Source organism: Saccopteryx bilineata, chromosome 2 (genome assembly GCF_036850765.1).
Source record: "Saccopteryx bilineata isolate mSacBil1 chromosome 2, mSacBil1_pri_phased_curated, whole genome shotgun sequence".
Classification (NCBI taxonomy): domain Eukaryota; kingdom Metazoa; phylum Chordata; class Mammalia; order Chiroptera; family Emballonuridae; genus Saccopteryx; species Saccopteryx bilineata.
Genome location: NC_089491.1, coordinates 305,872,677 through 306,098,560, shown reverse-complemented (window position 1 = coordinate 306,098,560; position 225,884 = coordinate 305,872,677). Strand labels below are relative to the sequence as shown.

The 225,884-nt window shown below is 44.6% G+C and overlaps 4 protein-coding genes and 2 non-coding genes across 10 annotated transcripts; 3 read left to right on the top strand and 3 right to left on the bottom strand.

Moving 5' to 3' along the window:
- Positions 1-13,488: 13,488 nt before the first annotated feature.
- On the bottom strand, positions 13,489-22,533 carry PPP1R15B (protein phosphatase 1 regulatory subunit 15B). 4 transcript variants are annotated; one of them, XR_010729395.1, is made up of 3 exons: positions 20,059-22,528; positions 13,800-16,786; positions 13,489-13,739 (listed from the first exon to the last, which is right to left on the bottom strand). XR_010729395.1 is itself a non-coding variant. In XM_066261610.1 (2 exons), exons 1-2 carry the CDS (start codon positions 21,958-21,960, stop codon positions 16,529-16,531), a joined length of 2,160 nt encoding a protein of 719 aa, XP_066117707.1. In that variant the 5' UTR covers positions 21,961-22,528; the 3' UTR covers positions 13,489-16,528. The 4 variants fall into 4 exon arrangements, 3 of the variants coding, with proteins under 3 accessions (XP_066117707.1, XP_066117709.1, XP_066117708.1); XM_066261610.1 differs by having other exon boundaries at positions 13,489-16,786; XM_066261612.1 differs by lacking the exon at positions 13,489-13,739 and having other exon boundaries at positions 16,653-16,786; positions 20,955-22,489.
- Positions 22,534-35,082: 12,549 nt separating this feature from the next.
- PIK3C2B (phosphatidylinositol-4-phosphate 3-kinase catalytic subunit type 2 beta) lies at positions 35,083-110,125 on the bottom strand. The gene is made up of 33 exons (XM_066261609.1): positions 109,661-110,125; positions 79,574-80,590; positions 76,255-76,355; positions 74,410-74,564; positions 74,019-74,139; positions 70,586-70,697; positions 70,384-70,463; positions 69,614-69,677; positions 68,141-68,287; positions 67,481-67,514; positions 66,414-66,609; positions 65,275-65,397; positions 61,752-61,919; positions 61,073-61,184; positions 59,738-59,880; positions 58,305-58,493; positions 56,793-56,886; positions 56,575-56,669; positions 55,967-56,147; positions 55,064-55,171; positions 54,344-54,436; positions 53,403-53,532; positions 52,059-52,195; positions 47,876-48,045; positions 47,229-47,385; positions 46,840-46,949; positions 45,327-45,528; positions 44,439-44,563; positions 42,922-43,039; positions 40,666-40,747; positions 40,154-40,260; positions 37,120-37,248; positions 35,083-36,602 (listed from the first exon to the last, which is right to left on the bottom strand). Exons 2-33 carry the CDS (start codon positions 80,501-80,503, stop codon positions 36,414-36,416), a joined length of 4,902 nt encoding a protein of 1,633 aa, XP_066117706.1. The 5' UTR covers positions 80,504-80,590; positions 109,661-110,125; the 3' UTR covers positions 35,083-36,413.
- Positions 110,126-123,064: 12,939 nt separating this feature from the next.
- TRNAK-UUU (transfer RNA lysine (anticodon UUU)) lies at positions 123,065-123,137 on the top strand. Its single transcript has one exon. It is a non-coding gene; the product is annotated as a tRNA-Lys (tRNA).
- A 330-nt stretch (positions 123,138-123,467) lies between these two features.
- Positions 123,468-123,540, bottom strand: TRNAK-UUU (transfer RNA lysine (anticodon UUU)). The gene has a single exon. It is a non-coding gene; the product is annotated as a tRNA-Lys (tRNA).
- A 3,599-nt stretch (positions 123,541-127,139) lies between these two features.
- Positions 127,140-169,538, top strand: MDM4 (MDM4 regulator of p53). Of its 2 annotated transcripts, XM_066261607.1 has the most exons (11): positions 127,140-127,263; positions 143,488-143,591; positions 146,445-146,519; positions 150,603-150,736; positions 151,965-152,020; positions 157,347-157,414; positions 158,117-158,216; positions 160,426-160,586; positions 162,476-162,625; positions 164,730-164,810; positions 167,118-169,538. In XM_066261607.1, exons 2-11 carry the CDS (start codon positions 143,520-143,522, stop codon positions 167,688-167,690), a joined length of 1,470 nt encoding a protein of 489 aa, XP_066117704.1. In that variant the 5' UTR covers positions 127,140-127,263; positions 143,488-143,519; the 3' UTR covers positions 167,691-169,538. The 2 variants fall into 2 exon arrangements, with proteins under 2 accessions (XP_066117704.1, XP_066117705.1); XM_066261608.1 differs by lacking the exons at positions 157,347-157,414; positions 162,476-162,625; positions 164,730-164,810; positions 167,118-169,538 and having other exon boundaries at positions 160,426-160,562.
- Positions 169,539-175,348: 5,810 nt separating this feature from the next.
- Positions 175,349-175,660, top strand: LOC136322550 (small ubiquitin-related modifier 2-like). Its single transcript, XM_066254500.1, has 2 exons — positions 175,349-175,505; positions 175,584-175,660. The coding sequence occupies exons 1-2, from the start codon at positions 175,349-175,351 to the stop codon at positions 175,658-175,660; spliced, it is 234 nt and encodes a 77-aa protein (XP_066110597.1).
- Positions 175,661-225,884: the final 50,224 nt, after the last annotated feature.

Sequence of the window (225,884 nt, the reverse complement as noted above, 5' to 3'; positions counted from 1 at the left end):
TAAAAATGTATGTTCGCAGAAATATTTGTATGCAAATGTTCATCACAGCTTTATTTTATTTTCTTCTTTTCCAAGTGAGAGAAGAGGAGATAAAGAGACAGACTCTGCATGTGCCCCAACCAGGATCTACCCAGCAACCCCTGTCTGGGCCTGATGCTCTCTGCCCATCTGGGGCCATGCTTGCAACCAAGCTATTCTTAACATCTGAGGCAGAGGTTCCACAGAGCCATCTTCAGTACCCAGGCCATTGAGCTCAAACCATTTGAGCCATGGCTGTGGGAGGGGGAGAGAGAGAGAGAGAGAAGGGAGAGTGGGAAGGGTGTAGAAGCAGATGTTTGCATCTCCCAAGTGCCCTGACCAGGAATCAAAACCAGGAAATCCATATGCCAGGCCAATGCTCTATCACTGAGCCAACTGGCCAAGGCTATCACAGCTTTATTAATAATCACAAATTATAAAGAAAACCAACTGTTCAACTAGTGAATGAATAAACTGTGGTATAATCATACAATGGAACACTATTCTACAATATAGAGAATAGACTACTGATCTACTCAACAGCACACGTGATTTTCAAAAGCATTACACTAGGTTAAAGAGGCCAAAAACAAAAGGGTATATCCTGTATGTGTGATATCATTTTTATAAAATTCTAGAAAAAAATAAAATAGTGATAAAAGGCAGATCAATGGCTGCCCAAAGCTGGAGGTTAGTTGAATATAAGAGCATGAGGAAACTTTTGGGGGTAATCCAAATGCTCTATATTCTGATTGTGGTAGTATTTACATGACTGTACATGTTTATCAAAACTCACTGAAATTTATACTTGAAATTAATTTTATTATAAGTTATACCTCAATAAGCTGATTAAAAAATGTTCTTAACTACCTAGGAAAACTGGATATGAATGCTATCCTGCCTAATGAAGAAGTGCCTTTCATAACACTGATCAAGTTCCATTAATCCACATGCTATCACTTGAAAGATTAGTAATGAAGACATAACATCCACTGATTTATACCTTAGGTTTAAAGTCATCACTAGTAATACTAGCTTCTCAAAAATATCTCAAGTACCATAAATAAGCATAATGTATACATTGAATGTAGATGTTTTCAAATGTTTAATTACTTCTTTGAAACATAAACTAATAAATTACTTGATTTTGGGGGGAGGGAGGCTATGGAGCCTGATCAGGCAGTGGCACAGTGGATAGAGCGTTGGACTGGAAAGCATTGGACTGGGACACAGAGGACCCAGGTTTGAAACCCTGAGGTCGCCAGCTGGACGTGAGCTCATCCAGCTTAAGCATGGGGTCACTGGCTTGAGTGTGGAATCATAAACATGACCTCATGGTTGCTGGCTCGAGCCCAAAGGTCGCTGGCTTGAAGCCCAAGGTCACTGGCTTGAAGCCCAAGGTCACTGGCTTGAGCAAGGGGTCAGTTGCTCTGCTGTAGCCCCTGCTCAAGGCACATATGAGAAAGCAATCAATGAACAACTAGGAGCTGCAATGAAGGATTGATGCTTCTCATCTCTCTCCCTTCCTGTCTGTCCTTATCTGTCCCTCTCTCTGTCTCTCTCTCTGTCTCTGACACACACAAAAAAGAAGGAGGCTATGAAAATTGTCACCCGAGTTGAATAAAAGTGTATTGTGGCCTTCCTTCCTTCCTTCTTTCCTCCTCATTCTTTCTTTCTTCTTTCCTTCCTTCTTTCCTTCCTTCTTTCCTTCCTTCCTTCCTTCTTTCTTTTCTTTCTTCTTTCTTTATCTCTCTCCTTCTTTCTTTCCTTCCTTTCTTCCTTCCTTCCTTCCTTCTTAAAAAAAAAAGTGTATTGTGCACCTAAGACATTCTGGTCCCTGTGCTGAGAACCCTTCCACCAAAGATGTGCCACAGTCTACCAGAAGAAAAAGAAGTGCAAACCACAATTACAATTCAGTGTGATATGAACAGTGATTTAAAAGGTGTACAGGGTGCTATTGATACTGAGAATAAGATACAGTAATGAATTATGAAGATAGAGAGACAGGGTCATTATCAGTGAAGCCTTTAGAGGAAAAATGAACCCCAGTGGACCCTGAGGGATTCTATGCCAAATGGGAGGGATAAGAAGGGACACTGGTTTAATGTAACTTGTCATCTCATTTGAAACAACCTGGGAAGCAACAAGGATAAAAACAAATTCAAAGTGAAAGGCTGGAAAACAATACTCCAAGCAAATAACATCCAAAAAAAAGCAGGCGTAGCAATACTCATATCTGATAATGCTGACTACAAGACAGCAAAAGTACTCAGAGACAAAAATGGCCATTTCATAATGACTAAGGGGACACTGAATCAAGAAGACATAACAATTCTTAATATATATGCACCAAACCAAGGAGCACCAAAATATATAAGACAGCAACTTATTGACCTTAAAACAAAAACTGACAAAAATACAATCATACTTGGAGACCTCAATACACCGCTGATGGCTCTAGATCGGTCATCCAAACAGAGAATCAATAAAGATATATTGGCCTTAAACAAAACACTAGAGCACTTGGATATGATAGACATCTCCAGGACATTTTATCCCAAAGTGACAGAGTATACATTTTTCTCTAGTGTACATGGATCATTCTCAAGAATTGATCATATGTTGGGCCACAAAAATAAGATCAGCAAATTCAGAAAAATCGAAGCTGTACCAAGCATATTTTCTGATCATAAAGCCTTGAAACTAGAATTCAACTGCAAAAAAGAGGGAAAAAACCACAAAAATGTGGAAACTAAACAACATACTTTTAAAAAATAAATGGGTCAAAGAAGAAATAAGTGCAAAGATCAAAAGATATATACAGCCCTGGCCGGTTGGCTCAGTGGTAGAGCGTCGGCCTGGCATGCAGAGGTCCCGGGTTCGATTCCCGGCCAAGGCACACAGGAGAAGCGCCCATCTGCTTCTCCACCCCTCCCCTCTCCTTCCTCTCTGTCTCTCTCTTCCCCTCCCACAGCTGAGGCTCCACTGGAGCAAAGATGGCCCGGGCACTGGGGATGGTTCCTCGGCCTCTGCCCCAGGTGCTGGAGTGGCTCTGGTCGCAACAGAGCGACGCCCCGGAGGGGCAGAGCATCGCCCCCTGGTGGGCAGAGCATCGCCCCCTGGTGGGAGTGCTAGGTGGATCCCGGTCGGGTGCATGCGGGAGTCTGTCTGACTGTCTCTCCCCATTTCTAGCTTCGGAAAAATACAAAAAAAAAAAAAAAAAAGGTATATACAGACAAATGAAAATGACAATACCACATATTAGAATCTATGGGATGCAGCAAAAGCGGTGATAAGAAGAAAGTTCATATCACTTCAGGCCTATATGAACAAACAAGAGAGAGCCCAAGTGAACCACTTAACTTCACACCTTAAGGTACTAGAAAAAGAAGAACAAAGACAACCCAAAACCAGCCAAAGAAAGGAGATAATAAAAATCAGAGCAGAAATAAATAAAATAGAGAACAGAAAAACTATAGAAAAAATTAATAGAACAAGGAGCTGGTTCTTTGAAAAGATCAACAAAATTGACAAACCCTTGGCAAGACTTACTAAGGAAAAAAGAGTAAGGACTCATATAAACAAAATCCAAAATGAAAGAGGAGAAATCACCACGGATATCATAGATATACAAAGAATTATTGTAGAATACTATGAAAAACTATATGCCACTAAATTCAACAATCTAGAAGAAATGGATAAATTCCTAGAACAATACCACCTTCCTAGACTGTGTCAAGAAGAAGCAGAAAGCCTAAACAGATCAATTAGTAGGAAAGAAATAGAAAAAACTATTAAAAACTTCCCCAAAAATAAAAGGCCAGGACCAGACGGTTATACTAGTGAATTCTATCAAACATTCAAAGAAGACTTGATTCCTATTCTATTCAAAGTCTTCCAAAAAAATTGAAGAAGAAGCAATACTTCCAAACACATTTTATGAGGTCAACATAACTCTCATACCGAACCAGGCAAGGACAGCACCAAAAAAGAAAACTACAGACCAATATCTCTAATGAATACAGATGCTAAAATACTAAACAAAATACTAGCAAATCGAATACAACAACATATTAAAAAAATAATACATCAGGATCAAGTGGGATTCATCCCAGAATCTCAAGGATGGTTCAACATACGTAAAACGGTTAACGTAATACAGCATATCAACAAAACAAAGAACAAAAAACCACATGATCTTATCAATAGATGCAGAAAAGGCATTTGATAAAATACAACACAATTTTATGTTTAAGACTCTCAACAAAATGGGTATAGAAGAAAAATATCTCAACATGATAAAGGCCATATATGATAAACCATTAGCTAACATCATATTAAATGGCACAAAACTGAAGGCTTTCCCCCTTAAATCAGGAAAAAGACAGGGTTGTCTACTCTCTCTACTCTTATTTAATGTGGTGCTAGAGGTTCTAGCCAGAGCAATCAGACAAGACAAAGAAATAAAAGGCATTCATATCAGAAAAGAAGAAGTAAAGGTATCACTTTTTGCAGATGATATGATCCTATACATCGAAAACCCCAAAGAATCTACAAAAAGACTACTAGAAACAATAAGCCAATAATACAGTAAGGTCGCAGGATACAAAATTAACATACAAAAGTCCATAGCCTTTCTATATGCCAACAATGAAACATTTGAGAACAAACTCAAAAAAATAATCCCCTTCACGATTGCAACAAAAAAAATAAAATACCTAGGAATAAACATAACAAAGAATGTAAAGGACCTATATAATGAAAACTACAAAGCATTGTTAAGGGAAATAGAAAAAGATACAATGAGATGGAAGATTATTCCTTGTTCTTAGATAGGAAGAATAAATATAATCACAATGACCATATTACCCAAAGCAATATACAAATTTAATGCAATTCCCATCAAAATTCCAATGACATTTTTTAAAGAAATGGAACAAAAAATCATCAGATTTATATGGAACTTTAAAAAACCCCAAATAGCCAAAGCAATCCTAAAGAAAAAGAACGAAGCTGGGGGCATTAAAATACCTGACTTCAAACTATATTATAGAGCCACGACAATGGTATCAGCAGAAAAATAGACACTCAGACCAATGGAACAGAATAGAAAGTCCAGAAATAAAACCACATATATATGGTCAAATAATTTTTGATAAAGGGGCCAACAATACACAATGGAGAAAAGAAAGCCTCTTCAACAAATGGTGCTGGGAAAACTGGAAAGCTACATGCAAAAAAATGAAACTTGACTACAGTTTGTCCCCTTGTACTAAAATTAATTCAAAATGGATCAAAGACCTAAATATAAGACCTGAAACAATAAAGTACATAGAAGAAGACATAGGTTCTAAACTCATGGACCTGGGTTTTAAAGAGCATTTTATGACTTTGACTCCAAAGGCAAGGGAAGTGAAGGCAAAAATAAATGAATGGGACTACATCAGACTAAGAAATTTTTGCTCAGCAAGAGAAACTGAGAACAAAATAAACAGACAGCCAACTAAATGGGAAATTATATTTTCAAACAACAGCTCAGATAAGGGCCTAATATCCAAAATATATAAAGAACTCATAAAACTCAACAACAAACAAACAAACAATCCAATAAAAAATACGAAGAGGACATGAACAGTCACTTCTCCCAGGAAGAAATACAAATGGCCAACAGATATATGAAAAGATGCTCATCTTCATTAGTTATTAGAGAAATGCAAATCAAAACTGCAATGAGATACCACCTCACACCTGTTAGATTAGCTATTATTAACAAGACAGGTAATAGCAAATGTTGGAGAGGCTGTGAAAAAAAGGAACCCTCATTCACTGTTGGCGGGAATGTAAAGTAGTACAACCATTATGGAAGAAAGTATGGTGGTTCCTCAAAAACTGAAAATAGAACTACCTTATGACCCAGCAATCCCTCTACTGGGTATATACCCCAAAAACTCAGAGACATTGATACGTAAAGACACATGCAGCCCCATGTTCATTGCAGCATTGTTCACAGTGGCCAAGACATGGAAATAACCAAAAAGCCCTTCAATAGATGACTGGATAAAGAAGATATGGCACATATACAATATGGAATACTACTCAGCCATAAGAAATGATGACACCGGATCATTTACAGCAAAATGGTGGGATCTTGATAACATTATATGAAGTGAAATAAGTAAATCAGAAAAAAAACAGGAACTCCCTTACAAAATGGTGGGATCTTGATAACATTATACGGAGTGAAATAAGTAAATCAGAAAAACCAAGAACTGCATTATTCCATACGTAGGTGGGACATAAAAACGAGACTAAGAGACATTGACAAGAGTGTGGTGGTTACGGGGGGAGGGGGGAGAGGCACAAAGAAAACTAGATAGAAGGAGGACAATCTGACTTTGGGTGATGGGTATGCAACATAACTGATTGACAAGACAACCTGGACATGTTTTCTTTGAACATATGCACCCTGATTTATTGATGTCACCCCAGTAAAATTAATAATTAAAAAAAAAGAAAAGAAACAACTTGGAAAGTTAATTGCAAGAACATGCACTTGCTTCAATACTTTAACTTCCCAGTAGGACTTTTCTTCTGTAATTCAATATTTCTCTAAAAAAAAACACCAATAACCAGCTCTCAGGCACTACTGGACTACTGGGTTACACTCCTCCAGGCCAATAAAGCTGTGACTTTTGGCAGGTTGTCCTGGGGAAGGAAATCTGTTCAAAGGTGGATGTCTAGAAAATATGACAATTAGTAGTAAAATAAACAAAAAGCAAAAACCCTCTTCTGTAAATTCCTGAAGTTAAAAAAATACCCCTTACCCTTTCTTCCAGTCAAATCAAGCTGAAATAAAAGTACCACAATAACACAGTTGAAAGGTGCCTCAGTCACTGCAGGTACAGGAATCATATGCAAACATACAATGTCCTCCATCCTGCACCCCTAGAAGTGATCTGGGCAGCCCCTGAGAGCCAATACCAACCTACCAAAGAGTAGTCCCGGATATCCACCTAGCTGAGAGGGAAACAGACAACAACAGCATGAAACCCCAGACCAATAGTTCTTGAGGCTCTTTTCCTCCTTCCAGGCCAGTCGCATGTACAAGTATTATAATTCTGTAATCGGACACAGTGATTCTCCATGCCCTGGGCAGTGTAACACTGCCTCTCTCTCCTCTCAGTGAGAATGACTGCCCTGATGCACAGGAATGCAATAGACAGGTGAATACTTAGCAAACACTTTGGTAAAATTGGAGCACTAACTGTAAAAGTTCCAATACACAAAACCCAGCAAATATCCCTACATCAGACACTTAGATGTCACCTCAAGTCTCCTAAATCATCACTATGTTCATTTTATTCCTTTGAGTTCAAATACAAATCTTGGTTCTCCCATAAGAAACAGCCCCCAATTCTAAGTAGTTATCACAAGCTGGGAAGTTTTCCAGCTTGTTTATAACAAGAAATGACCTCCAAGCTAGCAACAGCCATTAGGTTAGTAATAACAGGGATCCATCAGGCACTCTGAGATGGTAACACCATCTAGTGGAATCAAGAGAGCATCTCTAGCAATCTTTTGCCAAAAGGGAATGGAACTGAAACCTCTGGTGAAGTGGGAAGAATACTTTGTACTCCAGTACAGAATATTAATTCCAGAAAAGAAAGGTCTCAGCTGATTTGATCACATATTAAATTCATAAATTAACATGCACTTCATTAATGACATTCAAATTAATTGATGTGGTATCCCTAGCCAAATTGAAATTTGTAATTACATTCTACAAATTTAGAGCATACTACAGCTTCTCTCTAAGGATCTTTCAGTTCTGTGATTCTACATCATTATGACTGTGGAACATTTGTTCTAATCAGACATGGCTGTGTAGTCTCATCTAGCCTTTACTAGTAAAGCCACCTGTCATGGTGACTTTAAGAGTTATTAACTCATTCATCAAATATTTGTTGATTATCCATGATGTGCCATGCACAGTTCTGGGTCTAGGCTCATAGTAAATGAGACATACAAGGTCTCTGCACTCACGGACTTTGGGTCTAGGCTCATAGTAAATGAGACATAAAAGGTCCCTGCACTCATGGACTGCTCAAATTCATTATATATATAACATATATATACAGAGAACAGGGGAGCAATAGCCAGGGAAGGGGAGAGGTAGAAGTAGGGGAGGAGTGCAAACAGTGGGGGGTGGGGGTGGAAAGAGATTCTGCATGGAGCATGGCGGGACATGATGTGGGGTGTAGAGGGTGTTATATTGAGTGGGACACTTAAAACCATATCAACACAATAAATTAAAAATTAAAATTAAAAAAAATTGAAGCTCTTTAAATTGAAACAAACAAACAAAAAGCAGGCTTAACTCAAAGCAGCATAATCCAGCTTTACTTTAACCCTGAACATCTTCGGAATATTTCTGAAAGTTCCTCCAGTCTGAAAGTACTGTATTTCCCCATGTATAAGATGCTCCCATGTATAAGACGCACCTTAATTTTAGGGCCCAAAGTTTGAAAAAAAATGTATTACATAAAGTTACTGAACTCAAGTTTTATGCACCATAAAATTCATATAATTCCTCATCACTGTCAAAACTCCCATCCGCCTGACCAGGCGGTGGCACAGGGGATAGAGCATCAGACTGGGATGTGGAAAACCCAGGTTTGAGATTCCGAGGTCGCCAGCTTGAGCGAGGGCTCATCTGGTTTGAGCAAAAAGCTCACCAGCTTGAGCCCAAGGTCGCTGGCTCAAGCAAGGGGTTACTCGATCTGCTGAAGGCCCATGGTCAAGGCACGTATGAGAAAGCAATCAATGAACAATTAAGGTGTTACAATGTGCAACAAAAAACTAATCTGTCTTCAACAATGAGCACAAAAACAAGCGCAAAAAAGCGGGAAATGCAAGTTAAAAAAATCTACAACCACTGTATAAGACGCACCTAGTGTTTAGACCCCAAATTTTTTGAAAAAATGTGCATCTTATACATGGGGAAATATGGTATACATATATATACATATTTTATATATATATATTAACCTAATGCTCTCAGGAAATGTGCAATAAGCTCTGAAGAGCGTTAAGCAATCTGTGAGGTCCTTTCTTCTTGATGAAGAGTTTTGCTAATGAACATTGAACACGCATGTAAGCAATTGTGCTGTTCTTGTATTATGAAGATCCTCATCCTTCTTCTAGGTAAGGATCTATAAAATAGTAGTGAAAAAAATTCAGCAAAGACAGAATGAAACTGTAAGGAAAGGATAGTACTGAGAATGAAGGGAAGGGTAAAAGACTAAAAGAACAAAACCTGAAAGCTCCAAAACTTCTTCCCTTATAGTTCAGCTTTCTAGACCTATGTTCTCATTAGATCTCTGGGGTACCCACCCTCTCCGTGCATCCAGCTTTCCGTAGCCTCGTTTCCCCTATCTTTCTTTCCCTGTTGAGATGAAGGGGTCTGCGAATAGTAAAACATTGATGTAACTCAAATGTTACATAGTAATACATACCCTGTTCTCATTCCATGTGTAAAATGATTTCTTCTCAAATTCCCTATATCAAACCTGTCACTAAAAAGTACTAATTGAAAGCTTGCTTGCCTGACCAGTGGATAAAGCATCGGCCTGGGATGCTGAGGACCCAGGTTTGAGACCCCGAGTTCAATAGCTTGAGCACAGGCTCATCCAGCTTGAGTGAGGGCTAACAGACTTGAGTGCAGGATCAAGGACATGACCTCATGGTTGCTGGCTTGAGCCCAAAGGTCACTGGCTTGAAGCTCAAGGTCACTAGCTTGAGCAAGGGGTCACTGGCTCAGCCGAAACCCCCCCAGTCAAGGCACATATGAGAAAAAAATTAATGAACAACTAGAGTGACATAACCATGCGTTGATGCTTCTCATCTCTCTCCCTTCCGGTCTGTCTCCCTGCAACGCCCCCCTCCCAAAAAACAGCTTGCTTGATAAATCCTCAAAGTGAGCAGGGTTAAAATAGATCTATTTATCCTATTTATTACACCTATTGTTATAGATCTTGATATAACACTGCCTCTCTATTTAAAGTCATAACTGATCCATACAAACTTAAGTCTTGCAGCAAATCCAAGGAGGAAAAGGTTGTTGGTGTTGATGACAGAGCATCAACTAAGTCTGTAAGTAAAAATGTAGTCCAATGTAGAAAAATTCCAAACAGCTGACATCTGTCATAATCAGTTAAATGAAGAAATTGCAAAACCTCTTTATACACATAAAAAGAAACTATCTCTCATCTCAAAAAGGCACCCTGGACAGCATACTTAGTACCAAGAACGCCTTTAGGCCTTGGTCACTTAGCTCAGTTGGTTAGAGAATTGTCCTGACATGCCAAGGTTGCAGGTTTTTTAGCAATTTATTTTGTTTTCTAGACAGAGAGCGAGTGAGTGCACAGCAGGAAAGGAAATGAGACACATGAACTCATAGCCGCGGCACTTTAGTTATTTGTTGCTTGCTTCTCATACGTGCCTTGACAGAGGGGCTCATGCCACTGACCTTGGGCTCAAGCCTGCAAACTTAGGACCATGTCTATGATCCTGCATTCAAACAGGCTAGCCTGCACTCAAGCCAGATGAGCAATCTCAGGGTTTTGAACCTGGGTCCTCAGTATCCTCTATCCACTGTGCCACCACCAGTCATGTACAAGGATGCAGATTTGATCCACGGTCAGGGCATTTATAAGAAACAATCAATGACAGTGTGAATAAGTGGAACAACAAAATCAATGTTTCTGTCTTCCTCTCTCTCTAAATATCATTTTTTTAAATGCCCATATACATATATTAGGTATTTATAAATAACACAATTCTCATTAGAAAAAAATTAAGTATTCCACTATTTTTAAAAGGGACATAGAGGACCCAAATAAAGTCTCTAATTGAGACCATCAAATTCTATGTGTAACTATCAAAATTTCTTGGGTCAACAATTAAACTTTGCTTTAAACTAGTGGTAGTCAACCTGGTCCCTACTGTCCACTAGTGGGCGTTCCAGCTTTCATGGTGGGCGGTAGTGGAGCAACCGAAGTATAAATAAAAAGATAGATTTAACTATAGGAAGTTGTTTTATAAAGATTTATTCTGCCAAACTTAGTGAAAATCCAACATAAAGTACTTGGTAAGTAATTATTGTTATATGCTTTAACTTGCTGTAACTCTGCTTTATAAATTTTATAAAGTTACTTCCCTACTTTATAAATCACCATTACTGTGGAACCAGTGGGCGGTTAGAAAATTTTACTAACAGATACAAAACTGGGTGGTAGGTATAAAAAGGTTGACTACCCCTGCTTTAAACACACACACACACACACACACACACACACACACACACAAACACACCACAATTTCTATAGGATACCAGGATAGTCACAGCAATTATTTTGGCTTGATGTAAATATGGCTATTTTTATATATCTCCCTGGAAAGACAGCCTAAAATGCTTAAATTAACCCCAACATGGTAATAGAAGTATAAGGGATCTCTTTCCCCCTTTTGCCAACTTCTATTATGAATCTACCTTTGCCACCCAGCTTAGTGTATCCCAAGGTTCTCTTTACCATGCCACAGTCGCAGAGCTCCAGGGAAAAGCAACCTGGTCTCATCTCTCCAGGCAGAGAACAGAAGCTCCATATCCACGCATGCTGCAAATGGCTTTTCCAGTCTACCTGAACCATTACCAGCTAGAAGCAGCAGTCATTGGGACTTGAACATGAGCTGCAAAGTATAGAATGGTGACAATTGCAGTGCCATGCGGACTTTTCCTGGACTCCTGCTCCCTGTGACAGCTCCTAACAGACTGAACTGTGGTTGGGTTGCGTTTTTCAGGGATTTGGCATGGTGATGGGGCCAACTTGGACTTGGTGAACATGTTAAGGACACTACTCTTTTATGGATTCTTGCTATATTGGCCAAGAGTTTGCTTAAAGGCTTTTAATTATTGTAAAAAAATAGAAGACTGGATAAAGAAGATGGGACACATATACACCATGGTATACTACTCAGCTAGAAGAAATGACATCGGATCACTTACAGCAGAATGGTGGAATCTTTTTTTTTTTTAATTTTTATTTATTCATTTTAGAGGAGAGAGATAGAGAGAGAAGGGGAGGAAGAGCAGGAAACATCAACTCCCACACGTGCCTTGACCAAGCAAGTCCAGGGCTTCGAACCGGCAACCTCAGTGTTCCAGGTCGACACTTGATCCACTGCACCACCACAGGTCAGGCCAGAATGGTGGAATCTTGATAACATTATGCGGAGTGAAATAAGTGAATCAGAAAAAAACAAGAACTGCAGGATTCCATATATTGGTGGGATATAAAAGCGAGACTAAGAGACATGGACAGGAGCGTGGTTGGGGGGGGGGGGGTGGAAGGAGGGAAGGAGGGAGAGGGGGAGGGGGAGGGGGAGGGGGAGGGGTACAAAGAAAACTGGATAGAGGGTGACGGAGGACGATCTCTCTTTGGGTGATGGGTATGCAACAGAACTAAATGACAAGATAACCTGGAAATGTTTTCTTTGAATATATGTACCCTGATTTATTGATGTCACCCCATTAAAATAAAAATTTATTTATAAAAAAAAAGTATAATCTGGGGCTGTCAATTCAATTTGTGCTAAGCACTAATTATCTCCAACTAAATGTTATTTTCTTTCCTTCCAGTTCAGGAATATACCTTTAATAATTTTCTTCTTTAGCTAGGAAGATCTATATGCCTTAATCCATTAACAGGCTTGCTATAACCCAAATGTTTGTCTTTTATTCAGGGTAAAAACTTTTTTTTTTCTGATATTACCATCACATTCAATATCATACATGAGAACATGATTTACAAAACCATGGTAACCAATACTAATGCACAGCTCTGGCCAGATAGCCCAGTTGATTGGTGTTATTCTAAAACAAAAACTTTGCAGGTTCGACCCCTAGTCAGGGTACATACACCTACAGATCAATGTTTTTTTCTCTCTATATATAAAAATCAATACAACAATTAAAAATAATAATAATGCATAATACAGAGCAGCAGGTTTCCCCGCTACTTAGGGGAAAGATAGGTACTATGCTAACCCCAGCATGAGTTTTACGGCTTGTACTTTCAATTTTACTGTTTTCTTCACAGTAGAAGTAGATGGCTGGAACCAATTTTAGATTCAAACCCTCTCTCTACGTGGGGCCTTTCAAACCTGAAGAACCAAATTCTATTACTAAAACGTGGTTTGCAATTATAATAATTACCTCATCCCATTCCCGCCCTCCAAGTAGCTGAGATGCAATTTATATGTCACATAGCCATTTTAAACCAGAGAAATTTGTCCAGCCGCCCTAAGATTCTATAAAAATACCTGATTTAAACCAGAAAATCTTGCTCAGTAATTCCAGAACCAATTTAAAGTACAAACCATAAATTATAAAGTTGAAAAAATCACGTGTAATAATTGTAAATATATTTATTACAATTTACAGATTAGTTAAGTTATATACACAAATAGAACTTTACTATAAAATCCCATTGGTTACATTTTACTTATTGGATCTGTAGAAGTCAATTTAAAACTCTTCTAGTCCCCTAAACTCATCTTATTTAAATTATAAAAAAATAAAATCTGATAATTTTGATTTTAGGTCATAGATGAAGAGGTGTTGTTGGTACATTTCAACACTCAAAAAGGGAAATTTTACCTGTCTGTACAAAGTCTTTCATATATATATATATATATATATATATATATATATATATACACACACACACACACACATACACACACATTGATACTTAAAGCACCACTGCAAGACTTCAAATGTATAAAATGTTCAATTAAAATTTCCAAGAATTAAAAAAATTTTTTCCAAGAATTTTCTTTTTAAAATGGTGGAGGTTTAACTTTATTTTAACTAGGATTGAAACAAAAATTTTCTTCTTCAATCCAACTTAAAAAAAAATGGTCCCCCCTGGCCGGTTGGCTCAGCGGTAGAGCGTCGGCCTAGCGTGCGGAGGACCCGGGTTCGATTCCCGGCCAGGGCACACAGGAGAAGCGCCCATTTGCTTCTCCACCCCTCCGCCGCGCTTTCCTCTCTGTCTCTCTCTTCCCCTCCCGCAGCCAAGGCTCCATTGGAGCAAAGATGGCCCGGGCGCTGGGGATGGCTCTGTGGCCTCTGCCTCAGGCGCTAGAGTGGCTCTGGTCGCAACATGGCGACACCCAGGATGGGCAGAGCATCGCCCCCTGGTGGGCGTGCCGGGTGGATCCCGGTCGGGCGCATGCGGGAGTCGGTCTGACTGTCTCTCCCTGTTTCCAGCTTCAGAAAAATGAAAAAGAAAAAAGGAAAAAAAAAAAAAAAAATGGTCCCTTCTGCGCTGGGGATGGCTCCTTGGCCTCTGCCCCAGGCGCTAGAGTGGCCCTGGTCATGGCAGAGCGACGCCCCCAGAGGGGCAGAGCATCGCCCCCTGGTGGGCAGAGCGTCGCCCCTGGTGGGCGTGCCGGGTGGATCCCGGTCGGGCGCATGCGGGAGTCTGTCTGACTGTCTCTCCCCGTTTCCAGCTTCAGAAAAATACAAAAAAAAAAGGTCCCTTCTGTCCTTCTCACCATCCTCTGATCACTTCTTTTAAAGGAGGGTAGTAAATGAGAGAATTGTTAACCAAGCTGTTACTCATTTGGTAGTGACGCTGAGGTTAGAATTCTAAAGGAATAACTTTCCACAATTCAATTAATGTCAAGATAACGTTTTTTACAAAGAGGCATAGGTACTAGATTTCAGAAACATAAAACACAACTGAAATCTGACATAAAATAGTATACTTCATTCTGGTTTTAAAAAGAATGCCTATACATTTTCAAAAAGTTCTTTTCAAGGTAAATAATGCTTTCTTTCCACCTGACCAGCTGGTATCTAGAACTAGCCTGCTTCTATGGTGCTATGCATTCCCTGACTACCTAAAGTGGAAAAGCACTAAACACCTTGACTAAGGGCTCTGCAAAAATTTGACCAACTTTTACATGTGACACTCTCAGTGTGTTTATGTATGAATATATAAATTAACACTAGGCAGTTCTTAGAGCAAACCAGATAGAAATAAAACAATGACCAGGTAGATTATTAACTGAGGTAGTAACCCTGCAAGCACTTTTGATGAAAAATCATCCCCACATCATACAAGTTCAAAATTAAGGGGTCATCTAATCTATTCACATTTTTTATGACCTGTGGCTTGAGGCACATGAAGTAAAAATAGACAATTAAGAAGTTGGTTAACATTCCTTCAACCTAACAGATGCATAACACGTAGTTACATAAATAAACCAGGCACATACAGTCACTGCAAAAACTTGGACTCAAAAGCAAACTTTGGGCTACAGATATTAAGACTTTCTAATTGTTTTATCTATACTTCTATCTTGTCCTGAACATATAAGCCCCACTTCTCTCATTATTAAAACAGAACACAATAAACTTGGATACTGACTGAAGTCTCTATTTTATATTTTCATCTGGAAAATTCAGAACTGCCCATTTCCAAGTTTATAGTGTCACCCTGACAGGTCTTAAAAGTGACAGTGCCAACGCCTGACATTAATAACACTGTTGTGTTGACAGCATATACAACAAAACCAAATTGCTCTGATGTCTACCTTCTTCCTAGGAAAATTCTAGACTTTTAATTAAAAAATTAAATGCCTATGATATAATTATTACTTTCTGATGCCTTTTACAACAATTTCCATCTGTTAAAAGATACAAAGAACCACTTAACTGAAAACCACAATAACATACACTGAAGCCTCTCCAAAAAACACTTTCCACAGAAATTAAATATATTAGATGTTCAAATGTGGAAGAAAAATGTAGCTTTCCAAAAGTAAGAGTACCACACGTTGGTTTTGTAGCAGGCCTTGTAAGTATCTCAGGTGGAACTTAGCCTAGCAATAAAAACCCACCACACATTTTCAGCCCAACTCATTCTCGGAAGGTAAGCGACATGAGATAATGCGCCTTAAGTTGACAGCATGACTATTTTCTTACCCTTAAGGGAGAAGGATCAAATCACTGAAATAAGAAAATACAGAGAAAACATAAAAGCCCATTAATTTTAGAATGTTGGAGGGAAGAAAGAAGTGTCCAAAGTTTTTAAGACAAGTACACATAATTTAAATTAAAATGGAAAATGAGCTTTGAACCCTATATTGATCCCTAAAAAGGAAGTTTTGAAGTGCAAAAGTACACCTTAAAAGGTTCCCTTTTCACCTCAACAAGCAAACATCCAAAAACACATCCAACTAAATAAAATGGGAGGATTAGAAATCACACCATCTCCTCCTTCATTATCAGGGCTTGGCTTCAATCCTGAACATTTCCAAGTGAGATATGTTGCAAAACAATATTAAACAAGATTGCTGGATCCAAGTTACATATCCCCTAAAAAACAAAGGTCAAAGGACAGCTGCCAATTTTTGTTTTAAAAGAAACCTCTGAAGTAAGTTAGTGTATGCTAGGGCCAGAGACTATCAAATCATCTGAACATGACTCAAAAACATCAAGTCCTTTGAAGCATGTTTCTTGGAGTCTATGAAACATTCTTTCTCTGTGCTCAAATGTCAAGCAATATCCAATTGCCTCTTCTGTTTCTTGAATTCGTTTCTGGAATCTGCATCCATCCCGTGCAAATTCTTCCCATGGTCCTTTGCGATCCTCATCACCACTTATATAATACTCAGTAACTTCTTCAAGGAAGGTTACCTATGAAGACAAAGACTAACTTTAATCTCTCTAGGATCTTATAATCATCAAGGTAATTAACTTTTAGGGAGAGGGAGAAGGAAGGAGGGAGGGAGGGAGGGAGAAGGGGAGGGGGGAGAGAGAGAGATATGAGAAGCATCAACTTTAATTGTTCACTGATTGCTTCTGGTATGTGCCTTGACTGGGGGGCTCCAGCCCAGCCAGTGACATCATGCTCTAACTCGGCAACCCCTTGCTCTAGCCAGCAACCTTGGGCTGGATCCAGAGACCTTGAGCTTCAAGCCAGCGATCTCTGGCTCAAGCCAGCAATCATGGGCTCATGTTGTTGACCCCACACTCAAGCTGGTGACCTTGGGGTTTGGAACCTGGGACTTCAGTGTCCCAGGTCAACGCTCTGTCCACTGCGCCACCACTGGTCAGGTGAGGTAATTAACTCTTATGTTACTAATTCTCTCAGAATATCATATATCTTATAGGAATATTTGGCCTCAACTATCAAAGAAAGTTAAAAAAAAAAGAATTCTGATTGACTAGATGGCATCTGAATAAAAATCAGTGGACATCTGTCATCCATCCTAGGCCCCCTTTTAGTTTTTGAAGTTAATAAAATAAATCCAAATGGGGAACTGTGATTTTCCTGATGTTATTAACCCTTACTTTTAAAAAATTCTTAGTGAAGTACAGTTCTGCGATACTCTTCTTCCAAAATGACAAAGTTTCCAAACAAAATATTTCAGAAATATACACCTGGAAGTCAGTACTTTTATAACACAAAAGCTTTAACGAAACCTTCACTTATTTCTATTCCTCATTTTTTAAAAGAAATTTCAGTCAGTGCTTTCCAATTTTTAAATCATGAACATGTAGCATTATTCTTATATCATTACTTTTGTAATCAGGATACAGAGAAGAAATTTACTTAATAAAGTGAGAAAAATTAACATATCTTTAACACTATTCTTGTATTCCTCTTCAATATACTATCACTATATAGATACATGAAATTGTGATTATTATTATATATATGATCACATGTAATGAGTGACAGTCCCTGTTAATCCCTACTTGTCTCTTTGTAAGATTATCAAACTCCAAAAGTAAATAGGTACTTACTTTTAAAGTATGTTCAATAATTACATCAGCTAATCCCACTGTGGCCTACCACTTTCATTCCCTTTACATCAGGCCAAGGAATGCCCCCGAGGGCAATCAGTAGATATGCAAATCTTATTAGATATTGCATTCTACCATCCCTTATTCAGCTGTCACTAAGATAAATAACACTTACAAATTGTTTACCATATACCAGGATCTTTTCACAGCATTTCACAATTGTTATCTCATTTAATATACCAATCCTAAGGGGTACTATCTATCATCATCTCCACTGTACAGATAAGGAAACAGTTGTAGACAAGTTAACTGACTTGTTCAAATCACACAGCTTCTATGTGGTATAATCAGGATTCAAACCCTGAGTCTGGTTCCACAATCTGTACTGTTAAGCACTTTCAAAGTCTTTCATTTTAAGAATTAGGCACTACCACCTGACCTGTGGTGGCACAGTGAATAAAGTGTCAACCTGGAACACTGAGGTCGCTGGTTCAAAACCCTGGGCTTGCCTGGTCAAGGCACATATGGGAGTTGATGCTTCCTGCTCCTCCCTCCTTCTCTCTCTGTTTCCTCTAAAATGAATAAATAAAAATAATTTTAAAAGAATTAGGCATTACCAATTTATTCCCATATACCTCAAGAATGGCAAGTAGTCAAAGGATGTCAAATAATTTAATCATAGCTAGACATAATCTTTTATAAATGTTACTTCTAGTTCAGTCAATAGTCTCAAACCTACTTGACTCATCCCATTTTTACTTAATGAGCAGGCTAAAATGAGACATGCAACTGGCCTGACATCCCTGAATAATAAGTTACCATTTAAAGCAATGAATTGAGTCTTATTTACTCATCTCATTTGAGTCATGCAATAATTCATACGATATTATTATTCCCATCAGATAAATGAGTGATTCAAGACCATGAGAGGTCAAGTTAGTTCCCAGGCTAGATTCCCAAATCTCTTGGCCCTAACCACTCAGGAGCAGAGAACACAGGTCCCCAAGTGCTCGTTCCATTGCCCGACTGTTCTTAGCTATTTACTAAATACATAGTTTATTGTGTCAGAGGCCCCTTAAAAAGACAAAGAAAAGCTCTTCTATGATGACATTCACAGAAGTATAATCTAAAATTTAATTTTCAAACATGACTTATTTTGTATCTACAGGTGAGGCATAAGATGACCACATTTAAAAGATATTTTCTACCCCAAGAATAGTCTTAAAGTATTAAAATGGACATCTGAAGCCAATGGATGAAGGTACTGTCCATTGGAAACTCCCTAACACTTAAGAATCTGAGGTCAATAATAATTCACTCCTTTTTCTGTACAAATAAAGGTACAGGTAACTAAAGAAACTTTTCTATATAATGAAAGATACCATGTGTGTTTGGGGAAGATTAATAACTTTAGCTGAATAAACAATAGAGGGGGAAAAATAAAGACTATAAAAGTAAAGTTAACCTGATAATGTGCTGAAAGATAAAATGCTCCATAAAGTTTTAAGACTAACCTGGGAATAAGAAGCAATACTGAAGAGAGATCAAGTAAATAATCATCATTGTTTTACATGATTCCTAATCTTTAGTTGGCTGATATTAGTACTGCATTCTTAAAGAAAAGGCGATACTATTTACTGGATTGTTTATGACCAGCAATCAAAATCATGTACATATCACATAGTTTTTAATACTAAAATTATTTCCTTTCACCGCAAAAAAAAAAAACCCAGATAAATCTGACTTGCTCCTCGGTACCATCATCCCTCTGGGTACGAATAGACAGGAATAAAGACACTTATTATGATATACACATTTAATATTTTTAAATTCTATGGCTGTATTAGAACCTTCCCAATTTAAAAAAAAATTAAATCATGTATAAACAAGGTTTAATTTTTCTATTCCTTAAAAAAAGTGAAAAGCTGAAGCTTGCTTGTAGGGGTCTATAGTTCCCAATTGCCAACTCAAATGAAAATGGCACTTCCTTGACAACATCTATTTTGACAGGAAGAGGAAAAAAAGAGGGTCATTTTTCAAACCAAGGACCTCAGAGGTCTTCTTCAAACATATGCACTATTATGAAAAGTCATGCTGCTATATTTTAACCACATCAAAACAGTCTGTACAAACTATCAAGCAAGTTAAAACAAACAAACCTTTTTTCTTTTGATATGCACGTGTCTTTTTCCAGAAAGAACCCCACCCTGTACCAAGTTTGGACATTCACTGTCTTGGCTCCCTAACAGTTGCACTTTACAGGAAAGTAAAGTGTGACACTCAGAAATGGCCACAATGGGCTCAGATGGCCTCTCTGAGTCATGACAGCCTTTCCAGTTTTCCCCTGATGTTTGAAAAGGAGCCTTAAAATTTAAAAGGTTGTAGGGGTCATCCGAATTACAGAAAGAGTTCCACAGTTTGAGACTCGCCGCTTCATCTGCACTAGATTCCCAGTCATCTTCCTCCCCAGAATTATGGTCAGGAGACTCAGGAAGGCTTTCAGTCTGGAGAGAATTCTCTAGATCACACTTATCAGACAAATCCTTCTTGGAGTCAGAAGGGTCTCCAGGAACAATTCTGACAGCAGTCTGAATCGCTGCTGTAAAGTTTTGGGGATTATAAGGATCTACACTGTAGAAAGAGTTCCAAAGGTGAAGCCCTTCAGAGTCTTCTTCAAGGTCTGATTCTGACAGTGAGCTATCACTATCGAAACCATCATCCTCAGCTTCCTCATCCCAATCCTCACCTTCTGAATCAGAACTTGTTTCAAGGTCACTGGATGCACCTCCCAAAATATAATCTATCAATTTATTACTACACGCTGGTCTGGCAGAAATGGGAATGTCCTCTCCTATGTCTGAAAAGTCAACTACACTTATTTGGTCCTCCCCAGGGTCTCTTTCCATAGATGCCTCACAGGATGGGCAGCTTTCCAAAGGGCCCTGTTTTTCCAAAGCAAAAGGAACCTCTTTAGTCAATTCTATTTTTTCCTCCGTGGGATCCTGGACAGTTCCAGGAAAGGCTCCAGCAGGAGTAACAGACTGTGTCGAACTACCTCTGCAGGACTTCGGATCCATCCAGAAAAGGCTGTGTTCCTCCTCCAGGCTATGGTAGCCATGATCTTGGTCGGGGGTGGGTAACGCTTGCCCCTTGCTCGTCGGCTGAAGGAATTCCAGCCGTTTCATGCGAATATGGTGAATTTCTGGCAGGCCTTCCCTAGAAAGAGGTGAGCATCCCTGCCCGGAGGAGCAAGTGATCTCTGCATTCAGTGGCTGGGGGTGAGAATGGTCCTCAGACGGAGAGCTGCCCTCTGGGCTTACTGTGGGGGAGTCAGCTAGCTCGACACTTCCGACGCCGGCCTGGTATCTAAACTCTACTCGGGGAAGGCAATCCAGGTCAGGGCGTTTCAGAAAATAGGAGACAGCGTTGAAACTACTTAAGCGCTGAATGTTTCGAGGCCCGGAGTACGAAGGGCCAAGTTCCCGGTCAGAGACCAGCTGGGCCTGAAGTCGACTAGGCAGCAGCTCCACTCCCCACAGCTGCGGCTCCAGGAGAAACGCGCGGGCCGCAGGGTCCAAGGTCCGGCCACTGGCTTTCAGTCCCAATTCTAGATCGGCGGACGAGCACTGCCAGGGGATCCCCTCCTCCAGCCAGTCCAGAAGACTGGCAGCTGGGTCGGCCGAAGGGTCCAGCCGCAGAGAACTCGCCGCGGGGGCGGCCGGTTCCTCCCGAGCCCGCAGGGCTCTCAGGACGCTGTAGCCTCCAGAGAAATCCAGCCATCTAGTCGGAATCATCCCACCGAAAAGCTGGCTCCAAATCAGCAGCTTCTGAAGCAGGTTGGGGAGCGGGGCGAAGAGCTGGGAAAGCAGCTTCATCCAGTAGCTGGTCCGAGCCTCAGGCCGCGGCGGGGAAACCGGTCTGGGGTCCCCGGGGTGCTCTGCGGCAGGAGGTGTGGGGAACCTGGCAGTGCCTGGCGGCGAGCGCCAAGGAAGGGACAGCCGGAACAGGTGGCCGGGCCGGGACGCCGGGCGTCCCCGCGGCAGGTCCGCTCCCGGCTCCATCGCTCCTGCTCTTGGCAGTGTCTCAGCGAGGTGCGCGGAGTCGGCGGCTGGAGCTCAGGTGGATCCGCAGAGGCCTACACAATCCCGGCCTCGCCTCGCGGCGGAGTCGGCGCCCCTTGCCGGTCCCCCGGCCAGCAGAAGAGCCACAGAGGGCAGCGGCTTCGGCCGCCAGAAGCAGGCCGCAGTCCGGAGAGGCGGGCGCAGAACGCGGCAGCGGCGGTGTCGACACCCATCCCGGCGGGAGGAAGCGTCCTAATCCGCTCGCGGTCTCTACACCATGCGGAGGAGGCCTCTCGCGACGGCAGCGTGACTTCCAACCAGAAACGGCCCGGTTAAAAGCCCCTCACAGCTCGCTCCCGGAAGGGTTGGGAAGGCAGACGCGTAACAGACCCAGCTCAAAATGGCCGCACGGCCAGCGCCGAGGCCGGACACCCCCAGGCAACCGGATGGGAACCAGTACGGCGGCGGATACGCCACCAGCCTCTCACCACTGACACCGCTGATCGTCACTCGCAGAGCCTGAAGGCGGGATCTTCCGCACTCTTTTGGGAGGATGCTGATTGGCCTGGGTCCCCGTCAGTTTCCTTACCCTCGGTAGAGTGCGGGAGGTTGCATCAGCCAGGCTTGAGCACTGCGCGTGCGCACGTGCTTCTCCGCGGTTTCCTAGGAGACCGCCTCCCCCCGCCCTCTGGGCGAGAGCGAACATTTCCAGATAACCCAGGAGTTCCCGGGAGGTTTAAAGGTCTAACAGCTTGACTCTGTGGTGGCATAGTGGATGAAGCACCGAACTGAAGCACTTAGGTCACCGGTTCAAAGCCTTGGGTTTGCCTGGTCAGGGCCCATATGGGAGTTGATGTTTCCTGCTCTTTCCTCTCTTTTGTCTCTCTCGCCCTTCTCTAAAAATGAATTTTAAAAAATCATCTATTTAAAAAAAAAAATCTTAAGGGCCTAATGCATGCCCGAGTGTACACCCTTATCTCACACTTGCAAATATCCGCGTTCAGTGTTGGTGAGTGCTGAGTAGATCATCACCTGAGATAGGAGTCTAATGAGCAAGGCAATGCTGTGTTAATATACAGTACCTCTAACACAGTGTTAAGACATGAATAGTCTGGAATGAATAGTAACAGGAGTGAAAAATCGTGAGTGATAAATGAATCATTCCTGCTCCCTCAATTTTAGGATTTCTAAGTCACTCCTTATCTTTGCCTGGAATCTAGCTTTGAGGTTTTTCAGCACCCAGCTCACATACAACCACCACAAAAAATGTGAATTCTTATTTCTCAGGTGGATCCCTATGAGACTATCCCTTTTAAATGGGGCAAACTGAAGTCACAGGAGAGGAAAGAAACATAGTCCCCTGAACTGTTTAATCTCTAATGCTTCCCAGCAGGCAACGCATTCAAATCATATTTGTAATACTGAGCCCCCAGAACCTACAGGATACACCATCCAAAGAAGAAAGCACAGATCATTATCCTTTGAAAAAATTTTGTCTGATAACTTTAGCTGCTTTCTTTGATTCTCTTGTGAGTTTGGTCTCAGTTAATTTCCTTATTCCTGCTAAAATGTTTTAATTGACAGCCCTAAAGTCAAGTGTCTATTACAGAACGGAGGTAGCAGTTATGAGCACTAGGGACAGCAGGAAGAGCTTTTGGAAGCCAGGAGAAGCCAGCAGCTCCTCCTACTTCATTGGTACTGCTGAATGAAAAGCCACTTCTTTCTAGAAAACTAAGAGGTCCTCTGTTTCTATGGTTTCACCCCTAATTATATTATACATCTCTCTGGAAATAGTGCATTTTCAATCCTAAGAACTTCGGGAAAATGGACTAGTAATAGGAGTACGTTTGAAAATCGATTAGAAAGAAATGCAAATGTGCACATTAACAACTCAGAAGCCTCAGTTTCTTTGATTGTAAAGTGAGGCTAATATTTCTCTTTCAATGGGTTGGTGAGAGAACTAAATTCTAAATATAGAGCTAAGCCTAAATAGAACAGAGGAACAAACATTGGTTAATATTTGCTATTTATCAGCTAATAATTGTTTCTCATTGTCTACACTCAGAATAAAGACTATATAGATTCCTCCTACTATACTTTTCCAGCCGGCTTTCCAGTAACTTCTTCATGCATGTTACATTCTAGAAATCTCTTGCTTCAGCCTTTATGCTGTTTCTCAGCAAAAGGAGTCCTTACCTTCCCTCTTACACACCTATTCATATTTCAAGGTCCAACTCAAATGTTAATTCCTTGAAGTCCTTGCTAACCTTCCCAATCAGAATTGTATTGTACTCTTTTTTTTTTTAATTTATTCATTTTAGCAAGGGAGGAGAGAGAGAGAGAAGGGGGTGGGGGAGGAACAGGGAGAATCAATTCCCATATGTACCTTGACCAGGCAAGCCAGGGGTTTTTGAACTGGCGACCTCAGCGTTCCAGGTCAACACTTTTATCCACTGTGCCACCACAGGTCAGGCCGTATTATACTCTTTTAAAGCACTTAATTCACTTTTTTTTTTTCATAAAAAATGTAATACAGGCCCTGGCCGGTTGGCTCAGTGGTAGAGCGTCGGCCTGGCGTGCAGAAGTCCCGGGTTCGATTCCCCGCCGGGGCACACAGGAGAGGCGCCCATCTGCTTCTCCACCCCTCCCCTTCTCCTTCCTCTGTCTCTTTCTTCCCCTCCCACAGCCCAGGCTCCATTGGAGCAAAGATGGCCCGGGCGCTGGGGATGGCTCCTTGGCCTCTGCCCCAGGCACTGGAGTGGCTCTGGTCGCAAAAGAGCGACGCCCCGGAGGGGCAGAGCGTCGCCCCCTGGTGGGCGTGCCGGGTGGATCCCGGTCGGGCGCATGCGGGAGTCTGTCTGTCTCTCGCTGTTTCCAGCTTCAGAAATAAATAAATAAATAAATAAATGTAATACAGGTATAGCACATACCTGTAAATGTTCTCTCCTGATGATCTCAGTTCCTTAAGGGTTGTGTCCCAATACCTAGCACAGTGGTTCCCAAAGTACACTCAGGGCACCCCTGGGGATCTCATTTTAAGACCCTTTCAGAGGATTCTCAAGGTCAAAAATATTTTCATAATAATACTAACTTATTATTTTCCTTTTAACTCTCATTCTCATAAGTGTACAGTGGACACATATCTTCTAGAGAATACATGATATAGATTAAATGTAAAAGCAGATGTGAGATTCTAGCTGTTTTCTTTTAAGCCAGATATTGAAGTCATTTGGGAAAAAATGTAACACTATGTCACTCTTCTTGCTAAACTTTCTGGGTATTTTTAATTAAAAATTTTTAAATGGCCTGACCTGTGGTGGCGCAGTGGATAAAGCGTCAATCTGGAAACGCTGAGGTCGCCGGTTCGAAACCCTGGGCTCGCCTGGTCAAGGCACATATGGGAGTTGATGCTTCCTGCTCCTCCCCCCTTCTCTCTCTCTCTCTCTCTCTCTCTACCCTCTCTATAATGAATAAATAAAATCTTTAAAAAAAAATTTTTTTAATGGAGTTTTAGAGAAAGAAAGGGGAAGGGAAATGGAGGGAAAGAGAGAGAGAGAGGGAAGCATCAATTTGTTCTTCCATTCATTGCTTGATTCTTTTTTTAAATTTATTTATTAATTTTAGAGAGGAGAGAGAGAGAAAGAAAGAGAGAGAGAGAGAGAGAGAAGGGGGAGGAGCAGGAAGCATCAACTCCCACACGTGCCCTGACCAGGCAAGCCAGAGATTTGAACCAGCAACCTCAGCGTTCCAGGTCAACGCTTTATCCACTGCACCACCACAGGTCAGGCCATTGCTTGATTTTTAATTTTTTTTAAATTCATTTTAGAGAGGAGAGAGAGAGAGAGAGACAGGGGGGAGGAGCTGGAAGCATCAACTCCCATATGTGCCTTGACCAGGCAAGCCCAGGGTTTGAACCAGCGACCTCAGCGTTTCCAGGTCGACGCTTTATCCACTGCGCCACCACAGGTCAGGCACCATTGCTTGATTTTTATATGTTCCCTAACTGGGAATAGAACCCTCAACCCTGGAATATCAAGATTACAATCTAACCAAGTAACTCAGCCTGAGCTTCAATGTTTTTATTTTGATTTTTTTTTCATTAAAAAGTTTATACTAACATGTAATGGGTTTATTCTTTTAAAATAAGTATTTTTAAATACCTCAGATTTGAGTTATAAAACAGTAACTATCAATAGATGTAATCCACATAAACAAAAATTCCTTTGGGGTCCTCAATAATTTTTTTAAGAGTATAAAGGGGTCCTAAGACCAAAAAGTTTTGAAACCACTAACCTAGCATGTTGACTGGCACATAATAGGTAACCGATAAATGTTGACTAGAAGAGTAACAAGCTTTAAAATAATAGCATCTTCCTTAAGACCAAGCATCTTGCATCCCACCCTCAACTTTGTCACTTACACTACATAATCCTGAAAAAGATTTTCTTAACATTCTCTTGAATGGACTTCTCCTTCACCACCATTGGATACATAATTTTATTTTTTTTAAAGGAGAAAAAATGCAACCAGCAAGTATTTGAAAACTATAAAAAATATGTGAGTGCCTTGTCAGTCTTGACAGGTAAATAGAGTGTAAGCCAGCCTCCTCTAGCTTGCTATCAGCTGGAGGGCAGAGGCAGAGCCGCTCTGCACACAGAGATAATATAATATGTTTCTGTGGCTCTGAGCAAGCTGCTGAAGACAAGAAGTCCTTGGACTGGCAAGCTGACTGGCACTTCAGCAGAAGATAGTTTAAACCTCAGTTAATTCTGTTTGTTTTTAATGACTTTGCTGGGCCTACAGTAAAGGGTACATAGCTTTTGACTTCGCTTTTTGGAATTAGAACCACCCCCAAAACCTTATTTCCAAGCATTCCACATTCTGGACATCACCTCCTACCTTTCTGACTCACTGCCCTGGTACAACTCACTATTCATAAACCCCCAGAAACCTCAAAACCTTCACCCTCCATCACTTGCATTACTTCCTTACAAAGGCCCTTCATTCTCTTGTCCTTCTCCTACTCCAACATTCTTCTCTGGCAAAATTCCAGTCTTAGTTAAACCCAACTGCACACTTATTCTAAGCCTATACCCTCAGTGCGGGAGCAAAGCACTCAACTATGCTGACACACTTCATATTTGTGATCACAAATTTCATCAATGCCAGACACTCCTACAGATATCCATATCACATTTCTTTATTCATATTTCCAGCATGCTCATAAACATGCATTCTCAATTTATGATCACACCTCATACTTCATTGAGAAAATAGATGCTATTGGACATAAATAACCTCATCTTTCTATCACCAAATTCTTCAGTCTACCTGTATCTGGACCCACACACTCTGCCTTTGATCCATTACAAGTAAAAAGCTACTGGACTCTATCTCTTCATGGTTTTCCATGAAGTTCTGACCTCCCTTATCCCTTCCTTCCTATAACATATAATTTTCTCTCTCAAGCTACTGAAATATTCATATTAACATAGGTTAAGGCCCTGGCCAGTTGGCTCAGTGGTAGAGCATTGGCATGGTGTGTGGAAGTCCCAGGTTCAGTTCTCATCCAGGGCACATGGGAGAAGGGTCCATCTGTTTCTCTACCCCTCCTTCTCTCATTTCTCTTTATCTTTCTCTTCCCCTCCCACAGCCAATGCTCCATTGGAGCAAAGTTGGCCCGGGCGCTGAGGATGGCTCCATGGCCTCTGCCTCAGGTACTAGAATGGCTCCAGTTGCAACAGAGCAACACCCCAGCTGGGCAGAGCATTGCCCCCTAGTGGGCATGCCAGGTGAATTCCAGTTGGAGGCATGCTGGAGTTGGCTTCCCACTTCAGAAAAATACAAAAAAAAAAACCCCAACAAAAAAACATAGGTTAACATCACCTATCTTAAAAATAAACTTTCTTGAGATACAAGACCCCTCCAAGTTTCTACATCACTACAGCAAAATTTCTCAAGTTATTCATGCTGATAGTCCCTACTTTCTCATCATCTATTTATTCTCTTTAACCTACTCCAATGTGGTTTCATTCCTTCCATTCATTCAAATAGACTTTATCCAAGTTACCAAGAACATTTTGCCAAATCATTCTTTGTCATGGGTTGAATTGTACTTCCCTAAAAGATGTTGAAGTCCTAATCCCCTAATTACAGGACCTGTGTATGTGACCTTATTTGTAAATAAACTCTTTGCAAGTTAAAATGAGGTCATTAAGGTGGGACCTAATTCAGTATGACTGTATCCTTATACAAAAGGAAAAATCTGAACACAGACATGCACACACAGGAAGAACACCATGTGAACAGGAAGGCAGAGATTGGGGTGATGCATCTACAAACCAGAAATGCCAAAACTTGCCAGCAAACCTATAGAACCTATAGACACCGAACAGATTTGCCTCAAACCTCAGAAGGAATCAACCCTGACAACACCTTGATCTTGGTCATCTAGCCTCCAGAACTGTGAAAAAAGGAACTTCTGTTGTTTAAGCCACACAGTCTAGGAAACTCTGTTATGGCAGCCCTAGGATATTGAAAATACTTATCTTTAGGCTCCCATGACACCAATCTCTTGGTTTCCCTACAGCAGGGGTCCCCAAACTTTTTACACAGAAGGCCAGTTCACTGTCCCTCAGACTGTTGGAGGGCCAGACTATAAAAAAAAACAACTATGAACAAATCCCTATGCACACTGCACATATCTTATTTTAAAGTAAAAAAACAAAATGGGAACAAATACAATATTTAAAATAAAGAACAAGTAAATTTAAATCAACAAACTGACCAGTATTTCAATGGGAACTCTGGGCCTGCTTTTGGCTAATGAGATGGTCAATGTGCTCCTCTCATTGACCACCAATGAAAGAGGTGCCCCTTCCGGAAGTGCGGCGGGGGCCGGATAAATGGCCTCAGGGGATTGCATGTGGCCCGTGGGCCGTAGTTTGGGGACCCCTGCCCTACAGTTTTAGTGGCTCCTCCTCCTCCTCTCCCTCCTCCTCCTCCTCTAAATGTTGGCCGGCTTCAGAGCTCAGTCCAACCACAACTTTTTCCCCCTAGCTTCTCTAATCTAAGTGGGCTCCTCTAGTTCAATGGTGTTAAATGTCACTTAAGTGCTGATGGCTTTTGTATCTAAACTCCAGACTAACCTCTCCCTTTTCCACTTTGTCCCTGAGACACTGCACTGCAATTACTTGTGCCAATGTCTGCCTCCCTAGCTGGACTAGACTCCTAGAGGACAGGACCCAGACCTTTGATATCTCAGTAACCACAGAGCCTGACCCAGAGAAGGCCGGCATTGTTGCTCGTTGAGCAGACAACTCACACAAGTCCCAGCCACACTCACCTCACAGCTTAAAATGCTGCCTCACATTCAACCTTTCAAATCCAATATAATTTTTGTACGGTGTTTTCCCCACCGAGGAAGAAAGAAGGGCGTAGCCACCAAATGTGGAATAGCAAAAGCTTCATTTTGTACAGTGCATCCTGGATGAGGTTCTCTGGTCCACGAGACGGGCCAGAAAAGTTGCGTGGATTCTTCCACTGGGGGGTAATTTATAGGGTCGGTAGGGTGATGGCGAGTTGATATGACGTGGCAAAATTTCATTGGCTGACAGACAGTCATTCTTTTTTAAAGGGCTCCTGGGAAGTTTCTTTTGGTGGGCATGGATGTGGGCGGTTCCAGCCGAAGTTCCCAGGCCTGGTTTCTCATGTGACCTTCCCCCATTGCCAACTGACCTCACATTCTGACCTTTTATGTTAGATAGGGGCGCCACTATTTGTCTGGCTACTTCCTGCTGGTTAGGGGCATCATCGTGGGGAAGGGAGGTCAGAAGGTGGTGGCTCTGAGGGGAGTCGTGTATATGGGTGTAGGAGCATCTGTTTGACCGTGACTCAAGAAACCTCATGGATGCAGTTCTGTAAGGATTTAAAAAGAGGAGTAAATATGAGTAATATATTGATAATTAGAAGAGGACCAAAGATAGGGGCAGCCCAGGTGAGGGTGGGTGGCTGCCACCAGGAGTTAAGTGGGTTGTAGGAGGAGAGGTCCTTGTGCAGTTTCTCTTGCAGATGGTTGAGGACCCCAATGCTTTCTTCCATTGGGCCAGTCTCATGGAACAGCATTGCTCCCTGCTTTAGCTCACTCTGGTTGCAGGTTCCCGATGGGAGGGACAGGAGCAACAGGAGGATCTGCAGGGCCCAACCTTTTGGTGAGCCGGAGACGGGTAGGGTCCAGTGGTTCCAACTGCCAGCCATCCTGCATGGGGACAAGCTTGAGGCGAGAGACATGCTACCAAGGTGTCTGCCTTAGGAGCTTGGCTGCAGTAGGAGTAGTCAATATTACCGTAAGGGGTCCTGTCCACCTGGGCCGTAGGGAGCCAGGCTGGAGCTCCCTCAGAAGAACCCTGTCTCCTGGCTGGAGGGGGACCGCTGAGTGTGCTTCATCTGGACTCCCTATGGGAGGAATAGTCCGGTTCGTGTGTTTCCTGAGAAGATGGCAGAGTGAAGACAGAAAGGGGAGGTAGGTGGCAAGAGAAGGGGGGTCTGGCTAAGAGAGCAAAATTGGGAATTCAGTGTTGAAAGAAGCCTATTAGATCGAGGAAAGACAGAATCTGAGGAGTGCGAAAAAGGGGATTCTGCCTGATCTGTGGTGGCCCAGTGGATAAAGCGTCGACCTGGAAATGCTGAGGTCGCCGGTTCAAAACCCTGGGCTTGCCTGGTCAAGGCACATATGGGAGTTGATGCTTCCTGCTCCTCCCTCCCCCTTCTCTCTCTCTCTCTCTCTCTCTCTCTCTCTCTCTCTCATTCTCTCTCCTTTCTAAAAATAAAAAAAAGAAAAAAATATTTAAAAAAAAAAGAAAAAGAAAAAGGGGATTCTGTCCAAACTGCATGTCAGGAGTGGTGTGCGAAGGAGAAAAGAAGGGGTCTCATCCACTCCCATAACCAAGACCTGTGAGGGAACTAGAGGTCCAGAGTGTGATGGCAAAACAGAGAAGGTAGCCCCCATGTCCACAAGAAATGAGATGGACTTACCCACTCCTGTAGCATTACCCTGGGCTTGGTGAGGGTGATGGGGGTCTTCTTCGAGTCCGGGCTGCGTCAGTCGTCCATGAGGACTAGGAGTTTGAGTGATGGGCCCGCCTGGCTGGCTTGGCCTCCCATTTGGGTGGCTTGTAAGAGCCTGTTGCTCAAAAGGGGCAATCGCTCCACCAGTGACCGGGCTGCTTGCAGTCAGGGCAGGGCTCAGTGGGCGACCGTGGGCAGGGGCACTGCCTGGACCAGTGACCCTCCTTGCCACATTTAAAGCAAGCTCCTGGTGGGGTTCCTCTTTGCAGTCCATACTTGGGTTGGGCACTTTCTATGCCTTGCCCCTGTTGCTCTGCCGGCCAGAGCTGCCACAGAGCCTGGGTTTGAGGAGTTATCTTCTGCTGCATGCCGGCCTGGAGAACAGCGTCGGCCTTTTTCTACTAGCTGCAACCATTAAAAACTTTAAATGCCAAAAAACCCCAAAACCCTTTAAATGCCATGTTCACAGGTCTTGGATAGGGGTCTGGGGTTGAGAATAAGAGGGGGGGGACTCCTGGGGAGCCCGGCACCCAGATCCAGCCGGAAACGCTGGAGCCAGAGGCAGGACAGGGCCAGGCCTTCCTGCAAGAAGACCTGAGTTGGGCCATGGGGTCATCCCTGCAAACCGGCGTGAGGGCCAGTGGATGGCAGAGGAGGGCCTGACAGGGGAGGGGCTTAAGAACACAGCAGAGAAGGGAGGGGCTCCTGGCCAACAGGGGAGGGGGGCTTCCTGGAGGGAAGAGGTCCGCAGAGGGACCAGAGAGGGGTCCCAAGAGAGGGGCGTGCCCCTGGGGGTCGGGCTGAAGGGGGAGAGAGTTGGGGGTTGGTGAAGGAGGAAAGATCAGGAGTGGAGGGTTTAGCTGAGGTTTCTCTGGCCAAAAAGGGCCTGTGCCGTGGAGCAGGAGGCACAGAGATGAGGATGGGAGCTCAAATACTAGAAGTCCTGAATATAAGGGATCTCCAACCATTTTCCAGTTCTTTGGCAATAGTTAAATTGGTGAGGGTGTTAAAATCGAAAGTTCCTTCAGGAGGCCACCTGGTTCGATTATTCAGTGGGTATAGTGGCCTGGCCACATCAGAGAAGAAGATCAGTTTCTTCTTTAGGGAGGGACAGATTCCAGATAAAGGCACTCCAGGAATGTTTTTGAGTCAGGTTTAGATTCCTGTGCCCTTATGGCCACCCTCAGCCCTCGGAGTGATCAGAGATGAGAATTGGCGACCCACAACTCAAGCTCTGGTCACCGGATGGTTAGGTAGAGTGGGTGTGTCCGGTACGTCTCCACGGGCACACACGCACTCGGAACGGATAAGAGGTCCCTGACTCAGCTGCGATTACGGACAGGGAGTCTTGGCAGAAAGAACTGAGGGGAGGCTGGAGGCAGGGGACTTACTGCACCATGTGTCAAAGTGGGTGGAAAGTGGGAGGTCCTGGTTCTTCCTCAGAAGGGATGGGGAGAGGAGCGGCCCCAGAGGACTTCAAACTCCTCCCGAGTTTCGGCACCAAATGTAAGGTATTTTCCTTGCTGAAGAATAAAGAAGGGCGTAGCCACCACATGTGGAATAGCAAAAGCTTTATTTAGTACAGTGCATCCTGGACAAGCTTCTCTGGTCTGCGAGATGGGCCAGAGAAGTTGTGTGGATTCTTCTGCTGGGGGTGTAATTTATAGGGTCAGTAGGGTGACGGTGAGTTGACATAATGTGGCGAAATTTCATTGGCTGATAGAAAGTCATTCTTTTTCAAAGGGCTCCTGGTAAATTTCTTATGGCAGGCATGGATGTGGGCGGTTCCAGCCAAAGTTCCCAGGCCTGGTTTCTCACGTGACCTTCCCCTATTGCCAGTCGACCTCACAATATTTGCCTCCTAAATCCCAGCAAGGTGGGTTCTTTATTTGTCACCTCTCTTTTAACTCAGAGAACCTGGCCTCCAGGGCTATTTACTTATTTATTTTATTTATTCATTTATTTATTTATTTTAAAGCGAGAGAGGGGAAGGGAGAAAGATAAGCATCAACTTGTAGTTGCAGTACTTTAGTTGTTTGAGTGCTTCTGATATGTGCCTTGACTAGGGGGCTCCAGCAGAGCCAGTGAGCCCTTGCTCAAGCCAGCAACCTTTGGGCTCAAGCCAGTAATCATGGGGTCATGTTTATGATCCCACTCTCAAGCCAGGTCCCTGTGCTCAAGCTGGTGAGCCCGCGCTCAAGCCGGTGACCTCAGCGTTTCAAACCTGGGTCCTCAGCATCCCAGGTCGACATTCTGTTCACTGTGCCTCCACTGGTCAGGCTCCAGGGCTACTTTTCTCTCCTCCCCGGGCAACCCGTTCCCCACTCCCCAACTGTCCCATTCCCACTCCTTTAGGGTGGTTCAGATTTCTACCTCATTTGGTCAAGAAACGTCCTTTAACTAAGACTCTTGCTGGAATCAAGTTCTAACTTTTAAAAGGTTCACTGGGTCCTGTTCAGCACTGCAGTGACACTTCAAAACCGTTTAGAACCAGAGCAGGTGACACTTCCTACTGTTTACTGAAAAAAAACCCCTGGAAGCTCCACAGATTTCCCAGCATGAAATATGACTCCCACTGGAGAGTTCTAAAAACTTCTGAGTAAAATGCGTGAACAAAGATCACATCACCTTTGTCTTCCATTTGGGGGGGTATAACTCTGGGCTAGAGCTCTGATCTCACAACGTAATAGTCACAAAGCAAAGCAACGCAGAGGTTCAATTTCCTCTCATAAAAATGAGGTTGATTAAATGTCACTAGCCAGTGAATTTTCAAATATAGAGGATTGTCTTAATTTAGCTTTTAACGCTCAGCCTGCTGTCTGGTAGAGGACCCAGTGCACAACTCAAAGCCTGTATGTCTTGTGAAAGGAGGCATGCTAGGTGAACTAGGTAGCACTGGTAAGTACCATAAATGTCTGGCTACAGAATGAATGAACGAGCCATATCTACTTTCCAGGATAGTTGTTATGGGAAATGACATCATATATATTAAAATACTCTGAAAACTAACATATTATACCAATTTTTTTAAATTTTTTATTTATTCATTTTAGAGGAGAGAGAGAAAGAGAGAGAGAAAGGGGGAGGAGCATGAAGCATCAACTCCCATATGTGCCTTGACCAGGCAAGCCCAGGGTTTTGAACCGGTGACCTCAGCATTCCAGGTCGATGCTTGATCCACTGCTCCACCAGAGATCAGGCCATATTATACCAATTTAAGAGACTGTATTTAACATGGCCCAGGAAGAGTAGCACAAGATTTGGAGTAAAATAAACTTGCATTCAAATTCCAGAACCAAGACTGACTGGCAGTGTCCTTAGGCCCAGTGAGCTCAGTTTCCTCATCTGTAAAATGGGGATTATAATACTCACCTGTCATATCAAGTTGTGAGGCCATATTTAGCTGACGAATGTAAAACATCTAATGCACTGCACCAGCACATATAAAAGTTACCATTTATAAACCATTAGTATTATTTTCCTCCTGTACACCAGATGTTTCCATCTAAACATTTAAATATCAAACAATCTTGAAAACAATAGTTTTGTTTTTCTCAAATGTCATTTATTAGAAAATACAATTCCAGAGAAAGTAGGAGATACAAGGACATCTGGAAAGTGGGTACAATACGCAGACCTCTTTAAATCAAGGGCAAGGGAGGTCAAAATAAAATGAGCTATAGACAAAAAGCCAGTAACAGATCTATGGTCCATTCATCTGGAGAAGTCCACTCCTGTTCCCCACTTCCCTAGCCCCTCCCCACAGCAGCCAGCTTTATCCTTGGCATTTTCCATTTAAAAGAAAAGTTGAAACGTCCTTGCTGCCCTATGGCTTCAATGAATGGAGCTTCTTTCTCCAGTTATGGAATGAGTCAGCAAAAGGGAGAATTTCTGATCCTTGGAGCTGAGAAGGAGGCTGAGGAGGGACAGACAGTTCTACCAAGTATCCCCCGTTAACTCTGTTCCCCAATCATGAGGCACATCCAGCCAATTCTAGTTTAAAACATTAATGTCAAACTCAAAGTCTCTCCCTCTTTTTTTTTTTCAAGGAAGTGAATTTTAAATCCAAATGGTAGGAAATGAGGAGCATTAGGAGAGAAGAGACCCAGTCCCTCCCTCCCAGCTCCAGGGGATCACTCACCACTCCAGTCAGCCTCCTTGAGCAAAGTAAACCACTGGGAACCACTGGGAGAAAACCAAGTTTTGGTGGGATCCCACACCCCTTTCCTTCAGATAAGGCATTCCCTTTGGCTCCAGACTAAATAGGTTTATGGCCCCACAGAATGAGAAAAATTCTTATTAAAAACGTGACAGAAACGGAGTTTGGGAGAGAAGCAGCACAAAAGGAGTGGTGGGTTATGGGCAAGGCTTCCCCGGACTGCCCGGCAGGCAGCCGCCTGGCATCTACAGCCTTGAGGCCCCTTCCCAGGACCAGAGGCCCCTGGGGGAAACACAATCAAGGGCTGAGGAAGCATTTTATCCCACAGAGCAAAATGAAGGGAGAGACCTTTGGGGGAGCAGCCCCAGCGTATTCACAGGGACCAGATGGCCCCCCGAAGGGCAAGAGAATGGGGAGTAGAAGATGTATTCAGGCTGAGTCCTAGCAAAGTAGGGGAAGATGTGAGAAAAAACTCCCCCCAAAAGAGTGCAGGTCCCTGAATACAGGTCCTCTGTGGAACCCCATAAGAAAGGCCCTTCCTCACACACATAGGTATCACATCGCTCTCCTTTGGAGGCAAAATCAGAAAGGCCCAGCAGTACAGGCCTCAGTCCACGCACACAGCCCTCCCTGCCCCTCCCCAACCTGCCCTTAGAGAGGGGTGGCTCTAACCGAGGACCCACTGGGCCCCTCCCCAAGTAATTCCTATAGAGAGAAAAACAAAAAATACAAACTTAGGGGAAGTCCAATAAGAACCTTAATCATACAAAAAGTCCAAATAGTCTTCCTCTTTTTGACTTCTGAAGCATATGTAAGTCCCTTCTCACAAGGCTTCCTGTCCAGTTAGGACAACATTACTATTTCATTTTTTAAAAATAAAAATAAAGATATCCAGCCACCCTCCCCAAAATGCTACTTCATACAGCCCACCCACACACCCCAAACCAGGCATTGCTCCCTTGACACAAGGTAAACTTAAAACTTTGCTGCAACCTCACAGCCTCCATGGGGCTGCTCATTACAACCAACTCAAATTCAATCTGCAGAGGAGGGGAAGGCAGAGAGCCTCTTACCCTCCCTGCCTCCTATCACAGAGGCCCCTCCACCTGGACAGCAGGGAGGCCCACCAAGGACCCTGACTCTTCACAAGGAGAAGACACGTCAAGCAGGGCGAGTTCTCTCCTGCAGCACCACCAGCCTGGGGCCCTGGGCCGGGGCTCTGCTGGGCTCATGAGGTCTCATGACTTCGAGATCCTAGTGCAAACCAGCCAGTCTTCTCCTGGGTCAGGTCCAGCTCTCGCAGGCAAATGTGCACCTCACCAAGGAGAATATTCTCCCAGAATCCTTGCTCACTCAGCACACTCAGCTGTAGCTCTCGCTGCTGCAGGTCTCCCTTGGGGATCCCATCATACACCAGCTGCAAATGCAGAGATTGAGAAGAGGGAAGGGGAGAAAGACAGGATGTGGAAGAGGGTGATGCATGATAAGTCTGTGGTCACATGATCCACTGAGGCTAACACCACTGTATCTCCCCAACCAGAGTCCAAGAGAATACAGAAGGCACACAGAACCCAAGGGAAGCTTTCAAGATCTTTGCTCTTTGCTCAGAGTTCAAGCAGGTGAGGGGCTTTTTAATTAGAGCTACTGCCCATTATCAGCAAAGACTCAGAAGGCTCCCTCCCCACAGGACAGTGTCCAGGGCATGCCCCAGATGTGGAATCCCAACCCTGAGAGTCAGCAAACTTTCCGTGTAAAGGGCAAGATAGGGAACATGCTTTCCAGGTCATCTAGCCTGGTCTATGTCACAACTACTCAACCCTGCAACTGCAACGTGAGAGCAGCCACAGACAATGCTTAAAGGAATCAGTGTGGCCGTGTTCCAACACAACTTTAATTACAAACGCCTGCTCTGCCCCAGCACCTTCCCCACACACCATTTCATTGTAGGTTGGGTTGCAGGTCTTCCGGGCCACTTTGGTTTTCTTCTTAGTGGTTTTCTGAGGATCAGGAAGGAGGTAAATCTTCACATAGGGGTCAGGGTCATTCCCATCCTGGAGCTGTTGCTACAAAGGAAATGGAAAACAAAACAAAACAAAAAAGATGAGTATTCTTATATGTCTCTTGATCACTATTCCTGTGATCACACCCTGATCCAGACTCTCATCTTCCACACCTGGCTTCTTGCAATGCATTGTAGTCTATTTGATTGCTTCCCATCTTGCTCCATTCTGATAAAAATGTCTACCATAATGTTATGTGTCCTACTAAAACATTAATCAGATTGCCTATTACATCCAGCCTACAGTTTTATTATTATTATTATTATTAATTTTTAGAGAGAAAGAGGTGGGGACGAGCAAGAAGCATCAACTCCCATATGTGCCTTGACCAGGCAAGCCCAGGGTTTCGAACTGGTGACCTCAGCTTTTCCAAGTCAACACTTTATCCGCTGTGCCACCACAGGTCAGGCCTCCAGCCTATACTTTTTATACAAATTCTCATGGCATGCCATACTTGGTCTCCTCCAAATGAACCATCATATCCCAGATCTCTCTCAGCCTAGCCTAATGTCTTTGTTGTTATTTTATCCAAGTAGCCCTCAAAGAGGTAGAAAAATGAGTCAGGGAGATTAAGTTCCTTGCTCAAGGTCAATCAATTAGTGACTTATCCGGCCTGATCCTTTAAAATCTTAAGTTAGACCTTATGCCTGTGAACCTCAAGAAGAAAGATTCATTTGATGTAAAACCCAAGAAGGAATTTATCTGCTGAATGGGCCCATATTTTATGAATAAGAGCCTAAAGGCCCTTTGCTGACAAGGCTTCTCACTTGCTCTGTATACCAGGAAGAACCTCAGACTGAACTCTCAGCTTCCTGCCCTATGCCCTGCCTGTTTACAACAGCTGAGTCACTATTATAAGGGAGTTCCTAATTTCGTTTTTTGACCAACGGACTAAGACCTGCCCCGTCCAACCAGAACTGCTCCATAACGACTGATCAGAATTGAACAAGTTGGAAATCTCATTTGCATAAAATTGGGAACTTAGGCAGGAACTTTCTATATGAAAGATGGCCCCCTTTGTCATAATGGAACATAATTTAGACTGCTACCTGAATCTGTCTCTCCCTGGTAGCAGCAGTTTTTGTTTAAATAAATGTTTGGGTTTTTTTTTTAATCTTTATTAGAGTCTAAAATTAATTTTGGTTTACATGCCTCTCTCAAAACCCTCCAAAGGTTCCCATCTCACTCAGGGTAAAAGCCACAGTCCTGACAAGGCCCTCTAGTGAGCTGTACCCTCCCCGACCTCTTCAGTCCCTACTATCTCCTTTGTTCTACAGGTTTCAGCCATCAGGGCCCCTTGGAGTTCCCCACACACCACAGGCAGCCTCCTGGCTTTTGGATCTAACTGGATCCTCAGTTTGAAAAGTCCTCCCTCATATATATATGTCTGTCCCATCTCACCTCCTACCATCTTTGTTCAAATACCCCCTCATCCTTGAGGGTTTTCCTGACCACTCTATGCAAAACTGATACTACTCTCATTCCATGCCTGGATTATTTCTCACTGGAGCACTTGCCATATATTTGTCTCTCTGTCTCTTCCTACTGGAATGTAAGCTCCCTGAGGGCAAGAATTGTTTTGTTTATGCTGTACCCAGACCTAATGTAGCAGTGCCTGACTCACAGTAAGCACCAGATGAAATTTTGCTGAATGAATGAATAAATGATGTTGTAAGAATGAAACCCAAGCCTGACCAGGCGGTGGCACAGTGGATAAAGTGTCGGACTGGGATGCAGAAGACCCAGGTTCGAGACCCTGAGGTTGCCAGCTTGAGCGCGGGCTCAATCTGGTTTGAGCAAAAGCTCACCAGCTTGGACCCAAGGTCGTTGTCTCAAGCAAGGGGTTACTCAGTCTGCTGAAGGCCCACGGTCAAGGCACATGTGAGAAAGCAATAGATGAACAACTAAGGTGTCACAAGGAATAACTGATGATTGATGCTTCTCATCTCTCTCCATTCCCATCTGTCTGTCCCTCTCTCTGACTCTCTGTCTCTGTAAAAAAAAAAAAAAAAAATGAATGAAACCTGTTTCTCACATTCCAAAGCTCATGATCCTTCTGCCACATACCAATGCCCCAACCTACAAAAATCCAGCATATTGCCAATATGCAATAAAAGTTCCCTTCTCCTTCTACCCACAATGTTCTTAAAATCATACCAAAAATGTTAGTAATTATATACTGCCTTGATTATGCTCCAAGGTGGTCAAGTGGCTGCCCTATCTCTAAAATCAGGTAAAAACAAACAAACAAACAAAAAACCCTTGGGCCTCTCTTATTATAATCATCATAATTACCATAATAACACCAACTACTCTGTTAAGTGTTCTACATGTATTATCTCATTTAATGCCCATAACAACCCTAGGAGGTAGACACTGTCACTATCTTTATTATAAGGAGGCTCAGAGTACTTAGGCTACTTGCCAGACACCACAGGTGGTAAGAAGCTGTGTCTACTATTGCTTGGTCACACCCTAGATCTGGCATAGTAGCAGGCCCATTGCTGGGTATCCAGCAATCTTGTGGTTACTCTCATGAAACAGGGGCAGAGAAGGTCTGACCAGTCAGAACAAAGTCTTATCTGGAGAAAAATAAAGAATCAAATGAGGTGTCTGACCTCTGGTGGTGCAGTGGATCAAGCGTCAACCTGGAACACTGAGGTCGCCAGTTCAAAACCCTGGGCTTGCCTGGTCAAGGCACATATGGGAGTTGATACTTCCTGCTCCTCCCCCCCTTCTCTCTCTCTCTACTTCTCTCTCTCTGTCTCTCTCTAGCTCTCTCTTACTCTATCTCTCTTCTCTAAAAATAAATAAATAAATAAATAAATAAAATAATTTTAAAAATATTAAATTTTTAAAAATCCTTAAAAAAAAAAAAGAATCAAATGAGCACCACACAGGCACTTACCAAGCCCCGAATATGCATCACCATGATGAAGAGTTTATTGTTTTTGTAGGAGATGGACAGCTTCACCTCCCCTCCCACCTTCCCAACTGGATGAGTCCAAGAGCCATCTGTAGGGACAAAGGAAACCAAGAAAGGTCATGAGGCGAGCCCTGTTTGCATCTGGTGCCAGGCAGACGTTATTTTCCTCTGATCTCCCTACCCCCAAAGTATCTGCATGTCAGGTTTCTGATACCCCCTGGGAGATCTGCCAAGTAGCATCTGTGAACATGATTTAGAGTTGGGTTGGATGGGTCTATCCAACGTGTGTAATCACCAAGTGAATATCCAGTCCCTGGGGAACCTGCACAAGGAGCAACACACCCCACAGCCTGAGTGGGAAACAAGATTCTCTAGCAAGTAAGCAAAAGAACAGCGACAAGTCAAGAAAAGAGAACTGGAAAGAGGTGGGGGCAGAAGTTACCTTGGGAATGGTTCAGAGGGATTACAGAAATGTCACAGAGAAGGCACTGTACCTGAGGACTTGGGAGCTGGGCTGATGCCCAGAGCCTTCTCATCCCGGGGCAGGGGGTGGAAGAAAGTATACACCAAATCACACTGGAATGGAATCAGAAAACAGGGTCATTCTTCAACAAGACAATGGCCCAATAAAAAAGGGAGACTGTTTCAGATTAAAAGAGACTTATGAAACATAACAAGCAAGTGTAAAATGCAGTTCTTGTTTGGATCATGGCTTAAACAAACCAACTATAAAAAGAATTTGGGGGGGGTCAGAGGAAAATTTTGAATGGCTATGTATTGAATGATATAATGACATTGTAATTATGTAAAAATATCTCATTTTTTAGAGGTAAATAGTGAGTAATTAGGGGTAGAATGTCATATATCTATGATTTATTTTAAAATACTTAGATTAAAGGAAATATATATATATGCCCTCATTATACTGTTTTTCTACTTTTCTGTATGTTTGGAAGTTCTCGTGATAAAAGGTTTTTTAAAAAGAAAAAAGAACAAACAAAACCAGGCCACATCAGATCAAAAGCAGCCTGTTCTTTCCTCCCACTCCCTCCCCTGTGGATACACCCCCCACATCAAGCATGTAGATGCCTGAGCCAGCCTTGGACAAAGACCATGAATCCTACTCTAGAGAATGCTTCCTAAATAACTAGGAAAAACAAAAAGAGAGGTTGTGAAAATAGCCATTCTAGCATTAATGGTAGGAAAAAATGTACATAATCTAAGTATCTTTCATGAAGCAAATAGTTAAGGAGATAATGGTATTTCAAGTGTATGTATTAATTTGGTACAGATGTTTAAAGTTATGTTTACTATAAATGCTAAGTGAAAAAAGAATATAGTTATATTTAAGCTACAACTACTATAAACCTTTACAGTCACATTTAAATATGGACAAATAAGAGGAAAAGTGGAAATGGCTAGATGATTTGTTAGGGTAATGGGTCTGATGGCTATATTTTACAAATTTTAATAAAAACAAATTATAATACTAGTTTAAAAATACATCTAAATGTTAAGAAACAGCAGGTTTAAGGGGAAAATGACTCAAATGCTTTTTTTTTTTAAATAAAAAGCTTCAGCCTTTACTAAGTAAAAAGGAGGTAGAAGCTCAGGAATGTAAACCAATCATTCTAGAATTTCCTGATCAACACTAGTGAGATAATCAGTGGGGTAAGACCACTGCAGTGCCCACCCCCCAATCCTTTCGTTCTTGTACCACCCAGTTTCAACCTAGAAAAACCTTTCATTCTGTACCACTTCTCAAAACAACTCTCTATTTACTAGATAGGATGCTGCCCAATTCATGAATCTTCAATAATACCGATGTACTTTGTTGAATTTTTGTTCTTTAACAGCGGATATGTAACCTAACCTACACATGTGGCCAGCATGTAATCTAACACAGATTAACCTTTGTTTAGAATTTATAACTTTGCCTTGATTAATCTGTAACCTCAATTAGATCACTCTAAAATGTATAACGTTTGCGTAACACTAGCTTGTAATTTGATGAAAGTTTCACTGCTATAACTCTTTTTCAGGAGTAAGCCTGGGATGTTTTGCAGGACCGGGAGGTGAACCAGCTGAAACCACCTGAAACAGCTGGAGAAGGCCGAAGGACCCGTGACCTCCTCTGAATTTTTCTCATTATTTTCTCATTATAATTCTAAAATCTCTACCCAGGAGTGGAGACTTTCTGCCATTTTTGAACATGCAGTTCATATTTAACTGTTTCCTGACTGTGCGTACCCTGGAATGTCCCCACCTATCCATGGAATGATGAAGTCTGCCTTGATGTTCATGCATGATTTACCCTAAAAAAAGATGAATTAGATGCTTTATTCTGGGACACACTGCTCTGGGAACAATCCCCGTGTGTCATCTCGAAGTTGTCTTTTGGCTGGCAACTACAGAGAATTTGGACCACTTCGGTTCAGTAACAGATTACATACACTCAACCTGCTCAAAAAAACTCCTTTTCCCCGGAACTCGTTCCTTCCTCAGGTTTTAATCTCCCGAAGCCCTCTGGGATCGCATCTGACTCTGTATACTGTGAGTGGCTGCATCCATTTCATTGGTTCCCATGCGGACCCTGGAGGGTCTGACTCCTCCTGCTCCTTCACTGCAGTCAGACAGACTCAGACTCGGAGAGCCCAGTGCCCTTCCTGATGGCCAGCGGGCTCCCCACCCTTCTGCGGCACCCACACACCCCGCAGCGGAGCCCAACAGCTAGAAGACACCCCACCCACCTCGGCCACCTCCGGGGTGGCGTGGATCAGATGCCAGATGTAGCCATTTAACTCATCCCTTCGCCTCTGGGCCCCGGCCTCTCCCCTTGGGCGGCCAATCGTGAAGCGACTGGGGAAGCTAGGGAGGCAAGTGGGAAGATGAACGCAAGAGAGGGGGTGGAGAGAAAGTTAAGAGGCAACAGGCTTTGGTCACATTTCATTTGCATTATCAGACACTTGGCCCACATTTCTGAGCTGCCTCCCTTCCCAAGGACCCCCCTCCCCCCACCCCACCCCCTACCCACTCTATTCCTCCCGCTGCTCTCAATGTCTGTGCCCAGGACACAACCGGACAGTTCCACAGACCCCAGCCAAGAAAGCCAAACTTTTGGGGAGAGTCCTATGGTCCTCAGAAGTTTCTCAGGGGCTTTGGAGAACCCCCGTTTTCCCCACCAAGGTAAAAATCATTTGAGAAATCATTTTTAAAAGTCTATGGTGAAATATATCAGTGGTCCCCAAACCCAGGGCCATGGACCAGTACTGGTCCGTGGACCATTTGGTACCGGTCCGCAGAGAAAGAATAAATAACTTACATTATTTCCGTTTTATTTATATTTTAGTCTGAACGATGTTTTCTTTTTAAAAAATGACCAGATTCACTCTGTTACATCCGTCTAAGACTCACTCTTGACACTTGTCTCAGTCATGTGATATATTTATCCATCCCACCCTAAAGGCCGGTCCGTGAAAATATTTTCTGACATTAAACCGGTCCGTGGCCCAAAAAAGGTTGGGGACCACTGAAATATACTTCACAAAATTTACCATGTAACCATTTTTAAGTGTAAAGTTCATTATGCAGTACGTTCACAGATAAGTGCAACCATCACGACTATTTGCAGAACTCTTTTCATCTTGCAAAACTGAAATTCTACCCATTAAACAACTCTTCATGTTGCCCTCCCACCACAGGCCTCGGAAACCACTATTTCACTTTTTGTCTCTATGAATTTTACTACTTAATATAAGTAGAATATTATATTAATTATAATAGTACTCTATTATATTTCTAAGTACTTAATATAAGTAGAATATCACACAGTATTTGTCTTTCCGTGACTGGCTTATTTCACTGAGCATAATGTCCTCAAGATTTAACCACGCTGTAGCTGTAGCATGTGCTAGAATTTCCTTTTTTCTTAAGGCTTCATCATATTGTATATACCACTTTCCATTCATATATTTGAAAAATACTTTTACTTTTTAAAAGATCAGAACTCTTGAAACATCTTCAGGTTCAGTAAATCTCCTACCTTTAGACTGAATTTGTTCTCCTTCCAGCAGGTGGGCCCCACCCTATTTTCAAGGACAGCTTGGCCAGCAGGGGGAGCACTTGTTATCAAACTCATTACCAGGCCAGGAAAACCAAGTGCCTACTGTCCATCTTTACTCTCAAAGAAGAGTTTCTAGCTCCTGCAATCTTGCCCAACCCTCACCCATTCCTCCTCCCTCTGGCAGAGAGTAAAGGGGGCAGTTACCTGGGCAAGAGAGAAGAAGGGAAGAGCAGCCGCAGCTTATTATGTAACTCCTGGAACTCCTCAAACGTCCGCTGGATGTAAGTGGCCTCATGAGCATTCTCTCGCATCACCTTTACCACATAAATCTGCAAAGGTTCAAGTCTTAGAGAACATCCGCCACACCCGCCACACCCGCCACAGCCTCCACACCCAGTGAAGGGAGTAGGTAACTGAAGTGTGTGTGTGTGTGTGTGTGTGTATTAGGGGGATACACTTTCTAGAAGAGGGCAAAAGTATATCCAGTGGAGATGATATTCCTATGTACCAGGGGTCGGGAATCTTTTTGGCTGAGAGAGCCATGAATGCCACAGATTTTAAAATGTAATTCCGTGAGAGCCATACAACAACCCGTGTACATTACGCATTATCCAATAAAAATTTGGTGTTGTCCCGGAGGACAGCTGTGATTGGCTCCAGCCACCCGCAACCATGAAATGAGCGGTAGGAAATGAAATGAATGAATTGTAATACATGAGAATGTTTTCTATTTTTAACGTTATTTTTTTTTTATTAAAGATTTGTCTGCGAGCCAGATGCAGCCATCAAAAGAGCCACATGTAGTTCGTGAGCCATAGGTTCCCGACCCCTGCTATATACATATGCAGGAATTTGAAAACCCATTATTTCCTGCACATGTTTCATAAGGCCCTTGACTTGGAGTAACCATCCAATTCAGTTCCCTGATTCCAGGCAGGCCACTTGGGCCAGGGAGAGGGGCATGGTCTGTGACTGCTCCCAGCACAGGATGCTCAGTGACTCCAGTGCCCACTGTGTGGATGTGAAGAACAGAACCCAGTAAGCTGGGGGCACTGGGGAGCAAGAGAAGATCAGACTGGAGAAGACACATACATAGGTCTTGTTGGGGTAGAAGACCTTCTCCTGGCGGCAGAGAAAGACATTGCTGAGGCGGCCAGAGCGCTGAAGAGTGTGTGTGCGGGGGGCAAAGGACAGGGTCAGTCGGTCGTCTGAGCCTGTGAACTTCATCTGAGCCAGGTTATGGATGAAAAAATTGAGCTTAGTGGCTACACTGCCCAGGCTGGACTCAATCAACCTGTTGGTGCGAGAAGATGGAAAGAGGACGTCACCATGGACCCATGGACCCACTGCCTGGTCAGAGCTATCTCAAGGAATATCCCCTGACACCTGAGACTTAACTCACATCAAATCATTTTCCCCATGTAATATCCTCAGAGAGCACTTGACTGGCACACAATTATCTAAAGTTATTCCTGAGAATCCTGGGGTCTTGTCTCCCCTCACTGCCCTCCTAAGCCAAAGACAGTTTAACCAAGAGGATGGTATTAAGGATTCCACCTAGCATCACCATGTAAACATCTAAATATTACTGTCAAACAGAATTCCAAGGTTCAGCACCAGGGAACCTCACCATGCACTCAATCTAGAGGTTTCAGTTCACAAGGAAAGGTTCTGTGTTAGACCAACAGAAAAAAATTTAGTTCCCAAAGTTCCAAAAAGAGTGCATAATAAAATGGAGACATCATCTACGTGGAAAAAAACTGTAGACATTTGTACATAGATACTCCCCTGCTATTACACAGTGTGCCTAAAAACGTTGTCAAATATTGGCCCTGGCCGGTTGGCTCAGTGGTAGAGCGTCGGACTGGTGTACAGAAGTCCCGGGTTCGATTCCCGGCCAGGGCACACAGGAGAAGTGCCCATCTGCTTCTCCATCCCTCCCCCTCTCCTTCCTCTCTGTCTCTTTCTTCCCCTCCCACAGCCAAGGCTCCACTGGAGCAAAGATGGCCTGGGCGCTGGGGATGGCTCCTTGGCCTCTGCCCCAGGCACTGGAGTGGCTCTGGTCGCAACAGAGCTACGCCCCGGAGGGGCAGAGCATCGCCCCCTGGTGGGCAGAGCGTCACCCCCTGGTGGGCGTGCTGGGTGGATCCCAGTCGGGCGCATGCGGGAGTCTGTCTGACTGTCTCTCCCTGTTTCCGGCTTCAGAAAAATACAGAAAAAAAAAAAAGTTGTCAAATATGGGAAAATGAAACCATAAAATTCATGTTTTGATGGAAGGTTTTGGGCTAAAAATCACTAAGAATTCATTACTTCCCTCATAAATTATTTGACGAAGATCTGGTGAGAATGCAAGTAAGGGCAGACTGCAATACCTCTGTAAACAAAGGTTAGCACCAAAGTGCAGATGTGAAACTGAGTCTGAAAGATGTGACATAATTTACCTAGGTCAGAGGCAAAGTCAGGACAGCACACCCACAATGTCAGCTCCTAGCTCTACCACATGAGCTAAGCCTTTTCCATTTTCCCTAGCCCTGCTCCTCCCAAGCAGGCTGCCTGGAAATTAATTACTCCATGTGGGCAGCAGGTTTTGTACCCAGGGCGTTACCTAGTAAAGTACGTAGTGGCATTGGCCTCTGTGTCCTGAGGCCTCAGGGCATCATACACATACTTGAGGTCCTCCAGGTCTGAGAGCTCGGGGATCCCACAGGACAACATCTGGAAGGAAGATAAAGGAAGAGAGAGAGCACTTATAACAACCAGGAATTCTTGCTTCTTCCCCACCATCAGGCAAGATTTTCACAGCTAGCTACGCTTTTCTTCTCACACTTCTAGGAGGCTCGCAGACACCATTGTACCAGGTAGTCTGGGCCCTGCCTTTATCTAGAGCTCAGAAGAGTAGACCTCCAGGAATCCTTTGAAGCAAGACAGGAGAGTCTCAAAGATAGTGCCAGATGATAAAAAAGGAGGGGTTTAAAAAGGAACAGAGCTCCTCACCAGGCCCAGAAGGTTGAGGAAGAGGTGGGTGTGCTTGCGAATGAGGTTGTAGGCTTGGCAGCAAAGGTCAACAAAATCATGGAAGCGGCTGGAAGGCTTGTCACCCCCGTTGATAACATACGCCATGTCTGAGGTGAAGACAAAGGGGGCACGGTCCCTGGGCCAAGGGGAACATACAGGTAGAAGGTCAACATGGAGAAGGAAGCCCACCTTGGGGCTGTATCAGGGACGGTTCCCCTCGCCCCTCATTACTTATGCAAACCTGGACAGATGGGGCTCTCTGTTTTCTTCTTCTACCTTAATCCTAAAATGTCCCCAGAGACATCCTTCATTGGTTTCTTGTCTGTGAGCTAACAGGATTTTTTCCCTGGATATCTAATTGTATTTCTTTTGCTGCAGTTTAAGCTCATTTCTCTTTGCTTAGTCCTCAGCAAAGAGGGAACAGCTGGTCCAGCCTTCTGCAAGGCCCTGAAAGGACTTGACCTCTTTTTCAGTCATCCCTTCTGCAAAGCTGCTCAGCCAAAAGGCCACCCTTTGAAGTGTAGCCCCTTCCATCATGGGCTCGTGTCCCAGCTCTGAACCATTTCTGCTGATACCCCTGTCCTACACATACATCCCTGCTTCAGAGACCACTTAAGACCACTTACCGCTTGATGTTGCCAAACATCTGGGCATGGCCCAAGAAGCGGCCAAAATCTATGTGGAACATATGGCCAGTTGTCTTGAGCATGATGTTGTCGTTGTGTCGGTCACAGATGCCCAGAACATATGTGGCCACGCAGCAGCCAGCACAGGAATAGATAAAGTTCTCCACAGCCTGGGAGGAGGGAAGAGAAGTGGGAGGAGAGGGCATAAAGTTGGCTTGGAAGGATTCCAGGGACACAGCCAGAATGACATCCACCCACTCTGTCCTCTCTTTTGAGCCCCAAAGGCACCTCACATCTGCCTGTTCAGCCTTCATCACGGACCAACATGCACATTGATACACATAGAATAGTCTCGTGTATCTTCCGGTGTATGAGAAGGTAGAAGGCTTCCATGTATATCTCCACCACTTTATCTGAAATTCATCTTCTTCTACACCTTTCTTTCTCCCAGGGAGCAAGATTAGAAAGCCAATTAACTCATCCAGAGCCCAAACTTGACCAGCCTAGACTGTAGAGACTTGAACGGACAGGAAAGTTGATGTGGACAACTTTCCCAACCAGTTGTGACTATTGTAACTCAAGCACACACTGACACAGCCAACTTAAGGGTCCTTTCCTGACCCTGCTCAGAATTCTTCTAGCTGTCTCCCAGTCCCCAAAACAGCACCCATCCCCAGTGTTCTTAGACAGCTAAATGCTAATCTCACTAAAACCACTTCACTCCAAAGAAGAACTGAGGTAGTTAAACAGTTCTAGGGGTGTTTTACACTTGAAAATCAGACACCTCTAGTTAGTAAAGAGTGTTAGAGATTTTTTTTTAACTTGTTTTTGTGTGTTTCATTTCTACTTATTTTTAAAGATTTTTTTTTTAGTTTCAAGCAGGATAGGAAGGAGAAGTGGTTGGATCCAGCTTACTTTATCTGGTCAACACCTGTCACCTTATCTGTCTTTCCAGAAAGTAAAAATATGTGAAATTAACAAATGAGTACTTTTCACCCTCTAAATCCTATTTGTGATGTTTATAGAATTCTCAAGAACTCAAGCAGAGGGCAACAATTATCACAGCAAACTAGGAATATACAGAGTTGGAAATGGAAGAAAGATAGAGAACGTGTGACTTCCCCCTACATCCCGCTACAAATTTCCGCCATCCTTCGTAGACCTTCCTTGAGTCTCACCCCTTTCCCAGACCTTCCCAATTCATACTGACTCCTCCCCATTGCGTTCTAGAGCCCCGCTGCCACCACCGTTCACTCAGGGCTTAGTCTTTTTCTCCCCCAGGGTCTAGGGATCTTGTCTCCCAGCATCTTCTTGGCTGTTTATCACAAGGCCTGTTTCAAAACTAGCTGCACACAGAAATATCCCAGCTACTTACTGAATTAAACCTGATCACTAATGCATAGGACACTCAGAATAGAAAGTTTATAAAGATATCACAGAATATACCTTCTGGAAGAAGATTCTTTCTATGGAAGGGAAATAATATAGGAATGAAAGGGAAACCACTCAATAAGGAGTATAACATCAACTTCCAGTCTTGACCTTTCACCTCCATCAACTTGACTTACTGACCGACAAAGATATTCTTTCCACCTTAAATGCAACCACTTTGATTTACAAAATAAAGTAGCTGTATGCCGAAGGGCAAATGAATAAAGTCCCACCACTTCAGTTTTGCAATGTGTTAGCTGCTTACTGGCAGGAAGTCTCATTGAACAAGGGGAGCTCTCCTGATTTAAGGGCTTTTACTGGTAGGATGTAGGGAACTCTCTTTGCTGAATAAGTGGTCAAGAGCCAAATATCTCTAGTTCTTTCCTGCTGGAAGTCATCATAAGACATTACCAGCATTATCTTAGCACAAAGGCTAGAGGAGCTGAGAAGCTAGCTTTGAGAGACTTATTAAAAGGACACAGTTACTTTTCTGTGCGTGTATTCTTGTTGTGCACACATCTATCAAAATTACTATGCCTTTTTATTACATTGGCAGGGAATAATAATTCCAGCACTGCCCTGGCCAGATAGCTCGGTTGGTTAGAGTGGTGTCCTGTTATGCAAAGGTTGCCAGTTCGATCCCCAGGGAGGGCACATACAGAAACCAATGTTTCTGTCTATCACGCTCTCTCTTTCCCTTTCTTTCTCTCTAAAAGTCAATAAATAAATTAAAAGAAAGTAATTCCAGCACCAATCACACTGCCTCTGCATGGTGGCTGTTTAATACCTGAAAAACAGGTTAGTAGAAATATATACAGGGTGAGTGGATGGGTGGGAGGGAGGAAAGAATCTATTACTCCTCTCCAATGTCTGAGGACCTTGAAATCTGCAATGTAGAGGGGAGGATTTTAAGGGATGGGGAAGGGTAATTACTATCATCTAAAGGTATCAAGGAAATGCAAGTACCTCCTGAAGCTACAGCGTAAGTTATCATGAGATGGGAAGGGAGGGGTGGGCAGAGCCGGATCACAAAAGGCTGTATGTGGCAGTGCTATGGATTCTGGACTTATGTTTTGGGAGATAGGAGCCTTTGAAGAACTTAGAGCAATGGAGTGACATAGCAGGTCTGCACTTTAAAAAATGCAAAAAACAAACAAACAAACAAACAAAAAATAAAAACCAAAGCTCTGAAATCAAGCAGAGAATGGCGATGGAAGGAGGAGACACGCCAGTTGTTCAGGGAACACAGAGCAAGGCACTGAAAGACATGCAGAGAAGAGGACAGACTGGAGAACTGTTTGGAAAGAAGAATCAGCAGGGCTTGGCCCAGCACAGGCGCAGCAGCAGAAGCAGCAAGAAGACCCATGGCTCTGGCTTGGGTGACAGCACAGAGTCATACCATTTACTAGGAGGAAACACACAAAAAGCCGCTTTCAAGAGAGGAGATAGCCTGACCTGTGGTGGCGCAGTGGATAAAGCGTCAACCTGGAAATGCTGAGGTCGCCGGTTCGAAACCCCGGGCTTGCCTGGTCAAGGCACATCTGGGAGTTGATGCTTCCAGCTCCTCCCCCCCCTTCTCTCTCTCTGTCTCTCCTCTTTCTCCTCTCTAAAATGAATAAATTTTTAAAAAATTAAAAAAAAAGAGATAAAAAGCTGAGTTTTGCCTAAACTGAGTTTGAGGTTTGGGTGAAACACAAATGAGATGTCCAGCAAGCAGGTGGCTACAGTGTGTACAACTGGAGAAGGGAAGCAGGAGGGCTTTGGAAGCCATCAGCACGTGGGTGGTAAAGAAAGAAGAGACGATGAGCTGGCACAAGAAGAATGCCGAGTACAGCAGGTTAGGAATTCCACCCTGAGGAACATCAACGTTTAAGGCCATCGAAGATCATCAAATTAGATGTTCCCTAAACAATATTTTTATTATAATTTGTCCAGGTTGGTTTTCCTTGGGGATAAAATGCACTGATCAATATAAATTAGTATTTGGATTCCCTTGGAAGTTAAACTATACTGCTCACAAAAATTAGGGGTATTTCAAAACGAATATAAAGTGATAAAATATCCCCTAATTTTTGTGCGCAGTATATATAAATCAGCATTTCTGGCTTACAGTCAGTCTCTGATGAGTTTGGTTATTGTGACTTGTTCCCTAAACTTAGTTAACACAGAGCAGAGCAACAAAGCTGTGGAGTAGCCATGGACCACACACAACTGGCCACCAACGCCCTACCACCTAGCAAAGTTCCAACTGAGGAACAGGTCAGCCCCTTTTCCATATCTCCATCTCCTATCTAACCTTAATCTTGGCTTCCAGATACAGCCTTGCCACACACGAGCTCCATAACTAGGAACTGAGTGGATCTTAATTCACGTCTATGAGAAGAATTGGATTAAAATGATCTTTAAAGTCCCTTCCAACTAACTCTTGTTCTACAAAGTACTGAACCCCTCAGAGGGCACAGAAGAGCTGAACAGGATCCACAATTAGGAGAGATATAGACAAGTTCTCAAAAGTTGTCCCCCCCCACTCCAAAATTCAATCTACCAGGGGACCTCGATAAAGGTTTTCCAGCTGGACACCAGATTATCTGTCAGTTTACCATCATTTGACCCACCCTAGACATCTGGATACACCAGTCAACAATACAGCTGAACTGTCTTCTCAGAGCATGTGCAGGTCTCCTGGCAGCACAGCGATGTGCCAGAGTCGGGCACGCCCCACCCCAGCCTCGCCTGCCACTCCCAAGCCTACCTTCTCGTACTCGTCCTCCCCAGGGTTGTGCTTCTGCAGCCAGTCGGCCAGGGGCCGGTCCTTGAAGGAGCCGGTCACCCCGTGCTCCACCTGGATCTTGCGCAGGGTCTCAGCATTAGGAATCATCTCCACCATCCCTGTAAGGGAGGCACTGGGGTCATTCTCCAGAGCAGAGAGAAGGGACTGTTGGGAGTGGTACACACGCTTTGCTGGATGCTTCTCTGTAAATTAAACTGTGGGATAACAAGGGGAGCAGATCGTGGTAGAAAGGACATCATTCCCCAGGTCTCACATTCCACATTGTGACTCTGGTCTCTCCTATTCAGAGCTGCTGCTCCTTTTTTAAATTTAATTTTTTTTCCTTCTTTTCCAAGTGAGAGGAGGGGAGATAGAGAAACAGACTCCCACATGCACCCTGACCAGGATCCACCCGGCAACTCCCATGTGGGGCCGATGCTCTGCCCACCTGGGACCATGCTCACAACTGAGCTATTTTTAGCACCTGAGGCAGAGGCTCCATGGAGCCATCCTCAGCACCCAGGGATGATGCACTCAAACCAATAGAGCCATGGCTGCAGGAGGGGAAGAGAGAAAGAGAGATAGAGAAGGGGAGAGGGAGGGATGGAGAAGCAGACAGTCTCTTCTCCTGTGTGCCCTGACCAGGAATCGAACTGGGACATCCACACACCGGGGTCAACGCTCTACCACTGAACCAACCAGCCAGGGCCTGCTGCTCCTTTTTGTTTTTAATTTTTATTCTGGGACTTTTAAAATACATATAAGAATAAAGAAAAGGATCATGTACTCACATATAACAACTGTCCAGTTTTGAAAATTATCAACACTTTACTAATCTGGTTTCATCTGTTTCGTGTACCCAACACTGCTGCTTGCCTCCCCCTGGCTGGAGTATTTTAAAGCAAATCCAAGCCATGTTATTGCACTCAGAAATATTTCATGTACCACTACCAAGGAGAGACCACCATGCCATTATCACATCCAAAAATTAAAAATCATTCTTTACTTTCATCTAATCTAATCTCACCTAATCCAGTCCATATTCATATTTTCCCAAACTGTCTCAAAAAATACCTTCTTACAGTTAGTTTGGCTGAATTAGGGTCCAAAGTCTACAGAGTATGTCTGGTTGTTCTATTTCATAAGTCTCTCTGCCCTGCCTTCTTTTTTATGTCACTCCACTGCTTCTAATAAAATCATCTTGCCCTTTTCCATGTTTCCAGAGCAGCACACAGTTGGTATTGGGAGTAGGCAAAAGGACAGTAAGCAAAGGGCATTCCCCATCCCCCCCACGCCTGTTCACAGCCCCATCCACTGCCAACTGACCTCTCCCCCTGCCAGTGGAGAAGCAGCGGAAAATCACCATGCGCATGTCCAGCCCCTCCTGGACCCAGATCTTGCTCATGATACGAATCATCTGCAGGGTGAGCATGTCTTGACGAAGGTCATCCCCACACTAGAGGGAGGAAGACAGTGATGACCAGAACCATCTCTACCACCTCCCTTAGCTCCCAGATCTCCCAGGAGGATCCAAACTATAGTGACAGGGAGAGAATGCCCAGTTTTCTACCTCTGACCTGCCCACTCAGCTCACACCAGGTCAGACTACCCAGAGATGGGCCATGCAGTGTTCCGGATCTTCCCCAACCTCCACATCCCAATCGGAATTGAAGTCAGATTCCCCTTCTTCATGCAGCCCTCCTGACCATCGATCCTTTTTACAACTTGGATGTTTATATCTTGGATTCAGAACTTACACACAGCAAACATACATGCATACATATATACACATAAATTTATATATGTGTGTATGTGCATTTTATCTTCCCACTGATTACTTGCCTTGAAACTATCATTCATTTCTCTGAAGCATGGATGTATTAGCTATTAGGGTTCAACTAGTCCAACCTACACCTGATATATTAATTTCCTCTTCAACATCACTGTCACATAGTTATTCAGCCTCTGCTTAAATTGAATACTCCCAGGGACAAGCCACCTTCTCTAGTCCATTGTTGGGGTAGCTCTGTCTCCTAGAAAATGCTTCTGTATATTGATCTGTCAGTTGCCTCCCTACATGGACCAACCTCTGGGGCCATACAGAATCAGTCTATTTCCTTTCACCTGATGGTCTTTCATATATGAAAATGGTAGCATGGAATAGCAGAACGAGAACTGGCCTCGGGCTGCTTCTGCCACCCTTAGGCTCCGTCCTCCCCTTCTCTCTACCAACTCCATTCTGCCAGGCTTGAGGGAAATGTCCTCACCTTGAAGATGACTCTGATGTTCTCACCCAGCGGATCCACATTCTGGAAGGAGAGCTTGAGGGGGACGGCATTGGAATTGAAGTAAGAACAGTCCTGCCACAGTTGAGAGTATAGTGATGAGGGCTGGGGTGGTCCATACCCAGGATGGAGAACAGCCTGTCTACTTGGGTCGAGTGCTTCTGGTCCACCTGCTCAGGGTTTCTTCCAAACTTTCTCGGAAGACCTTATTTCTCCCTTCCTTCCCAACTGCCATCATCTATTCAGCTTGTCACAAGCTCAGCTCGAGCACTTGATCTCTCATCCCTTCAGTTCATTCTGCACACAACTTACTAGTCGTGTATCCCATCTATACCTTAGTTTACTCCTCTGTGAAATGGGGCTCCTAACAGTACAACTTTATGACAGTTGTGAGGATGAAACACAATAACCAGCATGAATAACCCTCAGAGCAGTATCAAGAGTAGAGACTGCTCATAAATCACAAACAACAGCTTCACCAGCTGGCTTCAACCCCAAATCACCACAAGACTCTTACCTGGCCTCTCTACCCTGATTCTCCACCCTGCATACCTGTTAAGCCAAAGTCCCTATGCATTAGGGTTGGGGAGAGATCCCAAATATACCTTTTTTCCACTCTTTTCTCAATAACCAGGTCTATGAGGACATCACCTCCACTGAGCCCTCCCCACTCCAAGAGTCCCACACCGACTGGTCACTCACCCTTGGCACGATGCCCTTAACCAACAGACTGGGGCTGAGCGGCAGACGGCAGGAGCCGTTGAGGGCAAAGAACTGTTTTACCTCCTCTAGGCCTGTGCGGAGGATCCCCTGAGAGGGATAGGAGAGGCAAAGGAGGATGGGTAAGATGAGGGGCCCATAAGCTCCATTCAGAACCAGGCCCCTCCCCAGGGCAGGCACCCAGCAGTGACTGGTATAAAAACAACCCCCTGGGAAGTATGGACAGCCTCCTGGAGACCATGAAGAAGAAAGACCACCCCTCCTGTGCCCCAGTGTGGCACAGTGCACGGGCAGCAAGCCCAGCGCCTCAAGAGGCTAGCTGGGTGACAGACTAGCTTACAGCAGGTCCCTGTGAACCAATAGGGCAGGCTACGTGTTAAGGGGGGAGAGGCTGCTCAGACTGCTGCCAAGAAAAGCTAACAATTGGGATTCTACAATCTCTTAATTTTTAAATGTTAGCAGCAGGCATACTGCTGGCCTCTAACACAACTCATTTGTACAGACAGATAAAGGTGCCCTCTCTGGGTGGCAGCAGCCCTGAGCCACGGCTCACAGCACAGTGAGCAGTCTGACTGGGTCTCAGTCCTCACTGGCCCCCCCTGACTGGGTGCTCTTGTGCAGTAAACAACTACACAACTGTGCTTAGCCTCTAGGGCAAAGAATTAAAATTTTAATACTTTGCAGGCCAAACAAAACATATCCATGGACTTTATCCAGCTTGCAGACTATCAGTTTGTAACTGTAAATTTAAGAGTCACGACCTTCCAGCTCCCAAATCAGAAATGGGCAAGGGCCATCCTGGCTGGTTCGGATGCCTGAGAAGTGAATGACTGGCTGCACCAGCCCAGGCCCAGAAATGGGTCGGAGCAGTCTCAGTCCACTCGCCTGCCGTGCAGATGGCGTGGCCTCCCGGACCTGCTGGGCCAGCTTGGCGAGGGTGTTGACGAGCCAGCACTGGCGGTTAAACTCCTCCCTCAGCCCCTTGCCGCAGCAGCACAGCAAGGCGGCCAGCAGGTACTGATAGCGGATGCTGAACTGGGAATCCTTGAGGCCATCCTTCAGCAGCCTGCGAGGCAAAAGGAGTGGGCAGTCAGGCCACTCGAAGGATCACAGGCAAAGGTGTTTTGGGGGGCAGGGGGGCAGACTCAGCTCCAACCCTGGAAAACCCGTCCCAAACTTGGGAGGGAAAACAGTTCTAGAAGTGTTCATCCCTATCCCAGTCTGGGCCTGCTCTGCCTTGAAGAAGATTCGAAGCGCACCCCGCTCCCCAGCATCGGTTTCTCCTTTCTTTCTGTCATGTGTGGGTAGGCAGGAGGGCCAGAGAAAGTCCTCACTGTGCTACACGGGGGTAAACTGAGACCCCAAAGCCACACGGTAAGTCAGCGACACATTGGAACCCAGACCGCTCAGCTCCCCACCCTGCACGCCGAGGAGTCGCACACCGCTGCGTCAAGGACCCACGTCTCCCTCCCACTCCTTGCACACAGTTTTACCAGAAGAAGTAGTGAGTCACTCTCAAGTCAGAGATTGCCCGTTTTAGGAGGAAGCGCACCAAGGGGCTGTCTAGGTAGCACTCATACTTTAGGGCCTGTTTAGGAGAGAGGGAAGATAAGGCCATATTGACCACCTGTAATCTATGCCAACCGCTATCTCCACACTAGGTCCTAAGGGGCTTGCGGGTGGGAACTGGAGGGCAGGCCATTCCACCCACCTGCACAAGCTGGGGCAGGTAGTCAAGCAGCTCGGCATCCGACAGTGACCCAATCCATTGGACAGCCATACGCCGTACCTCCTGGTCTGGGAAGCTGCAAAACAGAACCCAGCCCCCTGACCACCAAGATGTAGGCTCTGAGGCACTGGAGTGAGCCAGCAGCTTCACACCTAAGCTTTAGAGACACAGGTGGAGAAAAGGCAATGACCCCCAGACTCTGCCAAAGACATTAGAAGGATCCTTAACACCTTCTGTGGTAGCAACCTTAAGAATGGTCCTGGCCCCTGGTCAGAGCTGGACTCAGGCCACAGATGAACAGGAGGGTGGGTCATGTTCCTTCCTTGTATGACTTAAAGAAAACAGGTCAGGGTTGGAGGAGATGGAGGAGGTTAGAGGGTGCACAGATGGTGATGGAGGGAGACTCGACTTGGGGTGGTGAACACACAGTACAATATACAGATATTATTATAGAATTGTACACCTGAAACCTGCATAATTTTATTAACCAATGTCACCCCAATAAATTCAATTAGAAAAACAAATTTATACTAATACCTTTTAAAAAGAAAAACAGGACAAAATCCTCAATCCCACTCCCAAAGACTTCTTCCTTGACTCCTACTTGGTCATAAATTCCTACCATCAAAGAGACCTCAGGAGGCTTAAAGCATTATTGTGTTTTGGTACCAACATTTAACGCAAATCTTGCCAAGTGAATAATAGAGAGTCATGGAATTTTATATAAGCCATCACACCTGGGCTGAATAATTAGTTCAGCAGAGCAAAGCCATTGCCTCAAAAAGTCCTAAAGGCAGGACAGGATGGAGTACATTTTAATTCTTGAAAGGGTGAAAAAGAAACCGAGAATACTGAGTATTATCTGGGAAAGGCAGCCCAGCGGTCTGAGACTGAGAGCCCTGGATCCCTAGAACCCTGCAGAGGAAAGAGGGAAGAGGGGACTGTTAAAGTAGAGCTAAATGAGAAGGTCTGGGTTACACAGGTGTGTGCACTTTCCCAAACTCAGCAATTGTGCAGGTAAGGATGGGGCATTTCTTTACATATATATTTTGCCTCAAAAGAAAAACAAACAAACAAACAATCATTAAGTTCTAATCAATGATGTGCATGCTCAAGTATTTAGGAGGGAGTTATGCCTCAAATTTATATCAAAATACATAAAAAATAAGATGGATTGATGGATAGATGGATGGATGGATGGATACATATCCAATAAAGTAAACAGAGCAAATGCTATTGGTCAGAATCCAGGTGGTAGGTAGATGATGTTCACTGAAATGTTCAATTTTGTTATATGTTTGAGAAATGTTCATAATATAACACTGGGGGGAAATGAGACAAAGAAAAAGCAGAGAAGGAGAAGGGGGAAAGCCCTGAATTTCCAGCCTCACTTTACCACTTTCTCCAGAACTGGCCCAGATCAGTGATGGGCAATGCCAAGCCCTGGCTTCTGGAAGGACACCTGGTCAGTACAGGTGGGGTGTTACAACTCACGTGGCATGTAGGAGCCCCAGGGCATCCTGGTGGTTCATGGGGGTCCACTGCTTCAGGAGAGCATAGATGTCAGGCAGGCAAGCCCACTCCCAGCTGGGGGCGCTGGCGAGCACCAGTGGAAGTGAGCTCACCTCCAAGTGGCAATAGTATCGCTTCTCCCACAGGCGCTTTTTGTCATCATCAGTGAGCCTGAGGGTGCGAGTATCAGAGGAGGTGCGAGATCAGAGCCAGTCAGAGGGTAGGGTACTTATTCTCCAGGGGAATGCTGCACACTCTCCAATTCAATGATTCCCCAACTTCTCAGCACATTACAGTCACCTAAGGAGCTCTGTACAATCCTCATGCCCAGGCCACATCCATGTCAATGAATTCAGAATGTCTGGGGAAGTGACACGGCTATTTTTAAAAGATGCCTAGGTGATCCCAATGTGTAAACCAGGGCCAAAAATCTCAACTTCCCTGCTGACTCTGGGACGTCTCAGACCTGAGGCAGAATTCAGGGCCAAAAACCGGGGAATTTGCTCCCCTGCCTAAGGTTGCGCTTTAGGGCACCACTCCCAAGTAGAGCCACCAGAGGGCAATGGTTCCCCTACGGCAGAGTGTGTGGGCAGCTCAGAGGCATCCCGGAGCTTCCTGGGGCCAGCTGGAGGCTTTATAGGACCTACAGCTAATTAGGTCTGGCCTGAGATCAGGTGTTTAATGGGAGAAGGGAGCTGAGGGACTAATGAAGGCAGGGGTCCACAGAGGAGTGGGGGCAGGGGAGGTCCACAGTCACTCAGCTACTCTGGCTGCACTGGGTGGGACAGAAAGGAGAGAGATGAGCTCTGTCTGTTTCCCCACCCACATGCACAGGGCAGTGCAGGAGCCAGGGAGGAACATGGAACAGGCACTCCACCAGCTCCTCCAGGTCCTAATTCCTCAGCCCTTTGCTCTAATCCTGGTGAGAGAAGCAGCCCAAGGATGAGATCAGCTTGGACTCCCTTACCCCTGAGAACTGCCAGCTTGCCCTGACACCTGATCCTTTTTGGAGAGTAACAGGGCCAGAGAAATGCAAAGGCTGTGGGTGTGGAAGGGACAGGATGTGGGGGCAGGGCGGTCCAATCAGCAGCTAGCTGCCTCAATGGACTGCAAGTAGTAGACAGCTTATCTGCATTGTGGGGCAAAGTTCTGGTCCTCTTGGCAAGTAATTCTGGGCCAGGTTCCCAGCATGGGGATGGGCATTCCTAGATCTAATTTCCTGACCGTGACCACTCCATTTTGCCTTGTTTTAGCTCATAAAAACTTCCTGCTCAGGTAGCAACACCCACACTATCCCACCTCTCCTCTCAAAGCAGGAGGACAAAGAAATGGAACTGGGAGGTCAGAGAGGTTAGACAGCATGTGAGAGACTTAGCAAGGTCTGAGCCACACAGGAGGGATGCCCTGGGCCTCACCAGTACAGGGACTCCTTCTGCATGATGTTTTTAAGCATGCGTTGGTCTTCTTCCCGGAGGCTGCCAAACTCATAGCAGGGGCTGAACTTGTCTCCAGAGGGGCTGGTGAACTTGATATCGAAGGCTGAGGTGGGGAAGTCAATCTAGGGCATGGCACCAGAAAAGCAAGGAGAGAGAACAGGCAGGTGAGAAGGGGCTGCCACCTCCTGAGGTCTCCAGCTTCTCTCTCACACTCTGGTGCCTTCCTCCCTCCCTGACCCTCGGGTTCTTTGTTTAGAAATAACCCTGTTAAACTTGGTGCTCTCTAAAATTCTTTTCAGCTGTTACTTCTAAAAAAATAAGAGAAGGAAATGGAGAGAAATTAAAATAGGCAAGTGAGTGAGACAGAGGTTGGGCTGAGATTTATCTAGGTGAGGAAACGGCCTCAGGCTGGAACTCTGAACAGAAGTGTCGCCAAGCCGAGACACTGGAAGCCTCCAAGCCGAGGCAGGGGAGCCTTCAGTGTAGTTCTGGAGGGCTCTGCTGCCTGATGGGAGTCAGGCCACACACCAGGTGAGGCTCCTACCAACGCTTAAGCCTATGATCCTGGGTTCCCTGCTCTATGCTGCCCGATGTTTGTCCTCCTAAAATAGATATCAGAACTGGGTGAGTTGGTTCTTAAAATGAGTTCTGTGTTCCTTTATTCAACAAATGTTTACTGAACATTAATATGTGCCAAGCATTGTTCTATGCCCTGGGCATAGAGTAGTAAATAAGACAGACAAAAATGCCTGCCTCTTGAAGCTTTCATTCTATATCATTCTATCTCATTCCATGTCCACTTGGATATCCCATGTTCCATACCAAAGCAGCTCACGGCCACAGAAAGGGGAGCGGAAAACTGGTAACCAGACCTTGGTCCTGTCCAGCCCCTCCTCCTGTCCCCATTGAGATTGTGCACTTGCTTAGAGCACTGAGTGACTGCCTCAGGAAGGGCTTCCTCTCAGACTCCAAGAGGGCACAGCTAAGATTTTATCACACTTAGTAATATGAGGATCCAACACAAGGGACTCTCAGGACTTGAGTTGTGGAAAGGGAGGGTCCCAGACCATGCCTTCAGGCTCCTTGAGATCAGTTAGCTCCCCTCCAGGTGATGGGACACAGACCCCACAGAACTCACCCTCCACTCTGAGTCCAAGCACATTCACTCCACTGCTTAGTCACATCATCATCCCATGCCCAAAGTTCCAGTACTTCCTCCTCCATCCCAGCCCAACCTCAAGGGAACACTTGGAGCTGACTCTGGTGTGGTCCTGCTGTGTGGGTGGGAGGCCAGCTTTGGCGCTGGGCTCTCACCTGCAGGATGACGCTGTCTGGCTGGTGGAAATTAGGTGTACTCCAACGGGCACTGGAGTGTCCCTGGGTTGCTGGCCATAAGCCTAGAAGCTTCCGGCCACAGGTCAGGACACTAAGGAGGATGGAAGAGGGGATAAGCCAACAAACCCAGTGGTTAAGGACATGGTTTTCCTCCTGCTCCCCCATCCAAAAATCTGCCCTTTTCTGCTTAAAGCCGCCACCTCAATCCTCCATCTCATTCTTTCGCTAGACCACAGCCTTTTTCTTCTTCCAAGTCCTAGAAAAGCGGCCCCTTCCAGTAAGCGTTTCTGAGCTAAACGCACCCGGATCTGGATGACCTGGTGGCAAGAATGCCTCCCTGAGGTTGAGAACAAAACTAGATGACCTTTAAGGTCCTTCCAATGACAAGACCAAACGGCATGTTGCCCCAAAGCATTCCATTTCCACGTCTCTCCCGACAGTCCTGTGCCGCCAGTCCTGCCCAGTAGTAGCTCTTGGTTACGTCAACTGTCCTGGCTACTGGTCCTGTGCCTCAGTCCCTTAGGCTGGAACCTTTTGGACTTTGCCAGTGAGCCCCTCATGGGCAACCCTCCTGACAGGCAGTGGCTGGTGCAACAGCCAGACCCCCTTCTGTCCCCCTCCTTCCATTCCAAGGCCAAGGAGCCTTAGGCTCACATACTGCCTGAAGTTGAAGAGCGGAGTAGTGACCCAGCCCAGGGCTTCAGGCACCCGCCGCTGCTTCACGGCCTCCGAAGAGCTCCCGGGTGGGGGGATGGGCAGAGCATAGAGAGTGGCACACAGCAGCGTCTCCCGAGGCAGCCGGTTCACCTGCACTGGGAAGCAGATCCTAAGGAGAACGGGAACCGACATCAGGAGGTGCTGCCCCTGGGGCTTCAAGGGACTGGTGGCCCAAGAAGTCAAGCTGAGGCTGAGAACTCGGCCTCCCCAGGATACTGGGCATGCTCCAGGGGAAAGCCTTCCTGTGGACCCAGGATGGTCCCAAGCTGTAGGGAAAACCTCCACCGGATACTCCGAGAAGCACAGTATAGTGTCTTTGCAGCCCCTCAGTAAGGTGAAGCAAACAGCCCCTAATTTGGGGGCTACCCATGATGACAAACAAAACTCGCTTGGCCAGAGCCACCTCAGAGTTTAGGCGACTGCATGTCCCACACTGTAAGCCACACACTTTCCCGTTTTAGGATTTCTGCAGAGGATCACCAAGAAGCTGCTCCTCTGACGATCCTTTTCCATTTAATAATCCCATCCCTCCCCCACGCCTGCTGCTGAGACCAACCAGGAAGCAGCAGCCTGCTCTCTGCCCTCAGTTCCTCCCCCCTCCTCCGTCCTCCACCTGTCCTCTCCCTGTCCCCCCTCTCCTAACCCCCAGGGGCACAAGATGGCTTGTTCTCATCCCAAACTTTTTCAAAGCCAAAGGGTTAAGAGGAGTGGCTTATTAAAACTAGGGGGAAGGTGGGGAGGGCAGGGGCGAAAGAACTGAGACACATAAGCCCTCGCCACTACCCAGGCCCAGTGTTATCCCAGGTCCTCAGCCTGAGTCACCAGGCCACTCCCTTAGAGTTCAGGATAAGGAGCTAGGGTGGGGTGAGGTAGAGCTGTGGAAAGGGGGAAGGCCCACATTACCTTTTGGGGAAGTTGTCCCTGGGCCAAAGTCCACACTATCACACCCTTCTGGCTGGCCCTGGCCCTCAGCTTCTACGCCAGAGGGCAGAGAGGCAGAGCAGCCTCCCCCAAGGTTAGCAGTTTATGAGGGAGCAGCCTCCCTCCATGCTGGCCCTCACTCCTCCAGGGGACTCTCCTCTCCAGCCAAGTGAGGCACTCCCTCCCTCACACCAGAGACTGGCAGAGCCCTGCTGTCCCAGCTGCCTCTGGGAGGAGGGGGGAAAGCTATAATTAGGGTCCTTCCAGCAGCCATTGGACATGCCAGGCCGGGGCTTGGCTGGGGGTGGCAGAGCATGGCTGCTGGGCCTATTTTGAGAGTTAGCTGATCCCTGTACTGGTGCCGTAGGGAGAGAATCAGCTGACCCCGCAGCAAGGAGCAGAAGGAGCTGGGCCTGCTTCCTTTCCTTTCATCCAGGAAGAGGCTTCCAGGATAGTGAGGGTAGTTTCTAACAGAAAGCACAGAGCCTCGAACCAGCCCAGGCCCCCTCCCTCAGTCCTTGAATATATCTGGTATCCCAAAATGTCCCCATGGACCTTCACCAGAGGTCAGTCAGGGTAATCAGTAGGTTAGCTACAGCCTCAAACCTCCTTCCTGCCTAAGAACCCCCTCATTCACTCTGCAACCCATTTCTCAACGCCATATCACTTTTAAAAGGGCTGCCTCCTCCAGGAAGAGTTCCTGGGATGTGCTGGTTCCAGCTCTGGTTCAGCTACTCACAACCTTGGGCAACTACTCATACCTCTGCTCCTCACTTTTCTCATCAGTGAAAAGGGACACAAAGCTTCACTTGTGTGATGTGTGCATGCATGGTCTGTGTGCTTTTTGCCATGCAACACTGGGGCTACTACACTAGCAGTGGGCTTTACAGATAATATCTTCATGCACAAATATCCCTGCGTGCCACAAGTCACTGTGTCAGTCACTTGGACTAGGACCTGAGAGGGTTCCCCCAGCTAAGAGGACAAAGAAGAAATCATTTATCACGTGCTAGGTATTGTGTCAAGCAATTTACTTGCCATATCCCAACTGCTCTCAAATATTTCTATAGGGTAGGTCCTATTACCATGTCCATTTTGGGTTGAAAGACCTGCCCAAGGCTGCACCTCCAGACAGGATGGGAGAATGAATACACTCAAAGCCTGTGCTCTGAACCTTGCAATGTAGTGTCTTCTCCCAAACGCCTGGTCTTCACCATGAAGATGCCGAGTGTCTCTCCTGGGGCATCTGGATGGGCAGTGCTGAGATGACACTCTTCACAAGGCTCCAGGCAGGGCCCTTTGGGATCCCAGGCAGAAAGCTCAAACAGGGAGCAGAATGAGACCCAGAGAACGGGAAGGCTGAGAAACGACAGGCCTGGCTGCTTCTATGCCTCTGATGATCTATGGATAAGGGTCTAAGGCCAATTTCGTGGGGCCTGTCTGGCCTGGGACACTGTATAGCACCCCTCCCATGGCAGCAGAAGTAACTTAGGTCAGAGAATGCCAAGGGAATGATGAAATTCATGAGCTACTTAATGCAGCTATCCCCAGCCTCCAAGGAGATTCTCCTATCTTGGTGGGTATTTCATGAAAGGACTTTATTCACACCTTGATTGCTCTAACAATTACACAAGTGTGAAGACAGGAGAAGGGCCTGCCTCCCCAGTTGTCCATCTATAAAGTGACCCTACCTCCCGCCCCGGCATTCCCACAGATTCTCCATCTACCTATTTTGGCATGCTTGGCCTCCCCAAGGACCCGGCTCAGTCTCTCTAATATGTACGCCAAATATTGAAGTAGCAGTTCCGCTCAGCAAATCAAGTCTCAGATGTAGTCAGTATGGGGAAGTGAACCTGGGGCAGCAAGCAAGGGCTGACTCTCTGCTGCGAGGACAGAGCACAGCACAGGAAGAGGCCCGGGGCAGGCGAACACCTGCAACCACTTGAGGTGTCCTTGCCTTCATTTCCTTCCTGCTCGGCTTGGCTGATGCCTACTTCCCGGCAGCAAGTTATTGTTGATAAATGCTGATTAATACTATCTTGGGCTTACGGTTTCATATTTATAATTTATCTGTCTCCTGTCAGTGCCAGAACTGCTTCTGAATTAAAGAAATATCCTCACTTTACAGTTTGAGTAGCTGAGGCACAGAGAGGCCAAAACAAAGCTAAATTGCAACCTGCTTTCTGTAGCTTCAGCCCATTACGCTTTCCTCTAGAGACAACCTTACCTTCTCCATTGATAAGTCCCCTCTCTCTGTTCTGTGAAAACTTGGGGAAGAAAAGTCAGTAAAACCTTTCAAGGGAGATAAGATCAAAATAATGAATTATGCTGGAAACTAACAACTAACATTTTCTATGACCCTTCATGGTTCTCAAAGAGCCTTCAAGGATACTTCTCTTTGAAGTTTTGTAACAGCTGGAGGGGTAGAAGTTATACTTGTCCCCATTTAAGAGTTAGGGAACTGGAAACTCAAGAGGCTGAATGAGTTGTTTGGTTAGGATCAGTGACCATGGTTCATTCCGGCGCCTGGAGGGAGCGCTTACTGCTGGTCCCAGATGATGAGGTGAAAGAGGTACTTGGAAAAGTGAGCCCTCCGGGTCTGCAGGGGGCTGCACAGGTCCTTGCCACCATGGCTGAGGGAGCAGGAGAGGTAGAAGTCTTCATAGCTACAAGAGAAAGGCAGCGCGTCAGGGCACTCAGCTCCCAAACCCCATCTCAGCCACCCCACCTATGCCGAACTCCATTTCCTTTGGTAAAAGTGGGTTTCTGGGGCTGTAAGGTGGGATCATGGGCCAGGACAGCCAAATGGATTTGCAAAAGTGTGCTCTGGGAGAAGCAACTCAATCTGGATCCCTCTGCCCAGTTTCAGGCTCCACGTTGGGCCATGGTTTTTCTTCCTTCTTCATGGGGAAACAGCCACGCAGCCTCGTCCTCCCAGTCAGCTCCAGCACTTCGGGGCCCGGGTGTGTGCGTGCGCGCGCATGCGCAGGTGAGAAGGGTAGGGGATGAAAACGACATCTGCCCACTTGAATGCCAGCACATGGGGGTCCCTGTGGCTCATGACAGGTGCCTGACAGAAGAGGTCAGAGAAGGCCCTGGTTTCCCAGGCTGCCTCCTTTGTTCTCTGTCAATAGCTTAGAGGAATACATTAAGTGAAGAACAAAGAGAGAGGGAAGGGAGGAACAGGAGGGGTCCAAAGGGGGGTGGGGCCAAATGCCTGTTCCCCCAGGCGTTGGATGCTGGGGACCCTGTAGAGGAGTTGAGGATTACCAAATGAAGGAGCCTCTCCATACCCACCACTGCGGTCCAGACAAAAGGTCATCTCCCACCCCCCTGCCCCCTCCCATTGTGCATCTGCAGGGGAGTGCAGTCATTGGCCGTGGGGCATGCACTGGATCTGGGAAGCAGCCATCTGTCACCAAGTCTCCATCAGCTGGCCTTGGATGGGAGGGGGCGGGGATGCTGATGCAGCCAGCACTGAGCCAGCACCAGGAGGCAATGGCAGGATGTGCCCAGTGCTTCCTCTTCTCCATCTCCTAGGAGACCTTCTCTGGGATGTCCCAGCCCATGCCCCCCTCAGGCACTTGGCCCTCCCCATCAGCCACCGAGCACCATGATGCCATAGATCCTATCTGAATGTCAGACTCTGTTCCTCCCTACAGGCCATCAGCCCTGGGCTCACCTGGCAACCCAGGTGATAGGGATGCGGTGGGTGGCATAGACAGTGAAGGCCAGAGGCCCAAAGAAAAGGCTGGCCTCCTGGTCCAGATCATGCTTGCAGCTCCCATGAACTGACGTCTGAAAGTCGGCATTGAACGTGCTGCAGTACAGCTCCACCAGGTCCAAGATGGCAGCTGTCAGGGCTTCCACGACCTTCTCTGTGAAAGGAAGGGGTCAGTCAGAAGGAAAGTCATGAGGCCTCAACAAGCCCCATCTTGTTGCCATGGTGCTGGCTAGGATGGAATACCCTAGGAAATCGTCTCCAAATGCCAGTCGGTTTTCTAATAGCTGTGACAAAGTTCACCCATCTGGGGTGAGATGAGAAAAAAGCAGGAGCATGTCATAAGCTTCTCATAAAATGACAGGTATTAAATGTCAAACATTGTCCTTATTTTTATGTATTGCAACTTATGTTAAATGTCCTTTCTTTTAGGAAATAGTGGTAATCATAATTGTCAGTTACTTTTAAAAAGTCATTGTTTGGCCAAATAAAAGATGACACTTTCTATTTTGGTCCCCAAAATAATATTTTTGGGACATTTTATTGGTCAATGAAACACAAAAGACTGGGAATCACTGATCAAAAAATCCCAGAGATTGGGCTTTATAGGTCAAAGTTCTGCTTGAAAGATTCAAAGAGGAATCCTAGTGAAAAATTCTTTATCACCTTCTCCCCGGCACCATTCTAACTCGGAAGCACAGGGGTTATGAGATGCCTGGAGAATAACCACAACCTCCCCATGGGGGAGTTCTCCCCTCTGGAACTAGGGCTCACTTCGCATCACCACCCCCCACCCTCACACTTACACCCCCTCCTCACCACCTCCCAGGGACACTACAGGGATAACTAGTAAAAATAATGAGAAAACATTGTGCGGAGAGAAATATGATCTCCAGCTGTGCCCGTGCCTCATCTAGGAAAACACATCCACACGGGCTGACCTCCACCCGGAACTCAGGGCGGCAGGGGTAAAGGGAATCAGGGTGCAGTCTGCACCGACTGGTTAAAGCAGAGAGCAGCTCCCTTACCTCGGTTTTCCCTCACAGCCAAGACGGTGGGGTCCTATTGGGGGAAAAGGAGAAGGAGGGGAGTTTCAGGGCCACAGCCTTCGCCATCAGAGCTGCAAGGAGGGCTTTTCACAGCTGTGCTCACTGAGACCACCACACTGAACTAAGTATGAGGAACAGAGGTCCCCCAGAGAGGGCGAAGTAACGGTCTGTACCAGATCCATGTAATGGACAGAGTGAGCCAGACCAAGGATAAAATCATTGTGTCCATCCAGGTGAGACATCTAACCCTCAGGCCACTCCACGACAGACCACATGCTGACCTGTCTGCACAGCACACAGCCCCCACTGTGGAGTCTCAAAGCCCCTGGCTCAAGGAGGTTCTGTGTCTGCACCCTGATATGTATACAAACTGCCAGGCACATTTCAATGACTATGAGCAAAGCCTTTTCTGGTCTGGGCTTCCAGCAATCAGTCCCAGGGGGCAGACCTAACCTACCCTCATCCTCAGTAAGAAAGGACACACTTGGCATCCATTTCCCAAGAATGCTTGGGGCTAAATTACTCAAACATAAAAGATGGTGGAGAGGAGAGACTTTGAGTAGCTGGACAGCTAATTACCCAGTGGCCTGTGAATATTCCTCTCTTCTTCCCCAATGCTAGTGCTCTGGGCCCCATTACCTTCTGAATTTTAGGCTGCACACGGGAGGGGCAGGGGGGCAGCTGGTTGAGGGCATTGGTGATCTCGGGGGTTTCCACAGCAGCCAGGGCGTTGCAGATGGCCTTAACGGACTGGACCACCCTGTCAGCCTTCAGTGGGAAGTCCCCCTGTGGGAGTAAGCACAGTGAGGCTTAGCGCTCAGTATCGGAGGAACAGGCTGGGAGGAGTGAGGGCTCATGACCCTCAGGAGTAACTAGTGGAATCCATACTTTATTTTCAAACATCCAACATCAGAGAATTACGTGAGCCATGCCCGTGTTCCCCAGTTCTCTCAGCCATCCTCCCTAAGCCTCCTATTTCCAGCTACATCCTACTTGTACTATACAAACACACACAGGGATAGCAAGGAGGCCAAAGAGACCACACCGAGGCACCACTTGCCTATGAAGCTTGCTACCACCAAGAATTTCTAGACAGATCTCCTCTCAGTACCACAGACCTGCCACACCCACTCATTCCCCTCTGAACTTTGACTCCTGCAGTTTTCTCATTTGGAGTTCCCTCACCTGCTTGCCCTTATTAGCTATATAAATTCAAATCAGGGACCAGCTGAAATCTAACCCCTATGTCAAAGCCTTCCCTGGCCAGTCCCCCTCACTATTCCTCCCCAAGAGCAACTGATTAACTCATTGCCACTAGTTTTCTGTCTACTAATTGCTCTGTCTTACTATTCCATTTTTACTATTCCAGAGTGGCCACTACCATACTAGCACTGAAAAGGGGTTCAGAGAACTACCCCCTCATCACAGGAAATGTTCAAGCAGAGGCTGCTAGAGAAGGGATTCTGGCATTGGGGAGAGGTTTGAATTAGACAAAATGCTGCACTCCCGAAAAGAAAGAGTCCGTGATCACTACTGACTGAATCAAAGAGACAAGGATTATTTTGAGAATCCCTATCTGATTTCCTTTAGCTTTATGACATTTGAGGCAAATGTTTATGACCATGGTTTGGAGGCTTAAAAACCCATGTGACTCCAAGTAAGGAGAGCGCTGGCCCTTCCCTGCCTCAAGGACCCTCCACCTCCTGTCTGTTTTCTGTCTGTGACACCAGAACCTCAGAACTTCTCAAATCAGAGGTTCTAGGCATTTATTACTCACAGGACTCACTCCAGCGCACATTCAAGTACAGCAGCTGGGGTGACAATTCAATGTCCCTTCGCTTTGGAGATGCCCTACTCCAGAGATAGGGACTGGGACAAGGTCGCTGACCTACTTCTACAGAGAAGCAGAGCCCCTCTCCACACACTTGCCAGCTACCCAACAGTCAGCTGTCTTGGTTTGCCCATGAACTAGGGAAATGAAAAGAAGTACTCTCCTGACAAATTTTCATTGTCTACTCCAGATCCCTTCTAAGGCTGGCTAATCCCAGGAGGGCTGGGGGAGTGGTGGGGAGGAGATCAGGGCTGTCGGACCAGCCCAGGATCTGTACTCACATCAGCCAGCAGGAAGGCATCCACCTCATTGTGGTAAGTGTCAAACAGAAGACTCAGGGCCTGCCTAGGAAGTTGGGGGCAGGGAAAAGTCATAGGTGAAGTCAGGACAGATCCCTCCCCCATGCACTGGGCAACCCATTCTCTCCCTCCTTTTCCAAAGCTCAGAAATTTGACTCTGGTTTAAAGAAGTTTCCTGCCTGGCTGGATAGCTCGGTTGGGTAAAGGATCTTCCGGTAGCACAGAGGTAGCCGGTTCGACCCCCGGTCCGGGTACATATAGGAACAGATCAATGTTCCTGTCTCTCTCTCCTCTCTCCCTTCCTCTCTCTCTAATATCAATAAAATAAACATTTAGCCCTGGCTGGATAGCTCAGTTGGTTAGAACATTGTCCCCATTGTGGGTTTGATCTCTGGTCAGGGCACACACAGAAACTTGATGTTTCTGTCTCTCTTTCCCGTCCTTTCTCTAAAATCGATCAGTCGATCAATGACTCAATCAATCAATAAAAGAGTTCCCATTCCTTCCAATATGTCCTACAAAGACTAAGGGACAGCAAGTCCTTTCTACTTCACCACTTCTCACGTGGAAAATGATGGATAAAGTACGAGAGGAAAGAGATGTAACACACTTGGAGTGGGAATCGTCCCCATAAGAGGCCTGGGCCCAACCCCAACACCTGCTGGGCCTTGGTATAAAGGCAAGCAAGGGTATCTGCTGGGTCCCCTCAGAGTTCCTGCTTGGCCCAAATCCAAGATGGCACCCACTCTCACCTGCTGATGGTCTGTTTGACTGGCCTTTCTTGCAGATGGACGAGGTAGTTCAAGGTAGAGGGGCTCTGGTCATCATTCACCTGTGTAACAAGTGCCCTATTCAGGGAGGGGTGGTGCCTTCATCTTGGCCTAGTGCTCCAACCCCACTCCCACTAAATGTGTTCCATATCACCCTCTGCTACCCCAACTCCTTCACACGAACCATCCGGGCCAGGTCACTGCGTATGGATTTCCGCTTCATCAGCTGTAGCCGAATGTCAATGTCAAACTTGCGGCAGTACTGAATGTACTCGTGACTGCCCAGGGCGTGCTTACTGGTGGGACAGAGGGACAAGACCATTAGCATCCTGGGGACTCAGTCAGAAGGGAGATGTAGATCTGAGCTTTGGGGAGAGAAAAACAAGAGAAAGGGTGACCGAGGGATAGCACTTGTGTTGTGCCCCTACCGTGGCTCCTAGAAATGTCAGCTTGGGGAAGGAACAGAGGTCTAACAAAAAGCCACTTAAGCCTGACCTGTGGTGGCACAGTGGATAAAGCATAGACCTGTAATGCTGAGGTTGCCAGTTTGAAACCCTGGGCTTGCCTGGTTAAGGCACATACAAGAATCAACTATTATGAGTTGATGCTTCCTGCTCTTCCACCCCAATCTCTCTCTTTCCTCTCTCTAAAATCAATAAATAAAATCTTTTTGTTGTTTTAAATAGCCACATAATACACTGAACTCTTAGTCTGTATAAACACTGACTTTCCCAGGCATTTGTTACCTGTATTTTTATCAGCGGTTCACTCAGTGTGGAAACTTCTGGTGGTCGGGAGGGGAACAGAGGGACTTTCTCAGGGAGCAATGTTTAAACCCTATTCTCTTGGCTTCGGTATACGGGACATGTTTGGAAATCAGCCTGTGTTCAGACTTGGGCGTGGAACTCAGTGAGTGACACTGTCCCCCTACTGAGGTCCTAGGTCTCCCACCCACTACTGTTACCAACTGGGGTGCTGAGGTCAACCAAGCAAACCCAGCAAGATTCCAGGTCTGTTATCCCAACGCCCATCAAAGGTCTGCTTCTCCCCTTCCCCTGTGACTCCTGCCTGATTGTGAATAACTATATAAATCTCTACAGTCTTCTTGACAGACACCTGCCTGCATGCCATTCCCAATGCTCAAGTGACCACATGGGAGACCCCACCCCCAGCCCAGTCACAGAGAAGGAGGCCTAGAAAGTCCCTACGTGATCCAGACTCTTCCTCCCTCCTAAATCACACATCAGCCAGAAAGGAAACCCAGAGGAGAGGCAGAGTGAGTCCCACCTGCAGGCCAGCACTGCAGGCCGGGCCTGAGTGCCAGCAGCCAAGGAACAGAAGCCGGAAAGGGACTTCCTTCCTCAGCAGAGCTGGGCGTCTAGGCCAGCAATGGAGGAGAGGAGAGGAGTGAAGGAGAGAAGTGCGTGCAGAGCCAACAGGGGTACCCGGGCCAAGGCCAGACGGGGTCCAGTCAGGACTTAAGGGGTTCTCCACATCGTAAGGAGCCAAGCCTCTGATCGAGGCTCAACCTGCTGAGTCTGAGCTAAAGCCAAAATTTCGGGCTGGAGAGAATGGACTCTGGGGCAGGCCTGGCGGGAGTGCCCTGGAAGGAAGAAAGAGTGTGGTGTGGTGGGGGAGGAGGCAGGAAACCCAACCCTCCCCCAGGACTGTCTCAGGGTTCTTATCTGAGAGCAGCCTGCATCCTGGACCACACTCTCCCTAGCATCAGCCCCTCCCCGTCGGCATGGGTGGGAAACCACAGGCTTCCCTGGGAGCTAGCAGCTTTCTGGAACCCCAAGAAAGACCTCTCTACCCCACCCAAGGCAGCTGCCTCGTGCTCAAGGGTCTAGACTTTTCTGCTGGAGGAAGGGAAGAGAAGAGACTAGGTGGAGGGGGGGATCTCCTGGACAAGAGTCATGGACATAGGTCCCTTGGAGACCTGCTCCCCCTTCTCTGTGGAAGGCCTTCCTGTATCTGCATTCAAGTTAGAGGGAGGGAGGCCTGGCCCCAGGACCACGGAGGCTGTGCTGCCTCACTCTGAGCACTCCACCCGGGTCCTGGCAAGAAGTTAGAACCTGACACTTTATCTACTACCTCTGTACTTGGGGGCTCATGGACTAGGGGATCTACCAGCAAATCAGACACTCTCCATCTGATCTGATCCCCACAAATCCCTATTTTTGGACTGGTCCTTCTCTACTTAGATTTACTGATTGCTTGCTGGGTCATTCTCACATTTAATCCTCACAATATTTTATGGAAGAAACTGAAGGTTAGGGTTTTACAACTGGTAAGTGCAGGCCAGACCCAGACCAGCCGTACTGACACGACCTACTCTGCCCCTTATTCCCTCACAACAGTGGCAGGCTGCCTAGGGTGCTTCCTGCCAGGAGACCTGAGTCTAGGACCCTAACCATTCCTCCAGGGGAAACCAAGGACACACAGAAACATCTCAGCAGCGCTCCCTGGAGTTGTGCTGAGTGGGGTCCTACCCTTTCCTTTTCTAGTTGAAGGCACAGGGGCCAGACAGGGCCCACAATATCCCTCAGGTTAAAGAAACCAGCCGAGAACTGCTGCAGCCAGAGATCAACCATCCTTGCATCTATACCTAGATGTAAGAGAAAGAGCAGAGGAACTCATAGGCTCTCCCGAGACCTACAATATAGCCTGACCTGGGGTGGCGCAGTGGATGAAGCATTATGGATAAAGCATCAACCTGGAATGCTTAGGTCGCCGGTTCGAAACCCCTGGTCAAGGTACATGCAACTACTATGCTTCCGGCTCCTCCCTCCCCCCCCCTTTCTCTTTCTATCCTCTCAATAAAATCTTCAAACTATAATACAGGCCTCTTGGCCTCTCCTTTCCCCCCAAGGCCTGCTTGCCATGGCCAGTAGGCAACTGGGAGTTTGGGAATGAGAGCAGATCTCTTTATTTCCTTATCTGTTGCCATTTGGCTGGTTCCATGGCCTGCCACTCAGCTGTACCACCTGAGGGGTATAATCCCCGTAGTCCAGCCAGCACTCCAGAGCCCCAGGGCAGTGGGAAGGGGACTGCCGCTGCTGGTCCACCTCAGACTGTCCAGGGAGGCTGCTGAGGGCACTGGATGGAAAGGGGCTGGCGGTGAGCCTGTGGTGAGGAGGCTGACTGGCAGCACATGCCAGCAGGAAAAGCTTGTTGGCGGGGGAAGGAGGAAGAGACAGTAACTGTGATTACTCCCCTAGGTTCCACTGGGCACTTGTGCCCAGGCCTCCTTCTGCCCCTTGCTATAAGGGCACCTCACATAATCTAGTACAGGAGGAAAACCCCACACAGTCCACCCACCACCCCTCACACAGAATTCTGCAAGCAGAGCTGACCTAGCCTTTGCCCAATCCCTGCTCCAAGCTCTTTCCACAGATTTGGCTCAGGAAGCCGGCCAAGTCTGCTGGAAGACAGAGCTCCTGGGAGAGTGCGACGTGGCTGCGAGTGCCTGGAAAGCAGGAGTGCCGTCTGTGGGACTGTGGGCAGCTCTGGCCCCGTGCCTGAGCCCGGCCCTGCCCCGCAGAGCCCCTGGTGATCCTACCCCCTAGAAGGCAGGTGCCGCACTCGACCCTGCTTGTCCCTGCCAGTGCACTCACTTCTGCAGGAACTCCTCCAGCCCACAGGGCTTCAGCACAAAGTCACCCACATCCACGCCCCTCAGTTCATCATGAGTGTAGCACAGGGTCTGGTAGATGAGCAAGTCCACAGTGGAGGAACCTGTAAGGAGCGGGGCAGGGGAGCAATGATGGGGGTGTTGAGGCTGATCCCCCATTCCCAACTAAGCGTGTCCCAGCACCATCACCACCCAGATAAGGCAGTTTGGAGTTGGAGGAAGTGACCACGGGCTTAGAAAGCTAGCCCCAGAGCCAGTCTCCCAACGGGGCCTCCATACCGCCCGTTATCCCGGCCACTAGGCGGTGTGGGAACTGGGGCTAAAGGGTCCCACCCCACCTCCAGGGAGGCTCACCCTCCTCCCCGCTAACTTACAGTTGCAGGTAAAAGTGAGTGGTTCCCGCAGGCTGTCACATAACACCGTCACCTTCAAGTTGACCTCATCCCCAAGGTGCTCTGGGCTCGGAGTGACAGCACTCCAGACGTAGCCAGTGAGGAAGTAGTCTTGGATGCTGGAGCCAGATCGAAGGCTGTGTGGGAAGAGAGAGAAAGGACCCTCGCTCTGCCCTCAGAAGACAGCAGTGGAGAAGAAGCCTGCTGGGACCCTCCCACCCGAGGGCCTGAGGATCCCTCTGTCCCCCCTCAGTCTGGCTGTCCAGGTCTGTGGTCCAGGATGAAGGCTGTGGGGAAGCAGCTCTGGGAAATCATGCTCTTGACATATTTACTACAGTTGTAAAATGTTTCCCAAGCAGAGCTGAACAGTAGGGAAAGTTCTAAAATGGCATGCTAAGTGCAACTGAAATGTTTTCTTTTTTTTTTTTAATTGAATTTACTGAGGTGATGCTGGTTAATAAAATTTTAACAGTTTTAGGTGCACAATTCAAAAAGGTGGGCTTTTTAAGTTTCTCATTTATTGGTTTTAGAGAGAGAGAGGGAAAAGGAGAGAGAGAAAGAAAGAAACCCTGATTCATCGTTCCCCTAATTTTTGCGTACATAGTTGGCCCCATGTGTACCCTGGCCAGGGATCAAACCAGCAGCCTTGGTGCATTGGGATGACATTCCAACCAACTGAGCCACCCAGCCAGGGCTCAGGTTTTCTGAATCCACTTCCTTTCTCTCTCTCTCTTTTTTTTTTTGTATTTTTCTGAAGCTGGAATCGGGAAGAGACAGTCAGACAGACTCCTGCATGTGCCCGACCAGGATCCAGACCAGGATCCACCCAGCACGCCCACCAGGGGGCGATGCGATGCCCTGCCATGACCAGAGCCACTCTAGCGCCTGGGGCAGAAGCCAAGGAGCCATCCCCAGCGCCCGGGCCATCTTTGCTCCAATGGAGCCTGCGGGAGGGGAAGAGAGAGACAGAGAGGAAGGAGGGGGGGGTGGAGAAGCAAATGGGCGCTTCTCCTATGTGCCCTGGCCGGGAATCGAACCCGGGTCCCCAGCACGCCAGGCCAACACTCTACCGCTGAGCCAACCGGCCAGGGCCCACTTCCTTTCTCTTTAAGCTCCAGATAATGCTCTTATCTCCATCTGGGCAGTACTTGCTCCAAAGGGCATCTGAGCCTGAACTGACAGGAGTAATTTGACTGTTTAATCAAGGTTTATAAATTTTGTCAAATCTAGGCCCTGGCTGGCTGGCTCAGCGGTAGAGCGTTGGCCCGGTGTATGGAAGTTCCAGGTTCGATTCCTAGTCAGGGCACATAGAAGAAGTGACCATCTGCTTCTCCACCCCTCCCCACCCCCTCTTCCCCTCCCACAGCCATGGCTGGAATGGTTCAAGCAAAGTCGGTCCTGGGTGCTGAGGATGGCTCCAAGGCCTCGGCCTCAGGTGCCAGGATAGCTCGGTTGCGAGCAATGGAGCAGCAACCCAGATGGGCAGAGCATCCCCTGGTAGGGACTTGCCAGGTGGATCCCGGTCGGGACACATGCAGGAGTCTGTCTCTGCCTCCCCGTCTCTCACTTAATAATAATAATAAAAAAAAATGTAATTTTGCCAAATCTGAAACTTCAAAGGTGCCTCGTTAGCATAGTAAGTACTACGTTAGTCTCATAATCTATGAAACTTCTAAGATTTCAAAAATCCCGCAAGTACCTTTTGTGGGAAATATCCCATACCTCTGAATAAGATTTATGAAACGTGGCTCTTCTCTCTTCCTAGAAGAAGATAGCACTCCTCCCCAGGTCCCACAACCCTCCACAAGCCCATTCTTTAACTCTTACACGTCCAGCATGTGGCAAAACGCAGCAACTTCCTCATCTCTCTCCTCTGAGACCTCAAACAACTCATGGCCATTAGTGACGGCGTGGGGCCGGGAGACCACCTTTAAGAGAAGAGCAGCTGACTCAGTGCTTTTTCCCTCACAGCACCCCCTTCCCAGCACTCCCAAATCTAAACTATTAAACTCTAGGTATGAAAACTTTCTAGGCATTCAACATTCAGCAAAAGGGATACAAAATCCTGGAATATATTTATCTGCCATACTAGGAGCCCAAGAACCAAGTTGAAAAAGAAACTTGAAGCTTTGGGATGAACGAGAGTATGGCCAAACCCCCTTCCCAAGAGGGGCAGTTTCCACTAAGCTCAATGAAGCAGGTAGGAAGTGCACAGCACTGCTGGGCCTCTAGGCTGTCTTTCTGCTCTGGCGGGGAGCAGAGATGTTTTTCCTGTCCCACCATAAAGGACAGGGCAAGTGGGTGGCCCAAAGAGTCCCTAGGGAAGCTGGTCCGTATGCAAAAGTCTCAACATCCACAGCAAGCCCTAGGGACCCAAAGTAGAGAAAGACCGAGAACCCTTAGATGGAGGCAATGACACACATGACTTCTCAGTCAACACTATTTGAGGAAGTGTCAGAGCAGCTTTCTGGGCAGAAGACCTGGTAGAAGGCTTAGCTCCTACTGGCTCCCGAGCCTTCTGGTTCTGAACAGCTATATGGCAGGGAACCCGCCTGAGCCCCATTTCCTGTCTAAGAACATGTGTGGTGGTGGGGATTTTCTCAGACAAGACCTCAAACTGTCTCCTGTAGACATGTCTGCTTTCACTCACCCCTGAGCAGTGCTATAAAAGCCTTCTGGCTAGGCCTGCCACCCAGCCCCCAGATCAGGAAGTAGGGGACCTAGTGCATGACAGGTCTGCCCACAGCTACCAGGTGAGCCACCTCAAGTGAATGAAGCTGCAGCTGAGATGGAGTGCCTGCAATAGGCGCCAACAGCTGCTTCCGGGGAGCCCAAAGGCGTGGGTCTGCCCACATAGCAATGCCCCACCTCTCCCCTCCTCCAGCTATTCTCAGGTCCCCCCCGCCCCTAGGGCAGATGGCAGCACTGAGCTCTTTATTTGAATATCCAGAGTTTCCTCTGAGTGACCCTCTCCTGTTAGCCTTGCTCCCCTGGGTAAGCAGGGAGGGGGTACAGGGAGGCGAGGGCAGCAGTGGGGGCAGCTGGCATGCGAGGCCCTGGCTCTGCCAAGTTCGTGCCTGTGTCCCAGTCAAAACAATAGTACCACTGTCCGCAATTAACCCATAATAGCAAGAGTGAGAGAGCGGCAGAGCAACAGAATGAGACAGAAAAACAGAAAGAGAGAGACAGAGAGACAGAGACAGAGGAGGGCAAGGCAATGGGCCGAGAACAGAGTAGCTACTGAGGGCCATTTTCATGCCCTTCCAGTGCCACTCCCTGGCTCCATAAGAAAACAAAGCCACTTACGTTCACCCTGCTGGCAGGCCCTGGTGGCATCGCCCGGTGCTGGCTGGGGGAGTCTGCCAGGCAGAGGCTGGCAGCGGGGGTACCAAGCTGGCATTGGGAGCCAACCATTTCCAGAGCTGGCTCCACAGGCCTGGGATAAGGAGGGTCCCTCTGGCTGGAAGCCCGGCGAAGGCGGGGTGGAGGCACCGGCCGGGGGCCTGAGGGGTTCCCCCGCCTGGTAGGATGGGTCCCTGCACCAAGTTGAGGTGGGGAGGACCAAGGCCGCATGTCCCCACTAAGAATGGGCAAGAGCGTTGTGCTTTGCCTTAGCTTCTTCCAGGAGACTCTGGACCGAGCTCCCTCTCAGACTCTGATAATACACAGGGGATGAGGGAAGGGTGAGGGAATGGAGGGAGCAGGAGAGGGAGCAACAGAGGTGACCACCTACCAGGGTAGCTGGACCCGGAGAGCAGGCCCAACTCTGTGAGATGAACTTGGAACTGGAAACAGGACTCTCCCTGTCCCTATAAATAGCAGGAGCAGCCCCACCTCTCAGAGCAGGGCCTTTAAAAAGCCCTGAGCTCTAGAGCTGTGCCTCATCCCAGGAGCTGATGCTCCTGCAGGCGCTCTCTTAGCAGAAGCACAGGAAGGAAGGACTGCATGGCTTTTCTAGGGTCGTAAAGGATCCCAATTGCTAGGATATAAGGTGGGAAAGCCCCTGTGTCCCTTAGACAATGTATAAGGAAGAAATAGGGATGGAATGAGAGGGAATGCTGTTCCTACAGAAGTCATCAGCCACGAAGGTGCCCTTTGACCCCCTCTAGGACCAGGGCTTCCAAAGCTCAACGGAGAAACACAAAGCATCTTCCAGTCTCTCCCTTGGGGATGCTTGCTGCTGGCACTTTTTTAAATCAGAAGAAAGATCAAAGCTGCCCTGGAACCCACCCTGTGCTTTTTTGTAAATAAATTACTATCTTATATTATATGTTTATGAAAGTGAAATTACTATTGCCATATTACATATTTTTTCCAAACATTTTCCATGAGAAAAGAGATGAATGGTGGTGATGGTTACAGAACAGGGTGCCTGTACTTCATGCCACCTCACTGCATACTTCAAGTTGGCTAGGACGGTAAATTTAATGTTCCGTATATTTTACCATAATAAAAAGAGAGAGAGAAAAAAAAACAGGGAGGTAGACACAGAAAAACAGAAAGCTAGACAGAGAGAGAAAAAGAGAGAGAGACAGAGGGAGAAAGATAAACAGAGACAGAAAGAGAGACAGTAAGACACAGACACAGAGAAGAGACACACAGAGAGACAAAGAGAACGAGAAGAAGCCAGCTTTGTAATGAGAGACCAAGGCTGTGTGCTTTGGACCAGCAGGCAGGTCCAAGGGGTCTGGACCAGGGTCTGCTGTTCAGCGAGCACTAAACAATGGTTAATGCGAGGATTGAGTCTCATCACCACACAGCATTTTTGGCAGAGCAAAAAGCAGAAGTAACTCACTCCAGTGCACAGGGCCACTGGGCCATAGAGTCAACAATGAGTCCCCAAACCCCAGTTTGTCCTCATACCATAAAAGCAGGCACACACTAGAAACTGGGATTCTGAAATGCCTGCTGCCCCCAGAGGATACACAAAACACACAAGATATAAAAACTCAGCCCTGGAGAGGAGCTTTGTCTCCATCTTTTTTCCTCTCCTCCGCCAGGACCCAGCAGCCCAACGACAGAAGCAGAGGGGAAAAGAGGACTACAGGGATGAGTGTGTAGCAGATTTGAAATAGCAGAGGAGGGCTATTCTGTTTCTGAATGACATGCAGAAAGGAAGACAGAAGAAACACAGTAAGGTCCTCACCGAAGCAGCAGAAATCCGGTGGTTCTTGCCAGGTGTCGCATTTTTTCGGTTGGCATAGCGAGAGACATAAGTGCGGGGGGGCACCTGAGGGGGCATGGTCTTGCTCCGGGCCACGGGTTTCCCAGGAGTGTCCTTGCCAAAGTCCAGGGGCTCCCGGCCCTCCTTCCAGCCCCTGGTGGCATCCTGCAACATCTCTGCATCATAGGTTGACTTCAAGTTGAGCCGCGTAATCGCATCATTGATACCATCATAGTCCACAGACCCCAGCAGGCGTCCCATACCCCCGCCTCTTGGCTCCTCTTTTTCTAGGATCTGATGCCCTAGCAATTTGCCTGGAGGCTGTTCGACCAAAAAAAAAGTGTTGATGTCATTGGGCTGGGAGATCTTGGAAGAAGATGGGGACCCCTTTCTGGGAGGTAGGGGAGGAGTGTCCCAGATAGAGACTCGAGGAGGCAGAGGAGGTGGGGACAGTTTCTTAGAAGAGTCATCTATGTCCCCTGGTCTTGGGGACACAGAGAGCCCCTCATCTGAACCATCAAAAATGTAGAGATAGTCTCCAGCCAGGGAGCGTTTGGGCCAGGGATCTGGGCCAGGCTGGGAGCCCTGGGAGGTAGAGTGGTTGGGCAGCCCTTCCTGTGGGGAAAGTGAGTTGTAATTGAGGGTAGGATCAGAGCCAGAAAGACCGCGTAAGAGCTTGAGGTCCTTCTGCCTTCCTGCTGGCTTGCTGTAGAAGTCCAGGGCGGGCTCATCCCAGCTGATGAGAGAGGGGTCTGTGTTCTGCTTGGTCCTATTTTCCTCCTTGTCATGCCGGAGCCGGGACAGAGCATCATACTCCATCTGCAGGGCTTCAGCCATAGCCAGCTCTTTGCGACTGATGCCCACTGACTCCAGGGACTTCCAGTGTTCCCCATTGCCCTGAGTCGACGACATGGTGAGGATGAGGACGAAGGAAACCAGGAAGTCTTCTACTTCCTGCCAAGGTCAGGTCTGCAGGGTTGCGGCATGGTGTCTGGGCACCTGTAGGTGAGGGGTAATGATATCAATCATTCAGTCACAAAAAGAGAGAGAGATATATATAATAATCTGACTTACTGGTAGGTGACAGCACTTGGACCACTGTTTATTCCTTCAGATGGAAAGAAACAGAAAGATGGAGAAAAAAAAGAGATACCAAGACAACTTTATCTATTATATCATATTATACCCATCCATCCTTCCATTCATCTATAATTGCCTCCTCCTCTGGTCCCTAACTCCCTTCCTCATCTCTCTCACATGTACCCAGAGGAAAGAAGGTGGCATCAGTCAAGAGGAGAAGACAGAAACAGAGCTCTTCAATCAGTTTAGAGAAGACAGCTCTCGGATGCTGCTTGTGGGAATATGAAATGGAATAACTACTTTAGAACACAGGCAACTTCTTGAAAAGGTAAACATCCACCTACCATATGACTCAGCTACTCTGCTCATAGTTCCTTACCCAAGAAAATGAAAGCACATGTCTACACAAAGTTTTATACATGAATATTCCTAGAAGTCTTATGTGTAATATCTAAAAACCAGAAACCCAAATGTCCACCAACAGATGAATGGATTAAAAAGTGTGATATGTCCACACAATTGACTATTACTCAGCAAATTACTATTTTATTATTATTATTGAAAAAAAGAGAGGGAAGAGAGAGATGGAGAAGCATTAACTCATAGTTGCTTTACTTGTTCATTGATTGCTTCTCACACACGCCTAATCCAGGGTGAGGGAGCTCAAGCAGAGCCAGTGACCCCTTGCTCAACCCAGAGACCTTGGGCTTCAAGCCCGTGACCATAGGATCAGGTCAATGATCCTATGTTCAAGCCAGCAACCCTGTGCTCAAGCTGGTAAGCCCGTGCTCAAGCCGATGAGCTTATGCTCAATCTGGTGACCTCGGGGTTTCAGACTGGGGACCTCAGCATCCTGTGTCAACACTCTATCCACTGTGCCACCATCGGTCAGGCAAGGAATGAATTATAGACACACATAATACCACAGATGAATTTCAAAATAACTATGCTGAGTAAAACAAGCCAGACAAAAAAGTATGAATACATAGGATTCCATTTATATAAAAGTCTGGAAAATGAAAAGTAATCTACAGTGACAGAAAGCAGATCAGTGGTTATCTGGGAATGGGTGGAAAGAGGGACAGATTAAAGGAGGAGAAAGGAACTTTTGGGGATGATGAATATGTTCATTATCTAGACTGTGGTAATGGTTTCACATTTGTCAAGACTTCTCAAATTGTATACTTAAAGTACATATAGTCTATTCTATGTCAATTATACCTCAATAAAGCTATAAATGAAAAGTACAATAGTTCTGTTATGAAACAGAATTTAAAATTACTCAGATTGCTCAAGGATCCTCCCAAAACCTACCAATGTGAGCAATTAAACAAAGTGTTCCAAAGCGTGAAACCCAGGTGCCTGATGGATTACAGTTGTGCCAAAACACTGATTTCCCCTGGGCCCTCAGGAAGCCAGGCAGAAAGGCAGGATCCCTGACCAGCTGCTTCTGGCTGCAAGCAGCCCCCTCCACTTACTCCAGTGTTGGAACCCTTTCCTTTAGAAGCCATGACATGATACAGACACTGGTTGTAATGACATGGTTAGGCTGGCCCGGCAATTCTCAACCCTGGCTACATGTTAGAAACACTGGGGGAAGTTTTTTAAAGTACAGTCTTGATGCCCACATTCTCCCGAGAGATTCTGGTTTAACTGTTCTGCGGTAAGGCAGTGGTGTTTTCAAAAACTCCCCAGGAGAATCTAGTCTGTAGCTGAAGCTGAGAACCAGTAGCCTATGTGTGCACATTAAATTCTCAATGTCATTGACAGGTTCTTGGAAACTGACACTTTAAATGAAACAACATATATATATATATATATATATATATATATATATATATATATATATATATAATGAAACCAATGTCACCAGAGGCTAATTGATATAAACAAGAGTTAAGTTCCTAGGGCATATTTCTGGTCACAAAAACATCACCAAACATCAAAATAAAGACCCAAAACATTTCTAATATTAAACATTGAAATAAATGTGAGCTATCCATACACTTAAGAATGATGAGCCTGACCAGGTGGTGGCGCAGTGGATAGAGCGTCGGACTGGGATGCCCAGGACCCAGGTTCGAGACCCCCGAGGTCGCCAGCTTGAGTGCAGGCTCATCTGGCTTGAGCAAAAAGCTCACCAGCTTGGACCCAAGGTCGCTGGCTCAAGCAAGGGGTTACTCGGTCTGCTGAAGGCCCACGGTCAAAGCACATATGAGAGCAATCAATTAACAACTAAAGTGTCACAACGAAAAACTGATGATGGATGCTTCTCATCTCTCTCCCTGTCTGTCTGTCCCTATCTATCCCTCTCTCTGACTCTCTCTCTGTCCCTGTAAAAATAAAAATAAAAAAATAAAAAACAAAACAAAACAAACAAACAAAAAGAATGATGAACAAAAACAAATGAGATAATTATTTTCCGATTCACTTATTCCAGTTCAGGGACGTGGGTGACTAAAGCCTCTCTCAGCAGCTCAGGGTGAAAGGTGAGACCCCACCCCAGACAGGTTGTCCTTCCATCGCAAAGCCCTTCACACTAACACCTGCACTTACTCAGACTGGGACAATGTAGACATGCTAGTTCAATTCTTGGGTGGCAATTTCCATCAGATCCAAAATGAGTTAGCAAGCAAACAAAAAAATAAAGCAAAATGAGTTAGGACAAAGGTATTCCTTAACCTGAGGTTCCCCACCCCACCCCAGGACCCCATACCTCTGTCAGGCACAGACACAGAATCTGAAGGGCCAGGGCTGGCTCAGTGAATTTTCGGAATTAGTTTCCCAAAGGCAAATTAGCCCAAGCCCAGCCTTGGGCACATAGATCTCTCTGCGGATTTTCTGTCTGTTGAGTTTCTCTACCCTTCAACAGCTTCTTACAGATTATTTTTTATCTACAGAGAGTAAGAGGCAGTCTTTCTATTTGACATTAAAGGAATTAAATGACCAGATGAAGATAACCAGAATTTAGCTTAGCTGCCCAGAGCTGGGAAACTGGTTCCAGGAATAAGAGATCCTAGGGGTTTAGATAGGACACAAAGTTGGACTGAGTTTAAGCCTTTCAATCCAGACTGTATTTTCAGCTCTGAGCTCGGACAAGCAGAATAGTAAGAGTTGCCTTAGCTAGGCACCATTGTGAAGAGGGAAATTGAGGCCATTGGAAAGAATCTCTCTCAACATCCTGCCTCTCTCCCTCACTAAATTATTATCTCCACACCTGCATTCAGCTTCCCTTTCTCCCCTTGGTCTCAGGGGAAGCTGAGGCACAACCTTCTTGTGCTCTTGTCCCCCCTCCACCGGATCTCCATCTGAATGATGCTCCACAAACTTACCCTCCCTCTCCTGTATCTTCACCTCTTCTCCTTAACTAGGTGTCTCTCTTCAGCACATACACATGTTCAAGCTTCTTCTAGCTTTGAAAAGAAAGGGGGGGGGGACTTACACCTGAAGCACTTTCCTTTGACTTTTTTTCCTCCAGCTAATAAATACCCTCTCTGTTCTTCCTTTTCTTCCCAGTTTCTCAATTCTCCCTTCTCATTTACTCCATAACTCACTGTCATCTGGCTTCTGCCCCCAATATTTCTGTAAAACTGCCTCAGCAACAATGCCTAGGCCACCTAATTCAATAGGCATTTCTATCTGCCTGGACGTGGCTGCTGCATTTGGCTCTCAGACAATTCCCTTCTTTTTTTTTTTTTTTTTTTTTTATTTTTTCTGAAGCTGGAAACGGGGAGAGACAGTCAGACAGACTCCCGCATGCGCCCGACCGGGATCCACCCGGCATGCCCACCAGGGGCGAAGCTCTGCCTACCAGGGGGTGATGCTCTGCCCCTCTGGGACATCGCTCTGTTGTGACCAGAGCCACTCTAGCGCCTGGGGCAGAGGCCAAGGAGCCATTCCCAGCGCCCGGGCCATCTTTGCTCCAATGGAGCCTTAGCTGCGGGAGGGGAAGAGAGAGACAGAGAGGAAGGAGGGGGGCAGTGGAGAAGCAAATGGGCGCTTCTCCTATGTGCCCTGGCCGGGAATTGAACCCGGGTCCCCCGCATGCCAGGCCGATGCTCTACCGCTGAGCCAACCAGCCAGGGCCCCATTCCCTTCTTCCTTAAACCCTCTACCCCCTGGCTTCCATGAAACCGTTTTTGTTGTTGTTGTTGTTGTTCTCCACATCCTTCTTTGTCCTCCTCTTCCTTGTGCCCCCCTGAAATGTTGGTGTTGGCTCAGGGTTCCATTCTCAGCCCACTGTTCAAACAACATCCTCTGCTTGGGCAAGCTCATCTGTTTTGTCTCCTGTTCACACCACTCACATGTTGATGAATACAAACATGTAGCTCCCCTCAGGTGTATATGCCTGTTCATACATTAAACCCCAAATGTCCCAAACTGTACCATCACCTTCCTTGCTCCCTCCACCTTCTCCTCCTCTGGTTCCCCACTGTGAGGAACAGCAACACCCAGTCACCCACACCAGAAACCCTACAGTCATCCTGGATTTCTCCTTCTTTCCACCCCATATTCAATCACCGAGGTTGACCAACATTTCCCAAATCTAGTCCTTCCTTCTGTCCTAACTGCTGTTGTCTTAATTAAATCCTTATCTTCTCTCACCTGGGCTATTACAATAGCCTCTCAGAGTTCTTCCTCCTACTAATCTTTCCCTATTTAAGGCTCTCTCCACAGAGCAGCCCGAGGACTCTTTCTAGAATGTAAACCTGATCATCTCACACCCAGATTAAACCCCTTCAAAGGCTCTCTCTATTTGTTCTTTACAAGGTCTTTATTATGGCCAGCATCTCCCTCTCACCTCCAACCATTCATTACCAAGTATTTGATATGTCCGTGATTCTGTTCCTACTCCTGGGTATGTCTTTCCCAATACTCTTTGCCTGACTCCAACTCACTCTTCTCAGACTTTGTTCAGATATCCTGTTCTTCAGAGAGCCTTCCCCGCCACCCCCAGATTGAATTAAGGGCCTTCTTTATGTTCCCATTAGCAACCTGTATATATCTCAAACACAGTCTTAAAATATTTTATTCAAAATTAAAGGTGTATGAATCTGTCATCTTCCCACTAAGCTCCTGAAGTTTCAAATTCACCTCATTTCTGCTGAGAAAAATGTGCTTCAGCTGGGGTATAAGGGCAGAGTATCCTGGCGGTAAGAATTTTTAGACATGGAGATGAGTGATCAGAATGCAGGTGATATCTTTCTTTGGGGTCATTCAAACATGGGACTGGGTTTCAACAAACTGGCCAGGTTTGGTATCCATAAAGGCAGGTTGGTGGATGGACAAGACCACCACAGGAAGTGCCTTCTAGTCCTGAGAGTCTCTGATTCTGACCTACTGATCCCTTCAAACAAATTTCTTATAGAACTCCAGCCCAGGCTAAGGCCACTCCTTAGCTCTGGAAGGAAAGAAGAGAAAGTTCAAGGAAGATCCAGCAGGCCCAGTTCCTGAGGCTCTTCCCAGAATGGAGTTCAGAGGAGGAAAGCTGAGCCACCCCTCTCAAACCACCAGCCATCTCCCTGGCTGCTGGCCCAGACACCACCAGACTATCAGCCATGCAGGAAAGGAGGCCCAGCCTGCTGACAGAGCCCACGCCTGGGCCACACTGAGAGCTGCTCCTTGCAAAAGGCTCAAGGTTCGGCTCCATCTGATGCTGAAGAGTCCACAGTGAGGAGGCAGGACAAGCAGCATTCCCCCAAGACCAGGAGAGCCACCCCTAAGATGAAGGTTCAGAGCAGAACAGCAGCCCCACACGGGAAATCCAGAGAGGGAAAGAGGGAAGGCAAGAGCAACCGTCCCAACAACCTGGAGCTAGAGTGAGAACTCAAACGCTGGACTACATTTTCCAGGAGTAAGGGCAGTGCACAAAGTGCTTTGGGAATCAGCCTCCTGTGTCCTGCTTTCCCCTTCCCTAACTCAGTTCCCCTCTCTGCCAGCCTCTGTTGGGCTAACAAATTAGAAACTGCTCTAGTCCCTTAGTCCTCAAGGGCTCCTAGGGATTCTGTATAAAAGCAAATATCCTTGTAGGTAACAGGAAAGAGATGGGTAGATAAGTGCCTGGGTTTGTGCTACTCTGCAGCTCATCCACAAAGATGGCTGGGACGGGTGCTGCTGTGTCATACAACCCCAGGGAGCACTCAAACACTGTGTTCTAAATGAATGACACCCTTGACGACAACAAAGAAAACCATGTGAATGGCGCCCCCTGGAGTTGTGTACCTTGGTGGCCCTGGCTATGCTCTCTCCTAGTATCCATCTCAGCAGATGGAAATTGTCTGAAAGGTCATTCTAGCCAGTTTCCTTTCACCACTTGTATGCACTGCTTGTTAACATTCCCCCATATGCACACTTTCTCTTTCTCTGCCTACACATTTGAAAGATGTAAACACAACCACCCCAAAATACTTTAGCCTGAATTACTTAAAAACTAGGACATCCTCCTATATAAACACAAAACCACCCACAAAATTTAACATTGACACAATAACATTATTTACTATATATCCACATTTAAATGTTCCCACTTGTCACTTGGGAGCTTTTTCAAACATACAAATTCCTGGTCCCTCTCCTGGAGGGTCTGATTCAGTAGAGTAAGTTCCTGGACTCTGATTGTTTCTAAGCCCCTCAGGAGATTCAAATGTGGAGATTCAGCCCAGTTTGACCCACAAACTAGGGTTTCAGACCTTCTATGAAGAGAAGGAGGAACTGTGGAAAGGGACCCTGAAAAGCACTGGTCAGCTGATGCAGAAAGTGGACAGGCTTAGGGCTGAGCAGGTCAGTGCCAGGGTCTATGCAGCACCAGGCACCAAACTCAGTCCACACAGCTGCCAACAGATGGCTGAAGGCCCGTGGGGGAGGAAATGGGGTCAGGGCCGAGCCACACAATGGTTCAGAGTCAAAGGGCGGAGAAAAAGGAAAAGGCACTCCCTCCAGTGAGCTGGCTCTGCTCAGTCTCTGCACCAGAGAGGGAGGGCTCAGGGGCCAGCACTGATACCAGCTATGGGTAGACAGGGCTTCCTGCTGTCTTGCTGGAGGGCACCATAACATAGCTGCTCTACTTGGGATGATCTAATGGGTCTGAGCCATCTTCCCACTTCCTGAGCCACAGAATTGGATCTCAATGGGTACGGAGTACCAGCTACGCTCCAGGCACCATGCTAGACCTATAAGTATTCCGATAACTGTGGCATAATTCCAGAGAGTTTATAATCTAGTAATGGTGATAGACACATCCATAAATATATCAATCCCCCTCCTGAGGCACAAAGCAGGGAGGCTACGTTGGCCCATCTTCACTAGGCAAGGAAAACGAAGAGCTATAAACAAGGTGATGAGAAAAATAGAGGGTTTCAAGCCCCAGCCTCAGGCATCCCACCTTTAGTAGTTTTTACTAAGGGAAGAGAACTCAGTTTCAGGACTACCCTAGGGAGCACCTCCTCCAAAGGACAGGACAGGTCAAGGGGTTGGAGGCCATAAGACTTAATCACTTTGGCTTCTAGAGTTTTCTCTTTAGAAAGGACCCCTTTCCTTACGTAACCCCCAAGATCCATACTTACCCATAGCCTAAATCCCACTGGCTTCACAGGCAGAGACCCACCCCTACACTGCAATCCACACACCTGCTGCCCTGGCTTCTCTTCCCTCTCCTACAGCCCCAGCTCTAGCAGGGAAGCTCAGCGTGTGCTGTGCCAGGAATTCAATTCCTCCAGCAGGAAGGTATATTAAGGACAGGTATGCCAGCTCCCTGCTTCAAACAGATATGCATCTGATCCCTGCTTTTGTATTGAAAACCTACAGGCCTGACCAGGTGGTGGTGCAGTGGATAGAGCATCGGACTGAGACGTGGAGGACCCAGATTCGAGACCCCGACATTGCCAGCTTGAGCGCGGGCTCATCTGGTTTGAGCAAGGCTCACCAGCTTGGACCCAAGGTCGCTGGCTTGAGCAAGGGGTCACTCGGTCTGCTGTAGCCCCCTGGTCAAGGCACATATGAGAAATCAATCAATGAACAACTAAGGAGCTGCAACGAAGAATTGAAGTTTCTCATCTCTCTCCCTTCCTGTCTTTCTGTCCCTATCTGTCTCTTTCTCTTTCTGACTCTCTCTGTCTCTGCCACACACACAAAAAAGAAAACCTCCAGGTTTTGCCTGACCCTTGGTGGCGCAGCGGATAGAGCATCGACCTAGGATGCTGAGGTTCCCACGTCTGAAACCCTGAGGTCGCTGGCCTAAGTGCGGGCTCATCCAGCTTGAGCTCAGGCTTGACAAGTTGAGTGTGGGGTTGCTGGCTTGCATGTGGGATCATCACATGATCCCATGGTCACTGGCTTGAGCCTAAAGGTCACTGGCTTGAACAAGAAGTCACTGGCTCAGCTGGAGCTCCCCCACCACCGAGGCACGTATGAGAAAGCAATCAATGAACAACTAAAGTGACGCAACTATGAGTTGATGCTTCTCACCTCTCTCTTTTCCTCTCTCCTTTCTCTCTATCTCTCACACACAAAAAAACCAACAACAAAAAAAAACTGGCCTGTGGTGGCACAGTAGGTAGAGTTCTGACCTGGAGTGCTGAGGTTGCCGGTTGAAAACCCCGGGCTTGCCTGGTCAGGGCACACACCAGCCACACTGAACATACATATGAACAGCTATCCTGAAACAACTACACCTCATGACCCCTCCTCCACCTCGCTGTAAAACCAATAAATGAAATCTTTAAAAAGAAAGAAAGAAAGAAACCTACAGGTTTTATACAGCTTCTTTGATGTCAGGCCATCATTGAGTCACAAGCATGAACAAAGTCTTCCTCTGACCTAATCTACGTCCTTTGTGAAGCTTCTACTTATTTCCAAATGTGGGAAGACAGAAAATAACTGCCTGTGTTTTCTTCCCACTCATACAGCCCTGCCAGCATCCTAGAGATGGATGGCCCCACATGGGTCAGTCTTTCCTACTGGACCTTACTTTCCACCGCTTTCTTCCTTAGGCCTACCCTGGACTTACCACTAATTTGAAGCTAAAGTGAGAACAAGAGTTAGTAGAGGGCTCTCTGGGTCCTAAAAGAGCAGGAGGATAGATACTAGGAGGATGTGTAACATGGTTGGATGGAGTTGGGTTTGCATTCAGAGCCCTGGAGTTCCAGATCCTGGCCCAGAAAACATTTGTGCAATTGGTTCTGGTCAGACATGCACACGTAGACTCTGCAGAGATCACAGCTCCCACCAGACACCCTGCAGATTCAGGATCTGAGAATGAACAAAGTCAGAGGTGGAAGAGCTGAGGCAGCTTGGGGCTCCTCTCAAAACTTTCCTTCCTAGAGCTGATGATTTAGATGGCTGGGCCAGGGATCAGGAACTGGCAACCAGCTGAATGGAACCTTTTGCAAAGAGAAAAAAAAAGGTTTGGCAGCATGTGGATCTCCAATCCCAGAAGCCAGAGCAGCCACATCTCCTCTATCTGATCCGTACTTCCTGCTTTCTCCCCTTTCCCCGCCTGGCCTCAGCCACTGCAGAACCAGCCCTTCTAGTTCAGATAAGGCCGGGTTCCCTCTAAAGAGCACAGTGAGTGGGAATGCAAACTGGTACAGCCAGTAGGGAAAACAATATGGAAGTTCCTCAAAAAATTAAGAATAGAACTACAATATGACCCAGTAATTCCTCTTTTGGATATTTATCTGAAGTAATTCAAAAGATATAGTCACCCCCTATGTTGACTGCAGCATTATTTACAACAGCTAAGATATGAAAACAACCTAAGTGCCATCAACAGAGGAGTGGATAAAGAAGATGTGGTATATACATACAATGGGACATTATCCTGCCATAAGAAAAGATGGACACACAGGGCAGACTGTGAGGACACAGAGAGAAGACAGCCATCTACATGCCAGGGAGGCCTCAAGAGACACCAACCCTGACAACATCCTGATCTTGAATTTCTGGCTCCAGAACTGCACTGGGCTCAGAACGCTGGCCCCTGCTGATGCCTGGAGCTCCAGTGAACCACTGTCCTATGCTCTAATTAGGATGGCAACAGGTCTGCAGAGAACACGGGCCCTCAGCTCACCTGACTGTTCACATATCTGGAAAATGAAACATACTCTTTATTCTGCCCTGTATCTCACAACAAGCTGGTTGTGAGGCAGTCCTTGCTGAGGACTGATTAATGGCTAACACACAATCATTTTAAAGCTTCCACTAGGGATTGTGTCACCAGAGGAGATAGCCCCTGCAAAATAATCCCTCAAGACACAGCTGCTGGCACCAGAGCACAAGACCACAAAACTCCTCTTTATCTTGTTCTGTGTACCGTAAATATTAAATGCGAACTATCCTGTGTCCATCAATGTAAAAGAAGTATGTGTCTCTTCATTTTGTTCTTTATCCCATCTTAGAGATTTCCCTGCTTTGCTTTCTCCCACCTCCTTAACCCACCACCAACATATTTCATTGATTCTAAATGCATAAACAGAACTGAAACTACCACTTTCCAGACTAATTTTTTTATTTTCTCTCTCTTTTTTTAGTGCATGCGCACATGAACGAGAGAGAAAGAGAGAGACAGACGGAGAGACAGACAGAGAGAGACAGGAAGGGAGAGAGATGAGAAGCATCAACTCACAGTTGCGTCACTTTTGTTGTTTACTGATTGCTTCTCCTACGTGCCTTGACCAGGGGGCTCTAACTGAGCCAGCGACCTTGGGCTCGTGACAGTGACCTCAGGCTTCAAGCCAGCGACCATGGGATCATGTTGATGATTCCATGCTCAAGCTGGTGACCTTTAGTCTTCAAACCTGGGTCCTAGCATCCCAGGTTGACTCAAGGCATTTCCTCAATGTGTTGAAATCTTGCTTCTGGGCATGTCCTACAACACTGACGGACCTACAGGGTATTGTGCTCACTGAAATACGTCAGACAGAAAAGGACAAAAGATATCTTTTCACTCATATGTGGAATATAAAACAAAGAAAAGTAACAGCCTGACCAGGCGGTGGCGCAGTGGGTAGAGCATTGGACTGGGACACAGAGGACTCAGGTTCGAAACCTCAAGGTCGTGGACTTGAGCCCGGGCTCATTTGGTTTGAGCACAGCTCACCAGCTTGAACCTAAGGTCACTGGCTTTAGCAAGGGGTCACTCAGTATGCTGTAGCCCCCCTGGTCAAGGCACATATGAGAAAGCAGTCAATGAACAACTAAGGTGCTGCAATGACGAATTGATGCTTCTCATCTGTTGTCAAATAAGTTTGTAAATAATGATATATCTGTTTGCCCACTTATAGTTTGCATTGGATGTGGGGGGACAGGCTGTAAGCAGGCAGGATTCTTATAGCCTAAGGCAGGGGTCCCCAAACTTTTTACACAGGGGGCCAGTTCACTGTCCCTCAGACTGTTGGAGGGCCGGACTATAAAAAAAACAATGAACAAATCCCTATGCACACTGCACATATCTTATTTTAAAGTAAAAAAACAAAACGGGAACAAATACAATATTTAAAATAAAAAACAAGTAAATTTAAATCAAGAAACTGACCAGTATTTCAATGGGAACTATGGGTCTGCTTTTGGCTAATGAGATGGTCAATGTGCTCCTTTCATTGACCACCAATGAAAGAGGTGCCCCTTCTGGAAGTGCAGCGGGGGCCGGATAAATGTCCTCAGGGGGCCGCATATGGCCCGCGGGCCGTAGTTTGGGGACCCCTGGCCTAAGGCTTAGTTTTAAGACTAAGCCTTTCCCACCCTTTTTGATGTAGGGTGGTACACTCTCATGAAGAATCCCATTATGCCTCCGATAAGTGACTTTGTATCAGAGACTTCCTTGTTTGTATATTGGATTAAAGGTCTGGATTTCTACACTATAAAGTGGGACAGACTGGGAGCTTGCTTTCTCTGTTCCTGGGATTGGTATCGGAGAGGAGAGGAGAGCAGAGTAAGGCCACGTGGAGGAGACCAGGAGAAGCAGCCAAGATGGTGGAGCACTAAAGGAGAAGCCAGTTAGTGCAGAGTTTGTGCAGAGAGGAGATGGGGAACGTGAATAAGGCTGGTGAGCTAGAAACTTTGATTCTAGGAAACTTGGATAAGTCAGTAGCTTTGTGAGCACTGAATGAGTGGATTTTGGAGCCCAGTGTGTGTTTTTACTTGCCCGCCGGGTAAGTAATGATTAAAGCTAGGATTAAAGCTAATGGCCCACAAGTTCTTGGCTCCGTTGTTTCATTACCGTCTGTCCGAATCTAATGCGAACCTGCATGGGCCAGGCAGGTGTAATGGTGGCCACGGCTACTGACTTTACATGATCTCTCTCCCTTTCTGCCTGTCTGTCCCTATTTGTTCCTCTCTCTGTCTCCCTATCTCTGTCACACAGAAAAAAAAGTAACAAATGAACTAACAAAACAAACAAACAAAAAACTCACAGATCCAGACAACAGAACATTGGTGACCAAAGAGGAGGGGGAAGCAGAAGGGAGAGGTGGATAAAGGGGATCAAATATATGGCAATGGAAGGAGACTAGACTTTCGGGTGAGCACAAAATAGAGTACACAGATATAAATTATAACATTGTACACCTGATATTTATGTTATTAACCAATGTTACCTCAATAAAATGACTTCCAGCTTCCTCGGCCCTCTAGAGAAAGGCAGTGGGACATGAATGTGGGGGGTAAGAGGAACTTGCAGCATGAACTTCCCTGAGGGGTCTCCTGAGGAAATTTATTCACAGACAACTTTCCCACCAGTGCAATCCACATCATAAACCGAACCCCAGCATTTCCAAACATGGGCTAGGAAACCCTAGTCTCTCTGAAGGTACTGTCGGCCTGTGAAATGTCAGCCCCCTGGGAGGAGATCATAAGAACACAGGGGTGTGAGGGATGAGGGAGCAGCCCTCTCTAGTCTCTGCCTCCCTGTCCATTCTCCCTTGCTCAGCACCTCAGCTTCCTGGGGTTACCCACTTCCTTCAAAACCAGGGTTCCGGCAAGGCCCAGACTGTTGCCTCTATCGCCTCCAGCTAACCCGCAGACCAGCTCACCCAGCTCATGCCCTGTGGAATCCAGTTCTCCAGGATTCCTTCTGGGTGCTGGGAAAACTCCCTGGAGGAGACCAGCTCATTAAGGAGAATCCAGAAAATAGGTCACAGCTGTCCCCAGACAGCCAGGACAGAACATGCTCTGCCTGGAGGCCTCACTGGAGGGAAGAGATGAGAAGCCGTGCTGGTCCACCTCATGCTCAGGTTCAGTCCTGACACGACATGTCCTCATGTGCTGGGCAAGGCTGACCCATCAGAGTCTGCATGGAGCAAGGAGGAACTTTAAACACAGTCCTACCCCACAGCAAGGGGACAGGGTGGATCTCAGGGTAACTGCAAAGGCACTGGAGTAACCAGAGTGCACCAAATAACGCCAATGAGATCATCCTCCAGAAGGACATCTTTGCTGGAAGATCAACACTGGTTTTTAGGAGTGTCTTCAAGTCATTCAATTATAACACTTCCATAGTTGTTTTCTGATAGCACCTTTCTTAGACATCTGAAAGGTTGTCTCTCTTCTCCATGACAGTGTCCTGATTTTCAGAGATGAGGCAAGTGAGGACCACTAAGGGTCACGAACCTTGCCCTGGTTTATCACACTGGAAAAGGATCCAGCCAGCTGACACTCTGAAATAATCTTGGCCCCAGCACTATGCCCCTTCAACAAGTATACATTCGGCACAGATGTACTGAAGCCCTGGGACCCAGGAGATTAGTCCCCAGAACAAGCCTACTCACAGCATAGGGAAGGTGGGGTCTGCAGCCCAATGTGATGGCACCGCCTATTGGAAGGGTGGGGGTGACTGCCTACCAGCCCAGGTCAGGGGAAAAGCAGGCTGGAACATGTGTGTGGGCAATGGGCAGCTGACAGCTGGCAGCCACCTGCCTGGCTCGGAGGAGGGTGAGAGGAAGTTGAGCAAAAAGTGGTAAGCCAGCCATCCTTGTAAACCTTCAAGACGCTGAAAACCTGCTCCCACAGCACGCCTAGGGCAAGCTCCCTCCCTTCCTCTGGGCAAGGGGGCTCTGCCCCACTGTCCACAGTCCTGCTCACTGTCTCTCTGCCACCACAGTTCCTAAACCAGCCATCTGGAATGTGCTCTAATAACAGAATATTTTCAGTTAGTGCTAACTCCTCAAATCAAGAAAATCCCTGAAAGGGACCCAAAGCCATGATAACCACACAAATGGCACACACCCCACTCCACACCCCTGCACACTCTCCAGCTCACTCACTCCCACTCACTCCCTCGTTAGCTCCCTGAGGACAGGAAGTTAGCTTAGATACTGTGAGGTCATGACCTTAGTGTCACTAGCAAAGAAGCCTGAGAAAAGTAGGTGGAAGGCTGAACCCAGAAGAGAAAGGAAACGGGACCTTTGGCTCCAGGGCGCTGCTCTGGGTCTTCCAAAGCAGGCCCTTCCGTATACACATTCCACCACTCTGGGGGCAGGCCTGGAGAGCAGCAGGGAGTGACAATGCCAGGGAAGAGGACCCCAGGCAGACGACCCCTTGCCAAGGACACCTGGCTCTGGGCGCGCCTCAGGGATGGTTATTTCCTAAGTCAGGGCCGAGTGGAGGAGCCCTGGCGACCCGCAGAGCAGGGTGGGAAAGGAAACAGGTGCTAGCTCTCAAGCAGCCCCCATCTCTCAGCCCAGAAAAAAAAAATACACAAACAAACCACTACCAAACATCTGATACTAATTTACACAGAGGTGTTAGAGGTGTGGGTGTTAGTCCCTTCCAGGGACATTTGCATTTAAAAAGCAGAGTCTGAGGGGAAGAGTGCCCAACCAACCATTCTGGCAGTGGTAAGGGAAATTTCTAGTGGCACTGGGAGGAACAATACATTACAGTGGGCGGGCAGATCCCCAGCGTAGGTTGTGCCTCTCTATGGCCTCCCTTGGCCTCAGCTCCTGAACCTCAGGAATCTCTTGCCCCTCTTCAGAATATAAGTCCCCCAGTGCTGCCCACCAGGCAGCTTGTCCTTTTAAGTCATTGACCCCTCCCATCCCTGGCCTTGGCTATTGTTAGCCCAGCCTGACCCAGGCAGCCACCAGGTCTTTCCCAGTAGCCACGCAGTTCCACGCCATTCTTCCTGACAGCTGGCCGGAAGGATATCCTACTTCGGGCAGTCAAGGACACTGAACCCAGGGGGAGACCAGGGATTCTATTTTACCAAGGCCACTGGGGAAGCCCGGCCCAGGAGGGGACTGAGAAATGAGATCCTCTCTGAACTGGCCTCTCAGTGTCCAGAATCCCCAAATTACAGGGGAGGGAATTACCTAGATGAGGGGACTGGGAAGGGGAGAGCAGACAGTGGTCCTAATGGTGCCAAATCCAAGGGGACCCCAGCCATGACTCCCCACATCAGCCTGCTCACCCCTGGACCTGTCTCAGTGGCAGGTCCAGTGCCAGCAGCCCAGCTCACCTGCACGGACAGCCTGGTGCAATGCCCAATTTTCCGTCCACCTGACTCAGGGTCTCACGAAGGCCATGGTGCAGCTGGGAGTGCCTTCCTCTCCTTCCTTTCTCTCTCCTCTTTCCAGCCCAACTCAAGAGCCTCAGAGCCTTCCCTGGTCAACCCTTCCTCCTTACTTCTTTTACTCTCCATGTCTCCTTAACACTCTTAATGCTATGTATGTGACATGATGGATTAAAATGCTGGCCTGGTATCTGGGGCACAAGAACTACCTATCTGCCTTAAATGGCATAAAAGCATCTCTGTGCATGGAGGCTCACTAAGCAGGAAGTGACCCACGGGGTGAGGGAGCGGAGCAAGGAATCACGTCAGTTAGTCTCATTGTTGCTCTATACCTACCTGATGCTTTTCTCCCATCTTCTGTGGCCCACTTTGCACAGGAAGATTTCAAGGGAGACAGAGGTCTCCCAAAGAGACAGCCTAAGTCTATAGCTGGCAAAATGGACACTCGGCAGAGGAGGGAACCAGCCGCCCAACTGGCAGAGTGGTGCACACTCACACTCCACCAGCCTCATCTTCATGGGGTCCTCCACTCATGTGACCCTCACTCGGGGTTTACAGGGTGGTAATAGTCAGGGGCCATTCTCAGCAGGTGTCAGCCAACATGCTTGGCAGCTGGATAAGTGTAGCCAGCGTGTGACTGCTTGTGTGGCCACACTGGAGCTCCAAATTCATAGGTACCTTGCTGAAATACCATTACAAGTAATGTAATCACCATCACAAAGTCCGTCAAATTAGTATCTCCAGGGCTTTGTCCAATGACTTGACTGGAATGTTTTGGTGACAAAGAAAGACAAGGAGGCAGGGAGAGGGGTGAGTGGAGAGGGAAGCTAAGTGAGTATGAGCAGCTCAGAAACAGAAGGAAGGAAACAGATCTATTGTTTGCTTCTGGTATTTTATGCCAGGGATTGTCTTGTTTAATCCTCACAATTCTTAATGTGGATATGATTATCCTTACTTTATGAATGAGGAAACTAGAAAACAGGGAAGGAATTGAGTAAATTGCTCAAGGTCACACAACTAGTCAATGATAGAATCAAGAGTTAAACTGAAACTTGCCTGAGGTCAAAATTCAGTATTTTTCCCATTCACCCACAGACCCAGACACATCATATTTTACCAAATGTTTAAGCTGATATCCAAGATTATCCTGGTATACCCCCACATTCTCCCCCACTCCTCAAAATACTTCTTTACCCTACCCAGCTGCTCAAAAGACAAGCAAATAAACAAAAAAAAAACCCCAACTCAACCTAGTTTTGCAGATAAGACAAAAATGATGACACTGACTTGTGGTGGCTCAGTGGATAAATCGTCAACCTGGAATGCTGAGGTCCCATTTCGAAACCCTAGCCTTGTCCAGTCAAGGCACATACGAGAAGCAACTACTACAAGTTAATGCTTCTGCTCCTCCCCCTGCCCAGAAGGGAGAAATGACTCATCTGAGTCACACAGCTAGACAGGGGCAGCAGTAGGACCAGAAGCAGGTCTCAGACCTTCACTCCAGTGCTCTTTCCAGACTGAGCCACAACCAGTCTATCATATCCATTCTCAAAACCCTCCAGGGAAGGGGATCCCCTAGCCTTCCTATTTCAATCTTTCTAAAATTGGCCCATTCCTTTCCAAGCTTCTGATTCTTTCATTAAGTGAAATATTGGGCATCAGAAGGTTATTATTTCCTTTCCCTTACCTGAATGATTGAAACAGCCTCCTAGTGTCTGCCCTGCACTCCACTGCCAGGATAATCCTCCTGCAGTACAGCTCTGGTCATGTCACTCTTCTGAGGAAAGGGATTCTGCCCCTCCCTTTCCTTATTAGATACTCAAGTCTGCCCACACTGCCCCCTTGTCTCAGCCAAGTCCCCTGCATGCCCCCCAAACACTGATGGCTCATAACCATTCTCCAGGGCCCCAAGTTTTCCCACAGACATTCACTCCCGCTAGTGTCTTCTGGAATACTCCCCACTTGCCCTCTGTGGAACACTTGCTCTTATACTAGAACCTTCTCTAAACTCCTATGACTACCATAGGAGTTTGCTCTCTTCCAAACACCTCTAAAATTTCTGTGTGTCCTACTGCATTTATATTGTTTTGTATTATCCCTATTAGTGATCTTTCATCTAGGTAGATGCTTCATAGTTACAAACGCCTTTCATAAGACATTAGCCCATTAATCTTAAATTTCGAATATTTTTTCTATTTGTTTATTTGAGAGAGAGAGAAACATCAATTTGTTGTTGCACCCATTTATGCATTCATTGGTTGATTTTTGAGACAGGGAGGGAGAGAGAGAGAGAGAGAAAGAGGAAGAGAGATGAGAAGCATGAACTGGTAGTAGCTTCACTTTAGTTGTTTATAGATTATTTCTCATACATGCTTTGATGAGGAGTGCTCAAGCTGAGCCAGTAACCCCTTGCTTAAGCCAGCGACCTTGGGATCATGTCAATGATCCTGTGCTCAAGCAGGAGACAATGTGCTCAAGCCGGTGTCCTCAGGATTTCGAATTGGGGCCCTCAGTGTTCCAGGCCAATGCTCAATCAACTGCACCACCACCGGTCAGGCCACTGGTTGATTCCTGTGTGTGCCCGACCAGGGAACAAACCCGCAACCTTGGTGTATTGAGATGACACTAACCAATTGAGCTATCTGGCCAGGACCAGTCCATTAAGCTTAAGAATAAAAATGATCTCTCGTTTAACTTGTCTTCCCTACACTGCTTAGCACAGTGTGTTAAAGACTATGTTCTGAGGGTATTCTGATCAACCTAGAGCAGAGTTAAACACCTTCGTGTTGTAGGAGCATTCTGAGGCTGAATGATGAAGGCAAAGGTATAAATTACTTTTCTAGGAAGATACCCCATAGCATTTATTAGCTTCTGAGAGTTTAACGGCCCCCAAAATATTAAGCACTCTGGTCCTAGCTTCTATACTTCTATGAAATGCTATCCAAGATTACATCAAACTTGAGGCAGTCATATGACAAGTGACTCATACTGAACTTATAGGATCATCCCATTCCACAGAGAAACTCATCCATTTACTTGCCTTTTTTGGAGCATAGTACTGTGATCTCAGGGTCAGGGACCACAATGAATTCAAGTTTGTATCCCTAGGGTTGAGCACAAACCTGGTATTGAAAGATGATAAAATAACTGTAACCACCACCATTTACTGAGTCCTTGCCATGTATCAGGCACTATTCCAGACAGTTCATTAATGAATTTGTTTCATTTATACAACAGTCCCCCTCCCCCACTACTATTATTTCCCCTATCTTCCATATGAAGAAATGGAAACACAGATAAATTAAGTAATTTTCCCAAGGTCAAACAACTAGTCTGTGGGAAAACCAGAGTTTGAACCCAGGGAATCTGATCCTGGAGCCATTCTCTTTTTCTTTTGATTTTACAGGGGGCGGGGCAGCAGGTGGAGCAAGAAGTACCAACTCATAGTAGCTTCACTTTAGTTGTTTACTGGTTGCTTGTTACGTGTGCCTTGACCAGGTAAGCCCATGGTTTTGAGTTGGCAACCTCAGCATTCCAAGTGCACACTTTATCCACTGTGCCACCACAGGTCAGGGCTACAACCACAGTCTTAACCATATGTTGAATTTAAACTGTCAATTGATGAATGAATGGATAAATGAATAAAAGAATGAAAGAGAGGAGGTATTGAAGATGTTTTTGTTGGACGAACAGTTAATAAACCATTAATAAACCTACCCTATATTATCCACAGAGTTGTCACAAGAGTCATTCTTGAACTTTGCTTGAGTCCAGCCAGAATATATCTACATGTAATTTCCTGATCTACCAGTAGAAAATCCTTTTGTTTTTTTAAGATTTTATTTATTCATTTTAGAGAGGGGGAGAGAGAGAGACAGCAGGAAGCATCAACTCCCATATGTGCCTTGACCAGGCAAGCCAAGGGTTTTGAACCAGCGACCTCAGCGTTCCAGGTCAATGTTTTATCCACTGTGCCACCACAGGTCAGGCAGTAGGGAATCCTTGTCAGTAAAATACAGAAGATTGGTTTAAGTTACTCTCAGTGAACTAAGTTCTCCCAGAACATAAATTCCAGGAAGACAGGGATCTTGTGCGTATTTTTTACTGCTGCACACAGAGAAGAGCATCAGGTACATCATGTATATTCAATTCATAACCAGTGAGTGAAAAAAATTAAGGAATAAAAAATAAAATGCAGGCCCTGGTCAGTTGGCTCAGTGGTAGAGCGTCACCCAGCATGTGGAAGTCCCAGGCTTGATTCCCAGTCAGGGTACACAGAAGTACCCATCTGCTTCTCTACCCCTCTCCCTCTCATTTCTCTCTCTCTCTCTCTCTCTCTCTCTCTCTCTCTCTCTCTCTCTCTCTTCTCCTCCTGCAGCCATGGCTCGATTGGAGTGAGTTGGCCCGGGATACTGAGGATGGCTCCATGGCCTCCAACTCAGATGCTATGAAGAGCTTGGTTGCTGAGCAACAGAGCAATGCCCCAGATGGGCAGAGCATTGCCACCTACTAGGCTTGCCACATGGATCCTGGTCAGTGCACATGCGGAAGTATCTGCCTCCCCTTCTCTCACTGAATATAAATAAATAAATAAATAAATAAATAAATAAATAAATAAAAGGCAGTCTGACTGGTGGTGGCAGAGTAGATAGAACAAAGACCTGTAAAGCCAAGGTCCCAGGTTTGAAACCCCAAGTTCACCAGCTTGAGTGCTGGCTCATCTGGCTTGAATGCAGGTTCACTAGCGTGAGCACGGGATTATGAGATTGAGCAAGGAATCATTGACATGACCCCATGGTCGCTGGCTTGAAGTTCAAGGTCGCTGGCTAGAGCAAGGGGTCACTGGCTCAGCTTGAGCCCCTGATAAAGGCATGTATGAGAAGCAATCAATGAACAACTAAAGTGATGCAACCACAACTTGATGCTTCTCATCTCTCTCGCTTCCTGTCTCTCATTCACCAATAATAATAATAATAATAATAATAATAAAAGATAAACTCCTTCAATGACTATGGCCAGATTAAACTATTTCAGTTCACCTCTTTCACCACTCACTTTATCCCCAACCTCAATTCCTACTCATTGTTCAGATCTCAGCTAACATTTTTTTCCAGGAAATCTGATCACCCCAAATTATCCATATATGAGTTCTCACAGTACCCCATACTTTCCCCACCACAGTTATTTGTCTGTAGCCTCACTCAACAGTAAGTTCTGGAAAGCTATCTATCTTAAGAAGTGAAAGTCCCTGAAATCCTTAGTAAGCACTCAAAACCCATCGGCTGAATGAATGAATTCTTTTTATTTTTCAAATTATTTTTTGAATGAATCCTTTTAAAACATTACCTGACAGCCTGACCAGGTGGTGGCACAGTGGATAGAGCATCGGACTGGGATGCCGAGGACCCAGGTTCAAGACCCCGAGGTTGCCAGCTTGAGCGCAGGCTCATCTGGTTTGAGCAAAGCTCACCAGCTTGGACCCAAGGTCGCTGGCTCGAGCAAGGGACTCAGTCTGCTGTAGCCCCATGGTGAAGGCACATATGAGAAAGCAATCAATGAACAACTAAGGTATCACAATGTGCAACAAAAAACTAATGATTGATGCTTCTCATCTCTTTGTTCCTGTCTGTTCCTGTCCATCCCTCTCTCTGACTCTGTCTCTGTAAAAAAAAAAAACACAACAAAAAACAACCCACAAACATTATCTGAGAGATTGATACCCATTTGCAATCATATCTTCTTCCACAGATGACTTTAAGAGAAACACTTCTGTTGTCATTGCTTTTTGGGGAAGCCCAGAACTTCGGCCTCATTGACCTTTTCCTCCAGGTCCCCTCAGTGCAGCACAGTGGGAATCCTGGCCTAGATTTAAACTTTAGCTTTTCTCCTAATTAGTTGTACAATCTTAATTTTTAGTTGGAATCTAAACCTAATTGAAACCTCAGTTGTCCCAACTATAAAGGGGAAAAGAGACAATTTCATCATTATTTATTTCCTCCAAGACTGGGGAGAGAGGAAAAGGAAGATAATGTTTTAAAAGGTGGATGGACCCTCAATGCCAGCAGCTATCTTCTTGCCTTTCTTGGTACTTGAATCTTTGCTCAAGTGGTTCCTCTTCCTCGTCCTTGTTTCAGTCATCTGCAACAGCATAGTCAAAACTGCACTTCAGAGAATTCGCCGACCCCCTGGAACCACTTTGTTGTTCAAGTCTCTTGTAAGGGAACTGCACCTATCTTTTCTCTTAATTAAAAAAACCCCAAAAAACAAAAAAATCCCTGCCTTATTGAAGTCTAGCATGGAAGTCTGACATTCCTGGTTATAATTTTTTTTTTTTTTTTTTTTTTTTTACAGAGACAGAGAGAGTCAGAGAGAGGGATAGACAGACAGAAACGAAGAGAGATGAGAAGCATCAATCATTAGTTTTTGTTGCGCATTGCAACAAGTTAGTTGTTCCTTGATTGCTTTCTCATATGTGCCTTGACCGCGGGCCTTCAGCAGACCGAGTAACCCCTTGCTCGAGCCAGCGACCTTGGGTCCAAGCTGGTGAGCTTTTGCTCAAACCAGATGAGCCCGCGCTCAAGCTGGTGAGCTCAGGGTCTCGAACCTGGGTCCTCTGCATCCCAGTCCGACGCTCTATCCACTGCGCCACCGCCTGGTCAGGCTGGTTATAATTCTTTTTTGTTTAATTATTTTTATTTATTTATTCATTTTAAAGAGAGAGAGAGAGAGAGAAAGGGAGAAAGAGAGAAGGGGGAGGAGCAGAAAGCATCAACTCCCATATATGCCTTGACCAGTCAAGCCCAGGGTTTTGAACCGGTGACCTCAGTGTTCCAGGTCAACGCTTTATCCACTGCGCCACCACAGGTCAGGTTATAATTCTTTTTAATATAGTTGCCTTCTCCCAGGTTCCCCTAATATCAAACTTGCAAACAATCTCTCCTTCTTCAGTGAGAACGGTGTGCCTAGTCCTTTGGAAGACATAATAGCATGATAGGTCAGAAAGGGGACAGATGCTCTGCTTTCAGGAAAGCGGGACCCCACAGAGGTCTCAGTAATTGAGGGGCTCCATCATTACTCTTATCTCAGTGCAGTGTTAGTTTGTGATCTGAGACAACAGAAGTACATATTGCCCTGGCTGGATAGTTTGGTTGGTTAGAGCACTGTCTTGATATGCAGAGGTTGCTGGTTTGGTCCCCAGTGAGGGCACATACAGAGTCAGATTAATGTTTCTGTCTGTCTGTCTGTCTCTTTGTCTCCCTTCCTTTCTCTCTAAAATCAATAAATAGATTTGAAAAAGAAAAGCACATATTGCCCTGGTTAGGTAACTCAGTTAATTAGAGCGGTGTCCCCATATGCCAATGTTGCGGTTTGATTCATGATCAGGGAACATACAAGAATCAACCAATGGATGTATAAATAGCCTGACCTATGGTGGCGCAGTGGATGGGGCATTGACCTGGAATGCTGAGGTTGCTGGTTCAAGACCCTGGGCTTGCCTGGTCAAGGCACATACCTGCTTCCTACTCCTTCCCCCCCCCCCCCCCGCCCCGTCTCCCCTCCCTCCACACACACTCTCTCTCTCTCTCTCTCAAATCAATAAAATCTTATGCCTTCTGGTTGGCTGCCAAGAGCACCAACGAGAATTAGAAAGAGAAAAACACTTGGCTGGAGAGGATGGCTCCACACAAGCTCATTCCTGGTGGGCACAGGCAGCAGGCAAGTGTGGAACAGCAGTCATTCCTGGCACCTACCTCCACGGTGGGGAAGACATAGAAAAGATATAATTCATTGGCTGATTATTTTTTTATTTGATTGATTTTAGAGAGAGAGGAAGGGAGGGAAAGAGAGGGAGGAGAGGATTGCCTTGTTCCATTTATTTATGCATTCATTGGTTGAATCTTTTTTTTTTTTTTTTTTTTTTTCATTTTTCTGAAGCTGGAAACAGGGAGAGACAGTCAGACAGACTCCCGCATGCGCCCGACCGGGATCCACCCGGCACGCCCACCAGGGGCGGTGCTCTGCCCCCCAGGGGGCGATGCTCTGCCCATCCTGGGCGTCGCCATATTGCGACCAGAGCCACTCTAGCGCCTGGGGCAGAGGCCACAGAGCCATGCCCAGCGCCCGGGCCATCTTTGCTCCAATGGAGCCTTGGCTGCGGGAGGGGAAGAGAGAGACAGAGAGGAAAGCGCGGCGGAGGGGTGGAGAAGCAAACGGGCGCTTCTCCTATGTGCCCTGGCCGGGAATCGAACCCGGGTCCTCCGCACGCTAGGCCGACGCTCTACCGCTGAGCCAACCGGCCAGGGCCTGAATCTCTTTTTTAAAGATTTTATTTATTCATTTTAGAGAGAGGAGAGAGAGTGAGAGAGAAGAGAGAGAAAGGGGGGAAGAGCAGGAAACATCAATTCATAGTGGCTTCCCATATGTGTCTTGACCCGGCAAGCCCAGGACTTCAACCGGGGACCTCAGCATTCCAGGCCGACATTTTTAGCCAATGCGCCACCACAGGTCAGGCCATTGGGTGATTCTTGTATGTGCCCTAATGGGAATCGAACTCACACCCTTTGTGTGTTATGAAGATGCTCTAACCAACTGAGCTACCTGACTAGGGCTAACCTCTAGATTTATAACCTCTAACCCACAGGGCCAGAAACTTAGAAGAAGGTACAAAATAGTACAGTAGAAAGTACAAACTTAGAGGAGGTTAAAAAAAAAAACTTTTGAGAAGGAAAACTGTTGAGAAAAAACACTGCCCACATCTGAATGATGGTGGCACAGTGGATAGAGCATCAACCTGGGGTCCCAGGTTCAAAATTCCAAGGTTGCTGGCTTGAGTGCAGGCTTACTAATTTGAGTGTGGGGTCACCAGCTTGAGAGTGGTATCATCAACATGATCCCATGGTCGCTGGCGTGAGCCCAAAGGTGTCTCACTTGAGTTCAAGGTTGCTGGCTTGGAGCCCAAGGTCACTGGCTTGAAGCCCAAGGTTGCTGGCTTGAAGGCCAAGGTCACTGGATTGACCCCAAGGTTGCTGGCTTGAGCAAGGGGTCACTGGCTCATCTTGACCCACCACCATCCTCCAACCCCACCCCACCATCAAGGCACATATGAGAAGCAATCAATAAACAACTAAAGTGCCACAACTATGCAGTGATGCTTCTCATCTCTCTTCCTTCCTATCTGTCTCTGTCTCTCTCTCTTTTGGAGGGAAGGAGGGAGGGAGGAAGGGAGGGAGGGAGGGAGGGAGGGAGGAGAAGAAGGAAGGAAAGAAGAAAGGGAGGAAGGGAGAGAGGGAGGAAGGGAGAGAAGGAGGAAGGAAGGAAGGAAGGAAGGAAGGAAGGAAGGAAGGAAGGAAGGAAGGAAGGAAGGAAGGAAAATAAATAAAAGAAAAGAAAAAGAAAAGAAAGACTACCCAGGAGTTTAGTCTCACAATGACTAAGGTTGGCTAGAGTAAAGAAAGAAATGACCCGGAAGTAGGGAGTTGAACTATTATTTTCAAGGAACAGGGGCAGGAATAAAATGGGTTAAGGTGGAAGGACAACAGTTTCTAAAGTGGTAAATGAGCTTTGGCTTCTCTTTGAAATACTATGGAGCCTCTGCCACATTAAGACTTCCTACAGTAAATTCTCAAGGAAGAGGAAGGAGAGAATTGTTAAAGATTCCTTAAGCAATAGTTTTCTATTCTGCCTCAGGATTCTTGAAAACCTCTTTTCCTTCCATACCTTGAGGGTTTCTGCCCCAAGGCACAAATGATGCCTTCTGTGTCCTTAATCTCTTTAAACAGCAAAGAGATTTGGGGTGAGTGAATTCCATGACCAGTGTTCTAAGAGAACAGAATCTTTCAACAATGAAGCCACTGGTGGGGTAGACACACAATTTTAAAGAGCCAAACAATAAGTACTCTCATTGGTCATCTTGTAATCAGTGGAGCAAACATAAAATTCTAGCATTGCATGCAACCACATCACTTCTCATGGAAATGATTTCCAAGGTCCTTTCCGGTTCTAACACTTTACGTGATCCTAGGAAATGCAAGAATAGTCTTTCACTTTATAAAACGGATACAAAGTAAAGCAGATGTGGAAATACCAAAACAATTATCCCAGGGCCCTCAGGTCCCAAACCTCTTACTAGAGTAGCCCAGAAAGTGGCAAAATTACTGGATTTGATTATCTCCAGTGTTCTTACACTAAAGGCAAGGATATGTCTGAAAAAGCAGAGAAAGGCCAGTAAAGCAGGAGCACTGGAATTCACACATATGTGTCTCAACCCTCAAGCAACTGGGAATTAAGGAGATGATGTGCTGGACTGGGGCTGGGCCCTGTCCTTGAGGAGCTTATTGTCTAAGGTATGTTTAGTCTGATGGTTTCTCGTGGGCATTCAAGTGAAGGAATCCCATATGAATGAATTCTGTAACCCTGCTGCCCCTTTCTGCTCCAACACCAAGGTCCACCTGATAGTTCCATCAAGGTTATGAGCACAGGGTGAGACTGCCTGCTTCAAATCCCTCCTCTGTCACTTACTAGCTAGCTGACATCAGTGTTAGCTATTACATTATTTGCCAGCTCAGCACTACTCTGTCTATAGACAGCAGCCAGCCTGAGGGGTGTGTGTCTCTCCTCAATGCCCTACAAATATCATTAAGCAGACTTTCCTTCTCTCCCAGTTTCCAGCCTGCCAACTCCATTTAAAGAGAATACCCAAGCCTAGCCTGTGGAGGCGTAGTGGTAGAGCATCGACCGGGAATGCTGAGGTCACCGGTTCAAAACCCTGGGTGTGTCCCAACAAGGTACATATGACAAGCAAACAACAGACAACTTAAGTGAAGTGAAACAACTATGAGTTGATGTTTCCTGTTCCTCCCCCTCTCTCACTCTCCTCTCTTTTTAAAGTCAATAAACAAAATCTTTTAAAATAAATAAATAAATAAAGAGAATACCTTAGAAACAGTTACCTCGGTATTATCACATTGATCTTCCCTTAGCCAGAAAAGAAAGGTTCTGGAACATTCTCTATCCCATATCCTTTTCCTCCAACTCCTCCCTCCACCCCCACCTGGTCTCCATCCCTTGTCACCAAGGATAAATTCAGGATGAACTGACAATTGTGTAGTACTCTGCAGTTTTCAAAGTGCTGTTGCATTCATGATTTTATTCAGTCCGTGGTAAGCAGTACATTTCATCCTTAAAACAATCCTGTGAGTGGATAAAGAATCAACCCGGAACACTGAGGTCGCCGGTTCAAAACCCTGGGCTTGCCTGGTCAAGGCACATATGGGAGTTGATGCTTCCTGCTCCTCCCCACCCTTCTCTCACTCTCTTTCTCTCTCCTCTCTAAAATGAATAAATAAAATGTTTTTTAAAAATCCTGTGAGCCAAGGACTTTACTTTTCCCCATTTTGCAGATATGCAAACTAAGGTATAGACAGGTTCACAAGTTGTCCAAGCTCACATAGTTAGGAAATAAATCACACCAGAGCTCAAAACCAGGCCTCACGACACTGAACCTACCTACTGTCTTCTCTGCTACTCCACATTATTATGTCTAAGTTCACACTTGGGAGCATTAGGTACCTGTAGGTTATGGCCAGTTACAAACCCCTAAATGGAACAGAGATCCCTCATTTTTCTCCCTGTTGGCCTGAGTAGAGCTGTCCAGTCTGAAGGACAATAGACATGAGACACCAGGCCCAGGTGGGATGAAGGAACTACAGAGTGGGAACCAAAGGCCCACAGGGTTTGGGAGATCTGCTAGGGCACTCCTAGGTCACGGCAAAGACCACAGGCAGTTCAGGCCACTGGGCAACCCCAAAGAAGCACCCCAGAGAAAAGCCTGAGGCCTTCCTCACCCAAGCATACCCTATAGGCCTCCCTCACCAATGCTCCCAGAAGAGGGGAATGGATAAGCTCCCTCTGGCCAGGGCTGAGAGCTTGATCGAATGCAGGCATGCACACACATGCACGCTCAGCAGTAAATTCAGAGCCATGGAAATGAAACCTTGGGCTCACCCAAACACTAGAGGAGGAGCAGCCACCATCTCCTCAGACACTGGCTGCTAGGCAGACCTATAAAATGTGCCGCGACTTAATTTTTCCATGGACACAACCCCAGATTGGGACCGCCAGGCTCTGGAGGAGCTGCAATGCTGAAGCCTCAGAACCACTCTGCTCTGGAATCCACAGCTGGATCTGGGGAGGGAGTAGTATTTGGTGATCAGAGTTGCCACCTCTCGGGCCATTTCTCTTCCAATATCTTTCCAAGGTCCAGTGTGGCAATAGAGTAAGTTTACATTCAGCGACTGCTACAGGGTTGGAATTCAGTGCAAATTGCTTACATCTGCTTGGCCATGTCCCAGTCAGGTAGTTTAGAGAGAGGAGGGGCAGCGTTGGCCCATTTTTTGGAGCAGGAGTAGCTGTGTGCTAAAGAATCTGGTGCCATGCTGGCACAAGCCATCCCAGGGCACAAAATTCCCAAATGGAATAGAGAAAACACATCAGGGCAGCCAGGGACAATAGATTCCATCCCATGCTGGTTGGACTGGGATGGGGACAGGGAAGCCAGAAAGAGCCCAGAAGGCAGTGGAGATGTAGGGAGAGAAGGTTGGCCTGAAGGAGCAAGAGCAATGGCATATTCAACACACACACACACACACACACACAACATGCACACACACACTCAGCCCTCAGCCAAGGAGGGTGTGTGCATTCAACTAACTTCATATATTTGTAACCTCTTTTCACCACCCAGACCCTGCCAAACCCCGGGGCTCCCCCCAGCATCACCACACCCCACTCCAGCTGGGCAGCCTTCCTCGGGCTTCCTGCTGCTGCATGGCTCCCCAGCAGCAAAGCCACCACTGTTGGGAGCTGAAAATGACAGAAGTCCAGGCCAGGAGAGCAGCGCCTCTCTCGAGGGCGGGGAACTGAGCTTGAGGGTCCCTCTCCCTGTCCCACTCAGGCTTTCCTTCTTTTGCTGCAGTCTCCTTATAAGGGAGAAGCCAAGTCTACCATCCCTCTGGCTTTTTTCAAAAAATGTATATGTTCCCCAGGCTAGATGATGACTTTTCACCCACTGCACGATAAAGCACCACCCCCACCACCTCCAAGCCAGGGCAGGTTTTACTTTTTATTTTTCATCTTAAACAAACAAACCAATCCCCAAATCATTGGTTGGTTCATCGCCCAGAACCTGGGAGCCAGGAAATGTGTTTAAGAGGAAAAGGGGTGGGGAAGGGCGGCCTGGGGGCTCGAGATGCCCTGAAACTGCTGGAGCAGGGTGGCACAGAGGGCTCGGCAACCTGCTCAGCGTTGCGAGCTGGAGCTGTCGCCCCCACGGCTTCCGTGGCTCAGCCTGCGCGGGCACCCTTGGCTCCTTCCATTGTTGCGCCTCGGCTGTTGCCATGTTGGAGGGGCAGCCCTTGACCTCCGCTCCCTCCATGCCAGGCCATCTGCAGCCCCTAGGCGATTGCTCACATTCGGGGCGTGCATCCTACCTGTGCTCCCCGCGGGCTCTCCTACGAGACCCCGTCGCGACGGTGGCGGCTCGCCCCGCAGCTCACGGCAGCCCGAGCTCTGGCCCCAGCGCTGGCCGAGCGGCGGCGGCGGACAGTCCCTCTGCGCCGCCCCCTTTCCTAGCTCCACGCTCCTGAACAGCCGGGAGGCAGGAAGGGGCGCCGGGACCAGCTCAAGGGAAAGAAAGTCCTCCCGGCCGAGAGCGTGCGCAGCCCGCAGTCAAGCTACCCCGCGTGAGACAATAGCGGGAGCAGCGGTAGAGAGCAGAGAGGCCATCTCCCGGGGACCCGGTGCACTGCACGGCGACGCAAGGTTCGGCCAGACCTGACCGCCGGCGCAGGATGGGCCAGCACAGGACATGCGGCCGCCGTGCGCCAGCTACAGCGCCGGCCCTAGACCCAACTTGCGGAATCCCAGCGGCAAGCAGGGCGGGCCCGCAGCTCGGACTGCCTTCCCCCTTCCCCTCCCCTCTCCTCCCTCCCCCCCCCCCACCCCAGCCTCTCTCCTTCCCTCCTCCCCGCCCCTCCCCCCTCTCATACTCCTCCCTGCTCTCCCCTCTCTCTATCTCTCCTCCCACCCCACCACCCCTGTCCCTCTTTCCCTGCCAATGTGCCTAGAGGAGAAACGCACCGGCGGCAATTTTTGCTTGGAAAACCCAAGAGCCAAGATTTCCATTTCCCACTCGGGTGAGGGTTTTGCAGATGGTTGTTACTTTTCCCTTTGCACTGTGTTAAATGAGTGCCAATTTATTCTGCTGGAAATGACAGAGTTTTGAGGTCCTGTTATCGGTTTGAGGAATTTCCTCAATCATTAGCATGCCTATGCCCGAAAGAGCCCCTACTTGAGGTCTGAGGTCGGGGTGGGGGGGAAGCTGTGTCGACGTTGTCGCACACAGCCTTCTTGGTTTTCTGTTCCCTGGTCATCGGACCTGAGCCTCAGAGGATAGCAATTAACAACCTGAGGGGGGAGAGGAGGTGGCGAGTCCTCCAACCCAACTATGGTAGGGAAAAAAACTCATAAAGTGTATTATACTTAACATTTTGACTCTAATTACATTACATTTCTTTGAGAAGTAGTCTCTAGAATTTTGTAAGAGGCTCCACCCAAAAGAAATCAGGAGATGACCAGCCCTTCATTTACATATGATTTGCATAATAACTATGATCTGTGATCTCAAAGTACATTTTCTTCAGAACAAGAATCTTGTTTTCCCTTCTTTCTTTCTTGCCGGACTATGAATATCAACAGCTGGTTCAGAGCGTCCCTCATCTGCAATCCCGTTCAGGTATCTAGGGTCTCATAACTCCTAGCCTCCTTCAGGTGCCCAGGACTATTTGCCAGGGTTCCCATGAAAATATCTGCCAACCTTCCCCTTTCCTGGTCTCAAGGAAATATTTGTTAAAGTGCTACCATTATAGTCTGTTTTGGGTTCACCAGAGTTTTAAAAAGAAGAGGAGAAAAGAAATAAAAAGGTGTCACAAAGCCCTTTTAAAATTTTCATTATTATAAAACTGCAAGAAATGCAACACAATCCTTAGATTCATAAAATAATTGAGTTAGAAAACTCCAGAGCTCAGTAAGAGGATTACTATTGGAAAAGGAATTGAATGCCCAAAGGAAGTCCTACAGAAAGGAGAAAAAAATTAAAAAGTGAGTTCACGATTCAGAAGGCTTTTTTGGGAAATGCTTTGTTCTCATGTAAGATGAATTCTGGACAAATACAAAGACCCTTAATAGCAGGCAACCCTGAGTGAAGTGTGAGAGAGGACTGCGGCTTGTAGTTCTCTCTAGTCACTGGAATGTGACTTTGGGTAGTCCACTTACCCTATGAGCATCAGTAAAATATCAGCTTTACCTCCCACTCAGGGCTATTGCGAAGATCAAGCAAGAGAATATATATATATATATATATATATATTTTTTTTTTTTTTTTTTTTTTTTTTTTTTTTTTACTTTTCCAAAGCTGGAAACAGGGAGGCAGTCAGACAGACTCCTGCATGTGCTGGGCTGGGATCCACCCGGCACGCCCACCAGGGAGCAATGCTCTGCCCATCTGGGGCATCGCTATGTTGCAACCAGAGCCATTCTAGCTCCAGGGCAAACTTTGCTCCAATGGAGCCTTGGCTGCCAGAGGGGAAGAGAGAGACAGAGAGGAAGGAGAGGGGGAGGGGTGGAGAAGCAGATGGGCGCTTCTCCTGTGTGCCCTGGCAGAGAATTGAACCCGGGACTTCCGCACGCCAGGCCGACGCTCTACCACTGAGCCAACCAGCCAGGGCCTAATTTTTTTTTTTTTTTTAATTAAGTGAAAGGCAGAGAGACAGATTTCCACATGTGTCCCACCGGGATCCACCCGGCAAGCCCACAGAGGAAGTGATGCTCTGCACATCTAGGTCCGCTGCTCCATTGCTTGGCAACCACACCACTTTTAGCACCTGAGGTGAGGCCATGGAGCCATCCTCAGCACCCTGGGCCAATATGCTCAAACCAATGGCTGCCAGAGGGGGGGAGAGAGAGAGAGAGAGAGAGAAGAGGCAGAGGGATGGAGAAGCAGATGGTCACTTCTCCTGTGTGCCCTGACTGGGAATCAAATCTGGGACTTCCACACTCCAGGCGATGCTCTACCGCTGAGCCAACCTGCCAGAACTTATAAGTAAATCATTTTTATGTGGACAGACAACCTGCTCTGTGCATATATCAAAATGTGTATAAGATCCTATTCCTGATCCTCAAAAGCCACAGGGGATAAATATGCACTCATTTACTCATTCATTTACCACTTATTCACAATACAAATATTCATGCCAGCTTACTCTGTGCCTGTTATCAGGCTAAGCCCAGAAGCCTGAGAGAACAGAGGAGCATAGTGGCCATCAATGGTACAATGTTCCTGAAGAGAAAAGTCTGAAAGAAAGAGCTAACAGGAAATAGGCCTGAGTTCAGAGGCAGATTAAAGTCAGTTGAGGCCCCAGGCACAGAAGAAAATATTGGGCCCCTTAAAAAAAGAGAGAGACAGGGAAGATAAAAATATATGTTAACCATATTTTTAAATAATTAAAAAATATCATGTACTATTAATGTTAAAATTGCACATATGAAACCAAACTTGGTGTCATTAGAAAAAAATGTAAAGTTGGGGTTTTGCTGGGCCCTTCAGAAGTTGGGGCCCAGGGCACACACCCCGTGCGCCCACCATTAAATCCGCCTCTGCCTGGGTTGCTAGATTATATCAAAGGCTTTCTAATGCATTTCATTAGGAAAAAAAGTGTGTTATAAGAGAGACCAGGGCATGCCAATAAGTTTAGATTTTGTCGTTTGGTAGTAGAGAACCCAGGGTGTGGACAAGTGGAACTGTAAGTGATGTGATCAGAAGAAAACTTTCTGGCAAATTACACAGAAAGATTTGGAAGATGCCCTGTATGTCTTCCCTTTGCCTCTTCAGATCCATTCTGAGCCCTCTGGCTTCCTAGTAGGTCTTGGCCAATGGGAGCCATGGGAGCCATGGGAGGAGTCTGGGAGGAGGGAGGCCAAGGAGGTCTGGATAGTTATTCCTCAGGGTCCTTCTATTTGGGGTCACTGTGGACTGGCTGCCATTCTCAACCAAAGATCATAGTTGCCCTCCAGATGGCTCCCTCTGCATCTCCCTCTCCTCCTTCTCTCTTAATTCAGATAATCACTCCCTTTCTTTGACTTCTCAGCCTGGGAGTGGAAACTTGCTTTTCCACTGACCCCAGTGTACTGTGTACTTTTTTCCTTGTTTTTTTGTACTGAACACTATTCCTTTTTTTTTTTTTTAATTTTTTTTTTTTTTTTTTTTTAGAGTGAGAGAGAAAGACACACAGGAAGGGAAGGGAGAGAGATGAGAAGCATCAGCTATAGTTGCGGCACTTTAGTAGTCCATTGATTGCTTCTCATATATGCCTTGACAGGGTGGGGGGGGCAGGCTCCAGCCAAGCAAGTGACCCCTTGCTTAAGTCAGCGACCTTGGGCTTCAAGGCAACGACCCAGTGCTCAAGCCAGTGACCTCGAGTTTCAAACCTGGAATCCGAGCATCCCAGACTGATTCTCTATCCACTGCAAAACTACCTTGTGGTTTTCTCTTCAAATTGTAATGTTCCATTTGCTTCCTGCTAGGTTAAGGGTGTGGGGGAGGAAGCCCTGGTGGGATAGCTTGGTTGGTTAGAGCATGAAACAGATTAGCTAGAGAAAATAACCAAATTTAATACATGTGTATGATTGGGAACCCCACATACATGAGAGAGCCAAAGACCCCATATGCACAAGAAATTCAGATATAGAAAGGGAATATGGGTATATAAGACATCCTGAGCTAGGGATGGGGTAAGGTGCATGAGGGCATCAAAGAGTTATTACAGGATGATAAGAAGAGCAGATATTTAGTAAACAGAAGTTTTCCCTGCCCTATAAATAAGTTAAAAAGTTATCACTGGGCCCTGGCCGGTTGGCTCAGCGGTAGAGCGTCGGCCTGGTGTGCAGGAGTCCCAGGTTCGATTCCCGGCCAGGGCACACAGGAGAGGCGCCCATTTGCTTCTCCACCCCTCCACCTCTCCTTCCTCTCTGTCTCTCTCTTCCCCTCCCGCAGCCGAGGCTTCATTGGAGCAAGGATGGCCCAGGCGCTGGGGATGGCTCTGTGGCCTCTGCCTCAGGCGCTAGAATGGCTCTGGACGCAACAGAGCGACGCCCCAGAGGGGCAAAGCATTGCCCCCTGGTGGGCATGCTGGGTGGATCCCGGTCAGGCGCATGCGGGAGTCTGTCTGACTGCCACCCCATTTCCAGCTTCGGAAAAATTAAAAAAAAAAAAAGTTATCACTGATAGCCTGACCAGGCAGTGGCACAGTGAATAAAGCATCAGACTGGGAAGCGCAGGACCCAAGTTTGTAAACCCTGAGGTCCCTGGCTTGAGCATGGGCTCCTCAGCTTGAGTGTGGGATCATAGACTTGACCCCATGGTTGCTGGCTTGAAGCTCATGGTCGCTGGCTTGGACCCAAGGTTGCTGGCTTGAGCCCAAGGTTGCTGGCTTGAGCAAGGGGTCCCTAGCTCTGTTGTAGCCCCCTGGGTCAAGGTACATATGAGAAAGCAATCACTGAACAGCTAAGGTATCGCAACAAAGAATTGAAGCTTCTCATCTCTCCCTCTTCCTATCTGTCTGTCCCTGTCTGTCTCTCTGTCTCTGTCAAAAAAAAAAAGTTATCTCTGATAATTTCTTATGGGAAAGTCCTCTAATTCAAATTCTTCTGGGTAAGGAGGGGAAGAAGTTTCTCTGGAGGCTGAAATTTGAGGTGGTTCTGGACTCCCACAAGAGTACAGGTTGGGAGCTCAACAAAGGAGGCCATGGCAACGTCCAGAGTGCAAGATCAAAACTGTGCCAGGGGTGTGATAGCGGGGCTGAAAGGGAGAAGGCAGGTACCACAGATGGTTGGAAAGTCAATCAATAATATTTAATAATGTATTGAATGTAGGGGACCAGGGAGGGGAAGGAAATCTAGAATTACCCCACACTCGACACCTTGGGAATTGGAAGTGTCGAGTGTGGGGTGCCAGTCACTAGGTGAGGGTCTACAGAAGCCATCATGAGTTTAATTTTGGACATGTTGGGTTTGTGGTGTCTATAGAATGTTTAAGTGAGGATGCCTAGTAGACAGTGGATTTATGAAAATAAATTCAAAGTAGTGGTGTGGACAAGGGATATCAATTTTGGACTCTTCACATTACAAATGGTCAGAAGTTATGGGCATGGGTGAGACCACCTAGGTGGGGATATAAAGGAAGGAAGAGATCTGCAAGAGAAATCAAGAAAGAACAACCAAGTTGATAGAAAAACTGACACCACACAGTGTCAGAATGGAGGGTGGGAAAAAATAACAGGAAAGAGTGGTGGGAGCACAAGTGCAGCAGGATATTCAGAAGGACAGGGCTGAAAAACAGCCCTTAGGATTGGCAAGAAAGTCACCAGTACCAGTGGTGTGAGAATCGTCAGTTAAACCAGGCTCCAGTGGGTTAAGGAGTAAAAGAGACACACAAACAAAGACGACTCCTTCTAGAAGCTTGGCAATTAATGGGAAGGAGAAATATAAGGCAGTAGATAGGGTGGCCACAGAATCAAGGGGAAGATTTTTATGTCTTTTTTTCCAAATGGGAAAGACTTAAACATGCTCATATGTTGAGGGGGAAGACAAAGGAGATGGAGAGATGACTAATGAAAAATGTCCCAGCGGAGGTGGGATCCAGGCACAAGAGGTTGGAGTTGCCTGGGTTGTCTTTGGGAGGAAGAAGGCACAAGCTGATGCATTTGTAGTAAAAGTAGAGGTTTAGAAGTTGAAAAGAAGTGGTTGCTACCTGACAGTCTCTAAGTCATCTCCTGAGGGGGGGTGTCAAGATGGGGTTGAGGATTAAGGAAAGTGGTTAAGGTTAAAATAACCACAGACAGGAATAAGAATGGTAGAGAAATAGAGTTGAGAATATGGCAGGGATTGGATATTCTAACATGTAGTGGCTTCATATGAATGTTTTTTATCATTTTCCTCTGCAGTGCTGGCAAGCCCAGGTGTAGAATATTAAATCGGTGTTGTGTGTTGAAGAATAGGTACAGTTGAAGGATAAAGGGGAAAGATAGTTCCTGGCAAAAGAGGAAGTATCCAAGGATGGACATGAAGCTAAGGAAAGGCTGGGAATTTTTTTTTTTATTCATTTTAGAGAGGAGAGAGAGAGAGGGAGAGAGAGAGACAGAGAGAGAGAGGAGAGAGAGACAAGCGGGAGGAACTGGAAGCATCAACTCCCATATGTGCCTTGACCAGGCAAGCCCAGGGTTTCAAACCAGTGACCTCAGCATTTCCAGGTTGACGCTTTATCCACTGCGCCACCACAGGTCAGGCAGGGGAATGTTTTTTTTTTTTAATTTTCTTTTATTATCTTAAAAAAATGTATTTATTGGTTTTAGAGAGAGAAGATGGGAGAGAGAAAGAAAGAGAGAGAGAGAGAGAAACATTAGTCTGCTTCTGAATGTGCCTTGACTGGGGGTCAAACTAGCAACCTTTGCATATTGGGACAATGCTCTAACCAACAGAGCTATCTGGCCAGGGCAAGGCTGTGAATCTTGAAGAAAGGGGAGTTAGAAGACTCGGTCACCTCAAGCGTTGCTCCATTCAACTATTTTTTGGAGAGAGAGAGAGGGCAGACAGGAAGGGAGAGAGATGAGAAGCATCAACTCATAATTGCAGTACCTTAATTATTCATTGATTGCCTTCTCATATGTGCCTTGACCAGGGAGGCTCCATCCGAGCCAGTGACTCCTTGCTCAAGCCAGCATCTTTGGGCTCGAGCCAGAGACCATGTGGTCTTGTCTATGACCCCATGCTCAAGTCAGTGACTCCTGCACTCAAGCTGGCAAGCTCAGAGTTTCTATCCTGGGTCCTACGTGTCCCAGGCCAACTCTATCCACTGCGGCACTGCCTGGTCAGGGCAGGCACTCTTTTTTTTATATTTATTTTTTATTTTGAAATTAAATTTAATGGAGTGACATTGATCAATTAGAGTACATAGGTTTTGGCCTGACTGTGGTAGTACAGTGGATAAAGTGTTGACCTGGAACGCTGAGGTCACTGGTTCAAAACCCTGGGCTTTCCTGGTCAAGGCACATATGGGAGTTGATTCTTCTTGCTCCTCCCCACTTCTCTCTCTCTCCTCTGTCTCTAAAAATAAAAACAAAAATAAAAAAAGAGTACATATAGTTTCAGGTGAACATCTCTATACCATTTGAATTGCTGATTGCATTGTGTATGCATCACCCAAAGTCAAAACATTTTCTGTCCCTGTATATTTGTCCCTTTTTACTCCCCTTCCCCCACCCACCCCCAACCTTTCCTTTAACACCTCAGCTATAGTGATCTTTCTAAAGCAAACATCTGCTTCCCTTGCTAAAATCCACTGACAAAAAAAGTTCTGCAAAGGCAGAGAATGTTTATTTTGGTTTTTAAACTTCTGTATTCCTAGCCCCTGGAACAGTGCCTGGCACATAGCACATGCTCAATAAAATTTGTCAAATGGAAGGCTCCATATAGCTCTTAGCTAAAGTTCAAACTCCTTAAAATCTACAAGGCCTCTCACAATATGGCCCTTGCTTTTCACTCTACCCTCAGTGGATGCGGACTTTATCTTGTTTGTCATTGTATCCTAAAAACAGCACCTGCTATACAGTAGGCATTTAATACATGTGGGTTGAATAAATAACTCGTCTGCATCCCAATGCAAACTTCATGCTTTGGTCTTATTGAACTCCCTTCAGTTCCAAGAATAGGTAATATTCTCACCAAGGGGCCTTTCTACAAGCTTTCCCATTGCCTGGAGAGGGCCTCCTAACCCCCAATCCCCACCTCAATTGCCCTATGTGGTTGTCTTTCTACACAGTAGGCAGAATAATGGCCTCCCACAGGAGGTAATGTCTGAAATGTCTGTTTCCCAATCTCTGAATCTGGTGACTATGTTATTTTACATGAATTTGTTATTTTACATGGAAAGAATTGTGCCAATGTAATTAATATAAAGACTCTGAGATGGGGAGATTAGCCAGGATTACCCACATGAACCCAATCTAATCACCTGAGTCCTTAAAAGCAGAATATGTACCTTTCCTGGTTGAAATAAAAAAGAGGTATGTTGATGAAAGAATACTAAGAGGGATACAACATTGCAAGCTTTAAAGTTGGAGAGTAGAGGTTCTGAGTGAAGTAATGTGAGCTGTTCCTAGAAACAGGAAAAGGGCCCTGGCCGGTTGGCTCAGCGGTAGAGCGTCGGCCTAGCGTGCGGAGGACCTGGGTTCGATTCCCGGCCAGGGCACACAGGAGAGGCGCCCATTTGCTTCTCCACCCCTCCACCTCTCCTTCCTCTCTGTCTCTCTCTTCCCCTCCCGCAGCCAGGGCTCCATTGGAGCAGAGATGGCCCGGGCGCTGGGGATGGCTCTGTGGCCTGTGCCTCAGGCGCTAGAGTGGCTCTGGTCGCAACATGGCGATGCCCAGGATGGGCAGAGCATCGCCCCCTGGTGGGCAGAGCGTAGCCCCTGGTGGGCGTGCCGGGTGGATCCCGGTCGGGCGCATGCGGGAGTCTGTCTGACTGTCTCTCCCTGTTTCCAGCTTCAGAAAAATGCAAAAAAAAAAAAAAAAAAAAAAAAAAACAAGTAGAAACAGGAAAAGGCAAGGAAACAGATTCTCCCCTAGAGCCCTCAGAAAGGAACACAGTCTGTGTACATCTTGATTTCAACCCAGTGAAGCCCATGTTGGGCTCCTGATCTAAATTTGTGTTGCTTTAATCCTCTAAATTTGTGGCAATTTGTTACAGCAGCAATTGCAAACTAATACACCCTACAATTAGTTTTCCAGAAAGCTTCCTCAGAGGGCTTTCTAAGGATGTCTAAACACACCTGATAGCTTCTTGGATTGTAACTAATCACAGTATTATAATTGTTTGCTTTTGTCTGAATTGGGGAGCGGATGAAAGAGGATGATAACTAGACTATAAACTCCTTAAGAACTAGAAAATCTCTGTTGGGTTTACCTTTTAATTTCTAGGCCTAATTCATTGCCTGATCTAAAGGCTCAGTAAAGACTTAGTGAATGAATGAATGAATGAATGAATGAAGACCTAGATTTAGTTTACAGGAAAAGAGAGGGATGGGGCCAGACAATGGATCACTTGAGAATTTAAGACTTCAGTGGTAATAACAAGAAGTATGTTATTAGTCAGGGAACAAATGGTTAAAATTAATAGGAAGGGAAGGTGATTGAATGTATTCACCAGTGTTTCCTTCTCTCAGGGCTCTGCCATGGGCTAGGGCTAATCTGTAAAACAAATTTGAGCTAAAATGGAAAAAGGCAATGTTTGCACCATTTGTTTTTTCATTTTTAAATCCTTCAGTAGTCTTCAAAAAGATTCAAGTATCTTTGAAAGACAAATGGATATTGGAGATGGGTTAGAAGTGCTTTGTAAATATTTGGTGGTTGTATTGATTTCTTCAGTCTCATTGACTCTTACTGCCTTTGAAATCAGTCCCTCTTCTCTCCTACATCTTTTCAGTGACCCAGTACATTTGAGGGCTGATGCCAATGTCTAAGCTCTTAATACTTTGTAAGATGCTTGGTCTATATTCTCAAAGAGGACGGTCGCGGAAGAGAGGTTGGAGGGTCCACCAGAAACCCAGACTGCTCTCAGTTTGGAGTTATTAAGCCAAAACACATACACAAAGACTTCTGTGTACCATTTTCCCAGTACCTTGTAATGGTCTCAACTCTGAAGACTATACAATAATAAGGGACAACTGGGTCTCTGAGTAGGCAGCTACACTTGATATTGGTTTAGAGAGCCATGGGAAAGCCTCTTGAAATTAAGTCTTGGCCCTGGCCAGTGGCTCAGTGGATAGAGTGTCAACCTGGCTTGTGGACATCCTACGTTCAATTCCCAGTCAAGTCACACAGGAGAAGGGACCATCTGCTTCTCTCCCCCTCCCGCTCCCCATTCTTTCTCTCATAGCCAATGGCTCAATTGGTTTGAGTGTAGGCCCCAGAGGATAGCTGGTTGATTTGAGCATCTGCCTCAGATGGGGGTTGCTGGGTGGATTCCAGTATGGTGGATTCCAGTATGGTGCATGCAGGATCCTGTCTCTCTACCTCCCCTCCTCTCACTTAAAAAAAAAAAAAACTAAATCTTTTCTGCTGGCCTAAAATTCCACCATCAGAGGTATGCTTTCTGGCTATTCAATACAATTATAATCAACTCACAACTATCCCTGTGTTAGACATCCAGCCATATACCACTGTCGAACTCTCAGGATGAGGAAGACAAGATCTCACCATCCATGTCACGTAGGTTCCACTAACTCCCTGTGAAAACACAGTTGTAGCTCCAGGGTGCAACTACTTAAGCCAATACTTGCTAGCTGGAGGAAGAGTACTGTGTCAGGGTCCAGGTAAGAAATAGGGCCATTGAGAAAGCAAGGTGTGAGAATCTCAAGGATAAGCCTTTCTTGCTCCACAACTTTTCCCAGCAATGATACAGAATGGATGGTTATTTTTCAAAGACAGATATCTGAGTCTGATGAATAGGAGGATAAAAAGAATCCCTATACAAATCAGTGGGGGAGCCCTGGCTGGGTAGTTCAGTTGGATAGAACGCCGACCCTATATACCAAAGTTGCAGGTGGAGCAACAAATGAATGTTTTTCTCTCTCTCAAATCAATAAATAGATTAAAAAAAAATCAGTGGGGGAAATTAAGCCTAAGAAATAGGAGGGGGTGGGCCTCAAATGCAGAATGTCAGTTTAGACTGCCCTCTACTGGGAAAATTAAGTTCAACAGTCTTTATGAAGGGAGAAGCTTGAAGAAGCACTCCAGGATGATTTCATGCCAAATAGGGTACAAGATAGCACTGCTAGTGCTGTTTGTAAAGCTGATTCGGTTCATGGAACCTCAGATGGGACTTTACAATGTTAAGAAACTGAACTTTCAAATTTATCTGTTGTCTATTCGATATTCGATACAATTACTCCCCTCAGCCTGAAGTAAATCTGTTAGCTGTCTCCAATCTGGCACCTATTGCCTTGATCTCCCTCCAGGACAGCCAGATTAATTTATTCACCCCCCCCCTCACACACACACCCAAACCCCACAGAACATGCACTCCCCACTTTCCTTACAGACTTACTGTCCCCCCTCCACACACTGTATCCAGCTCACTGCTGTGGAAATAGGTACTCCAGAGTGAACAACTTGATGGATTAATCTCATTCAGTCTATTTGATTTTTAACAGCTGGTTTATCATCCAGTAGGAAAGAGAATACGATATAACAAAGTCATTGGACAGGAAAAAAAAAAGCTTGAAGTCCCCTTTATTACTTGCCCCTTTATCTTCCTTAAAAAAATAAAAATTGGGGGATTATACGTCTTATTCATAAAAAAGAGCGAAACCTTTTTCCTTATCTAACACAGTGGCTACTCAAGAAATGTCTGAATAAATAAATGAATGTCTGGCTCATTACCATTTCTTTTGTATGCATCTCTGATCATTGCTGAAAACTCAAGGACCCCCACCCTCATTTTATAACCCCTGCCTTTCTGTCCATTCTCATGTCCTGTCCTCTTGTACTTGAATTATTATTACTGCACCTATTACTTTGTTAAAAATTGTTTGCTTAAATTTCCTGGACTGTGAGCAGGATCTGTGTCATATATTTCCTACTCTAGAGCTAGCACAGAGCCTGAGGAGTAATAGATGACGCATGAATGTTTGTTCAATTAAATCATTCCTTTCCTTTTCATTTTGTGCCTGTCACTTATAATCTTATTCACAGCGAGAACAGTAACAGAGTGATACAATTTTAGATTTAGAAGGCATTTTACAGATCATCTAATGAATCAATTGCCCTCATTTTATAAATGTGGAAACCCAGGCCTGTTCAAGATCACACAATTTGTTGGTCTTTGCTCTAAAATAATCAGACAATTCTAGGAAAGAGATTACAATTGACACTAAAGCAATTTTGTTGTTAATTGTGTTCAGAAGCCTCAAATTCCCAGAAACAAAAATGAATTCTTTTATCAATCTTCAAATTTTTGTAATCCTGTGTTCTACACCCTATGCGTCAGGGTTGATAAAACTGATTGTAGGAAAAACTGGGCTAATCTGGAAATTTTTATTCTTAATACTGCATGTTACTTCCATTGGTGCACATTTATACGGCTTTAGAAGGATTCATCTTTTTAGCCTGACTTGAAAACTACAACTTGTCTGAAAGAGAGGGAAAGGCAAAAAAATCAATCAAAATCTGAATTAAAGGTCTAAAACACCCTTTCTCTCAAATGGAAAGTCAAATCAACATTTCCAGTCACTTCTATTTTCCTATGTTAACTCCTCTATTCATAAATCAAATATATCTTTCCTTCTTTTGTGCTAAGGAATGCTTATCTAACAGCTACAGTGAATGGAAATGTATTTTTCATTAAAAGGAAAGAGACCGTAATCTGGTTCAGTATAATAACTGAAGTTAACAGGTCCGATCAGGAAAATGATAAATGGAAGACAGAAGAATTATAATAAAAAGAGGTTCAACTCTGTTTGAATGTTCAGTGTTCAGCTTGGTTGCCCATTGTTCTGTAACTTAGTAACATTGAGTTTTAGAGTTCAGTAGATACTGACAAGTTATCAAACATGAAATATGAAGAACATATGCCTTAGATAAATGGAGAAAAATAGAAAAGTGTATTTAAAAAAATCTTCCTTAAAATGGTACTTTAAATCTAATTAAAATCAAAATTCAATATTTAGGAGAATTTGTTACAAACGTATCCAGTAAAGGGAAAAAGAAAGCAGCTTTGCTAGAGTGCCCGGATAGCTCAGTCGGTAGAGCATCAGACTTTTAATCTGAGGGTCCAGGGTTCAAGTCCCTGTTCGGGCGTCTCGTTTTCATACCTTTCTATAGTTACCAAATACTGTACTATAATGCTTCAGTATTCTTGTATTTTAAGTTGACTTCGTTTCCTTTATAATTTCTTTGAGACTAGGCTAAAGAAACGTTCTCGAGGAAGAAGGGGGAGTGACTATGTAAACCCATCTAATTTCTTGATATGGGAGTTTTGCATAGTGGTTTCTCAGCGAAAAATTAATTTCTTTTCAGATTACTAATAATTAAGAGAGGAAAATATACTAAGACTAAAGTTACAGAAATGCGCCCTGACTAAACGAGAGAGAAGGGGGGAAATGGAGGAATAAACAAAAAAGGGCAAAGCGCCCAAACAGGGACTTGAACCCTGGACCCTCAGATTAAAAGTCTGACGCTCTACCGACCGAGCTATCCAGGCTCTCAAGGAAGCGCTTCATTTCAACCCCTTACATAAAAATAAGAACTCTTTCGTAATCAACTCCTTCCGCCTGCAATTTATAACACTGTTAAACCCAAGAAAGCTCAGAGTTCATGCGCCAAAGAAAAACGCAAGACTTAAACCATGCACCTTCCACCGGCATTAACAGCTAATTCAAAACTGAGATATTTATGTGCCCAGTAACCATAACTAGGTAGGCTTCTCTGATTTGTAATCTCTCTGATAGGTCTAGATAGAATTAAGAGAACGGCGGAGGTATATGCTACTTTTGAAGCGCCTTCGTGATGTCTGATCTATTGATAGTAGGGTGGATATCAGTTCTAAAACCTATCCAACAACAGGAAAAAAAATGAGCCTAAGAGAATGCAACTATGCTGTTCTGAAGCTGTTGGGTTGAACTGAATAATATAAAGAGGGAGAAAGGACCCTGCAGAATAATAGTGAGATTATCTTGTAAGTAATTTTAATCAAAGCAAACCCTGGAGGTGGTCACCAGGTTGAGAATTACCCACTGTGGCACTTAGAGTGGGACAAGAAAGGGTTTTTGTTGGCTGATGTTGCTTTCCCTTAATTCCATCTGCTGAGTTCCAACTGTTTTCGAAGTGATTGCTCTGGTCCAGCAATTCCACTTTTAGGAATTTGTCCCAAAGAAAGAAATATCAGGGATGTGCAAAAAGACTTGGTGATAGAAGAGATCCTCATGGGATTTTAATTGGAAAAACATTGGAAAAGACATAAATGACTATATAAATTATGGTACAGTCTTAATGTAGAATGTTATCCAGCCATTAATAATCGTTATAAAAGAATACAACTTGCAGGAGATGCAAAATATTGTCAAGTTAGGAAATGTTTCAAATAATTTTTTTCCCCTTTGAGAACATTCAAGATCTTCTCTCATCAATTTTCAAATATGCAATACAGTATTATTAATTATAGTCACCATGCTGTATATAAGGTTTAATTTGTTTGAATGGAATAAAGGGAGATGTAGAGAATTTAGAAAGTTGGAAATATTGGGCTAATTCTGGGTAATTATTAAAAGGTGGCTCATTAATGTTCCAATTTCCTAGTCACCGGAGTACACCTTACATTTGTTCCATTCACGTTACATTTATTAAGTGTTCTATATAAGAGTCATATCACCAGAGCTAATCATCTACTGAGAACTAATGGTGGAATGGTTTCTAAAAGTGGCTGTGTGCACATTGGGATGCTGAGTCATCAAATTAGGAATATCAGATTGCCTTTTCTTTGCTCAAAACCCTTTGATTCTTTCCTACTATTTACTGAATAACACGTGGAACTTTCCATACCAGCATTCAAAATCCTCTCCAATCTGGCCCCTGTTGACTTTGCTAGCATTCCATACCAGTGCCATTTAATAGAAATGTAATGCGAACTACATGTGTAATTTAAGATTTTCTAGTAGCTACATTAAAAAAAGTAAAAAGAAAAACTGGTGAGCCTGGCCTGTGGTGGCGCAGTGGATAAAGAAACCCTGGACTTGCCTGGGCAAAGCACATAGGGGAGTTGATGCTTCCTTCTCCTCCCTCACTTCTCTCTTTCTTCTCTAAAATGAATGAATAAAATCTTAAAAAAAAACAGGTGAAATTAATTTAAATATATTTTATTCAACTCAATATAAGCCAAATTATAAGTTTGATATGTAATCAATATAAAACATTATTAATAAGATATTTTGCATGATTTTTTTTCCTACAAAGTTTTTTGATCTGTTGTGTATTTTACACTCACAGTATACCTCAATTTGGACTACCACATTTCAAGCCACATGTAGCTAGTGGTTATTATATTGGATAGAGTGATTCAACACAGGGTCAGTCTTCTACACAATATCCAACTCTTAAATCAAAGCAGACTCTTTTCAGTTTTGAGGCCGTGTCTTCTAATTTCTTATCCCTTTCTAATTATTTACGTCATGTTTCTTCAAACAGTATTTTTGCCTTTTGGAATCCTATTTATTAAAAAATTTTTTTTTATTAATTTGGGAGAGAGAGAGAGAGATACATTGATCTGTTTGTTCCTGTATGTGCCTTGACCCAGGATGTAACTGGCAACCTCCGTGCTTGGGGACCACACTCTAACCCAGTGGTTTTCAACTGCGGGCTCGCAGACTGGTATTGGTCTGCCAGAAATTTCGTGCTGGTCTTCGAGAGTTAACCACCCTGATGTGGTATGAAGATTATAGTCACCCGTGGTTGGAAACCACTGCTCTAACCAACAGAGATATCCAGCCAGGGCGAAATCCTATTCATTTTTTAAGGGCCAATTCAAATGATAACTTTTACAAAACCTTCAATGATTATGTTAAATGGGAAGGAAAGATTAATTCAAGACAGTATAGACTTACGTGTATTTATTATTCACATTGAAAAAATAAAACTGGATCTCTGTTACAGCATGCTCAAATGTAAATTCCAAATGAATTAAAGGCCTAAATGTGAAAAGCAAATGTTTAGAATTTACTCAGTTGCACTTTGTTATTTAATAGTAAAATTTTTAGGAAATCAAAAGTTATAGGCAGACTTTTAACAGCCCGAAGTCAGATTCCCTACCCCTTCAGTGTTGTTGAAGTGTCAATTGTAGTTGAAGGCTCTAAGGGAATTTTTTTTTGCCTGCAGAAAATCAAAGGAGTCAAGGATGGGACTTGATAGCTATCTTCAAATAACTGAATAGTATTCATATTAGTAAGAATGAAGCCTTATTCTTCTCCAAAGTACAGAACTGAAACCAATAGAAATTGCATAAGGTGGGACAAAAGTAGGTTTACAGTCGATGATATTGAAAATACAATAACTATTAAATAAGAATAATAATATAATAAACTATTTCACATACTTACAACTGTAAACCTACTTTTGCCCCACTCTGTATTTCAGCTCAGAAAATCCTCTAACATTTAAAATCATCCTGAAATAAAATGAGGTATTTGGGAAGGTAATACCTTTCCCTTGGCAGTGGCAGAGGTTGAAGACATCTTTCCTTGAGAAGTTTGTTGAGGCCATTTTTATTATTATTATTATTTGCAATTTTTCTACTGGAAAAGATTAGACATGAACTGATTGTGTGATCCAGATAAGCTCCATTTTATTGTTCTTTGCACCTCTCTTTTAGCATTTACCACATATCTTGTAGTGATTCGAGTCAATACTAGTCTTGTCTCCCCCAATTAGCGACAACGCTAGAGAACTGTTTCCTTTCTTCAGCCTCCTCCGAGGATTGAGGATTAGGAATGAGGAACAATAAGGAATAGAGGGAGTGGAGGGTATTCTGATGAATTTGAAAACTGCCTCTGATCTGATGCTCTTAGGCTTCTCCCGTCCCAGTTCTCTCATCTCCTAGGATACATCTGCAAATATGACAAGCTCTCGAGATTTCCTGAAATGTTGGCTCTGGAGAGTCCTCTCAACTTGCAGTCGTCCAAGTCTCACAACTCAGTCTTCCGCACTGGGATCTACTCTATGGTAGGGAAAGCTCATCCTCTCTAGCTCTCTAGCCCTCTAGTTAACCATCTATGGTTTGCGGAGGTCTTACCGGAAGTTCCCGTGTGAGATAGATGCTGGAAGCCGGAAATTGCGCTCTCTTTGCTCGCCGTTTCAAATTTCTCTTGTAGCCTGAGGACCGTTGGCTGACGTCCTCTTTCCCCCGGGTTTGAGCGATTCGTGGAGCGGCCGTAAGGTGTGTTTTTTGGGTTTCCTCGCGGCGCTCCGGGAGGCCAGGTCGGGATGTGGGGAGCGGGGAGGGGGCGCGGCCGGTCCCGCGGGGAAGAGCGAGCGAGGAGAGCTTGCGGAGTAGGTGGCGGTCTAGGGGCGGTTGCGCTGGGCGGAAAAAGGGATGGTGGAGAAAGGGTTGTGAGATGAGGACCTGTGGAAGATGAAAATGGAGTTGCGGCCTGACCTGTGGAGGCGCAGTAGATAAAGCGTTGGCCTAAAATGCTGAGGTCGCCGGTTGGAAACCGGGGCTTGCCGGGTCAAGTCACCTTTGGGAGAGTTGATGCTTCTTGCTCCTCGTTCCCCTCTCCCTTTCTTCTATCCCCTCTCTAAAATGAATAAATAAAACCTTAAAAAACAACAGCAGCAACAAAAAGAAAATGGAAGTGGGGTGATGTGATTCGGAACGGCCAACAGGTTACAAACCTGAGAGAGAGTCGGATTGACCATGTTTAACCGGATGCAGGATTGGAGGAATACTGCGGCACTTTGGAGAAAAGGGTGGGAGAGAAGGTGGCGGGAGCTGTCTTATGATTCTAAGTTAGTTTTCAGGGCTTCAGATCTTGTGTATAGAGACATGTGATGCTTGTTTGAAGAATGCTCATTTTAGGCCACATCCAGACCCCCCCCCCCAACAATATCAGGAGATGGGGGGCTCGGGAATATGTATTTTAATCGGCACCCCCCTCCAGTTGGTTCTTGTACACCCCAGAGAATGAAAACCACTGTTTTAAAGCCACGCCTTAAGAAGATGGTGCTGCTCTTTCCCCTGTCTGTACTCGGGAGGATCACAACTTTTTATAGTCTTAAAATGGCAAATAGTGTGTGCCTGTTAAAAAAATGCACACAATATAGAAGTGTGTAAAGTTCATCTGTCATTCCTAACTGGTTTCCTCTTTGGCAAGCTACTGTTAACTGCTTGATGTTATATCTATCCTGACTTTTCTACACATTTATCTATTTAAACAACAGTGGGATCATTTTTGTATGTATTGTTGTACACCTTAAGTTTTTAAAATAGAACCAGAGACAGTTTTATATAAAATGAAATACTTTCTTTCAAAGATTTCCTAGTATTGTATTGCAGGGTTGTACAACAGTTTCTTTAAACACCCATTGATGGGTTTTTGGGTTGTTTCCTGGCATATTGTTGGTTTTGTAAACTGCTGGAGTATACTCTTACACACACTTTATTTTTATACATGTGTAGCAAACCTAGTAGGAACTAAAATGTCAGAATAGTAGGGTTTCTTTTACAAGAAAAAAGTTGTTTTTATTACCTCTTGTTAAAAAACAAAATTCAGCCAAATAAATGTGAAGATCTAATTGGCTTTCAGTGATTCATGAATTAGGCAACATCCCATCTAGCAACTAGAAGGGAGCTTGAGGGATTGTACAACATAGAAGGGTTTTTTTGTTTGTTTGCTTGTTTTGAGAGGAGAGGAGATAATAAGACAGACTCTGCATGTGCCCCTACTGGGAACCCCTCTGGCACCAATGCTCGAATCCACCAGCTCTTTTTAGCTCCTGAGGCTGAGGCACTGAGACCAGCTGATCTTTCCGCCCCTGCTAAAATGAGCCTGGGGAGGGGGAGAGGAGAGAATCAGATGGTTGCTTCTCTTGTGTGCCCTGACCAGAATCGAACCTGGGACATCTATAATCCAGGCAGACTCTCTGTCCACTGAGGAAAACATCCAGGGGCAACATAGAAGATTTTTATAGGAAGAAGTGGGGAACAAGGAAAAGGATTAGTTTTTAAACTTATTTTTCATTTATAGTTAACATACAGGAAGGAATAATTTTGAGCCAGGACACCTTTTCTTTTGGGAAAGAAAACAAAAGAGGTTTTTTATGCCGATTGCCTTTTTCATGGGGGATGGAGAAGGTCCGCATTGATCACCTAATTATTTGACTAGAAAAGTTGAGTGGTTGATTAAGATGATATTTTTAGGAGAGGTTGAAACTGCAGTTTGATCAGGTATTAAATCTAGGTTTGGTATCATGGACTTTGCTAAAAGGTCAATTGAATCTGTGGATTTTTCTCTTTTTTTTTGACATTCATGTGTTTAGGTGAAAGAATCCAGACACTAGAGTTAACAGAGATCTGAACCGATAAAGCCCAGGCTGGGTGACTCAGTGTTAGAGTGTTGGTCCTGTGTGTGACTTCCCAGGTTCAATTCCTGGTCAGAGCACACAGGAGAAGCGACCATCTGCTTCTCCACCCCTCCCCCACCTCTTCTCTCGCATGTGCTCGCTCTCTTTCCCTTCCTTCTCCTCCACAGCCATGGCTCAGTTATTGAGCAAGTTGGCCTCAGGCACTGAGGATGGCTCAGTGGCCTCCACCTCAGGCACAAATAAATGGCTTGGTTGATCAGCAACTGTGTGACCTCAAATGGGCATAGCATAGCTCCCTAGTGGGCTTGCTGAGTGGATCCAGGTCAGGGTGCATGTGAAGCCTGTATTTCTGCCTCCCCTCTCAAAAAAAAAAAAAAAAAAAAAATGATACGAATGATTAGTTCTGGTAACTTCAGAAAAGTTTTTATTTTATTAGTCTTAAAGTCACAGTTGTCTTTAAAGATATTATTTGAAGATAAATGTAGGAGTCTCTTGAACTAAGAGTAGGGTAAAAACCATTCTTTAATCATGATGAATAGGACTGTTCTTCCTCTATGATTTCAGTGTAGTAGGGGACACACATAAAAACATAAATATGTGGTAAGTGGTGTTTTTTTTTTTTTTTTGTATTTTTCTGAAGCTGGAAATGGGGAGAGACAGTCAGACAGACTCCCGCATGCGCCCAACTGGGATCCACCCCGGCACGCCCACCAGGGGGCGATGCTCTGCCCACCAGGGGGCGATGGGCATCGCTCTGTTGAGACCAGAGCCACTCTAGCGCCTGGGGCAGAGGCCAAGGAGCCATCCCCAGCGCCCGGCCGTCTTTGCTCCAATGGAGCCTCGCTGCGGGAGGGAAAGAGAGAGACAGAGAGGAAGGAGAGGGGGAGGGGTGGAGAAGCAGATGGGCGCTTCTCCTGTGTGCCCTGGCCGGGACTCGAACCCCGGACTTCCGCATGCCAGGCCAACACTCTACCACTGAGCCAACTGGCCAGGGCCTGTGGTAAGTGTTTTAATAGATATACCCTGGTGTCATCAGCCTCGCTTGGGGAGTCAGAAAAGCCTTGATGAAGTAGGTGACTTTTTTTTTTTTTTTTTTAATTATTTTATTTATTCATTTTTAGAGAGGAGAGAGAGAGAGAGACAGAGGGAGAAGGGGGAAGGAGCTGGAAGCATCAACTCCCATATGTGCCTTGACCAGGCAAGCCCAGGGTTTCAAACCAGCGACCTCAGCATTTCCAGGTTGATGCTTTATCCACTGCGCCACCACAGGTCAGGCAGTAGGTGACTTTTGATGGTAGGTATAAGACTGGGTGTGATTGATTTTAAGTGAGAGGAGAGGAGATAGACCCTGCATGTGCCCCAGACCAAGATTCACCTGGCAACCCCTGTCTGAGGCCAGTGCTCGAATCAACCAAACTATCCTCAGTGCCCAGGGCTCAAGCCTCTGGCTGCTGGAGGGGAAGAGAAGCAGATGGTTGCCTCTCTTGTGTGCCCAGACTGGGAATCAAATCCAGGACATCAACATGCCGGGCTGATGCTCTATCCACTGAACAAGCCAGTCAGGGCCATGAGTGAATTTTTGAAAGCAGAAAATATAGAAGAGGAGAAAGGACTGCTGCTAAGGCAGTGGCTTTGAAATTTTTTAAACTATGACCCCCACTCAAAAATACATGTTATATTTTGACCCAGTACCCATAGGAAGGGTAATGGTTAAGAGCTCTGGCTCTGCAGACCATGAATTTGGGCAAGTTACCTTCCTCTTCTGCCTCAGCTCCTTTTCTGAAAATCTGGTAGGATCTCTGTAAGGGTTAAATAAGTTATTGTATGTAAAGTGCTTTAAAAAGTGCCTGACACAAAGGTGCTTGACTGTTAAGTGTTGGATATTTTCAATGACAGAAACATGTTCCTCAGTAAAAACTTAACTTTATTATTCACTTTTATTTTCTGTATGATTTTTTTTTAATGGAGGAGAGGAGTTAAGACCAATGGAATAGATAGAGTTTATAGTTGGAAAACAATACTAAAAACATTTGAGAGGTTAGTGGTATAAGGGCTAGAAAACTTCAAGAAATTGAGTTGCGCGTGACCTGTGGTGTTGCAGTGGATAGAGTGTCAACATGGAATCCTGGGCTCACCAGTTTGAAACCTCAGGCTTACCCAGTCAAGGCACATATGAGAATCAACTACTACAAGTTGATGCGTCCTGCTCCTCCCCTCTCTTTTCCCCCCACCTCTAAAATAAAAAAAATCTTTTTTTGAAAAAAAGAAAAAAAGGGCCTGACCAGGCGGTGACGCAGTGGATAGAGCGTAGGACTGGGATGTGGAAGACCCAGGTTCGAGACCTGGAGGTCACCAGTTTGAGCAAAGCTCACCAGCTTGGACCCAAGGTTGCTGGCTTGAGCAAGGGGTTACTCTGTCTGCTGAAGGCCCACGGCCAAGGCACATATGAGAAAGCAATCAGTGAACAACTAAGGTGTCAAAAACGAAAAACTGATGATTGATGCTTCTCATCTCTCTCTGTTCCTGTCTGTCTGTCCCTCTCTTACTCTCTCTGTCTCTGTAAAAAAAAAAAAAAAAGGGAACTGAGTTCGTTTATCATGGTGGGTGTTGAGTGGTGGAAGTGGATACTTGGAGAAGAGTACCAAGGTTAAATGAAGAGTAAGTTGGAGACAGGTAATAAAAGTTTATGTATGCATCCTCATTGAGGCAGGTGAGTTTTTGAAAATGGGAGTGCCTACTGCCTTAGCTTCACAGGCCTATGTAGGATCGTTTTCTCTTCCAAGGCCCTGAAAATATCCAAGGTATTTTGACCTGCCCTCAGGTATTTGAATTCTGCTGTATTGTGGAATGTTGAGGGAGAGTCCTTTTGAAAGCAAACAAAGCAACCTATGAACAGCTAGAGTGAAGAACTACTTATTATCCCTCACACCCTCTCTCTAAAATCAATAAATAAGTCTCTGGCTGGTTGGCCCAGTGGATAGAAAGTCGGCCTGGTGTACAGATGTCCTAGGTTCAATTCCCGGTCAGGGTACACCTGAGAAGCAACCATCTGCTTCTCTTCCTTTCCCTACCCCCCCTCCTCTTCCCTTCTCTCAGCCAGTGGCTCAGTTGGCATCCAACGGGGGTTGCCAGGTGGATCCAGGGTCGGGGTGCTTAAGTGAGTCTGCCTCACTATCTCCCCTCCTCTCGCTTTAAAAAAAAAGAATAAACTGCAAAAAGAGCTTTCTTCCCTCATTCATTTAAAAGCAGGTATATTCTTTCCAGCTTTTTATACTGACTTCTGGAGTTTATTTTTAATTGAAAAGAAACACATCCCCAGAGAGCCATAGCAGTACACAGGTTAGTGGTATGTACTTCTTTTAACGTAACTGGAATACTTTCCAAGAGTACTACTTTTTTTCAAGATACAATGGATAAGCACATAGAATTTTGTGATTTCTTTCATGTTTGGTGTGTATCATTCAATAAGGTAGTTTGTTTAAGACAGTGAAATCTATTGTTAAGCAAATCACAGGTGTCTTATTTTACATTAAGATATTTTATATTGTATCAGTATTAAAAAAAATGAACACAGTACCTTTCTACTGCAATCATCAGTTTCTTTAACAGTATTTCATACCTAGTAAACTTTCCTATCTTTTTAAGGGGAAAGACATTTTACAGCTGGCTTGTTTGAATCAGATCCACATATTGTGTTAGGTTTCTGTTTTTCTAGTCTGTAATCTCCCTCCATCAACCATACCCTCTACCCAAGGTCCTGTATAATTTCTTCATTCTGAATTTGGCCAATTGCCTGCTTTTAGTATTAATTATTCCTCTACCCTCCATTTTTCCTATAAACAGGTAGTTAGCAGTTTGATCTAGAAACTTGATTAAATTTGGATTTTGGGGTGGGGTGGGGGTGCCAAGAATACTTCATAGGAGGTAGTATGTGCCTCCTATTGTTCATTCACATCAGGAAGTAAATAATGTGTGAATGACCTTTTAGAGATAAGTTTGATCAGTTGATTAAGTGCTAAGTACTCTAAGCTTGCTCCATGTATCTTAAACATTCTCTTCAATGTTTCTCATCAGTGTTTTACCATCTAGTAATGTTTGTTGAGGAGGTGATGCTTAACCTGAGATAGGAAGTAAAGTTTAGGATGAATCAATCTTGTACAGAACTCACAGTGCTCAAATGAAAGAACTATGTTGCAAAGGCCTTGATTGAAGCAGGGAGCAAAGGCTCTTTGAGAAGCCAGAAGATCAGTGTGTCTGGGGTTCAGAGAACATGGGAAAAAACAGTGCAAGTGGAAACACTAACAAGGTGCTGAGGGTCTAGACTCCAGTGCTTTTAGAGCAGTAGCAAGCTGTGGAGCAGAACCTAGCACTGTAGCATTTTACTTACTTATTTGGGAAAGAGATAGACAGGAAGGGAGAGGGAGATGATAAGCAACAATTCCTAGTTGTATGACGTTAGTTGTCTCTCATACATGCCTTGACTGGTAGGTTCAAGTGAGGAGTGACCCTTGCTCAAGCCAGCGAGCTTTGGGCTTAAGCCAGCAACCTTGGAATCATGTTTATGATCCCATGCTCAAGTTGACGAGCCCACACCTAACCCCTTGAGTAGTGAGTTTTTTCCATCCTTGCTGACCCCTGGAGTGAGTTTTTTTTTTTCAATAAATGAAATTAGTTCCAATTACAGTTTTATTAACTTAAAATCATGTTTGATAACTAATGTATTGGAACAAGAAGAACATACGGTTCCCTTTTTTTAATGCTTTCTTAACACATTTTTAAAATCAGTCGATCATACTCTGGATGGTCAGGAGGCATGAGGATGTACATGAACGTTCGTACTGCTCAGAGGGTTAAGCCCACAACCTCAGGGTCTCGAACCTGAGACCTCGGCATCCCATGTCCATGCCCTATCCACTGTGCTACCACCGGATCAGGCTTTTTTTCCCTTCTTCTTACTTTAAATCTTGGCTGTAAAGTGGAACTTGGATTGAAGTGGGGTTAGAGAGACCAATTAAAAGTGGATTGCAATGATGCAAGCAAGAAATAACAATTTTTGCTTTGGGGACCTGATCATGAAGATGAAGTGAATGGATGGGTTTTGAAAGATTTAGGAGTTAAATTCTATAAGATTTGATGATGTGATAAGAGGGAAAGAGGGAGAGATGAAGATGACTCAACTTTCTGGTTTGAGCAACTGAATGTGACTACAATTGATCCTTGAACAATGAAGGATTCAAAGCCCATCAGCAGACTTCATTTTCTCACACACATCCTTGAACAATGCCTTTGCCCATGATGTTTTCTCTCCCATTTTTCCTACTATTCTCCCATTTGAAAATCCTTCCACTTCTATCTCCATTCCCTCTCATTCCTCCTTTACCTTGCAATCAAAAGTAATTTGTCCTGCTTTGAACTTCTGTGGCTCTTAAATCAGTGGCTCTTAAATCAGTATCTTTTTAATGGCACAACACCTTCTGCTGGTATTAAAGCAAAGTAAGCATAAGAAGAGTAGGACAAACTGGGATGCTAAATAAATCCATACATATCAATTACAACAGGTGGGCTAAACTCACCTTTTAAAGATGTAATTTGACAAATTGGATTTAAAAACCCAGAGTCCAGTTAAAGGCTTTTTACAAAGAAGCACACCAAAAGGTTAAAGGCATGAAAAAATTGAAAGTAAAATATTGGGAAAATACATACCTGGAGATACTAACTAAAAGAAAACTGCCATGACTGTACTAATATAAGGTAGAAGATACTTTAAGGCAGAATATCTCAATTGGGATGAAAAAAAAAATAACTGCGTAATGATAATCACTATATAATGACAGTATACCAAGAAAATAAAACAATGTAAAGTATGTATGTGTCTGATTAAAAGTCTCTAAAATAGATGAAGCAAAATTAGTGGAACTGCACTGGGATAAATGGGATAAATGTAGAAATCACCATTATAGTGGGAGATTTCATTACATATCTTTGATTATTTGTAGGTCAGGCTAACAGATTAGCAGGTATGTTATAGACCAGTGACGGGCAATCTTTTGAGCTTGATGTGTCAAAATTTGCCAAAAAATCGAGCATAACTTGGGTGGTGTGTCACTTTAAGAAAAAACCCATAATTTCGCGATATTTATAGTTAACAAAAATGTATAATTGTAGTATATAACTGTATTTAATAAACCAAAAACTAATTATTTAACTTACCTGCTTAGTGACTTCCTTGTTCATCTGTCAATCTCTTTCTTTTGTTGATTTTGATAATATTTAACGCTGAGAATAAGGTCTCACAAAAGTACGTCGAGGGAAAAATTGTGAATAAAGCCATTGCTATATTTTTCAGGATGGTAAAAGTGGTAATCGGTTCCAGGCACTCCAAGTTTCTGTTCGTAGTGGCACTCCTTTTGATTCTCCAAGTGGCACCTTTCCAGATTCTCAAGCTTTGACCACAAGTCGACAATCACCTGAGCCTAGATGCATCTTGAAATTCTGCAAGTTGCATCTTATGTAAATTAAGATGGCTGCCGCTATTTCTAATGGTGGGAAATGGCACCTGTAGTACAGGCCCTCGCCTCTCCCAGCCTCCCCCTCACTTATCTCAGTAATGATGGTCAATTAGAAATCCACGACACCCCAGAACAGTGGATTGGATGATAGTTGCTGTGGTTATGCGGTTGCTGGTTATGGTGATCACAGAACCCCCAGAGATGTGTCCCCCACGGCATTCCGCTGCTCTCTGCTCCACCAGCTGGAAGTGAGGTCAAGGATCCCCTAATGGCCTAACCGGAAGTCCCAGAACTAGACGTTCTGTGCCGGAGTTCTGTTGTTTTGGCCTACAGACCTCCGGCACAGAGTGTCTACACTACAGCAAAGGTTTTATCCTCGGCTACTGCACCTGGCTGTGCAGAAGCCGAGGATGAAACGTCCTTCTTGGCATGCAGCCCCATACCTCTGTGGTATGCGGCTGCGTGTCATTGAAAATGGCTACGCATGTCATAGGTTCGCCATCACGGTTACAGACTGTAAAAAGCCAACAAAAATGAACAGGAGAGTTTTTTGCAAGCATACATTACAGAATTGATCAACCAGCAATTTGCAGCTAGTGTGCTGCAGCACACTGGTGTGCTGCAATAATTTTTAGAACATGCAAAGCCTGACTTATTTTTATTTATTTATTTGAAGATTCTATTCATTTTGAGGGAGGGGCAGGAAGCATCAACTCCTATATGTGCCTTGACCAGGCAAGCCTGAGGTTTCATACCAGTGACCTCAGCATTCCAGGTTGGTGATTTATCTACTGCGCCACCACAGGTCAGGCTTTATTTTATTTTTTTAAGGTGAGAGGAAGGGAGACAGTGAGACAGACTCCTGCATTCACCTCACCCAGCAGCCCCCACCCGGGGTCCATGCTCAAATCACGTGAGCTATTTTTAGCACCTGACACTGACATACCTGGACCAACAGAACTATCCTCAGCACCCAGGACGTATGCTAGATGCATGAGGGGAAGAGAGAGAAAAAGGAGAGAGGGAAGGGGAAAGAAGCAGATGATCACTTCTCATGTGTGTTCTGACTGGTAACCGAACCCAGGATGATCATATGCTGGGTCGATGCTCTATCCACTGAGCCAGCCGGCCAGGGAATACCTGACTACTTAGTTAAGAGTACTGACTTCTTTTCTCTTAGATTGTCAGATAAAAGAATGACAACAGCCAAACAACAATAGCCATCCAGTGTGAATGAATCAAAATTATCACAATTTTTTTTGTTTTGGTCAGATTGGCAAAAAATATAATACAGGATGGAGCAAAAGTAGGTTTACAATTGCGTGGAAAATAATACAGTAATTAATACAATAATAAACTTGTGTACTCACAACTGTAAACCTACTTTTGCCCTACCCTATATATTTTTTTGGCATGCCACAAAATTTTAGTGGTTTATGTGTACCACGAGATTGAAAAGGTTGAAAGTGGCTGAACTAGATCATGGTGAAAGCCATGAGAATGTGTAACACTACAACTTTACAAAGGCCATAGTGCCTCTAGGAGATAGAAATGTTTCAACTTCATTATCTTACGTGACCACTGTTATACACGCAGACCATTGTTCACCAGGTATCTATGTGCCACATGACTGTAGTAAGAGCCTAGAAACACCTCAGATTATCACACTAGAATATTATGCTACAGTCAAGATAAATGAAAAAGTATGCTCTAACATGGATGAACTTTGAAAACATGCCAAGTGAAGACACAAAAGGACAAATACTGTATGATTTCACTTATATGAGCTACCTAGAATAGGCATATTCATTGAGGCAAAATATGATAGTGGTTACCAGGGTTTAGGGAGAAGGGGATATTGGGGAGTTAATCGTTGAATGGGTAGAGTTTCAGTCTGGGGTGATGAAAACGTTCCAGAGATGGATGGATAGTGGTGATGGTGTGCAATGTTGTGAATGTACTTAATGTTCCTGAATTGTACACCTAAAAATGGTAAATTTTATGTTTTTTATGTATATAGTTTATATTTTAGTGAAACAAATCCCTAAAATTATATATAACACAACTGCTTTTTAAAAAAGAGTTAAAAAACTACCAAAGCGCAAGCGTGTGCACACACACGCTTTCTAGGATTTCATTTTGATGCACTAAAATACACAAAAATGAAGGGAAGAAAATCAAAACTTAGGATTCAGGATAATTCAAGGGAGGCAGGGAAATGGGATGGACAATAAATATTATGGTTGTCAGAATACTAGTCTGTTAATACTTATTGCATTATTAAAAAGAAGTAAAAGTGGGCCAGGTATGGATGAATAGTGAGAGTATCTTGAAAGGATGGGTTAATTCTGTGCACTTGAGGTCTAAAGGGAAAAAATACCAATAAGTGGGGACTTAAGAGCTCTTCTGCGTTTGAAATCGTGACTCCAGAAGTTTATTAATTGTGTACTTTTTGGCAGGTAACATCATATGCTTCTTTTGCCTCATCTGTAAAATGAAGATAATAGTACCTACATCATAGGATTATTTAAAGATTAAGTGGAACGATAAGATTTTGCCATTTGTTTTGATTATCTAATGCTATGTAATTAACCATGCAGCAATTTAGTGAGTTAAAGCAACAGTTATTTCATTTATTTATTATGATTCTGTGGGCTGAGTCACATGGTTTTTCTGGTGGTTTCATTTCTGGTCTATCATTTAGCTGTAGACAGGTATAAGCTTTTTGAGGGTATGTATGCCTGGAAGGCTGGGACTCAGTTTGACAGATGAGCTAGCTGCACATATTCTTTAAAAGAAAAAAAAAATTTATTAAATTTATTGAGGTGACATCCACATGTTATTTTTGGGAGTCTCCAGTAGAGTAGCCAGATTTTCAGAAGCTTCCAAAACACAAAAATGAAACTGCCAGGCCTGGAATTGGGACGTTATCGTTCGGCTGTGCCTAGAAAAAACTGAGATGTTCTAATTAAATTATAGCTGCAGGAGAATGAGAGAATGGTTAGCCTGTTAATAGCTCTGGACGAGCCCTGACAAAACATTGCTCACATTCCCCCTGGGACGGATGGCTCTGTTGGTTAGAGCATTGTCCTGATAGGCCAATGTTATGGGTTCGATCCTCATGAGGGCACATACAAGAATCAACCAATAAATGTATAAAGAAGTAGAACAGCCTGACCAGGTGGTGGCGCAGTGGATAGAGCGTCGGACTGGGATGCGGAAGGACCAGGTTTGAGACCCCGAGGTTGCCAGCTTGAGCACCGGCTCATCTGACTTGAGCAAAGAGCTCACCAGCTTAGACCCAAGGTCGCTGGCTCCAGCAAGGGGTTACTCAGTCTGCTGAAGGCCCGCGGTCAAGGCACATGTGAGAAAGCAATCAATGAACAACTAAGAAGTCGCAACGCGCAACGAGAAACTGATGATTGATGCTTCTCATCTCTCTCCGTTCCTGTCTGTCTGTTCCTGTCTATCTCTGCCTCTGTAAAAAAAAAAAAAAAAAAAAAAAAAAAAAAAAGAAGTAGAACAACAAATCATTGTTTTTCTCTCTCTCCTACCCTCTCTTTTTCTAAAATCAATATTGTAGCCTGACCTGTGGTGGCGCAGTGGATAAAGCATCGACCTGGAAATGCTGAGGTCGCCGGATCGAAACCCTGGGCTTGCCTGGTCAAGGCACATATGGGAGTTGATGCTTCCAGCTCCTCCCTTCCTTCTCTCTCTCTGTCTCTCCCTCTCCTCTCTAAAATGAATAAATTAAAAAAATTAAAAAAAAATCAATACTGTAAGTAAAAACTTTAAAAGGGTGGCACAGTGGATAGAGTGTTGGCCTGGGATGCTGAGGACCCAGGTTTGAAACTCTGAGATCGCTGGCTGGAGCCCAAAGTCTCTGGCTTGAAACCCAAGGTTGCTGGCTTGAGCAAGGGGTCACTGGCTTGGATGTAGCCCACTGGTCAAGGCACATATGAGAAAGCTATCAATGAACAGCTAAGGTGCTGCAACTATGAGCTGATGCTTCTCATCTCCCTACCTGTCTGTCTCTTTCTTGCTAAAAAATATATGTGTGTGTGTGTGTGTGTAAAATGGGTGGTCATGGAAGGCTTCAGTAATAACTGATATTTGAGCAAAGATAAAAAGGAGGTAGGAGCTAGAGGGGCAGAGGTGGAAGTAATATAGAAGAGGAGCATGTGAACTATATAAATTAAGTCAAAGGTAAGTCAGGGGCCTGCTAGGTGCTGCCAGATACAGAGATGCAGACAGACCACAAGGAGCCCCCAGAACAAAGAAAATTCCTGCTAAGATTAATACCTTATCATTTATCTATACCATAAGAGGAAAACAGACCACAAAATATACCTTGTAAAGGTTCAAGTTAATCCCAAAGCTTTTTTCCCCACACCAGTAATTTTCCACAGAAACTGCAGATATAATCTCAACTTCTAGAGATGGTTGGGGTTTCTCTCCCTTCACTTGTGAGGATAGTGCACTACTTGGTGAACTGGCTTTTCTTGCTTATCCTCTCTGCTTAATAAACTGCCTTCCTCTTGAACCTCTTGTTTGGCTTACATCTTGAATTCTTTCCTGCCTGAAGCCAAGAACGCTCTTGGCTTGGGGCTCAAGTCTTCCCTAGGGACTTGCCCCTTTGTCATTAGAAGCAATACTTTTAAAAGAGTAGTAGGAGATGGATGTTTAGGATTAGTGTACAGATAATACAAGTAGGGAGAACAGTTTAGATTTTGAATACATTTTGAAGATACAGCTTCAGAATTTATTTATGGTTTGGGTGTGACTCATGAAAGAAAAATTAAGGATGGCTTTAAGGCCATTGACCTGAGCAGCTGAACAACGGAGTTCCTTTTACTGAAATAGGGAAGACTACAGGACTAGCAGGTGTGGGAGATCGGGATTGGTTTTGAAGGGGACAAAGTTTTGCCTACCTAAACCTGCCTTTGGGTATTAATTTTAAACTGGTTATTAAGAAACAAGACTCAGAAGGAAACTTTGACCCTCCCCTTTTTTCTACTTAAAGAGTTTCAGATAAAAAAACTTGCTCCAGGAAAGAAACCTTAATATAATCATGTTAACCTAATCTAAATTGAGTGTGGTTGGTCAATAGGAGGGTGTCAAGCTGGGGCCTGTTAACTAGACCCCCCTCAACAGAATCTCATTGTTTCTTGGTTGCTTAGCAAAAATTTACCTGCCTGTATATTCCACTCTTCCTCAGTTACTTGTAAATGACCCCTTCTGACTTTCCCCTCCTTTTCTCCTTTGTCAAAAATGTCATATATATCCAGTTTTGCCTGTCTTTGGAATTTAATGCTTATTTGAATTCCTTGTGCATATGTATTACTTTTCTCCTATTAATGTCTGTTAATTGGATTATTAGCCTAGCAAGAAGAACTTAGAAGATGGGAGGGAAGATATTTTTCTTTAATTTTATTTATTTATTCATTTTAGAGAAGAGAGAGAGAGAGAGAGAGAGAGAGAGAAGGGGGGAGGAGCAGGAAGCATCAACTCCCACATGTGCCTTGACCGGGCAAGCTCAGGGTTTTGAACTGGCGACCTCAGCGTTTCAGGTCATCACTTGATCCACTGCACCACCACAGGTCAGGCGGAAGATATTTTTCTAAGCCTCCAGTTTATTAGGTTTGAAATGCCAGTCAAGCCTGACCTGTGGTGGTGCAGTGGATAAAGCATCGACCTGGAAATGCTGAGGTCGCCGGTTCGAAACCCTGGGCTTGCCTGGTCAAGGCACATATGGGAGTTGATGCTTCTAGCTCCTCCCCACCTTCTCTCTCTGTCTCTCTCTCCTCTCTCTCTCCCTCTCTGTCTCTCTTTCTCCCTTTCTCTCTCCTCTCTAAAATGAATAAATAAAATTAAAAAAATAATAATTAAAAAAATAAAATGAACTTAAAAAAAAAAAAAAAGAAATGCCAGTCAAAGCTAGTGGTTTTAATATGTAGGGTATGCTCCTATCCAATTATACTCCCCTTTTTGTAGCGAGATAAGCTGATGGGGAGGGGGAATTTATACTTTGTAATTTCTTGCCAGAAGAGTGAGGAATCTTCTTAGTTTTAGCCAGACTCATGGTTTTTCTAGGCTTTTTATTTTCACCCTTCCCTCATGTGGCTTGTTCATAAATCTCACTGATTGTCACATTTTTACTAGAAAAAGGCCTGAAGTAAACTCCAGCAAGTTAATTTAAGAAATCTGTTTTTCTTTTTTTAAAATTTTGTTTATTGATTTTAGAGAAAGAGAGAAGAGGGGAGGAGTGGTAAACATCAACTCTTAGTAAGTAGTTGCTTCTCGTATCTACCTTGATCAGGCAAGCTCAGCATTGCAGGTTGATGCTTTATCCACTGTGCCACTATTGGTCAGGCTGTTTTACTTTAAAAAGTTTTTTTCAATTGATTTTTAGTGAGAGAGGAATGGGGGAGAGAGAGAAATGTTGATTTGTTGTTTCATTTATTTATGCATTCATTGGTTGATTCTTGTGTATGCCCTAACCAGTAATTGAACCCCCCACAACCATGGTATATCAGGACAACATCTAATCAACTAAGCTACCCTGTCAGGGCTATTTCCCCTTTCTACAGCTTTTCTTTAAAGAGAAAAGGTAGAAGGTAAAATTTAAATTAACTTACTCTTTATTTCAATTTATGCTATATCTTTCCTTAATGATAAATGGCCACCTTGGTTTAACCCAATTTGTAGGTATTGTTATTGACAAGAGAAAAGTTCTGATGGTCTAAATTAAATTATAGCTGCTGGAGAGTGAGAAAAAGACAGGAATAATTAATCCATTAATAGCTGTGGGCCAGTTAACAAAAGATTGCTTATATTCCTGAATGTATGTTGGAGCTTTGAATCAACTTCCAGGCTTCCAAATCCTACATGTGAATGAACTTGCTATACTGTTGCCTTAACCAATCTAAAATAGTAAATATTTTTTTATAGACTATGCTTTTATCAAAGAACTGCCCATACTTCACCTTATTTCCTCCCCTCTTGTAGAGAAAGAGCAGATGTGGTGAGCAAATCCTTACTGGGCACACCTGTTTTTGGGGACTGAGGGGAACAGGCTTTGCTAGATTTCTCCCTGTTTAACACATTTAGTTTATATTATACTACTAATGTTCCTTCCTTTAATAAAGCAGATTTTTCTATCTGAATTTTTTTTGGACAGGTAAGAGGGGGATGCCAAAAGTTCTTTCTGAGTCTTTTGTTTCTTAAACTCAAAAGGCATATTTCCCAAAAGGCCTATTTTGGGGGGTGGCAAAACCTTGGTCTCCTCAGTCCTGCCTTTGAAACTTTAAAATGTTTTAGATTCCAGAAACAAAGTTGGTAGATTGCATAGATTGTTTTTACTCTTGATTAAGCTCTTCAGTTTTTTGCAGGATCTGAACTAGAAAATGATCAGAAGGGTATCAAGAATATCAGCATGAGTATATTGCGTTTGATTTGTATAGGGTGTTCTGACATCTGTGTCTTTTTTACTTCTGGCTGTTTTTTTTGTAAGTACTAAAGAGAATTAACTACTTCAGAAGAGATTTTGTAATTTTTTATCTTTTTAGATTTATCAACGGACTAATTTCTTCACTGCCAAATGGCATCTCTTTCTACCTCTGCCCCGTGTTCAACATCTGACAGTGCTTGCAGGAACTCTGCAAGACGGCAGGTAAATAATTTTTAAGCATTCCTATTTTTCTTTTAAGTTTTAAAAAAAAATTGAATCTGGGGATGTAGCTGACCTCACTGACTAGGATTTTATACAGTGCAGAAGTATTATTTTAAAAATGTTATTTTAGGGAAGCTAATAAACAGTATTAATGCTCATAGATTTCAGTTGATCATCGATTAAATAAATTATGGAGTTTGACTGGTGGTGGTGCAATGGGTAAGCGTCGACCTAAAACGCTGAGATTCTTGGTTCGAAACCCCTAGGGTCACCTCTTGAGCGCGGGATCATTGATATGATCCTAAGGTTGCTGGCTTGAGCAAGGAGTGTCACTGGCTTGGCTTGAATCCCCTGGTCAAGGCATGAATGAGAAGCAATCAGTGAACAACTAAAGTGAACCAACTATGAGTTGATGCTTCTCACTCTTTTTTCCTCTCTCTCTCTCAATCATTAAATTAAAATAGTAAGATATTTACTATCTGGCTCATTACTGAAAAAGTTTACCAAGCCCTAAAAGTAAAAATATCAAATAAATGTATGGAAATTACTGATTACTCAATGGTATAGAGGGGTTCCTTGGGTTACAACAGAGTTCTGTTCCTGCTATAGTGACGTAACCCGAATTTTGGTGTAAGTTGAAATACACCCTAGCCTAAGTAACTTACCTATCCTAACACAGTTGTAAAATTATAATCTATAACATAAAAACACAACTATGCCACAGAAAAAGGAAAAGGACAAATACTGTATACACTGTACTGTAGTAACAGAAAAAATGAGTATAAAGAAAATTTCTTACCTTTATTTTTGTGGTTGGCTTGCACACTGGAAGGGGCATTGCAAGCTGGGAGAGAGTGACCTACTGGGAGGAGGAAGCTGGAGAGGCAGGAGAACCAGCAGAATGTGCTGGATATACTGGGTCAGGTGAATCAGGATTATCTAAGGAACATGCAGGAGGCGCTGGAGATGATTCTGTCCGTACTACAGGTGTTTCATCTCAAGAAGCAGCTGATGTGTCGAGGGTACAGGATCTGTTGCAAGCCTCTCTACCTTCTTAAAGAATTGTTCCAGGGTAGTCTGGAAGATTGATGACTTCTCTTCCAAAATCTGCCTATAGCATTGTAAGGCATCCATACAGCCGAAACACATCTCAATTTTTAAAAGTTTTTATGGGAGTGAGGGTAGTAAACTTGAAACATTGTATGTCGAGACTGTCATAACCCAAGGACCCATTGTATTTTGAAAAGTAGTTGTGCTTTAGGGCAGTGGTCCGCAACCCCTGGGCCGCGGACCGGTACCAGTCTGCAGAGAAAGAATAAATAACTTACATTATTTCCATTTTGTTTATATTTAAGTCTGAACGATGTTTTATTTTTTAAAAATGACCAGATTCCCTCTGTTACATCATCTAAGACTCACCCTTGACGCTCTTCTCGGTCATGTGATACATTTATCTGTCCCACCCTAAAGGCCGGTCCGTGAAAATATTTTCTGACATTAAACCGGTCCGTGGCCCTAAAAAGGTTGGGGACCACTGCTTTAGGATATAGGTGGGTAGTGGGGAATTTGAGACCAAACTATGTAAGTTTGTTTTCTGTTGCTAACTTTATTCTAGTTTGTTTTGTATGTAGCAAATGTATTCTTATAAAAGATTCAGCCTTTATAATGTGTTTATCTTTAAAGTATTTATAGAAACTTTTTTGACCCATCTTTTCCCCTAAGTTCCTTTTCCTTAAGATAACACTATTAATTAATTTGGTGTGTCTTGTTCCAGTTCTCTTCCTCTAACATCCAGTCATAATTTTGTTTTGTGTTTTCATAAGATTATATACTATGTAATATGTAGCATGATATGTTGAAAGTTGGAATTTAGATTTGATGGGAAAATGTGGCTTAATAAATGGTTTTGACATAATTGGCTATCTTTGGAAGGAAACAAATTAAGACATCAAATCTTGTGTAGAAACAAATTGCATAGGGATGGTGAACACAGAATACAGTGTACAGATCATGTGTTGTAGTATTGTGCACCGGAAGCCTGTATAATTTTGTTAACTAGCATCACCCCAATAAAGTTAATAGAAAGAAAATAATATCAAATTGAAGATAAAGACTTAAATGTAAAAAATGAAATGATTAAGTATATTAGAAGAAAAAATTTAAGAAATATTTGTGAAAATCTAGAATAGGGAAACCTTACAACAAAACTGGAGGCTGTTAAGAGGAAGAGAGAGACAAATTTGACTAGATAAAATTTAGAGAACAAAATTGTGTGGCTAAGACAAACTCAACAGAGTCAAGAGACAGCAAACAAAGTCATTGTTCTTTATATGGATATATGCCATCTAGTATCTGCCAGGGGTATACTTGTTGTTTTCATCTTTTGGCTATTGTGAGTAATGCTGCTATGAACACTGGTGTACAAATACTTTCTGAGTCCTTGCTTTCAGTTTTATGGGTGTATACCTATGAGTGGAATTGCTGAATAATAGGCAAATTCTATGTTTAACTTTTTGAGGAACCGCCAAATTTTTCCACCACAGCTGTACCATTTCACGATCCCACCAGCTGAGCATAGGCATTCCAATTACTCCACATCCTCACCAACACTTACTGTATTTTTTCCTCTTACTATAGCCACCCTAGTGGTGTGAATATGTTGTCTTTTGAATGTGTGATTTTTGAGGAAGTAGTCTGATCATCTGTAGTTATTTTATGCATTGAAAGATTGTACAATATTAGATAAATATCTACCAGTGTTAAAAAGTTGAAGGAGGTTCTCTTGTTCCCTGGGGTATCAGAACCCAATCTAATTGAAATATAAATATCATGTTTATTTTATATTTATATCAGGTACGACCAAAACTGCCACTTTTGAAGATTTTGCAGGCTGCAGGTGCACAAGGAGAAATCTTTACTGTTACTGAGGTAAACTATCAAAGAAAATTCTTTTTCAAGAACAGCTGATATCAGGCCTAAGAAAGGAAGTTCTGTTGAGAAAATGGAGAGGCAACTTTTGCTCTGTTTTAAAGACCATTGAGCCAAGTTGAATGTCATATTTTCTTTTAATTTCCTTTTGAAGTGTGTTGCCGGCTAAATATAAGAGTGACCATGAATTTATTGATTTATGAGTTAAAATGCAAAATGTATAGATACTGTCTATGATTTACAGGATATGCTGCCAGGCAGGTAATAAATGCTGTAGTTTTGCATTATAAATGTCTAGGATACTCTTTTGAGCACTTTGAGCTATTTTAAACACTATGTATTTATATAATGTCTTTAACTTCTAAAGCTTAAAAAAACCCAAAACTGGATTCTTTAAGTGGAAAAGACTTGTTATTAAAATGTTAATGTCTTCGAACTGTGCTTGCTTTTATTTTAGTAACCCTTCCTAAACAGAAGAAACAAAATTGTCAAGTTTTAAAAAATTTTTCTTAAAATAATTAACACCTATCTGCAGTGCTACCTGCACTCTTAAACCTTAAACCTGTCAAGGAAACAAATCTGGAGGCATTTCAGATTTTCTAGAATACTTATATTTCCTTACATTTTAAATTAAGTGCACCATTTTGGATTATATCTCTAAAATTCTGGTATGACTTTTTTCAAATTTATTAAAGTGTGGATTTCTGAGTTGCGTTGTTTTCAGTAACATAGCCAGAGTTTACGTTGATTAAAAAGAAATGAAGTCCATATCATTCAGGGAGAATGTTTTATTGTGGAAAAAGTTGGACAGAGTCAGTTTACATGATAAGCTCCATATTATGAGTGTTGACTTTATCTGGTGCATAAAGAAGAATTTCCTGCCATGTACCGGTTTGCAGAGAAAGAATAAATAACTTACATTATTTCCGTTTTATTTATATTTAAGTCTGAACAATGTTTTATTTTTAAAAAATGACCAGATTCCCTCTGTTACATTCGTCTGAGACTCACTCTTGACGCTGTCTCAGTCACGTAATACATTTTTTTTTTTCTGAAGCTGGAAACGGGGAGGCAGTCAGACAGACTCCTGCACGCCCACCAGGGGGCAATGCTCCGCCCATCTGGAGTGTCGCTCTATTGTGACCAGAGCCACTCTAGCGCCTGGGGCAGAGACCATGGGGCAGAGGCCATGGAGCCATCCCCAGCGCCCGGGCCATCTTTTGCTCCAATGGAGCCTTGGCTGTGGAAGGGGAAGAGAGAGACAGAGAGGAAGGAGAGGGGAGGGGTGGAGAAGCAGATGGGCGCCTCTCCTGTGTGCCCTGGCCGGGAATCGAACCCAGGACTTCCGCATGCCAGGCCGACGCTCTACCACTGAGCCAACCAGCCAGGGCCGTCACGTGATACATTTATCCGTCCTACCCTAAAGGCCTGTCAGTGAAGATATTTTCTTACATTAAACCAGTCCGTGGCCCAAAAAAGGTTGGGGACCACTGGGTTAGAGCATCACCCTACATCAGAGTTTGCCCGTTCAATCCCTAGTGAGGGCACGGACAGGAACAGATTGATGTTTCTGTCTCTCTCTTTCTCTCTCTACAATCAAAATTTTTATGAAAAACGTTTGTTTTAAAAAAAGAAGAACTTTCAGCCCTGGCTGGTTGTCTCAGTAATGGAGTGTCAGCCCAGTGTGTGGATGTCGTCCCAGGTTCAATTCCTGATCAGGGCACACAGGAGAAGTGCCCATCTGTTTCTCCATCCCTCCCCTCTTGCTTCTCTCTCTCTCTTCTCCTCCCCTCCTGCAGCTAAGGCTCAATTGGAACGAATGGGCCTGGGTGCTGAGGATGGCTCCATGGCTTCCACCTCAGGCGCTAAAAATGGCTCCAGTTGCAAAGGAGCAATGGCTCCAGGTGAGCAGAGCGTTGCCCCTTAGTGGGCTTGCCAGGTGGATCCTGGTTGGGGCACATGTGGGAGTCTGTCACTGCCTCCCCTCCTCTCACTAAATAAAAAAAAAAAGATTTAAAAAATATTTTTAAATACTGGTGCTCAGTATGTACATTAAGGCAGAATGGTATAATGAGAATAATAATAATAATAATATATATATATATATATTTAGAATAGTGTTTTAGAAAATTTTATTTTGTATGAATGGATTTTTTTTGAAAGTTGGGCAGATAGAAATATAACCCCCCTATATTTTGCCTCCTTTTTCTTCTAGTAGATGGTCTTGATATAACCCCATCATATTTTCCTCTAGATACTTGATTAGGTATGAGAACTTTGTTAGCACTGGGACATGTTATGCCCTGGCCTGATAACTCCCTTGGTTGGAGCATTGTTCTGATATGTAAAGGTTGCCGGATCAATCCCGGGTCAGGGCACATACAGAAACAGATCAATGTTTCTGTCTCTCCCTTCCTCTCTCCCTGATATCAATACATAAAAAAAAATTTTTTTAAAGAGGTTTTAAACAAACAAAAAATTATTGGGACATATTACCTGCGATAGAGGGGAGCTTAGGAGCATGATTGCTCCTAATATAATGGGATCCGTGTTGGAAAAATCTTCTGTGCAAATATCTAATAATTCCTTAGAAGTTGGGGCCTAAAGATTAAAGATAGCTGCTTTAGTCTGCTCATAATCTGAAATAACAAAATTATCTTTAAATTATATTTTTATTATTGATTTTAGTGAGAAAGGAAGGGGGAGAGAGAAACAGGAACATAGATCTCTTCCTGTACGTGCCCTAACTGGGGATTGAACTGGCAAGCTCTGCGCTTTGGGATAATACTCTAACCAACCGAGCTATCCAGTCAGGGCAAGATAACAAAATTCTTACTGTCATTAAGTGCACTTACGTATTAAACACTTTAAAAATCTGTTACCTGGAGGCCCTGGCTGGTAGCTCAGTGGATAGAGCATCAGCCCAACCTATGGACATCCTGGGTTTGATTTCTGGTCAGGGCACACATGAGAAGCCATCATCTGCTTCTCTCCCTCACCCTTCCTTCTACCCCTTCCTTTCCCCTTCTCTCCCTCTTCCTCTCCTGCAGCTAGTGGCTTGATTGGTACTAGCATCAGCCCAGGCACTGAGAATAGCTCAGTTGGTCCAAGCGTCAGCCTCAGGTGCTAAAAATAGCTCAGTTAGATTAGAGCCCCAGATGAGAGTTGGCCCCAGATGGGTTGCCGGGTGGACCTCAGTTGGGGTCAGGGTGCATGCGAGAGTCTGTCTCATTATCTCCCCTCCTCAAAAAGGAAGAGAAAAATCTGTTATCTGGAGAAAATATTAGGACAAAATTAGATTATCTTTCAGTTTTGAATCATGAACTTGTCTGTGTTCCCTTCCATTTTGTGAACCTATGAAAAAAGCCAGATGGACTAATTTTTGTTTAAAGATTTTATTTATTGATTTGTTAGAGGAGAGCAAGGGAGGAAAGGGGTGGAGGAGGAGTGGAAAGTCTGCTCATAGCAGTTGCTTCTCCTGTGTGCCTTGATGGCAAGCCCAGGGTTTTAAAATAGTGATCTCAGTGTTCCAGGTCAACGCTTTATTCACTGAGCCATCACAGGTCAGGCAGACTAAATTTTTGATTAACATCTTAAATTCTGTTTTATGCATTTACAGTCCTGATGGTTTATTTAACCATTTTACTTCCTTTGTCAAAAGTAATTAAGTGCACACACATCAAAAGACTATCGTAGCTATGTACCCTGGACTTGCAAAATATTTTTTATGACCCATGCAAATTTAAAGTTTATTCCTTCTAGTAATAGAAGAGACCCTTTATTTGGATTGGTGAGAAAATTTTAAAGGGAATACTAGGTAAGTTCACCACTTTTTCTCATTGTCAGAGAATTTCTATCTCATTTCTATTATAAAATGTAAGGGTCTGTTAATGTCCAGAATGATAATAAATGGATGAACCCAAGATGGTTGGGGTCAACTATCCTGTTGTTGGACCCTGGGCCCCTTATATGTTATTTCTTTCTCTAGCAAACCTAACAATATATCTCTTTATAATTAATTTGTATTGTATGTTTTTGACAGCAGTTGGACGAAACTCTTAAAGGTATTTTACCTTCATGCAGGTCATGCACCATCTAGGCCAGTATATAACAATGAAGCAGCTGTATGATCCACGGGAGCAGCACATGGTATATTGTGGTGGAGATCTTCTGGGAGAACTCCTAGGATGTCAGAGCTTCTCAGTGAAAAATCCAAGGTAAAAAAGAGTGAGGGTTTGTTTGTTTTGGTTCTTACATGAAACCACTTAATCTCCCTAAATTATTAATGGTAATTGATTCCATTCGTCAAATAGTTAAGGGCCTACATATTGTTGACTGGCCTGTGAGGCACTTACAACGTAGTAGTGAGCAATAGCCTCTGATTTTATGAAGCTTAATTAAAATGTAGTGAGACAAGTGCTCTTCCCTATCTTAATCAAATTATTACACTAACTTATGTTAAAATTATACTATGATAAGCATTACAGAAAAGAGGTACATGAAGTTGTAGTGGGTAAGGTTTGGGGTCTTAGGGATCAAGGAGAAAGCTTCTTTGAGAAACTGATATTTGAGCTGAGAGCCAAAGGATAAAGAGTCAATTAGAAGGGGCTGGTTGAAGGAGAATTTATGGCAGATTGAGCATCATGTGTAAAGGCCTGGATATTAGGGAGTTTGATGTGACTAGGTTAGAATTTTGTGAAACAGTTGTGGAGAGAGGAAGAATGAAATGATGAGAGAAATGTAGTAGGATTGCTGGGCAGTTGGAGCAATTTCACCTCTTCCCCCTTCCCCTTTTCCCTCTTTCCCTCTTTCCCCCTCTCCCCTCCCTCTATCTATATCTACTCCCCCCTGCAGTTTTGTGATGACTTTTTCTTCTGAGTCATTTTGTCTTTTTTTTGGTAAGACTCCCTTCTACCTCCATGCCCTAATTAAAATGTAGAATTTAACTCCTAGATGGAAGGAATAGTTTGCAAAGGAAATCTCCTCACTTGAGTTACTCTTAACTAATTAAATAAAATGTAAATTAATTACTTTTTAATGGGGACAAGCTAATACAAGGGCTTGGGCATTAACATTTTGATAATTTTATTAATTAAAAAATCTATTCTAGGGGGGAAATTTTGTCTTTACATATTTTATAAAGTTGGGAGATAGAGTATCAGAAATACACTTAAGATTTTAATGAGCCTGACCTGTTGTGGTGCAGTGGATAAAGCGTCGACCTGAAAATGCTGAGGTCGCCGGTTCGAAACCCTGGACTTGCCTGGTCAAGGCACATATGGGAGTTGATGCTTCCTGCTCCTCCCCCCTTCTCTCTCTCTCTCTCTCTCTCTCTCTCTTCTTTCTCTCTCCCTCTCTTTCTCCTTTCTAAAAAAATGAATAAAAAAAAAAGATTTTAATGAAAAACCATGGGGTTATTAATTTTTTGTTTTATCTCCTTGACAGTCCTCTCTATGCTATGCTAAGAAGGAATCTTGTCGCTTTAACCACTGCTACTACAGGTATGTCTCATTATATTTTTTCAGTCTATATCACAGCTTTGATTTCAAGGGGGCAAATGATGGGAAGGGAAAACAAAAAGGATCAAAGTAGAGATGGAATGCTGTCTTGGCATTACTGGGAGGTATACCATCACACAGTGCGATTACTATGTTTAACTTTTTGTTCTGAGACTTTCCCAGTATACTAAAGGTAGGTTGGTATAATTAATGTGTGCGCCTCTTAGTCTTAGATTTAGTAATTGTTAACATTTGACCATAATTTGCTTCATATAGACATACTTTTTTTGTTGTTGTTAGGTGAGAGGAGGGAAGATAGTGAGGCAGACCCCCACATGTGCCCTGACCGGGATCTACCCGGCAACCCAGTCTGAGGCCAGTGCTTGAGTACTGAATTATTTTTAATGCCTGAGGTTAATGCACCTTCAACAGAGCTTCCTCAGCAAGCCACTGGCTGTTGGAGGGGAAGAGGGAGAGATGGGAGAGAGAAACAGATGATCGCTTCTCCTGTGTGCCCTGGCCAGGAATCAAACTTGGGACATCCATATGCCAGGCCAACACTCTATCCACTGAGCTACCAACCAGGGCCCAAGTAGACATACTTTTTTTTTCTTTTTTGTGTGTGACAGAGACAGAAAGAGGGACAGATAGGCACAGACAGGCAGGAAGGGAGAGAGATGAGAAGCATAATTCCTCATTGTAACTCCTTAATTGTTCATTGATTGCTTTCTCATATGTGCCTTGACGGGGGGGTCTACAGCAGAACGAGTGACCCCTCGCTCAAGCCAGTGACCTTGGGCTTCAAGCCAGCGACCTTTGGGCTCAAGCCAGTGACCATGGGGTCACATCTATGATCTCGTGCCTAAGCCAGTGATCCTGCGCTCATTCTGGCTACCTTGGGGTTTCGAACCTGGGTCCTCTGTGTCCCAGATGCTCTATCCACTGCACCACCTCACGGTCAGGCCCATGTAGACATACTTCTAAAATATCTAACAGATGAGGACTTTTTTCCTTCTAACATAACTACAATGCCATTATTATACCCAACAAAATAATAATAAATTAGATAACTTCATAATACTATCCAGTAGTCAGTTTGTGTATAGTTAACCCCCAGTTGTCTCAGAAGTATATTTTACACTTGGCTCATTCAAAATCCCCATTTGATGAAAAAACCCACACACTCCATTTGGTTGCTAATGTTCTTTTTATTTTTATGTCATTTATTTGATGAAGAAATGTCTCATTTGTCCTATAGCATTTCTTGCATTCTAGAGTTTGCAGATTGTATCCTTGTGATGTTAACATGTGTCTCCATTGTATTTTTGGTAAACTAGTACTTGAATAGATTCAAGTTTAAATATTATGCTGAGAAGGTTTCACAGGCGGTGCTTTGTACATCTGTTGCATTACATCGGTTATGTAAGGTCTTTGTGTCCCTCTTTCAGTGATGAGATTCTGTGTGGCTCACATCATGTCTCCCTGATCTATCATAAAGGTCCTCTAAGAACTTTTAACCTAATAGTTTTAGCTTTCTGTTATTTGAAGGCCAATTGGTGTAACCCTTCCCTGATTCCATACCTTTTAAATAACTGCCCTTTGAGTTTAATTTATTAGGTATGTGCAGGAAACTGGCTGCTTTGGGTCTGAGGTGTGCTGTGTTAGAGATAAGTGAGTTAAACTGGAGATAACTGAAATGTAGCCTTGTCTCACTCATTTCCTCATACTGAAACTTTTTTCTTCAAAATAACACTTAATTTTTTTATGTATGCATTTTAGAGAGAGAGGAAGGTGGGGAGAGAGAGAAATGATTTGTTGTTCCACTTGTTTATGCATTCATTGTTTGATTTTTGTATGTGTCCTGACCAGGGATCAAACCTGTAACCTTGGTGTATGGGGACAATGCTCTAACCAGCTGAGCCAACCGGCCAGGCCCAAGATAGCACTTTATTTATTTATTTTTAAAATTTGTATTTATTAATTTGAGAGAGAAGCATCGATTTGTTGTTCCATTTATTCATGCATTTATTGGTTGATTCTTGTATGTGCCCTGACCAGGGTCAAACCCGCAACCTTAGCATAGCAAGATGATGCTCCAACCAACAGAACTACCCAGCCAGAGATAAGATAGCATTTTAGATTGACTGTCTTTCAATAGTTTACTGTAACAGATAGCTTGAAAAATATTTATTTATAATTAAAATTTACACTTTAAAGTGAGAGCTGCTCTAATTGAAATGTGATTTTGAACTTACATTGAATTTTGAAGCCTTTTGGTTTCATTGAGCCATTGCCACTTCACCCGTATGTAAATTTCTGTTTGAGAGAGAAGGCCTTGCAAATGATATGGCACTTTATTGAAATTCAGTCACTTGAGAAACAGTATGGCTTTTCTGGGGTCCTCACTACAGGCTTGAAATACACAGAGGATTTTATATTTACTGCTATACCTTTCAGTAAAATTTGTTTTCTGATTGATGTGTTCTCTGAATAGCTAAAATAGGAATAATTCTCAATTTTTGTCTCTCATTTTCCTTCTTGCATTTCCTTGCAAAATTTAATGGGCTATATATTAAAACGAACATTTCTATAACAGACATTTCAATTGATCCTCACAACAGCCCCGTGAGGAAGGTCTAGAGATGAGGAAACTAAAATTTTTTTATAGAATGAGTGATTTGTCCAAGATCAGATGCCACCAATTAAGTGGTACTGGAGATATTTCTGATTGGCTAGCTCTTGTTTGTATGGTTTTATTTATTTTTTCATTATGCCTCACATTGCTGTTTCCTTAACTCTTGCTTATAGTAGAATTTGCTCCAAAGAGACAGAGAGAGGGACAGGTAGGGACAGACAGACAGGAAGGGAGAGAGATAGATGAGAAGCTTCAATTCTTTGTTGTGTCACCTTGGTTGGTCATTGATTGCTTTCTTATATATTACTTGACTGGGGGGCTCAAGCCAAGCCAGTGACCTCTTGCTCAAGCCAGCAACCTTGGGCTTCAAGCCAGTGACCATGGGGTCATGTCTATGATCCCACGTTCAAGCTGGTGAGCCCATGCTCAAGCTGGATAAGCCCTCGCTCAAGCCAGAGACCTCAGGTTTCAAATCTGGGTCCTCTGCGTCCTAGTCCAATGCTCTATCCACTGTACCACCGCCTAGTCAGGCTCTAGTTAATTTTTATACACATTTTTTTCTCTGAATATTAAATCTATTTTAAATTTTTTATTTACTGATTTCAGAGAGAGGAAGGGAGAGGAAGAGAGAAAAACCAATTTGTTGCTCCACTTATTTATGCATTCTTTGGTTGATTCTTGTTGAACCCACAACCTTGGCTCCTACCAGCCAAGCTACCCAGCAAGGGCCTGAACATTAAATCTTTAAAACATTTTATTTTTCAGCTTCTCATTTTGAAATTATTTCACTTAGGAAAAAAGTTGCAGGATTATTAAAGAGTTCCTTATACTCATTACCAGATTACCCTAATGGTAATTATCTTACATAACCATACACAAGTAACTTTGTCTGCTTTAGCACTTGGACTAGTACTTGTATTTGATCTTTGTAAAATGTGTTGCTTGTGCTGAATTTTATTTGAAAGAACAAATGAGACAAGTGCTTTCCATATCACCTATTTTATATCTTTGCAAATGAGCTAAATAAACCCATGACTGAAGAAAATATATAAAGTGAACATGGTTCTTTATAAACCATTCTCCAGATTTCCACATGTGTCCTAATAAAATGAAATATATATGACAAACTTATTTTAAAATTCCTTTGTACATTGTCATTTTCTCAGATAACTTCTTTTTTTGTTTATAATTGTGACCGAAAATATAAATGACAGTAATCAGTTTTTCCTTTTGGAATCAATTTTCATATTAAAATTTGAAAGCTTGCTATGGGAAAACATTTTTTGGTTGTTTTTCATTTTTCTCCAGATTATATTTTGGTAATATATTTTGAATATAGCAGTAAAGAAATGCTTCATCTGCATTGTATGTTAATTGACCTTTGTAGGCTACTGTGGTCCAAAAATGCTATTAAACTTTTCAATATTTCCATTTATCTATAACAATACTCTAGAAATAATGCTCTTTATAAATTACAATTTTTAAAATGTTTGCTTTGTATAAAGCAGCTGAATGTGATGCCAGTTGTAGGTTCTGTTATTCTTTGCCAGTCTCTTTAGATGAGGATATTCCTGTAAGATCTCTGGACCTGATAGTAGCTGATGATCCCAATCCATGATTGGCTTACATATAAGCGTCTCCGTTATTTATAGCCTCATATAATGAGTGGTCCACATTGAATTCTCTGAAGCTAAGTTTTCACCTTCTGTTCTGCTTGAAAACTTTCAAGTCCTTGAAATACATTTCTTAAAAAAAGAAAAAAAGAAATACATTTCTTTAGACTAAGAATTTCTCTCAGGTTATTGTTTCCTTTCCTTTTTTTGAGAGTGGGGGGGGGCTGGCTTGAGTAAAACATTCTCTACTTCCACTTTCTTCTTAGGAAATATTTATATTAACTGGGAAAAATAAGATTTGTTGATTAAAAAGAATCTAATCTATATTCAGGTGATGGGAATTTAAAACTGAAAATCATAACATTTAGAATGTTCGTTTACATGAAGATACACTATTGTGTCATGAAGCAAGTGAGAAATTCAGTGTTTCAGATTTTATAGCCCTTTATAACTTTTTAACAGTTGAAAATAAAAATAAAAAGCCAAACCTTATTTTGTTGTTTATAAGTTAGGCAAATTTGGTAATAAAAAATACCCATAGGGCACTGAGGATGGCTCCATGTCCTCTGCCCCAGGCGCTAGAATGGCTCTGGTTGCAACAGAGCAACGCCCCAGATGGGCAGAGCATCGCCCCCTGGTGGGCGTGCCGGGTGGATCCCGGTCGGGCGCATGCGGGAGTCTGTCTGACTGCCTCCACGTTTCCAACTTCAGAAAAAAATACAAAAAAAAAATATATAAAAAAAAATACCCATAGGAAGAGATGATAAAAATATGCCCCATTATTTCCTTTTGGAATCACTTTTCATATTAAAATTTGAAAGCTTGCTATGGAAGAATATTTTTCAGTGGTTTTTCATTTTCCTCCAGATATATTCTGAATATAGCCTGTTTTGGTTTTTATGGTTTTTACCAGTTTTAATTTTTTCATTCCTTTTGCATGAGAGCCTTGTTCACCCAACATGGAGAAGTGTACTTCTCGAGGGATCAAACCTGGCTCCTGGGTTGTTTGCTGAGGTCCTTTTGTGTGGAAAGAATGGTTATTACCAGGGAAGGTTTTTCTTTTGTTTTACTTGCTGTCCAGATGCTGCTCAGACACTCGCTATCGCACAGGATCAAAATCTGGATATTCCAAGTCAAGACCAACTGAAGGTAAAATCACCACATGGTGACTTCTTTTGTTGTACAGAGTGGCCCCTTCTCTGTACCTATGGCTCTTGGCCTCCCAAGACCTTTAGAATTTAATAAGAAAGGTTCTTGGGAGTTCACAGACCAGGGACAGAGTGAAAATTCTCTGTTCTGTTCAAACAGAGTTCCAGGCTCTGAATCTTTCCTTGGGATGTAGCACTTCTGATCTTCAGTTCTTCCAGTTGAATTTTCTTTTGTGTGTGTATATGATGGTATATGTTCATAGGTGTTCTAGGAAACTGCTTTATTAGATTTTAACAGGCTTGTTGTAATTAAAGTCATGTCAGGCCATTTCTTAAAGCTTCCCCAAACATGGGAAAACCCTATGGTCATCTTGGTATATGGTGAGGATTTCACATGTTTTCTGAATTATGCCTAATTTTGTAGTAGGTTAAAGGATTTATATTAATAGCCTACTTTTAACAGTAGATTTTGGTCTTTTGTGCAGAGATTTTTTTTTACCCCTAGGTTTGGGATATTCCTAGCTCTGCTCACAGTGGGTTGAGTTGTTGCCTTTATTTGAGGACTGTTGTGAGCTCGAGTTCTCTTTCTTGTGTGTAACCTATTGTGTTGCGCACGCTAACTGGTGAGCTAGAATGGAACTGCTACATCCCCTGGTCTCAGTCATTTCTGTTGCACTGATAGCTGGCTTTCCCTTCTTTTCAGCAAATTTCAGAGGAAAGTCCCAGTTCCAGGAAAAGTACTGGAGAAGGCAATATTCCCACAGTGCCTACCTCACAGTACAAATGCACAAATTCTAGAGAAGGTAAGTTTTGGATAAAGGCTATGTAGACTTTTTGTTGATGACTTCTAGAAATGGCATCTATCCAAATTAAGCATTAGCTATAATTAATACTATTATATAGAGAACACAAAAAATAATAATGCTGTCTCTTTGCATGTGAAGTAGCAGGGGCATATGTCATACTTATTTGTCATTCTTTTCTGAAAATTTTTCATCCTTGTCATTGTTGTTAACTTTGAAGAAGGTGGTAGAGCTCTTTTAGCAACCCATGATTACTGGGATGGAGGAAGACCCTTCCTTTAGCTAATAAGCTAATAGGAGATGGCTATACATTGATCACTTTGCCAGTGGTAACTTAGTTGTTTTGGTCTTTTAAATCTTGGCACCCCCTATACATTGTTGATTAGGTTACAATTTTTATTTTGATTCCTTTGCTTGATGCAAATTTTCATAGGTTTTTGAGGTTTGCAAAAATAGTAAACTATACTTAGTATCTCAGAGCCAAGACTGAGATATAAGAAGCCTAGTGGTTCCTTTGCCCTCAGGTGGTAATTAATCAGATCTTTGTCATTCATACTACATATGGAATGGTTAGGTTAAATGAGTTAATTGATATTTTGGAAGTCCCATTTCATAAAACATCTAAAATTTTTTTCTGCAAAAATGTATAAAATAAAAAATCCCTCAAAGATTGTTTTATGGAATAATGTTTTTTTGTCAAGGTTCATATTTGGAGCAGTGGCAGGAAAGTTGTGCTGTTGAAATGGTTTTAAATGTTTAAAATTGAATCAGTTTATCATGCTGGATTGTTTTCCTCAAATTGTGTTTGAGTGTAAACTGAATATTGGGCTAGCTACCTATTTACCTTGGAGCTTATTCCAGTCTTATGGCATTAAATGTATAGTTTTGTTTTTTTAAATTCAAGTTTTTGCTTGTTTTCTACTTTTAGAAGGCTATTTAACATACATAACAGCCAGTGTAAGAGAGTGTATGTAATATATGATGTAAATTTTGAGAATAAATAGCTTAATATTTTCAGGAATATGTATAGATAGAGAGGATAGAAGTTTTATATGTAGGAAGACTGGCTTATTTCCATTACCTGGATGAGAAATTACAGAGCTTGACTAGGTGAAGATAACTTTAATTACAGAGTTTGACTAGGTGAAGATAACCAATTTTAAAAGATTGGTTTCTGATAACTTTAGCAACGAGTAAGTAAAAAAAAAGGTAGTTGAAATTTCCGAGTATGGATATAGGCAGGGTCAACATTAATTTGTAAGTTGGTAGGATAAACTTTTATTCTAGCAGGGACTTACTATTGCAGAAATTTTTAAGCCATGTATGCCTCAGCGCATTTAAACACCCGTGGTTGCCATTGGTATGCTTAGTACATTGGGAGAAGAGGTAGAAGAGAGGGAGAAAGTAAGAAAAGAGTAAAAGCACAACAGAAAAGATTGCATGATGGGAAAGCGAGGAGTGGATTTCATGTGGTAGCAACACGTATGTTAGTAACTACCTTGAATGTCATTGCAGAACATAGAATCTTACTTAATATGTGGGGCCTCAGTGCGTTTTGGATCTGCAATATTTTAATTAATTATTAATTTAGAATTTGCTGTATTTTTAGCTTTTAGATATCTTAACTGTGAAAGAACCCACTGATCCAGAAAAGACATAGGTATTTATTTAGTCAACGTAGAGTTTAGCATTTTATAGTGGTTATTACCATATAAATTATTGAGAAATGTCTCAAAATGCATGGTACCAATGAGACTGCCTTGACAACCATTTATTTGCCTGTGTCGCGTTCCGTACCACCTCCTGTCGGGTTTGGCCACTGTGTCATCACCACGTGCAGTCCAGTGGATCAGATTCCATGTACTAGAGAACAAGACATTCCTTAGTTGTTACAGTGGTAAGAATGTTTAAAATGCTAGTAAAGGATCATTTAGAAACCCCTTTGGAATAATGTCATTGTTTGGATGCTTTTAGAATTTAAATTTCTTGATAAATGATTATCTATTTCTAGTATCCTTACTTGCTAATGAAGTCTAATCGGGAGGGAGGAGATTTAGGCTCTGCAACTGCAACAGGTATTTGGTTTCTGATTCTTACTGGGAGTAGGCATTACTTTTTACATACAAAGAGATTGTGTAAGTATTATAAAGAGTCTTGATTCTTAAGGGCTGTATACATAGTTATCATTCTTTTCATTTGACTTCTGCAGATGAAGACTTGATAGAAAATTTAACCCAAGCTGAGACTTCTAGGCTTGACCTCGAGCTTGAGGAGTGGGATGTAGCTGGCCTGCCTTGGTGGTTTTTAGGAAATTTGAGAAACAGTTATACACCAAGAAGTAATGACTCAACTGATAAACAGACAAATCAGGTAAATTTTATGTTTGAAAAGGAATTTTATTTTTAAAAGAGTAACATTCTTGGTTGCTCTTGACCATACAATGCATTCTCTTAAGAATTTTCATACAGTGCTGTGACTTTTAAGTGCTGTCTGTATGTAGACAACACGCAAATTTATATCTTTAGCCTGACCTCTCCCCTAAATACCCAACTTCCATACCCAGTTGCCTATAAACACTTTACTTAGATGCTCTGACATTTAATATGTTTAAAAACAGAACTTTTTTTTTTTTACACCCCAAACACTTCTATCCAGTCTGTCCTTTTTCGTTTCTATCCTCTACCCAGTTATTCCAGATCAGGGGTCGGGAACCTTTTTGGCTGAGAGAGCCATGAACGCTACATATTTTAAAATGTAATTCTGTGAGAGCCATACAATGACCTGTGTACGTTACGCATTATCCAATAAAAATTTGGGTTTGTCCCAGAGGACAGCTGTGATTGGCTCCAGCCACCCACAGCCATGAACACGAGTGGTAGGAAATGAATGGATTGTAATACATGAGAATGTTTTATATTTTTAACGTTATTTTTTTTTTTATTAAAGATTTGTCTGCAAGCCAGATGCAGCCATCAAAAGAGCCACATCTGGCTTGCAAGCCATAGGTTCCTGACCCCTGTTCCAGATGAATGTCAAGGGACATGATTGATTTTTTTCCTCTGTCATATGTCACATTCAGGTTATTCAAAACATCCAGAATCTATCTAACCACTTTTTATTACTTCCACAGTCATACCCTAATATAAGGCATTATCATTCTACTTCTTTATCTTATTTTATATTCTGCATTGCACTTCTCACTTTGTAAAATGATTATTTTTTTATAATTACATATGCATTGATTATTTATCCCCACTAAAATGTAAGTCCAGGGCTTTTGTATTACTTTTTAAATTTTTTTTTTTTTTACAGGGACAGAGAGAGAGTCAGATAGAGGGATAGATATAGACAGACAGGAACGGAGAGAGATGAGAAGCATCAATCATCAGTTTTTCGTTGCAACATCATAGTTGTTCATTGATTGCTTTCTCATATGTGCCATGACCGCGGGCCTTCAGCAGACTGAGTAACCCCCCCGCTCGAGCCAGTGACCTTGGGTCCATGCTAGTGAGCTTTTTGCTCAAGCCAGATGAGCCTGCGCTCAAGCTGGCAACCCCGGGGTCTCGAACCTGGGTCCTCCCGCATCCCAGTCAGATGCTCTATCCACTGCGCCACTGCCTGGTCGAGCCAGGGCTTTTGTAGTATTAACCACTCTATTCTGTCGCCTAATACCTAAAACAGTATTTGACATAAAATAGTCATTCAATGAGTATTTGTTTGATAAATGACTTATAATGGCAAAATAGTAAGTTGTCTCTTAAGAATATTGTAGAAAAGCATGTCATAAATTGTCCATAGTTGAATGCAGAAAGTTATTTAAGAATTCAGAAAGCAGAGGTTTGAGTTACCGTCAGTATTTCTCATATTTCTTCAACAAACACTGACCATTAAAGAAGGAATATCTCTCAATTAATAGAATGTTTTCTAGGTTCTCAGAATGCCACTTACAGAAACAAATTATAGGGAAGGGATTCTATTTACTTAAGCAACTATGAGTCTTTAGCTTTTAAGCTCTTCAGTATTGTTTCTCAGGTGTTATACTTGATTTACTGTTAAAATAGAAAATTCTTCACCAGGTACCTGTACATCAGTTAGCTTTTACATAGTAGGTGCCAAGTATTTATTGAATGGATGGATGTCCACTGGAGAAAGGCTCAGTGTTTGGAAATATGTGAGGACATTGAGTTTTGAGTTCATTTATGTTGGTTCAACATCTAAGCCTCTGATTACAAAAAACTCATGTTTGTTTTTTCTGTTAGGATATAGGTACTGCCATTGTTTCAGATACAACAGATGACGTGTGGTTTTTGAATGAGTCAGTATCAGAGCAGTTTGGTGTTGAAAGAAAAGTTGAAGCTGCTGACGCTGAACAAACAAGTGAAGAAGTAGGGAAAGTGAGAGACAAAATGGTATGTTGTGGAAATATTTCACATTGGTTTTATTTATGTGTGCGTGATGTAATCTATTCAGATCGGGTGACATGACCTATACCAATGGTTTTCAACCACCAGTCTACTAGAAATTTCGTGCCAGTCTGCAGAAGAGTTAACCACTCTGATGTTGGATGAAGATTATAGACCCAGTGATCTTAATTGAATCGCTTATGCTCAGGGTGATTTCTCCCTTAGCAGTCCCTGAAATAATTGTTCTATTTTCACTGGTCCCCAAGTATAAAAAGGTTGAAAACTACTGACCTATACTATACTGCTTTGTACAACAAATGGCTCACATACCCTTCGCCCCTTTCCTTCCTTAATATTTTCCTGTGTCTAATTTTAAGATTTACACTAAGTTAACCAAGGCTGCCTTAAAAATAGGCTAGGACTCCATGGGTCAAGTTTCTTCTTTGTCAGAGGCAGTAATCTACCCTTTTCCTGCTTGCCTAGTTTCTCATTGAAGAGTTTTTTTTTCTTCTGGAGATCTTGTTTTGTTAACAAGCCAAAGTTCTAAATGGCCACAACAGGTTTTGGGTGGAGGAATTCGGCTTTCATAACCATTTTATACTCAACTGGAAACAGACAGATGAGTTATTCTTACATATTACAGATTTTAAGTAGGAGGAAAGAGGGAGTTAGAATTATGAGTACACATGATGTGAATACACAGAGGTGAAGGTCATGCAAGTGTGTCCTCAGGTTTCAAAATGGGCAGCAGATCCCAGTGCCTGTTGTGAGCAAGAATCTCAATAAATGTCCACTGAATAAATATAGCAAAAAAAAAAAAAGACCTAAATGGGTTTATTCTTTTAATTTAAGGGATTTTCATTGTGATTTGGGTTCCTGAAGGAAGGGATATAATCCTGTATGTTCATGGTAGGCAGATAGATGCTTGAATTCTCTTTGACTAGTTTTGTGGGTAGCATTAGAAAGGAGTGTAGGCGGAATGAAGACAAAGATGACATTTGGAAACCTCTGTAGAGAGATGGGACTTAAAATATTTGAACTTTTATGAGAAAGTTGCTGTATAGAAGGTCATAATTATATTATAATTGGTTTTGTTCCAGTTTGTGGAACAAAATATATATGATTCGTTTTTTGTGTCATAAAACTAGGGTTTTAACTTAGAATTTTAAATACTAAAATTTAAAATTCAGAAAATACTTCCCACATATCTTTTTGTTTCCTGGCCCATGGGCATGTTTTTATAGGGACAGCCAGAGTATCACATAACTAGTTGTACTTTTGAATATAAAGAATAAAAATTTTTAATTTTTACTCCTTTAGAGAAGTGGGGGGGGGAGGGGAGATGGGGCAGGGGAGGAGCAGGAAGCATCAACTCCCACATGTGCCTTGACCAGGCAAGCCCAGGGTTTCAAACTGATGACCTCAGCATTCCAGGTCAATGCTTTATCTATTGCACCACCATAGGTCAGGCATTCTTCACATCTAAGTTTCTTATTTTATACAGTGCTTTTAGAGTATCTATCTAGATTCCCAAGATAAATTTTCACATTTAATAATTTGTAGCTTTTCTACTCTAATACTGTTGTGGGTTTTTTTTTTCTTTTTACTTTTCTTTTTAATAAGAGAGAGAGAGACAAGAAGGGATAAGAGATGAGAAGCATCAACTTATAGTTTCATCACTTTAGTTTATTGAATGTTCTTCACATGTGCCTTGACCAGGGGCTCAAAGCCAAGCCAGTGACCCCTTGCTCAAGTCAGCGATCATAGGATCATGTTAATTATCTCACGTTTAAGCTGGTGACTCTGTGTTCAAGCTGGCAACCTTAGGGTTTTGAACCTGGGACTTCAGCATCTGAGGTGGGCGCTCTATCCACCACACCACAACCAGTCAGGCTTAAGTCATAAATTTGAGTACCTTCTCCCTTCTGAATGCAGAAGATATTTGGTAACTCTCTGGGTGCCAGTTGTGTACAGAATCATGCTTTTTATCTCATTTAAGCTATCTCCTTTGAAAGTGGTAATGATGGAGGCCGAATGAGCTCTTTCGGCTCTTAGGTAGTACCTCGTGAAATAGGTAAACCTTACTAATGAGATGTCTTTGCCGTCACAGGTTATTGAAGCAGGAAAAAATGATGACCTTGAGGATTCCAAGTCCATATGTGATGATACTGATACAGAGGTTGCCTCTGAGGTATGAATCTGTAGTAAAAGAGCTGTTTTGCACCTGTCAGGTCTTCACATGGCAATGTTCCAACAGTTCATTGTGAAAAATGCCATTTCCCATTTTCATCCACCTTTTCTGGGTATTAAGAGATGTTGATTTTTTCACATTTTGTTAGAGGTTTTTAGGAAATTCGAGACAAGATGAGTTGATCCAATCTTCCTTCCTTGAAAAGGGATGACTTATATTGCCTCTCTGTGTGCCTTTCACCCTGCCGTAAAAACTCTTTGAACATGATGCAGTGGGTAGATATTCATAGTAGTTCTGCACTACTCTCCCCACTAATACCTATAATTCCAAAGATAGACTTAGAAGCTATCTAAAATTATCAAGTATAAAACTTATATTTTCATTGCTTTCTTAAAAAGAAATGAAAAATAGCTAAATTTCCACATTGATTTCTATTAATTGAGGGGTAATAAAGATTTAGTATAAAGTTTTTAGGTAATAGGTATGGATTTGTCACCAATTGACAGCTCAGGTTTAGACTTGAATGTGTTCCTTGCTTTTCTATTTCCATGCTAGTTCCCCATTTTCCTTTAGTGCTTCCCTCAGCTAACTCACTGGAAAAAAGGGAGTGGTGAGGGAAGCATAAGGAGGGGATTTAATTTTTTGCTGTTAGGGGATAGAAAGGTTTTAGGTTGTTTCTGGTGTTGCTCCCTTCCCCACTCCCACCTCGCCATTGTTGACCATTATGGTAATTCATTGCAAATTATATGTGCATAGCTAAGTAATAAAGTGGAATATGTTGGCCCGGTAAATGTCCTTGACCATAACACAAATAGCATAGTTAAGTGTTTCCATCTTCTTCAGACTTCTGTGACTACTTGGACCCAGAAAATCTATTAGATTTTATTTAGTCAAGTAGACTATATTTCATCAAATCAAAGATGCCACTGAATTTAACAAGCCTATTATTTTGTGTACTACTAGAAAAGGAAGGTTGATGCCAGTGAAATTATGACACAGCATCTATTATGAATTCCAAATCTTTATGAAGTTCTGTTGAGTATTTGTGTAATATTTATATGAGAGCTGAGAATCTTCAACTGGAACAAGAATTTATTTTTAAATGATAGGTGGGTAGACTTCTGCATATGCCTCAACTGGGATCCACCCAGCAAACCTCCTACAGGGCGATGCTCTGCCTATCTGGGTCTGCTGCTCCATTGCTTGGCAACCGAGCTATTTCAGTTCCTGAGGTTAGGCCATGGAGCCATTCTCAGTGCCTGGGGCCAACTTGCTTAAACCATTCAAGCCATGGCTGTGGGAAGAGAAGAGAGAGAGTGAAAAAGAGAGAGGGAAAGAGAGAGAGAGAGAGAGAGAAGAAGAGGGGTGGAGAAATAGATGGTCACTTCTCCTGTGTGCCCTGAACAATAATCGAACCCAGGACTTCCATATTATAGTCTGATGCTCTACTGTTGAGCCAACTGGCCAGGGCCAGCACAAGAATGTTTTGATTTTTTGAGGCTCTCTAGAGCATTCCAGTTTAACAAATGGTTCTGCCCCTGCCTCTTGATATAGGCAGTTGAATTATGATTTCTAAACTTGAAGTGCTTGGTCTTCATTCTGAAAGCAGTCAAGTCAGCCTGTGTCAAATCATTGATCCTGTCAAAGCCAGGCAGATATTCACATTAAACACTGTTAACTTGTTACAGGTAGCTACCTTTGAATTAAGTAAGGCATGTAAAATTTATTGAGCTCTAGCATCTCCTTATTTGAATATGGAGAAGTAGGATAAAATTTGTCATTCAAGGATAGAAACTTTCATTTTTCAGACGGGGTGATTTAGTCATACAATTAACTACCTGTGACCCTGAGAGCAGTCAGAAAGCATGAGTAAATTTAGCATTTTTAAAAATCTCATAATTGTAGCTTTTTTGGGGGCCAGATTTTATAACATTTCTTAAATATTAGGGAAGAGTGACAAAGTGGTATCTCTTCTTCATTTCTGAGCCCCTTACTCAATATAAGAGTTAGTAGTACAAAGAGAAATGGCCTAAAAAGAAGGCAGTGGTGAAAAGCAAACAATGTAAATTCCACTCAGACCAGAAAGCCACTCAGACTTTTGAGGGAGAGGAAAAGGGTAGGGGATGGGGGACATGTGGGAGAGAGAGAAAAGTATCAGCTTATTTCACTTAGTTCCATTTAGTTGTGTACTTGATTGCTTTTCATATGTGCCCTTACTGGGAGTCGAACCTGTGACCTCTGGTGTGCTAGGTCTGTGCTGCATCATGTTCCTCACTGAGTATTAATTAGCTGCACTTATCTTCCTAGGATGAATGGCAGTGTACTGAGTGCAAGAAATTTAACTCTCCGAGCAAGAGGTACTGTTTTCGGTGCTGGGCCTTGAGGAAGGGTTGGTATTCAGATTGTCCTAAGTTAACCCATTCCCTCTCCACGTCTGCTATCACTGCCATAACTGAAGAAAAGGTAAATGAAGGAATTGATGTCCCAGATTGCCGAAGAACCATATCAGCTCCAGTTGTTACACCTAAAGATGCATATAGAAAGGAAGAAAACTCCAAACTCTTTGATCCCTGCAACTCGGTGGAATTCTTGGATTTGGCTCACAGTTCTGAAAGCCAAGAGACCATATCAAGCGTGGAAGAACAATCAGCTAACCTATTTAAACAGAGATCAGTTGTAGGAAACGTGGAGGATTGCCGGAGTCTTTTAAAGCCATGTAGCGTGTGTGAAAAAAGACCACGAGATGGGAACATTATTCATGGAAGGACAAGCCATCTTGTCACTTGTTTTCACTGTGCCAGAAGATTAAAGAAGGCTAGGGCTTCATGCCCTATTTGCAAGAAGGAGATTCAGTTGGTTATTAAGGTTTTTATAGCATAACTGAATCAATGAAATTACAGAAATATTAAGTGTCAAAACATCAGAAAAGTCGTAAATAACAAATTTCTTCATATGTACCTAGGATAGTGCTGTCAAACTTTTTTTTTTTTTTTTTTTGGTTAACAGCAGTAAAAGAATTTTGAAAGAATATACATATAGAAAAATATTTTGCACATTTTAAAAATTAAGGTGTAATTAACAAACAATAGTGTTTCCTTCTGTAGACATCTGAGTAAATACCCAAAACAAGCTCTAGCAGACTATTTCTGTCACCTCAGAATATTCCCTTGTCTCCCTGTCCAGGCAGTTCTTCTACCGTTTCATGGCTCTCACCCTAGATTCATTTTCCTTTTTGTACAGGTTTAATTTGGCATCTAAATTTTAGGAGTAAATTTAAGTACTTACAGAGGATATACTATCCAATATATTGCATATGTGCTTTTATCAAAACCTTATAGCCGCAGATTTAGACAATTAATTATAATCCTGTTCTCATGAAATTAGCCAAAGAAGACTTCACTTTCAGTCAAAAACGATATGAGTTTATCTTTTTATTTATTTTTTTGACAGATTCAGAGAGAGGGACAGTTAGGGACAGACAGGAAAGGAGAGAAATGAAAAGCATCAATTCTTCATTGCAGCTAAACCTTAGTTGTTCATTGATTGCTTTCTCACATGTGCCTTGATGAGTGGGGAGCCTACAGCAGAGCAAGTGACCCCTTGTTCAAGCCAGCAACCTCGCGCTCAAGCTGGTGAGCTCTCAGTCAAGCCAACAACCTCAGGGTTTCAAACCTGGATCCTACATGTGCCAGTCTGATGCTCTATCCACTGTACCACCACCTGCTCAGGCTTGAGTTTATTTTTAATTCAAATATTACTATACATCTCTGGTACAATCTTCTCAATTACAGTTCTAACATAGAAATATAAGACCAGAATTTTATGCCTTAGCAGCTCTCTTTGCTTTACTCTGTCCTTGTTCTTTTGAGAGTTCTGGGGGTTTTTTTGGTTTTTTTTTTTTTTTACACTGTAAGGCAGCAGCACTCCATAGTAAGACTTCAGATGGGTCAGAGGCCAGTCTTTTGAAAATGGGAAAGTAATTAAAGAGAAGTGTTAATCTGAACAGTCTTTGAGCACATAAATCTTTGAACAATACATATATGGTAATTGAATATCTTTAAATTGATTTCCTTATAGAAATCCCTGTCTACTTTTCCCATGGAAAAAAAAAATCTTAGTCTTTGCCCAGGTGTATCAGTGTGTCATTTTGAAGAACAAGGACCTAGAATTATCAAATTGAAGGAGCCTAAGAATCACCTGCGTTAAAAAGACTAGGTCAGTCAAACACACCCCTTCCTTAAAGCACCAGCCTGCACACTGATCCCTGAGGTGTCAGCCAAGGATTTCCATTTCAACAAATGCTCCTGGAAGCTGATGCAAATGGGCTACAGACCACACTTTTGGACATCATCCCCTTAAAGGAGTGGTGTTTCCAGGTATAGGAAGTAGAATGGAATTTTTTTTAGCACCATATTTAATTTCTAGAGATAAGTTTTGTTAAGTAGAGTTTTAAAAGTAGAATGCGCTCAAACCTTTTGTATTTTGCACGAGGCTAAAGGTCAAATTGACTGCTGAAAATCACAGAGTTAGCACTAGAACCCAAATCTAAACTATACTTTAAATCCTACTTGCAGTAAATCTTTAAATCATACTTGCTTGCTTCTCATTATTTGTTAGGTATTTAAATGGTGGTGCTTGTTGAATTTGGAACAACCAGCAACCTCAGAATACTGGGGAATGTGATTTGGCAGCCAAAATTGGACATTAACACTTTTTCTCAAAAGAGAAGTACCAGTAAATGCCAGACTTCTTTATATAATCAGATTGATTACCCCTCCCTTTGGGAGGACAAGTGAGGATGCAGAGGAACAGCAGCATTTTCTCCAGCAGTGCTGCTTCCTGGGAACGCTTCTCAGAGCTGCCTCCAGGCAGTAGTGCCCAGGGTTTCCCCCAGCAAATGGAACTAGTCCTGTGAGTTTAATATTTTGTTAGGCTATGCTGAATGTTCTAAAACTTCAGAAAGTTCAATTACTTTCCTTTCTCCCCCCGCCAGACTCCTCTTCATATTATTCAATAGTTTGACAGCCCTCAATTCTATTTTTTTCCAGTCAAATGTTTTTGCAGGTGGCAACTTAGGAGAGGCAGGGAGAGCTGGGGATCAGCACTAGTACCCTGTGATTGTCCTATAAAGTTGCAGTTTTTCAGAAAACTTAAAAAAAAAATCTTAAAATTTTGTATTTGTAGATAGTTGATGCTAATTTTGGTACCTCATTGCACAGAATCCTCTTATGCTACCTGGCTTCCTCCTTTCCCCATTTGTTCACCTGGGTTTTTACTGTTCTCATTAGTACTAAGTACTTGGCTTAGAAGATTCTTGAGCTGTGTATTTGAGCTGCAAATATGGTAAACCTGCACTTGGGTTTACTGTGCCTCTCTGGGGCTTTTTGAATAGCTGAAAATGTTACAGATAAGTGTATCTGGGAAAGGTAGTCTTTCTTGGTACCTTACCTGAAATCCGAGGTGCTACTTCTTCATCCCATATCCTTATTGTCTTCTGGTAATACAGCACAGAAAGTAGAATATCTTATTTCTTGAGAGTAAAATGTGTCAGGGATACTTAAAAGGGCTGAATAGTGTTATCAGAACAGTTCTTTTGTACAGAAACTTTAAACCATTTTGATCTATTTAAGATTTTGTTCTTTTTTTCAATGGACTGCGGTACAAATATATTTTATTCACTGCCACTAAAGCAAAGCTTCATAGTTGACTACTGTAAGATAAACTCTTCCAAACACTACCGTTTATCTTTTAGTTGTATTTGGAGTGATCGTATGCTCTGGTTTGCTGGACACCAGGCCAGTTTACCCCTGTTTGTCAGCATCCTACCTGGTTTGTCTTCACCTCTCTCCTTCCTCTCTCTGGTGTCTTCACTGGGATGTTATGTGGTCTCCCTGGTAGGCCCTGCTTGCGATGAAACCTTGGGTAAGAGGAAAGGACCTGTTAAAGTAGGTATCAGTAGGGTTTGTTGTTTCTGCTATATCATGCCATAGACTTGTGGTCCATGTTAGCATCAAATTTCTTCCCCTTTTTCGACTTATTTATTTATTTATTTATTTTAGCCAGAGAGGAAGGGAGGGAGAGAGAGACAGGAACATTGATCTGCTCCTGTATGTGCCGTGACCAGGGATCGAACCATCAACCTCTGTGCATCGGGGTGATTCTCTAACCAACTGAGCCCATCCAGCCAAGGCAGCATCAGATTTCTTGTTTTTATCATTTAATTATTTTTTTATGATTTGATAGAGTAAAGAAGGGCACAGAAGAGAGAGAGAGAGAGAGAGAAGCATCAACTCAGCATCAACCCGTTAGTTCACATAGTTCCATTGATTGCTTTGTGTACACCCTCTGATTGGGGGTCAAACACACAACCTTTGGCATAGTGCGTTGATGCTTTACCACTGAGCACCCAGCCAGAGCCTTATCATTGAATATATATGATCACGTTATCCTGGACAAAGAATTCAGAGCATTAATGATGAATTCTTACAAAACAGATTTCTAGATCATAGCTAAAAATGTCTCCCTCTTAATATTAGCTTAATGTACTTGCACTGTGCTTATATTTGATATGCTTTTGTATATGAAACTGATACCAGGCTTTATAGAAATACTACATCATGCCTTTAAATGCTATAACCCTTTCTTCACAGTCCATATATGGAATAGAATAGGCTCCCAATCCTAGACTTGAATCAGTGCCAGCCCTAACCTGCCATGAACTTCTCTGATATAAAACTGAATCACTGCCAAGCATTTGAAATATGCAGTTGTGTTTTAATAACATATATTTAGATGTATATAATGCTTTTTGGAACATTATTTTGTTTGTAAGAATTTATTTTTAAAGATTAGAATTGTGTGTAGCTTTTTAAATGCCAGTTCAATGCAATGTTGACTCCTTTAGAAAGTCATTAGTGAGAAATTGAGGAATGCTAGTCTTGAGTTCTACAGTGCTATTACAGTTTTACCTCTTGGTTCGCTGTAGAAAGGGGAAAGGTGGTTAATTAGCTATTTGGGTATTTTTCCACAGACTAGTGAACTGAAAATATATGGCTTTAGAAACTGTGAATCTTGTGTTTTGTTTAGTTGTGTCTGCTTAAATTGTTCAGAGCCATGTGCTGAAGAATTTATATTGATGGTTCTCCCATTCATTGGTATACATGTGTGTGCACACAATATCAAGGTTGATAATACTTTTGCTAGAAAATGGATATGGATTAAAACTAGCTGTGCTTAGAATCTGCTCTTCAAAGCTAAAGGAACCTGCACGCTCTTTCCTGTGCCAAAAGTAGAATGTTCACTGTTGACAGATGTCTCGAATTTTGCACTTCCGTAAGGTGTGCAGAAAAGTTACTTTGATGGAATTTCCCAGATTTGTGATTAGCAGAGTTTTAGTTTAGCATATGAGGGAAATATCTTAGGACCCTGAACTGGAAATGAGTATCTGAGGTAATGGTTCAAGTTGCTCTCAGATCTAATTTGGGACAATTTTTCCAGATTGCTTCAATATATCCTTTCTGGCGACAGCTTTCCTTGTTTTCCATTGCTATAGTCTTTCAAAATCTCTTTTCTCCTGTGGAAGAATGTCCCATAAGCATTTTAAGATCTTTTGATGCATTGAACGTGCAATCCTAACTAATGCAGTTAGTGGTGAATGTGTCATTGTTAAAGAAAATATAATCTGTACTTGGATTTACTGTACCTTTATCAAGAGCTTTTTGAATGACTGAAAATGTTAAAGAGAAAATATATCTGGAGAAAAGATAGGCAGTATTTCTTAGTGGCTTATCTAAAGTCCAGAGTACTGCATCTCCTGCAGATGTTTTTTCTGTCATCCAGGATCTTCATTTTATGTCTTCTGGGAGTGTGGCACAGGAAGTAGAATCCCTCTTTTCTTGGGGGTAGAATGGGTCATGAATCATAAAAAGAGCTAAATAATGCTATTAGCACTTCCTTCCTCAGAACAGTTATTGGAACTTTGCTAATGCTTTAATGAAAATTGGCAATATCGTTATAACACCAAGAGTGTATCAGAGCATCTGACTTTTTATCCCAATACATTATGGGGATTCTTTTTGTTTTTTGTTTTGGTTTTTAGGAGTGATTAGTTTACTGTCAGACAGTTCCCCTACTTTCTCCCTTACTACTGCCCTTTCTCCCTTGGAGTTCAGTTATTCTTTACTCTTGGATATTGCTTTTATACCAAAGATTTTCTGTATGCCTTGTCTTTAGATATGGTTCCCCTTTCCCAGTCAGTCCTGGGGAATGTTCTGTTGCAGAATTAATTAGTGGATTCCAGCAATAAGGAAGGGAAGCTGTGATGTCAAGACAACTTGTAATCGAAGTTTCCTTAATGAGTGTCATGGGGGAACAGGGCAGTTATTTTGACTACATCTCAGCACTGAGAAATTGAGATCAGTCTTCCCTTTCCCTGCAGGAGGATTGTATTTTTTCTTTTATAGTTAGCAGTTTCATTCTTTTAAATAGGAATAAAAACGTCTCCTTCAGTTTTTTTTTTCTTTCCCCCCTTTAAGAGTAGTAGAGAATGTTTTCAAAGGGGAGTGAAATATGCCTGGCCCTTTGGCACTTGGCAAGGTAAGGGCCGTAAGCAGTTTGGGAATGGGACTGCCCTTAGTTTATAGCTGGGCACTCTTAAGTGCCTGACAGAAATAAGGAACATCATTACCTTGAATCCCTCCCTGACCTTTTTACACCTCAGTTTTTCTCATCTGTGAAACATATAACTACCCTCTGTACCTCATAGTTTGTTGTGGGATTAAGTATGCTGAGCCACTTCGCTTATAATTGTCTTGAGTAAGCTATTAAAGTTAGGCAAGTCTACTGCCATACCACTTTGAACCCGCCCAGTCTTGTCTGAACTCAAGCTAAGCAGGGTCAGGCCTGGTTGGTACTTGGGTGGGAGAAGTTATGTGCTTGGTAGACCAAGCTCTGGAGTTCTCATAAAGTGAAAAGAAAATGGCAATTTAAAATAACTTGGGTATTGGCCAGCCCACTAAAAAAGGGAAAGCAATATTTATTGTCACATGTTCCTGCTCCACTAAGTTAATGGCTCTGTATCTTTTTGGTGTTTGCACTATGTAATGCTTTTAATGCCTGTTGATTCTGTTACTCTTTTTTGTGTAATAAATATTTCTCATTTTGCCATTTTATGGTGTCATTATTGGGGAAATGTATAATTTTGTTTGTATACAGCAAAATCTCATTTTCTGTTTTTACATGCAATCCTTGGTGTAATTTGGGAACAAAGAGAATAACTTGCCAAAGAAGTTATTGTACTCAGACTGCAACTTTTGATTTTCTCTCCAGTTAACAATGAGTAATTTTATTTCATTTCCTTCCAATTCTGAAGGAAAACTCAAAATTTTGCAGAGTATTTTTAACATTCAGCTAGTTAGTGAATTTGTGGAGTTTTTAACTCACTACAGCCCTTGAGAATTAAAGAATATAGAGTATCTGCATGTCTGGAGTGTTAAAGGCAAGCCCTCTCTAGGCACAAGTGTGTACCTAACTCTCCTGAGCCCATGATGACATCAGGTTGTCCACGCTCTGCTGTTGAGGAGATTTCACACAGTGAGATGATAGATTTGTCTCTTGAGTTTACAAAGAGGTGCCAGGTGAATTCTAGCTAGTGCAAGGATATACTGAGGGTTTTGTCACAAAGTACACATTAATCACATGCTTAGCACCTGCTGTGGACTCGAGCTGGCCATGGCTCTTAAACTTTTGGGAATTATAGCCCTTTTTGGAAAGCAAATGAAGTTCAAGGAATCTCATTTAAAAAGCACAACATTTTATGTTCACTTTCAGGAGCTACGTTGAAGCCACTGGTGTGTGGCTTCCAGGTTCTGTTCTTTGGAGGGATATCAAAGGAAGGTGAGTCTGCTCACAAAGCTGCTAGTGCACGTGCCTCTCACTAAGGCCGTTTCACTCACCTCAGTGAAGGGACGTCTGGGTAGTCGTCCTGAGCTTGTGGCCAATACATAGCTGTTGCAGATTGGTGCATGTAGGAAAGTGGCGGGAAATTGGGATGCTGCCCTGACACAAGTCCTTGGTGCGGACTATGGAACAGCAAGTCCTGAGGGGGCAGAACTGACAAGATTGTTTAATGGAAGCTTCTGAACCTTTTAGCCATTTTCTGCATACCTGCAAAGATTTAGTTAATCGTCCTTCTCTGTTCCTGAGCCTATGCTCTGCTAACTTGCTTGCTGATTAAAGAAACAGAAAAGACAAGGCTGCAGAGACCTGGGCTCAGTCCGAGAGGCTGGGAGTCCTCTGTACCCATCTTTTCTTTATGTGTGTCTTGTGTGTTTTTTCTTAAGTCCTGCAGTACCTTCCTCTCGTGCACACCCATTGCCGAACTGTCTCAGCAGGTGCATAGTGCACAACTTTTGGAGGTACCCTTCCTAGAGTGCTATAGAAATATAGTAATACCACCTAGACTCCTGGTGCTGCTCATGTGCTTGTTCAGCGTGGACCCCGTAGCTTGTGAAGTGGCAGCTGAGACTCCTGCGCCAGCCATGATGGATGAAAAGCCCAGAGAAGGAGTTAAGACTGAGAACAAGGATCATATTAATTTGAAGGGGTTGGAGCAGGATGGTTTTGTGGTGCAGTTTACGGTTAAGAGGCATTCACCACATAGTAGTAAACTAATGAGAGCCTATTGTGAACAACAGGGTTTGTCACTGAGGCAGATCAGATTTCTATTTGACAGGCAGCCAATCAATGAAACGGACACACCTGCACAGTAGGAAGTGGAGGATGAAGATAAAATTGATGAGTTCCAGCGGCAGATAGGTGTGCATCTACTAAAAAGGGAACTTGCTACTTGATACCAGATCTCTGTTCCTCCAGACCAGGAAGACGTTCTCAGTTAGAAAACCAGTTTTCTACTACATTCTGACTACTACAGTATCGTTTTCTGTATTCCTTCATCTTCCCCATTCCTTTATTGTACATAAAATAACTGATGTATGTTCATAGTATTTGTTTTTCTTTTTAACTAAATGGCCAATGGTATGTTTTGATTGACATCAAATGGAGATGGGATATGGGAAATACTGGTAAGAAAATCTCCCCTTTCTCCATTTAGTGGCTTGCTCATTCATCACATCTTTATATTCCAGTAAGTTATTTTGCTTAAAAGAAACCACAACATAAAAATCCTTGCATACCTTGCTTAGTTGGAGAATTTTATGCTTTTTTCCCCACTAGTGCCCTTGAAAATAAGAGAATTATAGTACTTGCATGTCTAGAGTGATTTAAGACAAGCCCTCTCTAGGCACAAGTCTACCTAACTTATTGGAAAACCAAGGACAATTTTGTAACTTTGTCTGAAGCTGCTACATGTAGGGCAACCTGTCTTTAGGGACAAATAAATGAATCCTAGATAGCTTTACCTTCAAGTCGAGCATCTTCTTATTTAGATACATTTATGTTTAAAATGGAAAAGAAATGATATCCCCTCCTAGTCTACTGTTTGAGGAGGCCCTGGGGGGAGAGAGATACTAGAAATACCAGGGATAGCATTTTTAAAGTGAAAAATGAGCATTAGAGACGAGGATGAGACCAGTTTCCTTGTTACAAGGCCCATTCTGTGTTTGTGACCTTTTAAGGTACTTTGTGATGATTCCAGCTGCGTAAGATGTTTCCTGGGTGTTTGCGTGCTGCTCACCGTGGTGCTCAGTTTATCATTGTTGAATGTAGAGGAAGGCAAGCCAAAACTAGTAACAGGAGAATAATTGCCTTGTATTTGTTTGCTAGACTTTGCACAACTCCAACCTCCAAAAGTATAAAAAGAATTAGTGCTACTTGAAAGATTTCAGGTCATTACAGGTTTGGGGATCCAGGGATAATCTTGCTATATACATCCCCAACCCTGAACTCATTTGATTAATGTTTTCCTTTTGCTTTTGTTCCTCTTCAAAATAAAGGACAGGAGTTAAACTCATTCAATAGGTACTTTTTTTGTTAATGTGAGCCATGGTTTGCTTGGTAGTGGGAATACTACAACAAGGAAGGAAGCTCCCTCAAGTTGCCTGTGGTCTAGGAATAGACTTTCCACGTGGACCAAGAAAGTAGCAAATGAAAGAAAAGCAGGAGGGAGAGTGGCTTGTTTGGAGGAGGATGAGTTCCACATAACGAGTTAAGCATGTGATTGGCGAAGTGGTCAGAGTTGGGGCTGGAGTGTTGAAGGAGGTGGATGATGAAAGTATGATAATGCTCAGCTAGTTAATTTGAACCTCGTCCTGAAGACTGTAGAGCCAATAAAGGATTTTTAAGCATGGGTGTATTGGGGCCTCCTTTGCATTTTTGAAAGATCATTCTGGTTGCATTGTTAAGGGTAGACTAGAGTGCTGGCTGGATCAATTAGGCTGTGGCAGCAATCTGAGCTATAAATAATAGTACATGTAAGGTGATATCAGTGGGTCTGGAAAGAAAAATAATAGATAACACTGAGCACATAGTAGGTGCTGACTTGTCATCTATTGTCCCACAAGGGACATTAGAGAAATTAACTTATCCAAGGTAACTAAGAATCAGTCGGTGGTTAAAACCGTTGTTGTGTCTGAGTCAAAAACCCAAAAGAAGTATATGGATTTGAGGGAAATCAAGGCAAAAGGGACAGACATGACTTTGTGTGGGGAAAAGGGAGGAGTGAAGGATGGCTTGGGCAATTGGTAGATGGTGCTATCTATTCATTGAGATAAAAAATATGGGTAAAAGAATAGGTTTTGAGTGGTGGTGGGGTAGGAAAAACGAATTTAATTTTGGATGTGTTGACTTTAGCAATGGAGCTCAGGAGAGACATAGGCTGTAAATAAGCATCTCTTATGTATATATCTTGTACTTTCTAGGTACCGGAAACACAGCGGGGTAGGTGATCAATGTGGTCCCCATTCTCAGGGCTAAGGAGAACTAACTAAGGAGAATGAACACCTAATATTAGTGTTGTGAAGGTTATGTTGGGAGAACAGTTGCTGCTATGACAAATATAGGAGTGCCTCGTTTAGTCAGTGGTTTAGGAACACCATCTTCAATGAAATGGGAAGCTGAGATCTGAAGGAAGGCTCGGAGTTAGTCGAGGAGCAGAAGAGTGCCATGGATAAGAGGAAATATACAAAGTCCTTCACAGGAGGAAATAATGGCGTCTGGGAAGACTAGTGTGGCTGGAAGCATGGGAGGAGAGAGTTGAGTATATGAGAGGAAGTAATTGGGACAAGCATTTGAAGAGAATGGAGAAGGTCTGAAAGGTCGTCTGGAGAATAGGAGAGAGAACAGAGTAGGAAAACTTCTGCAAGTTGAATGCCTGAGACTTGCATCTCTAGACCAATGTTTCCAACCTCAGCACTATTGACATTCTGGATTAGAAAGTTTGTGTGTGTGTGTGTGTGTGTGTGTGTGTGTGAGAGAGAGAGAGAGAGAGAGAGAGAGAGAGATACAGAAAGAGACGAAGGGGGATAGGGATAGACAGGAAGGGACAGAGATAAGAAGCATCAATTCTTTGTTGTGGCACCTTAGTTCATTGATTGCTTTCTCATATGTGCCTTGACCGGGGGGCTACAGCAGACCAAGTAACCCCTTGCCCAAGCCAGCGACCTTGGGCTCAAGCTGGTGAGCTTTTTGCTCAAACCAGATGAGCCCACACTCAAGCTGGTGACCTCAGGGTCTCAAACCTGGGTTCTCTGCATCCCAGTCCAACACTATTCACTGTGCAACTGCCTGGTTAGGCTGGAAAGTTGTTTGTTGAGCGAAGGTGTCCTGTGCATTGTAGGATGTTCAGCACCCTTGGGCCCTCTCCACTAGATGCCAATAGCACAGCCCCTCTCCCTCACTACAGTGATGAGAATCAACATGTCTGCCAACATTGGCATATGTCACACAAGGAGAAAGTCTCCCCTGGTTGTAGGCCCAGCTGCCGAGTGCCTCAGGAGAAAAGTCACAGCACTTGTAGATTCATGTCCTTGCCCTGGGCTCTCAATTTTGCATGGTTTTTCTGTTTCCCTAATAGTTGAAGTGATTGTTCTACCTAGAAGACAATAATAAAGTGAAGAGAGGTTACTTCTCAATGTTTCAAATACTTCATGGGATAATAGGTGTCAAGCCAGCATCTGCTAAGTGTGCTAAGTGTTCAGTAAATGTTGTCATTATTCCCAGGAGGGGCCGAGAGAAAAGAGAAAGCCTTTAATGAAATGGAAGGAATGCGTAGTAGGAGTGGGCCAAGAGCAGAAAGGACAGGTCCCTCTGTCCTGAGAGAAATTGAAATTGTCCTTCTAATAAAGGACTAGTAACCAGGCGTTGGAGAGGATTGCGCCCCCCGCCCTACTGACAGCAGGCTCATCAGTGAAATGAGCAAAGGTTAGGGACTATTGTCAGGGCAGGTTAATGCCCTGTCCCTCTGCATAGGGCTAATGCAGCCCCGAATGGGGCTGCTCCGTCGGCGTGGCCCCAAGGTCGATGACAGTGAGCAGAGCTGCAGCTGTCCTGCAGTGGGCAGAGAAACAAATGTTTCATTGGAAGCCACTGAAATTTGGGGATTTGTTACCACACTGTAACTTAATCTAAGTGGATTAGCACAGAGGCGGAGCACTCCCAGGCGAGGGCAAGTGCCAGGCATGGCGTTGAGCAAGTGGTGGTGGGCGAGTGGTTGAAGTCAGGGAGGTGAACTTGTTTGTCGAGGTGGTCAGTGACGGTCCTGTGAGGCTAGGGCTGGGTGAGTCATTTATATCACATAGTATCCCTCGGGTGGTAGGAGCTCAAAGCCTATGATAAATGAGGGAAAGGACTGTACCTGGAGGTCAGTAGATGACAATAAAGGAGGAGTAAAGAGAAGTCTAAGTCTTAAGTGTCACAAGAGCAGAAACGGCCTAAAAAGAAGGCAGTGGTGAAAAGCAAGCAATGTAAATTCCACTATTCCTCCTCCTCCTCCTCCTCCTCCTCCTCCTCCTCCTCCTCCTCCTCCTCCTCCTCCTCCTCCTCCTCTTCCTCCTTCTCTTCCTCATCCTCTTTCTCCTCCTCCTCCTCCTCCTCCTCTTCTTCCTCCTCTTCTTTCTCCTCATCTTCCTCCTCTTTCTTCCTCTCTCTAATGCTTCCAACAAAAATTACCAGAATCCTTGGCACTGATAAGGATTGCTACTTGCTGGGTGACCTTAATGTCACTTACTGTCTCTCAGCCTCAGCTCCCTGATCTGGAACACAAAGCATGATGGACAAATGAGGCAACACATGTGAGGTGCTAAGTAAGCCCTGATATTTCCTCTTGTTTCCCTTGGAGCTAGGGGTTGCCACTTCTTCAAACATGACTGACCAATCAAATTTTCTGGCTTCTAACCAGCAGGTGTAACCTTTATCTTCCATCAGAGGGCACCAGTAACCTATAAAACCTTAGAGGAAGGTCCCTTTGCCTTTAAAACAACGTAGTTGAATCTGCCTGAGGATAACCATCTATGTCAGTGGTTTTCAATCTTTTTCATCTCATGACACATACAATCTAATTACTAAAAATTCTATAACAGAGCCCTGGCCGGTTGGCTCAGTGGTAGAGCATCGGCCTGGCGTGTAGAAGTCCCGGGTTCGATCCCGGCCAGGGCACACAGGAGAGGCGCCCATCTGCTTCTCCACCCCTCCCCCTTTCCTTCCTCTCTGTCTCTCTCTTCCCCTCCCGTAGCCAAGGCTCCATTGGAACAAAGATGGCCCGGGCGCTGGGGATGGCTCCTTGGCCTCTGCCCCAGGCGCTGGAGTGGCTCTGGTCGCAACAGAGCGACGCCCCGGAGGGGCAGAGCATCGCCCCCTGGTGGGCAGAGCGTCGCCCCTGGTGGGCGTGCTGGGTGGATCCCGGTCGGGCGCATGCGGGAGTCTGTCTGACTGTCTCTCCCCGTTTCCGGCTTCAGAAAAATACAAAAAAAAAAAAAAAATTCTATAACACACTAAAAATATTTTTTGCTGATCTGACCAAAATAATAGGTATAATTTTGATCCATTCACCTCGGATAGCTATTGATGTGTTGGCTGTTGTCATTTTTTAAAAATATGATAATCTAAGGGGAAAAAGGTGAGTGCCCCTGACTATATAGTCAGGTATTGCATGTTTTAAAAATTCTTGTGGCGCATGAGCTGCGGCACACCGGCTGAAAATCATTGCCCTAGGTTCAAGTCTTTATTTAAATATTCATACAGCTGGTGCTTGGAGGAATCACTTGTAAGATTCCTTTAAAACCCAGGAGGGAATTCTGAAGTAGGAAGGTTAGTGTAAAGTTGACTCTTAACTCCACACTAGCCACCAAGAGAATTATATTTCCATTTTGGATATTGTCCATTTCTACCATCCACTCTCTGTCTCTTCAGACTATCGATAACGCAGTTACAAATTATTCTCTCTATAATAAGCCATTGCAGTTCCTTTCTTCCTAACTTAATCAAATGACCTGAACTGCTGGTCTTTCATTTGACATACAGCCTGCCCCCATGTGCCCCCACACAGCAGGGGCAGGGTGTGGGGTTGGGGAAGGATCTGTTTCTGAGCCTCTGCCTTACTGCTGAGCCAGGAGCTGTTTCCGGGAATCCCTGTGTGGTACAAGCCTGCTGGTGGACAGGTACCTATCCCAGGAGGCTATGTTCTGAGTGAAAGGTTTTTTCCATCTGAGGAAGGGGGACAGCTAGGAATGGTTGAGACCACCAGCTACCACAGCCTCCCTCAAAACATCACAGACTTCAGGGGAGCAGTGTGTATCTTTCTTGTACACACTGTTTATTATTTACCTGTCTTCTTTGTTTTTTAATCTGATGGGGGAGGAAGTATAGCCTCAGGTCAGCTTTCAGCATTGTACCTGGGAATGCTGGCCCAGGCTCAAAAAGCCTTGGGGGGAAAAAGCAAAATGGTGTGCCATGCACCATGTTAGGGACACAGAGCCATAGAATATTTGGGGTGGACAGGACTCCAGAAATCTCGTACAACCCCCTCGTTGTTCCAAGAGGAGAAGTGATAGGGTCAGAGTCACGTGGTTGGTGAATGGCAGACTAGATATTCCAGCTGAACTATTATTCACATCTATGGGCAGACAAACTAGCTCATCTTGCCACTTTTTAGGTTAGTTGTCATCGCTAACGTGCATTCATCATGTGCTCCGTATGTGTCAAGTGTCTGTTGTGTTTCATGTCATGTAATCTTCACAGCAACCCTAGGAAAGTAGTGTAGTGTTACATGAATTAGATACATTATTCCCATTTTCAAGAGAGGTAGAGAAGTTAAAGAATACAGGAAAAAATTAGCCAGTGTTCCATTTTAGAATTTCTCCATTTTTTAAAAAAATGGAACTATCTCTTGCATAGCAGGATACTTACCAACTCTGTCCTTCAAGCACTAATTGGCCCAGTCATTATGATAACACCAAAACTTTCCAACATCTCCCCCCCACCCAAATAGAGTAGAGGTGGTCCTCCTACTGTTTAGAACCACTGACTTAAGTGCATGAGCACAGGAAAAGGAGTATTAAACTAAACTGCTTTGATGGTTTGGGTAGTTTTATATTAACGAAGATCATAAGGTGGAAGTAGGGATAGGACAAGAGGAAGGAGATGCCAAGGGGTGGGCACAGTTCTGGAAGGGATGAGGCTACCTTATAAAGGAAGAAATGAACACTAGACCGAGGAGGAGCTTTGTATCCGATTGCTGCTAAAACCTGGAGCACGGGCAAGGTCTGGCCTCACCTACTCATGCCTCTGGAGACCTGTCAGATCTTGTTGACAAGGAAAAGGGCTGGGTCTGGGGACAGCAGGAGTGCTGGGCATGGAGTAGGCTGGAGAGCTGTGCCCACCTCGAGGGGCTGCCGCTACCCAACTCCAGCCTGGTGCTTTCAGGAGGTGCTGTGGGCTCATGGTGGCCAGCTTTCCTAACATTTTCAGAGTTTCCACCAGGCCAGATTTTTATCGGAAATCTCTCTATTGTAAATACAGGATTAACAAAATAGATTTAAACATTAGGCAGGCTAAGAAAAAAAAAAGCCTGCTGGTGAATGTGGGTAGCCTGTGACCTGTGGATCATGTCGTCTCTGAGGGGCTGTTCCCACCTAAGGTATCACAGTGTGTGCCCACCATGCTGGCTGACAGAAGGGACGCAGGCTCCAGCACACACATGAGAAATTTACTACCCACCCGAGCTGATAAACGGGGGCAGGGGGGCAGAGGTGCGGTAAGCCTCCCCTAGGGCACTGGCTCCACAGGGCCAAGGGACTGTCTGTACGGAGCTCCGGTCCCTTCTGGATCTGAGATTCTGGAGTTCTGGGGCTGTCGTTCCTTGAAGGTAGAGCTGGGAACATGAAAACTCTAGGGCCCAGCCAATCAATACCCAGCGTGCTGCCAGCCCAGGCCCCTGGCAGTGGCTTCTTTGCTGGGCCCTGCCATTTCCCCTGAAGTATAGAGGTGGGAAAAGAAGCTGAGTCTCTGCTCCCTGGAGGCGCTTACCTTGGCTCCCAGTACTGGCCACTTACAAGCTCCAGCTGCTTTAATTCTCTCCCAGACATTGAGCCCCTGACAACAACTGCAGAACTAAACAACCAGTTTTCCAGCCCAGATGTTCAGCTGCACTATGAATTAAATTTAAATGCACTTTTCTTTAAAACCCATTGGGAACTACACCCTTCCCTAGGCTCCTTTCTCTCCCGATGCCGGGGGCACAGCAGGTACTCGGGAAAGCAGTTCTTACACGGGCAGGCTGCTGCCCGAAGATCCTCTATGCGGCTCAAGCCACCTTCTGCTCGGGGGCCCTGATGGGATGTTCAGCTTGTTTAGAATGAAATCCCAAATGCCATTGTGCATGCTCTCCTGCTTTTTGGGGCAGGGTCTGCAGGAGCCTCTTGCTCTCTGGGTGGGCAGCACTATGCCTTTAAAAGCAGTGCTTTTGTTGTTTTCCGACTCCTAGCAGTGGCCTAGTCACATGAGAGGGAGACTACGGGGCTTCCCCAACCCAACTCTTGAGGTGGAAGAGTTGGAAAACCAAGCCACCAAGTTAATATCCACATGCTAGGAAATTTCTCTTCAGTTCTTCAGATCTAGCCTAAGTCTATAAAAGCTCTTTCCTGGCTTTGCCCACATCCCCACACCCTGGGCACTGGGGCAGCTTGCAGACAGAATGGTCCGAAGTCCTACTGTCCGTCCTTCCTGACCCACACGCCTGCATGTGCCAGTTTCTTTTCATGCCTCAGAAAAGCATCTGCTCCGGATGGGGAGGACGATGCAGGCGAAGGGGACTGACAAGCATGCAGCGTGGCACAGAGTGAGTTCTGTGGCCAGCGCCAGGGAAGGCCATGCTTGGCTCTGCTGCGTCTGAGCCTTCCCTTGGCATCGTTGGGGGTCCATCCGTAAGTCATCACTCTCTTCTCCCTTCTCTATTCAGCCTCGTACCTGGGTGCCCTCCCTGTCTGTTATCGTCCTCCACTAGGGCAGGAGAAGTGTGATGGCTTGCTAGGGGACCTAGGTAGTATTGCTCAGGAATCAGCCTTTAGCCTGACCTGTGGTGGCGCAGTGGATAATGTGTTGACCTGGAAATGCTGAGGTCACCGGTTCGAAACCCTGGGCTTGCCTGGTCAAGGCACATATGGGAGTTGATGCTTCCAGCTCCTCCCCCTTCTCTCTCTCTGTCTCTCTCTCTCCTCTCTAAAAATAATGAATAAATAAAAAAATTAAATAAAAATAAAAAAAAAGAGAAAAAAAAAGGAATCAGCCTTTAACCAATTTACTTAGGACACAAAATTTCAGAATTAATTGGAATAGGATTAGTGTTTTACAGACTGTTGGATATCACACATGAATAAAATAAAAAATAACAAAATGTAACAACAATAAAAACCATATATGGGCCCTGGCTGGTTGACTCAGTGGTAGAGCATCAGCCTGGCATGTGGATGTCCTGGGTTCAATTCCCGGTCAGGGCACACAGAAGAAGGGCCTGCCTGCTCCTCTACCCCTACCCCTCTCTCTTCTCTCTCTCTCTTCTCCTCAGCTCCTGCAGCGTGGCTCCATTAGAATGAGTTGGCCCTGGATGCTAAGGATGGCTCCATGGCCTCCACCTCAGGCACTAAAAAAAAAAAAAAATAGCTCTGATTGCAACTGAGCAAGGGTCCCATGAGCTGAGCATTGCCCCCTAGAGGGTGTGTCCCAGTCAGAGCACATGCAGTAGTCTTTCTCTGCCTCCCCTCCTCTCACTAAATAAGTAAGTAAATAAATAAAACCTATATATGCATATTTTAAAATGGGGACTTATGGCCCTGGCTGGGTGGCTCAGTAGATAGAGCGTCAGCCCAGCGTATGGATGTCCCAGGTTTGATTCCGTCAGTGCATACAAGGGAGCATCCATCTGCTTTTCTCTCTCTCCCACTACCCCTTCTCTCGGTGTCAGCTCCAGGTGCTGAGGATGGCTCGGTTGATTTGAGCATTGGCAGGTAGATCATGGTCAGGGCCCATGTGGGAGTCTGTCTCACTTCTCCCCTCCTCTCAGTTGAAAAAAAAAAAAATGATAGGACCTTACATAATGTTGCCAGCCTTTATTTCATTAAAAAAGCACATTAAAAAGACAGCAAGTACTACTGTACTACTACCATATATCACCACCATTTAATGTCACAAATTTATAAAGGAAATAATGTCTAATAAATGACTGTCCTTTGAAATCAGAAAGCTCTGTGGAGAAAATTACTTCATTCTTATTTTTCTAATTTCACCCCATATAATGATACTTTATCATGAACTTCCTCAGTCCGTAGATGAGACTGGCACTTGGGGACCCTTGGATTAGATAACTTTTCCCTTCCCAGTTTCTGTGCCCATCTTGGTCTTTTCTGCTTTGGAATCTGGTCCATGAAAGGCGAATAATTATATGTGAGGAAAAGTGAAAGACTTCAAAATGGGCAAAGAGATTATTGGGTGTCCTGTCCAGTTTCCCCTTGTATTATTTTTGCCTTTTATTGCCTTTGAGCTATTTTACAAATCTGTAAATTGTAGAAGGCTGAGAATAAAGCAAATGAGTCTGCCCTGAGAAATGTGAATTGTATCCAGCGGAGATTCTATTGATCTATTGATTATTGTGCTATGGGTATTGACCAGTGTTACATCTATTAGTAAATTACTTGGAGCACTCCTGAAAGCTTCTATATGTCTGCTCTTGCAATCTCCTTTGAGCAATTATAACATCTTACTAGTTCCCTCATTAATTGATGTGTTAAATTAAATCACTGACATGTGTTCATTTTATATTTGTACCTCTGAGGGTTGTTGTGAGAGTGGAATGAGGTCATGGATAAGTCAGTGCCTGGCAGGGGCCTTGCTTTACCTGGTTTCTGACCCCCAAGACACTCTGTGTTTTTACAACACAACCAAACAGAAAATCAAAATCTTTTAACTTGTCACATTACAATATTAGTGACTTTGACTTCTCAAGGATTTTCACATTTTAAAAGAGGACCCTTCCTTCCTGCACACTTTGGGGCTCAGCAGAAGAACAGTGAGTTCCCACAGTGTGGTCAGTCGGCGGAGCTGCTTTGAGGTCCTGTCAAAGTTCCACATGGGATGGGAAGCCTAACCCTGGTTTGTCAAACCAAAGAACTGCATTTGGAGAGAGGGGTGGCCACTCTCCAGTCCCCAACATCAACCCAGGTAGCCCTACCCGACCCAATACGGAAAACAAATGGTCCCAAATGAACACGCTCGCTTTCTTCCCAACAAATATTTTCCTTACCTTGGCCTGAGATGCCAAAACACGAACTGTATATAAACTAGATTTAATGCTGATTTGGCTGCTTGGACTTTATAACTTATCAGAGCAGGAATGACAGAATTACATGCTGTTAATGTTCATTCAGTAAATATTTACTGAGTACCAGACAGGAGAGGGGTTGTTTATGTTAATTCACTGGGAAGAGCATCACATTAATGATGCTTTAGGCGGTTCACTCTTTCATGCTGTAGCAAAATTTCGTTCTCCCCCACCCCGCCCCATCCCCCACTTGCCTCCCTACCTTCCTCTGCAGGGCAGATGAAAATGGTTTTGCTCAATTTGAGAAAGCCTTGTAAATTAAGGATGGGGGAACAAATGGTCTATTTGCAAAATAAGGCCAGGATTCTGAGCTCTTGAGAGATCATGCGGTAATGATTGGAGTAATGTGAATTCCTCAGATGGGGGCTTCAAATAGAAACGTGTCTTCCGGTGGCAAAAAGTGTATTAAACTTAAGCCTTTCTAAGAGGAATCTGCCAACTGCTATGAGGATGAGAAGCCTGCATTCAGAGCTAGAGGTCTCCTCCAGCAAAGAGCATGGGACTGGAGCTCAGCCCTGCCCTCTGCAGAGCCAGCAGGTGTCCCTTTCCTGGCGCCACACAAGGACAAAGGCTTCTGAGGATGTCCTACGTGCATGCTCCCCCATTCTCCAACTCTCTCCACTCTCCCTCCACACTCCTACCCCACTAAGCCCACTCTCAGATGTAGCGTCGGAGGACACACACAGGGGAAGGCTCCCAGGTTGCAAAACCAGGCGAGGCCTGTCCGGCTGAGTGGAAAGCATACACCTCTGCTTGGGGAAGGAACCCTTGCCAGCTGGTCCAGTGGGACATGGTCATAGCAGAGATAATGGCCTGCACTGACATAGTGCATTCTTCGAATCAGATATTTGCAGTTATTAACTCATTTACAACAAGCCTGTGAGTTAGGTACTGTTCCAATCCAGTTTGACAGATGAATAACCAGCTACAGAGAAATTAAACGACTTCCCATGGGTTATACAGCCAGCAAATGATGGTATAGGGATTTGAACATGGGCAATTTGCCTCCAAAGTCCACATAATTAATATCTTTTCTGGACTTGTAGATGAGCATTCTTATGTGTTAGACTTTTGATTGCAAGTGACAGAAACTCAACCTAAAGATATTATAGCCAGAGGAAGCCACAAGTTGCAAAAGGCTTGGAGGCCCCAAAGGGAAGGTGTGTGGTCAGTGAGGGTTGTAAGTTACTAGGGACGGAGATGGAGGGAAGCCACAGGAGGGAGCCTCACCTGGGCCAGGTGCATGGAGGCAGGGGCTCACTGCAGTGACCCCAAGCTAAGGACACCAATTGTCTTGTCCCTGAGCCTGGGGGCGAGAAGAGGCAGAGCGCCAAGCACGGCCTGCGCTCGCTCGGTTGCTCTCGCCAGCCTGTGCTCCTCAGATGCCCTCTTACTCCCAATGCTCTGTTCTTTCCTTGTCTATTTTCCTGTGGTTTCCCAAATCTCTTTCTCCTGCCGACTCCTCTGGAGAGTTAGTGCTCCATGGAGGGAGCTTTGATCTGTCTGAGCGCTCTGGGAGGGGCAGTCTCTGGTGCAGATTCCTGTGTAGCTGTGCCCATGGAAGTCGATTCTTTTCATTAAAGATTCAATTGGAGGGGAGTGCTGTGCTAGGCACTGAGGGTGGGCAGGGGCTTCCGGCGTGGGTCAGTGGGTTGAAGCCTCCTTGCTTCAGGGGGTGTGGTCTCTGATTTACCTTTTACCCCTTTGTCGCTCCTCATTGCCACCCCTGTCCATTTTGAAGTTCGAGTTCTCCCTGAGTCCACACAATGAGCTGACTTAGAGGACAGAGCCCTGTCCCCCACATTTAAACAACCACCATACTGGATGCGGCAGGGGGCAGGGGAGAGGGCGGCCTGGTGATCTGGCCAAGCACCTATCAGACACTGGAGAGCGGCTTTCTCCTCCTGCTCTTGGTATGAACTTGAGCAAGCCATGTGAACTTTCCCGGGCTTCTGGCATCATCCTTGATGTGTCCGCCAAGTGACTTGTGACTGCTCCTCCCAGCTGTGTGCGCAGGGAGCAGCTAAAGGACAAAAGGAACAGAGGAGACCCAGTAAGCAGAGGCCCCAGTTGTCTTCCTCCTGAGATGCCGAGGTCAGGGGGTTCCCATCCCTCTCCACCACCCTCCAGCAAAGGGTCAAGCTGCAAGGAACTTCCAGATGTTTACCTTGGAATCTGTGGGCTCCTGCGGTGGGGGCATGGGACGCAGGGAGGAGAGGCTAGAGTGGCAGTGTGAATGAAGTCTGTGGGGGTGAGGGCTCTGGGTTGGCACACTTGGTGGAGAGGGGCTGAGCTGCCAGGAATCCAGCCTCTTCCTTCCCTCCCCTCCAGCCAGCTGTGGTGCGGGCACCAGGGGTGGATGGAGAGGGAACAGATCCATTTTGGGAACTAGGAAGAAGAGGGGATGGGAGGAAGCAGCGTGACCATCCAGATAGCTATCCCTGGGACCTTTGTCCTGCGAAAGACACTGAGGTCCTAGCTTGAGATTTGTCCTTACAGCCTCTCTGCTGAATGACAGTCAGGGGAGACGGGATCTTAGAGACCTCAAGGACAGCTGCTTCACTCCACAAGTGAGGAAGGGGGACCAAAAGAAGGGAAGAGATGTGCTCAAAGTGTCAGAACTTGTAAGTTGCAGAACTAAGAGCTAGATCTATTTATTTATTTACTTATTTGTTTGTTTTTAAGTGAGAGGAGGGGAGATAGATAGACTTCTGCATGTGTCCCAACTGGGATCCACCTGGCAACTCTCATCTGGGGCTGATGCTTGAATCAACTGAGCTATCTTCAGCGCCTGGGGCCAACGCTCAGACCAACCAACTGAGCTACTAGCTGTGAGAGGGGAAGAGAGAGAAGGGGAGACGGAGGAGAAGAGAAGCAGATGATCATTTCTCATGTGTGCCCTGACCAGGGATTGAACCTGGGACATTGGCATGCTGGACTGATGCTCTATCCACTGAGCCAACTGGCCAGGGCCTAAAGAATTAGATCTATTTGCTGAGGGTTTTTGACACTCTCATCATCTCCCAAAAGCATCTCCCCTAAACCAATCCCTGAGTTAACTAGGGTGGCTAGATGTGACTTTTCTGATCACGGGGTCCTTCGACCCTGCACCAGCTCTACACGGTGCAGGCCAGGGCAGACGGTCTAAGCTCCACCACAGCTCCCTGTTTGACCTCGGCCAAATCTTTTTTCTTCTCTGGGCCTGGTTTCCTCATTTGGAGTCATTCATTATACATGCTTTCTTGAGTTTCACAGGGTAAGAGGATAAAATGGGACCATTCTCTCTTTTTAGTCTGAATTTAATAACAGACTAATTCTTGGCCTAACCTGATGGGAGAGATTCTTAAACATACCTGTAAAGTTTGGGGGCCTGGGCTTCACTAAGCCACATCATTTTTCTGGGATTCCAGAAAGGACCTGAAGACCAGAGGGTGGAGGAGGGCCTGCGTGATGTTTGAGTGACACATTCGTTAGGCCTAATGTACCCACGCGTGGCTGAGAAGCACTGCTGCTTTCTGGGTCTTAGAGGTAAATAGAGTTTCGTTCTAGGTTCTCTATATGTGTTATTTCATGTAAGCATCGCCATCTCACCATTACTATTGCTGTCCTCATTTTATGCATGAGGAAGCTGAGGTTTGGATAAGTTAAATATGTCAAGTCTCACAGCAGGTAAGTAGCAGAGTAAGGACTCAAATCAAGGTTTGGTGGGTTCCAAAGCCTTGCTCCACCACCCTCGGCCTCTGCTGGGCTTGGGGCCCTGGCCAGAGGGCTGTGGTGGTCCCAGGGTGGCGTCCTCAGGTTGCTGAACAGGCTGCTGCCCTCAGGGATGCAGGGCAGAGTGGCTAGGGCTCCTTCCCAAAGGAAGAGAATGGACTGAAGGGCCAGGGTGGGTACTGCCCCAGGCTTTGCCAAAGCTCCTCGACAGGGCAATGCTCAAACTACCCCTTCCTCAGGGAGCCTTCCAGAAGCCCCTGGGGGAGCTGGGCCTGCCTACACTTCCAAGATGTGGTGCTTAGTCCTCTTTTATAGAACATGCTTACCTTACTATGTTTATATTGTTGTAGTTAATAGGAAATGCAGTTTTACTAGGGCTTCTTTATTCCCCTGCACACCCCTGAAAGGCAAGGACTCCATGACACACTGCCTAAGGCACCTGGTCAAGGTCCAGCAGGTGAGCCAGGAATATTTGTGGAATGGACTATTAATATGATCATTGCTTAAGACCGTCAAAAGTGATTTCCTATACATTATTTTATTTACCTGTCCATTCAAATCCATTGACATTACTGGGCTGGCAATAACATGCCCAGGCTTCACCGGATTCCGAGAATGCAGAAACACGTTACACACCTCGTCTGTGCACAAGGAGCTCATTGGCAGGGAGACAGGGGCTTCGAGAACAAGAGACTAAAGAACAACACAGAAAATTGTGGTATGTGCAGCTAGGTGTCAGCACAGGTGCTGGCGAACCCCAGGAGGAGCCCCAGCCCAGTCTCAGGGTCAAGGAAGGCTTCGGGGTGGGCGGGGCTTTGTAGGGCAGGCAGGAGCCAGTGAGCAGGTGAGGGGAATTCAGACCAGGCAGAGCCTGTGGGGGAGCCTGTGGGAAGCAGGTTTTGGGGTGATGGTACATCGGCAGTAGGTCAGAACTGCTGCTGCGGTGTGGGGAGCGGTTTAAAGAATGGCAAGGTGGGAAGAAGGAAGAATGGAAACAACTTTTGATTTGTACGTGAAGTGCTTTGTATCTCAAAGCACCTCCAAATCTTTCATCTCAAATTAGCCTGAATTCAGCAGCAGCAACAGCACTGAGTACTTAGGCTGAGCCAGGCTTTTACTCAGGGATTTACGCGTGGCTTGTGGAACTCTCACCACAACCCTGAGAAGTGGGTTCTGGCAAGGGACCCTGGGGCACTGAGAGAGCTGATGTCTCAGGGAGGGGAATGGTGGGCTTTGTCATCCTCACTCAGTAGTTGAGGACATGGAAGGTTAGGGGTGTAGACCCAGGACTCGAACTCCAGGCCTCTGAGCTTCTAGCCTGGTGCTTTCCCCTGGAAGTCTCTCTGCCCCTTAGGACAGCGTATCTGAATCAAAGCAGACAACCAGATTGTGAGTGGAATCAGTTTAGGCTGCCTGATGTTTCTTCACCGATGAGCTTCTGTCTCTGCTGGTGAAGGGGCCTGAATGTCATCATCAAGAGCAGTGACCTGGACTTTGAGAGGAGCATTTTACCTGGCCAGCCAGCTGCTACGAGTGCAGAACCCACTCCCTGTCTCCGGCACAAACTGCCCGTGGTGCGCTCCCCTCCAGGCATGCGGTCTTGTTACCTATCAGTTTGCAAAATTAACCAGCTATCCCGAGTTCCTAACAGGTACCAATTTCACTTCTGGGGATGCCCATTCCTCCCCATCCACCTGTCCATCACCAAGGAAGCAGGGTCTTTCTCCTGCTTTCCTCTGGCCAGGCCCTGTACAACCTCTGAGGTCACCTGGCTTCCCCTGTCCTCCTTGGGCTGTGGTCTGCAGCATAAACAGTCTCCTCTGTACTAGCCTCTGGTTTTTGTTTTTTTTTTTTTAAAGATTTTATTTATTGATTTTTATAGAAAGAGAAAGGCAGGGGAGAGGAACGGGAAGCAACTCCTAGTTGCTTCAAGCATATGCCTTAACTGGCCAAGCCTGTGGTTTCGAGCTGGTGACCTCAGCATTCCAGGCCGACAGTTGAACCACTGAGCCATCACAGGTCAGGTGGCTCTGGCTTTTTGAACCTACTCTGATGGACTTACTTAACTCTGGAGAGGCACGTGCTCCTTTCTGGCCAAAGCTGCAGCCATTCCAGCCTGCATCAAAGCATCCTTCTGTCTACTCCCAAATTTTTGAAATGGTTTTACTTTTTCCTCTCTGCCTCACCTTTCTCGTCCTTCCTTCCCATGGGGAGCTCAGAGCACTGCTGTGACAGTGCCCTTGACCCCTAGCCCCACCACCTTCCCTGACAATGCTAACAACTTCACCTGGGCCCTCCAGCCGGATGCCCACCATGTGGTCTTCTTTGCCCCCTGCATGTTCCCTTTTACTACCTGGCTTTCTTAACCCTAAAACATTCCTTGGTGACCTCTGTTTGCCACCGCACATGGTTCTGGAATGACCCTGTCTACCTGTTTCCCATGCGCACAAATCCTCAGTCACTGAGGCAGGGAGCAGAGTAGACAGGTGATTGGTTCTCAGAGTTAGTAGATCTGGTCTGAGTCCTGGCCACTGCCAGCAGCCATGTGATCTTGACCAAATTTCTTTGGAGTATTGTGCAGAGATTATGACATCCAAATTTGTAAGATATCTAGTACTTGTACAAGAAGCTCTCAGCAAATGATAGCTATTTAACTATAATGTAGCTTTTTCAAAGGATTTCTATGATAATGAATTTGAAAGGGGTTGGCAATTTTGAAGTGTTTCTCCTTTCATGACCAGACATGCTTTGAGGGCAGGGGCCTTGTCTTTCCTCATGATGTCTGGTCCATGAAAGGCTCTTGATATATATATATATATATATATATATATATATATATATATATACACACACACACACACACACACACACACACACACACACACACACATATATTTGGATGAATGAATAAACCTACACTGTCCTCCGTTCTGATTTTAGGATTACTTTTTAGTATGATTGTTTCCTAATTATAAAAGTAATATGTTTTATTGTAGAAAAATTGGAAAATATTTTTTAAAACTAGGAAAACAAAACTAGCTGTGATTCTACTCCCTAGAGAGAGCCACAGCTAAAGTTTGATGTATTTCCCTGTAGCTTTTTTTTCTGCGCTTACATATATTTCAAAATTTTTATGCTCTAGTCTTTCAGTTAACAAAATGAGCATTTCCTTGTATTATTAAATAATCTCCACAAACATAATTTTAAGTGCTACGTATATTATTCTATGATATCAATGTATCATAATTTATGTAACCAATAGACAATGAATGGTTGGATATTTAAGTTGTTTCCATTTTTCACCATTATAAGTAAAGCTGCAAAGAGCAATGTATATATCTCTGAATTAAGATTTCTCTACCAGGAATAAATTCTATCTGCAGTCAACTACTGAATGAAAGGTGACCGTTTTAAGGCCCCTTTATCATTAAATGGCTCTTCGGAGAGGTTGCACTAATTGACACTCTGCCACTATCAAAGTATATATAAGAATTCTCCCCACCAGATTATTATCATCTAATATAAAATAATCTTTGCTAAATGGAAAGCATAGAACCTACTTTTACATAATGATGTTGCTGCCTTAGACATACATGGTATACTCAGTTATGCCGGAGTTTCTCTCTCTGGCACTGTTGGCATTTGGACTGGTTAATTCTGTGCTGTGGGGCTGTCTTGTACAGTGTAGCATGGTTAGCAGCACCCCCGGCTCTATCTGCTAAATGCTAGTAGCATTCCTCGCCCCATGGTTATGATAACCAAAAAAAGTCTCCAGACATTGCCAAATGTTTCCCGGGGAACAAAATCACCCCTGGTTGAGAACGGCTGAGTTACACTGTATTAACTCTTTATTGGTTGCAAGTAACAAAAAAAAACTCTAAGCAATCATGAAAACTTGATTAAAAGAATCTTAGGTGTCATGGAACCTGTGGGCATAGATGCCACCGGGCCTTCCCTTTTCAGGTCTGTCCCATTCTCTTGCTGCAGACTGGCTTCCTCGATATCCTTGCCTACATGGAAGGAAATGGCCACCACTAGCATTTCTAAAGTTTACTTAAGAGATTCCAGACCTTAATGGAATCTCTTGATTCCAAATCTTCATTCTGAAGGACAAAATCTAGTTGGCCCGGCTTCGGTTGCTGCTGGTCCGGTTGTGTGCCTGTCAGGGTAGAAGACAGCCCCTGGGCGTCTTGCTGTAACTGTGTCGTCGTGCAATTTCTAGAAAAGGTTCTGCGGGCAGCTGGTCCTCTAGGAGTCCCCTACATGCCCATACATCTGGGGGCAGTTTATCAAGCGTGCACATTCTCGACTGTACAGACATCCCAGCTGTACACTCTGTCTTAGGGAGCAGGGACTGTCTGTCTGTCTCAATGGGTGCCCCCTCCCAGCTCTGCCTGGACTTACTGGTGTGGCAGTGAAACTGCTGGGCCACCCAGGCTTTGGTGGGACTTCCTAGGTGGAGGGCCGGCTTTTCTCTGACTGACTGACGTGGCTTACTCAGGGAGCTCCCACTGAGTGATTCCCCTTAGAGTCTGGCATTTGCAAGTCCAGAAAGTTGCTTTTTGTGGGGAATAACTGCTGGTCCTCCTCCATAAAGTCAGCTTTGGAGAGTGCAGTCACCAAGGCACAGGGGCCCTGTGCCACCCCTGTGCCTCCCAGTGCTAGAAATCCAGCCTCTGTCTCCAAGAAGGGAGCGGTTGGTGAGGTCAGCACTGCTGCCGAGAGTCAGGCCCTGAGCAGAGAGACCTGTCCATCATGGCCTTGAGCTACTGGGAGACCGCAGAGGGAGGCTGTCGCCCAAACACACATAAAGACAAGCTCATCCTGTTCTGAAAGTCTTTCCGACTTACAGATACCATTCTTGCCTTTACCATGTGATGACTTTGGATGAGTCACTTCTCTTGAGTTGTCAGTTTCTTTTTCTTTTTTTTTTTTTTGCAAGAGAGACACAGAGAGAGGACAGATAGGGACAGACAGGCAGGAAGGGAGAGATGAGACACATCAGTTCTTCATTGTGGCACCTTAGTTGTTTATTGATTGCTTTCTCATATGTGCCTGGACCAGGGGTCTCCAGCTGAGCCAGTGACCATGGGGTCATGTCTATGATCCCACGCTCAAGCCGGCGACCCCACGCTCAAGCTGGTGAGCCCACACTCAAGCCAGATGAACCTATGCTCAAGCTGGCGACCTCGGGGTTTCGAACCTGGATCCTCAGTGTCCCAGTCTGACGCTCTATCCACTGTGCCACCTCCTGCTTAGGCTTCTTTAGTTTCTTTATCAGAAATAGGAATAATACTTGCCCTAAAAAGGTATTTGGTAGAAAAGTGCTTTCAAAAGTTTGTGTAAAAGCAGTGCATGTCTTACAGGAATAAAGGTATTTATGATCATTATTTCACCTCCTCAGGGGAAAAGTTCTAAACCCTCTGAGGCCATCTATTGCTCAACAGAGCAGGGCTGGGGCAATGTTTCCTCTGTCATCCCTCCCACACCTGGAGCTGGTTCCAGATTTCTGCTGCTATATGAATATTTTGGGGATGTTTCATCTAGAAAGAAACCCAGGAGCTGGAAAATGAGTTGATTCTCTCTTATTGCCAGGAGGAGAAATGACTAGTACGGTATTTGCTGTCTGTGGTGTAGGACTTTGCTGCCAAAGCGGAGGCTACAGAGGGGCTTGCCTTTCAAGTGTGTGTGTGCGCACGTGCGTAGTGGGGAGCAGAATATACATAGAATTATCCATCTTCATTAAGATCATAGTGAGCACCTGACCAGGTGGTGGCACAGTAGATAGAGCATCAGCCTGGGATGCTGAGGACCCAGGTTCGAAACCTCGAGGTCGCTGGCTTAAGCGTAGGCTCACCTGCTTGAGTGTGGGGCCACTGGCTTGAGTGTGGGATCATAGACATGAGCCTATGGTGACTGGCTTGAGCCCAAAGGTTCCTGGCTTGAAGCCCAAGGTCCTTGACTTGAGTCCAAGGTTACTGGCTTGAGCAAGGGATCACTGGTTCAGCTGGAGCCCCTTCCCCCCATCGAGGCACATATGAGAAAGCAATCAGTGAACACCTAAGGTGCCACAACTATAAACTGATGCTTCTCATCTCTCTCCCTTCCTGTCTGTCTGTCCCTCTCTTAAAAAAATGACAATGAGATAAAATCGTATGCACAAGTGTACATGGACAAGGAAGGCATACAAGGAAGTGAAAACAGACCCACTAGAGTGGTAGAAGGGTGGTTTGCTCATTTTCAGACCTTTTCCCTATTTCTTTATCAAAGCCTGTGCAGCGTCCACATACCTCCCCTCCCCTTACATCTGCGTCGGCACCTGGCTCTGTCCCTCTCGCTGTCTGTGGTCGTGCCTGCACCTACACCTATACCTATGCTCATATATTTGTAAAGAAGCCCCCTTTCCCACGGTAGGTAAATGCTAGCTTTTTTCTCCTCTTATTCCTCACCTCTCCTCTCCCTCATCCACCTCTTTTTCTTCCTGTTTGTTCTCTTCCTCTCCCCCTCCAAGTGCTTCCATATTTCCTTTGTCCCCCAGAGTTTGGCAAACTGGTTTCTGGCGCTTGAGGCGACTGACACCATCTTAAGAAGAAAGTTTCTCTCAGTTACCACCAGTTCACCTCATTCTATGGGTTTTGACAAACGTATATCACGTATCCACCTCTATAGTATTACACAGAGTAGTTTCACTGCCCTACACACCTTCCATTCTCTACCTACCCCATACACCTGGCAAACACTAATACTTTTACTGTGTTCACAGTTTTACCCTTTCCAGAATGTCATATAGTTTTTTCACATTGGCTTCTTTCACTTAGTAATATGATTTAATATTTCTCCATGTCTTTTCATGATTTGATATTTAGCGCTGAATATTTCATCATCCAATGTGCAGTTTATTTATCCATTCACCTACTGAAGGACATCTTATTTGCTTCCAAGTTTTGGCAATTATGAATAAAGCTGCTATAAAATTCACATGCAGGTTGTTGTGTGAACGTAGGTTTTTATCTCCTTTGAGTAAATATCAGGTAATGTGATTGTTTGTATGGTAGAGTGTGTTTATTTTTCTGCGGAACCACCAAACTGTCTTTCAAAGTGGCTGTATCACTTTATATTCCCACTAACCGTGAATGAGAATTCCTACTGCTCCACATCCTTGCCAGCATTCTGTGTTGTCAGTGTTCTGAATTTTGGCCATCCTAATAAGTGAATAGTGGTACCTCTTATAGTTTTAATTTGCATGTCCCTGACACCAGATAATGTGGAGCCTCTTCTCATTGGCTTATTTGCCATCTATATATCTTCTTTGGTGAGATGTCTGTTCAGATCATTTGCCCCATTTTGAAAATCAGGTCATTTTCTTATTTTTAATTTTAAGAGTTCTTTGTATATTTTCAATAATAGTGCCTTATCAGATACGCCTTTTGTAAATATTTTCTCCCAGTCTGTGGCTTATCCTGTCATTTTCTAGACATTGTCTTTCACAGAGCAGAAGTTTGTTATGAAAGCCAGTTTATTAATCATTTCTTTCATGGATTTCAACACCTTTGGTGTTGTCTCTACTTTTGCGTGGACCATACCGACGATCTCTGGACTCCCCTGCATCATCTCCTGCCTTCCTTGCCCTCACTTTGAGAACCTCTGTGAACTCCATTAACAATGCCTTTCACCTCCTCAGGGGTTCCTCAGAAAGGCCTCAGTTGCTTTCCCTTCTCCCCCAGATGGTTGCCTAGCCAACTTCCACCCATCCTTAGGAACTCAACTCAAAGGTGCTTCTTTAAGGGACCCTTCCCTGTTATCTCAGCCCAGCTCAAGGCCCCTGCTCCATTATATCTCTTCTAGTCCCTGTACTCCCACTTCCTGACACTCATCATTTTTAAAAACTATTTATTTATGTATGTATTTAAAGTGAGAGGAGGGAAGTTAGTGAGACAGACTCCCGCATGTGCCCGAACTGGGATCCACTCAGCAATCCCTGTCTTGGGCCGATGCTAAAATCAACCAAGCTATTTTTAGCACCTGAGGCTGACACTCAGACCAACAAGCTATCCTCAGAGTCTGATGCTCAAACCATATGAGATTGAGCCAGATTGACTCTCTACCCACTGAACCAAGGTGCCAGGGCCTCCTTCCAATCATCATAATTATAGGATGTGCTTTCTGATAAGATGTAAGGTCCATGAAGGCAAGATGTAAAGTCCTATGTTGCTCACTGTTTATCTTTAGAGCCTAGCACTGTGCTTTGCACATAATAACAATTATTTTAATAGCAAATACATGCATCTACAGTGCTATGTGCCAGAAACCCTCCAAAGCAAGTGACATATTTAACTCATCTGCTCTCTGCAATAACTCTGTGAGTATTTTCATTTCACAGATGAAGTGTCCAAGGTACAGTTTTTCTGAGATCACAGAGCTAGTAAGCTGGAGTTTAAACCCAGAAAATCTGACTGAGTCAGTGTTACCACACTGAATTGCCTCTCAAGCTCATTATATCTTTGTTGAATAAGTTACTGCATTAGAAAGACAGATATGGTGACAATTAGGAAATAATATCAGAGTGGTTAAATATTAGAGTGAATCAAATAGCCATTTGCCTCCTAAGGGTTTCTTAATGGTTGTTGACTGACTGATAGACGGACTCTGGAACAGGGACACCATTCTGTCTCAGCCTCTTCTTTTTTATGAGATGAGCAGCACAGGTAGATAATTGGTGGGACAAAGCCCAAATTTTGAGGGACACGTTGGAAAGATGCCCAGGGCACATTAGCACTGAGCCACCTTGGGGAGAGACAGCCTGAGCCGGGTGTAATTACTGCTGAGATGTCCAGGACATCAATTTAAAACATTCAGTCAGTCATTCCCCATAGTTCTGGCTCAGCCACAGCCCTTTTCAGGGGAAGACATAGAGCATCCAGAAAGTCCCAAGGTCATGGCTCCATTCCTGCATCTCACCCTGTCCCTGGCCACATTGGGGTTCTCCAATGTTGCTTATTCAGGAAAATTTTCTGTCCAATTTTTATGTATAAATATAATTTTCCCAGATGAAAGTAGAACTGAGCAGCATTGGGGAATGTTCTGCTCGTCCCTAGGGAATACCTGGATGTTATATCCTCAATCAACAGGGTTGGTGCTCTGAGCTAACTTGTTCATCCTGTGAGTTAAGCCATTTCTATGGTTCCTACTCTTTTATAAGAGAAGAGAGGCACTGTTCATGTGGCAAACAGGGACTTGGTAGACCTCCAGAGAGGAAACATGGCTTTGACAGAAACAATAGGCATGAAGCAGGTGCTGACTCACAGAGAAGCTGATGCAAAGCCAGAAGACCCCTGAAAAGATTGCATCCACAGTAGAGGCGGTGGCCTCCTAGAAAACCAGAACCAAGGTGGCAGCCAAGGACCTTGAGGGTCTCCTTGAACCAGCCTTCCTGCTTCTTGGAGACATGAAAACAGTGTGCCAGGAAAATCCAGCAGAGCAAGACTCACAAGGGTAGTTCTGGAGGCCAGATAGGAATGAGTTTTCCTTACTCAGGAGCCTGGGGTGACGTCTGAGGCCTGGCGCTAAAGAAGAACAGACGCTAGAGCAGTCTAAGTACACCCCGGGTGCTTACACCATGAGAGCAGGTAAGAGGACAGGCTTAAGAGGTAAAGAGGGACAGGCTCAATGGAGTCAAAGGCTGACATGGTGCTTACCTTTCAGTGGTGAAGACAGACAAATGTGTCAACAAAATTTTATTTTTAAATTTTTAATTGAATTTATTGGGGTGACACTGGTTAACATAATTATACAAGTTTCAGGTGTCCAACTCTACAACACATCTCTGTCCCCCATATTGCGTGTTCACCCTTCTCACCCTAATTAAGTCTTTGTTCATTATCTCAACAGATTTTTAGAAATCATTTTGGATTTTGGAAAATTTTATAGAGGGATTAAAGAGATGATCACTGAGGATGAGGTATTAGTATCCGAGTTCTTTATTACAAACAATAGAAACTGACTCAGGAAAGTTGAACCCCAGAATGTTGGGGGCCCGACCCCTGAGCTTCTGTGGTTGACACCCACCCCCTAGAGGATTGGGGCAAGCAATATAACTTAGGGACTTGGGTGGCCTGGGCAGTGCCAACCAATCTACTATTGTCTTTAGTTCAGTTAGAACTTGGTGATGTGTCACTTCATTGTATTAGATATTTCTTAAGTATTGTCCTTATCTTGCAAAAGTCCCTTCTTAAAACCTTCTCATATGTTAAGGGGAAAAAGCCATACATATAAGTCCATATTATGAAGTTCAAGACTGGTAAAAGCAATCTATGGTGATAGAAATTAGAACAGTGATGGCCTCTGGTGGGACCTGTCAGGGTGATGAGAATAGTTTATATGTTGACTTAGATGTTGGTTATACTAGTGTATACATTTGTCTAAGCTTATTGAACTGTACACTTAAGATCTGTGCATTTTACTGAATGTAAATTAAATCTCATATAAATAAACAAAATGACCTTCCTTGATGTTCTTAAGAGATTTTCATACTGTTCTTCACTGTGGAGAGGCAGCTGGCTGGGCCCCCAGGAAGCAGTGAGCGGCTTTGGAGTCAGACAGGCTTTGGTTCTAATTCTCTTCTGCCATTATCATTATGATCTTGGACAAGTTGATCTCTGATTACCTAATTTTTAAAATGGGCCCAGTAAATGAGCTATATAGCAAATTGCCTGGCAAATTAGATGGTGTTCAGAAATCACCTCCTGCAAGAAGCCCTTCCTGCCTTCTCCAGACTGTATCAGTTGCCCTCTTCATTCCCACACACTAGTGCAGGGGCTGGGAACCTATGGCTCGTGAGCCAAATGTGGCTCTTTTGATGGCTGCATCTGGCTCGCAGACAAATCTTTAATAAAAAAATAATAATATTAAAAATATAAAACATTCTCATGTATTACAATCCATTCATTTCCTACTGCTCATGTTCATGGTTGCGGGTGGCTGGAGCCAATCACAGCTGTCCTCTGGACAACACCAAATTTTTATTGGATAATGCGTAACGGACACAGGTCATTGTATGGCTCTCATGGAATTACATTTTAAAATATGTGGCGTTCATGGTTCTCTCAGCCAGAAAGTTTCCCGACGCCTGCACTAGTGAATACATACTTCAAATCTGTCTAAACACCCGTTCACATCTTTGGCAGTCACTGACTCTTGCAGTTGTTTATTGAATACTCAAACTGCAAATATGGAATCTTTAAATGCCAAGAGTCTACTATATTGTAATATTTTTATCTTTCTGGTCCGCTTCCTCTACCAGGCTCTTAGATCATGAAGGCAAAGGCTAGGTCTCACTCACCTTTGTATCTTCCCAATTATGGCGAGTGCTTGCTAATTGTTTCATCAGTGAGAAACTAATAAGGGCATGCATAAGTAATTGAATAAACACATAAACTAGTGAATAAATGTACTGAATTGAGTGAATGAAGGAGTGCTGGTTTCCTTCTTTCCAAAGGGTTGTGTGGCCCAGTCACAGAGCCCTGAGAAGGGGCGGGGCTGGGCAGCTTTAAAGATTAAATCTCGGCCCTGGCCGGTTGGCTCAGTGGTAGAGTGTCAGGCGTGCAGGAGTCCCGGGTTTGATTCCTGGCCAGGGCACACAGGAGAAGCGCCCATCTGCTTCTCCACCCTTCCCCCTCTCCTTCCTCTCTGTCTCTCTCTGTTCCCCTCCTGCAGCCAAGGCTCCATTGGAGCAAAGTTGGCCCGGGCGCTGAGGATGGCTCTGTGGCCTCTGCCTCAGGCACTAGATTCACAGTTACCAGAGAAAGCCGCCCTGTTTAGGTTAGTGAGGAAGGCGGAGCATTTCTTACTCCCTATTTCCTTTGGGGTTTGGTTATATATTTAGCCAATTTTTCACTCGACCATACCTTCAGGTGTATTGCGAAGCATCTGGAGGCTCCAAGTATAGGTTTTTCTGTTTCTGGTTGAAGATCTTGTTGAGTTTTGGGGGAGATTTATCGGTATCGCTTCCTACCCCGCCATTACTCTGACATCATCCTGCCTCAGGCACTAGAATGGCTCTGGTTGCAACAGAGCGACGCCCCAGATGGGCAGAGCATCGCCCCCTGGTGGGCGTGCCGGGTGGATCCCGTTCGGGCACATGCGGAAGTCTGTCTAACTGCCTCCCTGTTTCCAACTTCAGAAAAATACAAAAAAAAAAAAAAAAGATTAAATCTCATAGAGCAGTGGTCCCCAACCTTTTTTGGGCCACAGATCAGTTTAATGTCAGAAAGTATTTTTATGGACCAGCCTTTAGGGTGGGATGGATAAATGCACAAAATAAAATTATGCGACTGGCATAAAAACTGTGGTATTTTTAAATATAATTGTCAAACTTACGAGACAAGCATCAAGAGTGAGTCTTAGACAGAGGGAATCTGGCCATTTAAAAAAAATAAAACATCGTTCAGATTTAAATATAAATAAAACAGAAATAATGTAAGTTATTTATTCTTTCTCTGTGGACCAGTACCAAATGGCCTACGGACTGATACTGGTCCATGGCCCGGGGGTTGGGACCACTGTCATAGAGTGTTGTCAGAGCCATCCAAATGCAACCCTTCTAGAGACTTCTTTCTCCTTCTTTCCGGCCACTATTTACCACCCCTCCATAGTGGTGCTGAGGGAGTGTGAAGCAGGGCATACCTCGAGGAGGCAGAAAGCTGAGTCCCTGGCTGTCCCATCCCCTGACATCCCTGCTACAGGCGGCGAGGGCCTGCTCCCTCCCCCGATGCCACGTCCCTGAACAGATGTCTCTCCTGTCTTGTCAGCAACAGAGCGGCTGTCAGAAGTTTGCATTATTTATCTGCTCTGTAACATTTACTGGGATTTAGTGTTTAATAACTGTCACTCCAATATATCTTTTCTTAATCCCTTCAGATCTGCTGCTGTACCAATTTTAAATATTTATCAACACTGTTCATGGATTTGCTGGTTGGGTTGCAATTTTTTGTAATTAAAGATTTACAAGACACTACTCAAGATTTAGGAAGGGGTGGTAGAGCTCAAAGGGGGAGGAGAGGAGAGATCTGGTCTTGGAAACCGTTGCTGGGAATTCAGAGCTAACATTTGCCCTCCAGTGAGAAAGGTGGAAGCTCCCCACTGGTTCCCGTGGCTCTCCCCCTCCCCTCTTTCGCACAGTCCCCAGTCAGTGGGGTACCAGCCACAGTGTGGGCCTGCCTTCTGCTAGAGCCCCTGCTGCCTGCCAGTCTTGGGCTGGGTGCTGGAGGATGGGAGGGAGCAAGACAGAAATGGTCTCTGCTGACATGAAGTTTATTGTTGTAGTGGAGAAGAAAGACATGTCAACAATTTTTTTAAATCATCTTGGATTTTGAAAAATGCTATAAAGGGAGTAAACAGATGATTGAAGATGAGATATTAATATCAGAGTTCTTTATTGCAAACAATAAAAACTGACTGGGGAAAACTTAACTAAAAAGAAATTTCTGGCTTGACCTGTGGTGGCACAGTAGATAGAGCATCCTCCTGGGATGCTGAGGTCCCAGGTTTGAAAGTATGAGGTCGCCAGCTTGAGCACAAGCTGCCAGCTTGAGCGCAGGGTTGCTGACTTGAGCAAGGGGTCACTGGTTTGGCTTGAGCCCCCCTCCCCACATCCTACTCCCGATCAAGGCACATGTGAGAAGCAATCAATAAACAACTCAAGTGACACAACTATAAGTTGATGCTTTTTATCTCTCTCAACTTCCTGTCCCTCTGTCACTCTCTCTTTCTCCTTGAAAAAAAAAAAAGGTTTCTGGAAGGATAAGGGAAGTTCATGGAGCAAAGGAAGAAATAAAAGAGAAAAAGAATAAGAGAAGGCACAGAAAGAGGGTTATTTTGTGGCAAGCACCAACAGTCTCTTCAGGGGGTGGGGCCTTTGGGACAAATGCCTCCTGACAGTGTTCTGTTTTTGTGACAGTCGGCACAAGAGTCACAATCCAGGGACAAAAGTTTCTCACTCTTTGACCAGGGAAGACCAAGGCACCTCGACTGCCAGTTTTATGAGAATAAGATCCATTGGAGGAAGGGAAGTTATCCAAAGTTATGGATGTGCTAAAACATCAGGCAAATATTACGCAGAAGGCCTTTCTGAGGTTTCTGAGTTGAAACCAAACACTAAGAAGGAGCCAGACACATGAACAGCCATGTGAGGAGGGAACAGCAAGTGCAAAAGCTCGTGATTGGTTCGGTCTTGTATTAATGATTGGACTTGGGTCCATCTCCAATTCCCAGTGCTTCCCTGGGCCATGTTATGAGCCCAGATTTTTGTTTATTTCAAATGGACTAAAATAAAAGGCCCAAGTTCAGAGGGCATTCTCCTATATCCTGCGACATAGAAACCAGCAAGGGTGGAATTCTGGTTAAGCCGGGTAGTGTTTCTGGAGGCCCAGCACTGTGTTATGTTTGGTAGACTAAGGATGGATGGGACGTGCAGGTGCGGCTTAGAGCTCTGACACTTGTTGGAAAGATGCAGGCAGAGCATGACAGCACTGCAGGGATAGAACTAAGCTTCAATTATCGATTTGAAGCCTTTTTTCTTTTCTAACTACGTGATGAGTGCTATAAATCCCCCTCCCAAGTACTGTTTTAGTAGCACCCAATGATCTTGATTTGTCGTGTTTTTATTTTCATTCAATTCAAAATACTTCCTAATTTCTCTTTTCTTTGGCTCATGGATTATTTAGAAGTGTTAGTTTCCAAATAGTAAGAGATTTTCAGTTATCTTTTTTCATTGATTTCTAATTATTTTCCATTGTGGTCAAAGAGATATTTGGTGTGACTTAATTCATTTTAAATTTATTGAGTTTTATTTATGGCTCAGAAGATGATCTCTCTTAATAAAAGTTTTATGTCTACTTGAAAAAAATGTGTCCTCTGCTGTCATTGGGTAGAGTGTTCTATAAATGTTGACTAGATCAAATTGGTTGACCGAGTTGTTCAAATATTTTGTATCAAAATATTCTGACATTTTGTTCTATAAATTAGTTTTTTAAAATGTTTTAGATTTTATTTATTCACTTTTAGAGAGAGAGAAGAGAGAGAGAGAAAGAGAGAGTGAAAGAAGGAGGGAGGAGAAAGAAGCATCAGCTGCCATATGTACCTTGACCAGTCAAGCCCAGAGTTTCAAACTGACAACCTCAGCTTTCCAGGTTGACTCTTTATCTATTGTGCCACCACAGGTCAGGCAATTCTATCAACTGTTGAGAGATGGTATTAAAATCTCTGGCTATAATTGTGGACTTGTCCATATCTTCTTGCAATTCTATTAGCTTTTGCTTCATGTATTCACTGTTCCACAAATTATGGGGTTTCCAGTCTGGCCTATAGGAGCAGTGCTATTCCCAGCTTGTGTGAGTGTTGAACACTGTTTCCTTTATTCTTTAATCTGTTCAGACTATTCTTCCTCCAGCCTCCCAGATTCCTCAGGTGTATATGCTGATTAATTCTCAGCTAAATATTTGAGGGGGGTTAATTTTATTTCTATTTTATTTTTTAAATTTATGTAATAAATTTTTTAGAGAGAGGAAGGGAGAGAAGACAGAAACATTAATCTACTCCTATATGTGCTCTGACTGGGGATTGAACCTGCAACCTTTGTGTTTTGGGACATTGCGGTAACCAACTAAGCTATCCAGCCAGGGCAAGGGGAATTCACTTTAGATCTCCAGAGTTCTCCCTCTGTGTGACTCTCTTCTCTCCAGTTTTCTTTCTTGTGAATTCTAACTGCCTTCTACTCTCAGCATTGGTTCCTTAACTCAGGATGTCCACCAGACTCGACCTGGAATCCCCTTCCAACCTGTGACCAGGAAACTCTTAGCAAGTGGGGGCAATCAAAGGCATGACTATTTATTTCCAGTTTCAAAAAGACCACTGCCCTTCACTGCTTGGTCTTGTAAATGTCTTATAAATGGTCATTGTCTTATAAATGGTTGTTTCATATATTTTGTCTGGTTTTTGGTTGTTTTAGGTGGGAGGGTAAATCCTGTCTCTCTTACTCCATTTTGGTTGAAAACCAGTCTCTTTGGATTTGGAGGCCAGTCTTGAGATGCTACGTGGAACCTGTGGCCAACTCTATAGGAGAACCCCAGGAGGTCCTGGGACTTTGGGAGCAAACAGATGCTCTCTTTGCCAGGTCACTATTCTTTTTTTTTTTTTAATTTATTTATTCATTTTTTTTTAGAGAGGAGAGAGAAAGACAGAGAGAGAGAGCAAGGAGAGAGAGACAGAGAGAGAGAGAAGGGAGGAGGAGCTGGAAGCATCAACTCCCATATGTGCCTTGACCAGGCAAGCCCAGGGTTTCGAACCGGCGACCTCAGCATTTCCAGGTCGACGCTTTATCCACTGCGCCACCACAGGTCAGGCTGGTCACTATTCTTTTGAGAAGTAGTTTGGCTTGTTGCGGGCCCAATAGACTACATCCCTCACCACTAGGTAACACCACATGAACATGCAACCAAAGCTACCCATCATGATTGACTAACCCATGAATTTAGCCATGCCCAAGCAGCACGCCATAATCAAGAGCAAGTAATAGCAGTGGGACTGGACCAAGCTGATGCCAATGGCTCATGTAGGTTGAAGGGGCAAGTCACTCAAGCTCTCAGTGTCCTGATGCCTGCCATTCCTGCTGCTCTCAGCCTCTTTCTCAGTCTGTACCTATGGCCTCATGCAGAGTTATCTGAGGAGGAGAAAAACCAAGACTACTTTGCAAAACGCTTCATGATATGTTAGCATCCACTCAAAGTAAACTACTTTAGCATTATATCCCCATTAGGGTGTACACCAAAGTAGAGAACAGAAATACTCCCAGTGGGAGTACTTGGAGCATCACGACATTGCTTACTTTGCTTGAAAGAAGAGGGGGCCTGAGGGCCTCACTAATTCATATGCTTTGCTAATGGTTTGGCCAGATGGTCAAGAATTTAGAATGGGTAAGATTCAAGAACTGGTGACAAGGAAATTTTGAAAAAAGATATATGATGGGTACAGAACATGAGAATATTTGTCTTCCATGTGGATATCTACCAAACTCTTATTAGTACCCAGGTAAGCAAGATGGTTTACCTTGTAGATATTAGAATTTTCCTTCAGGAATGCTAGGGTTTGATCAGTGGGCTGATGAAAAGAGTGGCCATGGTAGCCAAGTTGAAGGCTTGGCATAGGCTCAGTTCTGTAGTTCCAGCAAGATAACCTGATTACTGCCATTGTCAAATATCTAACATCCCCAAAGCAAAAATCAACCCTGAGCTCCTGTCTTGGTACCATAACTGAGGGGGACCAGTCAGCTGCTTTAGGCCAGGTTGGTTATTTCAGATCCCACCCATGGGGGGATGATTCATTCTCCTGGAAGAGACACCTATTCTAGTAGAATGAGGGTCCTTGCCAACAGGGTCAGCTCTGTGAAGATGGAGGTCTGTTTGTTTGTTGCTCAAGGAATAGATACTGGAAAGAACCTGGCGGTGGCAGACAAATCTTGCTACCATCAATGGATCATTTGGAGGGTCCTGAGACAGCCTATGAGATGTCACATGAGCCAAACATGGCTGCAAGGATGAATAAATAGCCAAGTCTTGAAACATCATGCTTAACTCAGGGCCCATTATTGTCATGTGGATGAGAGCATGGCAGCGTGGCAGTGTGTGCATGTGTTTGTGTGTGTGTGTGTGTGTGTTGCCTGCCAACATCTTATCTTTCTGATCAGCTGAGAAGGTTATAAGGCAAGGGATAATTAAAGAGGTCTTAGATGGAAGGCAAGAAGAGTGTGAGGCAGTCTCTGATGCTTTGTTTATTCAGGGTCTAGCATAGTTCCTGTCACAGAGTAGTTTCATTTGTTGAATGGGGGGGGGGGAGAGAAAAATGAATGAATGAGTGTGTATATTTTTAGAGTTGAATGAGATCTGAGAGATGATCTAGTCCCACCCTCAACCACTCCACTCTGAAACTTTGTTGGCATCCCCCCACTGCTTGTTATTATATAGAATAATTGTTCTAGCTAAAATATATCAAGTGCTTACCATTCCATTTTATATGCATTCATCTTTTATAATGATTATGCTATGTACCAATGAAGAAATAGTTTCAAATAACTTCTTCAAGGTCATACAATTAGTAGATGACAGAGTAAAGAATCAAAGCAGATGTGTGACTCTGTGGCCTAAGCTCGTGAACGCTGTGAGTTACTGTTGGAGTATATACTGCAACAGAGTCCTCCCCACCTCACAAGGTAACCTGTGCGCTCCTTAGCCAGCCTTGACTGTTGGAAAGTGTTTTACATTGAGTTGAAACCTACCTTCCAATGACTCCCATGCACTGTCTTCTCTGAAATTTTTAAATTTTCATTGATTTTTAAAGGGGGGGGGCAGAGAAAGAAAGAGAAACATCGATTTGTTGTTCCACTTCATGCATTTATGGTTGATTGTTGTATGTGCCCTGACTGGAGATCGAACCTGCAGCCTTGGTGTATCGGAATAATGCTCTAACCAACTGAGCCACCTGGCCAGGGCCTCTGTGAAATTTCTGAGAGCCACTCTTGTTCTACTTCCACATAACTAACCCACAGCTGTTGGAGATGACCCTCATTGGCAGCAAATGTGGAAGGGTCTCATTGAGCCCCCTGCTGGTGCCCTCGCTGACTGGGCCCAAGCTCCCCAAGACTCTTAGCATTGGTTCTCAGGTTGAGCAAGGTGCAGTCTGACCAGTGCAGAGAGTTTTGGGACCATTGCACTATATGTTATTAATGCCCTCTCACCTCACATTAGCTTTTTTTAGCAGGAGAAATTCTCCAGTGCTCTGATCTGCTTGGTTGAATTAGTGTGGGACTTAGTTCAAAGCAGAAAAGAATATAAGAGGGCAAGAACAGCAAGCTCCCTTGGGTCCAGCCTGAGTCATCTGTGATTCTGGTTTCTGAGTCTACGTACTGAGCAGAGAGGGAGGGGGAAGCTGCATAGGAACTGGAGGGCGTTCCTCGTTTGTGGGGGTGATGCTTGGCAACCATCTCCACTGGAGTGGAGCTGTGAGGTGTGTGTCCATATATGTGCACATCTGTATGTAGCAGGGAATCTTCTAGAACAGTTGTTGAGCGTCTATCTCAGCCTCATCTATCTGAGCCATTCCATTCTCACTTTGGGTGTAATTGAATCTTGTTTCACTGGAGAAATCATTTTCCAGACTGAGCTGAGACCTGCATGTGAGGCCCTCATCTCTCCAGCTCTGGTCCAAAGAGAAAACTAAGGAGGCTGCCCTTGTGTGGAAACTCAGGAGGTCCAAAAGCCCAGTGCTGGTCACCTGTGCCAAGGCTGTGAGGAATCCGTGTGCTGAGCTTCATCTGGGCCTGGGCCGAGTCCTCTCAGGCCTCTGCATGAGGGTGGCTGTTATTCTTCCTTGCGTGTGACCCGATGCTAATTGCCTTGGACTTCCTCTTAAAGATGTGCTGTGAACAACCAGTGTCCCTTGATAAAGGATCGGATAAAGAAGATGTGGTACGTATATACAATGGAATACTACTCAGCCATAAGAAATGATGACATATTGCCATTTATGACAACATGGATGGACCTTGAGAACATTATACTAAGTGAAAAAAGTAAATCAGAAAAAGCTAAAAACTATCTGATTTCACACATAGGTGGGATATAAAAATGAGACTCATGGACATAGACAAAAATGAAGTGGTTACTAGAGTAGGGGGAAGGCAGTAAAGAGGGACAAATATATGGTGATGGAAAATGACTTGACTTTGGGTGATGGGCACACTATGCAATCAACAGTTCAAATGCCACAGAGATGTTGAGCTGAGACCTATGTACTCTTTTTTTTAAATTTTTTAAAATTTATTTATTCATTTTATAGAGGAGAGGGAGAGACAGAGAGAGAGAAGGGGGGGAGGAGCTGGAAGCATCAACTCCCATATGTGCCTTGACCAGGCAAGCCCAGGGTTTCGAACCGGCGACCTCAGCATTTCCAGGTCGACTCTTTATCCACTGCGCCACCACAGGTCAGGCCAAATTCTGGGGTTTTTTTGTTGTTGTTTGTTTGTTTGTTTTTTCAGAGCCAGAGAGAGAGCCAGAGAGAGGAACAGACAGACAGGAACAGAGAGAGATGAGAAGCATCAATTATCAGTTTTTCGTTGCGACACCTTAGCTGTTCATTGATTGCTTTCTCATATGTGCCTTGACCGTGGGGCTACAGCAGACCGACTGACCCCTTGCTCGAGCCAGAGACCTTGGGTCCAAGCTGGTGAGCTTTGCTCAAGCCAGATGAGCCTGCGCTCAAGCTGGCGACCTTGGGGTCTTGAACCTGGGTCCTCCGCATCCCAGTCCGACGCTCTATCAACTGCACCACCGCCTGGTCAGGCGAGACCTATGTACTCTTATTGACCAATGTCATTTCATTAAATATAATTTCTAAAAAAAAAAAATTAAAAATGTATCATGGCTCCTGATACACAGAAGAGAATAAAGGCGAGAGGTCTTGGATTCTCTGACCTTACTGAATCCCCAAACAGGTGAAGGGTGGAGGAGCCAAACGTGCGAGGGGCGAGGAAGGGCGAGCGGGGCTCTGCTCTCCTTCCCCTGCCAGAGCGTGGCTTCCATCCTGACATTGCCCGTGGCTGGCTGTGAGACCAAGGGCCACGTGTCACCCCCCTGCCACACTGGGTGAGACAGACACTGGATGAGGATGGCACTGGAGAGCAGAGAAAGTATGGGCTCTGGAATCCAACGGACTCTGGTTTGAATTCTGGTCCTGGCATTGGGTAAGTCACATAAAGTTTCCAGACCTTAGTTTCTTTATCTTTTGAATGAGGTTAAAACTCTCTACTTCCTGGGATTGCTGAGAGGGTTGAAGATCATGTGTACAAAACACCTGTCTCATAGGGAACACTTAACAAAGAACAGTAGTGATCACTGCAAGGAGACCCTGCCTGCCCCTCCCACCCTCTCTGGATGACGGGGCAGAGATGGGACTAACTGATATATGGCAGTTCTTTGGGGTTCTGTAGGCAGATCATTGAACAAAAGCTGGGAAGCCAGGGAGGGCTGGAAGAAACCAAAAACTCTTCACCACTCAGTGTCACAGGGCAGGGGATAGCCAGATAAATTCAAATATGCCAGTAGTCCAGAGCTTGGGAACAACTTCCGAAAGAATGCCAGAGATTGTGCCTCATTTGCATGGCCTTGCCCATTTAGCCCCGCCTACCTTTACTTTCCCTTAACTTTGGGGAGACAATGAAGGTCAGAAGACAAAGAGAGAAGCTGATTTCTTTGGGCTTTCCGCTTGGAAGAGGCTTTGGTGCAACTTTCTTCTGAACCAAGGTTCATCCAACACCAGCTACTTCCACCATGCTGCCAAAGGTTGACCCCAACGAAATCAAATTTGTATACCTGAGGTGTACCAGTAGGGAAGTCTGTGCCGTGTCTGCTCTGGTCCCCAAGTTAGGCCCCTTGGATCTGTCTCCAGAAAGATTGGTGATGACACCACCACAGCAACTGGTGATTGGAAGGGTTTGAGGATTATGGTAAAACTAACTTCAGACAGACAGGGCCAGATTGAGGCAGTACCTTCTGTCTCTGCCCTGATCACCAAAGCCCTCAAAAAACTGCCAGGAGACAGAAAGAAGCAATACAAACAAACAAAAAAACCCCAAAACAACTCATTAAGCACATTGGAAACATCACTTTGTTGAGATTGTCAACATTGCCTGACAGATGCCACACGGATCTTGAGCTAGAAAACTCTCTGAAAGCATAATAGAGATCCTGGGGACCACCCAGTCTGTGGGCTGCAGTGTTGATGATGGTACTCTAATGATGTCATAGATAACATCAGCAGTGGAATGCCTGGCTAGTTAAAAACCACAAAGGAAAATATTTCAATTAAAGACCATTTGAGAACCGAGAGAGAGAGAGAGAGAGAGAGAGAGAGAGAGAGAGAGCAAGAGAGAGAGAGAAGCCAAAAGGTCTGGCTAATTTTTTACCTTGACATTTGTGGTTGCACATTAGAGTACTTTATGGTTATGTGGAGGAAAGAAGATAGAAGTTAGCTACTCCCTCCGCTCCTGTGTGCCATCAGCCTCTTGATTCAGACCTTCACACATTTACTCACACATTCATTCACTCATCACAGAACTTGTCATGAACACCTCCACTGAGGCATGCCCTACTCTAGGTGCTAGGATAAAAAGTGAAGAAGGCTCTGCTCTGCTCACAGGAGCTGGTGTCGCAGAAACAGGTGAATCACCAGGGAACACACCCAGAGTGAGAGTCCTGTGATGATCTCATGGTAATATTGAGAAGAGGCCCTTACTCAGAACTGGAGAGGCCATGGAAGGCTTCCTGGAGGAAGTGATATCTAGGATGAGACCCAAAGGTTGACTAGAACTAGTTAGTTGAAGGGAGGGTGGTGGGTGTTGGGGACAATGTTCCAAGCTAAGAGAACATTGTGTATAAAGGCCCAACAGAGACAGCAAGTGTATATGTTTCAACAATGGAAACTCACTCATTTGGTTGGATTTCTGAGTTAGAGGGCAAAGTCTGGGGCAGCAGGGAGCCAGGGAACATTTTCTGCAGGGAAGTGACAGGAACAAATGTGAATTTTAGAATGAGTCTTCTGGCAGCTGATCCCCTAGGACAAAAGGAGGGAGGCAGGGAGGCCAGGCTGGAGGCTGTCATGGTGGAGAGTTGACAGTGGCCTGAACTTTCATGCCTGTTCTCCCCAGCTTCCCTCACCCCACCCGCTTGCCCTGTGCTATGACCACTTGCTCTAACTCTCTCACTGCTGAGTGCTCCTGCAGCGGGGCAGCTCTTATTTCCGCACCATAGCTCTTGGGTGTTTTGTTTTATGCTTTGCCTTAGAAGTTCCTGTGTTTTTTGTTCCTCCCAGGCTGGCTAGAGGGCAAGATTCCTCAGGGGCTTAGTGATGGCCATGAGATTCCACCTTCCACCAGAAATGGACATGAGGGTGGGGGTGGGGGGCTCTAAAGTAAAGGCAGGAAAGGGCAAGACTTCAGTCGTTCCAAACTGGCAAGAGGCCCTGGGTTCTCATTTCAAGTCCAGAGGTGCTGGAGAGCCCCTCGTTCTCAATGACTCCTTAAGGGCAAAGCAGGGTGGAGAAATTGGAACCCTCGTGCACTCCTGGTGGGATGTAAAATGGAGCAGCCACTATGGAGAACAGCATGATGGTTCCCCTCACCAAATCAAACATAGTATTACCATGTGATCCATTAATTCCTCCTGTGAGTATATATCCAAAATAATTGAAGAAAAGATCTCAAAGAGATATCTGCACACCCATGTTTATGGCAGCACTATTCATAATAGTCAAGAGGTGGAAGCAACCCAAGTGTCCATCAGTGGATGAATGGATTAACAAAATGTGGTCTATCCATACAATGGAATATTATTTAGCCTTTAAAAGGAAATAAATTCCAACACATCTACAGCATGGATAAATCTTAAGGACATCATGCTAAGTGAAATAAGCCTTTAGGCTTCTCTGTACTAGGTTGTGGTTGGTTCCACAGATGAGACAAGAAGGAAGACAAGTGGTAGTAATGGTGTGTGAACATCTTTCTTAAAAAGACAAGATCCTCTTAGCAAAATCTTCCTTGATCTTTCTTATCTTTGTTGGTTCTCTTCTTCAGAATTCTTTTTTTTTTTAATCTTTTTTTTTTTTTCTGAAGCTGGAAACGGGAGAAACAGTCAGACAGACTCCCGCATGTGCCCGACTGGGATCCACCCAGCATGCCCACCAGGGGCGACGCTCTGCCCACCAGGGGGTGATGCTCTGCCCCTCTGGGGCGTCGCTCTTAAGCAAATGGGTGCCTCCCCTATGTGCCCTGGCCAGGAATCAAACCCGGGTCCCCCGCACGCCAGGCCGACGCTCCACCACTGAGCCAACCGGCCAGGGCCTTCTTCAGAATTTTTAATCTGTGTTCCCTTAATCCAGGGGTCTCAAACTCGGGCCCGCCCACCAATTTTGTGCAGCCCGCAGACTGGCCCGCAGACTAATCCACGAAGTTTGATTAGTCTGCGGGCCGCACAAAATTGGTGGGCGGGCCGCATGCGGCCCGCGGGCCTCGAGTTTGAGACCCCTGCATCTAACTCGTAATTATTGCTGTCTTGTATTGTTGGCATAATATAGAAATTATTTTATTGGATAAGACTTTATCCCTTAGCCCAGTGGTCAGCAAACTGTGGCTCACGAGCCACATGTGGCTCTTTGGCCCCTTGAGTGTGGCTCTTCCACAAAATACCACGTGCAGGCGCTACGTCGATAAGAAATGTACCTACCTATATAGTTTAAGTTTAAAAAAATTTGGCTCTCAAAAGAAATTTCAATCGTTGTACTGTCGATATTTGGCTCTGTTGACTAATGAGTTTGCCGACTACTGCCTTAGCCAAATGGTAGACTCCTGGGGAAAGCTCTTCATGTATTGTTTGCCTTTGTGTCAGGATCTTAAAGAGGGTCTCTGTTTGGCAAAAATATTGTAGTATGCTTGACCAGGCAGTCCACAGTGGATAGAGCATTGGAGTGGGGCACAGAAAACCCAGGTTTGAAACCCCAAGGTCGCTGGCTTGAGTACGGACTCATCTGGCTTGAGCATGGGGTCGCTGGCTTGAGCATAGGGTCGCTGGCTTGAGCATGGGATCATAGACATGACTCCATGGTCACTGGCTTGAGTCTAAAGGTCGTTAGCTTGAAGCCCAAGGTTGCTGGCTTGAGCAAGGGGTCACTCCATCTGCTGTAGCCCCCCAGTCAAGGCACATATGAGAAAGTAATCAATGAACAACTAAGGAGCAACAATGAAGAATTGATGCTTCTCATTTCTCTCCCTTCCTGTCTGTCTGTCTCTCTCTCTCTGTCTCTGTCACACACACAAAAAATTATTGTAGAGCTTCATTCATTTCCCATGGCTCTCTCTTAAATTTTTGATGTCCAAATTATTTACTTTTTCTTCTTGTTACTTATAGTATTTTTTTTTTAATTTTTTTTAAAATTCATTTTAGAGAGGAGAGAGATGAGAGAGAGAGAGAAGGTGGGGAGGAGCTGGAAGCATCAACTCCCATATGTGCCTTGACCAGGCAAGCCCAGGGTTTTGAACCGGTGACCTCAGCATTTCCAGGTCAACGCTTTATCCACTGCGCCACCACAGGTCCTTATGGTATTTCTTTGTTGATTTTGATATCCAAATTATTTACTTTTTCTGGTTATAACTTTTTCCTTATTGGTATTGATATCCAAGTCATTTTCCTTTCCTTTCCTTTCCTCTCTCTCTCTCTTTTACTCCTTCCTTCCTTTCTTCCTTCCTTCTTCTTTTTATTGAGAGAGGTAAGAGAAAGAGAGGAAGGGAGAAAGAGGTGAGGAGCATCAACTCGTAGTTGCTTTCACTTTAGTTGTGCATTGATTGCTTCTCATACTTGCCTTGACCAGGGCTGAGCCTGTGTCCCCTTACTCAAGCCAGTAACTTTGGGCTTTTCATGCCAGTGACCTTTGGGCTCAAGCTGGTGAGCTTTGGGATCATGTGGACAATTCCTTCCAACTCAAGCCAGTGAGCCCTGTGCTGACAAACTAGCACTCAGAGCCAGTGATCTTAGGGTTTAGAGCCGGCAACCTCAGTGTTCTGGGTTGATGCTTCATGTACTGCGCCATCACTGGTCTGGCCCAAGTCACTTTTCTTGTTACTTATTTTCTTGTTGTCTTTGATATACAACTTATTTACTTTAGGAGGCTATTGATTATCTTGTTGATTTTTCTCTTCTTCAGCTGTTAATTGGTCTCCCCTAGAGCCTACTTTTTTCAGTGGCTTTGTGAATGATTTAAATACTTTTCTAACATTGATTTCATCAACTTCACTAAAATCTGCATTTTGGGGGGCAAGATATCAATTTCACATTGCGATGGGTTCACATCATATTGGATTGTGTCCTGGTAACCACCCATAATCAAAAAAATCGTTGCCTTTTCCACTTCTAGCCAGCTAGGCTTAATAATAGTAACTATTGGAATTAACCCCACTTAGCATTCCTCCACATCTGCACGCACGCATTTTTCAAAGCTATACTATTTATATGCTCCGGATCAATCATCCATAGCATAGGTGATGAACAAGATATCCGAAAAATGGGAGGCCTATTCAAGACCCTACCCTTCACCACTACCGCCTTAGTCATCGGAAGCCTTGCCCATGTGTCAAAGCCTTACAAAGACCTTTGACACATGGGCTGGACCAGGCTGAGGCTGTGGTTAAGTGAGAAAGAACTGAGTGAGGGGTTAAGATTAGAGTGTGGTCTGCTCATTAGGGGGTATTTTTGTGTTATGTTGACCTTTGTATCCCGGCACAACCCGTGAGCACTAGAAAATCAATACTCAGAAAACAAAAACTTCTGTATTGCCCGTCTGATACTTTGATGGTGATTAAGAACGTACTCTTGATTTGCAAGTTGTCATTTTCTCCTAAGGTGGAAGGAGGCTCCACAGAGCTGTGGTTCTGTCCCGTGGGGCTGAGTGCAGGTGGAGGGGAGCCTCGGTGGGTTGTTTCCAGAGTTTAGAGCAAGTAAGTGAGAGTCACAGGGCCATGGTGTCAGTTCAGTCTAAGGAAGAACTTATTTTTAAAGACTTTTAATTTTTTAAAATAATCCATTCCAATTGTGGAAAAGCTGAAATATGCAGTCTAGACACCAAGGTTTCAGAACACTGGCACAAGTACTTACATTTCTACATTTTATAGTATCTTGGAACAATGTGTCCCTTCATGGAGACTGTGACAGATGATGACGGGCTGTAACTGCCAGGGGTTTACAAATGAAACTATAAATTTAGAAGTGTTAGCTGTGCCAGAATTCCAAACTGCTCTAGAGAGAGTATTTAGAAGTAGATATGAAAACAACCGCATCCCAGTTCTGTTTGGTTATTGCAGCTGCATTCGGTATGCGCTTGTTAGCAACTAAGCCTCAGTAGAGGGCGCATCTATTGACCTTATCAAGAGTTTATCGAGGCCAGCAACAAGGCTGAATGAGTTCCAGAAAAAGCAACAACTTTCTTTCAGAAGAACTTTGAACAAGGAGAATTGTTAAATGGGATGGGACCGCTCTGTGAGGTAAAGCGCTCTCTGCCACTGAAAGTATTAAAGCTGGGAGGAGCCAAAGGGGCGGTGGTAGAGAGAAGTCTGTAGCGGGTGGGAACGGGGCTGGATGACTCTACCAAATCCGAACGTCTATTATTCTACATCTTTTGTGCTATTGTACAAACTTCTGAGGACAGGGATGGATTTTACTCCTCCCTAAGCACCTCATATATCCCGTGATAGCGGCTTGGTTGAGGGTTAATGAGTGAACGGGTGTCTGGCTGGGCGGATAAGCCATTGAATGAACGAACCAGCTCTCATCTTCCACATGGTCCTCAGCACCTGGCCAACCTAGACGCCAAAGCCAAGGTTAAGCTTCCCTACAGTCCTTCCTATGGGAACCAGAGTGGGAGATGGGACCCAAGGGAAAGAAAGGAGACAGAAGTCTGAAAACAGAGGGGCAGCTGGGTAGCTCATAAAGTCTGTTTTGAATGTATTGAGCTTCTTCTACAGTGGCTTTCAACCTTGACTGTACATTTAAGTCACCTGGAGAGCTTTTTAAAAAACTTGTAATGTCTGTACCTCCCCCCTAGAGACTCCATTTAATTGGCCTGTGGTACTGGGCATCACGAGTTTTTAAAGCTCCCCAGGTGGTTCCAATGCACAGCCAAGGTTAAGAACCACCGTCTTACTAAGTGCTGGTACTTTACATATATTTCCTCATTTAATGCTCAGAACAACTCATGAGTTAGGTCACGGCTTCTTAGAGTGCGGTCCTGAACCAGGGGCACCGCTTCGGGAACTTGTGTGAGAAATGCAAATTTTCAAGGCCCCCTCCAGACTCTCAGAATTGGAACCTCTGGGGTTGAGCCAGGAATCTGTGTGCCGTCACCTCTCCCCTCCCCTGCCAGGTGATTCTGGTGCATGCTCCATTTTTTTTTTAAGTGAGAGGAGGGGAGATAGACAGACTCCCACATGCATCCCAATTGGGATCCACCCAGCAAACCCCGTCTAGGGCTAATGCTCTCAAATCAAGCTATTTTTAGTGCCTGTGGCCAAAGCTCAGACCAACCAAGCCACTGGCTGTGGGAGGGGAAGAGAGAGAGAAGGGGGAGAGTGAGGGGAAGAGAAACAGATGGACGCTTCTCATGTGTGCCCTGACCAGGGATCAAACCTGGGATGTCCGTACACCAGGCCAATGCTCTATCCACTGAGCCAACCGGCCAGGGCCACATGCTCCACTTGTGTGTGTGTGTGTGTGACAGAGACAGAGAGAGAGACAGAGAGATGGACAGATAGGGACAGACAGACAGAAAGGGAGAGAGATGAGAAGCATCAACTCTTTGTTGCGGCACCTTAGTTGTTCATTGATTGCTTTCTCATATGTGCGTTGACTGGGGGGCTACAGCCGACTGAGTGACCCCTTGCTCAAGCCAGTGACCTTGGGCTCAAGCTGGTGAGCTTTGCTCAAACTGGTGACCTTGGGGTTTATGAACCTGGGTGCTCCGCGTCCCAGTCCAACGCTCTGTTCTCTGCACCACCACCTGGTCAGGCCACGTGCTCCATTTTGAGAACCATGGAATTAAGTACTAGCAGCCCTCATTCACATGTGAGGTGGACAGATTTGGTTACTAGCCCAGCATCGTAGGGATAGGAAGGATCACAGCAGGGATTTGAATCCAGGTCTATGCCTTTGTCCACACCAGAGCGTCCTTTCTTTTTACTTATGGTTTCCCTGTCAATGCTGAGACATACCACATTGATTGTGGGAGGTGACTGGGGTCTCTTCCTAGCCCTGGGTTCATTCTTTCTCATTCCTTCACCTCATGCCAACGTGGAGCTCCATCTGGAGCCCAAATGCTCTTGCCCTGGGGGAACAAAGGGCAGAACACCCCAGGATTCATTCTAAAACAGTTTAATAATTAGGTGCTTAAAATAGCTTCTGGCAGATGGCATGTAGAATGGGGACTCGAGCAGAGCTGCAAATGACATTTACAAAGTGGTATGTGTTTGTGCAAGCACATGTACAAGCACGTGTGTGTGTGTGGGGGGGGTGTCAGAGAAGTTGAAGAATGGGGAAGGGGTGTAAAGGAGAACTAGAACAGGATGGGTGATTCTAATCTACCCAAGATTAAAAAGGAGACGGGCTTGAGACAGGGTTTCCCGAGGCGCAGGGCAGTCAAACAGATGTTGTTGATTGGCTGAGTGAGCTCTATTGTGGCTCTCAGAGTTGGGGGACCCACAGAGCTGACAAAGAAGGGGGTGCAGTGGAGTTCCTGGAAGCTTGTAAGTTTTGATGTTTGTATTGTATAATAAATATGTATTTTCTGATGGCTTTAGGCGACCCCTGTGTTTTGGTCGTTTGACTTCCGCCGGGGTCGCGACCCACAGGTTGAGAACCGCTGTTCTAGAAGCTTGAAACTTTGATTGAAGGTTAGGGGCAGACATAGGAGCCATTGCTTTGCAGATGAAATTACTGGGAATTCATTTTCCTTATTTATTTATTTTTTTTGTATTTTTCTGAAGCTGGAAATGGGGAGAGGCAGTCAGACAGACTCCATCCAGCATGCGCCCGACCGGGATCCACCTGGCACGCCCACCAGGGGGCGACGCTCTGCCCACCAGGGGGCGATGCTCTGCCCCTCCGGGGCGTCGCTCTGCCCCGACCAGAGCCACTCTAGCGCCTGGGGCAGAGGCCAAGGAGCCATCCCCAGCACCCGGGCCATCTCGGCTCCAATGGAGCCTTGGCTGCGGGAGGGGAAGAGAGAGACAGAGAGGAAGGAGGGGAGGGTGGAGAAGCAAATGGGCGCTTCTCCTATGTGCCCTGGCCGGGAATCGAACCCGGGTCCCCCGCACTCCAGGCCGACGCTCTACCGCTGAGCCAACCGGCCAGGGCCTCATTTTCCTTATTTTAAAAGAAAAGTCTATGTACATAAATCAGAATCCCATTTAGGTGCAGAGATGGTGGATGTTCATCGGTCTAATCCTCCCTGACAGATCCCCCAGTTGTGGGTGGCTGTTTCCCTTGGTGACTCTCAACTATAGTCCAGAGTCCTGTAGCTGTGGTTGTGACTCTCAGACCCTCTAATGCAACAATTCTTGAGTTTTCTGGGTTTTGGACCCATTTCAGAATCTTATCAAATGCAAGGTGGCATCTCTCCAGAAAATTTCACATATGCATATAAACAGAAAAATTTGTCAACAATTCAGTGGTTCATGGACTCTCCAAGTCCATTTGGAATCACTGAGGGGTATGGCCAGGGACTCTCAGTCCAGCCCTGGCTTGAGCCAAGAGACCAGAGTCTAGTTCCCCTCCACCCTCACTGGAAAATGAATGGAGATAATGATATTGAGGCCATTAGACGGCAGGGGCCTGAACAGATGGTTCTGCAAGGCAGGCTTTGGCTGTGAGGGATTTTACCAATCAGTGGCTTCTGAGTTGGAAATACATGCACTTATCTTCCCAGGGCTCTTTGGCCTGATCGGCTCTGCTCCCACATACCTAGGTCCTACAATCCTTGTTGGTGCAAGTGATAGTATCTGATTGTTTCTGGGTAGCATCACACACTCTTGAGAGGAGTTTGCTGCCCTCATGTGCTTGTATTTTTTAGAAGGCGTTTTTTTTTTTTTTTTTTGTCTTTTCTTTTTTAAGACCTTATTTATTGACTTCAGAGAGAGGAAGAGAGAAAGGTGGGGAGGAGTGGGAAACATCAACTTGTATGTAGTAGTTGCTACTCGTATGTGCCTTGACCAGGCAAGCCCAGGGTTTCAAACTGGCGATCTCAGCATTCCCAGTTGACACATTATCCACTGCGCTCACCACAGGCCAGGCAGGTAGAAGGTGTTTTAATGTGGGTAGGTGAATAGCGCATGGGAATTCGGAATTAAAGACCTGGGTTCAGACTCCAGCTCTACCCTCATTAGTAGTCTGACCTTGGGTAAATTCTGTGGTGCTGCAGATGGGGTTGAGTGACTGTGGTAATTGGAAATTTCTACAAACAAGGCAGAGGAAAACTCTGGGTACATTGCTGGGGACTGTAGACAAGGGAACCTAGAGGGGTACAAAGAATTGGGGGATATGGAGGAAGGCGGGGCACTGGATCCTGACAGCTGGGGCATGGAAAGTCATAAGAAGTGGAACCAGCTTTCAGATGAAGACAGAAGGAGAATGGCTCAGGAGAGCATTGAGGCATGGGAATGACATGGACCGCTTGGCCAGAAGGAGGCCATAGGGACTGTGTTTTCTAATCAATGCTAAGAAATGGGCACGGAGGCTGGATGAAGCAGTGGTGGGACTCCTGCCACCAAGACATGTGCTTTGAGCGTTGCCCAACTCAGCATGGAGCTTCCGGTGAGCTCCTGACTTGCCTGCTGATGTCTGAGCTCAGAGGCAAAGGAAGCCCATGGGCAAAGGCTGTTCTGGATGTAACTCTGACTAACAAAGAAGAACTGATGGTGAGGGGAGAGATCAAAATCTCCAGAGGAAGCCATGTGGAATTTTAGAGTTCTTGGTAATCTAAGAAAGGAAACAGTGAGGGGGCAAAATGAGACATACCCTGACTTCTAAAATGCATGTTTAAAAAATTCAGAGAAAAGAATCAGAAGCTGTGATTCTCAAGACAATATAGCTCAAGAGGTTTTAAAATTGCAGTCCTGACAATAAAGTCATAAATTATCTTGAATAAAAAAAAAGGAGGGCAACATCTAAAAATAAAAGTGGCTGCACAGGGAGCTCTCTACAATCTGCACACAGATTTTAGAAGTTCTTGAAAAACTATTGACATACTTTTAAAGTATATGAATTTGAATCTAGTGGAGCAGCAAGGTTAGGGCAGAGCTTTGGGAATCAGACAGCTTTTGAATCCTGTCTCTGCCACGTACTAGCTGTGTGACCTTGGATAAATCATTGAGCCTTTCTGAGCTCTGATATCTGAATTTGTAAACTGGGGATAATAATATCTACTTAGTAAAATGGCTGTGAATGAAATGAAATAATGTGTGTGAAATCTGTACTCGAATGCCTAGCATACAGTAAGTACTCATTGTTAGCTGGTCATTATTATGAGTCTATGAAAAACACAAGGAGATGGTGTTGATCAAAGGGCAATTGCAAAAGGGAAGCACAAATGAGTAAGAACCATACTGGGAAGGTTAAAGCCAGGTGACTGGACACTTGTGAAACCTATGAGGAACACGCAAGAGTTCTTATGATAAAATCATCAAGAAGAAAGATAAATATCAGGCCTGAAACAGCCCTAGTGTTGTCAGTGGTGACAGAGGAAGGGCAGGATAAGGGACTCCTCCTGTCACTGCTCTCTCTTCCTAGAAATGACGTGCTTGGATGACAAACAGAGCTAAGATGGAACTGAAGGTCACTGAAGTTCATTCCTGACTCCCCTGTCCAGCACCTCCTCCTTCCAGGGTCAGGGGCTCTGTTACGGGATCCAGTCTCTCTGTTATGAGGCAGGGTGCCAACCGATTTGCAAACGTAATGTCGGAACCTTGATCTACGTGAGCTACTTTTGAAGATTCATGGGGCAAGGCAGAGGAGTCAGGATCCTGTGGAAGAGTAAATACGGCTTTAATTTTCAAAACTGGGGGAAAGGGTCGAATTAGAAACTACAGTAGTGTACTCGACGTCCATCCCTAGCAAAGTTCTGGAAGCAGTGATTAAACTGACGTGATGATTGCAGTGGACTCCTAACTGGCCTCTCTGCTTCTGCCCTCAACCACCCTACACCACCATGCTGTTCTCAGTCTAGCAACCAGAGGGATCCCCTTATGTCAAATCATGCCGTGTCTGTTCAGGACCCTCCAGTGGCCCTCTCCCTCACTGGAAAGAAAAGCCCAAGTCCTCCCAGTGGCCTACAAAGCTTAAAGCAATTGCCCAGCTACTTCTCTGACCTTGGGTCTTACAGTTACTCTCTGCCCTCCCTCTCTTGCTCTGGCCACACTAGCCACCTTGCTCTTGGCCTTTGCCCATGCTATTCTTCTTGCCTGGATCATACTTCCACCAGGTAACTGCTTGGTTCTCTCTCCCAAATGTCACCTTCTCAACAGGCCTGTGCTGAGCACCCTGCGTCAGCCCTCACACCTCCTCTCATCCTCTTCCCTCCCTGACTCACTGTTTTCTCCGTAGCGCTCATTACCATCCAGCACACTGTGTATTCCCACTCGCTGGTCCTGTTCATCAGCTTTCTCCCTTCACCAAAAGGCAAGGTTGAGCTCAGCTTTATCTGCATCCCCAGTCCCTGGAGCTGTGCCTACCGTATAGTCATGTTTATGAAATATTTTGCTTGGGAGGGAGAGAGGAGGAAGGGAGGGAGAAAGATGTCTTGCTACACTTTTTAGAAAGAGTTCACTAGATGTGGGTGACCCAGCATCCTAGTTTGCCCAAGACTGAGAGTTCCTAAAACAAGGGACTTCCAGTGCTAAGACCAGGGAGGTCCCAACTGGTCATCTTACACTAGATCAGCCACCCTCATTTAATTCTGTGATACAAGGACTAGACTGATAGCTCCAGGAATGCCACAAACTTACTATCTCCGCATTTTGACAGCGACTCCCACAAAGTCAGCCTCGTGGGAGAATGCAGAAATGTCGCTGCAAGATAGTATATATGTATATAAGTGGTTTGCAGTTGTCTGAGCCGCCGCGCCAGACACGTTGATTGGTGGGGACCTGTGTCAGGCTGGTGGGAAGGCTGTTGTGGCGAGCCACAGAACGTGTCAGCCCAGGTCTGCTCTGTACCCTCTCTGAGCCACGAATGAGGACATGGAAGGCGGGACAGAATCAAGCAGTAGCATGCACTAGGGAGGGAAAGCTAATACAGTTCACAGTTAGGCTGAGTTTCAAAATCATCTCAATGGATGGAAATGATAGGCCTTACATAACAAAATTTAAACAGAAATAAATCTTGCTTTCTACTTAGAGTTTTAAAAAAGCAATCTTAAATGTACAGAAGAGACCAGGTAAATAACTATTTTGTTTGTTTAGTTGCTTGTTTTAAGTGCATCATGTTTCAGTCTAGTGTGAAAGCTAGGACTTCAGATGCCACGTAGGTTGCGTTGATGGACATACAGGGCATGGCCCCACTGTCCGCCTGCCTGGTCAGAACACCCCTGAGCGCCACGCCCAGCCCCATACCAGGGAGAGGTTGCTCACTCTCATTTTCTCAGTTTCTCACTATTTTGGACACCACAACCCACAAAGTCCCCTTTTCTCCTTCTCCCTAACTGGCTATGTCCCTGCAGCATCACCTCTTTCCAGGAGAGAGAAGGCTGCTCCCTGGTTCCCTTCCTCCCCAGCGTACCTAACCTCTCCAGGGGAGCCAATGTGTTTAGGACATGGGGGATTCAGTTGAGAGACAAGTTAAATCACCTTAACTGCCTTATCTTCCCCAGAAGAAGCAATTCATTTTCGAGGACTCAAGCAGCTGTAAGCTCCACAGCATCTGGGAAGCAGCAGTGCAGCCGGACCCGGCCCTGTGGAGACTGGGAACCAGCACTGTGTCCCTCTCCCACCACGCCTCAGGGCTTCCTGTCTGTAGCTGAGGAGCCTGAGGGAAAGGAAGGTAGCAGAGAGGTCTCCCGACTTCCGAGCCCAGGCGCTTTGGAGGATTCTGAGCTAGCAGGACCCTGGGCCCCCTGCTGGGCCGCTGCTTCCTTTCCTGGTTATTCTGCAGCGGAGGTGCTGATGGGAGAGGGCGGCAGGGCTTCCCAGGGCTCTGGGTGCTTATGTAGGGAACAACACCTCGCATCTCAGTGCCATGTGGGCCCTTCCAGACGGGGAGCAACTGCCGATTGTCCTAGAGGAAAGGAGAGGCATTGATTTCCAGCTCCAGTTTTCCGTGATCTGCAAAGGCCCTGCCTGCCTCTTCCCCACGGACCTTCTGAATTACAGAGGATGAGTCCAACCCTCACAGATGGGGAATGGGCTAGAGCCCAAGGCCAGCTCCAGTCAGTTGGCAGAGCTGCCTGGAACACAGCTGTGGTGATCCCAGAGTTCATCAGAAAGAACGCTGGAGGAGTCAGGAGTGTTGGTCACGAGTGCCAGAGGGGAAGGGAGCGTGTTGGTCTTGTACTGCTTGCCCAGCCCCCTCCTCCCCTAAAGAACACATCACTGGCCCACGGGAAAGAGCGCATGCGAATGGGGCCGGCTGACCTTAGCAGCCCACCAGGAGGGGCCGTCCTCAGGTCCCTTCCCCAGTTCTCTCCAGGTAGCCTGGAGCAGGAGCGAAGAGCCTACCCACCACAGGTTCTCAAAGTGTGGTCCCCAGACCAGCAGCATGGGTATCACCTGAAAACTACTTAGAAATGCAAATTCTCAGGTCCTATCCCAGATATCACAAACTCTGTGGGCCCAGCTATCCGTGTTTTGCAAGTCTTGGGGTGATTCTGAGGCAGGCTGACCTGCCTAAGAGGAAGAAGACTTCTTAACT

Excerpts from the sequence above, each read along its gene's own strand:
- PPP1R15B (XM_066261610.1), bottom strand. The coding sequence starts at position 21,960 with ATGGAGCCGGGAGCGGACCTGCCGCGGGGACGCCCGGCGTCCCGGCCC. Across the intron at positions 16,787-20,058 it reads TGCATATCAAAAGAAAAAAG|GTAACCTTCCTTGAAGAAGT; the intron begins GTTTGTTTGTTT and ends TTGTCTTCATAG.
- PIK3C2B (XM_066261609.1), bottom strand. The coding sequence starts at position 80,503 with ATGTCGTCGACTCAGGGCAATGGGGAACACTGGAAGTCCCTGGAGTCA. Across the intron at positions 70,464-70,585 it reads GCAGTGACCTGGCCCGGATG|GTGAATGATGACCAGAGCCC; the intron begins GTTCGTGTGAAG and ends CTTGTTACACAG. Across the intron at positions 65,398-66,413 it reads CCTATCACCTGGGTTGCCAG|CTATGAAGACTTCTACCTCT; the intron begins GTGAGCCCAGGG and ends TTTCTCTTGTAG.
- MDM4 (XM_066261607.1), top strand. The coding sequence starts at position 143,520 with ATGGCATCTCTTTCTACCTCTGCCCCGTGTTCAACATCTGACAGTGCT. Across the intron at positions 146,520-150,602 it reads AAATCTTTACTGTTACTGAG|GTCATGCACCATCTAGGCCA; the intron begins GTAAACTATCAA and ends ACCTTCATGCAG. Across the intron at positions 158,217-160,425 it reads ATGCACAAATTCTAGAGAAG|ATGAAGACTTGATAGAAAAT; the intron begins GTAAGTTTTGGA and ends TGACTTCTGCAG.
- LOC136322550 (XM_066254500.1), top strand. The coding sequence starts at position 175,349 with ATGATGGATGAAAAGCCCAGAGAAGGAGTTAAGACTGAGAACAAGGAT. Across the intron at positions 175,506-175,583 it reads AGCCTATTGTGAACAACAGG|TGGAGGATGAAGATAAAATT; the intron begins GTTTGTCACTGA and ends CACAGTAGGAAG.